Consider the following 260,134-nt stretch of genomic DNA (forward strand, 5'->3'; position numbering starts at 1 on the left):
GTATCAGACACAGGCTCCACTCTCTTGTTGGCAATGTAGGGTGACTTTGAGAAGTTGGGAGTTATCTGGGACACACTCCAGGAAGCAGCAGCGCTGGGTCCCACCCTACATCTCCAGACACCTACTCTGCTGTCACCTTAGCTCCCTGACCAGGGTGGGGCCAGCTGGAGGGCATCTGTCTGTTTCTGCTATGGCTCTCGAAGAGAGATCTAGAAACAAGTGGGCTGGGGAAATTCCCGGCCTGGTTCTCTGCGCGGTACCCTTCCTGGCTGACTTCTTGTTTTCCTTTGCTGCTAAGGGACGGAGGAGGGTTCAGCATGACTCAAGCTCTGCCAAGGATCCTGATGGGCCGGCCAGGGCCGTGTTGAGCTCAGTTCAGAGCTCCGTTCATGGAGCCAAAATCGTAAATATGAGGAGCATGGTGGTACAGGCCTGGGATCCCATTGCTTGAAAGGCTGTGGCAGGAGGATCACAGGTTCAGGGCCTGATTGGGCTTCAGACCAAGTTCAAGACCAGCCTGAGTAACTCGATAAGACCTTGTCTCAAAATTTAGAACTGTAGGGGCTGGAGAGATGGCTCAGTAGTTAAGAGCATTGCCTGCTCTTTCAAAGGTCCTGAGTTCAATTCCCAGCAACCACATGGTGGCTCAAAATTTAGAACTGTACCCCAGTGATGGGGTACTTGCCTCCCTTACATGAAAATCTGCATTTGAGCTGCAGGGCTTAAAAACTTTTCAAAGGAATGCCAGGTCAGAGCAGGAGGAGTCTGGGGACTGTCCAGGGTCATGCCCACAAAGGTACAACAGTGCCTTCCTTGAGGATTAAATGAGCCAATGCAAGCAGAGCATTTAACCCTGACACACAGAAACGCATTCAGTGTCTGTAGCTACTGCCGTCATCCTAATGGCTCTGCTCTCTGATGTCAAGCAGCAAGGTGTCCAGGCCCTTCCTGTTTACCAGGCAGGACCTGGCCCTGCTTTCTTACCACAGGGTGTGGAAAGGACACAAAGCAGACACCTGGAGACAGCTGAGGTGACTCCGGGGGACGCCCTCCCTGATGCCCACATCCGTGGTTTCCTTCTCCCTGAGAAATGAGGTGGTCAGATAACCCATAGGGTCCCCTCAGTTTGGAACCTCTGATTTCCATAGCAAAACAAAACTGTTCCAGTCAGAAGGCAGTTCTGAGTGAGTGCCTGGCTGGGCTGCAGAACCCCGGGGGCGGCAGCAGACAAAGGCGCCCTGTGCAAAGGCTGCCTCCAGCCCTCATGCCCTGTACCCAGATCCCACAGCTTCCAAGAATCACCATTAGACGTCCTTACTTGAAAGTCCTCCACTGACTTTGTGTTCCTGGAAGTCACCATCCAGGAAAAGTCGGGGTTGGCGGGGGTGGAGGGGGAGCGAAAGGGATGGCGAGCAGGAGGGCAGCCCCACAGTGTGTAGTAGGAAAGAGGACAGAAGGGAGGACAGAAGGGAGGGGAAGCTGGAGATGGAGCCCCCCACCCCCCACCCCGACACTGAGAAACAGGCGCCCAGAACAACTGCGGCTGTGGACTCCCTTCAGCCTGGGGTGCCGTGGACACAAGCACCTAAACACAGGCCACCGGCTGTTTGCTTAAACCAGTGCACAGCCATGGCCCCTGCTCTGCAGGGGAGTCCTGGCTCTCACCCCACCCCCACCCCTCCACTCCCCAGCCACCACTCCAGTTCCTTTGGCCTAGAGATCCCCCAGGGGTTGGCTTTCCATAAAACAAACTTCCCCTTGAAGCAGTACACTCTTCCCCAAGGGGTTGTCACCCAGCCCCAAGGGATCCTACTCTAAACTGAGCAGCACTGGACTTGGTTGTCATGGTAACTGGCATTTAGAAGCCCTAAGTGGTCCGGCAGAAGCTCCGCCTCTTGTAGCCCTTGGGTCCCACTCTGGATGAAGCTGCCCTGGAGCACTGGAGTATGGCTCTGCCTGAGCTATGCCTGTGACGGCGCTGACACTTAGGACCCCTCATCTCTTGTCACAGAGAAGCCCTCCGTCTGTCCTCACAGTGAAGAAGATGTAGAAAAGGTCATAGAGGGTTTTGGTTCTCCCACTTAGCATGACCAGGGGAGGTTACTGGTTTGTTGAGAGTGTCTCATCTCTAAAACAAAAATAGCAACATTGCAGCCTTGGTGAGAAGATCAAAGGACTTATTAGGAATAACGTAGCACAGGCCTGACAGGACAGCAATAGCAGCGTCACCTGGAACCAGGGCTTCTTCCCTGGGCTGCATTTCCCTGCTTAAGAACTAAAGAGACACAAGCCCGGATGGAGGTCTCTTAAGGGCCTGACACCTGACCCAGGAGCCCATGAGGGTGACCAGCAAGGTGCCTGTGCCCTGTGAGATGTGAGGAGTTTGGCCCCGACTCTCCTTCTGCATTGTCCCTCGGCCCAGTCATCCTGCCTGGCTCCACCATCAGGGCCCCCCTTGGGTGGGGTGGTTAGGGCAGAGCAGGGTGGGGGGAACCAGAGGCAGCAGGAGCCATTATCAGGAGGCCCAGGATGGAGAGGGCTTCGGCAGCCTCCTTATCGGCTCCCCAGCGACCCAGACTGGGATGCACCCACTTATCAGTGGAGCTGTGGGAGGGCGGGGCCAGGTCCCCTGCAGCTCCTGCTCAGGCGCCCCTGCTGGAGTTGCTGAGAGTCGGAATGTCAGTGGCCTTCTGGGAATCAGAGAGGCACCAGGTTTGCCATCAGGTTTGCTTAGCTAACACTTCCCTCTCTAGCCCCCAAACCATGGTGGCGGTGGCCTGTGGGATGAAGAATCTGATCCCTGCCCTCCCCTAGGAGGCCTTCATGTGGTAAATGACGCTTGTGGGGGCTGCTGGGCCAAGCAAAGGAAGTGACATCGACTGTGGCATACAGAGCTGAGTCGTCAGTCACTCGGCTTTGTTATGTCTTACAAGTCTCAACATCCAAAAAGGCCATGAGGACCACTTTGGAGATGTTTTTGGATACCTCCTGTGGGGTCTAAGAATTGGCTAGGCTCCTGCAGAGGGTTCTCCAGCTACAACTTGGCACATGGTCATTCTTGGCTCCATCCCTCACTCTGAGGGTGGCAAGGCTTTCCAGGCATGCGGAGAACGGGCCCCACAACAGGGCTCTGAGAAGAGCTCGTACCTTATCTGTGGACCAAAGACTGGGTGGGGTACATCTGAGAACCAAACGCAAGTTCTGCAGAAAGGTGGGGGCGGCACAACTGGAGCCTTCCAGCCTGGCAGGGAAGGACACGAGAGTGGCCTGATGTTTAGGGGAAGGGCCAAGGGCCATCAAGGGTAGGTGTGGGCTAGATCCCTCTCCGAGCTGTAGAAATTCTCAACTGGGAAGGACAGAGATTCCAGGAAGAGGTGTCGGCCTCTGGAGGTGTCAGGGCCTCTGGAGAATCTGAAGAAAATGGCATCCTTGCCTAGTGGGGTAACTGAGGCCTTCTAAATCAGGGAGGGTAGCATGGACTTAGCCTCTGGAGGCCAGTTGCCTGAGGCAGGTGAGTCTCCAGCATCCTTGAGACCAGGAACCAATAAATACAGTCTCAAGCCAGAAAGGGCTGAAGGGACATAGCATCCCCTAAGCCCCTAGTGGAGCTGTGACTTCAGCAGGTACCTCTCTCAGCCTTGGGTCAGGTTCCTGGACCCCTCTGTCCCTCTGACCCAGGCCCAGGCCCAGGCTACCTGGAGAGCTCCTCTTTGGAGGAAGCAAGCAGGAACCCCTTGACTGTCACATTCTCAACATTTTCTTGAAGCTGGGCGTTCCCCTCTGCACACGCAGGTGCAGACACACATGTGGCTCAGTGACTCGGAAGGACTGTGTCTGTCCTTGGCTGCCATGTAACTGTGGAGCTGTGCCTTGTAGCTGGGCAGTGGGGGTGCACACCTTTAATCCCAGCACTCGGGAGGCAGAGGCAGGTGGATCTCTGTGAGTTCAAGGTCAGCCTGGTCTACGAGAGCTAGTTCCAGGACAGGCTCCAAAGCTACAGAGAAGCCCTGTCTTGAAAATAATACACACACACACACACACACACACAAAACCCAAACAAAAAAAAAGAACACCTAAAATAGCCCGAATGTGGTCCCTGGCACCACCCAGAAGGGCCAAGCTGGACTGACTTCTTTTTTAATTTTTATTTTATTTACTTATTTACTTATTTATACACAAGGTCTATGTAGCCTTGGCTGTCCTGGAACTTGCTATGTATTCCAGGCTGGCCTCAAACTCACAGATGTCCTCCTGCCTCTGCCTTCCAAGTGCTAGGATTAAAAGCATGAGATACCATGCCCGACCTGAATTTTGATATGCCAATGACATATTCCAAGATTCCACCTAGAACCCAAAGGCTTGTAAGCTGAGCAAGGGTAAAACTAGAGAAAGGCCTCCACGTCCCATAGAAGCTCCTGACATTGAAAAAATGGGCTAGCCAGCAGCGGGGGTGGGGGGCAGGGGTGGGAGTGGGGGTGGGGGTGGGGTGGGGGATGGTCAGAAGCAGAGTGGGTAGAGTTGACAGATGTGTCAGGGAGGGGCCTGGGGCCTCCAGGGACAGGTGAGGAGGGATGGGGGAGTTGGATGGGGGATGGGTGTGTGTCACGGGGTGATAAGGGACTGAAGCTGTACTTTATTGTCTAAAGAGCTGGAGAGATGGCCTGTACTACACAAGGCCGCACCGTGGTCACTAGTAAAGACAGAGTTTAAATGTGCTCCATCAAGCACCTCCAGGGACCTGAAGACCACGAGACCTTGGATTACACCAAGGACAGGTGGACTATAGGAGTACAGTAAAAATGAGACACGGTTGCAGGAAAGATGCAGGCCTAGCATCTTTGTTCCTCCATGTAGCTTAGAGGATGTGGGTACCCTTCCATCCATGTTCCTCCACTGGAAGGGTACCCACATCTAGTTTGATAGCCTTCCAAATTACAAGGTCCAGTGCCGCAGTAAGGAGCCTGAGTGAGATTTGCGCATTCCCGGGCAGTGCGCGCCCTCTGCATCCAAAAGAAGGTACTGCAGGGCGGAGGCAGCGTCCTTCCTCAGAACAGATGTGACTTGGTGGTTTTCTCTCACATGGGCTCTCATCAGGAAGACTGCACCCGTCCATTGTAAGGATGAAACACTCTTCAGTGTCTTGCCCAGGGTCACGGAGCCAGACAGTGATAAACCCTGTGCTTGGGTCTCCAGGGATCCTGGCTCACCCATCCCTGGAGGTCTTTGTCCCCAAGCCCCTTGAACAGGTCTGACACCCTCATTAGAAACCAACAATCAATTTAATGAGGATCAGTGGGTGCCAATGCTCCTGCCAATGAAGCTACATGATCTGGGCCCAAGTGGACCACGGGGATTCAGACCGGGAGGCGTAGGTTCAGGGGGTCCAGGCTCTGTGAGCGCCGGGACGAGCCTCGTCTAGGGGCCTCGGACAGCAAAGAGAGCCGTGGGCTGGCATCGATCTAAACACAGAGTGGACACATACAGGCTCCCTCCAGTCTCCCCAACTCCAGATCCCAGCCAACCCCGGTGCTTCATCCCTCCCCAACTCCCCATTGACTAGCATCTCAGATGTCTTACAGGTCGGGAGGAAGCTGCGGTTGTTTGGCTCCCGTCCTATTCCTTACGTTCTGCTTCCATATATTTCAATGGAATTGAACCGTATGGAAAAATTTTGTTTAAATAAAAGAATATTCTTCAAAAATGGTATTAACTGTAGGCTAATCTCTGTCCTCAATTACCAGTTGGGGAAACCGGTCCAGACCTAGTGACTGGCCCAGGTCCAAAGTAAATTGGAGATGCATTCTTTTCTCTTTTTGGGGGGGGAGGGGATCTGAGAGTGTTCTAGAAGTCTGTAACCACCCTCATCCAAGATCTCTCCAGGTTTAACAGTCTGCACCAAGCTCTGCGTGCTCCTCAGGGCCAGTCCCACCTCCTGGGGATATTCCCATCTGATTTCTCACCTCCTGGAGAACAATGGCCACCTCACCACTTCCTGAAGTCCGTTTCTGTGCCGTGAGTGGAGGCTGGGGCTGGGCCTGAGGCTGGAGTTGCAGCACAGGAGGACCTGGGGAACAGTGTTTAGGAGGACATGGTGGCGAAGGCTGTATCTTCTCATAAATCCATTCTGTCCCCACCGGTCTTTGCAGACAGACAACTTCGGACATGTACCTAAAGAAAAACAAAGCCGTTGCAAGGAGACAGGTCTCCATCCTCTCCATCCTCCCTCTCAGTCTGGGGGGGGGGCATATTCCCAGGGTGATATCAGCTCTGCTCAGAGCTGGGCTAGCCCCTCTGGCTGCAGTTTCCTTATCCCCTCAACCCACTTCACCCACAGCCCTGGGGTCCACCACTCAGACGTCTCTGTTCCCAACTCACTTGGGACCCAGTGGTGCACACATCGTCAGATACCAGTTCCTGGCAAAGCCCTGGTCAAAGGGGTTGTGTTCTTGATGGAACCTGCACTGGAAGGGGATGAAAATGATACGGTGTCAGAACTGGCCAGTCCCTCGTGGCAGCAACGTGCTCCTCAGACAGCCTGCTCAGTTCCAACTGCCACCAGACTGCAAAGGAGGGCAGGGAGCACCCCAGTTCCGATCACTCTGTACCCACGGAGGCTCTCTTGCCTTCTCAGGGCTTCCCATCGCCTGTATGCCTCTTTGTAGCAACCTTACTCTGTGACCACACATGCCCTCCTCTGCCCATCTTCCAGACAATATCCCCATCCTCCCTTAACCACACAGCCCCTCCACAGACAGCCCCACCATCCAACCATCTGAAACTGGATGTCATGAGGGGTGAGTAGGTTGGGAGGCAAAGGCAGGGGATGCTCTGTCTGTATTTTGGCTGTTTGTATTCCCCCCAACAACCCAACAATACTGCCCACCTGCCTTCTTAAAACATCTGTCAAATTATCATCTAATGAAACGGGTTCAGAATCCACATGCTACAACGTAATGATGAAAGATAGCAAAAATAATAAATAAATAAATGTTAGGTGAATCCCCAAATGCAGACTCCTGTAAGGGACAGCTAGTCTCAGTCTGCTCAATAGGTTGACAGAATTCTGATGAGAACCCCAAAATATTTGTAGAAAGTGACAATCTGATTTCTTAAATTTCTCTCCAAGAAATAAACAGCCAAGAACCTCAGAAAAAGAACAGTTGGAGAACTCATTTCACGCTATTTCCAAACTATAAAGCAACATTGACCAAGACAGAACAGGACAGACCGAAACGTGGAATCCAAACCTAAACCATATCTATCCAGCCAGTTCTGGTTTTTGTTTTGTTTTTGTTTTTTTGCTGTTGTTTGTTTTCGAGACAGGGTTTCTCTGTGCAGCTTTGGAGCCTATCCTAGAACTAGCCCTTGTAGACCAGGCTGGCCTCGAACTCAGAAATCCACCTGCCTCTGCCTCCCAAGTGCTGGAATTAAAGGCGTGTGCCACCACTGCCTGGCTCTGTTTTTGTTTTTTGTTTTTTAATAAATATGCAAAGCCACCACAGTGGAGGAAAGAAACCTTTCCAGCAAATGGTGCAGATATGTAAGCAGCAAATCTTGGGGCCTGGAGACACAGCTCAACAGTTAAGAGCATTCATGGTCTCTTCTGGCAGAGGACTCAGGGTCAGTTCCTGGCGCCCACATGGAGGCTCATAACTAACTCCAGCTTCAGGGGATCTGACACCCTCTTCTGACACCACATTCACCAGGCATGGACATGGTACAGAGATATACATTCAGGCAAATATTTGTACACATGAAAAAAAAAACTTGGAAAACAAAAGCAAGCCTTAGCCACATACAGAATTTAGCCCCAAAGGAATCCTAGATCTAAACATAGAATCTAAACCTGCAAACCTTCCATAGAAGCCGGGCGATGGTGGCGCACGCCTTTAATCCCAGCACTCGGGAGGCAGAGGCAGGCGGATCTCTGTGAGTTCGAGACCAGCCTGGTCTACAAGAACTAGTTCCAGGACAGGCTCCAAAACCACAGAGAAACCCTGTCTCAAAAAACCAAAAAAAAAAAAAAAAATGTGAGTGAGATTATGCGACCTTGGATTAGGCAGAGATTTCTTAATGTCCACACCAAATGCACGTGATCCATTTTGGGATGCACACACACACACACACACACACAAGCACACATTCACACACACACACACCGTGCACATGTGCACCTTCACACAAGTACTTCACAGTAAAAAATTCCTACTACTTGGAACCTGAAAAGAAAATGAAATCATGAACTATAGATTACAATAAAATATTTTTAAACCATATACCTGAACCCGGAATACATAAAGAACTCAAAAGGCACAAAACTAAAATATTTCTTTTGTTGTTGTTGTTGTTTTTCAAGACAGGGCTTCTCTGTAGCTTTTTAGAGCCTGTCCTGGGGACTTGCTCTGTAGGCTGGCCTTGAACTCACAGAGATCCACCTTCCTCTTCCCACCAAGTGCTGCGATTAAAGGCATCCACCAACATCGCCTGGCCAAATAATCCAATTTTTAAATGGGAAAAATATTGGAGCACAGATTACATCAAAGATATACAGCTCGGCATCACTCGGCATCATTTCATGAGGAAAATACAAATCAAAGCTATAAGATACCATCACACATTTACTAGATGGGTTAAAGCAAACAACTAAACCTCCGACAGTGTCAAGTGTTGACAAGGAGGTAGAGCAACTAGAATTCTCATATGTCATTGTATGAATGCAAAATGGCATTTTGGAAGACAATCTGGTAGTTTGTTATAAAACTAAACACACAGCTGCCTCATGACCCAGCAGTGCCACTTCTAAGAGTTTAGGAATAAACGGAGAAGAACAACATGGGGGATCTCAAACGTTTTATCATTTATGTGGGGTTCTGAAAGATAACAGCAACCCCTAGGGGTGGAAAACAAATCAGTCATTGTCGGGGCTGTAACAGGACTGTAAGCGGACCATCAATCACCTCGAGAGACTCCTCTGGAGTAAGGAGGTTACTATTTTCGGACCCCCTACCGTGACTCCCGGTTTCCACTGCATCAAGATCAACTCCCACACTCGATTTTACTGGCTGTTTTACTGTGACCAGCTCTGAGGTCTGTTCAATCGCCCTTGCCACGCTCTGCTCTGCTCTAATCAGAGCTGTTTCCTAACTCTCTCAGCAACATTCTGCTTTCAGTCAGACTTGATGCCCTTAACTCCAGCTGCCAACGAGGTTGAACCAGGGGGAGCAAAAATTCAAGGCCTGCCTGAGACTGTCTCAAAAAAAAGGGTTGGAGGTGGGCTTGGGCTACAGCTGAGTGGAAGAGCATTTGCCTAGCATTTTCCAGGCCCTAGGTTCAATTCCCAGTGCTGGAGGGAAAAAAATTCTATTTGCTGGCTCCCTAGTTTTTGCAAAGCTGGCAACGACCAGCTTTTTTTTGAGATCACACTAGGAAACCCAGAGTGGCCTTTCGGGCCTGTTAACCCTTAACTCTTCTCGGTCCAAAATGCACAGGCCAGGACTAGCCGCTCTTGGTGTGGTCCAAAGGGGAGATGCTCAGTCCTCAGATGCAGGCACAGTGCGGCGCACGAGGCGGAGAGAGGCCACCGGACTCCAGCAGGTGGTACTGTGGTCTGTCTGACCTGCTGCTCTGCACCTGCATCCCAAAGGCCTTACCCTCAGGGCCAAAGGCAGTGGAGGCTCAGATCCAGAGGACCCAAGGTACCTCCCCCAACCATACAATTCGGTGCCCACATACCTTGTTCTCGCAGGAGCGCTCCGCCGCGCTCACAGATACGGCATGGATCATCAGCAGCAGGACGAGCGGGATCAGGAAGCCTGCAGCCGGCAGAGCCACCAGGATACTGACCAGCTAAGGAACCACGCCCGGTCCAGCTCATCTTCCCCTCTCCATCATTACTCGCCACCCTATCCCACCACACTGTGGCCCTGCTTGTCCCTTTTAGGCCTTATTATGTGGCCCCACTAGGTTCTTATGTTACTTCGTTTTTGCTTTTGTCTTACTCCGTCCATTTCCCTACACTCATCCGCCCACACTGAGCCTCTAGCGTCATTTGTCACGGACTCAATCCTTTGAGAGATCTCATCTCTCCCTTGCCTCAACCCCTCCCCACTGCTCCTCACATGGCTCCTCGGATCTGTGTAGATACGCCATAACCTTGTCCACGGAGAAGGGCAGATGTCTTGTGTGAATTAGGAACATCAGGCAGGAGACCAGCAGGGCGCCGGAGTAGAGGCAGAGGGACAGGATCAGCAGCATAAAGAGACGGAAGTTGCGGTGACCGATGCAGTTATTGACCCACTTGCAATGGTGATCGAAGTCCTGGGACAGGAAGAGGAGCAACCCTCCAGAATCCATCCTTTGGCCCAGCTTCCCTCATCCCAAACAACTCAGCCCTCCAGGTGGCTTACTCTTGGCCCCCTGTGCCCCCCCCCCCCCCCCCCCCCCCCGTTCTGGCTTTCATCCCAGAAAGAATCCCGGTGAATGTCGGCCTTAAAACTGACATTTCCAGTTAGAACCCAATTAAGGCTTGTCTTTTGGTGGTGTTGTTGTTTTGTTTTGTTTTTGTTTTTTGTTTTTTCGAGACAGGGTTTCTCTGTAGCTTTAGAGCCTATCCTGGAACTAGCTCTTTTTTTTTTTTTTTTTTTTTTTTTTTTTTGATTTTTTGAGACAGGGTTTCTCTGTAGCTTTTTGGTTCCTGTCCTGGAACTAGCTCTTGTAGACCAGGCTGGCCCCGAACTCACAGAGATCCACCTGCCTCTGCCTCCTGAGCGCTGGGATTAAAGGTGTGTGCCACCAGTGCCCGGCTAAGGCTCTGTGTCTTGGGGCTTGTCCTGATAGAGCTTTCAGTCAGATATAGGCTACCCCTGGGCCTTTACTTTCTCATCTATTAGGTGAAGAGAAAAAACACCTTGCCCAGCCGGTGTCCTCCCCACGTTTGTAAGCTGGTGTGCCGTTGCACATGAGACAAGCTTGCCCAAACCAGGAGCTCCAACTCAAAACAGAGGAGGACAGGGAAATCTCCAGACCAGGCCTGTAGTCAACTGAAGGGCTCAGATACCCAGTGACAGCGAACCACTGTCCCCTTCCCCAGGGCCAGAACAAATGAATGTGTCCGTGCTGACATGCCAGCCTCTCTGGACACATGCGGGCGCAGAGGCAGCGCCCCGTGTGAGGGACCAAGAACAGGTGGACATCCAGCCATCCTTGGCCTTACCGGTTACTGAAAACTCTCATGCCCACCACCGGGCGACATAGGACGAGGTTCAGGCCAGGTCTAGGGGACGGGTTAGCAAATAGGTGGGTACCAAGGGGGGGCTCACCTCCACACAAATGTTGCACCAGGGGCAGTGGCAGGTCCGGGGAGGGCGATGAAAGCAGCACTTTGGGCACCACTGCAGGCGGAAGGCCCTTTGGTTCACACTCACCACATGGACCGTCATGGGGTCCTCAGCGGTAGAGCCTGTCATAGAAGAGGGGTAGGCGGTAGTAGCCGTCACACTGCTGCTCTGGGCAGCCCTGTAGCAGCCCTGGGCACAGGGGGTGTGGGAAGAAGTGGACAAGGGAATCGCTGACATAATGGAGCAAGCTGACCAAGAGAGAGAGAGAGAGAGAGAGAGAGAGAGAGAGAGAGAGAGAGAGGAGCATGCTCCAGCTAGCCTTGTGTATAGAACTCTGCCTTTGAAACAACGGGAGCACTTGAAGTTTTTGTGTGTAGTTGGCAGATGGAGTAGAAACTGCATGGTTTGGACAATAGAAACTACATGGTTTGGACAATAGAAACTGCATGGTTTGGACAATCCTCCTGGCTTTTCTATAGCCTGTGCAGCTTATCCCTCTGAAGCAACTGAATGAAAAACATCCAACATCCAGGATCCATGTTTTTTTGTTTTGTTTTGTTTTGTTTTGTTTGTTGCTCCCTCTCCATACACACACACCTTGGTGGTTCAGGAAATGAAATGCTAGAGCCAGAACAGTACTGCAAGTGGTACAGAGGTCCCGAGACTGGAGGTGGGGTGCCAGCCTTTGGGGCACCACCTCCTCCTTCCAGGGGGCTGAGCCCTCACCTCGATGTAAGATACCAGGATCTGAGAAGTTGAGCGAAACGAGACTGTAGAAGGTGAGGACGAAGAGCGGGCCTGTGACCGCTGGGAAGACCCACTCCCCGTTCTGAGCCAGCCACCTGCAACTGAGACCAGAGCTGCTTTCAGTCCCGAGCTGAGCAGCCTGGAGTTCCTCCCCAGGCCCTGTCCAGCTGGGTCAGGATTCCCAGAACTAAGTATCCAGTGGGCGACAGGCTCTCAGCGGCCCCACCAAATGTCACCAGCATCACCAGTTATGTCTATTTCCCACCCCCACCCCATGCGCTGATACTCCAAAACTCTGCGGGCAAGTTTTCATCTAACCAGACAGCTGTTCCCCGGGCCTCCCGTTACTCCTTCCTGCATCCCCCTGCCTCTGTACTATCTTTAGTTTCCATCCTGTCTCCGTGTCAGAAACCTAACAGATGATGTGGGACACTCACGGGAACCCGAAGAAGAGGCCGCTCACAAAGACCAGCATCATCACATTGATGGCAGCGAACAGGCTCGGGAGGAACCATGGTAGAGGGACCACAGGCAGCGGCTGCGGCTCCTTCACAAGTGCCATGGTGTCTTTTAAAGGCATGGCTAGGGCAGAGGAAATACCCAATTGACCAAGTGCTTGCTTTGCAAGAATGGGGCCTGAGTTCAGTCCTTGGGTCCCATGTAAAAACAGAGTGGATTGGGCTGGAGAGATGGCTCAGAGGGTAAGAGCACTGGCTACTCTTCCAGAGGTCCTGAGTTCAATTCCCAGCAACCACATGATGGCTCACAGCCATCTGTAATGAGACCTGGTGCCTTCCTTGCCAGCAGTACATTGTATGCTTAATAAATAAATAAATCTTAAAAAAAAAAAAAAAAAAAAAAACAGGGTGGATCAAGGCTTACCCTTAGCAGCCACAAGGGGATCTGGGGCTTGTTGGCCAGGGAGTCCAGCCAAACGGCAAGCTCCAGGGTTCAGTGAGAGACCTTGTCTCAGAAAGGAAGGTGAGATTAATTAAGGAAGACAGCAGTCTTTGGAACACACACACACACACACACACACCACGAAGGTGGGGGAAGAGTATGATTTTCATACTCACAGGGTAAGTATGAGCCACTAGCTACTCACTCACAGGGTGAGTATAAAGCACTAGCTACTCTTTCCCCTAGTGACTCCCAGAATTTCATTGCCATAGCAACGGAAGCCCCAGTCCAGGAGAACAGAAAAGGTGTCAGCGTGATGTCACAGACGCAGAGGGACAGAATCTCTGGCTGCTTCTGGTCACTTGCAGTTCCAGTCATCTTCCCATCATTCCTGCTGGGGACTAAGGTGCCCCGACCCTGCCTCGGAAGCTGCTGGGGTTTGTCCCCCAAAGGTTCACAGGCTGAGGCCCTGTTAATGTGCTGGAGGTCTTAAGAGAGCAAGAGAAGGCTTACCAGGGACATTGACTGACTTGCTTTTTCTCTTTTTTAAGAGACCTGTTTATTTATTGTGTATACAGTGTTCTGTCTGCATGTGTGCCCGCAGGCCAGAAGAGGGCACCAGATCTCACTAGAGATGGTTATGAGTCACCATGTGGTTGCTGGGAAATGAATTCAGGACCTCTGGAAGAGCAGCCAGTGCTCTTAACCTTTGAGTTAACCTTCAGACCCCTGACTGACTTTCGAAGGGATTGATGTAGTCGTCATGGGACCCCTATTTAGCAGATCATTATAAAAAGCATAGGCCTGACCCCCTCCCCAGTCACAGAACCTGTCAGTCGTGATTTCCTGGAGTGATGAGGACCCACACTGCTTCACCCCAGACAAAACTGATGACAGACCAAAGGACTGAGCCCTCCCAAAACTAGCTTGGTGAACCAATAATTACTGAGGTTACTTACAGAAGTATGGTTGATGTAAAAAAACAGCTTCATCATAGAAAAGCTCACAAGGGTCACACGCCTGGAGCTCCCTGCACTACTGCAGACAGGCCTTGTAACAACTGTACATTTCTGAGTGTCTCCGGTCTTGTCAGTTCCACTACTTTCCCGTCCTCCCTCAATGAGAGTGTTTCAAGATGGAGCTTACAGACCCCACACTCGTAGTTGTCCTGGCCCTGATGTCCTTTGCCACGTAATGCGGTCAAGGGGACCTTCACCAAAGGCCAGTGGGTGTGGCTGGTAATCTTTAAGCTTCCAAAAGTATGAACTAAATAAACTTCTTTAAAGTACCAATTCTGGAGTATTTTGTTGTAGCAACAGAACGCAGGTTATTGCAAAGGTCTCATGGCATTCAAAAGCACATAAGATGGCCAGTGTTTGCATTATCTTTTTGGGTCCAGTGCTAACTTGTAGCACAACGCTTGGTCTACGTGCCATGTGCTACGGTACGATTCACGAGTTGGACAAGGGGCTGGAGATTGAAACACACACACACACACACACAGACAACTGAGAATGCTCTCTTTATTGTGTTTCAGGGCAGCCTATACAGCGTCTCCTTGACTAATGGCCACATTCTAACACTCACCTGTGAGCCCACCAGAACCATTCCCCTGCCATCAGGAACTCGAGGGTCTCGTGCTCAGAGCAGCTGCAAGCACAGGAAAACAAGTTGTTTACTCCGGCAGCCAGAGGGGGTCACAGGAAATTCAGGGTCTGGGGGGTCCACAGTCCCCAACATTTCCCTCTTTTCTATATAATTAGACCAAGGTTCTGGACTGGCGTGGGCAATGCACAAATATGATGGACGGGAGAGCAACCAACCACATGCAAACCCCACAAGAAATCCAACTGCTCTTCTTCCACATGAATGATATTAAATGCTGAATCCAGCTGCAAGATAGTCACAGCAGCCGTCTGGCTGATGGCAATTCCGGCTGCCACAGAGGAGACCACAGTGGTGACAATAGCAGCCACTACGGCCCCTATGGCTCGGCAGTCATCCTTGAGCTCCAGATCCTCCTGACTCTTCCTCCTTCAGCAAATTCTACCGGCGTGTGCCACCACAACTGACTGGGGCGACTCCACCAGGCCGGGCATCAACTGGCCCCGGGCGATGCCCCGCCTCCGCTGGGACTCAGGGCGGCAGGCAGACTTTGGGACCTTCGATACTGCGCGGATCCCTTGAGTCCTGCAGGAAAGCCCGCCGCTTGCTGTAAACTCTTGTGTAGTGCTCGCACAGAGTCAGGGACCGCCCCACCTCCCTGCCCCGCCACGCCTTCCATATGCCACGGATGGGCTGCCCGTCGGGGTCTGCACGGCTCCGGCTCCGCTCCGGCTCCGCTCGGCTCCGGCTCCAGCACTTGTTGCTGCAGTTGCCGATGCACCTCACTCCCTGATGTGCTGTCTACAGCGTCTCCCTCACTCCCTGATGTGCTGTCTACAGCGTCTCCCTCGCCCCGCAACCTCCAGTAAACAATCATTTAGGGAATATGGGAGTCATTCTCTCCAAACTACTTCCTGCTGTTTATTGGGCAAAGTAATTTTGGGGGGTGTTCATGGAGACCTTTCAGGGAGTCTTGGTCCATCAAACCACATTAAACTAGAAGGATCCCACAGGTCCTCATCTCCTGTGGAAACAAAAGCAGAACCTCTTTCCAAAGCAACAAATCCTTAGACCCAAATTTTAAAGTCAAGATTCCTTTCTTAGCAGTCCCCAGAATCAAATGTCTCTCTCTAGTCAAAAAAATTAAAAGAAAACACAATAATATACATAATCCAGATTCTCTGTGCACATTCCATCTTTTTGAGGCCTTCTCTTTATTACTTTCCTGCTGGCCAGTCTTCCGGAGGCCATCCCTCATAGCGTCTCTAGTTCCCAGACTCAGCAGTGCTCCCTTTGACGCCTGCGCCACCTGGAACCACTATCAGGAAAGAGTCTGGGGATGAAAAAACATATAGACACAAACCCATCTTCAGTGCACCCTCACCATTCCCGAGGGCAATCTCTCAAGGATCCCTAGTTCCCGATCTCCCTGGGGGCCTCCACTAATTGAACCCAAAACACGCATTGCATTCATCTCAGCCGAAGGGTTTTCCAGAGTTACCTTCATAACACAATTTTGCTCAAAGAGACAGCCTTGGTGTTGAACGGATATGGCAAACTTCCCCCCAGTTAAAGAAAGGAAGGTGCAGGAACTCTCTCTGTCCCCTTCTGTCTGTCTTGAACAAGATATGTTTGTGCAACAAGTCAGTTTGCTACCAACACCCACCTGTGTTGTTGAGTGGTTGTCCCAGCTCTGAACTGCCTCGCTGAGCTTTGTGTTAAATGAGAAAGTCCTGGGCCTGCAAGTGTGGGCGTACATGTTCGCGTGTGTAGAGGTCAGAGGACAATATCAGGTATCTTTCTCGATTGCCCTTTATCTTTTCAAAAACAAGTGTTCAAAATTTTAGTTTTTTAGGCTTATCTGTTTTGTTTTATGTGTGTGTGCTACCGGAATATATGTACATTACCATATACACGTCTGGTGCCCACAAAGATCAGAAGAGGGCATCGGATCCCCTGGAACTGAAATAAAGGATGGTTGTGAACCACCATGTGGGGGCTGGGAATCAAACCTTGGTCCTTTGCAAAAACAAGTGCTTTTAACCCCTGAGCCATCTCAGAGTTATTTTAGGTATATTCATGTGTATTTGTGTGAGTATATGCCAGGCAAACTTCTGAGGAGAAACTGGAGGAAAGCATCTGAGCCCTGGCACTGGCATCACAGGAGGCTGTGAGCTGCTCGGCTTGGGTGCTAGGACGTGAACCTGAGTCCTCTGGAAGAGCAGAGAGTGCTCCTAAGCACGAAGCCATCTCTCCTTCCTTCCTTCCTTCCTTCCTTCCTTCCTTCCTTCCTTCCTTCCTTCCTTCCTTCCCTCCCTCCCTCCCTCCCTCCCTCCCTCCCTCCTTCCCTCCTTCCTTCCTTCCTTCCTTCCTTCCTTTTTTTAAAGACAAAGTCTCACTATGTAGCCTTGACTGGCCTGGACTCACTATGCAAACCAAGCTGGCCTCAAACTCATAGAAATTCACCTGCCTCTGCCTTCTGAGTGCTGGGATTAAAGAACACACACACACATAAATAAACAATCAACTTTCATTGAATTAGATATGACAAGCCCTTTATTTATTTATTTATTTATTTATTTATTTATTTATTTATTTTGGTTTTTCGAGACAGGGTTTCTCTGTAGCTTTGGTGCCTGTCCCGAAACTAGATCTTGTAGACCAGGCTGGCCTCGAACTCACAGAGATCCGCCTGCCTCTGCCTCCCAAGTGCTGGGATTAAAGGCATGCGCCACCACCGCCCGGCGACAAGCCCATAATTATGGAACTCAACTGAACTTTACATGTAGAACATGGAAACAAAATCCCTGCAGAAAACTGGCACCTGCTCTGTGGTCTTGCAAAGTTCTGCATTGCTTATTGTCTGATTCTAGAAGGTTAGGAGCACTGGACAACTGGGGCTGTGGGAGGAAAGGGCTGTATCTGCATACATAGTATAAGCAAAACTGGCCTCAGAATGACCAAGGACATGGGTTCAGAAAAAAAAAACTAGGGTTTTAGAATCACCTAAATAACTTTTAAATTATGTATACATATTTGGTTTTTCAAGACAGGGTCTCTATGTAGCTTCGGAGATTGTCATGGAATTCACTCTGTAGACCAGGCTGGCCTCGAACTCACAAAGATCTGCCTGTCTCTGCCTTCTGAGTGCTGAGATTAAAGGCGTGCACCACCACTGCCTGGTTTAATTAATATATTTTAAAAGAGTCAGATGTAGTGGCACACACCTTCCAGTACTTGGGAGGCTGAGGCAGGTGGATCTCTGAGTTCAAGGCCAGTCTGGTCTACATAGCAAGTTCCAGGACAGCCAGGGCTACAAAGAGAGAATCTATCTCAAAAAATAAAAAGAACAAAGAAAAACAAACAAAAAAGATTTCTTTCTTTTTATTTTTCATGTATATGTGTATGTGTGAGAGCCGCACGTTTGGTACCTATGGAAGCCAGAAAAGAGCTTAGGATTTCCTAGAGCTGGAGTTACATGTAGTCATGAGCAACCATGTGGAACCGAACTCAGCTACTCTGCAACAGTAGTACAGACTCTTGATCCCTGAGCCTTCTCTCCAGCCTCTAGTTATTTATATTCTGTGTGTAAGAGCAGTTTTTGCCAGCATGTATGTAGGAGCATCATGTACATGTGGTACCTGAAGAGACCAGAAGAGGGCAACAGATCCCTGGAACTGGAGTTACAGACAGCTGTGACCTGCCATGTGGGTGCTGGGACTCAAACTCAGGTCTTCTTCAAGAACAATCAGTAATTTTAACCACTGGGTCATCTCTCTAGTCTCACCTGAATAACTCTCCAGACAGAATTTATGGCTTTGATTGTAATATGATACAGTTCCAGATCTACTGACCATAAAATAAGGGAGTCTTCAGGCACCTGATGTAAGCCTCTTGGGCCACATGAGTGGCCAGACCCCTCCCCTGAGGACCTCCAACTGCCAGGTTTCCCCTGCAGAACACTCTGACTGCCTTATGGCCAGACCCTGCCTCCCCCTACAAAGTGAAAAATCCAAGCTCTGAACTTGAAATCTCACCAATTCCCACCCTGAAAAGTACCACCCCCACCCCCAGGAAACTCTATATAACCCCCCCCCCCGTTATGTTTAGTTCCCTGCTGTTTTCTCGCCCGAGCAAAGGCAGCCACCATCTTGGTTTTTCCCGTCCCAATAAATCTCTTGTGTGAGGTGTGTTGTGCGGTGTGACTTTGTGGTATTCCTTGACTCCCTATCACCAGGATTCCTTTCCATCTGAGCTGCAACGCTTACGCCTACATATGTAAAATATACCCAGACACAGGGCAGAGCACACCCATTCTGAAGCCCTTTACTGTCACCCAACAGGTCACCGTGAAAGGCTACCTGGAGAGCTTTGATTACTGGAGAAGACAGGTTTAAGACCACAGTAATGGTGTGTGTTCAAGGATAGTTGGCCTTCGGGACTATAAATCTTGTGAAAAGAGCATTTTCAGCACCTACCAGAAACATGAAAAGTAGTCACTGGGCCTGAGAGGCACACGGCCACCACATGCAGGCTGCTCTTCCAGAGGACTCTAGCTTCAGTTCCTAAAACCCACGCCACGGCTCACAATCACCACCTGCAAGTCCACTTCAGAGGACCCAGTGTCCCGCATCTGCCCTCTGTGGGCACCGCACACGTGTGGCATAGGCACACGCAGACACGTCCACAAAAGTAAAAGTAAGTCTTAACAAAAAGTAATCAACCAGGCAACACAGCCACTTGATATCAGCAAAATGCAGAAACTGAGACAGAACTTTAAAGATCGGCTCATCTGGAAACAAGGGTTCGAAAAGTCTGGGACTTTCTGTGTGTGATAATTAACTGTTGCCTCTGGGTAGTTATTAGAGCCCTTGATAAAATCTCATCGATTTTAGCCAGAATATTGTTTCTTCTAGATAGTTACCAAGCTAACCCAGACAACTGCCAAGCAGAGTGTTCCCCTTCCCACACACTTTTTGCTTTATTTATTTATTTATTTTTGTTTTTCAAGACAGGGTTTGGGAACAGCCTAAGCATCCACTGGCAGATGAATGTATAAAGAAAATACGGCATAAACATAGCATAACTTGTTTATGGCTTTTAAAATAAATGAAACTCAAGCCAGCCACGGCAGTAGGAGGCTGAGACAGGAGGATAGGTATGAGTTTGAGACCAGCCTGGGATGCATTATAAGAGCCTGTCTCACAAAGAAACAAAAGAAAGAAAGAAAAGAAAAAATACAAAAAACAAACAAACAAACAAAAAGAAATGGAAACAAGCCTTTGGTGCTACCTAGCTGGCAATAGGCATTGTTCTCAATGTAGCTGGAAGACACATCGTTCTTGGTAAAATCTTGATAGGGAAGAAGGGAGAAGGAAAAATAAAGAGCTAAAAGAAAAACTATCTTATTTAAGAGGTGCTTCTGAGCAGGGCGTGGTAGCATATGCCTTTAATCCCAGCACTTGTGTTGTGCAGTTCATTTGGAGATGTAATGTATAAATGGGAAATATAGGTTGATAGATAGTCATCTATAATGGTCAAGCTTGTAGTCATGTTAGTTGGGATATATATATATATACATATACATATACATATACATATATATATATGTTAGATAGGTAATCTTCAAGCCTTTCAGAGACCTATGGAATATGGCACTTAAAATGTTTTAAGAACTTAGGACTTTTCATGACAATGAGACTCATCTGCTCCTGGCAGCACCATTCTACTTCAAGAGGATGATGGGCACCAAAGAGGCTCCTTATGGTGTTGGTTAGCCATTTGGGCAAGAAACTGTTCTTGCCTGAACTGCTTGATGATATGCTGTTTAAACTGGACATGCAGGACCCACAGAAAAATGACTGCTGAAGTTGCCTAAAGGTGAGACAATCCTTCAGGGTACCTGCTTCATGAAAGAGTCTGCCAGACATTCTGCAGGACAAAGAAGAAAGTGATTGACAAACTGCCAAGATAGGTGGAAAGGTCTTTGAAATTTCCTGCTTCGTGGGAAAGTCTGCCAGATACTATGGGCCTGTAGGCTGAAGATTGGGTGCCTGCAATGTTACAGAAGAACTTTGGGTGACTGTCCAGGCAGTGAGATGTCTCTGTCAATTCTAGTGTTTTGGAAGTTGATTACAATGCACTTTCTGTTAACTTACATAATATTATATCCTTCTGGAGTCTTTGATGGAGTTGGAGAATAGATAATTATAGTTTTCCTTAGTTATGATAAAAGATAAAGTAGATACAAATATTGTAACTATAATTCTTGCTTGATACCTATCTTGTTATATGTAATTTTACTATGTTAAAGTTAAAAATCTTCCTTTTTATTTAAACAGAAAAGGGGAAATGAGTGGGAAGTTCTTCTGTATATGTGTTGCTTATATTGGTTAATGAATAAAGAAGCTGTCTTGGCCTGTGATAGGGTAGGACAGAGCTAGGCAGGGAAAACTAAACTGAATGCTGGGAGAAAGAAGGTGAAGTCAAGGAGATGCCATGGAGCCACCAGAGGAGAAAGATGAAAGCTCCCAGTGACCTTGCTGGTAGGCCACAAGCCTCATGGTAGACTATAAACTAGTAGAAATGGGTTAATTTAAGGTATAAGAGTAAGCCAGGCCAGGTGGTGGTGATACACACCTTTAATTCCAGCACTCAGGAGGCAGACGCAGGCAGATCTCTGTGAGTTCGAGATCAGCCTGATCTACAAGAGCTAGTTCCAGGACAGGCTCCAAAGCTACACAGAGAAACCCTGCCTCAAAAAACAAAAAACAAACAAACAAACAAAAAGTAAGACAGAGCAGTGATTTAAATAATACAGTTTCTATGTGGTTATTTCCGTTCTGGGCAGCCAGGAACGAATGAACGGCCTCCAAAACAGGAACTAGCTCTTGTAGACCAGGTTGGCCTCAAACTCACAGAGATCCACCTGCCTCTGCCTCCTGAGTGCTGGGATTAAAGGCGGGCACCACCACCGCTCGGCCCCATGACCTTTTCTTAGGTCGTGTGTGAGGAAGCAGCAAGCGGGACCTGTGGGAATTATGTGTGTAATTGAGGAATTACCTTTGTGCTCTCCACAGCAGCTGGATCATTTTAAATTCCCACCACTGTGGAAGTGTTCCCAACCCCACATCTTACCTAATACTTTTTGTTTCCAAACTTTTAAGAATAATAGCCTTTTGTTTGCTTTTTAAAAAATTATGTGCATGGATGTTTTGTTTGCATATGTGTGTCATGGGCATGCTTGGGACCTGTGAGGCCGGAAGAGAGACCCTGAGTGGCAGATGGTTGTGAGCCACCCTGTGGGTGCTGAGACGCGAACCCAGGACCTCTGGAAGAGCAGCCAGTGCTCTTAAGTCCTGAGCCACCTCTCTAGCGCCATAATAACCATCTCCAACGGTCAGCCACAGGCAGCTCAATGTACTTTTTTCAGTCTTAATAACAATTCAAAAGGAAGTATGATCCTTATGTGCAGAAAAGTACAAAGTACAGCGGGGAAAGACAAAGGACCCTAAATTATTAACAGCCCTGAGTTGATGATTGAAAGGCTTGACACTGACAGGACGGCACTAGTCTCCAGCGAGTTTACACCAATCCCCTCTTCCTTTCGTCTTTTCTTTTCCTTTCTTTCTTCTTTTTTTTTTTTTGAGACAGGATTTCTCTGTAGCTTTGGAGCCAATCCTGTAACCAGCTCTTGTAGACCAGGCTGGCCATGAACTCACAGAGATCTGTCTGCTTCTGCCTCCTGAGTGCTGGGATAAAAAGGCTGCACCACCACCGCCCAGCTGGTCTTTTCTTTCAAGACAAGATCTCATGTGCCCCAAGCTGGCATCCAAGTCACTCTAGACCCAAGGATGACTTTGAACTTCTGACCCTCCCACTTAGACCTTGAGAATTCTGGGATTACAGTTACGCACCACCACACCTGGTGTATGTGATGGAAACCCGGAGCTTCATGAGTACCAGGAAAGTGCTCTACCGAGTGAACTACATCCCTGACATGGGTAGTCACCAGAGAAGACTGTTTGGACATGCGTTGACGTCAGTAGAAAGTCTTTATTAGTCAGCCGGCCACTACACTGGGTGTTCAGGATCCCAACACATCCCTGAGCCTTTCTCAGGGTGAGCTTTTAACCACAAAAACCATGTTCTGTGTTAACATACTTTAGTTAACAAGAACAGAGGACTACAGAAGCTAAAAACAAGGTTTTGACAGGTGATGCTGTCTACATGCTGAGTGTTACAGCCTGAATGGCACTTTCATCATGGAGTCAGTTGTGCTAAGGTCTCAGGCCCTGTTATAATCCCTAGCCCCAATCCATGCAGCATCTGTCAAAAGACCATCTGACAGGCTGGGGAGATGGTGCAGTGGTTAAAGCACTTGCTGAACAAATGTGAGGACCAGAGTTCAGATCCCCAGAAATCCACTTGTGATTCCAGCCTCAGAAGCAAGCTGGCTAGCAAGACCAGCCATACTGGCAAGTTTTGGGTTTTGTTGAGGAATTCTGTCTCAAAGAACAAGATGGAAGAGAGGATGATTTCTGACTTTAATATCAAGCTTCCACATACACGTGCATCCATACACATGAAAGAATACACATACACATATGCACACACACTTGAAAAAATGGAAAAGGAAGAATTCCAACTGAGAGTTTTTCCCCAAAAAGGGAGAAATAGTCCTGAAAATCATATGGAAATGAGAATGAATCCCAATAGCCAATCTTGAAAAAGAACGAAATCGGAAAACTCCCTCCCTCTTTCCAGTCGCAAAGCACAGCAATCGAATTGATGGCACTGGCATGGACATAGACATTTATGCTGAACTTGTGCCCCCCCCAGCCTGCCTTAAGTGACCCCTCACAAGCAACTACATCATCCCAAATCCCCAACCAATACAGATCGCTCTCTTGTTTTCTTGATCTTGCTCTGTCTTTCTCTGTCTCTCTGTCCTGTTTCTCTCGCATGTCCCTGCTCTGAGGTGGCCTTTCACACATCCCCACTAAATCTCTTGGTGAGATCTGTTGCATGGTGTGATCTCTGAGGTATACCTTGGCTCCACTCACCAAGGTACTCCTGCCAATTAATCCTAACAATACAGGTCAGGGGAATCAAGTTTGGAGTACAGTGAGCATGGTAGTTCACACCTGGAGCCCTAGCCCTCCAGGGCCTGAAGCAGGAGGATCAAGAGTTCAAAATTAATGTTGGCTACATGGTGAGTTCAAGGCCAACCTTGGCTGTATGAGATCCTGTCTCAAAACAAAACAGAAATATGGAGGGAAATAGTAAACCCATATATCTCTGGTCAATTTGTTTTCAAGAAGACTGCCAGTTATTCCATGGGAAGAGTAACTTTCTTTTTCTTTTTTTTTTTTAACTTTTATTGATTCTTTGTGAATGTCACATCACGCATCCCAATCTCATTCATCTTCCCATTGCTCCACATCCAAACCCTGCCCTTGCAACCTTCACCCCAAAGAAACCAAACAAATAAAAATCTCACCATGAACTTTTTTTAAAAGATTTATTTTATATGTATGAGTGTTTTGCTTTGCATGTATGTCTGTATCACATTTATCCTGGAACTAAAGTTGTAGATGATTTTGACCTGCCATTGGAGGCTAGGAATTGAACTCGGGTCCTTTGTAAGAACAATGCTCCTGGTGGCGCACGCCTTTAATCCCAGCACTCGGGAGGCAGAGGCAGGCGGATCTCAGTGAGTTCGAGACCAGCCTGGTCTACAAGAGCTAGTTCCAGGACAGGCTCCAAAACCACAGAGAAACCCTGTCTCGAAAAACCCAAAAAAAAAAAAAAAAAAAGAACAATGCTCCTAACCACCGAGTCATGTCTCTAGACCAAGAGTAGTCTTTTCAATAAACAGGGCAAGAACAACTGAACATTCATGTGTAAAAGAAGTAATCTCAGCTGGACACTGTGGCCACACAGAAAGCAGAGGCAGGCAGCGGATCTCTATGAGTTTGAGACCATCTTGGTCTGCAGAGTGAGTTCCAGGACAGCCAGGGCTACACGGTGAAACCCTGTCTCAACTCAAGCAAAACAAAACACAACAAAGTATGGGTTCTATTGACTGACAATGCTCAGGACAAAGGTCTGTGTTGTTTTTAACGAATTTTCAGTTATTTGAGTTCACCAATAAAGACTCAGGAGCCAGGTGCTGGGGTGAAAGCCTGCTAGTTCAGGGAGGCCGAGAAAGCGCCCAGCTGATCTTCCTCCTCAGCCAATGACCCAGTAACCTCTCCTTTCTCCTCAGCCATCTCAAAAACTCTCCTCAAACTGAATGCCCCTCCCTTCTACTTCCTGTGCATCTCTGTCCATCCTCCTGACTCCCTCTTACCTCTATGTTTTTTTTTCTTAAGAATCCTATGTTCACTTCCTGTCAACTGGTTGCTTGCTGTGCCTCTTGACCTATGGTTGACTGTATTTAATCGTGTTTACAGTACTGAAGCAGAAAGCTCTTGGATTAAGGGGTTCGGGATTCAAGATGTGATCAAATATCCTGCAACAGGTCTAGGGAGGAGGGATCTAGAATAAGCAAAATAACAGGCTCCTTTGTAAAGTACGGGGGTGGGGGAGTGTTCTTCCATAAGAATGGGTTCTAGCGCACTGGGTTTTGATTCTACTGCATGTATTGGCTTTGTGGGAACCTAGTCTGTTTGGATGCTCACCTTCCTAGATCTGGATGGAGAGGGGAGGACCTTGGACTTCCCACAGGGCAGGGAACCCTGACTGTTCTTCAGGCTGACAAGAAACCCTGACTGCTCTTTGGACTGGAGAGGGAGGGGGAGGGGAAAGGGGGAGACGGGGAGGGAAATGGGAGGAGGGAATGAGGGGAGAATTTTTAATAATAATAATAATAATAATAATAATAATAATGAATGGGTTCTAGTGTCGGCAATGGAATCTGGGGGTTCAGGTGAGGTCTGGCTCTATATACAACAAAAGATCACAGGCTATTAACAACATCTTTTCCCAGCCTTCTGGGTGAAAAACAGGTACATACGTCCCTTTCATCAAAGAGGCAAGACTGCATGCTTCACGTTCCTGCATTCTCTAGTGCTCTTTTGTGTGAGCGTGAGGACCTTGCGCCCTCTCCAGAGATCCTAGACACAAGAGTATATTATGGTCCGGCTCTGTAGGAAAGAGTATGGTGGTTCACAAAAGCCTAAGAAATAGAACCACTGCTTTCCCGCTGCAGAGTATGTAGCTAAGCAACTCTCAGCAGAGTCTCGGAGATGTTTGTGTGACTGTTCTTGCAACAATATTGCTCACAGCAGTGAGAACTCGGTACCCATCAATGGACAGGCGGGCAAGCAACACAGACAAGGAGACCTCCTTCAGCCTTGCCAGGGAAGAAAGCTCTGCACGCGATAGGTCGTATAGACCTTGACCAATTTGATAGCATCCTGCCAGGTAAGTGCTAAACAGACCACTGTGGGAGAGGAAGTACCATGTGACACGGAAGAGGAAATACCATGTGACACAGTTCCGCGTGCAAGTTTTCTTTGTTAACATTTTGTTTGTTTATTAATACAGAGATAGAATTTTATTCTGTAGCCTCAACTGGTCTCCAAGCTAAAAATAAAATAACACATCGAAGTCATTATTTCCTGCAATTAACATATTCTAATTAAACTATGGGGGGGGCGAAGGCTGTCTGGTTCTTATTAGTTCTCTAAGTATGACTGACAGCTAGCTCGCTGTCAGTCTGGGCCCCCAGGAGAAGAATTTGACTGGCCCAGATCTAACTGAGGGGACTAGCCTTGAAGAGCAGAGCTGGCATGCTGGTCTGATCTCATGGGCACATGTACAGAAACTGCCACTTAGAGACTTTGGCTAGGACAGGAACACCCATCAGGCTGCCTTCCTCCACCTGTGCCCAGTGAGAAATGGCCATCTCCCCTGGTGCCTATCAGTCTCTAGCCCAGCCTCAGGTCCCCCCACCTCCTTCCTACACCCCGACCCCAGTCTTGAGGACATCGACTCCAGGGAAGTCTAAAGTTCAGAGCTGGTGCTCAAGGCTTCCCTTCGGTCACAGAGAATGGCCTGAGGCGTGTTCTAGTGGAAGCTGCTTGAGTCAGCTCGTGCCTGTTAGGTGTGGCTGAGGCCGTTGACTTCCAGGATGGGCACCCTTACCCCCTTTTCCTGCCCTTCCCTCCACCTCAGGAGGTAACTGGCCCATGACATGCCTACTCCTGGCAGTCTCTTGCCCTGTCCTGAGAACTGTGCTTTCTGCGGAGGGTACGGCAGGACTCAAGAGATTCGGTGAAGTGTGTGTGTGGTGGGGGTAAGGCTCCTGCCACACCTCCTAAGAACCCCACTTCCTGGTCACACTACGAAAAATCTCCTGCTGAGCCTCCACAATGAGTCCCCCTCTATCCCAAGTGCCTCCGTTCAAGCTATGACACTCTAACCTGGTTTCTTAACCTCCCTTGCCCTGTGCTTTGATATCTGTGAACTGGGAATAGAGACCACCCTTGCTTTGTAAGAGGGTGATAAGGTTTTAGATGAGGAACATTCTCCATTTCCCACAGCGCCTGGCATCCCCTGAAGCACCTGCTGCCATTACCCTGGTTTCCTTATTCTGTCAATAGTACCAGCCAGTTCCAAGTGTGTGCCAGGCTTCATGCCAGGGATCTTGGGTCACGGCACCCCGTGCTCAGCCTCAAAGGAGTTTAAGTCTATTTGGAAGGAGAAACCAATAAAATTGTTCTTTTGAAAAGAAAACTGTTTATTTGTGTATTTTTTGGTGTATGAATGCTCTATCTGCATGTAGTTCCACATGGCAGAAGAGGGCATCAGATCTCATTACAGATGGTTGTGAGCCGCCATGTGGTTGCTGGGAATTAAACTCAGTACCTCTGGAGGAGCAGCCCATCTCTTCACTGCTGTACTGTCTCTCCAACCCAATAAAGAAGTTCTTAAGCACGTAACTTGGAGGGAGGGTGTGAGGGTGAGTGTGGGTGTGCAAGCCTCTAGAGGCAAGGTCAGCGTGGAGCATCTTCCTCAATCGCGCTCCATCTTTTTGGTTGGTTTGTTTGTTTTCAACACAGGGTTTTCCTGTGGCAGTTCCAGCTGTCCTGGAACCCGAGCTGTAGGCCAGGATGGTCTCGAACTCAGAGATTCACCCGCCTCTGCCTCCCAAACGCTGGGATTACAGGTGTGTGCCACCATGGCCTAGCCCCACCTTATTTTTTTAAATGAGGTCACTCACTGAACCTGGAGCTCACCAGTTCAGCTAGACTGGCTGGCCAGCAAGCCCCAGGAGCCCTCCCATCGCCCCTCCCCAGATGCAGGATTACAAGCTACCACAGCCATCTTTTTGCGTGGGTGCCGGGATCAAATCCAGATCCTTTCTTCGGAGGGTAAGTGCTTACAGACCAAGCCATCTCCTCAACCTTAATTTGGCATTTTAAAAGAAGCCCTGTCAATGTGCTCAGCTCTGACTGTGGGCTCTGACACTCAGATGTGATGCAGTCTCAGCTTGTCCTGTTCTTCAGGTCCAGGTGTGGCCAAGACTGTCCTCACACCAACCAGGACTGACCTTTAAGAAGCAAACACTGAGCCTGGTGGTGGTGGTACATGCCTTTAATCCCGGTACTCAGGAGGCAGAGACAGGCAGGTTTCTGTGAGCTCACGGTCTACCAGGTCTACAAACGAACTCCAGGTCGGACAGCTCTATATAACAAAACCCCGTGTAAAATGCAGCAACAGCAGCAGCAGCAGCAGCAAAGCTTGCAGGCCTCCTCTGTCCTTCTCAAGCAGCCATCACCACCCATATGCCAGGCCACAAACACAGACACAGCGAGACCTCAGTTCTGAGTCTGACATCTCCAAGGAGCCAGAATCTATGATTCCGCCTGGTTCACCTGGAGTTACTGACCAAGTGAGGGCTTTGTCCCCCTCTTCTGGGGGTGAGGGAGCATTCTGTCTTGGATCCAGCGAGCCTTAGAAGACTCCTTAAGGGAGTATGAAGTGAGTTGGGTACAAGGAGTGGGCAGATCTGAGAGAGGTGGGAGGGGCCAAATCTAACCTATAGGGAGGAGTAAGGAGTCGGGGAACTTGGTCAGCACAGGGGATCAAATTCCTCTGGGGTGAACTCAGATAAAAAGCTTGCTGAGGAGACCGCAAGGGAGACTTCCACTTTCTCCTTCGCACTCATCCAGCAGAACAAGGCCGCAAGCGCCACAGTGCCGGACAGAAACCTCCGGGCTCTTCTGTGTCCCAGTCTGCTGGCCCTTCCTACCCCTCCTCACCCGGAGTCTGCCTGAGAGAACAGAAGAATGGAGCTGGGCAGGACTCAGATAAGACTTGACCCCAGGTAAGTGAGGGCGGCAGGTCTTGGGCTGGGAGCCAGTTGCTAAGGAACAGTGGCAGCCCCTATCACTCTGGCCTATCCCTCCCTGGCTCCCTTGCAGGGCCCTTTGGCTTCCAGCACTTAGAACAAGATAAGATTGAAAACTGGGAATCCCCTCTGGCCTCAGGAAAACTGGGATTGGATCAGTGTGTGGCCACTTCAGGGCTGTGAATTGCCTCCCTATAGGAGCAGAGAAAGATTACAGAGAAGGAGGCTGCAGAAGGCACCCCACACACATACACAGAGCCCCTGACCAAAAAGCAGGCTGGCCCACCCCTGGCGTTATGGGATCACTCCCCTTCTTTCTTTCCTCCCTCCCTCCCTCCCTCCCTCCCTCCCTCCCTCCCTCCCTCCCTCCCTCCCTCCCTCCCTCCCTTCTTTCTTTCTTTCTTTCTTTCTTTCTTTCTTTCTTTCTTTCTTTCTTCTTTCTGATAGAGTCCTATCATGTAATTGAAGCTGGCCTTAAACTAAGATTCCCCCTGCCTCAGCCTCCCTCCCCAGTGCTGGGATTACAAACCCACATTGCCAAGTCTGGCTACGGGTCCCCTTCTTTCTCTTGGACCCAGCTACCCATGGCTTGTTTTATACTCTAACCTAAGCCAGTTCTCCGGGGCCTCGAGGAAAAATGGACTAGCTCCTAGCACTCAGGAGTGTTTGAGGGGTATCAAACTGTGTAGTCTGCCACACCCCTTCCCCAGCTGCCTGGTTCTGAGAACTGGTGTCTCTCCAGGTACACAGCAGATCTTCTGGAGCTGCTGACAACCAACTACAGCATCTCCTCTGCCTGCTTCTCCTACCCTCCCACTGCAGCTCAGCTCCTGAGAGGTGAGTCGGGGGTGCCCCCTGGAGGAGTTGAAAGCAGGACATGTGTACCCCAGAGGGAAGTCAGGACAACTGGGGGAGCTGAGGGGAGCTAGTCCACATCTGGTCAATGAGAGAGGATGGCTGGCTAAGGCCTTGGAGAAGGTCAGTTCTCCCAAGGACCCAGAGGACCACAATGAGTCATGAAAATCTAGTTCAGGAGACGAATCTGAGACTGGGCCTCCACCCACCCCAGCCTCAAGATGCGTTCAAACCAGGCACACTAGGATCTGGGACATTTGTGTTTCTGGCTTTCAAGATGGCACCTATATAACCCAAGCCCCACATCTCCCCTGGAGCGCATACTCCCTGAGAGCTCACAGCTCTGCAGAGGGATGGGCTCGGCTGGTGTGAGCCTGCAAACTTGTCCTCCCGGTGTCCAGCTGCTTTTGAAAGTGGAAGACACCGGAGGCAGCTGTGATCACGCTTTCTGCCTCCAAACCACCGAGAACAAAGTGGCACATGTGCTTCTAGGAGGGAAATGGCCAGGCTAGTTTTCTCTCGTCGCTTACTCCATGAGTATCCATTTCTGAAATGCGGAGCTCTTGGTGGTTCCTTCCGACACAGACGCCTCCAAAGCAAGGGGACACTGCCAGGTGCAGAGGGAAGCGGATGTGGCCAGGTCCTTGGGCTAAGGATAAGTCTGTTTCAGATGCTCTGAGCCAGGGTGCTATCAGCTGCAGGTGTCTAGACGCCTGGTGGCACTCTGTGGTTAGAGCCAGTAGGTGAATGGCTGCATCCAGCTCTAAGCACCTCATAATCAGGGAGTGGAGCTGGAGGGACAAACATCATCTTGCACCTGAAGTCCTCAGCCCAGAAGGTGTTTGGCATGTCTGCAGACAGTTTGAGTGGCCACATTGGAGGGTGCCTGCCCTCAGCAGCAAAAGGGTAGATATTAAGGAGGCCACTAGACCACCTGCAGGGTACAGTACAGTCCTTCACGGTAGGAGCCTCCATAGTACGGCTCCCTGTGGTACGACCTCCCACAGTATAGCCCTCCACAGCACAGCCCTCCACAGCACAGCCCTCCACAGCACAGCCCTCCACAGCACAGCCCTCCACAGCACAGCCCTCCACAGCACAGCACTCCACAGCACAGCCCTCCACAGCACAGCCCTCCACAGGAAAGCTCCCCACAGAGTCGAAGTGTCAGCAGTACTCTGGAACCTTGCCTCACACAACACACTAATTTTCGTACCTCCTTGCTACCAGACTGCATGCGCAGGTAGACCCCACAAGGATTTGGAAACAGGTTGACTCTCTGGGTCTCATAGGAGGCTGCCTGGTGAGGCTGGGGCAGGAGGGATTTGGGGAGTGCAGAGCAGGTATGGTGATAGAGGGAGTGGGGGGTTCCCCACACTGGGAAGGTTCCTCTGGCAAGGTTGTGGGTACTTGTGGAGGAGCTTGGGGCAATTGAAAGGGCTGGGCAGGTGAGGTGGGGCTGGAATAAGGTCAAGCCTGAGTTTGTACTTTATCCTCAAGATGGAGCCACCACTGAGGGCTGTAAGATTGGGAGGGGCTGGAAGGAGAGTTTCAGGACCTTTAATCAGTAATCAGAATGACGTGGGGGGAAAGAGCCTTGAGTGGGGTTAAAACCAAGAGGTTGTTGACCCCATCAAGCTGACCACAGAGGTTGAACCGGGGCAGCAGGAAGGAAAGAAACAGAACATGCAGCCGACACAAAGCAGGAGCCCTGGTAAATATTTAGACAGGAGAGTGGTTCTGAGCATGGCAATGACCCACAGGAGACTCGAAGGGAAGGAGGATGCAGTGAGACTGCTTCCAGCCCCTTTACCTCTTACCTGATTAGAAAGGGCTATTCTGGGACCATTAAAGCTTTTCAGGACCAAGGTATCTTTTTAGTTTGTGATATGATTCCAGTTAAAATCTTTAATTTTATTTTAAACTAAACTGACCTAACATTTATCTAGAGAGTCAGGATGGTTTGGGGAAGGTGTAAAAAGGGAGACTTCCCTGCCAGCGATGAAGGCTTGTGTTAAGCTTGTGGCTCCTGAAGCAATGAGGTCGCAATGGCAAAGGGCCCGGAGGAGAAAAACAACAAAGCGTCGTGTCCAGAGGCAGTGCCAGGCCACCACAGGGGTCCATACAAAAGGTTGCGGTGGGACATGGGGGTGCACACAAAAGGACGCTATGGGACATGGGGGTACACACAAAAGGATGCGGTGGGATAGGCTCCTAGGTAGATGTGTAGAACACCTGTCTATTCCCAAGGAAATAAATGCACAGGAAATTTAATTCAGGAAGATTAAGGACATAAATGTAAAATTAAAACTTTTTAATTAAAAAGTAGAAATTGTCTTTAGGGTTAGAAACAGCAAATAATTTCTTAAAATTCAAGAAAGGGTCAGTGAGATGGCTCAGGGGGTAAAAATGCTTGCTGTGCAAGTCTGCAGACCTGAGTCTGATACCCAGGACCATGTTAACAAAAACAAACAAACAAACAGCTGATGGGCGGCAGTCACACCCAACATAATATATCATACCTACAAATAACATATAGTACCCACGAAGCCCAAGCTCCCCTCTCCTCCAGCCCAGCAGTTCTAATTCCAGGCATATGCTAGAGAAGCTTGCTTCTCTACACCGAGGAGACACACCCAAGGGTGCTAATTGCAACATCAGCTTCTCATGATGAAAGCAGTAAAAGTTACAGAAATACGGTTGTGCAAAAAACATTTAGAGTTTGTAAGATTCCATTTGCATAACCTATTTATTGTATGTATTTGTTTATTGTAATTATTATTAGTTTCTTGAGACAGGGTCTTGTTGTGTAGTTCCGGCTATTCTAGAACTCTGTATGTAGACTAGGCTGGTCTCAAACTCACAGATATCCCCCTGCCTCTGCCTCTTGAGTACTGGATTTAAAGGCGTGTGCCACCACTGCCCTGCTCATCCTGCTTTCTTATAGAAGCCAGGACCCCCAGTCTAGGGGTGGCACCACTACAATGGGCTGGGTCCTCCTCCCATCAATCACTCATTAAGAAAACGCCCTAAAAGGTTGACCACAGTCTGATCTTATGGAGGTTTTTTCTCAACTGAGGTTCCCTCCGCTCTGATGACTCTAGCTTGTGTCAAATTGAATAGCGAGCATACTTAAAGAACAGGTACTGTTACTTGGCAACAGAACAGAGAACAGCCCGACAAGGTCCCTGCCTCAGCGGTGGAGGTAATATGAAAGTATGGAAAGACATAAAGAATCTCACTCAACTGGGCAGGTCTCATCACGCAGGCTGCCGGGACATGTGGCTAAAGTCTAGCACAGGCCCAGGAGCCAGAAACAGAGAGGTCAGGGAGAAAAACGGAGGCCAAAGAGAAAGCCCTGGGGGCGGGGGCAGAAACAGCTCATCATGAGGGCTGGAAGAATGAACTCTCCAGTCTGGAACACAGAGGAGAGCTGGGATGAAAGCGTTTTTAATTAGTGTGGAATAATTGTGCACATTGATGGGGTACAGGCCAGTATTTCAACACGTGCATACAAAGAACTCTGATCAAACCAGGGTGACTAACTTCCCCAGCCCCTTGTCTTTCTATTTGGAACCTTCAAGCTCCTGTTTCTAGTCTTTCGTAAAATGAAAACTAGTTTTTGTGTATTATCGTTACCCTAGAAACGATAGACTGTGGAGCCCTAGCTGTCTCTCCTGCCACCCAGTCTTCCTCTACAGACTCCTCTGCCTTTCTGCTGTGGAATATGTGTTGTCCCACCTCATTTTAAAAATCTCCTTTGAGTCTGGAGAATGCAGGGTATGAAGATCCCAGTTCAGAGGCCAGGGGGAGATCCAGGAATGGGCTCCTGGGGGATTTCCAAGAAGGGACCAGACAGGGTTTGGGCTTTGGTGTGCTTGTGTGAGCACATCACCATTGCACACTGATTGCTAGTGTTAGACTATTCATGACCATCTCACCTTTGAAATGGAAAATTTAAAAATGTTGGGGGCTAAGGGGGATAGCTCAATGCCACACAAGCATTAGGGACCTCAGTTCAGACCCCCAGGGCCCACATAAAAAGCATGGGGAGGTACATATGTACACCCAGTACTAGGGAGGCAGAGATGGATGGATCCCTAGAGTTCGTTGCCTAGCAAGTCCAGTCAAATTGGTGTGCTCCAGGTTCAGTGAGACCCTGCTTAAAGAAGTAGAGGTCGGATGAGATGGCTTGGGAAGATGTTTTTAATTGTGAGGAAAAGTTAAAGACCCTTTGTAGGGTCAGACATGATGGTACACACCTTTAATCCCAAGTACTTGAGAGTCAAGGACAGGAGAATTTCTGTGAGCTCAAGTCTAGACTCTGTCTGAAAACACACACACACACACACACACACACACACACGCTTGGGCTCTATTCAGCAGGCATTACTGGAGCAGCATCTGACCTTCAATTCATTGGCATCTACTCCCTTTCTCCTCTAGAACTGGGCCCATTGGAAATTGCCCTCACCATCATCTTGACCTTTCTTACCATGGGCTCAATTGCCATCTTCCTAGAGGATGCTCTTTATCTGTACAAGAACACCCTTTGCCCCATCAAGAGGAGGACTCTGATCTGGAGTAGCTCGGCGCCAACGGTGAGGATTCTGGCACTGGCCCTTCAGATGCTGGCACTGGTCCTTCAGATGCTGGTGTTGGTCCTTCAGATGCTGGCACTGGCCCCGGGAGATGGGGCAGGCTGGCCTGAGAGTTCTAAACTCATTTGCTCCAGAACTGAGCTGCCTGCTAGCACCATGTCGACTGGGGATGTGAACTGATTTCCACCTGTTTGCTGGTGGGATGACGTCTTCTATTGCAGAGGGCTGCAGAGATAGCAACCCACTTGGCACCAGGCTGTGCCACTCTTTCTCCCTTCACTATGGCACCGCTGTTAAGAGCAAGCCACCTTCCAATACGCAGGCATTTGTTTTCAGAGGGTCAGACTAAGTGTTGCCCTGCTGCTGTGGGCTTGTTTTTTCCCCTCGTGTGTACTGAACACATTACCACTGAGCCACAGCTCCAGTGACTCTAAGTCTTTTTTAAACTTACCTATGCAGCCATTGCATAGGACCTGGATTTAATTTATTCATTATTTATTTTCCAGCTGCAATTCTGCTTATTTTAAAAATGGATTTATTATTATTATTATTACGTGTGTGTGTGTGTGTGCAATGAGGGGGAGCATGCACGCCACAGCTCGTGCGTGGAGATCAGAAGACAAATTTGTGCGGTCAGGTCTCCTGTTCCACTCTTACACGGGTTCTGGCGATTGACTTCAAGTTGCCAGGTTTTCATAGGAAACAGACACCTTTACACGCCGAGCCATCTCGCCAGTCCTTGTTTCTATTTTGGTTGGTTCTGGGTACAGAGCCCAGGGCCCGATGCAGGCTCTACCCTGACCCAGTCACAGCAGTCAGCAAGTGGAAGGACTAGCGCCTCAGACGCACAGATCTGGCGTTTTTGAACCCTAGCTACAAAAAGTTGGGATGGTCTGGCTCGTCCCGCCTTAACCTGCATCATGTTCTCCTGTAAGCAGGTGGTGTCTGTGCTCTGCTGCTTTGGTCTCTGGATCCCTCGTGCACTCACACTCGTGGAAATGGTCATAACCTCGTGAGTGTCTGACCCCGCACCCACCACTGGGGATGAGCTCCCCTCTACAGTCCCTTCCTGAGCGACCCCCAAGCCTCCAGAGTCCTTTAAGCCCCATTGATATTAATCTAGCTCTCGCCAACCTGTGCTAACGAAAGGCTCTTGAACTTCAGCTTGTGCTCAGGAAATGCCTTTTCGGGGCACACTCCTGGGACACCTGTTTTTTCCCAGTCCCCTTCCCAGTCCTTTGGACCCAGTCACCTCTCTTGTTCCTCATGTCATGCCTCTAAAATGCCAGCCCCAGCTGGGCAGTGGTGGCACACACCATTAATCCCAACATGTGGGAGCAGAGGCAGGTGAATCTCTGAGTTAGAGGCCAGCCTGGTCTACAGATGGAGTTCCAGGACAGCCTGGGCTACACAGAGAAACCCTGTCTTGAAAAGCCAACTAAAATGCCCGGCCCTTTGCCTTCTCCCTCAGCGAGCCCCATCTCTCTTTAGCAGTAAAGGGGCGCACTGTGGCGCTCCCACCCACGTACTTGCAATCCTGCTTCTCTCAACCAGGTTCTATGCCATAGTCTTTTACCTGTTGATGCTGGTCATGGTGGAAGGCTTCGGTGGGAAGGAAGCAGTTCTGAGGACACTGAAGGACGTCCCGATGAGGGTGCACACGGGTCCCTGCTGCTGCTGCTGCCCCTGCTGCCCGCCCCTCATACTTACCAGGTGAGGCAGGGGAGACGAATCTCACAGGGACAAGTGAACACGTGACTCTGCAATGCGAGTTCAAGGCTCTTGAAGTTAGGGGCTGTATGGGACAAAGCCAATGATTAAAGCAGGCATCCCACAGCCAGGAACCCCCACATGGGCTCCCAGCACCCCAAAGAGAGGGAAACAGAGGAATAATTCATATTTTAACAGAGGAATAATCGTATTTTAAAAATGTGCATTAGTGTTTTGGGTTTCGGGTCCCCTAGATGGGGAACTGGATGGCAGTTGTGAGCTGCCATGTGGGTATTGGTAGTTGAACCTGGGTCCTCTACGAGAGCAGTCAGTGCCTTTAACCCCTGAGCTGTCTCTCCATCCCCAGAGGAAGAATTCGTATGCTTCAGCTGCCTTCCTTACTCACTTACTTTTTTTTGAGACAGGGTTTCTCTGTGTAGCCCTGGCTGTCCTGGACCTCTGTAGACCAGGATGGCTTTGAACTCACAGAGATCCACCGGCTTCTGCCTCCCGAGTGCTGGGATTCAAGTTGTTTTCTATCATGTCCAGCTTACACTGCATACTTTAGTGGCCAAGGGCAAACTGTAGGTTGAGTGCTTGCTTGTCCCTCTGCCTGCTGAATAATGAACCTGAGTCAATACTTGGAGCTCCTGCTCAAAAGGCTTCGTCAGAGGCTCAGACTACCCCCTACTGTGCCGTCACCCATGAGACATTTTTGTGTCTCGATGGCAGCCCAGCTTTAGTCCAGGAGCTCAGTGGAGGAGGTAGGCTTCCTCAGGGTGGGTGGTGTATGGGTCCATGTTCTTAACTCCCTTCCTCCTTCAGGAAGAAGCTTCAGCTGCTGATGTTGGGCCCTTTCCAGTATGCCTTCTTCAAGATACTGCTGAACATAGTGGGCCTGTTTCTCATCCCTGATGGCATCTTTGATCCGTCAGATGTAAGCCAAGAGACAGCAGAAGAGTCTTAAGACTCGTTATCTTTGGGTTCTAGAACTAATATCCGAGCACCAGCAACACACAGGGCAGGGCAGCCACAGGAAGAGTAGCAGCCCAGAGAATCCAGTGGGGAGATGGTCCAGGCTCTGGGGCTTTTGTATCACCTTTCTCCACATCGAAGAGGAGAAACAAAAAGAGGGTTTGTCTTCCTGACTGCCTTCTGATCTGCCACCAGATCTCTGAGAAAAGTACGGCTCTGTGGATCAACACTTTCCTTGGTGCGTCCACGCTGTTCGCTCTCTGGTCGCTGGCCATCATTTTCCGGCAAGCCAAGTTGCACCTGAGTGAACAGAATATGGGATCCAAGTTTGCTGTCTTCCAGGTAACTAAACCCCAGAAACGGTGTTTGACAAAACGTGACAAGTTAGGATAACAGAGGCAGAAGTGGACCCACTAGTCTTAACCTTTGGGTCTCCTGGGAGATCTGGAACACCATCTCTATCCCCCTGCATTGCATCTTTTATCTGCCTTTCTGTACCACAGAATATCACCAACCAGGATTAAAACAACAGAAACGTATTGTAGCACAGATCTAGAGCCTGGAAACCTCAAATCAAAATGTAGGCAGGGCCGTGATCTCTCTGGAACCTGGAATTACCTGGCTTGACACTTCCTCTCTGGTATTGGCCAGCAATCCATGGTGGTCCTTGCCTGGCCTTCTGCTGTCTCACTCCAACTTCTGCCTCCATCATCACATGACCTTGTCCACCTGTCTGTCTGCATTTTATGTGCTGGATGCCACTGGGGGCACGGGAGAGAGGCTGAATTTGTTTATGAGCAACCCTAATGAATGAGGTGGAAGCAGGATTATAATTTGCCTGAAGATGAAATCTACATCAATTTTTAATAGTTCTAAACTTTAGCCTCCATAACTGCAGAGGCTAGGGTATGCCTAAGCTGCACTGGCCTCAGAACCAAGCTGGCAGGTGCCACCACCACCCCCATCTGCCTCTCCTCTCCCACAGGTTCTTGTCATCCTGACGGCTCTGCAGCCCTCCATTTTCTCCGTCTTGGCTAGCACCGGGCAGATTGCTTGCTCACCTCCCTTTCCTTCTAAAACCAGGTCTCAAGGTAAGTGCGTGGGACTCCTTCCTGTGTTGCGGGTGAGCCTGGGGACAGAGGAGGGGAGAGAGGCCCTTGGGACAGAAGTTGTGCAAGCCTGATGTCTGCTCAGAATGTACAGGAAGAATCCAAGAAACCAGGCAGAGACTCTGAGGTCCCTTCCCTCTCTCATCAGAGAACTGCAATGTCCCCAGATTGAGGCCAGTCCTAATGGCCAAACCAGGAGGCATGGGGTTCAGCCCTCACCTTGGGACAGGAATGGGTACAGTTAGGAAGCAGACTCAGATCACAGACGTCAAAATCGAGTTCTGGATACCATTAATCTGCCTTGCTCCTCACAGCAGTTTGGTATCCTTAGGTCCTGGTTCAGAGGTAAGTTGAAGCCTCTCAGCTTGCCTGCCAGGACCGCACTGTAACCTCTGTCACGTTCCGCTCCACACTGCAGTGATGAACTGCCACATGCTCGTCGTGGAGACCTTCCTGATGACGGTGCTGGCACGGATGTACTACCGAAGGAAAGATGGCAAGGTTGGGTATGAGACTTCTTCGGCACCAGACCCGGACTTGAAACTCAAAGCCTGAGGCAAGTGGCTGGGACTATGGAAAAGATACTGTCCTTCTCAGGAGAGCATGAGCGTCCTTCTGTCCCTCAGACCTGAACCAGCGGTTCAGGCTCCCGCTGGCAGCGCAGGCTGGCAGATTCCATGCGACTATAGGGATGAGGGGAAGGTGCTGAACTGGAGCTCTGCTCAGGGAAGACATTTAAAATTTTGAAACGAACAGGGTGATCGCTGAGACTCTGCAGAGGGCACAGTGCTTCTGTGGCTGCCACGATTGGTCACCCTCGGCATCTGCACAGCAGAATAAAGGGGAGAAGAGTACGTGGTCTATGTATGGTTTATCAGTGGGAGTAGACCTTAGCTGGGCGGAGCAGCACCAGGCCAGCCTCCCGAAGAAGCCAGCTCGGCAGTACAAGCCATGCTTTCCTTGGGGGCATCAGCTGGCCATGGGAGGGCTGAGGCCCCTTGATGCCAGCTTTTGAAGTCTTCTGTAAGAAGCTGCAAATGGAACTATCATTCATATCGCCATGAAGCTTGAACTTGAGGGCAGAGATTGGGACACAAACTCAAAGGAACTGACAATGCAAGTAAAAGGTTCCTTCCAAAGTCGGGAGGTGGGGGCATCAACCTTTAATCCCAGCACACGGAGGCTCTCTGAGTTCGAGGCCAGCCTGGTCTGTAAGAGCTAGTTCCAGGGCAGGCACCAAAGCTACAGAGAAGTCCTATTTCGAAAAACGAAAAAGAAAATAAAAAGATATCAACACACATCTGCCTGGCCAAAACTACAGGAAATAGAAACACCAGGCAAAAGCACACGGCCTTTATTTGGCTAAATGACAAAAGCCGAAATAACTCTGAACAAATTGGACAGGAAAGCGATACACCGAACTCTGAGGCGAACCCCTTGACTCCCACAGTGATGGGCGGGTGTTCATGGCACATGTGAGTCTTTCCAACAGTGTTTCCTGCTCAGGAGTCTAGATGCGAACCACCTAAACGGTCAGTTCTCACTGTTTAAAACAGTTCCCCAAGACGGTGGGAGGTGCCCACTTCAAACCTAGCAGAACCCGACCTGGGCCACCCGAATGTTCCTGTTCTCTACCCCAATCTCGGACCAACAAAACATTCTGGCAGACAGACTATTTTTCTTTTTCTTTCAGGAGAATTAGCTTTTAATGATATTAGAGTCCGAGAACATGCTGTACTTGTTTATTCTGGAAAATAGAAGCTAGGGACTATTCTTTATCCCATGATGATCTATTTTGTGAGAGAAAACAATCATTGTTATGACTTTGAAAAATACAACCTTTAAAAATACTTATATTGGTAAGCTTAAAAAAATACCATTAGTTTTTAAAACATCGCTAGGGAAGCTTCTTTTGAACCCTGTGTGGGTTCAATTTCGGCACATGTATGCTGACAGAAATCTAGAAGCTAAGGCTTTAGGGGATCAAACAAGCAGGGAAACAGAACTGATCTGAGAAAGGACTGGAAGTTGATAAGGAACAGATCTCAAAGACAACAGGCTCGGGGATGTGAACTGCACCAGTGAACATGCACTGGGGACAGAGACAAAGCACGGGGACGAGCCACCGTGGAGGGTTTTCCCAGATGACTGGCCAGATGTGCAGCCACAAGTGAGAACAACTGCGGCACTGTTGAGCTCTCTGTCTCTCTGCTCAGGATTTTCAGCCTTTGCACACTCCAGTCCCCTCAAGTCTACAGAGGGTCTTTGGCTTAGCTCTCAGGAGCAGCTGCTGCGGGCACTAGCGATCTATTTCTGCTTTTTCTCTGTGGCATCCTCTATTCTCCAGTCTCCAGCCTGGTATATGAAAAGAGCAACGTTCCTGCCCAGCCCACGTCCAGGCTAACTGCTATACTGCCCTCTTCCCAGCACCAGATAGACTCCAGTCTGCAGCCACTCCCTATGGCATAGAGGCCGCGAGGCTCAACAACTTAGGGCTCTCCCACCCTTCCATGCTGCCTGCTTTCGTATGTGGCCTCAGGGAAAGGCTCCTCAGCTGAGGTTGCACAGGAAGAGGTACGGATTGGCCAGACACCACATCCAAACACTTGGCCACATTTAACTGGGTACAGGTGGCCGGCAGCTCAGCATCCCAACAGCACCTTTTTCTAGCACCTAGGAGGACACCGACCCTCAGGTACCTAGCATGCTGCCGTACCTCAGCATCTCTGCTTCATGTCTAAGTTATCTGAGGATATCAGTGGTAGAAGACAGGAAAGGGTGAGGGACACTCCAAGGACACGAGTGTAGGCTAGTCCTAGCTATGGTACACATCTTCTCAGCCCAGAGGCTCTGAGGTTTGAGACCCTCTCTGTTTCCAGTGCTAGCTTGGGGATATGCACTGAGAGAACAAGCAGGCGAGTAGGTACTGACGTCACCGCCTGTGTGTACCTGGGAGAATAAGGCAGAGAGAAACACGGATCACCCAAGAGAAGACCAGAGTAGGAAGGGTAAAGGGAGCTGTGCAGCGCTACATGACGTGGAAAACACTAATTTCAACAGGTTCGAGAAAGGGTTCCAGGCCAAGGCCATAGGAATCAGATCTGAGTGGAATCATGAGGAGTTAGGAATGGCGTTCCCACAGGCGACTGAGACACCAAGATGTGGCTCTACGACCCTCTCCTCTGCTCGGCCTGCCTGGAAGACAGTTTAGGAGCCCAGGGAGTCCTGTCATGCAGGCATCGTGTGGTGCTAGCCTCAGACCCTGAGGCTTAGCACAGCTTCCACTGGAGAGTATCTAGGGAGGACTATGAAGTGCTCACAGTCCCAGCAGAGGTACAAAGAAAAAGAAAATGTGGTTTTCTTTACTGAAAACACTAAAGTTCCACCCCTACAAGGGGTATTTATGAGTAACGACAAGCAGGCCTTAGAATAAACAATTTGCCCTAAATCCAACTATGGGATGACTGACAGTGATGAACTTGCAGGGCCATGTAGTGCCGACTGAAAACAGCTCATACTCCATAGCAAGTGCTGAGAATCCTCGCTCTTTGATTTGAAATTCAAGCTCTGTTTCCCCTGGAAACCAATGGGTGCAGTGGAGGCATAAGCACCAGCACGGGTGGGCTAGGGGCACGGACCTCTGTGTATTAGTAGTTGAGAGGGGGCAGTGGGCAAAGTCCCTGCCAAGTGCAGCGCTTAGGGGGCAGAGTCTCCATGGGACACTGATTCAACCCAAGAGCATTCTTAGGAGGAACAGAGCCCAACAAGTGTTTTAGAGACCAAAGTGCTTTTGCTGTACGACCTGTGAAAACTCAGTGTTAAATATGGCATAAGTAACATGGATAAACGGGCCAAGTTCAAGCTGAAACATTTACAAAGCATCCTTTGTATAAAGCCAGGCATGGTGCTGAACTGGCAGCTGCAGGGCAAGGAATGTATTCCCAACAGAAACTCAACCACAACTGCCCTCACTCGACCGCCGTCATCCCACTCTCCTCTGCAGCTCCAGCATCCCTCAGGGCTCCTTCCTTTACATGGAGGTTGCAGGAAAGAGATTGACAAGAGCTCCCAAATAGTTGGGTAACAGAATTTTCTGAGATGAACGCAGCAGAAAAACTGCAACTGATGCTCTCTGGTTTGATTGCATCCCCATCAGTGTCTGCATGGACCCCATGGGGTCCAACAAGAAACTCCTCAGGGAGCGAGAGAAGTGAGGCTCAGATCTCTTCCTTCCCACAGCCATGCTGACACACGGGCCGGCAGGACAAGCGGGGGATTGGGAGCTAATTCAGGTCTTAGATATATAAGGGAAATGGACATTGCGATAGTATCACCAAATGACCCATCAGCATGGCTCTCTGTTGGAAGGACCTGGCGAGTCACTTTGCTCCAGAATGGAAGGCAAGCATTAGTGTATCAGGAAGAAAGGCCTCTGGGTATTACACACTTCCTTCTTCTGCCCACTCCTCAGGGGCAAAAAATTAGCTCTACTTACTATATTTGAAAGACTAATTTTTAAAAAATTAATAAAAATGTCAATTTCCCGGTCAAGATTACATGAGCATGAACAGCAAAGCGAAGTTCTGGGGAGGGAGGATGGATGCACGGCAGGCTTCTACGGTGTGCTCAGCCTTCTCGGTGTGGCTGACGAGGGCTGGGGCACGGGCTGTTTTGTCCCCCATCCCCAGGTCCTCTTGCCCATTTGTCTTTTCTATGTAGATGTCCTTAGGTTTAGTGTTGGGATCACAAAATGGAATTCGACAGAGAGCTTCTGGAGGTGATGGGCAGGGGAAGGGAGAGGGCACAGGGATGAAAAGTTAGTCCTCTTCATCCTCGCTGATGTCACACGTCACAGCCTTGCGCCTACAGAGACTTGCTGGGGAGGAAGATGGGGAGGTCTTGCCAGAGAAGGGCCACCGGAAGGAGGGGGAGGGGGAGCGTTCGTGAGTAGGGCTGCTGCTGGGACTCTGCTTGGGACTGATGGCCTGCAGCATCCGACCTTTTCCCTCTTTCAGCATGTGTTTCTGGGGAGGGAGACCAAAGGCAGAGTTAGCAGACACCTATGGACCCCACGGGTCACCACCAGAGCCTCAGAAACCGCAAATGATTGTGAATCTCCCCTGTAATTACGTTTCATTTTTATTGCTGAGGGTCAAAGTTATGGTCTCAAGCACGTGAGGGAAACACCCTGCCCCTGCTAAAGCCAAGCACGACTGAAGGAGACAGGAGGGCACAACTGTGTCTGTCCTAGGCGCCCTCTCCACACTGGACCACTTTTCTGTGTCTTCACCTGCTTGCCTCTCAGCCTTTCTTGACCTCCACCAGAGACACTCTTCAGAGGCCACACGCCGGGCCAACACAAAGGTTCACTAATGGAGTTCTCTGTTTGGTTTGAGGGCACTGTCTCACTGGGGACCCACAGCAGCTCCTCACAGAAAGGAGGCTCCTCATCTGTGCTCTTTCTCCTTTCTCTTCCATGTTAGTGCAAAACACAGAAGGAATAGCTGAGGCTACCTAGTTATCTTGTCTCCAGATGTCAAGGCTGACAGAGAGCTGACAAAATTAGTAGGAAAACGTTAAGACTGGATAAGATAACGTCTCAATTTTAACGTTCCTTTCTACTCAAAGAGTCTATTCCTTTCCACGGCAGTGCGATTCCTGGGTCCGCTGAACATCGACTGGCAGTTGAAGTATTAGTATCACAAGTTCATGACCTGCCTTGGACCACAAACCGAGTTCAAGGCCAGTCTGGGCACCTTCGGGAGATACTGCCTCAACATAATAAATAAATAAGCCTGGTGTGGTGGCACACAACTTTAATCCTAGCAGCTGGGAGACAGAGACAGGCAGATCACTCTGTGTCCTCGGCCAGCCTTGTCTACACTGCAAGTTTCAAGCCAACCAAGGCGACATAGTGAGCTCTTGTCTCAAAAATAAAGATTACATAAATGAAAAGCCCCCCCCCATATTCCCTCAAGTGTCGGGAAGGAGGGCTCTCACCAGTGCTCCTTCTGGACCAAACATTTCCAAGAAACTTCCAATGAATTCTCGGGACTTCTCTTCCCATTTCTGGATGAGGTCAATGCTCTTTTCTTCCACCTTCTGCACAAATTCTTTTGATTTTTCTTCCACATCTTTTACTTTCTTCTTTACTTTATCAACCCGTTCTTGCAAGTGGTATTTCTTCTCCTAGGACAAAATAAATGCTTTTTAAGACATAGTGCCCAGGCTGGAAGAGATGGTTCAGGTTCTGTCCTTCCAGAGGACCCAGGTTTGATTCCCAGCACCCACTTAAGACGGCTCACACCTGCCTCTGTGTCCAGCGCCCCAGAGCTCTGACACCTCTGGCCCTGCTGGCATCTGCAGTCATACGCGCCTACCCACAGACATATACATAATAATAAAAATCATAAATTAAACTTTCAATTTTTAAAATCCTACTTTGCTTAATCTGTCCTGTATTTATTTAGGATAATAATAGGAAAGATAATCTATGAACAGTCATCTTATATGAAAGCATGATAATTTTCTTTCTTTTTTTGGTTTTTTGAGATAGGGTTTCCTCTGTGTAACTCTGGCTGTCCTGAAACTTGCTCTGTAGACCAGGCTGGCCTCGAACTCAGAGATCCATCAGCCTCTGCTTCCCAACTGCTGGGATTAAAGGTACACACCGCCACACCTGGCTGAAAGTGTGATAATTTTAACACTGTAAAAGCTCTGGACTAAACTAACTACAACACTGAGGGCAGGAACAGATCAGCATGCAGTCAAACAAAGTCAAGGTTTTTAAGATAAATCTAATATAATGAAATATAAATAAATATACCCAACATGACTCTTTCAGATGGGAATATATAGATACAAGATCACTACACACTACCAAAAAACAAGCCAATTATGCCAGAGTCAACATGGAAACATTAGATCCTTAATTAATTCATTATTCTTGATGCCCCATCTCTAGCTCCTTTTATGATGTCTGTGTTTGTGTACATGTCTATGCATGTGTGTGTAGGTCAGAGGTCACCATCATGAGTCTTTACCCACTGTGCACCATTTTCCTGAGACAGGCTCTCTTGCTGATCCTGGGGCACACTGATTCTATTAGGCTGCCGGCTGCTGAATTTCAGTGCCCCTGCCATCTGAGAGGATGCGCTGCCATCCCTAGCTCTGTACATGGGTGCTGGGGTCGCACTCAGGTCATAGTGCTTGCATACCAGGCACTCTACCAACCGAGACATCTTCTTAGCCCATGGTTTATGTCTTAGAAGTCGGAGATCTGTGCCCGGAGGTGGTGGTGCACACCTTTAATCCCAGAAGGCAGAGATAGGAGGATCTCTGTGAGTTTGAGGCCAGCCTGGTCTAACAAGTGTGTTCCAGGACAGGCTCCAAAGCAACAGAGAAACCCTGTCCTGAAAAAAACAAAATAAATAAATAAATGTTGGAGATATGCTTGCTCATCTGGAAAATGATAAAAAGTTGGTTCTACCAACGTTCCTAAACATTAGTGTAAAATGGTATGGATGCTCTATGGAGGAGGAGTGGTGTTTAGTCAAATGTAAAGTACTGTATCATCTAAGCAGGGCAGCACTTGCCAGTAACCCCATACTCAGGAGGCCAAGGCAGGAGGATCACAAGTTCCAGGTCAGTCTGGGCTATGACTTTAGACCTTTTCTTAAAAACAAAACCATGTGGGGTGGGGGAGGGGATAAGGTAGTCTCCTAAGGAAGGAAGAGGCCACAGTACAGCTTAGTAACCCAGCTTGTGCTTGGCTGCACAGGTGAGGGGAGGAAAAGGAAGAGGAGTCATTTGTGTTTTACTTTTTGTTTCATGTATATAGGTGGTTTTGTTGTTGTGTTGTCTGCATGTTGCTGGTGCACTACATATATGGAGTGCCCTAGGCATCCACACGTCATTGGATGCCTTGGGACCTGAGTTACGGATGACTGTGAGCTGAAGGGTGCTGGGAAAAGAACCGGGCCTCCTGAGGAGCAGCCAGTGCGTTACCCACTGAGTCGCCTCTCCAGCTCCTGCTTTTGGTTTATGAGACAGTCTTGCTGTGTGTCTCTTAGATGAGCCTCACATTTGCAGTCCCCCAGTCTCAGCCTCCTAAGTGCTGGGGATTATAGGTATGCATCACCACACTTGGCTCACCTACTTTTTGTTTGTTTTTCAAGATAGGATCTCCTATGTAGCCCTGGCTGCCCTGAAACACACTATATAGCAAGCTGACCTTGAACCTGAAGTGACCTTCCTGCCTTTGGCTCCCAAATCCTGGGATGAGGGGATATACCATTAAGGCTTATTCTGATTTACTTTACTCTTTCACAGAGCTAGAAACAAATAAAGGATTTTGGCTAATTGATTGTTGCATACAATATAGTTAGTAGACTTTTTCTTTTTTTTAATTGATATACATTTTTCTCTGCTCCCTTTCCTGCCTCTCCCGTCCTCCCCTCAGGCCTCCCCGAAGGTCCTCATGCTCCCAAGTTACTCAGGAGATCTTGTCTTTTCTACTTTCTACTTCCCATGTAGATTAGATCTATGTAAGTTTCCCTTAGTGTTATGTTTAAAAACCACCTATGAGTGAGTACACGTGATAATTGTCTTTCTGGGTCTGGGTTACCTCACTCAAAATAATGTTTTCTAGCTCCATCCATTTTCCTGCAAAATTCACAATGTCATTATTTTTTTCTGCTGTGTAGTACTCCATTGTGTAAATGTACCACATTTTTCTTATCCATTCTTTGATAGAGGGACATTTAGGTTGTTTCCAGGTTCTGGCTATGACAAACAAAGTTGCTATGAACATAGTTGAGCACATGTCCTTGTGGCACGATTGAGCATCCTTTGGATATATACCCCAAAGTGGTATTACCGGGTCTTGAGGAAGGTTGTTTCCTAATTTTCTGAGAAATCACCACACTGACATCCAAAGTGGTTGTACCAGCTTGCATTCCCACCAGCAGCAATGCAGAAGTGTTCCCTTTTCCCCACAACCTCTCCTGCATAAGTTGTCATCAGTGTTTTTGATCTTGGCCATTCTTATAGGTATAAGATGAAATCTTGGAGTTGTTTTGATTTGCATTTCTCTGATGACTAAGGATGTTGAATATTTCCTTAAGTGTCTTTCAGCCATTTTAGATTCCTCTGTTGAGAGTTCTCTGTTTAGGTCTGTATTCCATTTTTCTTTTATTGGATTATGTGATCTTTTGGTGTCCAATTTCTTGAATTCTTTGTATATTTTGGAGATCAGACCTCTGTCTGATATGGGGTTAGTGAAGATCTTTTCCCATTCTATAGGCTGTTGTTTTGTCTTTGCTTTCCAGAAGCTTTTCAGTTTCAGGAGGTCCCATTTACTAATTGTTTCTCTTAGTGTTTGTGCTGCTGGGGTCATATTTAGGAAGTGGTTCCCTGTGCCAATGCGTTCAAGTGTACTTCCCACTTTATCTTCTATAAGGTTCGGTGTGGCTGGCTTTATGTTGAGGTCTTTGATCCATTTGGACTTGCGTTTTGTGCATGGCGATTGATATGGGTCTATTTTAATTTTTCTACATGTTGATATCCAGTTATGCCAGCACCACTTGTTAAATACGCTTTCTTTTTTCCATTTGTATTTTTTGCTTCTTTGTCAAAGATCAGGTGTTCGAAGATGTGTGGATTGATATCCGGGTCTTCTGTTCATTCCATTGGTCCTCCTGTCTGTTCTTATGCCAATACCAGACTGTTTTTAGTACTGTAGCTCTGTAGTAGAGTTTGAAGTCAGGGATTGTGATGCCTCCAGAAGTTCTTTTATTGCTCAGGATTGTTTTGGCTATCCTGGGTTTTTTGCTTTTCCAAATGAAGTTGAGTACTGTTCTTTTGAGGTTTTTGAGAAATTTTGCTGGGATTTTGCTGGGCATTGTGTTGAATCTGTAGATTGCTTTTGGTAAGATTGCCATTTGTACTATGTTAATTCTGCCTACCCAAGAGCATGGGAGGTCTTCTACTTCCTGGTGTCTTCTTCAATTTCTTTAAAAATTTAAAGTTCTTGTCATACAAGTCTTCCACTTGTTTGGTTAGAGTTACTCCGAGATATTTTATGCTATTTGTGGCTATTGTGAAGGGTGTTGATTCTGTGATTTCTTCCCCAGCCCTTTTATCATCTGTGTACAGGAGGGCTACTGATTTTTTTGAGTTAATCTTATATCCTGCTACATTGATGAAAGTGTTTATGAGTTGTAGAAGTTCCTTGGTAGAATTTTTGGGATCACTTATGTAAACTATTGTATCATCAGCAAACAGAGAGAATTTGACTTCTTCTTTTCCAATTTGTATACCCTTGATGTCCCTTTGGCATCTTATTGCTCTAGCTAGGACCTCAAGAACTATATTGAATAGATATGGAGAGGTCTTGTTCCTGATTTCAGTGGAATTTCTGGGAGTTTCTCTCCATTTAGTTTGATGTTGGCTGTTGGCTTGCTGTATATTGCCTTAGTTATGTTTAGGTATGTTCCTTTGTATCCCTGTTCTCTCTCTCCAAGACCTTTATCATGAAGGGATGTTGTATTTTGTCAAAAGCTTTTTTGGCATCTAATGAGATGATCGTGTGATTTTTATTTTTCAGCTTGTTTATATGTTGGATTACGTTGACAGATTTTCGTATGTTGAACCATCCCTGCATCTGTGGGATGAAGCCGACTTGGTCATGGTGGATGATGGTTCTGATGTTTTCTTGGATTCAATTTGCTAGTATTTTTTTTTTAGTATTTTTGCATCAATGCTCATGAGTGAGACTGGTCTGTAACTCTCTTTCTTAGTATTGTCTTTCTGTGGTTTGGGTGTCAGGGTAATTGTAGCCTCACAAAAAGAGTTTGGCAATGTTCCCTCTGTTTCTATTGTGTGGAATAATTTGAGGAATATTGGTATTAGTTCTTCTTTGAAAGTCTTGTAGAATTCTGAGATGAAACCATCTGGTCCTGGGCTTTTTTTGGTTGGAGACTTTTAATGACTGTTTCTATTTCTTCACTAGTTATAGGTCTGTTTAATTTGCTTATCTGGTCTTGATTTAATTTTGGTGATATTTATCCAGAAAGTTATCCATTTCCTTTAAGTTCTCCAATTTTGTGAAGTACAGGTTTTCAAAATATGACCTGATGATCCTCTGTATTTCCTCCATATCTGTTGTTATGTCCCCTTTTCCATTTCTGATTTTGTTAATTTGGATATTCTCTCTCTGCCTTTTGGTTAGTTTGGATAAAGGTTTGTCTATTTTGTTGATTTTCTCGAAGAACCAACTCTTTGTCTCATTGATTCTTTGTATTGTTTTCTTTGTTTCTATTCTTTTGATTTCAGCTCTCAATTTGATTATTTCCTGCTGTCTAGTTCTCTTAGGTGAGTTTGCTTCTTTTTGTTCTAAAGTTTTCAAATGTTCTGTTAATTCACTAGTGTGGGATTTTTTCAGCTACTTTATGTAGGCATTTAGTGCTATGAACTTGCCCTTTAACACTGCTTTCATTGTGTTCCATAAATTTGGGTATGTTGTGTGGTCATTTTCATTGAATTTTAAGAAGTCTTTAATTTCTCCCTTTATTTCTTCCTTGACCACTGATGATTCCGGTGAGTATTGTTTAATTTCCATGTGTTTGTGGGTTTTCTGGAATTAGTATTGCTGTTGACTTCTAGTTTTATACCATGGTGATCTGATAAGGTACATTGGGTTATTCCAATTTTTTGGTATTTGTTGAGGTTTATTTTGTTACCGAGTATGTGGTCAATTTTTGAGAAGGTTCCATGAGGTACCGAGAAGAAGGCTATTCTTTTCTGTTTGGATGGAATATTCTATAGATGTCTGTTAAGTCCATTTGAGTCATAAGATCTGTTAGTTCTCTTCTCTGTTCATTTGTCTGACTGACCTGTCCAGTGGTGAGAGGGGAGTGTTGAAGTCTCCCACTATTAGTGTGTGGGGTTTAATATATGATTTAAGCTTTAGAAATGTTTCTTTGACATATGAGGGTGCCCTTGTATTTGGGGCATAGGTGTTCAGTATTGAAATTTCCTCTTGATAAATTTTTCCTGTGACTAATATGAAATGACCTTCTTTGTCTCTTTTGACTGATTTTAGCTTGATGTCTATTTTGTTAGATATTAGGATAGCTACACCCGCATTTTCTTAGGTCCATTTAATTGGTATATTTTTCCCCAACCTTTTACTCTGAGACGATGTGTCTTTGAAGTTGAGATGCGTTTCTTATATGCAGAAGAGGGATGGATTCTGTTTTCGTATCCAATCTGTTAGCCTGTGCCTTTTTATAAGTGAGTTGAGTCCATTTACATTAAGGGATATTAATGACCAGTGGTTGCTATCTCCTGTTAATATAGCTTTCATCGTTGGTGATTAATTTGTGCATTTTTTTTCTTCTTTGGGAATTGCTATAATAAGATCATCAATTGTGTGAGTTTTTGTTGTGTAGTCATCTTCCTTGGGTTGCAGTTTTCCTTCTAGTATTTTGTGTAGGGCTAGGTTTGTGGTTAGGTATTGGTAAAATCTAGACTTGTTGGAATATCTTGTTTTGTCCTTCTATGGTGATCGACAGTTTTGCTGGGTATAGTGGTCTGGGCTGGCATCCGTGGTCTCTTAATGTCTCCATAATGCTTGACCATGACCTTCTGGCCTTCATTGTCTCCACTGAGAAGTCAGGTATAATTCTGATAGGTCTACCTTTATATGTTACTTGGCCTTTTTCCTTTGCAGCTCTTAATATTCTTTCTTTACTCTGTATGTTTAGTGTTTTGATTATTATATGGCGAGAGGATTTTTTTTTTTTTTGGATCCAGTCTATTTGGTGTTCTGTAAGCTTCTCGTATCTTCATAGGCATATCTTTCTTTAGGTTTGGAAAGTTTACTTCTTTTTGTTAAATTTTCTGTGCCTTTGAGTTGACCTTCTCCTTCTTCTATACCTATTATTCTAAGATTTGGCCTTTTTATAGTGTCCCATATTTCATGGATATTTTGGGTTAAGCTTTTGTTAAATTTAATGTTTTCTTTAACTGATGAGTCTCTTTCCTTTATTGTACCTTCAGTGCTTGAGATTCTCTCTTCCATTTCTTGTATTCTGTTGTTCATGCTTGCATTTATGGTTCCTGATCTTTTTCTCGTGATTTCTGTTTCTATCATTCCTTCGGCTTGTGTTTTCTTTATTATTTCTATCTCAGTTTTCAAGTCCTGAATAGCTTCTTTTATAGGTTTGAGTTCTTTTTCTTGGTTTTCTTTAAGTGATTTGCTGATGTCTTCCAATTTTTTGTTTGTTTTTTCCTCCATTTATTTAAGGTAATTTCTCATTTCATCTTTAAGAATTTGAAACATTCTCTTGAGGTTATTTTTTAGATCATTTTCTTCTGGTTCATCCATATTTGGTTGTTCGGGTCTTTAGGTTTTACTGATATTGTGTTGCGCTTTGTGGTATGGCATGTGATCTTACCTTCTCTACTCATCTTTTCATCTAATAGGTGTGGTTGGGGATGTCTGAGATTCTGTTGAACAATCTTCTAGGTGCCAGTGAATCCAAAGCTCAGATGGTTGTTCCTCACGGTACAGTCAGTGCCACAGTTCTAGTCACCCCTTGGTTACTCCTGTTCCTGGAGGTAGCTCAGTACTCGATTTCTTCCTTTTAAACCAACTTTACTGAAGTATTATGTATATATAAAATTTATAGCATTTCTAAAAGCCAATATTAAGCAAAAGTACTTGCATGGTTTTTGATTGTTTTTGAAACAGGATTTTCCCATGTGGGGAACCTGTATATAAAATGCTGTGTGTCATTAGCCACATGGGAAAGATCCATAGTTTTCAACACATTCTCAAAAGAACACCCGATTTAAAAAAAAAAAAAAAGCAACCAAACAGTTAAGAGCCTCTCTAAACACACTGATACACTGATATTTGTTATTTTTTGAGACAGAGTGTCACGTTACTAATTCTAGCCTCAGAATTCTGATCGTACCCCTAGTGCTTTCACTACAACAGATATATCTGTGTTGTAACCATAGGCACATATTTTTGCTGAATTATTTATTTTATTTATTTTTTTTTTTTTAAAGATAGGACCTCACTGTGCAGCCCTAGCTGGCCTGGAACACAGAGCTCTCCTTCCTCTGCCTCCTGAGTGCTGGGACTGAAGGCGTGCGCCACCACATCCAGCTTTGTTTGCCTGTACTTGTATCAGTACACCAATCTTTTAGACCATGAGGGCATAACCTGGGTGAAGTGATTAGTGTAGTCTTTCCTGAAAAGCGGCGTGCATTGCCTCTGGGGAATGATAATCACAGCAGACTGAAAAGGGTGCGCAGCCCAGACAGCGAAGCAATGTGTGCCCTACAGAAGCAGGGAATTGCAAGATGAGGTTGCAACTCACATTGATAAAGCTGACATTGAGCTCCTTGGCAGTGTAGCCCCTCTGGAGGTTCCGTCTCGCATACACATCATAGTCACGGACAATGCGGGTGATGATGTCTGATGTAGAGATACCTTCTGTCCTTTGTGTTGGAGCAAACATGCCTGAGTTGAAACAAACAGACAAACACTGTCATGTCCTAGACAGAACCTGGGACTAATACACTTATTTTTCTCAAAAAATAGATTCCCTTTTAAACCCAGCACTTGAGAGGTAGAGGCAGGTGGATCTCTGTAAGCTTAAGGCCTGCCTGGTCTACACTGTCAGTTCCAGATCACAAAAAAGAAAGAAAGGAAAAAAGGAAGAAAAAAAGGGAGGAAGGGAGGGAGGGAGGGAGGGAGGGAGGGAGGGAGGGAGGGAGGGAGGGAGGAAGGAAGGAAGGAAGGAAGGAAGGAAGGAAGGAAGGAAGGAAGGAAGGAAGGAAGGAAGGAAGCTAGCGAACTCTAGAGATCTGGCACACAGGAATCAAGGCCTAGGAGAAAGGAAGCAAGCACTGTCCCAGTAGTAAGAAAAATATGGGACTTGTTCTAAATTTAAGAGATGAAAATGAGCTATTTGGACCAAGAATTGACAGGTGTGGGTAGTGCTCACTTAGGCTGTTGTCCACAATTTGACCGGAAGCAGAACATGGATTTCTGAGTTCCCACTTCCTACTGTAAAGCAGTGCCGTAGCTGGATCTCTGGAGTTGCCCAAGACCCCATGAAGTGAAGCTGGACCTCGGCTCACTCACCTGCTTCCTTGATGTGCTTGTACACGTCATCACTCCCCGCAGAAGAATAGGGGATATCGTCATGGGCTACGAAATCAATCTGAAAATAAGAAAACGTCAGCTCGTCTCCAGGCTAACTGCCACTTGAAAGACCCTGTAAATATTCTTGGGCTCAGGAAAAGGGAAACTGGCAAGGGTCACCAAGAGTCACACCTCAAAACCACCTTTTCTCTGTACCTTTTTGCCTGTTTCATACATTCCACAATCTGTCTGGAAAGCAACCTCATTATTTACGGCTTCTACATAGGAAGCTTGCCAGTTTCTTCTCCTGGTCTAGGAGAGAGGTGCTGCCTCCCTCCGTACGCCACCAGCATGCTATGGTCAGTGGAGCAGGACAGGCTTCTGGTAAGCCAGTTAGGAGACAGAGCCTGGAAAGAAGGGAATTTCCCTGTCTTTCTGGGTCTGTAGAAATGGGCCACAAAAAGGCTTCTAAAAGGGTGAAAGATTTCGTTATTGCTTAGTTAACTGCTTCTTCTCTTAGTTCCCAAGAAAAGGAGTATTTATAAATAGCAACTCACGTCTTTTTCCAGAACAAATATATTTTGTTCTATTGAGAAATAGAAAACCCAAAGCGACAAGTGTTTACCACTGCATTGCTGTAAATAGACTTCTTTTAGGAAGATTGCAAACCCTCATCTAGTGACTCTCTCTGGACAGCCCGTAAACCTTTGTTAATGCAATACTAACTTGAGCAAACCCAACCCCCAGATGCTGCACAAGTGTGAAGCAAGCTCCTCAGGACCTAAGCTAACCTCTCCATCACCCAGGAACAAGCTGACAGGATAGCAAAGTAAAGGCTAGGCAGCAAGCGAGCCGCATGGTGTAGATTTACTGCTCACAAGGAGGAAGGGGGCATAGCAAGTTCTCCTCTGCACCTCTGTCTGGGGCCAGCTATGCTGCAGAGAATGCCTTGCTCATCACACTGGGTTCCACTGTTAAGAGCTGGTGGAGGAAAGCTGGAGAACCACAAAGGTCTGTCCTGGGCTGGTGAGTTGGCGAGCAGGTAAAGGCACCTGCTGCCAAGCCTCGTTATCCCGTTTCATCCCTGAGAAAACTGGCGCCCCCACGCTGTTCTCTCACCTTTATGTGTGTGCTGTGGCCCCATACATACACATAATGAGTAAATAAAGTAAATAAAATGTAGTAAATGGTCTGTCCTAATCCTAAACAGTTACAGTAAATCTCCACTGGCTTCCGGCCTACTCAAGTACTGCTTCAGAAGCATGGCGGCTTTGTTCCTTCCTGCCTCCTGCAATGATCCACACACCCATGCAGAGAAGTAACAATATGTACACTGTTTCCCAAACTTGAGGGTCTCTAACCACTGTAACAAATCCATCCCTTTTATGGCCACCTTTGGTTTTAGGGATATTATTATTATTATTATTATTATTTTGGTTTTTCGAGACAGGGTTTCTCTGTAGCTTTGGAACCTGTCCTGGAAGTAGGTCTTGTAAACCAGGCTGGTCTCAAACTCATAGAGATCCGCCTGCCTCTGCCTCTTGAATGCTGGGATTAAAGGTGTGTGCCACCACCACCCGGCTCATGCCCACTTTTGTAGGAAGCATGCTTCAATACAGGAGAATTCAAAGGCAGGCTTTTTTTTTAAAAAAAAAAGATTTACTTATTTATTATATATACAACATTCTGCCTCCATGTATGCCCGCACTCCAGAAGAAGGCACCAGATCTCATTACAGATGGTTGTGAGCCACTATGTGGGTGCATGGAATTGAACTCAGTACCTCTAGAAGAGCAGCCAGTGCTCTTAACTACCGAGCCATCTCTCCAGCCCAGAAGGGGGTTTTTAATAATTACTTCTTAAACAAGAGTGAAAAACACCCCTGGTTTTTGTTCCTACACAATTTCTAGCCCCAAACCAAAGCTGAAAGTAAACTTAAATCAACAGAAGAGGGAGGAAGGGAGGGGAGCAGAGAAGAATGTATAACTCAATAAAATTAATAAAATAAAAAAAAATAAACAGAGAGAACATGTGCTATTTCCTAAATGCAAAGCTTTCTTCTTGAATTTAGTTTTTGTTTGTCTTTTTGAAAAGTATTATTTTTATATTTTGTGTGTGCCTCGTGCCCATGGAGACCGTAAGGTGTTGGGCTTTATGGAGCCCAGAAGAGGACACTGGATCCTCTGCAGCTGGAATTACAAGCCACTCCACACGGGTGCTGGGAATAAACTCTGGTCTTCTGAAAGAACACAAACACTTTTTTAAACTACTGAGTTGTCTCTCCAGCATATATTTGCTTGTTTCTGAGACAAAGTCTTTATTAGGTAGCCCAAGCTGGCCTCAAACCTGTGATCCTCCTGCTTCAGTCTCTTGGCTTTGGAATATAAACATCTTTTTTTACATTAAAAAATTAAATATATTTATTTTGTATGTGTACAACTTGTTCATGAATGTGTACATGTAGGCCAGAGGGTAACTTGCAGGAGTCAGTTCTCCCTTCTAGCATGTGGGTTCAGGGTTCAAATTCAGGTCATCAGACTGGGCAGCAAGTGTCTCTACCTACTGAACTGTCTTCTAACCCAGAAAGATAAAACTCCATCAATATACGGCTAGAACCATGGCTATTCTAAAGAGAGAGTAGGTCACACCTATTGTGCAGGGGAAAACTCCAGGTATCCAGACAGTTCATTGACGTCCTGCTAACAGTGTACCTGGAGCACATGCATCAGTCTCTCTGGGCCTTGTTCTCCATATGTAAAGGAAAGAATAGCTATCCCCACAAGACAGCTGTAGGGAGGAACTAGAACACAGCGACCATAAAGATACATGACGGATAGACTAGCCTTCTGTCTCAGGCACCGAGGAGATGCTGGAACTAGGAATGAGTACATGGCCAGTTTCTTACCCGGTGCTCGGCCAGGAACTCGGGCGTCAGTGTCCAGGGGGCGTTCCTCACCACCTCGTCCACATAGCGGCAGTGCTGCACGGCGTCATAACGCTCGTTTTCATTCATCACAGTGAAGCCCTTGAAGTTGTGCGTTAGCTCGTCACTGCAGACTGGGTTCACAGCACCAAAGTCGTAAGTCAAGGCCCCTCTGTCTACCCTTCCCCACTCACCAACCTTCTCTATCTTCTACTTTCTAGGCCATCCCCATCCAATCAGGAGACGAACCTTTTGAATGTAGTTCAGCCTGGGTACCAATGTTTTTCATAACTAACTACACTAAGGTTCACACTTTTGAAAAGAAGGTAAAACGGAACTCAGATTTTGACTTTGAAATGAACACCAGTGGAGTTTTTCGAGCTGGAGAGACGGCTCAGCAGTAAGAACACTGGCTGCTGTTAGAAAATACCCACGTTTGATTCCCAGCACTCACATGGTGGCTCACACCTGTCTTTTAGTCCCATGTATCTAATGTCCTCCTCTGAATTCCTCAGGCACCAGGCACACAGATGGTGCAGAAATACACATAAAGACCAACCAACTAACCAAACAAAGCAAAACAAAAAACTAACAAGCCTACTCCTACACAAAAAGTTTAAAAACGCTTTCTTATTTTTCTAAGATTGGACTTGACCATAATGTTTGCTTGGCAGACTTTTCTAGCTCTGTGAAGTCAAAGCTGATGAGGTGTTTTTAAGTAGAGATCAGAGCCCCTCTGTAACTGTGGAACCTCAGCTATGAACTACGAGATAATCCTATCTGGGGCAGCTTGTGCCACACCCTTCCTTTCATAAATGAAATCGGGCAGATGACTGCACTCAAGTCACACAAGCAGGAGGGAGACTGCTTTCTGAACAACACCCAGACCATCTGATGTTTTCTTACCTCCCACAAAGAGAGAATAACACCCAGACCATCCGATGCCCTCTCACCTCCCACAAAGAAAGAACACCCAGACCATCCGATGCCCTCTCACCTCCCACAAAGAGAGAACACCCAGACCATCCGATGCCCTCTTACCTCCCACAATGAGGTAGGTATTAGGGAAAAGGTTCTTCGCTTGCATCAGAGCCCGGGCATGACCGGAGTGAAATAAGTCAAATATTCCATCCGCATAAACTCTCACAGGCCGCTCACCTGAATCCAAATAAAAGAACTCATCATAAAAATACATTTATTGAACCCCTCACACCTGGACGCTGTGACTGCAGCACTGTGGGACTCTCATTCATTTCATTCTCGTCCATTCTCTGGGGCCAGGCCTGGTGACACAGACCTGTAATCCTGGCCACTCTGAAAGCTGAGGCAGCTTGGACTACACAGTGACATCAAGGCCAGTCTGAACAATGCAGTGAGACCCTGTCCCACAATAAAAAATAACCCAATAGTAGAGATCTTGCATAAGGCCCTAAGGTCAGCCCCCACTACCATAAAATAAAATAAATGCAAACATAAGCCATTTTACTATTACACAGTCTTAGCAAATGAGTACAGAAGATTTCCTGAACAACACAGGATTTCCCTTAGTGAGAGCAGCAATTTCTCTCTCCATGTTTTTATAAGGATTGAGTACTTTTCCCTTAATACTACCTTAGAAGTGATGCTAAATATATAGTCAATGAACACATTTTGTTTGTTTTTTGAGACAGGGTTTCTCGGTGTAGATTTGAATGATGGAGGAAGGTCATTGGTTAAAAAATAAGAAACTGCTTGGCCCTCATAGGTTAGAACATAGGTGGGTGGAGTAAACAGAACAGAATGCTAGGAAGAAGAGGAAGTGAGCTTAGATGCAGGGCAGCTCCTCTCAGAGCCAGACGCGATGCCGCTCTTCTCCGGGGCAGATGCGATGAAGCTCCGACCCAGGATGGACGTAGGCTAGAATCTTCCCGGTAAGCGCACCTTGGGGTGCTACACACATTATTAGAAATGGGCTAGTCCAGATGCGAGAGTTAGCCGAGAAGAGGCTAGTTATAATGGGCCAAGCAGTGTTTAAAAGAATACAGTTTGTGTGTTGTTATTTCGGGGCATAAGCTAGCCAAGCGACCAGGAGCTGGGGCGGCAGGAACACAGCCCGCAGCTCCTACTACAGAGCCTGTCCTGGAATTTGCTCTGTAAATCAGGCTGGCCTTAAACTCACAGAGGTCCATCCGCCTCTGCCTCCTGAGTGCTGGGATTAAAGGCGTGCGGACACCACTGCCTGGCAATATATATACATATTCTGAACTTCAAAATCCTCACCTTAAAGATTAACTTTGAATTATGTGTATGGGGGGGTATGTGCATGTAAGTACACGAACCTGCCCCAGAGACATCTGATTCTCTGGAGTGGGACTTACAATAAATGGCTGTGAACTGCCCAAGGGGGCTGGGAGCTGAACTCTGGTTCAGGAGCATCACACACTCTTAATCACTAAACTCCAAGCTCTCACCTGAGATTTATGACATTTCAAGTCAGAAATAAAAATGTATTTCCTGTACTGTAGAATGAATACGTCTGGATGGTGTGACATCCACAGAGTATTAAAGAACGTAACGGGAGCCACCTTCCTGTGTTTATTATGCTCTGTGTTTAAATGGAACAAAACGAAACTGTTCTGACTCTCGTTTTCAGTTTGCTGTGCTTGTTAATAACTAACGCTTTGCTTTGAAAATTAATCCTAGGGGCTGGAGAGATGGCTCAGAGGTTAAGAGCATTGCCTACTCTTCCAAAGGTCCTGAGTTCAAGTCCCAGCAACCACATGGTGGCTCACAATCATCTGTAATGAGGTCTGGTGCCCTCTTCTGGCCTGCAGACATACACACAGACAGAATATTGTATACATAATAAACAAATATTTAACAAAAAGAAAATTAATACTAGTAGGCACAGTGGTGCATTTATTTTTTTTTAAGATTTATTTATTTATTATGTATACAATGTTCTGGCTGCATGTGTGCCTACACGCCAGCAGAGGGCACTAGATCTCATTACAGATGGTTATGAGCCACCATGTGGTTGCTGGGAATTGCACTCAGGACCTCTGGAAAGGAAAGATGGTTCCCGTTGTCATATCATCAAGACGTATTCATTTTACAATACAGGAAACACATTTTTGCTTGTATTATTTAAGCTTTTATCTAGTATGTATGCATGTGTATGACACAGAAAGAGAGAGTGAGCACATACAAGAATGCCACGTGACATGTAGACAACAGCGGACAAGGAGCAGGGGAGCCACTACGGAGGCTCTGGGCGTGAACTCAGGCTGTCAGTCTGGGAAGCAGGCTCCTTTACCACTGAGCCATTTGCTAGCCCAAAATTTTGGAATAAAGTAAAACATTAATATGATGAAAAATAATAGAACGGGCAGTTTTCCTTTGGTGCTAAGAATTAAACCCAAGAATTCCTGTGCCTGCTTTATCACTGAGTTATACCTTTATCCTATAATATATTTAATATTGTAAGACATATATTAATACTGTTCTATAATATAAGGGTTAACTCAAGTTGTCAATCAGTTACCTTCCTCTTTAAGCCTAAGTTTATTCATCTATAGGACAAAGTAAAATAAAACATGAGTTGTACAATCAGCTGGGCAGTGGTGGCACTCACCTTTAATCCCAGCACTTGGGAGGCAGAGGTAGGAGGATATGAGTTCAAGGCCAGCCTGGTCTACAGAGTGAGTTCCAGGACAGCCAGGTCTATATAGAGAAACCCTGTCACAAAACCAAACAAGCAAAAATTAAAAAAAAAAAATCAAACATATACAATCTTAATCCTTGAACTAATTAAGGAAACTAACACTGGATTTTCCCAAGCAAGGCTAAAGGGGCTTCACTTGATCCCAAAAGGTAAAGGCTAGAAGACTGTAAAAGCTATGAACATATTACAGTATAGCCAGGGCAAAACAAGGGCAGCCTGACCGAGGAATCACACTGTCCAGAGAGTGGAAGAGCTAACGTTACTGAAGGAAGTTGCTTGCCAGCACAGTAAACCATCACGGAACCTTTCTCCAGCCAACCTACACCCCCATGTGTCCTGTTACCTCTACAGCATCCTTCCCGGCCATTGACAGCTCAGTGTGCTGAGACCTCACCTCCAGTGTTCGGTAACACAGACTGCTATTTTAACCAAGTGGTCAGCAGGAGCCACTGTTGCACAGGTCTTGGGAAAAGCAAGCACCAAAAATTCTTTAACCAAATAAAGCACACCCCGATTGGCAACCGTCTCAGCTTACTAAGAGCAACCTCCTCTCGCCCTCGCCCTCTGGGTTATAAAAAAGGTGGCTGCATTACTCTGGCTAAGTAAGCTGAGCCAGGCTCAATTCACTGTCTGCTGAAACACCCTCTCAAGCCAGGCTCAATTCACTGTCTGCTGAGACAGCCTCTCAGACACTGTCCTGGAAGCCCCGCCTTTGATCCCTGTTAAACCCACTGCTGCTTCACCATCTCCCAATAGATGCCTGAAGGTGAGCTCACCTGCTACCATAGCTCTGCCTCTGACTAAAGACTTCTGTTCTATGGTGCACAGCCTCCCTCTTAGGCTCCCTTAAGTTTCCTAGTGAAAACCTTGGGGAGATGAACAGGAAGGAAATATTTCTGTGTCAGTTATTAGAATTCCCTGACTGGCACAAGGGCCTTTTGTGTTTTATTCCTTGTCCTACATTGACACAAATATATTCTTATCTAACATAAGAAAAGATACAGCAGGGGCTGGAGAGATGGCTCAGCAGTTAAGAGCATTGACTGCTCTTCCAAAGGTCCTGAGTTCAATTCCCAGCAACCACGTGGTGGCTCACAACCATCTGTAATGAGGTCTGGTGCCCTCTTCTGGCCTGCAGCCATACATGTAGACAGAATATTGTATACATAATAAATAAATAAAAAAAAAAAAAAAAAGAAAAGATACAGCAAGAGGAAGATGCGAGAAAAAAACAAGAGGTCAAACTAGTTGGCCAACTTTACAGAAGAGCTCGCTAAACCCCCAAACTTGTGGCTCTCTCTGAGGACTGAAATTCAGTTCCCAGCATCTATGCGGCAGCTTGCTACCACCTGTTACTCCAGGTCTCAGGGATCCAATGCCCTCTTCTGGCCTTCTCTGACACCAGGCATATACATGGTGGGCATACACACATGTAGGCAAAACACCCACACATAAAAAGACTAATAAAAAATAAGATGCAGTAATTTCATCAAAGCCCCCTCTCATTGCTTAGCATAACGCCCACAAAGAGCAGCGCCTCTCGGCTGTGGAGAAGACCGAGACGAAGGGTCTAGGCTTTAGCCTCCACTGCAGCACTTACTATCTCCCACTGGAGAGCTGGCTTACTTCTTATTTTCTGTTGACCTTATCTGCTTTCTTAATTTTTTCATATATATAATGAAGATAATCTCAAGCATTATTAGAAATTATATCCTGCACTGGTGGTGCTGACTCACGCCTTTAATCCCAGCACTCAGGAGATGGAGACAGGAAGATTTCTATTAGTTCGAGGCTAGCCTCGTCTGCAGAATGAGTTCCAGGACAGTCAGAGCTATGCAGAGAAACCCTGTCTCGAAAAAAAAAAAAAAAAAAGTATATTTTTCTAAAACTTTTAAATAATTAAAATCATCAGTGTTTATCTATTAAAAGATTCAAAACCTGGAAATACTGTAGCACATTTTCTTCTCTTTTCTTCCTAAACACGGACTTCAGGTCTCAGGCATGCTAAGCCCATGCTCTCCCTGAGCTCTCCCTCAGCACACCACTACTTTTCTTGTCGGTTTCTGATGCACCACAGTGATGCGCGGATACTAACAACAAACCGCAGAACTGCGAACAGACCTGAGCAAAGTGAAATTCTGAATGTGTCATTACACAGTGCATAGAGCTGTGGACTACAAGTTCTGCTACTACGGCTGACTGTGAAATGTGAACTGTCTGTCGGCATTTTGAAATCTGACCTCCAGGCCTGCCTATCTGAGTTCAATTCCCAAGACTTATGGTAGAAGAAAACCAACTATTGAAAGTTGTCCCTGACCTCAACATGTATACTGTGTCATATACATATAAATAAGTACATAAATGTAATTTTAAAAATCTAAGAGGCTACAATAGTGAAAATCTGTCCCAATAACTAAATAAATTAAATTTACTTCATGAATAGAAAGGCTGCAATCAACGTGAGCCATGTCTAAATATTTTGCAGGAAACAAGTTCTCAGGAATTAGATTTTTGTTGTCTTAGGAATCTAGGGATCATAATAATTTTTTTTTAAATATTTATTTATTATGCATACAATATTCTGTCTGTGTGTATGTCTGTAGGCCAGAAGAAGGAATCAGACCTCATTACAGATGGTTGTGAGCCACCATGTGGTTGCTGGGAATTGAACTCAGGACCTTTAGAAGAGCAGGCAATGCTCTTAACCACTGAGCCATCTCTCCAGCCCGGGATCATAATAATTTACACAGCCTAACATGGTCAAAGGGTCTTGGGATTCCTAGACATCGACATTGCCCAGCAGCCGGTATAGCTGTATTTTACTACTCTTCACTTAGAAGGAAACAAACAAGCACAATTAAGAAGTAATCACAGTGCACACCTTTAATCTCAGCACTTGGGAGGCAGAAGCAGGTGGATTTCTGTGAGTTTGAGTCCAGTCTGATCCAGAAAGAGTTCCAGGACAGCCAGAGCTACAGAAGAGACCCTGCCCAAAACAAACAAACAAACAAAACCAGAAGCAGTCACAGCCAGCAGAGGTGGAGTAGCAGAGGTAGAAGGTCTTTATGAGTTCCAGGTCAATGGGTGGGGGGGAGGATGAGGGGGTAAGATTCATAAACACATTACGTCTGTAGGAGAATGTGCTGTGGTTGTAATGGCCTCTTACTCTGTGCTTGCCTAGAGCTAAGTCCAGCCCTATATTTGTAGAGTAGACAGAATACTTATCAGAGCTGATAAAGGAGTAGAAAAAAGAAAAGAGAATGGAGGATTTATAGACAAGAAGGAAAGAATACCTGCCTGTGGTAGTACTTACAGTGAACGCTTATGAGGGCTTTCATTTGTTTGTGAGGGTAGGTGGTTTATTTTGGTTTTGGGTTGTTGTACTGGGTTTGTTTTTCTGGTTTTGGTTTTTTGGTGTGGGGGGGGGAGTATATTTTGCCTGCATATATGTCTGTGTATCTTGTTCATGCAATACCCACAGAGGACAGAAAGGGTGTCAAGCCCTTGAAGCTGGAGTTAATGGGTGAGTCATCTAAGCCCAAGGTGGGTGGTATTTTGAGACAAGGGTCTCAACTTCAAGCTGGCCTCAAATTTTCTAGTGGTAGCCAAAAGCGAGCTGAAATGATCTTCCTGCCTCCACTCCCGAGCTGAGGTTACAGGTGTGCCACCATACACCTGGGTGCTTCTATTTATGGCGATCCCCAAAACCAACTGTCCAAAGCAGAAGAGTCCCCAGAACATATATTAATAATTATCAGGGGCCAATGACACAGTTCAACAAGTAAAAGCTCTTGTCATACAAGTCTGGTGACAGGCATTTGATCTTCAGAACCCATGAGGAGACAGTAGGAAAGAACTCAGTCATTTCCTGACTTCCACACGTGCTGTGGCACACAAGCCCACATATACACAGAATCACACACACACATACACAATCAGTATGCACACTCACACATGTGTATACACATGCACGCACATGAGTGCTCACTAAAAAAACTACTTGGCCAAAATTGTTAACTAATGATATATATTAAACCTATAAATAAAGAAAATGGGCATTCAAAATAATAAAGCAAGCATTTTAAAAAGCATATAATTATATCATTAAAGATAAAATTAAGTGATGAATCTTTCCCAATGAGATGTTTTTGTCTTCCATCAATCAGGAACATCATAGTTGATTGATACTATGAGAAAGAATTACAGAGAAAATTCTGAGGCTAGGAAAAATATATGACAGTTTGATACATTAAATATTTCAGTATTTATATAAATAGACACCATCATAGGGCAAGAAGTACAGCTGAGTAGATAGAATACTTGTCAATCATGAGCAAGGCTCTAGGTTTGACTTCCCTGTACCACAAAACAAACAAGATCACAACCCAGCTAGAGCTAACATCTATCTTTCCTTTCCTGCCACAATGGGGACCAAACCCAAGAACTTGAGCGTGCTAAGCGGCACCCGACCAATGAGTGACATTCTTAGACATCAGACTAAATAGTTGTGAGGGTTTTGTTGTGGTTTGGTTTTTTATTTGGTTTTGTCTTCTGTTTCATGACAGCAATGCCAACAATCCAGGGAATAAATGTGTAACAAGGAAAAACGTTTACGATTTTATAGAATGAGGCTATCCTCTGCAACAGAACACTGCGGCAGACTAGCACGCTAAAGACTGTAGCAAACAAAACAGTTAAGCGGTTACTTACAAGGAGTTCCTCTGCAGGCTTCTTCCATCGTTACCCTGACATAGGGCTTACTAAAGTCAACTTCAATTTCATCAGAAAAAGGAGCTGGCTGCCGTAAGCCCTGAACAAGAACATGACAGGAAGTTAAGTCAGATGCAAGGTGTACACTCAAGTGCTCAAAACAGCACAGCTTTAAAGAATAGACAGTTATTCCACGATGTGACGGAAACTCTATTAACACCGAAAAGGGGGAAAGTGCTCCAAAGTGAAAACCTTCTTCGGACTGAATAAACCACAGCATGGAGAGCAAATGTCTTTCCGGTGGTTTCAGGATAAAACTGAGCAATCTGACTAGGAACCTAAGCTCAGTTCCAAGAAACTGGGACTACTGAAATAATCATGCTTATTCTTTCCTTCATTGATTAATTATGGTGTGTTCTTTTAAATCCATCTTGCAGCCTTGTGGAGACAGCATAGTGCTTGCCTAGGCTTTGTTCATGGATTCAATCTGCTAATATATTATTAAGGGTTTTTTGCATCTCAGTTTGAGAGACTTTAAGTTGCAGTTTCCTTGTGGTGTTTTGTCTGGCTTTGACAAGTAGTGTTCCAAGCAATCAATGGTTTAATCAACTAATGAATTTTCTGACTATTTAGTAAGTGTCTCCAGCACACCACTGATACAGCCTTTCAATGCTCACAAGATCTGGTCTTTTATCTGAGTGCAGTGTAAACGCAAGCTTTCTACTTGCTTCATATAAATGCTTTATTAAAATTTGGCTAGGGAGACTGAATGGCAGGGAGCATGAAGGAACACTTCAAATGGGATGGACACACACACACACACATGTTGAACTGTGCCCTGGGTTTGACCTGTGGCAACATCAACATGAACCTAAACTTCAGCAGCTTCCTACTACTGCTCTTCCTTGTCCTATCTCTGAGTATTCATTAGCACAGGTTTCTGGTAGCCACAGAGCAATTCTCTTTTGCCCAAACAGTCTACATAATAAAACCAGGTCCTTGCAGAATAATCATTATTTTCATAATGCCAGGGGAAAGGCTCTAGAGAAAGAGATGAGAACAATGGAGCGGCGAGTTTCTATCCCCTACAGGACGTTCAATCTTTTGACATTGTGCAGTGACGAGTTATCATTTACAGAGTTCGTACTCAAGGGCTGTGCAATGACAAGGGAGGGAGGGAGGGGGGGAAATGTCCCAAATAAAAAAAAAATTAATTCACTATTTTGATGAGGCACACACACACACACAATATATATATATATATATATATATTGTATTCATTGGCATATCTGCATGAGGGTGTCAGAAGCCCTGGGACTGGAGTTACAAACAGGTGTGAGCTGCCATGTGTGTGCTGGGAATTGAACCTAGGTCCTCTGGAAGAGCAGTCAGTGCTCTCAAGCACTGAGCCGTCTCCAGCCCCTCAAGGCTTTTTATTTTTATTTCGTGTATGGGTGTTTTGCTTGCACATATGTTTGTGTGCAGCTTATATGCCTGGTGTTGGCAGAGGTCAAAGGAGGGCATCAGATGCCGTGGAACTGGAGTTACAGTTGGTTGTGAGTCACCACATGGATGCTGAGAGTTAAGCCAGTGCCCGTAACCACTGACCATCTTTCCAGCCCCAGGTTAAGTGTGCTGGGCTGCCCCATAGCTCTCCTTGGCCACACATGGTCTGTGGGCCATGGGTCAGAACAAATTACTTGCCCACCCCTCAGTTAATGTTAACTTCTTGGTACCTTCAGTTTCCTTCTAGCTGATACTTTTCATCTATATATGATTTGTGACTGTCTCCTTTTCTTGCCTTTGTTGTTGTTAATGTTGCTGGTTTTGTTTTTGAAACAAAGGCTGGCCATGAACTATATAGCCCAGTTTCTTAAATCCTCCTGGCTCAGCCTAGACTGTTCAGATTTACCACAACCGGGTCATAGCCTCATCTTTGCAATCTCAATAGCAGCAGCTGGTACCCAGGGGTTCTCAATATGTGTTGGCTGAAAAGGGACTGTGGAACCTTAGTCACAAGCAGAACCCTGGCTTTTCCTCAGTTTAGGTGCTTTACTTACACATACATACATACCACATATATTTATGAGTGAAATATATTTAGATAGGCTAAATTTTAATTTTTATGAATAATTTTGTGGTTGATTGATTTACTTATTTTTGGTTATAAGAGATAGGGATTCTCTGTGTAGCTCTGGCTGTCCTGGAACTTGCTCTGTAGACTAGGCTGGCAATAAACTCAGAGATCTGCCTGCCTCTGCCTCCAGTGTGCAACCACCACGCCCAGTGAATCATTTGTTTTTTAAGAGAGAGAGAGAGAGAGAGAGGAAGTTTGAAATGGGTCTAATTCATCTAAGGTTTGGCGATAGATAGTCTAGGAAGAACAGAGATGGAGGTGTACAAAGGAGCCAGTGAAGTGTAGAAATGACACAGAGAGGACAGGAGGACACGGGACACTGACACCGTGAAACGATACCCACACCCAATTACTGCAGACACTGAAATGTCCCTATTTTGTTACTACAAACTTGAGTTTTGGCTTGATACTTGTATGTCTTCCAAATTATCCTAGTCATTCTTTTCAATGTCCATGTAAAGCTTCTATGACTGAGCTGTGATTCATAAGGTGGCAAGAAAGCACACCATCCTTCACCATCCTTCACCATTCACGCTACCTAGAGCACTAACACCAGTGTCCGTGCTCCACCGCTGTCTACCTCCATCCCCAGGTGCTCCCGGCCACAGTTCTTCACTTACGACCGAGCAGTGCTGCACTTTTGAAGGAATGCCATCTTCCTCTGTTGCTCCATTAGGGCCAGGTGCCTCTTTCCTCCTCTTCCTCGAATTGACTTTAGCTGAACTCTGTGCATCCATTTTCTTTTAACTGCTCAAAAAAAAAAATGCAGAAAATGTCTGAACCAGTATTTGAGAGACACAAATGCACTCAGCAAACCAGTAATTACAGAGCATACCTTTCACCAAGATGAGCCAACGGCAATAAAGAAATGCAGAAAACACCACTGTGAACAATGGCCACAGTTCATCTCCTGCCCTGAAACTCACTCCCCAGCACTGCAGCCCACACACTGCCCTTTCCCTGTCTTGACTGTGTGCAGAGGGCTTGAGAGACTTGGCTGAGGAAGACTCCTATCCACATCAAGTTAGCTGAAGTGCCTGCAACCAGGGCTGTCAGATTCCCATCTTTTGGGATTTGGGAATACACACTTAGACTTTACTGATTACAAATTCCTAACCTGAAATACAAATACCGTGAAATCTAAAGTATTTTAGCAGACTGGGAATGGGTAACCTATACAGACTTTTTGTTTGGTTTGATTCTGATGTATATGAGGGGATTGGGAAGTTAAGACAGGGTCTCATGAGCACTGGCTGGCCTAGAACACAGGGTGGCCTCCTACTTGTGAGGCACTTGCTGCCTCTACCTTCCAAATGCTGGAATTACAGGCAGGCATTACCACCCCCAGCTTATCTAACTCTGCATCTATCAGAGAAACATAGCAGGTGCAATGGGAAAAGCTGTCTTTGGTAAAGTGCTCTTGCCTCAGCCTTCTGGCATTGGATCACGGTTGTGAGTCACCATGCCATTTCTTCTTCTTTCAGGGCCACCACCTAAAGCTGGCTCAGAATTCTCAACTGATAAACACACAGAATCTCTCTCTCTAATAGAAAACTCACTTTTCTGTCTAATTTAGCAGGAAGTATCTAACACCTCCCTGAGAGTCAGAACAACCGATGTCCTGTTTAGATGTGGGCTTGTCTACCTCTCCAGTCCCAGTGGGAACAGCTGCATTATAAAACTTTACTACATTTGTGTGTGTGTGTGCATGTGTACATATATGTGGAGGAGGGGGGAAGTCAAAGGACAACTTGTGGGCGCTAGCTCCCTCTTTCTACCACACAAGTTCTGGGGATTGGACTCAAGTTGTCAAGTCTGGTGACAAGTGCCTTTATCTGACGAACCAACCTGTTAGCCCCAAATTTACATTTTCTTGGGTAATACAGTCTGCATGAAGCAACAAACTTCTTTTGAATGAAAATTATTAGGCACCATCCAGAAACTGGGGATAGAGGAAGCTCTATGATCAACTGTCACTTCTGCCTATGATAAAGAATGGCACAGTGGAAAATCGCTGAATAGAAGAAGACAGGGAACGAGGCGTCCCTCTTTGCCTGGATGCCTCCTGTAAACCTCTTGAGAGCTGTCCTGACCAGATGCCCTGCAGCTGTGCTTCACTTTCCTCCCTCCAGCTCAGGCTCATGTGGAAATGTGTCAAGATCTACAAAAACCTGCTGAAGTGACAACGCCCTGTGAGTCATGGCTGAGCAGGAGCCTGACACAGAGAGATAGCAGTCTAGACTGACAGGAGCACCGCCCAGAAACTGCCTTTCATCACAAACAAACTGGCCTGGAAGAAGGTGAAATGTCAGCAACGCGAAGTACTTCCAGTTAACAATTAACCTCTAACTATGCACTCATCTGACAGGCTTGCTAAGACCTTCCCATCACAGGGCTCTTTTAGAAGCTGCTCTCTCAATACTTGGGTGGCAACGGCTGGCGAATGATGAGTTCGAGGCCGGCCTCCTAGCCTATACGGCAAGTTCCATGTCGGTCTGAGTTATATAGCAAGATCTTGTCTCACAAAAGGAAAGGCTGGAAATGTAGCCCAGTGGTAGACTTGTCTACCATGCAAAAGCACTCAGTTCAATTTCCAGCACCACAAACACACAATTACATGGAGAAGCAGGAAGTGCAAGAAAATTAAAATATAATACAGGCTGGTGAGGTGGCTTAGTGAGAAAAAGCTCCCACTGCCAAGTCTGATGACCTAAATTCCATATCAAGGATCTATACCGTGGAAGGAGACAACTGATTACTGTAAGTTGTCCTTTGACCGCCACATATGCACATGCCTCCCATAAAAAAATGAGGAAGCAAAGAAATAAGTAAATGTAGCAAAGTTAAATGCAGGTAGCCACTATTTTACCAATTGATACATGGAAGCCACATGCAGCATTCCTGCAGGCAGTTTTTCTGTCTTGGCAGACATCCCCAAATAACCACTCAGGGACTTATTAGTTATAAATGCGAGGCCAGTAGCTCAGGCTGATTACTAGCTAACTCGCACAACTTAAATTAACCCATTTATATTAATCTATATTCTGCCACGTGGCGTTACCTCTTTTTTTTCTTGCACTTCCTGCTTCTTCTCCATGTCTGGCTTGCAACTCCTCTAACTCTGCCCTTCTTCCCAGTGTCCTTAGTCTGATTCTCCCCTCAACCTTATCCTGTCCAGCTATTGGCCAGTCAGCTTTATTAAATCAATCAGAGCAACATATATTCACACAGTGTAAAGAAGAAAACTCCATATTTCCCCCTTTTGTCTAATTAAATAGTAAAATTATATACAACAAAACAGTTCTTAAGTAAGAATTATAGTTAACAATACCCAATCCATTTGTATTTGGCAAATTAAAAAAAATACTCTATTATTTATCCCCATGAGTCTAAAGTTTTATACCTTTTATTACAACTAGGGAAAACTTTATGACTATCTAGTCTTCAACTTCTTTAAGGATTCCAGAAGGGTGAAATGTTACCAACAACATAGATATCTGGCTGCCTTGACAGTCACCCAAAGTAACAAAGTAATTATGTAACAATGGGGCATCCATCTTTGGTCTACAGGCCTAGTATATCTGACAGACTTTTCTGAGAAGCAAGGATTTTGAAGGACTGCCCTACCTTGTCATGGCAAAGTTCGGCAGTCATTATCTTTTGTGTCCTACTTGTCCAGTTTGGACAGCATACTGTCAGCTGTCCAGGCAAGGGCAGTTTCTTACCCAGTGGCTAACTTTTGCCATGAAGAAAGCAAACTCCATATGGAGAGTCTTTGATGCCCATTATCTTCCCTGAAGTAGATTGGGGCTACCAGGAGCAGACATGTCTCATTGTCAAAAAAAAAAAAAAAAAAATCTATGATATTAAAACATCTTAAATGTCATATTCTGTAGATCTCTGAAGTGTTTGAAGATAACTTGCTTATTTAAATATCTCTGTATGGCCTTGAAAACATACTTAACATGACTATAGGTTTAATTGTAATAGGTGATTACCAACCTATATTTCTTTATTATCCTAAATAGTTTTCAATAATAACTTTCAAGGACTAGAAATTTACATTACATTGTTAGATGAGCCACATAGGTATAATACTTTTAAAAAGAGTAGAAACATATATTCAATATGTTCTAACAAAAATAACTTCAGATTTGTATCAATATTCAAAAATCCATACCAATGTAAAATATTTAAGACTAGTTGTTGCTTTTTTGGCTTAAAAGTAGAGTCAATATGCCGGGCGGTGGTGGCGCACGCCTTTAATCCCAGCACTTGGGAGGCAGAGGCAGGCGGATCTCTGTGAGTTCGAGACCAGCCTGGTCTACAAGAGCTAGTTCCAGGACAGGCTCCAAAACAACAGAGAAACCCTGTCTCGAAAAACCAAAAAAAAAAAAAAAAAGTAGAGTCAATAATCTACCCTTTAATCCTATCATTTCTAGGTTCCACCTTCAGAATGTTTGATAAAGAATTCCAAACCTATCATGTGACAGTTTGATGAGGAACAAGATATTTACACAATGTCAAAACGCCTCTCCGTAGATTAATTATTAATTACAAATGGAAAAGGGTTACCTTGATAGCAGTGGGGGGGTGTCATGCCATGAAACCACCCATAATCACTCGTCTACTATGAGGTGCTAAGGACACACCAGCCACACAGCGTGTCAGGAGGAAACAAGCTAACAAGCTCCCACTGAAGACGTCCCACAAGGAGCCTAATCTTCAAAAACTGTTGGTCACGAGAAACAATGAAAAGCTGAGAACTAATTTTCCAAAACTGTTGATTGTGCTGTCACGCAGTACTTGTTTTTAGGAGACATACATTGAAGCTTCCTGAAACAAAGTCATATCTACAACTTACTCTAGGTACAAGGAGAAAGAGGAAGGGGAAAAAAGAAAATATTATTTTTTGACAATGGCAAAATATTTGCAACACATGAATCTAGGTGAGGAATATGGGATTTTATCTTAATATTCAGGAACTTTGTGATTAGCTTTCCTTTTTATGATTTTTCCCCAACACAAATAGAAGAAGGGAAAACAAGGAAAATGTCATAATATATATTTTAAAAGCGGAGCTTAAGTGTAACTCAGTAGAGCACTTGCCCACCAGTCACAAGGCCCTGTGCTGGATCCCACACTGAGGAAAACAGCAAAGTATGACCCTAGATTTAGCACGAGAAAGTTCATCTTAGTGTTCCTGCAACTTTTCCATAAGCTTTTCTTTTCAAAAATAAAATGTTTTATTTAAAAAACAAATATCTCTACAGTTTCCTGAACAGATCAGCCCTCAAATGAGATCATCTCTGGAGTTCCTTCTTAATCCCAATTTGTTGACTCCTAACATGCGCTGCATAACGCATGCTCATGTGCTATATGACGAATGCACATAGAGTTGCTATATAATGCATGCCATATTTTTACACTCTTGAGGTATAATTGACATACATTAAACTGCACAGGGGATGGAGGATGGCTCAGTAACTGAGAAGGCAGACTGCTCTTCCAGAGGACCCCAGTTCAGAGCCCAGGACCCACACGGGCAGCTAATAACTTTTGGGAACTCCAGCTCCGGAGGAATCTTATGCTTCTGGTCTCTTTCACACTACACTCACATGAACACACCCACCACACACACACATATACATAATTAAAATAATAAAAATAAATTTAAAAATTAAAATACAACTTTAAAAAATATAACTGAGGCACTGGGATTTGTCTCTACTGCATGTACTGGTTTTTTGGGATCCTAGTCTAATTGGATGCACACCTTCCTAGGCCTGGATGGAGCCGAGGGGGGGGGGGCTTAGATTTCCCACAGGGCAGGGTACCCTGCCCTCTCTTAGGACTGGAGGGGGAGGGGAGGAGGGTGAGTGGGGGAGCGGGAGGGAAGCGAGGGGAGGGGAGGAAGTGGAAATTTTGATTCCTACTATTAATAAAGTAATAAAAAGAAATGTAATTAGTCAGTAGTATTGAAGGCCTGCATATTAGAAATTGGTTGTTGTTGTTGCTGCTGCTGCTGTTTTTTCTGCAAGACTTTTCTTCTTCAATATTAAAGAAAAGGGGCTGGAGAGATGGCTCAGAGGTTAAGAGCATTGCCTGCTCTTCCAAAGGTCCTGAGTTCAATTCCCAGCAACCACATGATGGCTCACAACCATCTGTAAGGGGGTCTGGTGTCCTCTGCTGGCCTGCAGGCATACACACAGACAGAATATTACATACACAATAAGTAAATAAATAAATAAATATTTTTTAAAAAATTAAAGAAAAGTAGAATTAAAAAAATAAATGGAATGAACGGTTCTACAGTTTGAAATAAAATAGTGTTAACATACTAACTTCCCATACATTTTATGACACAGTTGATATTTTAATTATTGCATAGTGCCAACATATAAGCAAGCCGAGAACATGATTTCTGAATAATTTCATATCTTCAAGGATAACTTTTGATAATGCCAATAAAATATATCAAAATATATATAACTGTAAGGCTGGGTGTGGTGGTGTATGCTTTTAATCCCAGTGATAGGCAATTTCAAGTTTGAGTTCCAGGACAGCCAGGACTACATAGAGAGACTTTGTCTCAAATAACTAATGTGATAGACAGACAGACAGACAGACTGACTCTGGGTCCCATAAACCTACCTTAACACCTACTGAAGGGTGGAGCCCTGGAAACCTCCTATTAAGCTCCATCTCTTAGAAGTCCCACTACACTCATACAATAAGGGCAGAACAGACCTAAGCTATACAGAACACAACTTACTGGAGGACTTACTGATGGAAGTTTGGTCATAAACAGTATCAAGTCCAGTTAGAGCCTGCAATTTGGGTCAAAGGGATGTGTTTATTTATAGGTCAGGACAAAAATGACTATCATGGCTGGAATGTACCCGCTTTATCTTAAGATAATACTAAGGAGTCAAGAGCAATCCTGGATCAGGGGTCCTATGATAAATTGCTACATGTAGTGATTTTATCCATTTATGGTTTGCTGGGGAAATATGCCAAAAAAATAGCTATGATTACTTAGTAAAACAATCATGGTGGCTACAATTCAAGACTGTAGTCACGTCGGTCCATAGCCCTATCACCTCACAGTGCAAAAATGCTTTCAGTCCATCCCACAGCCAAGGACATAACAGGTTCCAGTGGCGCTCAAAAGGCCAGAGTCTCATCTGACATATCAAGGCAACCACTTCTATTTCTGATTCCTTGAAAAACAATAAGTGAGTTACATACCTCCAGGATAAAATGGTGGGTCAGGACTAGAATAGATATTCCTTATCCAATATAAGGCTAGAGACAACCAGAAAGGATCACCCAGTCCAAAGCAAAGTCTGAAACCCAGCAAAGACTCTAACTGAAGAAATGCAAGCCTAGCATCTTTTACACATTTGCTGAGAAGTGAGTCCCCAAGACTTCTGCTTATCACCTGGGGCTGCTTTTCCACGCTGCCCGAAGCTCTGCCTGGCACACACTTCACACTGCTGATAGCTGTACCTTTCTGGGGTCTCAACATGCCTGACAACATAGAAACAGTGTATCTGGGCTCTCTAAAAAAGTTCCTATCCCGTGAGAAACTCTGCCTTGCTTCCTAGGTTTTCCTTTGAAAGCTGGGTAGAAGCCACCATGACTCCTTAGCTCTTGCATTCTGCAGGTCTGCATTCTCAGTACACAGACCCCCAAGTAAAGCTGTACCTAGACCCAAGTGACTCACGCTGCAGCCACAAAGTGCCTGGCCAGTCTGAAACAGGGAAATGAACCTAAGGTACCTCCTCCCCAAGGCACGTGCTGAAATAATTCTGTTCTGCAAGTTCTCTGTGCCTGTGATGGGAGAATAAGCTGATTTCTGATCTACACTACACATCTTTTCCAACCATCCCAGTGCTAAGCCAATACCACTCTCTGGCACACAGCTTCCTGGATGCATCCTTCTGAAAAGTTTCTGCACCCCAATAAGCCTCTCTGACGACACAATAATCCAAATCAGACCAAATCAAACTGAATAAGAGAAGGCCCAGGTTTAGTGGATGCCACACTCCCAGATGACTTCCCAGCTCCCCAGAGAGGAGAAGGGAAAGGAAGACTGGAAAATCACGAGTCTGCTCTCTGGGAGACAGTTTAAATACCCTATGGGAATGGTCTTGACTATCTCTGGGGAGGGGTCATTGTTTGGTGGGCTTTCTGGGGGTGGAGTCTGGACTGAGGCAACTCCCATGGGACAAGGCTTGGGGTGGAACTTCTACCCAAACACTGGGTATATGAATGCCAGGGGCTGGGGTGAGGCTTCCACCCGAATACCTTCTATGACCTTTCTCAGCTCCTCTGTCTGCTAATCTTCCAAATCTCAACCTTGATTCCTTTGCTCCTCAGTCTCCTTGTAAATCTGGGTAAAAAAATAACCCATAATACCTGCTTCTCAGCCTGGATACTTTGCTGTTCTAAAATCCCTTCTACCAGGAGATGGAGAGATAGCTCAGTGGTTGTCTTAGTTACTACCTTCCTTCTTTTCTTTCTTTCTTTCTTTCTTCTTCTTCTTCTTCTTCTTCTTCTTCTTCTTCTTCTTCTTCTTCTTCTTCTTCTTCTTCTTCTTCTTCTTCTTCTTCTTCTTCTTCTTCTTCTTCTTCCTCTTCCTCTTCTTCTCCTCCTCCTCGTCCTCCTCCTCCTCGTCCTCTTCTTTTCTCTTTTTCTCTCTCCTTCCTTCCTTTCTCTTTCTCTCTCTTTCTTTCTTTTTGATTTTTCAAGACAGGGTTTCTCTGTGTAGTCCTGGTTGTCCTGAAACTAGCTCTGTAGACCAGACTGGCCTTGAACTCAGAGATCCTCCTGCCTCTGTCTCCCAACTGCTGGGATTAAAGGCATGTACCACCACTGCCCAGTTGAGAATAATAAACTTTAAAAAATACATTTCTTTTTAGATGTTGTAGGGATTCATTGAGAAGGATTCTCAGAGAAATATCCTGTAGTAACAACACCCACTTGCAGAGGGGATACTGAGGAGGTAGAGACCCAAACAACCCACCCAGGACAAAGGAAATTTCTTACTTTCCTACACTTTAAAGCAAAGATCTCTCTAAGTTCAGATTTGTGAGGGTACTAGATAGGATACAAGGCAGTAGTTTAGGAAGTGAGTCCTTTCGTTCCTTTGAAGTGGCTCCTACCTACTAACCAGCTTGAGGACAGTACTTGGCAGTATATAAAACATGGATCCCCTCTACAGGGCAGTGTCCACAATCTAACATCAGCAAGCTCACTCTTCCATATCAGTTTTCTGTATTTTAGCCCATTTTATATTACTACAATGAAACCAACTAATTTATAAAGAAGCTTTTTAGTTCACAGGTTTGCACCTGAATTTGCAGGTTTAAAGGCCTCCATCTAGTAATGGCCTATCTTCTTGTTAATATTTACGTGTGTTGTGTGTGTGCGTCTGTGTGTGTGTAAGGGGGGGAGGCGCTCATATAGAAGCTAGCAGGGGTTGCTGAAACCCTCAGAGCAGCAGTTACAGATTGCATAACAAGTGTTTCAGTTGCTGAGCCCTTTCTCCAGGACCTGATGACGGCTCTTACTAGAGGAGCCCTGAGGTGATCGAGGGGAGGGTATATCCCATTTCAAAACCACTGCTCCGGCTTGGTGCTGTTATGAAAAGAAAAAATCTTACTAATAGTAAGCATTCATATAGCACTTTAAAATTATTAATACTCTTAGTGTTCACAACCCTTTGACCTATGCACACTTTTAATCCTAGCTTGGGAGGCAGAGGCATCTGGATCTCTGAGTTCAAGCCAAGCTTGGTGTACACAGTGAGTTCCAGGATAGCCAGAGATCTTGTCTCATAAACAAAAAAATATTTTTAAAAAAAGGGAAAAAAATCAAATATAGGGCTGGAGAGATGGCTCAGTGGTTAAGAGCACTGCCTGCTCTTCCAAAGGTCCTGAGTTCAATTCCCGGCAACCACATGGTGGCTCACAACCATCTGTAATGAGGTCTGATGCTCTCTTCTGGCCTGCAGACATACACACAGACAAAATATTATATACATAATAAATAAATAAATATAAAAAAATCAAATATAACCAGATAGCATCAGAAAACACTAGTAGTAGGCAAATACCCATACACATAAGAATAAAATCAGCAAATATGAAAATAATTTTTAAAAAAGAAATGATGAATTCTTTTTGGAGAGGCGGTAGTGGTTCACACCTCTAACCCCATAACTCGGGAGGCAGAGGCAGGTGAATCTCTGTGAGTTTGAGGCCACCCTGGGCTACAGAGTAAGTTCCAGGACAGCCAGGGCTACACAGAGAAACCATACCTTAAAAGAAACACACACAGAAAAAAGTACCTAGTAATTATCTTTAAATACATGAATGTGTCACAGTGGATAGGGCAGAGACTTATTTTACTTACTGGAAGATGTAGAGACACAGGTTCTAGCTGAATATAATAAACTCTTTTTAGGAATTATCTGCAAAGGGACTGGGCACCTCAGGAACCACTGTATCTTGGTAATAAAAGGAATGCCTTTTATTACCAATAGAGATAGTACTGTAGTACGAAGGAAGATCTACGTGCATGGAGAAACACCTTCTGCCTAGTTCAGAGACTCACAAGCCAACATTTGTGGTGATACAGAGATGCCAACTGACCTTTCTACCAAAGATTTTAAAATACTTTAAAAAGCTCATTTTTTTAACCAAAATTCTGAAAAGGTTCCTGCTGCTCTTGTTCTATTCTATTCAGATAACTTAACTTGAATGTTATCTACCGCAGTAGCTCCTCACCACAATTTTACATAATTTATAAATTTGAAAAGCAACTTTCACTTCTTTTTTGAGACAAAGTCTCACATTGGCCTGGAACTCACTATGTTGCCCAGGATAGCCTTAAACTCATGGCAATCCTTCTGCCTCAGCGTTTTAGGTGCAGAGATTATAGGAGCAAGCTATCATGTCTGTCAAAAACCTTTGTTTTGCCAGGTAGTGGCTCAGACCTTTAATCCCAGAATTTGGGAGGCAGAGGCAAGAGAATCTCTGAGTTTGAGGACAACCTGGTTTACAGAATGAGTTCCAAGACAGCCAAGGCTACACAGAGAAACCTTGTCTTGAAAAACCAAAAATAAATAAATATATGTAACGTATTACCAGACCCCCTTCTTTCCAATAAGTACCTAATATTTCTTAGGTAAAATACAATAAAATAATCTTATCTTTATAAAACAAAATATAGAATATATTAGAATTCCTATAAGTATATTCAAACAGATATAAGTCTAATTCATTGTGCTAACAATCCTCATTCCTATATGGCAGTCCTAAATATTATGATGCTAAAAGAGTGATTACAACAATCATACTTGGAGCGCTTCCTCTGTGTCAGGAAGTTACAAGCTTCCTGTGCATATTACTAATGTAACCCTCACCACCACCCTACAAAGTCGCTCATTCGTGCTCTCATTCCACACATGAGAAAACTGAAACACAAGGTTCAATGATTCCACTGAGCTCACCCACCTCACACAGGAAAGAAGCAGCATTTTCTTTTCTTTTTTAAAGGATTTATTCATTCGTGTATTTTATGTATGAGTGCTCTGTCTTCATGCCCACCAGAAGGAATCTGATCCCTCTACAGATGGTTGTGAGCCACCATGTGGGTGCTGGGAATTGAACTCAGGACCTCTGGAAGAGCCATCAAGTGCTCTTAACCACTGAGCCATCTCTCCAGCCCCCAGCATTTTCATCTGTGTTCCAAAATAACTTCTTATATTTAAAGGCACAGGTGGACAGTACATAGGATATAGCTTGCTGGATCTCCAAAATGATCTGAACTCAGGAATTCTCTCTCTACGGTCTGTGTTCTCTCTCACAAAAACACACCGCGCTGCAGACTACAGTGCCAGGCAGGATTTAACTGCACTTTTCATAAGCACCGGGCTCCCTTCCCACTAAGCAGATCATTGGCAGAGTACTCTGGATCCCAATTAAACTGAGATTTAACTCTAGGTCTTCCCAGCTTCTTAACTCCAGGAGGCCGGGAGTTCCCGCGTGATGGAGAAAGGCTGTGATAAAATGCAGAAATTCCAGAGTCGTGGTAAAGATCAAGTAAGAAATCAGACTATAAATCCTGATTATCCTGGGTATTTGTTGTTTGCCTTTCCAAACGCTCATGCTCCTTTTCATTGGGAGGTTCATTTGCTCAGTGTGCCTTCTCCCTCGCCCTGGGATCAATCCCGCTCAGCTACAACTTGTTGGAGGGGGCAGTGGTACACGACTTAAGCCAGTCCACACAGAAGAAAGGAAAACACTTGGACAAAAATGATCGCTTATTGTTTTCTGTACTTGGACCTGGGGGGTGTGACTTTAGGAACCAGTCTGGGACCAGCTCAGTGCCCATCTTGTCACTAGAAGGAAAGACTGGGGAATCAGCATAGGTAAGGCAGACCTGATGGTGAGAAGCCAGACCCAAACTATTTAGTCACACCAACCAATACATTATCCTTTTGCCCAAGTAAGCTAAGAACAATTTGTTCTTTTGTTTACCACTTGGGATAAAAATCATACTAAGAATAAAAACCTGAATCATAACTCATAATATAATGCTAGTAATGGCCTCTAGTCCCCAAGAGGCATTCAATACTTAGATACTTCAACATGGAAGAGCCAGGAAGGAAAGACACTGCAGATAGAACATAAAACATTTCCTCTTTCCCTCTTAACACCTTATCCTTCAGTAAAGTTCTTCTGAACAGCTTTAACAAACAAGGCAAAGGGGCCAACAGTTGAATGGAGTGTGCATAAGGCCCCACTTTTAACACCTCTGCCTGTCACCGCATTAATCACAAACTCTCCTTTCCAGCACACCTTCCAAATGTGGGCAGTGTCCCTCCTTCCCAGCACCGCCCAGCCTGCTGGCACATCAGCTGCTCCCAAGAGTTCTCAGGACACACAGTGCTGTCTCTGCTATCTCGACTGGCTCACAGGCCCCCAGTGCTTCTGCTGACTCACCTCCCAGCACACAGTGACCGCCTTGTTCTTCAGTGTTCCAATACACGCCTGCTTGGACACACCGACTCAGCTGGAGACGTGTATGTGGGGGTGGGGCAGCAGGGAGGAGATAATAAGGATGGAACCAGCCAAGCATTTTTTCTTTGATTAAAAAAATCATATTTTTAGAATTTTTTTTTTAACATTGTGTGTGTATATGAATGGGAGCATGCTGTTGGTGTGCATGTGCCACAGCATAGTGTGGAGGTCAAAGGACAATTTGCAGGAGTGGGTTCTCTCATCCACCTGTGGGTTCCACAGATAGAAATCAGGTCATCAGGCTTGGGGACAATGCCTTTCTCCACTGAACTTACCCTATCCAGTACTTTTTCAATATGAATGACCCGAAGGAAAGAAACCTTAGTTCAGGCATGCACATGCCTCTGTCTTAAAGATGACAGGACCCTGGGAGCAGTTTTAGGGACTCTCACCCAAACCTTTCTATTACACATACTGCTATTACATCTAGCAAGCACCTCAGGGCAAAAAAGGAAGTGGTTCCAAAAGTGTGACAACCTAAATGGTACCATATTCACTATTTCCAAATTTCAACAAATTCAAGCTTAACTGACTACCATATAGGGAGCTAAATCTGCAAAAAGGGAGAGGTGAACTGTTCCTTTGCAGTGTTCAGACTTCTGCCTTCTGAGGGAACAAACTTACTCTGTGTCTACCCTGCTGGACCGTAGAGAGCTCTGTAAATCCCCAGGAGTGAATCCAACACTCTGGGCATCCGTTAACCGGGTCATCTACCCTGCACTCGGGTCTTTCAGCAGTGGCATTGCTTCCACAAAGTCTCGAGTTCAAAAGAAGACAGAGCTAACCTAAATGAGGAAGAAGGGCTGTATGCCAGAAACAGATCTCCCAGACTGGGAAGAAACACACTTCTTAGCAGGCACGAGATGTCCCACTGCCTGCTTTGGTAAGGTTTAATGCAGCACAGCCAGGCTTATCTACTGATTATTGCTCATGGCTGCTCTGTGCTACAACAGCAGAGGGGAATACTGCAAATCCAAAACGTTTACTGACACATTATACAAGTCTGACAACTCAGATTTACAGATAAAGACAGAACTGGTTTTCATTTCGTTTTGTTTTAAGGCAGAGTCTATCCATGTAGCCTGGCTGTCCTGGAACTTGATGTAAAAGCAGGTTGGACTGAAACTCACAGTGATCCTCCTGCCTCAGCCTCCGACTGCTAGGATTAAAGGTACGCACCATGATGCCCATCTTCAGACTCAGTTTTAACAAATCATCTGTTGACAAACTTTGCCTAGAATTATACAATCTAAGGTAGAGGACAATATTAGGAATAGGATTATTTCAATAAATTGTACTGTAGGCCTAGTAAGATGGCTAAGTGGACAGACACTGATATGCAAATATGACAGTCTGAGTTTATCCTGGAATCCACACAAAGGTGGATTGCCTTCATCCTCTGACACAGAGCACAAAGTTGTCCTCTGACCCCCACACCTTTACTGTGACACAGGTATACGCTCACACACTAATAAGTCTAACAGAAGAAGAAGGAGGAGGAGAAGAAGAAGGAGAGAAAAGAAGAAGAAGAAGAAGAAGGAGAAGGAGAAGGAGAAGGAGAAGGAGAAGTGGTGATACATCTTTAATCCCAGCACCTGGGAGGCATAGGTAGGCGGATCTCTGTAAATTTAAGGCCAGTCTGGTCTACAGAGTGAGTTTCAGGACAGTTAGGGCTACACAGAAAAACCCGTCTCAAAAAACTAAACAAACAAACAAAGAGAACATCTGATCTGGAACTTCTAAATGTAAAGGCGAATGTTATAACTTACAAACCCACATTGGTTTCAAGCTGGAGTTCAATGCTCCACACTCCAATATTTGAGGTCTGAAAGTTGCCCTGTCTACAATACTGACTTTGAATTTACTCCCCTTCTTCTAATTTATTCAAAGGCACCCATGCTCAACACTGAGTGGGTACGGGTCTGTGGAAAGCCTGAGTTTGCCGCTGGAGCAAAACAGAGTGTCTGCTTCGGCCTAGAAACAGAGTAAGGTATTACAAAAAAGGACTCCCCTGAAATTCCCAATGGACACTAACAGCAGTTCTTTCCTCTTTCTTTCTGTTCTTTTGCCTGTGTTATATGTCTGTGCACTGTGTGTGCCCAGTGCCTGAAGACGTGAGGACTCGTGATAGCCCGTGGAGCTGGACGGTTGTAAGTCGCCGTGGAACCTAGGTCTGCTGAAGGAGCAGCCAGCACTCTTGACCACTGAGATAGCTCTCTAGCCCCCGCTAGTACTAATCCTTACATCTGAACTTTTTGGGAGGTGACAGCGTGAGACATCAAAGTTGAGACTTAGAGCACACTAGGCAGGCACATTAATACCCAGGTCCAGATAATTTTATTTTGTACTATCCTTCAAGAGTTAAGCCATGTATGGTGGGCAGCTCATATTTGTAACTTCAATGTTTGGGAGGCTGAGACAGGATAATTTCCATGAGTTCCAGACCAGTCTGGGCTGCCAAGTGAAGCACTGTCTCCCCAACCTCCCCACAAAACAGCCAAACAAAAAGAGCCCATGAAAATTCAACGAGTAGCCGCTGTTGAACTTACGCTCTTCCTAAAGTGAGATGTAAGACTCCTCTAAGGCAGGTGTGTGAGAGAATTCTGAATCTGGATACAACACTGTACACATGTGTTCTCACTAACTTCCAACAGTCACCATTCCCTTGAGTGTTAGGAACAGGAGCCACAACAGTAATGGCACAAGGAGCAAGAAAATAGACTCTGCCACCAGCAGACGTTACGGGCACTGCACTCACACACACTCGTGTGCACATACCCCCCCATACACAGATACACATATAAACATAATTTTGTTTTGTTTTGTTTTTTGAGGCAGGGTTTCTCTGTGCAACACCCCTGGCTGTCCTGAAACTCACTTTGTAGACCAGGCTGGCCTTGAACTCACAGAGATCCACCTGCCTCTGTCTCCCAAGTACTGGGATTAAAGGCATACACCACCACTGCCTGGCTAATTTTTAAAAATAAAAATAGCAGTTTGAGAGATGGCTCAGCAGTTAAGAGCACTGGCTTCTCTTTCAGAGGGCTTGGGTTCAATTCTAGTGCCCACGTGGCAGCTCAGAACTGTCTGCAATTCTCATTCCAGGAGAGCCACTGCTCTTTTCTGGCCTTCTAGGACATCAGACACATATCTGGTACCCAAACACATACACAAGAAAAGTACCCATACACATACAGTGAAATTTTTTTAAAAAAATAAATATAAATAAATCCTTTTAAAAAATAAAAACTGGGGCTGGAGAGATGGCTCAGTGGTTAAGAGCATTGCCTGCTCTTCCAAAGGTCCTGAACTCAATTCCCAGCAACCACATGGTGGCTCACAACCATCTGTAATGAGGTCTGGTGCCCTCTTCTGACCTTCAGGCATATACACAGGCAGAACATTGTATACACAATAAATAAATATTTTAAAAAACTGCTGTAGTAATACTTTAAAATATTTTGTTAAATGTATTGCAATATAACAATTCTTTTCTAATTCTACGTATTTTAATTCTGTATAAGAAAATTATTCTGGGGACTGGAGATATGGTACAGCAGTTAAGAGCACTGACTGCTCTACTGCTCTTCCAGAGGACCTGGGTTCAATTCCCAGCACCCACATGGCAGCTCATAAGTGTCTGTAAATCCAGTTCCTGGCGTTCTGATACCATCACACCATTGCACATAAAATAATTAAATAAATTATTAAAAAATTCTTTTAAAGTGTTTATAAAGGAAAATTATTCTGCTGGTGGGGTGCAGGCTTTTAATGCCAGCATTTAGGAGGCAGGGACAGGTGGATCTCCATGAGTTCGAAGTCAGCCTGGTCTACATAGTGAGTTCCAGGGCAGCCAGGGCTACATGCTGAGACTCAGTTTCAAAAAAACAAAAAGAAAAATTACTCTACGCGCCGGGCGGTGGTGGCGCACGCCTTTAATCCCAGCACTTGGGAGGCAGAGGTAGGCGGATCTCTGTGAGTTCGAGACCAGCCTGGTCTACAAGAGCTAGTTCCAGGACAGGCTCCAAAGCCACAGAGAAACCCTGTCTCGAAAAACCAAAAAAAAAAAAAAAAATTACTCTACGCTTGGTGTTGTGGTTTACATTTGTGGTATCAGCATTTGGGAGGTAGAGATGGTCATCCTCAGTTACAAAGACTGAAGATCTGCCTACGCTATAGGAAACCCTCCCTCAAAAAAGGAAAAATTACTGTGAAAATGGACTTCGTAAAGTTTCATCATACCATAAAAAGATCCCTGTTCTGAGACCAAAAGGGAAGTAAACACAGTCAAGGTAGATCTCAAAAACAAACCAAACTCACCCTTCTTAAAAGTCATACATTCATGTTCTCAAGTACAGAGCAAAAACCATGTTGCTATTTTTAGCGGTCCTATTTGTAAACAGCTGAGAGTGTGATGTAAAGTCCTGTACAACTAAGGGCTCCCTTAGTTCACTGGCACTCATCCTAGTTCAACAGAAAGCCCCAACTAACGTGACTTCCAACTGTGGCTACAACAGAGTTAACCAGAGAGAGAGAGAGAGAGACATGCCCTGCTATATACCTACCTACAAACTGCTTTCCAAAACGTATTATACAGATAATTCAATTATTTAGGAAATCTGAATCTAAAATAAGTATAATCTTCCCATAATTAGAGTGAGTCGGTGTTAACATCAGGTAAAGTAACCTTCAGAATCCAAGTAACTTCAGAATCCAAGACACCACCTAATGACACCATCTCCTTAAGAAGAGGTCCCCACGTCAAACAGCAGTGGTGGTGCATGCCTTTAATCCCAGCACTTGGAGGAGGCAGGAGAACTGCTGTACATATTATCTGTTTGTTTGTTAGGGTCTCACTTTGTAGCCAACCTGACCTGAAACTTGATAATGTAAACCAGGCTGGTCTTGAACTCGCGGAGGTCCAGCTGCCTCTGCCTACCAAGCTTTGTGATTAAAGACATGGGCCACCACACCTCTGACTGCCAAAAATTTAATGCCTGTCAGTGCTACAAAGAGATCCTATCTCAAAATAGACTAGGGGAGACCATACTCATTTTAATCAAGTTAAACTGCATTACTAATGGCCCTCATGAAGGAGAATGAGTGAGAAATAAAACCAGAAGCTAAAGCTTTAATTGAATGTGCCAGAATGTAGCATCATTCCCAGGTGTCAGGCTTAGCCTACAGTGCAAAAAACCATCAAGTTAGAGAGATGAATACACCAAGGCCTTTCCATGCCAGATTATCATGACTGTTGCCACTCCCAGGATTGTTCTGTCCTCCTTTTCTCCCCATGATGGTTGCCATTTATTATTATCATATTATTTACCATTGTACAGGACAATGGTGTGGTAGAGCAAGAGACTCGTAATCTCAGAGTCGTGGGTTTGAGCCCCACATTGGACACCAATTTGTTGGGTGCCAATTTGTTGCAATAGGAAGAGGCCACTTGTTCATCCTAGCCACCCAGAACCAAAATAACCACACAGAAACTATATTCATTAAAACACTGTTTGGCCCATTAGCACTAGCTTCTTATTGGCTAACTCCTACATCTTAATTTAATCCATTTCTATTAATCTGTATATCACTACAAGGTTGTGGCCTACCAGCAAAGTTTCAGCATGTCTACCTCCGGCCACGGATCCATGGTGTCTCCCTGACTCTGTCTTCTTCTTTCCCAGCATTTAGTTCTGTCTTCCCCGCCCACCTAAGTTCTGCCCTATCAACAGGCCAAAGCAGTTTCTTTATTTATTAACCAAGAAAAGCAACACACAGACAGAAGGACCTCCTATACCAGGATAAAATATCATTCTTTTTATTTTTCATTAGTATGATTCCCTATGTGTGTGCTTGCTCATGCATGCATTTTATGGTTTAGACATGGAGGTGCATGCATGTCATGGTGCATGTTCAGAGGTGCAGCTGGTTCTCTGCTTTCATTTTTTTATTTTATTTTATTTTATTTTTTTTTGAGACAGGGTTTCTCTGGATCTTTGGAACCTATCCTGGAACTAACACTTGCAGACCAGGTTGGCATTGAACTCACAGAGATCTGCCTGCCTCTGCCTCCCAAATGCTGGGATTAAAGGCATGCGCCACCACTGCCTGGCCTCTACTTCCATCTTTATGTGGGTTCCAGAGGTTAAATTCAGGAAGGCAGGCCTGCATCAGGTAAACACATTTCATGGCTAAATAATCTCCCTGGCTTCCAGTTCAGATCCCTAATTTTTCTTTAAAACTAGGTCTTACTGCTTTGTAGCCCACAGGTGCTGGAATTACAGGTGTGCCAACATGCCCAGTCCCAAAAGTTTTGTTTTCTTTGGTTTTTTGAGACAAAGTCTTTCTGCGTAATTCTAGTCCTTGATATATAGAGTTCAGGCTGACTCAGAAGTCACAGAGGTCTCCCTGCTTGTACCCCTCAAGCACTGGAATTAAGGTCATTTGAGATCATATCTAGCCCTGTAACATTTTTATTAGCAATTCTATTAATTGCAGATTCTCTAAACTGAATAGACTGTAAAAATCATATATCTCCCCACCTCTACTTAATTTGTCATAGACTGTTTTCTGTGTTCAGTTCCCTTCTCGAGCTCTGTTCCTTTCCTATCCTCAGTTTCTCCTTCCTCAATAGCTATTCCTAGCAGTTTCTCCTACCACAAACTCCTATTTCCTCATGGCCTCTGTCTTTAATTTTTTTGTTGTTGCTGTTGTTTTGAAACAGGATTTCTCTATGTAACCGTCCTAGCTGTCCTGGAACTAGCTCTGTAGACCAGGTTGGCATCACAGAGATCCACTTGCCTTCGCCTCCCAAGTGCTGGGATTAAAGAGACTCAGTATCCCTATTTCAATACAGCTTTAGGCTCTCCTCAAAAAGGCCCTGAGTTTTATTCCTCAATCGTAACTAGTCACCTCAATTATGTCCAAAAAGGTTCCTTAATCACAGAATCATTACAAAAAGAAAAGCTCAGAAATAATCCAATCCACTGCTTCTCAAACTAAACCAACAGCAAAAGCTGGACATGGTGGCACCGTGCATTTAACCCCAGCACTAGGGAGGCAGAAGCCAGATAGATCTCTGTGTGCTCAAGGCCACCCTGGTCTAGATAGTGACTTCCAGGACAGCCCAAGCAACATAGTCTCAAAAAAAAAAAAAACAAAACAAAAAAAACAAAAAAAAAAAAAAACAAAGCTGGTGGTGGTGACCCACACAGCACTTGGGAAGCAGAAGCAGATGTATCACTGTGAGTTCAAGGCCAGCCTAGTCTAGAGAGCGAGTTCCAGGACAACCAAGGCTACACAAAGAAACACTGTCTTAAAAAAAAAAAAAAAGAAAAAGGCAGGTAGCCCAGGCTCACCTTGAACCCACCAGGCTGTAGGACAACTCAATATACTCCTGCCTCAGCCTTCTGGTGTCAGGATTTTAGCTGTGTATCACGCACCCAGTTTTCAAATTTAGCTGTACTTTACTGTATACATCATAAAGATGTATGTAACTAACTTTAAAGATGTATGTAACATCATCATTGCAAACACACATACCTTAAACCCTTATTATGAAAACACAGTGGAAATTTCTATTCTAGTCCAGTTTTCCGTTTTTATTTCGTTGTCATCCGCTAACTATCTTCACAACCCAACAGTACATACATACACTGGGACTCATAGTTGGGAGACATTAATCTGAACCCGAACTTTCCATTCACAAGTGAAGAAACTCCATTTCAGTGGTGAAATGTGTTTCTCACCCACAGAACTTTGCCCCTAAAATTCAAACTCTTGTCTGATGAGTGTCACGCTCGTGTGGTTTCCACTTAAAGACCTCTCCCCGGTCACTCACTCACTCGCACTCCGTACACAAACACAACTTCAGAGCACCAACCCCAACTCCTGATCTTACGTTCTCCTCCAAGTCACCGCTTGCTGATGAGCGAGCCCTCGCCGCCGAGCTTCATGTTCCCACGGGTCAGTCCCCTCAGCCACCATCCATCGACCACTCAGTCCCCTGGGAGTCACTGCGGCATACTTACTCGGTCATGGTCCCGTCGCAGCCTCTGCCTCGCGCTCTCCGAGGTCAGAGTCCCTCGCGTTTACTGCTCCGGGGTCGCAGACCCCTCACAAGCAGTCCCCGCCCGGTCACAGTCCCCCTGGCTGTCACTGTTCCTCGGTCACAGTAGCCCCGCAGTCACTGCTCCGCATTTCCCTGGCTGTCACTGACCTGCTCTTCAGTCACAACCCCCTCACGGGCCCAGCCGGCATTTGTCCACGCAAGCAAACACTACCCCGGGGTTCCTTACCGCAGCTCCCCCGGGCTTGGGTCCCGTCCGATTCCTTCCTGGCGCCGCGTCACCTACTAGCGAAGTCAAATAGGTTGCGGGGAGACGCCCGGGAAACATCTGACCGGACAGCGGACCGGAAGTCCCGCCTACCGCCCGCCCTCTTGTCAATCCACCACCACGTCTCTGAAAACCACTACCTGACAGAGTAGTTCCGCTTCCAGCCAGGCGGGTGGAGGGACAGAGCAGAAGCACCGGACACGGGCGCGGGGTCAGCAGCCCTGGAGTACCGGATGTGTGGCGCCTCCTGTCGGCGGGGGCTCCCTGGGCTGTGGTCTCCCAGCGCCTCTTGCACCCGCCGACCCCCCGCACTTGTTCAGGCGTGCGGCCCCGATACCCAACCTCAGCAAAGAATTCAAGCCACGCCCGGCGAACGCTCGGGTCTGAGCTCACCGCCTCCGGTTATTCTGACCTAGGGTGACCCACAGAAAATGATCCCTACGAATGGACTGAGAAAGTAGTTGAGCAGTAGAGGCAAAGGCACTGGTAGGAAAATGCACGGATCGGGGTGGGCGGTCAAGAGAACGAACTTCGTACAGAGAACTTTTGGGGGATTTTGTTTTGTAGAGATTTCTTTTCCTCTTTTAAGATTTGTGCAGGTCCATAGAGGCCATAAACGGGAAAACAGATATCTTGGAGTTACAGGTTTTTCTGAGCACTTTCTGGGTGCTGGGACCTGAACTCTAGTCCTCTGCTAGAACAGTAACTGCTCTTCGCTCTTAACCGCAGAGCCATCGCTCCATCCCCTTTATGGGGCGGGATGGTGGTGGTGGGCTTTTGCTTGGGAATTAAAAATAATTTTATCAGACAGGGACTTACACTATTTCCCAGGCTGGCCTGGAATTTAACTACGTGTCCCATGCTGGCCTTGAACTTGCAGTGGGTCTCTGGCCCCAGCCTCCAGAATGCAGGCCTTAGCCACCACACCCAGTGCGATTTTGTAGTTGTAAGACAAGTGGGTACAGACAAAAGATGGGGGGAACCCACAAACTTTAATAAATTTGTTTGCACTTTTTCCTTGAAGATAACCAAGAAGGAAGAAAGATAGGTAAACTGCACCTGCTGAGGTGCTTCCAAGAAAGAAATGATTAAAGTCTGACTCACAAACACCCCTTGAAGTTCAAGTAGTATTTAGACATGGCTGATAAAATGGCCCAAATAAGGTCAGCTAGCTGGAGAAGACACCAAGGGCCTCTCTGGGGAAGATGATCATCACAAAAACAGGATAGGTTGTGGCCAACACAGAAGTCTCCAAATTTGAAGGGGTTCTACTTTATATACAACTTGGAAACTTCTCAGACCCTGACACTAAACAGATGTAGTAAGAGCTCAGATAGCATGATAAAGTCAAACCATTAGATATATAAAACCTAAAACAACAGATTTTAGGTGCCAAGGTCCAACTTATTTTTATTTGGTCAGGATATTATACAAAAGTTGAGGTTTCTTCGTGCTCACAGTCACCCTTTCCAAAGATTCAATAGTAGAAACAACCAAACGCTGCTACAACACAGAATAAGCTGTCCTAAAAAATAAATACAGAAAATAGAAATCCAGGGTGTTAGTGCTAATGAGATCGTTGGTCACACAGGCTATGACATCAGTGCTAACCAGTGTTATGTACTAGTATGGATACACTAGACCACTGTTAACTTTGTCTAATGAGACCGTAGGTCACACAGGCTATGACATCAGTGCTAACCAGTGTTATGACTAGTATGGATACACTAGACCACTGTTAACGTTTTCTTCTGTTTTCAGAGACTTCAACATAGACAATCAGACTTGAACTGATCTCCTGCATCAGCGTCCCAAGTGCAGGGTTACAGGTGTGACCCTCCATACTCTCCTTTTCGTCAATTTCCAATTATGGAGCTTTCTTCCTTCAAGAAACAGAAGGTTTCCAAGGAGCCGCTATAAAGTCGTTTTCCTGAGGACATCTACAAGACTGCTCGCTAAAAGGTGCCGAGTAGGGTAGGAGGGGAGGTGGGGGAGGGGATAATCGAAGCAGTCTATTTGCGTGTGGGGAAATGCCAGTGAAGCCCATTATGTGTAATTAACATGCATTAATCTGAGGATGTAGGAGGAGGATAGAGAGTGGGAGGTCAGCCTCTTTAATTACATATATAATTAATTACATAATTAATTATATGGTGTGGCGGTGCAGCCTTTAATGCCAGCTCTCAGTATACAGAGGCAGGATTGGTCTGCATAGAAAGTTCCAGGCCAGCCAGGGTTATTGTGGTGGGTATTCATTCTGCCAATAACCTTGGGCTATCTGGCCCTTTAAAAGGCAGTGCTTCTTATCTGCCTATGAGACCTCTTACAAGGAAGGAGGGAGGGTGGTCGCTCTCTCTTAGGTGGTGAAGGCCAGGTCAGGTGGCATGAAGCTGTGAGTGATTGGTCCCCTGCTTTTCAAGAACTCTACAACTGGATTTACCGTGTCCTGTATTCATGAGTGTATTTCCCTCCCCTTTTCATATCTTAATAAATCCTTAATACCACTTAAACAGACACACGTGGATTTCTCTTAACAGGTTCTGGTTCTGTAGTGAGACTCTTGTCCTTTTTTTTTTTTTTTTTTTTTGGTTTTTCGAGATAGGGTTTCTCTGTAGTTTTCGAGCCTGTTCAGCCTGTTCTCGAACTCACTCTGTAGACCAGGCTGGCCTTGAACTCACAGAGATCCACCTGCCTCTGCCTCCCAAGTGCTGGGATTAAAGGCGTGCGCCACCACCACCCAGCGCTGAGACTCTTGTCTTAAGAAAACAAAAACCGGGGCTGGAGAGAGGGATCAGGGGTGAAGAACACACTGCTCTTGCAGGGGACCCGCGTGGTCCCTGCACCCACATCGGGTGACTCATAGGGAATCATTCTGATACTCTCTCTGACCTCTGGGGCACCTGCACTCACATCAACATGCGCGCGCGCACACACACACAAACATATAGATATATATATATATTTAAAAAATTTTTAACAACAATGAGGTAAAATAATCAGATTTTTAAATTAAATATGTGAATGAAATTTTATGTAATGCATACTCACAAAATAATTATTCTATATTGCCTTACTTAAGACAAAAATAGTTATCAAATGTTTTGAATGTCTTGGAGTAAGTGTATTACCCAGAGCAAGGAATACAGGATATTATCATTATAACTAAGATAGGAGCATATGATGGTTAATATTCATTGTAAACCTGACTAGGTGTAGAGGAAGTCTGTGGGAGCATCCTAGACAGGTTTAGCTGAGGAGGAAAGGAAAGACCTGCCCTCCACATGGGCAAGTTCCTTCTACCACAAGCTGCCAACTGCTCCTGCTGCCAGGCCTTCCTCACAAAAATGGGCTCTACTGCCTGAACTAGAAGTCACATGTTGCTTCCTGACAGTATTTGATCTCAGCAATAAATAAAACAAGTAGCCAATATGGTGGATAAAGGGTTTTGTTTTGTTTGTTTTTTGAGAAAGGTTTCTCTTTGTAGTCCTGGCTGTCCTGGAACTTTCTCTGTAGACCAGGTTGGCCTCAAACTCAGAGATCCAACTGTCTCTGCCTCCCGAGTGCTAGGACTAAAGGTGTGAGCCACCACGTGGGCATGTGCAGTTATGTTATTAGAAGCCACTTTATCTGGTGTGCACGTCTTTGATCCAAGCACTCAGGAGGGAGAGGTAGGCAGATCTCCACACTCAGGAGGGAGAGGCAGGCAGATTTCCGTGAGTTCAAGGCCAACTTGGTCTACAGAGCTAGTGCCAGGACAGGCTCCAAAGCTACAGAGAAACCCTGTCTCAAAAAAACAAAAATCAAAACAAAACAAACAACATCAAAAGAAGCCACTTTTGTTTTCCTGCTTTAAGTAGAAATGTCTATAAATTAATTTTTTCACAAATAAAACAGTAAAATTTAAAATAAAACCACCGATGCTGGGCATTGTTGGCACACACTGTTGATCCCAGCACTAGAGAGGCAGAGACAGGTGGATCCCTAAGTTCAAGGCCAGCTTGGTTCCAGGACACCACCTACACAGAGAATCCCTGTCTCAAAAAAAAAAAAAAAAAAAAAAAAAAAGTTTCAGTAAAAACTCCTTATCCAGAAATATAAGGAGTTTTTAAAAGAGATGTCTCAAAAATATTATCGTGTCTTCCCATGTTAGCAGTAATCTGCTACACAATGGCCATGTGTCCCCAGACAGGAGAAAGGAGTTTCCCAAAGACTTACGTTCATGAAGACATCATGAGTGTAGTTGTCAGTGTCTGCATCCCAGAAACATCGAGCAGCCATGCTGGAATGCCAATGAAGACTGGTCAGCAGTGGACACTGTACATCTGACCTATGATCTGCCATAAGCAAGTTCATTCCCTAAAATCTCACAGGTCCATGCTTCAACCTTTCCATGGCACATGGAGGCAAAATATGCTGGACCACCAGGAAGGACAGGAGTCACAGGCAAGGCTGCTTGCAGCTAGAGGTGAGGGCCAGGGTCTCTAGCCACCTATCACCCCAACTGGCTTCCTGACAATTACACGGATCAAATTAATTTGGCTACGACACTTGTGGGTGACTTTCAGTGGGCTCAATTCCTGCAAAATAATAGGAAAAGAGATCTTGGAAAAGACCCAATATAATACTTCATCCAACCTGGTCATTTGTAGAGACCTATCCAAGAAAGGGACAACTCTGAGCTATAATTCAATCTTCTAACTAGACCAGCATTAGGAGGCCCAAACCTGTAAAACCAACATTTGGGAAGCTGTGGAAGGTTGCTGCTAAAAAGACCAGGGCAGCAGAGAGACACCCTGTTTCAAAAACAAACAAAAACCAAGTACAGTCCTGCAAACCTGTAATTTCAACACCGGCAATTGAAGGCAGAAGATCGAGAGTTCAAGGTTATTCTCAGCCACAAATAAACTTGATGTCAGCCTGGGCTACAGTGAGACCCTGTCTTAGAAAACAAAACTAGAATTTGAAAATACCTTTAGGGGCAGTAGGAATATATATATAGCATCAGACTATTTATAACTATAAAGTTAAATCATAGAGTAGTTCTTTAGTCCCTGAACTCTGCATATACTGAAATTTTAGATAATGGCTTCTTTCCTTTTTTAAAGACATAGTCTCTCTATGGTTCTGGCTATCCTAAAGCTCACTATGTAGACTAGGTGTAGGCCTCAAACTGAAAGGATGGAGAAAGAATTTGTGCACCATGACATAAAATAGAGGTCAAAGGGCAACTATTGAGAGTTGGTTCTCTCCTTTCACTAAGTTGAGTCCAGAAATCAAACTTGGGTTGTCAGACCTGATGGCATGTGCCGTTAGCTGATGAGCCATCTCTTCAGCCTCCCAGTTTTCCTTGGAGCTTGGCCTGACTACATCTCACAATGTCAACCCAAACCAGGAGAAGTTTCGAATACAAGACACTGTACTGAAGACAACTCTAGATTTGTGGGGGCCGAGACTATAGTGAGGTGGAGATCATTTCCTATGTGTAAGGCCCTAAGTCCAATATGCCCACCCCATGGACCACAAACTAAATAATGTGGATGGTCAAGAAGTCAGAGTTAGGCCTGGTGACAGGGACCGCTAAGTAATGCTGGCATGCAGGCACATCCAGGGCAGAGCATACAACAAGACTTGTGACCAGAGGTGACTCTAGGGACATCTACCTGGGAACCACCCAGACATTAGCCTTACGAATTCATGGCTGCATCTGTTAAACCATTCTCCTGACTCTTTCAGAGACAAAGGCTTACTGAGTGAGTTATCTATGCACACAGTGGACAGCTCCCAAGGAGCGCAGATGGGACAGGAACACACATACATACACACACCCCCACACACACCCTACCCCCCCCACCCCACACACACACATACACCCTACCCCACCCCCCCACACACACACATACCCTACCCACACACACACACACACACACCCTACCCCACCCCCACACACACACCCTACCCCCCCACACACACATACCCTACTCCCCCCCACACACACACACCCTACCCACACACACACACACACCCTACCCACACACACACACATACATACCCTACCCCACCCCATCCCCCCACACCCTGCTACTCACAAGACGCCTTCGCCCCTCTGCTCGCCAATCACCACTTGCACCACCATTTTATACCGGTCATATCCCAATTCTAAGAAGGAGAAGAGCAGAAAGTTAGCTCTATCCAAGTCCGCAGTAACATGACATGCTGATCACAGATTCTTCCAGAATAAAGAAGCACACAGCCCATGGGTACTTAAGGAGTAGATAGTAAGATTACAGGTCTGAGGCCTGGAGATAAGCCCTGACTAAAGTTGCCCTGAGGTAAACCCTTAGAGCCTAACTTTCCCTTTTATCTCACTAGTCTGTTAAAAGGGAAAGTTCTCGCCTGTTAGACTGTTGTACGGTACGGAGAGAAAAGGTATGAAGACACACAGGGTCTCAGTGAACCTGGACCCTTCCTGAGACTGCCCCTCAGTTTACAGAAATAAGAAAACATTCTTCTTGCCTTGGGACCAGAGAGCTCATAACAACTCAAAAGTAGACAAGAACCTTTCTTTTAGAAGTGGCATGTACAAGGTGTATCCGAGCTGGGAGTTCGTCACTGTGTTGGGGGTGGGGCACAGGATCAGCAAAGACTGCACACAGAATGTGCTGGAGAGTGAGAGTTTACCAGGAAGAGAGCTCTTCAGTGTTAGTCCCTTCATGGAGCGGGAATAACAAAGGCATGAGAATGGGACTGGAGAGGTGGCTCGAGGAGCAGGGTGCTTGCTGCTTGCACAGAGGACCAGAGTTCAGTCCGCAGCGCCCACATCAGCAGCTCACAACCACCTCTATCTTCAACCCCAGAAAACCCCCGCTCCATGGGCACCCACACAGCACATCACATAAATTAAAGAATAAAACTAGGTAGATGGTGAGAACATGGGATCTTCAGGAAACTGTAAGCTATTCATTAAGGTGGAGGGGAAGAAAAGAAACATAACCTGGCATGTTTGCGTGTGAAACTCAGCACTTTGGAGGCTGCAGGAGGAGAAGTTCAAGGTCAGGACGCAGGACAGCACAGTAAACTGGACAAACAACCTGACGACTACAGACACTGTCCAGAGGCAGCCTGAACAAAATTCGTGGGGAAGATCCCAGTTTGTTGGTGCACTTTTGTTGATGGTCGTTTGTTTTGTTAGAGCCATGATCTCACACTCATTAGTCTTCCTGCTTCTGCTTCCCGAGTACTGTGACTACATGTGGGCGCCACCCTGCCCTCCAAATCATTATTTTAAGAACAGTCCCCCCTCACCTGAGATGTCCCCCTTCTCCCTGAACCCCTAATGGCACAGAAATGTATGTGGGACACTCAACATCTAGCCGTGACGCCGGGCGGTGGTGGCGCGCGCCTTTAATCCCAGCACTCGGGAGGCAGAGGCAGGCGGATCTCTGGGAATTTGAGGCCAGCCTGGTCTACAAGAGCTAGTTCTGGGACGGGCACCAAAGCTACAGAGAAACCCTGTCTCGAAAAACCAAAACAAAAAACAAAAAACAAACAAACAAAAAAAAAACCATCTAGCCGTGACATCATCATTCTGAAAGAGAAATAAAAGGCTTTTTAAAGATTTATTTTTATGTAGATTAGGTCTTGCCTGCAATTTATATATATGCACCATGTGCATGCCTGGTACCCATGAAGGCCAGAACAGAGTATTTGGATCCATTGAAACTGGAGTCTAAACAGAGTGGCCTCAATGGAACAAAAATTGTGACATCCATGTGACCATGACTTTGTGGCAGAACATTTGCCTGGTATGCAGGAGGCCTTGAGCTCCATCCCCAACACTACAAAAGCGGGATGGCACAGACAGAAGTAAATAACTTCTCTGATGGTATAACACTAAAAATAGGGCATGGTACCGGGTGGTGGTGGCGCACACCTTTAATCCGAGCACTCGGGAAGCAGAGGCAGATGGATCTCTATGAGTTCTAGGCCAATATGGTCTACATAGCAAGTTCCATACCAGCAGAGCTACATAGTGAGACCCTGTCTCAAAATACAAACGTTTCTGTTAGCAAGAGACAAAAGCACAAAATGTATTATGCATATGTTGAATTTGGCAAGAGTGGAGGGCTGAATAAGAAAAGCAGTTAAGAATTCAGTAAGGCCGGGCGATGGTGGTGCACGCCTTTAATCCCAGCACTCGGGAGGCAGAGGCAGGCGGATCTCTGTGAGTTCGAGACCAGCCTGGTCTACAGAGCTAGTTCCAGGACAGGCTCCAAAGCCACAGAGAAACCCTGTCTCGAAAAACCAAAAAAAAAAAAAAAAAAAAAAAAAAAAAAAAAAAAAAAAGAATTCAGTAAGAAGTGGGCCCAGGACAGTCTGGGAGGGTACCGAATGCTGGACTAAATAATCTACAGGTTGGTGGGGGGAAAAGAAGCAATGATAACAAGGGAAAGGAAGGAAGCCTTCTGAATACTTGGGTTTCTCGGACATGGCTTCCCTGTGATGCTTTCGCGCAAATCTGTACTCTTTCCTCCAGTCTGTGAGATTCTGCCTGAGAAAAAGTTACCAAAGAATCACAGAATTCTAGACACTGAAGAAAGTTTGTCTTTAATAGAAAGCATAGATCCCGTCCTGGGATCAAAGATGGGGCAGGGTGCCAGGTGGGCAGTGGTGACCCATGCCTTTATCCTGCCACTCAGGAGGCAGGTCTCTGTGAGGTTAAGGCCAGCCTGCTCTATAGAGTGACTTCAAGGACAGCCGCAGACACACAGAGAAACTGTCTGGGGGGAGGAGGAGTGCAGGAACAAATGGTCAGAACTGGGCGTTTGAAGGGAGCTTCATTTCCAGCGACAGCCCGGGTTACCTTTCAGTTTATCTTTAATGGTTTCCGATAGACGTTTTGTGAGATGAGGCATTTCATCTGGAGAATATTCAGCGCTTGCCAGTTCCTCTTTGAGCACGGAATGGATGCAGTCTTTAACCACAGAGGGTCTAAACCTAAATCAAACAATTTGAGAACATCTAAATGTCAGCTCAGCACCCCAATGAGCTCCCTTCAACACCCCAACATCATTCTCACGTCAGCCTTTTTGTCAGCAGCAACCTTAAAAACTGTATCTAGTTGTGAAGTCACTGGGAGGTGGTGGTGCACACCTTTAGGTCCCAGCACTCAGGAGGCTGAAGCAGGAGGATCTCTGTGAGTTGGAGGCCAGCCTGGTCTACAGAGTGAGTTCCGGGACAGCCAGGGACTCGAAGACAAAAAAATAAATACATGAAATACTGTATCTAGGGCCTGAGAATGTAGCTCAGTGGTAAAGAACTTGCCTTGCATGAATGAGGCTCTGTTTTCGATCTCTAGCACTGGCCCCACCTGATACTGTTATCTACTTCTTCCATCCTTTCTTCTTACATTTACTTTGAGTCAGGATGTCTGTGTGGGAGTCGGCTCCTTCCTTTCACTACCAAGGTCTCCAGGACTGAGCTCAGGTCATCGGGTCTGAAGTAAAGCACGTTCACCAGCTGGGTCATCTCACTGGTCTCTTTTATTTGTTTATGTGCACATTTGCCTGTGTGTATGTATGTGCACCACGTATAACGCCTGGTGCCCCTGGAGTTACAAACAACAGTGAGCTGCCCATGTGGGTGCTGGGAACCAAACCTGGGTACTCTGCAGGGCAGCAGATGCTCTTAATTGTTCTCCAGCCCCTGCTTATGCTCTTTCCGCCATTCACAAAATGCTAAGCTTCTCTTAAACAAGTCTCACTGGCACATACTAACCCCGTTCTGTGCCATTTCCAAAGGAAACACAGCTCAGGGACATTCTATACATTAGAACATTTGCTGCGGTAACTGCACATACCTTTTTCAATATCCACGGGGAAACTGCTGCATGAAGTTGCTATCACATATAGGACTATCTCTACCTTTTAAAGATTTACTTATATTTTATATTTTTGGTGTTTTGCTTGCATGTATATCTGTAGAGGCCAGAAGATAGCATCTGATCCTATGGAACTACAGTTACGGATGGTTGAAAGCCGCCATGTGGGTGCTGTACTCCAGTCCTCTGGAGGAGGGGCTGTAGGACCCTCACCCCTTATTCTCAAGGGGGCGAGAAGAAATTTCCTAGCAGAATGTTTTCCCAGGAAGATAGTTGCCTTCCCTTCTCCCACCCAGCAGATTCCGAGCACAAGGTGACTTAGCTCAGCCCAGCCAGGCACCTGGTACAGGCTGATAAAGATGGCCTAACTCAGGAACAGTGGCCTTGCTCTAAGAACAAGGAAAAAGCTGACTTAGAATGGGAGGGAGCAAAAATCCTTGCATCCGTGCCAAAGCAGCTTCAAAAAGCCTCTTTGTAGTTATGCCTTTAAAAGCCTACCCCACAGAGGAGACACAACTCTCTCTACCTCACTATAACGGGATTAGTAGATAGGGGTTCCAAACATGTTTGTAGTATGCTGATTAAACCTTGCTTATTGCCGGGCGTTGGTGGCGCACGCCTTTTATCCCAGCACTTGGGAGGCAGAGGCAGGCGAATCTCTATGAGTTCAAGTCCAGCCTGGTCTACAAGAGCTAGTTCCAGGACAGGCTCCAAAACCACAGAGAAACCCTGTCTCGAAAAACCAAAAAAAAAAAAAAAAAAAAAAAAGGAGAGATGGCTCAGAGGTTAAGAACATTGCCTGCTCTTCCAAAGGTCCTGAGTTCAATTCCCAGCAACCACATGGTGGTTCACAACCATCTATAATGAGATCTAGTGCCCTCTTCTGGCCTGCAGGCATGCATACAGACAAACCTCAGTTTACATAATAAATAAATCTTATCGGGTGGTGGTGGCGCACGCCTTTAATCCCAGCACTCGGGAGGCAGAGGCAGGAGGATCTCTGTGAGTTCGAGGCCAGCCTGGTCTACAAGAGCTAGTTCCAGGACAGGAACCAAAAAGCTACGGAGAAACCCTGCCTCGAAAATCCAAAAAAAAAAAAAAAAGATGGTGGCGCACGCCTTTAATCCCAGCACTCGGGAGGCAGAGGCAGGCGGATCTCTGTGAGTTCGAGACCAGCCTGGTCTACAAGACCTAGTTCCAGGACAGGCTCCAAAAAACCACAGAGAAACCCTGTCTCGAAAAACCAAAAAAAAAAAAAAAAAAAAAAAACAAAAAAAAACCCTTGCCTCTCTGGTGGTCGTATCTGGGCACAGCAGAGCCAGTGCTCTAAACCACTGGGGCGTGTCTTCAGGCCTTCACCTTGGATTTTGAGGCAGGGTCTCTAAGTCTTGCACGTGAGGTTATGCTGGCCAGAAAGTTCCAGAGCCTGTTTCTCCAATACCAAGACCAAATCTCCATCACTAGGATCACAATATGCAACGACTTTAGTGGGTGCAGGAATTGAACTCAGGACTTGATGCTTTCAGAGCAAGCACATGACAGACAGAACTCTCTACAGCCCCTCCCCCCCAATCTACACCCCTTACCCCTCGAATTAAAAAAAAAAATCCTCTCTCGGTTCCAGTGAGATGGCTTAGCTGGTATTACAGTCAAGCCTGATGACCTAAATTCAATCTCAGGAACCACATAATGGAAGAACTGAACAGAACCAATTCCAACAAGTTGTCCTCTGATCACAAGTGCACAGCACAGGTGAGCACGCAGTAACTCTCAAGAGTACTGCCAGCAAATTGCCTGTTTCCAGCCTCTGTTTTTTCTGTCCCCGGTGTGCACGCCCTAAAGCCTCCGTGAGGTCAACCACTCCCATGAGCCAGCATAGGGTTCCCGGGAAGACCGGCCAATCCCGCGGCAGAGCTCTGCTTTGGAAAAGTCGCCACAGCGGAACGCCAAAGCCCGCCCAGCTCCGCCCCTCTCCGCGTCTCCTTGGCGACGCTGAAGCGCCCGGGCCCCACTCCCGACCGACTTCGTCCGCCGTGCCCCGACCGCTACGCGCCTTTGCTGGAAAATGGGCCTCAGAATATAGGTGTTCTCCGGCTCCCCTGAGTTTTTGTCGGCCTCGAACAAGCCCTCGGAGGCACCGACTGATCCGGACCGGCCTTTGGTGGACGCGGCCATAGTCCCGCGTCTGGACCAGAGGATCTCTAGAGAGGCCCGGCCGGTTGCTGCGGCCCAGAGGTCCCAGAGCGCGTCCCCAGGACAACGGGTCGCTCACGTGACATGAATAGCCACGCCCCCTTTGGCGCCTGCGCACTGGCTGCAGCTAATGGTGCCTAGTAGTCTGGGGTTAGGGAACCTACCGCTTGCTGGCGCCAGCAAGCAGCGAGACCAGCCCAGGCTAACTTCCTTCTGTTTCTTCTCTTCCTGTTTTTGAGACAGGTGGCCTCGAATTTGCTAGGTAGCAGAAGGTACCGCTGAACTCCGGCCTCGACCTTCCCAGGTTTGGGATAACGGGCATGCACCACCGTGCTAAATTTTATGGGTGCCAGAGCTAGAACTCTACTGAGTCACATCTATGCACACTGTTCCTTCTGGTTTTGGACAACTTGTGAATTAAAAGAAAGAGTCAAGAGTAGAATTTATTTATAAATTTTTGTTTTAATTTTTGAGGCAAGATTTTTTTATTTTAGTTGAAATTTATTTTATACACTATATTCTTATCATACTTTCTCCTTATGCCAGGTTCACCAGATTCCCCCTCACCTCCCTGTCAGATCCAAAGGAAACTCTAATTCACTCAACTCCAAAAGGCAGCCCAAATATTCAGAAATCAACTCCTGCTGGACTATAGGAATTCTGGCTGTGAGATAAAAGCCAGTGTTGCTCAAGAACCTGTGGAACTGGTTATGCCTTACCTCCTGCAGAAAGAATTTCGTCTACCCAAGCTCTTACAGCATTTCTAAGTGTGTACTGGCCTCCAGGCTCCCTCGCAGATAACCCTGGCCACATCCAGTCTCCTGGCCACGTTCAGTCAACTTCTTTCCCTCTGCTCTGGACTTTTTCAAATGTCTCTGGCTGTTCTCTCATATCTATAATAAAAACCTTAATCGTGTCATGTTGGCAATTTCTTTACTGTGTCCCCTTGAATACACTTCCTACCCCAACCCCAACTTAAGACTCTGCTCTCTCTCTCTCTCTGAAAAAAAAAAAAAAGCCAAAAAAAAAAAACAAAACAGGTCTAGTGGCTTTAATTTCAGCAGTTTGGAAGCATTGGCAACAGATCTTGGAGTTTGTGGCCAGCCCGTTTTACAGAGGGAGTGTAGGGTGAAAGGGTCAGTGAAAACAACTTGACCCCAGAACCAGAGCTTGAAATTGCACCAATCCCTCAGCTTGCTCCAGAGTCAGGCTACAAAATCCCACCAATCCCTGAGCATAGAATCCCACCAACCACTGAGGCCCCTGTGTACAGAATCCCACCAATCCCTAAACACAGAATCCCGTGAACACAGAATTCCACCAATCCCTGAACACAGAATCCCACAAATCCCTGAGATCCCTGAGCACAAAATCCCACCAATCCCTGATCTTGCCCTAGAATTGGGCCACAAAAACCCACCAATTTCAAGCCACCCAGGGAAGTCCCACTCCCCAAGAAACCCTATCTAAGCTCTGTGCCCTGTTCAATTTGCTCCCGCTTCTCATCCTAGAGGCAGCTACCCTCCTGCATTTTTCTGATGGAGGAGGGTCTATGTGTTACTTTTATTGGTTAATAAAGAAACTGCCTTGGCCTTTGATAGGCCAGCCCTTAGGTGGGTGGAGAAGACAGAACAGAATGCTGGGAGAAAGAAGCCGAGTCAGTCAGTCGCCACGATTCTCCCACCCAAGACAGACGCAGGTTAAGATCTTTCCTGGTAAACCACCACCTCGTGGTGCTACACAGATTATTAGAAATGGGTTAATCAAGATGTGAGAGTTAGCCAATAAGAGGCTGGAACTAATGGGCCAGGCAGTGTTTAAAAGAATACAGTTTCCGTGTAATTATTTCGGGTAAAGCTAGCTGGGAGCCAGGCCACAGCCCGTCACTCCCACCACTATATTTTTCCTTCCCAATAAATCTCCTGAGTGAGGTTTGTTGTGCAGTGTGTGACATTTTCCTTGGAGTGGAGCCCAGCTGTAATGATTTTTTTGCCAGAGCCAGAGCAGAGTGGTTAACAACTTCACTGGGGATACCCTCCCCTACCAGAACAGAGTTGGTCCACTTGTATTGGGAAAACCTTTCCCTGGAGCAGAGCTGTAAGCTGCCACTCTTAGAGTGACTGTGACATTCTTTGGCTCCCGATGGTCAGAATTCCTTTCCATTCAAGCTGCAATACTTACAGAGTTCTGTTAGCCCCCAAAGAAATATGGGACAAGTCTCACTCAGTACCTGTAGCTCCTCCCAGCACTTCTGACCCAGCCCCACATCCTAAACCTCTCCAACCTAGGCTCTGGGCCTCATTTGCCTTCCCCCAGATTCTGATCCCTATGTAACAGCCATTTTGGCTACACAGCCTCTTGGTTCTCATGCATTCTCTTGGTCTTCTTGGTCCTCTTGATCGCCCTCTCCTCTCTTCTTCCTCTTCCTCCCGCAACCCCACAGCCCAGTCTATTCTGCTGACCATGGTCAGTCTGGACTCTTCCAGATGCCACTGGCTGGTTTGTCCCTCATGTACAATAAAGACCTTTCTTGGGTTTTGAGACAGGGTTTCTCTGTGTAGCCCTGACTGTCCTGGAACTTAAATGAAAATGAGGACAAGACTGCGTGCCTAGGTACAGGTGAGAAGGATGTTTTGTTGTTGCTGTGGTGCGGGAGAATTGTCTGTATTCTGTCAATCATGTTTTAAATAAACACTGATTGGCCAGGCAGGAAGTATAGGCAGATCACCAGACAGGAAGTAGAGGCAGGGCGATGAGAACAGGAGAATTCTGGGAAGGAGGAAGCCCATTCCTGGCACTCCTGCCCAGACCACCGAAGAAGCAGGATGTAATCTGCCTGGCTAAAAAAGGTACTGAGCCACATGGCTAACATAGATCAGAATAATGGGTTAATATAAGTGATAAGAGCTAATAAGAAGCCTGAGCTAATGGGCCAATCAGCTTTATAACTTAAAAAGATATCTGTGTGATTTTCTTTGGGGTTTGCCGACTGCGGGGTACTGGGCGGGATGGAAACCCAACAAGCAAGCCGGCCCTGTTCATGTTACATTGCTGTTGTTTTGCTTGTTTGTTTTCTGCTTTTTTGAAACAGGGTTTCTCTTTGTAACATCCTGGAACTCACTTTGTAGATCAGGCTGGAATTAAAGGTGTGTGTCACCACTACCCAGCACCTGTCTGTAATTTTAACAGGCAACTTAACTAATGAACTAATGAGCTACCGAGGTGTTTGTAACCTTGGGAGTCAGGGGAGAGCTGTTAAACTGGTAAATCTATCAGTACCCTAGTCATCAAACACCATCAGATCTGAGAAGGATAAATTTTACCCGAGTAAGCAGAAGTGAGACAGCCTTCCATTTACCTAGACAGCTACCCCAAGTTTCTCCGAGGTTCCAAGGTAGTATCAGTTTTCAACTGCCAAGTAAGATCTGACAGACTTTCCTGTGGAGTAGGAATTTGGGGGAGACCGGCCTACCTTGCTTGACTTGACAAAGCAGGGTAATCTATTCCCCAGTGTCTTGCTTGTCCACAGACTGGACAGGGTCTTAGCAGCAGTTAAGATGCAAGGCAATTTTTTCCTGTGACTGGCTTTGCTACATTTAAAGCAAGCTCCAGATGGAAGTTCTTCTATGGTCATCCATATAGGATGCTGCCAGGACCTGGCATGTCTCTACCATGAGAAGACTTTTTATTAAAATGCCATATTCTCAGACCTCTGAAGCGTTTGAGGATGGGGGGGGGTCATTATCTGTTAGGCATAAGCAGTTTAGTGTATCTAGAAGGCAAATCCCAGTTTTCACAGGCTCAGGCCTTTAATCCCAGCACTCGGGAAGCAGAGGCAGGCAAGTCTCTGTGAGTTAGAGGCCAGCCTGATCTACAAGAGCTAGTTCCAGGAGCTGGAGAGATGGCTCAGAGGTTAAGAGCATTGCCTGCTCTTCCAAAGGTCCTGAGTTCAATTCCCAGCAACCACATGGTGGCTCACAACCATCTGTAATGGGGTCTGGTGCTCTCTTCTGGCCTGCAGGCATACACACAGACAGAATATTGTATACATAATAAATAAATAAATATTTTTTTTTAAAAAAGAGCTAGTTCCAGGACAGGCACCAAAAGCTACAGAGAAACCCTGTCTTGAAAAATCTAAATAAATAAATAAATAAATAAATAAATAAATAAATGTCCCAATGTGTCTTCTATGACATTCAGAAGGGGTAGTTGCTGGAGAAATACCCTTTTACAAGTTCCAGGAGAGACAGGCTAATTTTAGTAATCAGATTTTGATTCAGAATGTTCCTTCTTCAGTCAGACATGGTAGCACATTTGGGAGGTGGAGACAGGTGGATCAGGAGGAGTACAAGACTATCCCCAGCTACATGGTGAGTTAAAACCAGCTTGAGCTACATGAAACTCTATCTCAAGCAAAACAAAACGAAAAGTTCATTCAGGAAGGCCTAGATTGGCCTCTGTGGTTCTAACTCCCAACCCCCACTTTCCCTGGTCATCCTTCATAATACCCCGGAGTGGTCTGGCTCCTTAGGGCTGCCCTCTAGCATCTGTCGGTGAGATTCTTCATGCTCTGCCTGACTGGTTATGACTCCCTTTTGGAACTGGTCTGCATACTGAGGTCTGTGGAGAAAGACCACAGGGCAGGGTAGACAGCCCACACCAGCTCAGTGCTCACAGTCTCTGTAGCTGCCCCTTGGCTCAACAACACCAGCCCTGCTTCTGGCATGAGCCTTGCATCCATAGACAAGCTTGAAATCTGTCTGGCACTGTGGTGGTTTGAATGAGAATGGCCCCCATAGGCTCGTATATTTGAACATTTGGCCTGAAACTGGTAAACTGTTTAGGCAGGATTAGGAGGCATGCCACTGTTGGAGGACGTGTGTCACTGGAGGTGGATTTGAGGTTTCAAAAGTCCATGCCAAGCCCTGTCTCTTTCTCCCCACCTCCAGACTTCCAGATGATACAAAGCTCTCAGCTACTGCTACAGCACCATGCCTGCTGCCATGCTCTCTGCAATGGTGATCACAGGCTCACTCTCCATAACTGTAAACCTCAGTAAACTATTACTTTATAAATGGCCTTAGTCATGACATGTCTTCACAGCAGTTGTGAAGTAGCTAAGCCACCTCTCACACCTCTTTGCTGGACTAACTTAACTCTTCCAAGCAGTATCAGCTCAGACACATCCAAAGCCTTCCCGAGGCTTTCTCTGGAGCTCACTGTTCCTCTGAGCTCCTTGGTACCTGTGTTGAATGCTAACATAGTTCTTACCCATATGATGTTCAAAGTATGGTAAGTCTGAAAGGCAGGGCAGGGACCAAGGGCAAGCAGCTTGCCCTGGGCACTTCTGGATTGGATTTATAGCATGAGCAACTGTGCAGGCCTACAGCGGGTACTCAGAACATACTACTTGTTGAACTCTACCATAGACTGCTAGAAATAACCATTGTCTGTTAGTCTGCTAGGGTTACTCTAACAGACTTCCTCAGTCTGGAGGACTAGTCAACAGAAGTCTGTGGTTGTTGCTGTGGTTGAAACAAGGTCTCTCTATTTAGCCAAGACTGGCCTTGAATTCATGATTCTCCTGCCTCAGGTTCCTGAGTGACAGTATTATAAGCATGAACTGCAATGACCATATTTTCCTCACAGTTTAGTAAGCTAGAAATTGAAGATCAAGGTAACAGCAGATTTGATTTCTAGGGAGGTGTGTCTCTTCGGGTTGCAGATGGGTAACTCCTTGCTTCGTCCTTATGTGGCCTTTTCTTTATCCTCACGTGTACAAACACCACCTTCCTTCTTCTCCTCAACCTTTAAAAAAATTGGGGTGGGCCTACATAGATGGATCAGTGATTAAGAACACAACCTACTCTTCCAGAGAGCCTAGGTTTTAATTCCCAGCACCCTCATGGTAGCTTACAACCATTAGTAAGTCCAATCTCAAGGAATCTCACCCCCTCTTCTGGCCTGCAAGAAGAGGCTTTCTTCTTGTATGAAAGTACACAGACATACATACAGGCAAAACATCCATATATACAAGTAAAATAAGACAAATTTTAAATTAAAAATTACATTTATTTATTTATATATAGGAATCGGAGTTATGCATGTGCCATGGTGTGTGCGCATGCGTGTGTGTGTGTGTCTGTGTGTGTGTAGAGGTAGGACAATTTACAAGAGTCTGTTCTTTCTTTCCACCACGTGGGTTCTGGAGATCAAGCCTCAGGTCTTCGGGCTTAGCAGCAAGCATCTTTACCCATGAGCCACTTCATGGGTCCCTCCTTTGAAAGGTTTAGGAAAGGCCAGCTTACCCTAAGCCCACACCTCCTCTCTGGAGCCTCATCTTGCCTTAAACAAAGGGTTCTCCTGACTTCTGATAAAGGATGCTCTCGAGGTGTTTTATAGGTCAAAGGTTCCTTCTCTGCTGGGAGAGGGGCAATGGAATAGTTTCTCTGAGAATTGACACCTGAATGATGTTTGTCAGATCAAAGGGCTCCTCCCTCCCTTCTGGAAAAGGGTCCATTATTGTTTACAAACCAGCCCTCAGCCTGCACCTGGTGGGATGTGAGTGCAGCCTTTAGATCCTAAGGACCTTATCCTCCCTTCTCTCCCAAGAGTTTTTCTGAGGCACTGCCTGCTAAGAAAATGCCCAGGATACTCTTAATACTCTTCACTGGCCTAATAAGCATGGGGATCTGCAACTTTCTTTCATGGAGTATTTATTTCCCTCTCTCCCTCCTTTCTGTCCTTTTCCAGTATTGGAGACTGATTCCAGAATTCTGCTTATGTTGTAACAGTAAGCTACATCCTTGGCCCTATTATTTTGAGACAGGGTCTCTCTAAATTGCCCAGGACTGCCCATCCTCCTGCCTCATCTTCCTGAGTCTTTTTTTGTTTGTTTGAAACAGGATCTCAAAATGTAGCCCAGGCTGGTCTAGAAGTGATGATCCTCCTGACTCCAGCTTGGAGACCACAGGTGTGCACCACCATGCCCAGCCTCTTGCCCGTCTTGTAAGGATGTCAATCCTACTGGATCAGGCCCTCACATTTATGACCACAGGTATCCTTGATTACAGGTAAGGACGGCCCTGTCTCTAATACAGTCACATTGGTGCTAAGGGTTCCTGTCTATGCTTTGGAGGAAATGCAGTTATGTCTATTACAATAGTAAACCTGATTTTAGAATTTGGGGGGTCACCTATCTGTGTGTTTGAGATTGGAGGGCTCCCTTTGGGAGTCTCGGCTTCTCTGTCCTACCATGTGACCAACTTTCATGGGGTTGTCAAGAGGCTGAAATGAAATTATTTTACGGGTTAAAAATTCCTCCCTATACACCAGCAATGACTTCATTGCTCTTTCTATCACAGTGTCATCTTCAAAGTATGCAGGTGACGTTCATTTTATCCTACCATTCCCCCATGTGCAGGAAGATGCTGGCAGCTTACAGGAGGGCCTAATGGGGATTCCCACCCTGTTCTTGCAGGAAGGGTTGGAGGAAGCTTGCAGTGAGAACACCAGTTCAGGAGAGGACATCTGTTACCTAGCTCTTCTCACAGAAGCTGCAGAACAGGCCAAGGATGCTATTGACGACATGGATGGCCACCAGGAGAAGCTGGAGGAGGCTGATACACACGAGGGAGGAGAAGAAGGCCACATGCCAAACCACAGCCTTAGAGGGCTCCAGGCAGATGGAGGTCCAGAGTGAACGGTCATACAAATAATTCCTAGCCCGGAGAATAAACAAAAACAGCCAATCAAGGAACTCTAATAGAAAAACACAGGGTTGGGGCTCCCCCGGCCCAGGTCACAGGACTGTGCTTGTGAGGGTGACCATTACCTGTTGGGAAGATCTTTGAAGGGATAGCCAAATTTCCAAGCTTGTGTCTGATTGAAGGACGAGGTGTCGAACATACAAAAGGGACCGTCTTTCAAGGCTACCCCAGAAGTGACAAAGCAAACCAAGGCCCCCAGCAGAGCCAGGCTGCTTGACAACAGAGCAATGAGCATCTGTAGAGGAGACAGGAGACACGGCTTACACGGAACTGTGGTCACGGGACTGGTGAGGTGACACGGTCAAGTCTAGCTTCTCAGGTGGCAGGCATTCTCCACACTATAATGGGGGTGGGGGAGTGACAGATTCATTTAGAATGTGTCCAAGGGTGTCTGTCCCTGGGAAAAGCCAAGAAGAAACTGGCAGACACATGGGTCTCCATCTCCTCCCTGCACAGGGTCTTTGGCCCCTCCGGCAGGTTGAGACCCCCTTGCTAGTCTATTGCAGTCACTGAGCTCTGGACCAGCAAAGTGGTTTTCGCATGCCCACTTTCCTCCTCTACTGACAGCTTATCATTAAAGCCACCAAATTCCCACTCTTGATCTCTTTCAAATCAAGCAAAAAAAGAAAAAGGCGAGAAGGAAGCAGAGGAGGAGTTGGCTTGGTCAGTAGAAGACACAAATTCTGTTAGTTTATCAGAAGTCCAAAGCCGGGCGATGGTGGCGCACGCCTTTAATCCCAGCACTTGGGAGGCAGAGGCAGGTGGATCTGGTCTACAGAGCTAGTTCCAGGACAGGCTCCAAAGCCACAGAGAAACCCTGTCTCGAAAAACCAAAAAAAAAAAAAAAAAAAAAAAAAAGTCCAAGGCCATGGTTCTCCTAACAGAGTGTCAACACAATTACCTGGGAATTCATAGTTGAATATGGACTCTCTTCAACCCATCCCAGATGTCCTGGGTTAGAAATCCCAGGTAAGACGAAGCAATTTGTGTTTTAACAAATGCTTTAGAAAGTCTGATGCTCACCCAAGAGTCACTCGCTTAGCCAGGCAGTGGTGGCACACACCTTTAATCCCAGCACGTGGAAGGTAGAGGCCAGCAGGCAGAGGTCAGTCTGGTCTGCGGAGTGAGTTCAAGGACAGCCCAGAGCTACACAGAGAAACCCTGTTTCAGGGCGAAGAAAAAGAGCCACTCGCTCAGGCCAAAGAGAACAGAGAGTAGTGAACAAAGCGCCTGTGTGTTTGTAGGTAATGTTTTAGCATGGAATGCAGTTGGAGGGCTTCCCAGTGTGGGAAGCAGAGCGGGTCTCGTGTGGAGTGACAGTAACAGGGCACCCATTCACACTAAATATGTATGCGCTGGGTACTTCTGTCAGCTGGACACAAACTACGACAACCCAGGAGGAGGGACCGCCAACTGAGGGTTCGCCTCCCTCAGTTTGGCCTTTAGGCATGTCTGTATGGAATTTTCTTGATTGATGACCGAGGCTGTGGGGCCCAGCCCACTGTGGATGGCGCCATCCCTGGGCAGGTGGTCTCGAGAGGTATTAGAAAGGTAGCTGACCATTAGCCTGAAAACAAGCCAATAAGCAGCACCCCTCTACAGGCTCTTCTTCAGTTCCTGCGTCCACATGCCTGCCTTGAGCTTCTGCCCTGATCTCCCCCAGTGGTGGATTGTGAGCTGGAAGGTGTGAGAGGAAATAAACCCTTTCCTTCCTAAGTTGCTTTGCTCATGGTCTTTACCACAGAACCAGAAAGCAAACTAGAACAATATATATGCATATGTCTGTATGGCATGCATAGATGTATACACACACATACATGGAATCCAGGCTGATCACAACTATGTGGCCCAGGATGACCTTGAACTCGTGATCCTCCTGTCTCCATCTTTCAAAAGTTGGTGTTAAAAGGGATGAGCCACCATAGCCAGCTTGGGGTATTTGAAAGTCTATACCAAGGCAGCGGTAATTAATAACGTACAAACTTATTCTGGGCTTGTCAGTATCTGTAGAGTAGAAGAATTAGATTATAAATTGGTGGCTGGGTTATTTCTAATGGTAAGAAAAAGGTCTCTGTGCGTGCGGGCACACGTGCGAACAGGTGTCTGAGTGTGTGTGGAGGGGTACATGTATGTGGTCTGTTTGGGTTCCTCGGTTGGTTGTTTTAGTGCTGAGAATTCACTCCAGTACCTCGTGCACACCAGGCAAATGCTCCATTCCTGAGCTCCATCCCAGACCTCTAAGAAAATGTTCAACCAGCCAAGCACCAGCAGAGTGCTTCACACCAAGACTGCCAGCACTGGGGAGATGAGGCAGGAGGATGACAAGTTCAAAGATAGCTCCAAGTTACACAGCAAAAACCTGTCTCAAGAAAGCCCAGACAGGGGTTGGAGAAAGGTGTCTCGTGGTGGAGAGCACTGCCTGTTCTTCAGAGGACCCGGGTTTTGTTCACAACACCCGCCTGACTGCTCAAGACCCAGTGTAACTCCGTTCCAGGGGGTCTGGCACCCTCTTCTGGCCTCCACAGACACCAGCCACATATGTGGCACACAAACATACAAGCAGTCAAAACACCATACACACACGAAGTCAAATAATACAAATAAAAATAAAAGAAAACCCAAAATAACTAAGTAAGTACATAAAAAAATAGCCAGGAAAGTTTCTATCAATGATATATGTTTATAGTATACTTAAATTCTATTCATATCATTTTAGTATGAAAGAATAAGCAGCTTATCACATTGGTGTAGATATCTGTGGTTCATTAGCCACTTCCTTCTTTGTCTTGACCACCTCTTCTTCTTTCTTACTTTTTTTTTTTTTTTTTTTTTGGTTTTTCAAGAGAAGGTTTCTCTGTGTAGATTTGGAGCCTGTCCTGGAACTCGCTCTGTAGACCAGGCTGGCCTCAAACTCATACAGAGATCTGCGATTAAAGGTGTGCGCCCCCACCTCGAAGTGACCACCTCCCTTCTTACAGATGAATCTGGAAAAATTAAGTCACTTGCCAAGAGGTTGGAGTTGTTAAAGGACATAGCTAGGCGCTGACTTCAAGCCTGAAACCTGAGCCAAAGCTGAGCCCTCTTCCTCTAGAGCAAAGAACGAGAGAGCGGTGTTAAAGGGTGGGGCTCGGTGCTTACGTGCCGACAGGGTGCACTGTCGCTGAAGTAGCCCGTCAGGGAGATGAGAGTTGCTGCCAGGAGTACCTGGAAAGCAGAGGAGTGTGTTAGGAGGAGACTACGTGGGCCTGGAGAGATGGCTCAGTGGTTAAGAGCACTGGCTGCTCTGTCGGATGTCGGACATCGAACGGCTCAGGTTTGGTTCCCAGCACACACGGAAGCTTACAACCTGTTACTCCAGTTTCAGAGAATGGAACTTCTGGCCTCTGAAGGTTCTGGCACCCACATGGTCCACATGCTTACATATGTACAGTCAAAACACCCATACTCATAAAATAAATGAATCTGAAAGAAGAGACCAGGGGATTTTCATTTCTAGCTGCCACACACAGCTGTTGAAATGAACTTAGGGCCCAGGTTGAATTTAGCTTGTTTCGACTCTGTTGATGCTGACATCCATCTAGCCTTCATGCTTCTGAGCTAAAAACCAACAACCCACGATAAGTCCCCCTATTCCTTGGTCTGTTCATGGACCCAATACCAATTTGTTGGAACACCCCGACCACCACCACCTTCCAGTTCCATCCCTGAAACCCTTCACCTACCATGAATCCTCCTCCCCAGAGCCCAGCGCCCAGCATGGCATGCTTGCCAATGAGGCCCCTCGTCAGGTAGGTCGTATCCCAGTTAGGAAAGAGGAGTGCGATGTTGGCCCCAGCAGCAAACAGCGATGCAGTTCCGAGGCTCAGCCCAAGGAAGCGGGAGCAGGTCCGTGAGCAGGCCACCACACGGGGAAAAGACAACATCCTGGAAGGATGGGAGAGGGTCACAACAGAGCCAGGGTGCGAGTACACAACAGGGCACGGATGGAGACGGCTTCTGAGAAGAGGTCATGCTGAGGGCAGCTGAGGCATTTTCAAACACACTGCCTTGCTAAGTCTTCCATAATAATTGGAGTTACAGCCTCCATTTCCTGCCAAGCTTCAACCACACGTATTTCCACAGTCCATTTTGTGTGTGCCCTATTAGTGCCAGTGATTATTTCTCATTTTTCTTTTAAAATTTTTACATTTTCTTCAGTGAGTGTGTGTGTGCGTGTATGTCTGCACTCGCACATGCGTGCACATACGTATGTGTGTGTAGGGGCATTCGTGTGACAGACACATCACATGTGTGTAAGTCAGAGAAAAATATAACAATTTTCTTTCTTTTATGATCTACCTATTTTATGTATATGGATGTTTTGTCTGTATGTACATCTGTCTGTACACCAGAAGAGGTTGACCAATCCTCTAAGACTACAGTTATAGATGGTTTGGAGCTACTATGTGGGTGCTGGGACTTGAACCTCTGAAAGAATAGCCAGTGCTCTTAACCACTGAACCATCCTTCTAGCCAGAGGATAATTTTCTTTTTCTTTTTTTTTTTTTTTTTTTTTGTTTTCTGTTTTTCAAAACAAGGTTTCTCTGTGTAGCTCTGACTATCCTGGAACACCCTGTAGACCAGACTAACTGCATAATCACAGAGATCCGCCTGCCTCTGCCTCCCTAGTGTTGGGATTAAAGGTTTGCACCACTACCGCCCAGCCCAGAGGACAACTTTCAAGAGTCTGTTCTCTCCTTCCATCATGTGGTCCCAGGGATTGGACTCAACTTGTAAGGCTTGTTGGCAAGCACCTTTACCTACTTACTAGGTTATCTCAATAGACTTTCTATCCAATAAAGCTTTTAAAGGGTCCATCAAGATGCCCATTCTCCGTGCTTAAAGTCAGCGGTATTCTTTGATGATGTTGTTTGTTTTTTTGAGTTGGAGTCTCACTGTGTACCCTTGGCTGTTCTGGAACTCAGTATATAGACCAAATTCTCAAACTCTGAGAGATATATCTGCTTCTACTTCCCAAATGCTATGATCAAAGAAAGGCATGTATCCCCACACCTGACTGTCAGTGGTGTTCTTATCACTTGTCCAGTGTAATAAGAAAAAAAAGCCATAAGCAGGAAGTAACATTATTCAAAGATAATCTGGCTATAAAAGCAATCTATTGAAAATTACTTGAACTAATTTTAGGTTAATAATAGGTGAGTTTAGCAAGGACATAGAAAAAAATATTTATACACATCAGAGCTCCATGGTGTGGAGAAAGTTATCCAGTTGCTCATACAGCAAGCAGTTATCTCATCGATTGGTTTATACATTGCTGGGATATTTCAGGGTGAATCCCATTATGGAAGGGAGAAGAGCCATGGCTTCACAGAGTTCTACAGAATTGACAGTGACCAGCACTCGGGAGGCAGAGGCAGGCAGATCTCTGTGAGTTCAAGACCAGCCTGGTCTACAGAGTGAGTTCCAGGACAGGCTCCAAAGCCAAAAAAAAAAAAAGAATTGACAGTGACTATTCAAAAGACAGATGTTCCTTAAGCACTGAAATTCGGGCTCCTTACTACCCCGTAAGCTTGTGTAGTGATCTGTCAGCTGTACCTTTACTGTATGATGGTTGTGGCTCACAGCAGAATACCAGGGACCCAAAGGGGAGGAAGTGGTGAGGAGCTAGGAAAGACGATGGAGGCCTCCTTTTGAAGCCTACCTCCTTGCACCAGATTCAGCCTCCCAGTTCCTGTCAGGATGTGACCGGTGTCCAGAGGCAAGGTCCTCTAGAAAACACTCCTTCCTGCCAGGCGGTGGTGGTGCATGCCTTTAATCCCAGCACTCGGGAGGCAGAGGCAGGCAGATCTCTGTGAGTTTGAGGCCAGCCTGGTCTACAAGAGCTAGTTCCAGGACAGGCTCCAAAACCACAGAGAAACCCTGTCTCGAAAAACCAAAAAAAAAAAAAGAAAAAAATTTAGACAAATTAGAGGAAAAAACTACAAACCTGAGTGTGGTCTTTTGGGTGAGTGGAATTCAGAGAACCCCTCTAACTGAACACAGTGGCTCCCAGTATCTCAGTGAGTGCCAAGCCATATTCAGCACATAAGATGTGAGAGTGAAGAAGACGTGTGACTACATGTACAGTTCAGGACAGCAAATGCAGCCTCTGCATAGTATGCAGAAGCACATATGCATGCTATGTACGCATGATCGCTCAGTTAAATTGTTCTGAGGAAGCTTAAGTCTTAATCTAAAATAGAAATCTAGACATATTTTGGGGGTGCACATATGTAGAAGCAATGGACAGAAATGTTTCTGGGCATGCTCAGCTTGCAACATAAGAGTTTAAGTGAAAACAGTCCCTGAAGGAGAATTAACCCAAGAGTCTGCCCCTGAGGGTGCCAGCCTTGCTTAGTCACTAATAGCCCTCGGCTGGCCTGCACCTCGGACTCTGCAGCAAGAGCAGGGAGGTCCTACTCTACCCAAAGAGAAAGGGGGCTGAGCCGTGGTTTGACTTTCACTTCCTCTCCATGACCTTTCCCTTAGAAATCACAACATTCTGAGAAATCCTTCCAAATACTCGAGTCAGAAGATTAGTAAAGAGGTGGGCTCGGTTCCATGTGAGTAGAGACAGGCAGGATCAGGTCAAATTTGAGTTTGTTTCTTTTGACAGGGTCTCTTGTAGCCCAGGTTGGCTTAGTCACGATTGACTTCCTGCCTCCACCTCCCAAGGGTTGGGGTCTCAGGGATGCACGTTCATACCCCATAGGTCAAATCTCAAAATTAGGCTTTAGAGGAGGCCTGTGTTCAAACCTGAGGTGAAGGCTGGATGAGCCAATCAAACATCAGCCACCATCTGGGAACAGGGACCATTGTCTCGGAGCCAGAGTACACATTCTGTCTGTATCTGTTTCTTCACCTTTCCCTTCCCATCAACCAAGCCCAGTCTTTGCCTGGTACTGTGCTAAAGCCTAGGGAGACAAACGTGGAAAACACAGTCCCTTTCCTGAGGACTATAAAGCTAGGCAGAACAGGCAAAAAGCAAGGAGAAGGACATGGTCTGTATTGCAAGATTGGTGCTCTTCGCTGCTGCGCCCTGCTGGACACCATTTCATCGGACCCTTTCATCTCGACTTACCTGTGTCTGAAGACAAAAGTCAGAATGCGAGAACAAGAAAGTGGAGGGCGCTCTGTTCAAAATGGGCCTTGTCTCCTGCAGTCCCAGCCAGGACTCCTAGAAGGCCAGGCTTGCAGGGTCAGGAAGGGTCTGTATATATAGAGAGAGGTCACCTGGGCATTCGTGCGTGAGTGGGGAGTGTGCCCACAGCTGCCCACAGGCTGCCGCTAAAGGATCATTTTGTCACATAGGCGAGCCCTATGCTCATGACCCACTCCCTGCTCATTTTCATGTGATCCCAAGGAAGGAAGCGAGGGGCGTGATCTCATGAGCGCAATGGTTTTAAAGCGTCACTGGACGCAGCTGGGAGAACTACCTCAGCCTCCACCACCACCAGTACCCCTCCCCCACACCCACTGCACTGTCCTGCTGTATCATCCTTGCTTGTAGAATCTGGACTCCGTGGGCGCAGCAATGAGCACAACCTACCCTTTTTCCTTCTCACCCCACTTGCTTGGCCTCACAGGGCCATTCTTCCTTTCCTGTTCAAGCATCAGGCACCACCCTTAGTATCACAGTCACAACAAATGTGGTCTGCTGTACTGCTAGGGGAGCTGCAGACCTGTCCTAGATAAGGTCCTAGTCAAGCCCCCTCCCCTGCCAAACGGGGACGCTCCCCGTGATCCTAAGAGAGAAGTGGAAACAGGAGCCCTGTCTCAAAAGCAAAAATAAAGCAGAGTTTAAAATAACTTCGTGCCATATTAACGGCAAAGATGACAACTAATATCCAAGAATTATTGTGTCTTTTTCCTAGAAACTATCCAAGTAAAATATTTCCCCTTAATTTTCTTTCTCATACTTAGCAGAGATAATTACAGGAGGCAGAATGCACTATATTTGGCTCTTGGTCATAGTGACCAGCTTAAGAATTTTTAGAAAATAGATATAAATTCACAAATTCAGGAAGGGGAGGGACATAGAAATCTCCTTTATAATTATTATTATGTAATGTGTATGGGAGTTTTGTTTGCATGCACATCTGTGTGTGCCCGGTACCTGTGGAAGCTAGAGGACATGGGATCCCCTGACACTGGAGTTTTAGATGGTCGTGAGCTACCATGTAGACACCATCAATCAAACCCAGGCCCTCTGGAAGATAGGCCAGTGCTCTTAACTGTTTGAACCACCTCCCCAAGCCCAACCACAGACATTTTAATCACTCAATGGCCTTGTGCAAGTTTCCTGGGAACTTTAATTCATGCAACTGGTCCAGAACAGTGGTTTTCAACTGGGGGGTCACACACGACCCCTTTGGGCTCACACACAACCTTTTCACAAAGATTGCATGAAAAAATGCAGATATTTACATTATGATTCATAGCATACAGTTATGAGGTAGCAACAGAAATAATTTTAATGGTTGGGGGTCACCACAACACGAGGTATTAAAGGGTTGCAGCATTAGGAAGGTTCAGAACCACTGTTCTACAGGGTGAAGGCTGTATCTTACTTGACCTGAATACACTAAACCCAGCATGTTAGAAGTTCAAGATTCATTTTACTAATGAATGTGCCAAATAAAGTAACACACAGTCTCTGGTCAGACCTTACTTCTGTAGATGATACAAAATGACTAAGAAAAACCCCTATGTGTATGGATCTGAGTATGTGCATCACAGGCATGCAGTACCTGAGGAAGCCAGAAGAGGGGGGGCCAAATCCCTCTGGAACTGGGGTTACAGGTGGTTGTGAGCTGCCTGTTATGGATGCTGGGAACCAAACCCTGGAGAAGAACAGAGAGTGCTCTTGACTGTTGAGCCTTCTCTCCAGCCCTAGTTTAAGTTTTTTATTATTGTATTTATTTATTTAGTTTTGTTTTGAGACAGAGTCTCATTGGATAGCTCTGGCTATCCTAGAGCTTATCTTGTAGTCTAGGCTGGCCTCAAACTCACATAGATCTTCCTGCTTCTGCTACCCTAGTGCTGGAATATAGGTGTGTGCCACCACCCCGTGGGGGTCTCTAAAAACACCAGGGTCAGCAGAGTAATGATTCATGAGAATCTGGTGTGGTCTCCATCATACAGATAGTATAGAGAGCATCTGGTCTATTAGCCACCTCCAGTCCTGGTTGTGGGAACTTGGTCTGGTTGAACAGATAGCATAGATTACCAGGCTATTAACTACCTCCATTCCCAGGGTTTTGGATGAAAACCAGGTTATTTATCTTTCCTGTTGAGGAGACAGTTTTGCGTGTTTAACATTCTTGAGTCCCCTAGTGATAATCTGTGAGCACAAGGATCTCTATGTTCCCATCAACTTCTAAGTCTTTTAAACTGTATACCAGCTGGGCTTTTCTCTTCGTTGCCCTGGTACTCAGTATGTTTTCCTGGTGGTTGTGAAGTCAGGCAACTTCCTGCCTTAGTCTCCTTTGTATTGGGATTAAGGTGGTCTCCATATGCATTATGTAGGTATGTTTATATATGCAAACTTGTACATGCCTGTAGACAAGTACAGCTTAGTCTCCATTTCATTATAAGGAGCAATAATTTAGAGCTTAAGCTAATTCCCCATCTTCCCAGAAATTTGAAATTCAAGAGATATCAGGTTGAGTATAACCATCCTGGCAAGAATGAGAACATTTCCCCCCCAAGACAGTGTTTCTCTGTGTAAACCAAGCTGGCCTCGAACTCACAAACATGTACCTGCTTTCACCTCCCAAGTGCTGGGATTAAAGGTGTGTGCCCACTGCCTGGCTTGTGAGTAGTAAAAAAGCATGACCTGTAGAATAAGGGAAAGGGCTATAACTAGCTTTAAGACGTGAAGAGCAGAGTCGAGTGGGGAGCTTGGAATGGCAGCTGGGGCACTGCTCCTTGGGTCAATTTGTGACAATTAAGTGATTAACCTTACAAACAACACGGTAAAGAAACTATATGCTGCAGGCTGTCAAGAGGGCTCAACATCTCTGAGGCCCACATGGTGGAAGAGAATTGGTCCCTGCAAATTGTCCTCTGACCCCCACACAAGTGCTGTGACACTTGCACACCCACAAAATAAATGCAGCTTTCAAATTTTTATAAACAAACTACATACATACTTGCAACAAACAAAGGCCAGAATTAGGTCAGTTTCCTCATCCAGCTCAGCTTTGGGAAGCAACAGAGAGCTGGTCACCATCCTTTCCACAGATGTGTGAGCCTCAGACTTTGGCTCTTAGAGGCATGGTCTAGACCTCACTTAGCCAGAGCATTTGCACATCAGATTATGAATAGGGCTGGGGTGGGAAGGTTAATGCCATAGAAGGCTTGTCAGGCTGGAAGGCCTGGGAATAAACAAGACAGACAGAAGTTCCGTTCTCAGGGTACTGAGGTGGGGTCTGAGACAGAAGGGGAAGTTAAGACAACAGGATTCTCGAAGAAAGGGAAAGAGGAAAAGACAGGCTCAGCAGGCCAGCTGTTTTCCAGTCTTCTTCAGAGTGACTAATCCTCCCCCACTGATAGCTGACAGAATAGAGCACATTCCTTTAATTGGAGGGAGGAAAAAAAGGAAGTTTCAAGAGGCTGAAAGAGACGCCACTGGTCACTTGGGTGTTTTCCTCCCTCGGTATAAAAATACTGAAAACTTGAGCCCACTCAAGCTCGGCTTCATTCCCAGCACACTGAAACTGCTTTTGGTTTCACTCTAGTGAACACCTCGCTGACCCCTTTACTCAACCCCTGCCGCACTAGATGCAGATGGACATCCTCCCCGGCATCTCTCCCTCCACTCTAGCTGTACCTCGTGGGCAGTCTCTTTGCAGGGTGATCCTTAGGCTTTGGACCTTCACTTCCCCTCCAGAGAATCTAGTTCACTCTCAGCACTGAGCTCCACCTATACTGGTGTTTCTTGGCTCTAACTCAGTTCACCTCTCCCTCTAGCTTGACTCTTGGGTCCAGTTTCCCACACTGTGTCTGTGAAGAGAGGCTAGCACACGGAGAAAGTTTGCTCTTGTCAATCATGTTTGATGCATTCAGCAAGGTGCCCACCTGTCAGAAACAGTTCATTTCGTTTTTCTCATCATCTCAGATCAAACTGCAAACTCACTACATGCCCAACCGGCTCCCTCAGAACCTCAAATTCTCTTTCCCTCTCCACATTCTTTGCATTTACTCTCCTGCTCCTGATTAGTTTGTCAGCCTTCGTTCAGGTCCCAGCATGAAAATGAGCTCAACAGGCTGCCCTCTTCCTTGAGTGGGGTAGACAGCACCTTCCCAATGCTTGTTATCCCTATATAATATCCCTCAATATTCTAGTGAAAACAAAACCTCCCACAGGTTCCTTTTCATACCTTGCCAAAATCTATGATTTCACCCATGCCTTGAGGACAGGGACTATGTCATTTTACCACATTCTTACACCGTTTGTTTTTTCTGTTCACTTTTAAAACTTATTTATTTCTATGTTTATTGGTGTTTTGCCTGCATACATGTCTGAGGATGCCATATCTCCTGGGACTGCTTTTACAGACAGTTGTGAGCTGCCATGTGGGTGCTGGGAATTGAACCTGTTGAACCTGGGCCTTCTAGTTAAGAACACTGGCTGTTCTTAATCACTGAGCCATCTCTCCAGTGACCTGTTGCTCACTTTTTGAGACAAAGTTTCATTCTGTAGCCCAGGATGGCTTTCAACTTGCAGCAATCCTTCTGAAATCTGCAGGAATGACAGATGTTTTGGAATATGGTAGTCTAGTACTTTGGACACTAAAAATCCAAACGGGGGGGGGGGAGGAGAAATATAAAATGACCCTTGGTGAGTTAGGCAAAACTACAATGTCTAATATACAACATAATCATATCTCCTCAATTTTTTGCCCATTTAGTAATTATTTTCCCTTCATTTGTTTAAATGGAGTGTTTAGGTTGTTTTTGAGGTAAGAGCTCACGTAGCCCAGGCAGGCCTCAAACTTGTGATGTAGCTAAAGATGACCTAGGACTACTGATGTCTCTACCTCCAAGTGCTAGGATTACAAGGAAACACCCACCATATCCATCTTAGCTGATTTTCATCATTATTGGTCTGAAAGAGTAAACATTTCATTGCCCAAATTTGTTAAATGTATAAATGCACTTTCAAGGCTTATAGCTAACCCACTGCTTTCAGAACACTTTAACTGAAATGTTCACTATATTGTTAAGGATGGAGAAAAACAAGCAAAACCATCTGACGAATACAAACCAATTGTCTTAGTTTTTTATTTGTTGGTTGATTTGTTTAGTTTGGTTGTTTAAGACAGAATCTCTCTATGCCCCTGTCCCCCCAGTGTTAGAACTAAAGGCGTACACCACGCCTGGCTGTTTTTTGAGAGTGTTTCAGGTAGTCCTGGCTAACCTTGAACTTGCTATATAGCCCAGGCTGGCCTTGAACACCTGATCCTTCTGCCTCAAAGTACTAAGAAACCAAGTTTCTAAAAACACATGAGAATTTAAGGACAAACTTTGAAATCTGAATTACATAAATGAAACTATCCATTACTTGGCAAAAACAATGACACCAAAAACTAATACTGAAAAGTTTTTGTTTTTATTTCCAAGATCAAATATTACAACAGGACATTTACATGTATTTATAAAAAAATGCAGCAGTTAAATTTATAGATAAGAGGTTTCCTTGAGTTTGGTCCCTCTCTCAGCACAGTGAGCTGATGTCTTCAAAAGATTTCTTCATTCAATTCCCCTCCCTCCCCCACCCTGTTGCACCACCCACCCACCCCAACTCAAGTTGCAATATTAATATAAAGCAACTGGGTACAACACATCGAATATTCACAATTTGGTACAGCCCAAACCAGGAAATCATCAACAGAGAAATCCTGACTTCAAAAAGCATTTGCCTATAGCCTATGTGTTTCCATGGATATGTCACAGCCAAGTGTCTAACATGCCCTACGTTCAGAGCAAGTGGAGCCCAGTGCGTCTCAGCCAGGAGTTACAGCTCCTGCCTCCGTGTGCCTTTTGATTTTAGGCTTCCCCTAGCACTTTACAATCACACGAATATCTTGACAAAAACTTTAGTGGATGGAGCAATTTCCCCTTTTCACTGGTCTCAAAGCCTTCATTCCAACTTGAGGAAGCATTCTAACAATAAATGATCTCCTAGTACTGTGGAATTAATGCCCAGAAACCTGAAAACTAAACACCCATAGTAGGAAGCACTGGTCAGAAACACATCACAGGAACTAGCTCTGTTCACTATTTTCTTGGATTCAGCAACAAGCTGAACTATAGATTAAATTTAGAACCTGTATAAGAATTCAAATCTCAGTAAGACCACCACTTTGTCCAGGGCAAACTGAGCACACAAACAGCCCAGGAAATATCTAAACACTGTGTTAAGAACTGCTAGAAAAACACTTGTAAAGTAAATACCCCAAATTGACTTCAATTACCTCTTGATAAGAAAGGAAGTGAGGTTTGGAAAAAGACATGAGAGACATGTTTAAAAACACAAATAGTGAAGACGTGCCAGAACTGGGCATCCCAGATGATTCTAAATGCATTGTTCAAACTGAACTCTTACAAAACATGCAAAGATCACAAATACTCTTAAAGTTTCCACAAAGCAACACTTACTAGAAAAAGGACTTTCTTAACAGTTAAGAAGAAAGGGGGGGGGGGCGCTAGATCCTTAGAATTTGTCAATAACCAACAGAAAAATTGTTTGGAAAGAAAGAATTCTCAGGAGTGAAAAACTTATGTCCAATATTCATGTCAACACTTAGAGCACCCCAAAGTCTACATATGATGTCCGTATCAAACAGCTCATCTCTCCACATCTGAGGGTGGAGGTTATCTCATAGCTGTCCTGTCTGCTTGCCAGGGGCTATGAATAGCCTTTATGAACTGGAGGTGTAGACCTACAAAATAAGGTGCAAGTCTGCCAAAGCAAGATAAACAGCTCCCATTATAGGCTTGTCATGAATGAAAAGTGGAGGTCACAGGCTACTTTCTCTAATTAGCTGGTAAAGCTGGGGGCTCTCTGGAGGCAGCACAACAACAACACACAAGTATATGATTAGCTTCATAAGCCTATTTGCATTTTGAATCACATCATTTAGTATTTGATATTTTATTGGTAAAAAATTGTGAGAAAAGCACACCATAAACTCATTTTGTTGAAAACATGGTATCCAACTGAATATAAGTATTCTGTCATTAGCTTGAAATTCATCCTGGGGACACACACTGTAACATCAGCAATCCTGACACAGGAAAGAAACCAGCACAAGAGTGAATGGTTCCTATCAGTTAAGATCCCCAACGAGCCCATGAATAAAATTAAAAAGATTCTGAGAAAGGGAAAATTTCAGGCCAGAACTTATCTCACTTAAAATAGTCCCCAATTTTTAATAATCAATAACTGACTCTTGCTATCCTAGATTAAAAACCATTCTTGGTAATGCTTGGGAATCCAACCAGGATCCTGAATACACACCAGCTTGTAACTTTCTCTCTTGGAGACAGGTGATTAGGCATTACCTATTGACCCAGTTTAGCTGAGCTCTTCTTCCCACTGGAAAACCTAAGTGACCTAATAAGGCATATAAAATCTTAGAGCAATTTAATTGCTAGCAGTCGTACCATTATACAATAAAGGTCTGCTGATAACTGCCAAAGAATTAAATGAAATGATATAACTTCCCGTACTTCTAATGTGGTTGTTCTTAGACAAATTACTATTACTGGTTCTCTAAAACAAATTTTTTATTTTTATTTACTTTGTGTGTGTGACTGTTTTGCCTAAATGTGTATTTGTGTACAACATGCATAACTAGTGGCCTCAGAGGTTAGACAAGGGCATCAGATTCCCTGGGACTGGAATTATGGATGGTTGTGGCCTACCATGTGGGTATAGGGAAATAAACCCAGGTCCTCTACAAGGGCAGTATGTACTCTTAAGTGCTGAGTCATATCTCTGGCTCTGTAATTTCTGGCTTCTTATAAAATCAAACATAAACTCACTGTATAAACTGGCAATTCCACACCTCACTATTTTCCTCCAGAGCAGTAAGACCTGTGTTCATACAGTCACTATTTGTGGTACTGTAGAGTTTTAATTATAATTCTTGAAAGACTGCATCTAGTTGGAGCTAGAAGAGCACTGTGACGTACAGATACATGCCACAGTAAAGTGCAGGTATATTCAATAAAGGATGAGGCAAGGAGAATTTTATTTTTGAGTCAAGATCTTGGAATATAACTTCACACTGACATGGAATTACCAATCCTCCTGCCTCAGCTTCTGAATCAGAAGAGTTGGATCCCCTAGAATTGGACTTACAGACAGTTGTGGGCTGCTATGTGGTTTCTGGGACTCGAAACCAGGACTTCTGCAAGAACAAGTGCTCATCTCTCCAGCCCCACAAGCAAATTTCTGTAAACTTCTTCACTATGTTTAATCAAGTAATTAGTGCATATGGAGAACCCAAGTTTATTTTGGGGTTATATGGTGTAAGGGCCATATTAAAAACAGTCAAAATTAATCAGGTTAAGCCAGGTGTATTGGCTTGTATTTATAACCCCAGAAGAGCTCAAGGCCAAACTTGAGTGTTTTAAACTAAGTACTGGTTTAGCAGTTGTATCTTTAAAAACCAAAATGTTTAAGAGAATGGTGAGGTTTAGGTAGGGCAACCAAAAATCTATAAATAAACAAAGTGCCTTGGGGGGCTTATTATAGAGTCAGCCATCCTCTTACTTGGAATGTGAATTCTCCTTAGGAAGAAAGAAGCTGGAAAAAGCATATCTGCCTCAATATATTCCCTTCTAAATTAATTCATAAAAAATGAGAAGCCAGGTGGTGGTGGCACACACCTTTAATCCCAGCACTCGGGAGGCAGAGGCAGGCAGATCTCTGTGAGTTTGAGGCCAGCCTGATCTAGAGAGTGAGTTGTGAGAAACCCTGTCTCGGGGGGGGGGGGGGAGAGGGGAGAGAGAGGAAGGAAATACAGCCAAGCGTATTAAATACTATGACTAATTTTTGGAGAAATTATGTGAAAGACAGGCATGGTGGCTAACTGTAATCCAAGGAGGACCCAGAGGTTCAAGGTCATGTTCAACTACACAGTTACTTAAGAGGCCAGCCTGATCCAGACAGCCAAGACTACTAACAGAAACTGTGTCCTGAGTGAGGGGGAGGTTAGCCTGAACTACATAAATGTTTGAAAACAAAACAAAGTAAGACAAATAACCTAGGCATCCAAGTTCTTTAATGGAGAAAACTAACCAAGGCTACTATAATAATCTCTACTCTTAAAAATAAACAAACCAAATACCTCTTAATTCTAAGCTGTCTCATTACTGGGACTAACACAAAGGCGAGTCTAAAATACAAATAATCATCACTGAAATACTAAATCTTTGTATTACAGGAGAAATCAATATATTAGAATGGTACTCTTTGGTTATTTTGAGGTCTAAAGAACATTCCCACCCCATTCTAAAATGTGAACTAGGGATTCTGAGTTTCACAGTAAACAACTGAAGTATCAAGTAAGGCAAACCAATAATGTTGAATATTCGTTCACTGCCCAACAGCCTTTAGGTATCTGCTCAAGGACAGTGGTTACTCAGGTGGTAGAGACTGAAAGCAGCAGCCTACTCATTAAGACTTAAGCTGCTGGAAAAGTGTGAGCCCGAGAGGCTGATTCTTCCTATCCTCATTACTTTTCAAGTTTTAGTTTTACACAAGGCATTACTCATAAATTTGTACTCCATAATTTACTATTAAGGAAGTAAACAAATGATCTCTAAACGGCAGGACACTACAAAGATCCCCTCTACAGGACAAGAACTATTTTAAACATCAGCTTAATGGAAATCTTGAAAAGGTCACATCTGCCCAAACCAAGTGTGAATTTCCCAACTTATACAACTGCTGAGCCAGTCTAGCTTAAAGCACACAAATTCAGTTCCAGTGCTGGGGACACCTGCTTCACATACACATCTCAGTCATTCTTAAAACTCAGTAGGCTTACAGCATTAAGCCTTTAAAAAAATAACTGGCTGTTTAAAGATCACTAGATCTGTATACTGTACTCTGCTCTGTGATTTCATCACAGTGAGGTCTATAAGAGATTGGGTAAAAGATACTTGGACACAGGAAAAAATGAAAGGAACTGATTAACAAGTACACTTTTAACACTTTAATTAGTCTGAGAATGATATAAAATAAAGGGAGAGACCAGATGCATAATACTTTGGGAATATTTTTATCTGTAAGGGTTATGATTCCAGGCACAGTTCCTCCATGAGGTTAATTCTACTAGTAGTTAACCCTATCCTTCTCCACTCATGTCAAAACTTAACATCATCTAAAGTCCTCTGACTCGAAAAGACAGAACTAACCTAGTCCGATTCTGTTTTTCTTTTTTCTCGATTCTCTGTTTTTCAAACAAGAAATTCTAGAGCCAGAGAAGAAGTAGCTTGCCAAGATAACAAGAAGCAAAGTTGTTACCCAAGTGTACTAAGCCCACCAAGATCAAACACCATGAATTGTACCCAAAGAGAGAAATCCTGTCTTCATTTTTCAGGAGCCCTCTGGTATTCTTCTCTAGTGTTCAAGTGAGATTCCTGCTAATTAAAGAATTGCTAGTACTGGAGTTTAAAATTCTTTATTACTTGGAAAAAGGTCTTTACTTACGAATCTAGTATTTTAAAGAGGCAGAGTCAAGAATGAGCCACAGCACCTGGGATTACACCCCCAATTAAACCTACACTATCCTTCCCTCCTGAGTTCCTATTATCACAGTTCAACTCTGAAAGGGATAACACTCACCTTCCTGCTGTTATCCATGTATACAGATGATTCCTTAATTGGATGAAACAGTTCAAAGAGATCTTAGCTTTGAAAATATTTCCGATGTTTGACTACAGACTCAATAGGGTGCTAATACAGTAGATTTGTATGCAGGACAAAACAAAAAGATATAAAAACAAAGTTTGTTCAATAACCTATCATGAATAATCTATCAGAAAAGATAATTGTATCTTCTTTTTTTTTAATAAAAAAATCTTTCTATGGTTTCCATCTATTCTTGGCAAATAATGCTGCAGTTATTTTCCTTACTGAAGTATTTTCAAAAAAACAATGGATAACTGTCTGTTAAAAATGGCATAATTAAGATTTTATAGGGATAGTACAAATCCCACAATCTTGACCCCAACTATCCCTTCCAGCTTTAAGGAAACAAAAACCTTTAGCTGACAAAGCCAAAAAATAAGATGACCTTATTATTATAATATATTATAATAAAGGGACTCCAACTGACGTAGGATAACATACCACACAAGGGTAAAAGAACAGACTCTGGGCTCTAATTTTAATTTGGCCCTTACCAGTAACGACATATTGAACAAGCTGTATGAATTCCAGTTTTCTTCCTCATTTATAAATGAGTAGAATATACCGTGTAGGGATTGTATGAAGACTGAAGGAGGAAACACACACGTCATACACAGCACACGCTAGCTACTCACAACTAGTCCTGCTCTGCCCTCAGCCGGTACACTGTGCTCAAGTTCACACAGCATTTCTCTCACAAGTTTTCATTTCCTTTCTTTATATATCACTCTCAAGTTTATCTTGTCCCTTTCCTCCTTACTTTAAAAACTTCTGAGCTATGTCTACTACCTATAGGGAATCACCATGTTTAACTAACACAGACTTCATTTGACTGTCCAGTAAAAGCTCCCCCTTGGAAGAAAAATAACATGCAGAAGAACAAAGACAAACTTCTTACATAGATTAAATACTTGAGCAAGGCAATATTACCATTTATTTTTTTCATGTATATCTATAACTCTTCCTCCCATGGGCCAATCCTGGTCAAAATGAGTAAAATCCCCCACAGCTCATCATCCTGACTAAGCTTGATATATGTGTAGTGCCTTGTCTCGTAACACACATATATACTCAGTCATCTTAATTTCTTATAAATGGATTTGCCAATGCTGAGTATATTAAAAAAAAAAAAAAAAAAAACAAAAAACAAAAAAAAAAACTGCGTACACTCTCTCACTCTGAACATCCTGCCTGAGGTTCTCAAGACAGGCTACTCTATAGAGAACCACATAGACGGACAAGAGGACGAAGCAGAGCCCCCGAAGGGACACCTCTTTGTCTGGTTTGGGCTTTAGCTGGGCTTGTGCTAGGAGTGGAGACGGTGCCAGCATAGCAAAGCTGAGAATGCTCACTTTTACCCTGGGGCTCCCGGAGGCTTAGGCTGCTTACCTTGAATATTAGTTTTGTACATTTGAGAGTATACAGCTCCATCCATTCCTCAGTCAGTTTTTATTCAAGTTCAAAGCTACAACTGAAGAATTAACATGCTTGCTCAATAAATCCAAACTGTTGGTTAAGCCTCAAGCGCTATAAAAACACCAAAGTGGTATTATTCAGTCACCAATCTAGAGAGAGAACTTTGACTCAAAGTATAAATGAAATTGTAATTATATAAATATATTTATAAATATTTATACAATTATATACTTATACATAAGCACTTACACAGACTTAGAAAAAAATGTAAGAACATTAATTCAAAAGGACTCACTGAAAAATAACAAAATTTCCCATGATTTCCTTGAGGAGATACATAACCCATTCTTTAGGGAGGTCCTTCAAAATCCAACCATTAACAACCATATTCTACCATCGCACACTAGAAACATACCACATCCTTTAGCTTATCTTTTTAATCCCTAGTTACCAAGAGAGCAACCTGCACGGACACAGGAACTCAAAGGTCTCTGAGCAATCACAATTTATGTCCCTCAAGTACAAGAATCAATCGAAATCTCCGATTGACAAGACAGGTCAATCCTATAGAAATGGTTTTATAAGCAGTTTCAAGTTTTATTTTCCCACCAATCACTACTGTTCTGCTGGAGCACTCTATCTAAAAGCTCAAGGAAAAACTGAGCACAGAGTAAAGCTGATGATAATATAGTGCTTTATAAACTCAGGTGGCCTCTTCTAAATAATACTGAAAAAAAAGCTTTCACCAAATACAACTTGAATGTTGACTTGTTGGCAGAAAAAGACTCACATCTGACGGTTACTGGTAATGTCCTTCTTACTATTATCTCATGAACTGGGTTTTAAGGTCTTCCTATCAGAGACTTTCAGTTTTAAAAATTTTATAGAATAAAAGAGCATGAGGAATTTAGTTACCAGAGCACTTTAGAGTATTTCCAATTGGGGGTAAACAAAATCACTATTTCTAACCAAAAGAACATCACTAGCAACTCTCAGCTGCAGGTTCCCCCGCCCTGCCCACCCCCCCAGCCCCGGGACATACCTAAGTATGCCTTAAGCACATAGGACACTCAATAACCATAGTGTTTACAATTATAAGCCATTGTACTACATGATTATTGAACACCTGCCTTCCTATAGAACACTACAGACTCAGACAATGAAAACAAAGGAACTAATTGGCTGTGCAGGCAAAAACAGCAAGCACCTTCCTACCTAGCCCAGACACAAGATGCTCACTAAAGGTTCATCCCCGGACTGGAAAGAAGAATATAACTAATAGAGCAATAATAAAGAAAACTGTCTCAGGCTAGGACACTGAAAGTCACCCTGGCTACACCATACAATAAGCACTCATTCTGCCAATAACACACATCATGGAAATAACTCTTGTAACTGGAAGATGGGAATCTTGGAGGGAAATTTTAAATATGATGAGCAATAGTATAAGAGGATCTTCTCCCACATAAACAAAAGCCTGGATATTTCATTAAGAAATCTTCTTATATGAAGAACAAAATGCATGTTAAGAGAATTTCTTTTACCTACCAAAAATGGGGTTGTTTTTAAATTCTAATTCTAGCCATTCTTTGTCATAGGAGTCTATGGTTAACATCACTAGATACCAAAAAGGTGCCACAAAAGAGACCAATTACAACACACATTTCTGCTGCCAGTACTGGGAGAGATCTTATCCTTATCTTTACACTTTCATTTGGTCACATGTGATAAGAAAGAAAGTGAGAAAAAGAAGAAAATCATAGAGGAAGAGAGGAGAAAGAGAAGCAGGAGAGACACTAATTGCAGGTGACAGAAAGAAATAAAGGAAAGGCAGGTGACTTGCTTGTCCAGCTTTGGCTCTATAGTCCTATGAGCCAAAATGCATACTTAGTGACATGGTATCTCACAGGAAAAGGGAAGAAGGGGTAAACTGAGAGAGGTCAGGTCATGGTGTTAATTTCTTTCCTGTACAAAGACAGTCTCTTGAGGACAGAGGCCTGCCTCTTGTAAGGTAATGTCATAGTCCAGATGAGAGAGCTTCCTCCGAGGGAAATTGGTAAGAAGTTCAAAACGTTCATTTGGATATCCTTTAGATTGGACGTGTTTCACCAAAGCCTAGGAAAAACAAGAGTTTAAAAAAAAACAAAACTGTTAGCTGGAAATAACACCATGCTGACTAATTTATAAGAATACTCTATTTTTATCACATTAGGTGAAAGTAAGTTATTCAGATAAACAAAGTTTATTTATAGAAGGCCAACAATGCTTTGTCCTGTGTGCTAGAGCTCTCGAAGAGAATCTGCTGGTCTTAATTCACGGGTAGGGGTCTTGGGTGTCCCTGTTAGTGACAAGATCAGAAACATGTCTTACCTGAGGCCACACATGGCAAGGCATGCTAATCCAGCATTATAAAAATGTATTGGTGGATCTCTATGAGGTCATATTGATCTACATTTGAGTTCCAGACCAGTCAAGGTTACACAGTGAGACTGTCTCAAAAAGAGGAACAAATCCTAGCTGATTTGGAGGCGTTGAGTGTCTGTTATAGTGTATTAAGGATATTTTTTCTCAGATGGGTGGGGTGGCATACACCTTTAATCCCAGCACTTGAGAGGGAAAGGCAGGCAGAACTCTGTGAGTTCAAGGACAGTCTGGTCTACAAGTTGTAGGACAGTTAGAGCTACACAGAGAAAGCTTGTCTCAGAAGAAGAAAAAAAAAGAGTATTTTTTTCTCTTCATTTAGGGCTACTACAAAGTTCTAGGGAAGGAAAAGCTCCCTAAGTAGCTTGTCATCGTAAACACCAAATTTTTCAGCAGAAGAGCTGAAGATAAAGGGTATTGGAGGTGCCTGTGTTCTGGTGGCTTGAAGCCACCCAGGGAGGCTAATTAAATACTAACATTTTCCAAGTTGGGGGGAAAAAAGTTCAATAAAACTCTTTGGATAAGTAAGATAAATCCATATCCAGTAACTTATGAATATAACTATGTGATATAAAAAGAGTCATTGCTAACTTCTCAGTAAGTAAACCCAGTCAATATTTATAATAAAACACTATACATATAAATTTTTATACATACATATACACATTTTATATATGCTAGAACTACCTATTTTAACCTTTGGGACCATCAGTAACTAACAGTTACAAAAATACATACACACATCTAAAGTATGTATGTATGTCCCCAAGTAAGTACGTAAGTATGTTTGAATATTCCCAAGACAGGGTTTCTCTGTGTATCCCTGACCATCCTGGAAGTCACTCTGTAGACAAGGCTGGCCTCAAACTAAAAGATCCACCTGCCTCTGCCTCCTGAGTGTTGGGTTTAAAGGTGTGCACCACCATACCCATCGAAAATGTTTATTTTTTTTTTAAATATAAGTTCTAAAAGTTTTTTGAAGTTACCTGATGAGAAACCCTGTGGTAACTATAATATTTATTATTACTAAGATGGTTATTGCCTCTCAGGCATATATATACACTGCCTGACTATCCTGGATAAAGGGAATGGTTCATATCACAGGTGATGGAGTGGGATGGTAGGTTTCATTGTGCTATTCAGAATAAAATGTAATTTAAAACTTACGAATTGATTCTTGAATTTTTCATTTAATATGTCTATACCACAGTTTTCTGAAAGAACTAGGAGACTCTCCTCTCACCTCTGTCCCATTTAGATAGTAATAGCATTCTGGCATGGGCCAGCAACTACCATTTGTCATTGTTCAACTTTCTGGTTTCAATTCCAATGTCCCCAAAGGCACATGTTCTGAGCTTTTAGGATGTGGGGCCTGGCTGGCAGAGTAGGTCACCCACAGGCAGGCCTCGAAGGTCCTATCCACCCCTCTGGCTCTGGTGTAGTCTTCTACTTCCTGACCCACAGCAACATGAACAAGTCTCCAGCTCCCATCACTAGAGAGGGAGCCTCTGCCATGCTCTCACTGTCATGCATATCCTGCTTTGCTGGGATGAAATTTCTTGGAAACCATGAGCCAGAAGAGACCCTTCCTCCCTTAAACTGTTTCTGTTTTTTAAGATTTTTTGAGACAGGGTTTGTCTGTATAGTTTTGGAGCCTGTCCTGGAACTAGCGCTTCTAGACCAGGCTGGCCTCGAACTCACAGAGATCCGCTGCCTCTGCCTCCAGAGTGATGGGATTAAAGGCGTGCACCACCACCGCCTGGCCTGCCTTAAGTTGTTTCAGTCAAGTATTTTGTTGTAGAAGTGAGAACAGTGACTAACGCCAGGCATAGTGACAGGCTAGGAATGGGGACCACCCACAGGTTATGCAAGTAAGACCAAATTTCTCTTCTAGCGCTTAGGTCTTTAGAAGCTCCCCGACAGGTGCTGTCATGTTCAAACCAAGGAGTAAACAAAACTTACAGGAATACAAAAAGGGGAATGGAATAAAATAGAGACTCACAAGAAAAGTCTGACATATCACAGAAGATACCGAAGAACCTTGGTTCCTAACTACTTTGTTACAGACACTACTAAGAAACCCAAGACCCCCACTATAGTCTTCGGATAAAACCACTACTTCTTTTCTAGAAGTCAGTGTTCACCCACACTAACACAGAACTGAAAAGCCTTGGTTGGCCTGTGACTTGCCTAAAAAAATGGGAAGAAAATAAACTAATTAAAAATAAGACAGCAGCTCATATTTATAATTGAAACACCTGGAAGGCTAAGCAGAAAGACTATTTTAAGTTCCAGGCTAGCCTGGGCTGTGAAGTGAGACCCCCACCTCAAATACCACCACAGCCTTAATTCTAACATTTGGGAAACTGAGGGAGGCAAATCTCCTCTGAGCTCAAGGCTACTCAGGGCTGTATAGTGAGACCCTGCACCAAAACAAAAACAAAAAACAAGTAAAAAAAAAAAATCAGGGCTGGAGAGATGGCTCAGTGGTTAAGAGCATTGACTGTTCTTCCAGAGGTCCTGAGTTCAATTCCCAGAAACCACATGGTGGATCACAATCATCTGTAATGAGATCTAGTGCCCTCTTCTGGTGTGTGGGCATACATGGAGGCAGAATGTTGTATACATAATAAATAAATCTTTAAAAGAAATCTCACAACAAACCCTCTCCCAAAAAAACCTAAGACTCTTGACAATGAAGTTTTGATTTAGATATGAGATACCCTACATCTACATCAGAGAGTTGAGCTTTGACTTCAATTTTCTGTGGTCTCTAGGATAAGGGTCTGCTTAGCATGCATTAAGTTATGGGTTTAATCCCTAGCACTACGAACAATCAGTTTCTTTGCTTCAAGCAAATGTTTCAGTGAGATAAAACTCACCAGCAGTTTAGCTTGCTCTGGAAGAGTGATCTGCTCCCTTTTTCCATCTGGGTACCGTAGCATTAGCTGTGCTTTTGGTCCTAAGGAAGAGTTACACACACATAGATAGGAGTTTAATATCGGAGATTAACTAAAACAAGTTATTTAGTACACTCAAGTTTAGCAAGTAACCCACCATTGACATCTATCCCCTCCACTATTCCATCTGACTTTTCGGGTGACATCTCCAAGACCTCAGGATCCATGGCTGGCAACCCTTGATGGTTTGTGGCTGTGCCAGGCTCAGTTCTGGCTGGGGGCTCCATCAGTGGCCTTCTGTTCTCCTCTTTTCTATGCCCCACATCTTTATGAGGAGACTTTCTGGACTTAGCAAGATTCTCTACCTCCTCTTCTTCATCAGAGCCACAAACTGATATGAATTCCTCACTGCCAGAAAAAAGTTCCGATTCAGATTCTTCATCTGAGCGGTTATCCTGCTTTGCCTGTGCTGAGTCGAAATGTGTCTCCTGCAGAGAGGCTCTGATGGCGGCTTCCAGCTGGCTGTCTTCACTGGCATCTATGAGGCTCTCCTACGAGGTGTGCCAAAACACAGGTGGAAAGAATAACAGTTAAACCAAAAACCACTCAAACAGGATATAAAAAACATACAGTCAACATGTCACCATAATTTTCTGCCAAAGCAGAATCTGTCTCTGTTGTACAATGTGAGGACAAGGACTTTTATTAGAAAGTAAAACTGAAATGGCTACTTGAAAGGCAAAAGTAAAAGACTATCATTAAACTGGATATGATGGCACATACCTATAATGCCAGCATTCATGTAGGGGATTGCTCAAAGTCTGAGGCTAGCCTGTGCTACAAAGTGAGACACTGTTTGAAACACAAATAAGTACACTAATGTTTTAAGCTCAGGCATTTTTAGCATCAAAATGAACAAAGCCAAAAAAATAGGTTATAATTTTTTTTGTTTAGAAAAATAACTTTATTTATTTATTTATTTAAAAGATTTATATATATACAGTGTTCCTGTCTGCATGTATGCCTGCAAGCCAGATGAGAGTGCCAGATCTCATGGCAGATGGTTGTGAGTCATCATATGGATGCTGAAAATTGAACTCAGGACCCCTGGAAGAGCAGCCAGCTCTCTTAACCGCTGAGCTATCTCTCCAGCCCCTGAACTCGTTTTAAATATAAAGCCAAACTACTAGTCTTTAATAAGATGATTAAACCTCAGAAAATGTCTCCTTTGCTTATCATTAAATACAATGATTCTTACCATTCAAAACAAGAAAATATCATTACCAAGATATGACATGGTGGTATGCCATACCAATCCTCCCAGGGTTTAACACTTGGGAGGCTGAGGTAGGAAGTTTGCAAGTTTGACTTCCAACATGCAGCATACAGTGAGATCATCTCTCAAAAAAAAAGATCATCTAAGGGAAAACATATTTGGGGTGTATATGGACAGATTAAATTCTTAAAAGCTTAGTAATAAAGATTTTCATTATGATAATGAGAAATGCATATTTCCTTTATTTACATTATTTATATAAATATATTTATTTATGCCTGTATGTATGTGTACAGCTATGCAGCTAGTGTGTATACATTTAAGTCAGAGAACCAACTGGCAGAAATCTGTTTTCTCCTTGCACCACAAGGATTCTGGAGATCACTCAGGTCATCAAGGTTGGAAGAAGGTGTCTTAGCCCACTGAGCCATCTAACAGCCATAGAATTGCAAATTTCTAATATTCTCTTGTTAAAGTTTTGAATACCACAGATTTTTATCTTTTTCTTGGGGGTTGGGGGTTCAAGACAGGGTTTTTCTGTGTAGCTCTGGCTGTCCTAGAACTCACTATGCAGACCAGGCTGGCCTCAAACTCAAGAGTTCAGAGATTGACCAGCCTCTGCCTCCCAAGAGCTAGGATTAAAGGCATGTGTCTACTGCCCACACAGATTTCATTTTTAAATGTCACAAAATATGGACCACCTGAATGGAGCTAATTTATGCATGCATACCATGTACATGCCTGGTACCTACAGAGTCTAGAAGGCACTGAATCCTTGGAACTGGGTGGTTGTGAGCTGTCTGGTGTGGGTGCAGGAATCTGAACCAGGGTTTTCTAGAAGAGCAAGTGCTCTTCTTCATGGAGCCACCTCTCCAGCCTAGTATTATGATTTTTTTTTTTTTTTAAAGAGTCTTCTATAGTCCAGATCGGCTCAAAACATACTATGTGGCTCAGGATGATCTTGAAACTCTCAGTCCTTTTCCTATTGCCACATAATAATTTTTTATAAATTAAGCCAGACATGATGGGGTACACCTTTAATCCCAGCACTTGGAGGCAAAGGCAGGTGAATCTATGTGAGTTCAAGTACAGCCTGGTCTACAGAGTGAGTTCTTGGACAAGCAGAACTACATAATGACCTTTCCTAAAAAATAAATGAATAAAAATAAAATTAAGTCTAATTTATCAACCATATAAAGCAGGTAGACTTATTTATGGGACAGCACCAGCTTAAGTGACTAAATTTGCAGTAACACTATACAGCAGGGAGACAGCAGATAGCACCAGGTTCCTATTGTTCCTATCCAATACTCTTCCCTGGGATTCCTTACTTACAGAACCCAAATTATGGTTATAAACAAAAACATCAGGGGCCAGAGAGTTGGTTCAGATTAAAAGAACCCGCTATTCTTTTTAGAATTTTATTTTTATTATTTTAATATGTGTGTGTATGTATGTGTTCGCACGAGTGTAGGTGCCCACACACATCAGACCTGGAGCTGACTATGAGCCACCTGATGTGGGTGGGTACCTGGACCTGAACTCAGTTCCTCTGGAAGAATAGTATATGTTCCCACTAATCCTGCTATAATCAGCAACATTTTACAGTAACTACTCAGCCATCTTTTCAAGAGCGTCTCCTCAAGAGCCGGGGGCTTTTGGTGAAGGTTTTAAACCAAAAGGCAAGGCTTTTCTGCATTATTACTTTGTGAATAAAGTGGCTGTTTCTAGCTGTAGATGTTTGCTGTAGTTGACTCCCCTTCTGTTACAAATTTATGACTTAATTTCCACAGTTCAGAACTATTTCCTATGCTTTTGGGGCTCACTGATCACATTCCCATAGCTACATGTGAAAAGTTTCACACTGCCAGGCCTTTGTTCCTCTCTCCTAGGTAAATGCAGAGATCCGCCTTCGGGCAATTATCTTTATCTACAGGCATTTTGCCACTGTTTATGGTCCAGGTAAGAGCATTCTATTTAAGATATTCACAGATAGGGCTGGAGAGATGGCTCAGTGGTTAATTAAGATCATTGCCTGCTCTTCCAAAGGTCATGAGTTCAATTCCCAGCAACCACATGGTGGCTCACAACCATCTGTAATGAGGTTTGGTGCCCTCTTCTGGCCTGCAGACACAGACAGACAGAATACTGTATACATAATAAATAAATAAATAAATAAATAAATAAATAAATAAATAAATAAATAAATAACTATTAAAAGGATATTCAAATAAATAAATAAATATTAAAAAAAATATTCACAGATATCCAAGGACACAGAATTACTACTTGCCCAAAGCTGTTGATTCACAGTTGCTCAGACAGATAGAATAAGCATGCCCTGGTTATACACCACTTAAAAGATTCCTAACTCCTTACACCTTAACCTCAGCTTACTGATGATTTTAGTTCAGGAAACTTACTGCTTGTGTTTTATAGCAAAAAAGATAATTAACTGTAACCCAGAGAAAAACTTCCTTCCCATTGGCACCACAGACCCAGAACATCTGTGATCAGAATGGCTGATAACAGCAAACCCTGGAACTGATAATATAGAGGCCAGGGTCTCCTCTTTGTTTCTACCACTTAGACCAATAAGTGTAAACGCCAGACCTAGACCCATAGAAATTATAGTGACTTATGAATATGCTAATCAGATCAGGAACCATTAGCTTCCTCCTGACTGTTTACATGGGTTACCTGGTTACACGATATCCTCTATGCATGCTGGGAGGAAAAAAGAGGGGCATGCTGATTTAATAAACAATCTGTGTTCTATTCATAATTTTATTGAAAATAAACCTTTAACCACCTAAAAATGTAGTGTAGCATACTAGCTTTCCCCTCTAGAATTCCCTGATGATTTAATTCATTTCTTAACTTTCTCCATTAAGGAGTTCACCAGACATACACTAAGCCACTCCCACCCTGAGCTGACAGCCACGGATGAATGTCTGTGTGTGAAAACTCCTTTCTGATTTTTATGGGTCAAAAGAATTCCAGTCCTGAAAACCTGCTAGAGCTGGGTAACTGCTGGTTATATTACTGGGAATGTTTGTAACAAGTGGGTTAAGGAATAAGAAAGAAGAGCCGGGCGGTGGTGGCGCACACCTTTAATCCCAGCACTTGGGAGGCAGAGGCAGGTGGATCTCTGAGTTCGAGACCAGCCTGATCTACAAGAGCTAGTTCAGGACAGGCTCCAAAGCTACAGAGAAACCCTGTCTTGAACCCTCACCCCAAAAAAAGGAGGAGGAGGAGGAGGAGGAGGAGGAAGAGGAGGAGGAGGAGGAGGAGGAGGAGGAGGAGGAGGAGGAGGAGGAGGAGGAGAAGAAGAAGAAGAAGAAGAAGAAGAAGAAGAAGAAGAAGAAGAAGAAGAAGAAGAAGAAGAAGAAGAAGAAGAAGAAGAAAGAAAGATGGATAGAAAAGAATGTCTTGTGAGTAGATTTCTTAACCCTTAGATTCTAGCTCCTTTTGCTTATTGTGGTGTCTTTAATTGAATCCTGAGAGGGATTCTTAAGAGCTGGTCTCTTAAAGACCTCATTATACTCTATCCCTCCAGCACCACCTTCTGCTCTTGCAGAGAACACGGGTTCAGAGACCCACATCATGGTTCTCAACCATTTGTAACTTCAGTTCCAGGGGATCCAACACTCTTGTGGCCTTCAAGGGCAGTGCACACATGTAGGACAAATATACACATACAGGCAAAACATTTATACATAAAGAATTTTTTAAATAAAAAAAAGGTCTAATTAAGAAAGTCCATGTACTACTTGCCCTATAGTATTTATTTGCTTGTTTTGTCTATGACTTGTTTTGAGATAGGTCTCACTCTATAGAATAGAATTCAATATATAGTTCTGATTGTCCTCAAACTTGCAATAGTCCTCCTGATTCAGGCTCTTGGGTGCTGGGATCAGACATGTGATAACCTGCAAACTAAGAATAAAAGGGATACAGGCAGGAGATGGAGGCATAAGTATCAGGAATTCAAGGATATCTGAGCCCACTGGACAAGATCATAATCTGGTCCACAAAAAGGAGGAAACCTCAGTAACTTCCTAAAGTACATCTTAATAAACATATGGACTAGAGAGGCAATCAGTGGTTAAAGAGCTTGCTTCAAAAGTGGGAGGACTATTGCTCAGATCTCCAGAACCCTTATAAATGCTCGGTGGGTGTAGCAGCCTGGCTATAATTCTAACATTCAGTAGGCAGAGACAAGAGGGCTCTCATAGCAAACTGTCTAACCAGATTAGCCATATTTATGAATTTTGGGTTCAACTGAGACCCTGCCTCAGTGAATAAGGAGGGCAAGGAACGATCACACACACACACACACACACACACACACACATACTCCCATACAGAAGAACATACACATACACATCACACAAATACAAATTTTAAAAGGAGTTATATAACCAGACAGAGGAACTTCTAGTGGTCAGACAAGTCTCCAGGAGCCAGGAAGGAGCACTAAGAGACTTCAACAGTCAGATTAGTGCTGCTGTTGCTACAGTTACAGAAACTTCTTTTTGCAGTGGACAATGGTAACCGCAAAGACACATAAGGGGTTAAAGTGTGGAGAATAAATGCTGAATGGGACTATAGCGTTCATAGCAGCCTCTCCACAGTTCAGGAAATGTCATAGAAGAGAAGGCAAAGAGAATGTAAGACGTGAAGGATGGGTGGAGGGACATTTTCTGGGAGTGACAAAATTGAATTCCTGATTGCAGTGGCTGTGATCACCTGTATAAATCCTGCACAAGATGGACCATAAACACCCTGCCATGGAAAAAACTTACAAAGGCACAAGCTCTCCCTAAAATAAACAGTTCGTGTTTGCGGGAATGGAAAGGACATTTTCTTTAGGAGTGTAGCCACTGGTAAGGTGTCAATGCTTCTGTAAATGATTTCTCACTGGGTCACAAAAATAAGTAAATGAATAAAAATGTGAAACTCTATATACATATATAAACACATATGCATGCATACATATCAGTCAACAGCAACATGTGTCATAACAGCAATTCAAATCAATAAATTTGTTTATTGAGGTTGTACTCTGAGGCCAATACAAAAAAGAAAAAAAAAAAAAAAAAAAAAAACCAAGAAAATACTGCTGGCAGAAATTAAAGACACAAAAATAGGGAGATATTTTCCATACTACCAGACCTGAAGATTCAATTATTAGATGTCCATAGAACTAGTGTATTCCAATATTCCAATTAAAATTATAGTAAGTTTCCAGCTGGGCAGTGGTGGCGCACGCCTTTAATCCCAGCACTTGGGAGGCAGAGGCAGGCGGATCTCTGTGAGTTCGAGACCAGCCTGGTCTACAAGAGCTAGTTCCAGGACAGGCTCCAAAAACCACAGAGAAACCTTGTCTCAAAAAACCAAAAAAAAAAAAAAAAAAAAAAATAAGTTTCCGTGTATTAAATAACAGGTTGGTTCTAAATTTGTAAAGAAATGTGAAACGCCCAAAGTAAACAGAAAAATTTCACTTATTCAATTTAGGTACTTATTTTAGTATGGGCTATTTCTTTTATCACTATACCCTATAGACTTCTAAAGATAATTTTATTCTCATTGCCATCAAAATTATAACCAAAGTAAGACTGCCTTATCTTTGAAGAGCTTTTACTTGAAACTAATCATAATGTCAATTAGCAAAGATGTTTGCATAATAACTATTACAGAGATTAAGTGTAAAAATAAACTCTGAGAGAGCCAGAGAAACCTAGGACCTAAAGCTATCTCACCAGTAATAATGCCACATAATATCCCAAGTGAAAATCTTACATCCACTGTTGCTTCACTTTGGCTTGAAAAGTCCTCCCAGAGTTGCCTTAGGAAGATCCCTCTATCAGCAGCCTGGCCACACCAGTTCTCCTGATTTATATACTTAAATTGTTCCTTTCTTTTGTTTTTAGGTCTCATTCTTATTCTTTAATTATTTATATATGTGGGGGGTTATATACATGTATTATGACTTCACTGAGTAGACGAAATTCTTCTGCAGAAAACTATCAAAAAAATAAGTATCTAAGTAGTACAGTCAGAAACACTAACTGGTCACTACTTATATTATTAAAAGTACCATTTTAACATCAAATGTTTCACATAAAATGCTGACATACAGGTATATTCAGTCGTCTGTCACTTATACTTACTGATCGGGCACATTTTTTTGGGGGACTGCTAGAAAGTCCATCCAGTTGCCCATGTTCACCCAGAAACCCTGTTACTTGGTCCAAGAAAGAAGATACATCTAATTGGTGCCACTCTACTAGCTTCTGACCTAAAAATTAAAAAAAAAATTAAGACATGTAAATATAAAATCAATAATTCTTCTAACCATACTCATTAAATAATTGCCATATGAATAGTGAACATTTGTTACAAATTCATATCCCCATCCTTCAGTTGCTGAAGTCACAGAGTATCATCATAACCTAACCAATAATCAATTGATAACTCATTGATAGAATCAATCATGACAGGAAAACTATCTTATTTGCTGGCACCACTTACAGCAATTTAGGAAAAAGAAATTCAAACAAAGAAAAATTTAAATAAAATATAATAATGAAACCAGCTCACCCTCTAGTGCTCTAGAGGAAAACAAAACTTAAAATCTTAAGATTTTATTATAATAGAAAAACCTAGGGAGACCCTTATAAAGAGATAATCCTAACAGTTTTCCTGAAAAAGAGCAGAACTCTACAAACACAAAATACTGTTTCCCTTCAAGTTGCCAGAAACAGACTCCCAAAATACACACATTCAAGGATGTTTACATAATTATGGAATAAAAACTTTCCTTTGGCCGGGCGGTGGTGGCGCACGCCTTTAATCCCAGCACTCGGGAGGCAGAGACAGGCGGATCTCTGTGAGTTCGAGACCAGCCTGGTCTACAAGAGCTAGTTCCAGGACAGACTCCAAAACCACAGAGAAACCCTGTCACAAAAAACCAAAAAAAAAAAAAAAAAAAAAAAAAACAAAAAAAACACAAAAAAAAACTTTCCTTAACTATTACATTGCTAAAGCCAGACCCAATCAAATATTAATCAACTATTTATGTATGTGAAAAATAAATGATAGTTTAAAGGCTGTAATTGGATGTAACTTACCTGTCCGTGGGTCCAAGATGGAAACATAGGGGAAATCCCCTAATTTATAAAACTGTATGTATCTCTGACCTTCCTCACTGTCATGATAAACCTGTTAAGTCAGTAATATAAAAAGCAATGTTACCCACTAACAGCAATGGATTCCCCATATAAGCCTTTGAAAAACATGCTTTGTTTTCATTCCCATGTGAAAAGAGAAGTAAGATCAGGTATGGACTTACTCCCAGTCCCTTCTAAAAACTCCATTATGAACAACAAACCTATTCCTCCTCCTTCCTCACTTCAAAAGAGGTACTAACTTTTTCTTTTCAAGTATTTGTCCATCTATGATTTTTCTGTTTGTTTGGTTTGGTTTATTTTGGAGACAGGATCTCACTATATAGCTCTGGCTGTCCTGGAGTTTACTATGTAGACCAGGTTGTCCTTGAACTCACAGAGAAAGGCATTCTCACTATGCCTGGCATAGAAAATGTATTTTAATAAATCACAATATATTAAGATTATAAATTTGAAAGCCCAACATTTTACTAGGCAGAGATGTTCAATATTTGAATAAAATAAAAGAAATTCTGTCATTAAAAACAATCACAGAGCTAAGCAGTGGTGGCACACACCTTTAATCTCAGGAGGCGGAAGCAGGTGGATCTCTGCAAGTTCAAAGCCAGCCTGGTCTACAGAGTGAGTTCCAGGACAGTCAGGGTAACACAGAGAAATCCCGTCTCAAAAAAAAAAAAAAAAACAAAAACCAAACCAAACCAAACCAAAACAAAAACTCAAAAAACACCAATCTCAGAGGCCAGCAAGATGACTCATCAGGTCAAAGTGTTGCAGCAAAAGTCTGACCACTTTAGTTTGATCCCCAGAACCTATAACGGAAGGAGAACACCAATTTCCAAAAGTTATCCTCAATCCTCCACACCACACAGCCATCCAGTATATACACGCAAACTTATAATAACAATAGTTAAAAAAAAAAAACACAGAAATCCCACTGGATTTATCAGACTGTAAAATACAAACAGGTAAATTAATAGCATCAGTAGTGATATATCTTAGAAAAGGAAAATATTATGTTTACTTTGTTATTTTCTGTAACTTTTTAAGAACTAGAAATTGAAACTGGGTCTACCTAGGCTATAATCCCCAGCTACTCAGGTGACTGAGGTCAGAGGATCACAAGTTCAAGGGCTACCTGGAGTGGTTTCAAAAACTAAAAAGGAGTGGACCCTAGTGGCACACACCTTTAATCCCAGCACTTAGGAGGCAAAGGCAGCTTGATCTCTGAGTTCAAGGTAAACCTGATCTACAGAGTGAGTTCCAGGACAGCCAGGACTATACAGAGAAACCACATCTGGAAAAAAAAACAACTAAAGAACTAAAAAGGAGGATGGAGATTATCTTAATGGTGGAGCATTTGCCTAGCTTGCAGGAGGACCCAGGTTGAATCCCCAGCAGTAAGCCTCTTCCAAACAAACAAACAAAACAAAAAACTCCAACCAAACAAGAAAAGTAAAACAAAAGGGAAGTTAGAGGCAAGCTACCTAGTTTAACTTAACTAGATAATTTACACGAAAAGATATTACATCTGAACATGGAGGAATATTAAGCTAAGAACGCACAGTAAAAGAGTAGCAAACTCAAGCTAAAACACAAGTTTTAATGTTTTTCCAAAGTTCTAAAATGTTTTTCACATGGCCATTTGTCTTGTATGGATATTAAATAGTTGAAATTGACTAATTCCATGTACTAAGCATGAATTACATACTATATCTTAAGAATTTAACACCCACAGATCCTGACATTAAAATGTTAATTTATATATATATATATATATATATATATATATATATATAATCTATTGATTTAAAGAATATTAATGTTAATTTCACCTGTATCCTTTGAACCTTTTCAGGTGGTATTTACAGTTTTTCTACTGAATTGCACAGCCATAGACTGACTGTCAGATGCTCCTGAAGCATGAGCATCACATATTTAACCATCAAAGGTAACTGAATAAATGTGAATAAATGAATTCACTTTTCCCAGTTTGTAACACCATTCCTCCTCAACAACATCCCACACTACAAAAATATTACCAAATTTTTAATTAACTGTCCTTCTTACCTGCCAGAAAATGAAATGTTCCCGGATAATATTCTTCACAGCTTCATTGCTCCACACATCACGGTTGAGGCACTGGCATGCAAAGTCTTGCACATTTTGAATGTTTATCATCAGCCACTTATTCTGCATCTGGCCACACTCTTTGGCCTGTAAAAGTAAAGTTAAACATTGATTAAAAAAAAAAATAGTTTCTAGCCAAGCAGTGGTGGCACACACCTTTAATCCTAGCACTTACGCGGCAGAGGCAGGAGGATCTCTGAGTTTGAGTTAATCTGGTCTACAGAGACAGTTGCAAGACAGCCAGGGCAGAAAAAGTCAATTTTAGGAGCGTCATTCCTGATAGAGTGACCATGTTCCAGTGGATGCTCCATGCTCCCCTGGACCATTCTGTGTAAGGGTAGAACAAATTGGTCTTGGTGGTTTTAGACAAGGCAGGGACAGAGGCTACAAAAGTTGAGAGGGAGTACCCAGGTGGGAAATGTGAAGCTGGGAGGAGTTAGGGGAATAGGGAATGAATATGATTAAAATACACTGTAATGAATTCTAACAGGGTGTGGGTGGTTCACACCTTGTTGTAAACTGGGTAGCAGCACTGGGTAGGCAGAGGCAGGTGGAGTTCTGAGTTCAGAGCTTCAGGACAGCAAGGGCTATATAGAGAGACCCTGTTTCAAACTCTGTTGCCAAAATAAGAAAGAATAAAATATCAAATAATAAATAAAATGATATCTAGAGGCTGGCGATATGGGTCAGAATATAAAAGTACTTGACACTCTTGCAGAGGAATGGAGTTTGGTTCCCAGCACCTATCCCCAGTGGGTCACATCTCCAGAGGATCTGATGCCCTCTTCTGGTCTCAGGGGACAACGTCATGCAATACATATATATGCATACATATACATATAAATAATAAATCTTTAAATGACATAGTTTTTTTTCGTTTACACATTATTATTTTGCATATACATAATCCTTGTGACAGCTATCAAGTTGAGTGAATTAGGAGAAATCAGAACTGGTGGAATTGCACTTTAGAGAACACAAACCTTTAGGACTGAGAAGAAAGGCCCACCCAGAAGTTGGTTGGCACCAGCCACTGAATGAATGAAAATTGGAGGAAGTAAGTGCATATATCCCTGTAAGCCCCTTTCTTTCTCAGTGTACACATGTGGCCATTGTCATCATCAGACTTCAGCTCTCCAGGGAGTTTCTAGGCCTTCAACACCAGACAGAATGGCTGAAGCAGCCTACTTTTTGGATTGAGCAGCTCAAGTATACAAACAGTTACTGTTGAACTACCAGTGGATATCATTAAGTCAACCTAGTAAATCCCTTATTTTTATTTTTTTTTCCTGTAATACTATGTGCACAATAGTCTTGATTCTGCTCCTTTAGAGAAAGGGAAATATTGGCTTTGACCTAACTGTTGGAACCCCACATTCAACAGTCTTACCAGCCAGCAAATCCTCTCTGGAAATACTAAGTATCTTGAAAATGTGATAGTTTTGTTTTATTTACTTGTTTGTTTGTTTTTAAAGGTTTGTTTAATTTTATATGTTTGAATGCATGTTTAGGAGTTTATGTACATGCTTGCTATCTGTGGAGACCAGAAGAGGGTCTGGATCCCCTAGAACTGCAGTTGTAAGTCACCATCTGGGTGCTGGAAACTGAACCGGATCCTCTGCAGGAGCAGCTAATGCTCTTAGTGCTAAGCCATCTCTCCAGCTCCTACTGCTGTTTCTCAACGACAGTCACTATCACTGTGGTGAGAAGGGAACATATTCCCCTAGCTTTGCTTAAAAGTTAGCAGACAATCAAGTAAACTGCCCCAGGAAGTTTTGCTTTGGGTTTAGAAAAGATAAAGCTAGGAAGAACTGGGGAAAGAATATATTTTGTAATTGGATCCAGATATATTTCTAATATCCCCAGTACTTATCTGAAACTGCTGTGGGAGCACATTCTGCTCCTTCAGCCAATAGCCTTTAAGATACCAGCCCACCTGGGCATGGTCTCTTATACTGTAAAAGAGCTGTAAAATATGCGCTCCGCTCTCTTGCTTCTGGCTGCTAGACTCTGTTTTTGTTCATGCAGAGAACTGTTATCTAGGACAGTGATCTGTAAGTTTTCCCTTAAATAAATAACCCTTTTATTATTCATAATTCTGAACTGGTGTGGATATTTTGTGACTTCCATCATCATGAAACCACAAATAACAAAAAACAATACAAATTTAATGAGTTATCCATTCTAACTAAGCACTGCCACATGGAGACCAGACTTTTACAATGTCGAATATGACAGGAAAAGTAGTTCAAAATTCTTTTGAAGAAGTCCCTTCTTCACAATTTCATGGATAATTTATTTTTACTATAAACCAAGAATTATCACCCTTTTAATTATAGGAAAAACTTTATAGTTTGTCTATGATATACCCAATTGCCAACTCACTAGTTAAGTTTTGGGTTATTATAAGTTGAGCAACTTTTTTTGTTTTTGTTTTTCCAAGACAAGGTTTCTTCTCTGGGTAGCCACAGGTGTCCTAGAACTCAATCTGAAGATCAGGCTAGCCTTGAACTTAGAGATACCCCTGCCTTGGCTTCCCTAGTGCTAGGCATGCACCACTACCACCCCAGCAAGTTGATCAATTTATATAAGCCCAGATCAGCTAACTAAATGATAAACAGATAGGTAACAGATATTATATAGATACATTGTCCTGAGTAGATGGCAAGATTTCATCACACTACTTAGAAGAGTGCATCACTTAAAACATACCAATTTTCGGCCAGGTGGTGCATGCCTTTAATCCTAGCACTCTACCCATGAGGTAGAGGCAGGTGATCTCTATGAGTTCAAGGCCAGCCTGGTCTACAGAGTGAGTTCCAGGACAGGCTCCAAAGAAAACAGAGAAAACCTGTCTCAAAAACAAAACAATCGAACAAACAACAACAACAAAACACCATAACAACTTTTATGTCTGGAACTTTCCATTTAATATTTTGAGATTTCATGCAAATTAAACCTAATCAAAACTGAAGATAAGAGGGAAACTACAATATAGGCAAAAGAGAAACACAAACAATTTATAAATGGTTAATAAACATTATACTACATACTTAGCAATAGTAAAAGATACATACATTTACAAAACTAAGTTTATAAAAAGAAGCTTTCAAAGTGGTAGAGGTTCTACAATGATGCCACACAAGGCTAGTCAAAGGCTCTCAAAATAATCAACCTTATACACTGTTGTTAAAATGTTAGTCATTTATTGCCAGTAAAAATATAACCCAGTGCAACCCATAAGTATATTATGCAGAAATAGTTAGGATACCAATTCTCTATATACTGAAAAAAAATAAAATTGAATTAAAAAGGCATGGTGGCACACAGAGAAGGTAGAGGCAGACCCACCTCTGATTTTGAGGCCAGCATGGTCAATATAATATGGCCAGGTTACACGGTAAGACCCTGTCTCAAGAAAGAGGAAAGAGGGGGAAAAAAAAAGACAAACTAAAATTGTAAACCAGTTCATAGGTTTAGTATACAATCTCCAAAAACTTACTGTTTCAAAGCTGCCTTTGTGCATCAAGTCAATTGGTGGCCGGAACAGATCTGCAAGGGTGGTGAGTTTCTTATCTATTGCTCCTCCATTTCTTAATTCCTGTTCTTGCCTAACTGCAATACAGAAGGATGGGAAAAGTTTTAATTAGTCATAAAATGAAAGTGTTAAATTCCATAATAAACAAAAGACCTTATATTGACTGAAAGAATTACTGAACAGTATGCTTAGCTTCAAAAAGCAAATGACTTAAAAAAAAAAATACAAAGAGGGGCAAAAAAATATTTCAGGAGTTTGTGTTGTTCCCTAGCCAAAGGATAAAAGTAGAAAATTAAATTAGTTACAAATAGTCATGTTGGGCCAGGCCTAGTAGTGCAGACTTAGGCTAACACAAGAAGTTCAGTCACGTGTGGCAGCACCTGGCTTTAACCCCAGCACTCAGGGGGCAGAGGCAGACTTCTGTGAGTTCAATGTTAGCCTGTTCTACAAATTAAATTCCAAGATAGTCAAAGTTGTTACACAGAGAAACCCTGTCTCAAAAAACAAAAAACCTGAACCACAGAGTGAGTTCAAGTCCAATCTGAACAACCTTGTAAGAAATTGTCTGTCTCACAGTAAGAAGGAAAGGCGGCTGAGCTGGGGATCTAGCTCAGTACTTATCTAGTACACACAGGCCCCCATTTAGTGCCCAGCACCATTTAAAACAAAACCGAATTCACCTTGAGATAAGGATACACCTGAGGGGTAGAATGTTTGCTTGCCTAGAATATTCAAGGCCCTGTTTGTCCCCAGCAAAATAATACACACACACACACACATCCCTCACCAAAGTAAACTCTTTCACATATTCATAACACAGAAGAAAGCTTTCAGAATCATCTTTCTAGTTTTGATAATGACCCTAACCCATCGAATGCAGCTATCTCCCAGTCTGTAAGCTTGCAGTAGAGGTTATAGACACTGCTGTCCCCATCTACTAGAAAAGCACAGATTCCTTTGATAACAAGCCTTTTCTTTCAACTTTTTACAAAGTTATTGGACCTATCCTTGCCTTAAAAGGGCACAGATACAACACCAGATACAGACCAAGCATTTGTCATGTATTATCTAAAAAACAGCTGTCCTGGGCCAGCTAGATGGTTCAGAAAGTCAGGATACTTGCTGCCAAACCTGATGGCCTGAGTTCAATCCCCAGGGCCCATGTGGTAGGAATTAACTACAATAAGCTATTCTCTTGTTAGAGAACACACACATAACATGGCCTACACACCACCCCCAACAAATAAATGAACAAATTTGTCCTTTCTTTAGACTCTTAAAAGTATACTTCTGAGACACTTCTGCGCTGTACCACAGAAAGTTATGAACCGTGCTGACTAGTTTTGTGTCAACTTGTCAAGCTAGAATCGTCAAAGAGTAAGGAGACTCAAGAAAATGACTCTGTAACACTAGGCTGGCTACAGGCAAGCCAGTAGGGCAATGGTCCTCAACTTTCCTAATGCTGTAACCCTTTAATACAGTTCTTCATGTTGTGGTGACCCCCAAGTCATAAAATTATTTTCATTGCTACTTCATAACTGTATTTGTATTGTTACTAGCTATAATGCAAATATCTGATATTCAGGATACCCCTCCCCCAAGCGATTGTGACCACATGTTGAGAAACACTGCTGTAGTACATTTTCTTAATTAGTGATTGATGGGGGAGGGCCCAACCAATCGTGGGTGGTACCACCCCTAGGCTAGTGGTCCTTGGTTCTACAAGAAAGCAGGCTAAGCAAGCCATGGGGATCAAGCCAGTGAGCAGCACCTTTCCATGGCCTCTGCATCAGCTCCTTCCTCCAAGTTCCTTCCCTGTTTGAGTTCTTGTCCTGACATGAAGTATGAGCCAAGTAAACCCTTTTCTCCCTGTGGGGACCCACAGTTGTGATCCTGCTCCACCATGACTGGAGGTCAGAGACTTTGAGCTTATTTTTGCTCTCTCAAAGTTGTTGACGACAAGTGTGGCTACAAATGAGAGATTCTGGCCCAGGGTGATTAGTATTTTGGGTGTAGAGGTGGAACCACTCCATCTGGACCAAAGGTCGGAGAATTCAAGTCTGTTCCTTATATCATGGTAATGAAGTCTGTTGCCTCCTCCCTCCCCTTATGTTTCTCTCTTATTTCTCTTACATCTCTGTTTCTTTTTTACTTATTAATTCTAACCATATTCTTACCCTAGACCATACAAGTTTTGTTGATGCTGGTCTTTGACACCTCCCTAAGTTGTGCATGATCATAGTGTTTCATTATAGCAACAGTAACCCTAACTAGGACAGTGTCTGTACATACATGTACATGTGTGTATGTCATGGTACATATGTGGAGTCAAAGTAGAGCTTGCAGGAGTCAGTTTCTCTCTTTTCATCATGTGGATCCTGGAGATCAAACTAGCCAGTATCTTTACCCAACATTTTGATGTCGCTATTATTTCACTTTTTAAACATGGGGAATCCTCAAAGTAATGAAGACAAATACTAAACATTCTTTTCATTGTAACAGAAAGGAAGTGGAATGGAAGATGGAGCTGAGAGACTAGCTCACAAATACCTACTAGTTTCAGTTTGAAAATCTCGGAAACCATCAAATATTGAACGTGCAGGCCTTCGTCTTTTAGGGGCTGTAGAAGAAAAACAGAATTGGTAAAAAAAAAAAATTAAAACATTAATTTTGAATAATATTCTAAAGATATTCTTTATATAAGCATTCTTGCTTTATTTTGTGTGTATGTAATCTTTCCCTACAATATAAGTTCATGTAGCATGTGGCCAGGAGAGAGTACCAGATGCCCTGAAGCTAGAGTTATAGACAGTTATGAGCCACTACATGGGTTCTGGGAACTGAACCTCTGTCCTTTCAAAAGAATCAGTCAATGTTTTTAACCACTGAGTCGTCTCTACAGCCCCATATGTATTTTAAAACATTCATATTTTTAATAATGCCTAAAAATAAGGAAAAAAATAGAGCTGGAGAGATGGCTCAGCAATTAAAGAGCACGGGCAGCTCTTCCAGAGAAACTGAGTTCAATTCCCAGCACCCACATGGCAGCTCATAACTGTCTGTGACTCCAGTTCCAGGGGATCTGACACCCTCACACAAGCATAGATGAAAGCAAGAACACCAAAGCGCACAAAAATAAAAAATAAATTACTAAATTTCAGGACAGCCACAGTTACACAGTGAAACCTGCCTTGAAAAACAAAACCAAAAAGAAAATAAAAAGGGAGCCGGGCGGTGGTGGCACATGCCTTTAATCCCAGCACTTGGGAGGCAGAGACAGGCGGATCTCTGTGAGTTCGAGGCCAGCCTGGTCTACAAGAGCTAGTGCAAGGACACGCTCCAAAGGTACAGATGAAACCCTATCTCGAAAAACCAAAAAAATCAGTAGCCCTCCTGTACACAGACGATAAAAGGGCTGAGGAAGAAGTCAGAGAATCAACACCCTTCACAATAGCCACAAATAGCATAAAATATCTCGGAGTAACTCTAACCAAACAAGTGGAAGATTTGTATGACAAGAAATTTAAATCTTTGAAGAAAAGTTCAAAGTGGAAATATCTCCCATGGCTCTTGGGTAGGCAGAAATAACATAGTAAAAATGGCAATCTTACCAAAAGCAATCTACAGATTCAACACAATGCCCAGCAAAATCCCAGCAAAATTTCTCAAAAACCTCAAAAGAACAGTATTCAACTTCATTTAGAAAAGCAAAAAACCCAGAATAGCCAAAACAACCCTGTACAATAAAAGAACTTCTGAAGGCATCACAATCCCTGACTTCAAACTTTACTACAGAGCTACAGTACTAAAAACAGTCTGGTATTGGCATAAGAACAGACAGGAGGACCAATGGAACTGAACAGAAGACCCGGATATCAATCCACACATCTTCGAACACCTGATCTTTGACAAAGAAGCAAAAAATACAAATGGAAAAAAGAAAGCATATTTAACAAGTGGTGCTGGCATAACTGGATATCAACATGTAGAAAAATTAAAATAGACCCATATCAATCGCCATGCACAAAACTCAAGTCCAAATGGATCAAAGACCTCAACATAAAGCCAGCCACACTGAACCTTATAGAAGAGAAAATGGGAAGTACACTTGAATGCATTGGCACAGGGAACCACTTCCTAAATATGACCCCAGCAGCACAAACACTGAGAGAAACAATTAGTAAATGGGACCTCCTGAAACTGAAAAGTTTCTGTAAAGCAAAGGACACGGTCAACAAGACAAAACGACAGCCTACAGAATGGGAAAAGATCTTCACTAACCCCACATCAGACAGAGGTCTGATCTCCAAATTATAAAAAGAACTCAAGAAATTGGATACCAAAAGAATACATAATCCAAAAAAGAAAATGGAGTACAGACCTAAACAGAGAACTCTCAACAGAGGAATCTAAAATGGATGAAAGACACTTAAAGAAATGTTCAACATCCTTAGTCATCAGAGAAATGCAAATCAAAACAACTCTGGGATTCCATCTTACACCTGTAAGAATGGCCAAGATCGGGCTGGAGAGATGGCTCAGTGGTTAAGAACATTGACTGTTCTTCCAGAGGACCTGAGTTCAATTCCCAGCAACCACATGGTGGCTCACAAGCATCTGTAATGAGATCTGGCGCCCTCTCCTGGCCTGCAGGCATACATAATTAATAAATAAATAAATAAATAAATAAATAAATAAATAAATAAATAAAATAAAATCTTAAAAAAAAAAAGAATGGCTACGATCAAAAACATAATGACAACTTATGCTGGAGAGGATGTGGGGAAAGGGGAACACTTCTGCACTGCTGGTGGGAATGCAAGCTGGTACAGCCCCTTTGGGTATCAGTGTGGTGATTTCTCAGAAAATTAGGAAACAACCTTCCTCAAGACCCAGTAATACCACTTTTGGGTATATATCCAAAGGATGCTCAATTGTGCCACAAGGACATGTGCTCAACTATGTTCATAGCAGCTTTGTTTGTCATTACCAGAACTTGGAAACAACCTAAATGCCCCTGAATCAAAGAATGAATAAGAAAAATGTGGTACATTTACACAATGGAGTACTACACAGCAGAAAAAAATAACGACAGCTTGAATTTTGCAGGAAAATGGATGGAGCTAGAAAACATTATTTTGAGTGAGGTAACCCAGACACAGAAAGACAATTATCACATGTACTCACTCATAAGTGGTTTTTAAACATAAAGCAAAGAAAGCCAGCCTACAAACCACAATCCCAGAGAACTTAGACAACAATGCGGACACTAAGAGTGACTTAGTGAAGTAGAAAGTAGAAAAAGACAAGATCTCCTGAGTAAATTGGGAGCATGGGGACCTTGGAGGAGGATTGAAGGGGGAGGGGAGACACAGGGAGGGGAGCAGAGAAAAATGTAGAGCTCAATAAATATCAAGAAAAAAATTAAAATAAAAAATTTTTTTAATGCAGTGTAAATGACTAATCACTCTTTGACCTAGCGCAATACAAGTCAAGTCCGTGTGTGTGTGTGTGTGTGTGTGTGTGTGTGTGTGTGTGTGTTTGGGTTTTAGAGACAGGGCTTTTCTCTTAGCCCTGGCTGTCCTGGAACTTGCTCTGTGGACCATTGTTGGCCTTGAACTCAGAGATACACCTGCCTGGGATTAAATAGTATGAGTCACCACTGCCTGGCTGCAAATTCTTCTCTTTGTAGAGAGGGTGTCACATACCTTTGATCCCAGTATTTCTAAGGCAAAAACAGGCACATTTCTGTGAGTTCAAAGCCAGATTGATCTAGAGCTACACAGTGAGATCATGTCTTGGGAGGGAAAAAATGCTAGGCAAATGCTCTTCCTACCTCCAGCCCTAGCCCTTATATAAATCCTAAACCCCAAGATTTAAGAATTCTGTCTTAGTGGATGCACTTGTAGAATCATAAACACCAAAAAAATACACTTAAAATTTCTGAAGTGTTCCCATGATTACACAGGACAAAGTTCTTCTACTGTACTTCTAGAGAACCTATATTCAATTTTTACATATTTTACATAAAATTTAGAATGTATTAATTGAAATGTTTCTTTTTTTCTTTTTCTTTTTTTTTTTAGAAAAATGTTTTCAAACTTTATTACCCATACATATCATACTCTTGGAGATCTGTTGATATTGTTTTGCTTTTTGAGACAGAGCCTATTGTCCATACAGTTGTGGCTGACCTAGACCTCACTATGTAGACCAGGTTGACCACCAGATCAGTCTGCCTGAGAGCTGGGATTTAAAGGCATGTACACCACGGCCAACTGAAAATGAATATGTTAAATAAATTCTTTCAGTGTAACATTTTAAATAGACGTGTGTGTGTGTGTGTGTGTGTGTGTGTGTGTGTGTGTGTATACCAGGCTGTGATATACATTAAAGGTATGGCAAACACCTTTAACCCCAGCACTTTGGATGTGGAGGTAGGCAGATCTCTGTAAGTTCAAGGCCAGCCTGGTCTACAGAGTGAGTTCCAGGACAGCCAGGGCTACACAGAGAAACCCTGTCTTGACAAACCAAAAAGAATCACTCAGTTAAAAGAAGAACAATTAAAATTACAAATAGATAGCTCAGCAGTTAAAAGAAACTGCTGGCCAGGCGGTGGTGGCGCACGCCTTTAATCCCAGCACTTGGGAGGCAGAGGCAGGCGGATCTCTGTGAGTTCGAGACCTCGAGACCAGCCTGGTCTACAAGAACTAGTTCCAGGATAGGCTCCAAAAACCAGAGAAACCCTGTCTCGAAAAACCAAAAAAAAAAAACCAAAAAAAAAAAAAAAAAAAAAAGAAACTGCTGCTCTGTTCAGTTCCCACGAAGTACCCATATGGGTTAGCTCACAACTATCTCTAACTCTAGCTCTAGGGGATCCAATTTCCTTTTCTGGTGGTTTGTGTGTGTGACTCTGTGCGCACGCGCATATGTACGTATGTACATGCACACCCACACACACCCCACAAATTAAAATTTTAAAAACCAAAATTTAGAGTTGGTAGTACTTGCCCAGCATACATGAAGCCCTGGCTTCAATCCTGAGTACCTCATAGTCCTGGAGTGGTGATATATGCCGGTAATGATAGCAGAAATTTAAAGTCATCTTTGACTACATGAGTTGAATTCAAAATCAACCTGAGCTGGCTACACAAGGGCATGTTTAAATGTCATTCATATAAGCACACATGACCACCAATATTTATATTAAACTATCATAATTATAATGCCAGAAATAGTGCTACATGCCTGGAATCTTAGTAGAAATAGGAGGTTGAAGGTCATAAAGGGCTACAAAATAAGTTTAAGACAGGACTACATAAAACTGTCTCAAAAACAAAAGAATCACAATTACCTTCAGGAAGAGACTTTCTAAATAGCCCAAATTTTAAAAAATTTAAATCTAATCTTTTTCATTCTGCTCTTTTTTACTGTTTAAAAAAACTGAAGAATTGTGATTCTTTCTAATCTTCGAACTATTTTTAATTAATAGTATCTATTTAAAACGTATGTTTGTAGCAGGAGTTCTTTAGGTTCAGTGCCTTTGTTGTTGCTTTGGTTTTTTAAAGACAGCCCTTGTATCTAGCCCAGGATAGCTTGGAGCTCAAAATCTACTACTACCTCAACCTTCTAAGTGCTAGAATTACAGTCATGTACTACCATACCTGGCCCCCAAACAATGTCTTCTGAAAACTAGGTAAGTGATAGGATTTTTAAAATTTTATTTTGTAATGTGTGTGCTTGCCACAGCCCATGTGTACAGATCAGAGGACAACTTTCAGGAGTTGGTCCTCTCCTTCAACCAGGGGTTCCAGAGATGGGACTCAGGTCATCGATGCACAGCACTTTTATACAACCTTTCTGACAGATTATAACCCTAACACTTGACAAAGCAAGTGTGTTATACAACGGGACACAGAATACCAGTGTAATAGGGAAATATTCTATTCTAATCCACCAAGAGCAACCAGCTGATAGGCCAACATATTCCACCTCTCTTTCATCCTTTTGTGAGGCACCAGGCCACCTTGGGCTTTTACTACTACTTTATATCACTAGCCCTCTACCCACCTCCTATTATTTTTTGGGCTCATCACTGCTATTTGCTCCCTCCTCATTTATCATACCTTCACTAAGAGCCTCTCTTAAAGCTACAACGCCTCTTGCCCTCGGACCTTTTCTCCAAGTGCCCTCTCATTCTTGCAAACTAGCTACCATAAGCAAGCACCATTCCTCTGTCTGTAATCATCTTTCTGTTTACTCAGTAGGCATGTTATTCATTAAGGCGAAAAAGACTAAGCTACAAAAAGCTAACAGAAATCCACACACACACAGGACAGCCCTAGTGGAATAAAAGGACTAGCAGATAAAACCAATATAGTAAGAAGAGCAACACTGTTTTCATATTTTCATAAATCTCTGATAATATCTAGTTTAAGAGAAAAACTGGGACTTTCATATCGTCTGCATAATTCAAAATCTATTACTTTGGGTTGGAGAGATGGCTCAGAGGTTAAGAGCACTGTCTGCTCTTCCAGAGGTCCTGAGTTCAATTCCCAGCAACCACATGGTGGCTCACAACCATCTGTAATGAGATCTAGTGCCCTCTTCTGGCTTGCAAGTATACATGCAAGCAGAACACTGTATATGTAATAAATATTTTTAAAAAATTAAAAAAATCTATTGCTTTATTTAAGTTTAAGTATAAGAATATTAAAATCCAGCCCCACAAAGAAATAGAGTAGTAAAGAAATAATAGCATTTTAGATAAACATGAATATTTTTTGATACCATACCAAAAATTAAGTAGCGGTGATTCCTTAAAGATTTGTGCTAAACTGGGGTTGTGAGAGTTGGTTAAACAGTTAAGAAGAATGTACGACTCTTCCAAAGGGTCTGAGTTTAGTTACTAGCACCCAATCGACTGGTGCACAACTACTTCTAACTCCAGATCCAGGGAATCTAATGACCTCTTCTGGCCTCCTTGGACAGGCATGGACAGGCATACACACACCCCTACCTGTAATGCCAGCTTCAGATAGCACGTGTGCATGCACACACGTGCACTTGCACACACACACACACACACACACACACACACACAGCCTGTAATGCCAGCTCCAGGATATCCCATTTTCTCTCTTGGCCTCCATGGGTAACTGCACTGACACGTATGTGTGCACACACATATAAAAACTAAAAATTAAAAAAAATAAATCTTGAGCTGGGCAGTGAGTGGACACCTTTAATCCTAGCACTCAAGAGATAGAGACAGGTGGACCTCTGAGTTCAAGACCAGCATGGTTCACAGAGTAAGAAATAAATGAATGAAACAAATAAATGAATAATAAAATAATAGATCTTTTTAAAATGGGTTGTGCAAGCTAAAATCTAATCAACTCTATATTCTGTCTCAATAAAATTTGTTGTTCTGACTTGTTCTCACAGACTTTGACTCTTTCTTTTACTTGTTTTGTACTGAGGATACAGTATCTCTATCCAACAGCTTTGAAGGAAATCCTTTTTCCTATGATTTGGGTGTCATCTCAAAGGCCTTTGTGATAATGGCTTGGTTCCCACCACAGCACTATGAGCACAGCACTATGTGAACCTTTGAGAAGTGGAACCTAACAGAGAAGCTTTGGTTACTTTGGGCTGTGCCCTTGATGGGAGCATGAGACCCTGGTCTCTTTTATTACCTTTTCTGTTTCTCGGCTGCCAAGAACTGAGTAACTTCTACCATATGTGTTCACTATGATGTATACTGCCTTGCCACAAGCAAAGGGACTAACTGAAACCTTCAAAAGTAAACTAAAATAGTGCCCTCTTTTCAAGACAACTAACTCAAACATCTCATTACTATAACATGAAGCTGTCTAAAACATCGCCATCACTCAGTATGCACAACCTGTAGGTGAATATCCAGGACAGGATGACATCTTACCAGCAAAAGCACTTACTATACAGACTTGAGTAGTTAAGTCTGGATCCCCAGGACCGAGGCAAAACGCACAGTGGGCTCAGAAACTGTAGTGGTTTGAAAGAAAATGGCCCCTAAATGAATGGTACTATTAGGAGGTGTGGTCTTGTTGGAGGAAGTGTGTCACTGTGGAGGCAAACTCCGAGGTCTTATATGTTCAAGTCACACCCAGTGAGACAAACCACTTCCTGCTGCCTGCACAAGATGTAGAATTCTCAGCTACCTCTCTACCACATCTGCCTTCATACCACCATGCTTAATGCCATGACAATAATGACTAAATCTCTGAACTGTAAGCTAGCCCCAATTAAATGTTTTCTTTATAAGAATTGCTGTGGTCATGGTTTCTCTTCACAGCAATAGAAACCCTAAAACAACAACCCACCTGTAATCCCAGCCTTGGAAAAATGTATAAATTTCCTCAGAGATTGAAACAGTCCATCCTGCAGGAAAGTAAACATCTCAAAACAGCTTCAGGAAGTCCCTGAAACTTACCAGATTCATTAGGCCACTTCTTGAAAAAGTTAGCAATAAAAGCTAAGCTACAAAGAAGACTCTTGGATCAGACCAACTGCCTGGAAGAAGCAGAAACTAGCTGAGCTGCCTGGAAGAGGGTTAGGTCACCTGAGGTGCTTGGAAAGGACACTCTCCAACCTGTTCAGTGTGTTCGAGATTCCCAGCTTTTGTGAACTGTTACCCATGCAAGGCGGGCTTTGGTGATGCAGATGTCTTTGTGACCCCTCACCCATACTCCTGTAAGTAACCCCAATTAAAGTCATTAGTTCAACAAGCTGGACTTTGATGGTATTGATACTTGGTCTATAATGGGATCCCTATCTGAGGTGAGTTGATGTGTGTGTTGCTCTCCCAGGAAAAGTTTTGTCACACAACACAATGCAAAGATGGGATCCCCAGCACAAGCTGGACAGGGAAACCAACCATATCAGAGTGCCCAGGGTTTGATTCAGAAACCCTGCCTCAGTGAATAAGGTAGAAGAGCAACTGAGGATGATCACAACCTCTGGCCTTCATATGCACGCACATGCACACATGGGTACATCCTTCAATGTACTTTATAATTTACACCATCTCTAGATTACTTACTATACCTAATATAATGTAAATGCTTTCTAAATGATTGTTCTGTTGTTTAGGGAATACTGACAAGAAAAAAGTCTATGCTCAATACAGATGGAATTTTTGTAATGCTAGGGATTAAACCTAATGCCTCACACATACTAGGCAAGTGCTCTACTTAGGAATGAAGTATTGACACTTAATAGATGACTTTAAAAAAAAAAGATTATTTGTTAATTATGTATACAGCATTCTGCCTGTATGTATCCCTATAGGCCAGAAAAGGGCACCGGATCTTAATATAGATGGTTGTGAACGGACCTGTGGTTGCTGAGAATTGAACTCAGGACCTCTGGAAGAACAGTCAGTGTTCTTAACCTTGGAGCCATCACCCCAGCGTGTGGATAACTTTTTAATCCTTTAAAAGAAAATTAATGCAGGCCAGGAAGTGGTGGTGCACGCCTTTAATACCAGCACTCAGGAGACAGAGGCAGGCGGATCTCTGTGAGTTCGAGGCCAGCCTGGTCTACAAGAGCTAGTTCCAGGACAGGCTCCAAAGCCACAGAGAAACCCTGTCTCAAAAAACAAAAAACAACAAAAAAATTAACGCCCCTTCTTGCCTGGTATAGTGGCACACATCTTTAATCCCAGAATTCAGGAGACAGAGGCAAGAGGATCTCTGTGAGTTCAAGAGTATAACAAGCTCCAGACTAGCCAAGGACACACAGGAGACCCTGTCTCAAATACGTAAATAAATCAAATTTTTAAAAATTATTTCTTTTCGAGGCCAGCCTGGTCTACAAGAGCTAGTTCCAGGACAGGAACCAAAGCTACAGAGAAACCCTGTCTCGGAAAAAAAAAAAAAAAAAAAAAAAAATTCATTTCCCCTATCCTAGTTTTCTACAAAACTTAAAACAGGTATCTTATTTTCATGTTTCAAACCATTTCTCTATACTAGTGTTCTCAATACAATATACATTTCACCATGTTTGCCCTACCACAATAATATTCATCTTCTACTTTTTAAGTAATACCTAAAAATATTTGCCTCGTAAAAGGAAGCAGGTACTCATTAGACTATTACTGTTCTTTAAATGTATTAAATACCCCATACTTTAATATGTTCTGAATTCACCCAATTTTTTAAACAATTTTTTTCTTTTCGACATGAAATAAAGACTATTTTTCTCCTTTATCCAAAATAAGAGCAGTATTTGGAGATATTAAAATGAGAGCAGGCAAGGGATACAAAACAATAAAAAGCAATAAGTCAAATATATTGAGCTATCAGTAATATGTACATTTAGAAGAAGACACAACATAAAATTAAAGATTCTTTTTAATATAATGACACTGGCTTCCATGACATGGAGCAATTCCAAAGGGAGTGCATGTTGGGGGGACGGGGCAGGCATGGTAGCACACAAGTTTAATCCTGTAATTTGGAATGTAGAGCATAGAGCAGGTAGTCTCTGAGACCCAGACCAGCTAAGGCTATAGTTACACCTTCCCTTACAATAAAAGACAGTAATTCTTTTTGGTAAATTTCCTCCTTGCTGTTATTATTTTCTGTTAAGGAATGCAGCTTACCTGGGGAAGAATATAGAAATATAAGATAAGAACTGATTCTATAAATGACAAAATAATCTCTGAGTAAGCCCTCATATCTTCAGTTCGTTTATTAAAATCCTAGACAATAACAAAATCAAATAAAATTAAGCAAATAAAGTAAACTTACCACCAAACAAAGGTTCTGGCTCCACCAATATTTCTTGCTTTTGAGGAATTGGGGCACGAACTTCTTCTCTGTTAAAAATAAAAGTGTGAATATATCAAAATAAACTGTTTTTGTGATACCTATTTTCCTTCTAAATTGTGAATGTATTCAAATTAACAAGTGAAACAAACATGATTTTTTAAGAAACTACAGTAATCAGAAAAAGAAGTTGTAAATGATATCTAGACAGAGATTAACTAGAATAAAATATCTATCACAGAAAGCTAAAATGGTTTACAAAGAAGAAAGTAAAAAGAAAAAAGATCTCTTTCCATCTCAGGTCCCTTAGACATTTACTTTTAAGATTACTATTATTTAGCCGGGCGGTGGTAGCGCACACCTTTAATCTCAGCACTTGGGAGGCAGAGGCAGGAGGATCTCTGTGAGTTCAAGCCCAGCCTGGTCTACAAGAGCTAGTTCCAGGACAGGCTCTAAAGCTACAGAGAAACTCTGTCTCGAAAAAACCAAAAACCAAAACCAAAAAAAGATTACTATTACTTAATTATAGGGGGTAAGGGAGATATATGCATAATTGAGACCTCAGATTCTCCTGAGCTGCAACTATAGGTGGTTGCAAGCTGACCAACACGGATGCTAGAAAGAGAACTTGAGCCCTCTGCAGGAGACATATATGCTCATAACCACTGAGCCATCTGTCCATCTCAACCTAACAAGGTCTCACTATGCAGCCCTCCCTGTCTGGCATGGAACTCAGAGATCCACTGCCTTTGCCTCTCAGGTGCTAGGATTAAAGCTTGTTCCAGGCTACATCCAGGCTGCAGTTATTATTTTGGCCTTTCTGCCTCACCCCTACCCCCAACTAAGATCTGAACCCAGGCCCTGGTACTTGTGTGGCAATTTGTCTACCAATGAGTTAAATCTGCAACCTCCAATCCTCCCTGAATTCTTTTTTTTTTTTAAAGATTTTATTTTTAATTATGTATGTGGGAGTATATGCATGTGAATGTAGAGCCCACAGAGGCCATAGGTGACAGATTCCTCTGTAACTGGAGTTACAGGTTCTTAACTGTGGAACTGCATCTCCAGCACCCAGCCCCCCAAAATTCTTAGGGATAAGGAATTTATCAAAAAGGGAAAAAAAAGTCAAGTAAAAATGACTGGAAAAATATAGGCTTACTAGAATCAATATAATTAATGCTACATCACATAATAATTAAAAGAAAAGAATATATTAAAATTAAAGTAAGCTTCAACAAATTGGCACTAAATTTTTTTTTAATATTTATTTATTTATTATGTATACAATATTCTGTCTGTGTGTATGTCTGCAGGCCAGAAGAGGGCACCAAATTTCATGACAGATGGTTGTGAGCCACCATGTGGTTGCTGGGAATTGAACTCAGGACCTTTGGAAGAGCAGGCAATGCTCTTAACCTCTGAGCCATCTCTCCAGCCCCCGGCACTAAATTTTTTATGCTATGAAGGAAGACGCTACCACAGTTACAATCTTTAAGTATTTACTCAACAGATCCTATTATACAGAAGAGGAATCTTCTATATAAAATATATAAGCAAATATATAACATGCATAATAAACATGTAATAAAATACAAACTCTTACTTTGAGATTTTTTTTCTTTTTTGGCTTTTGTTCAAGACAGGGTTTCACTGTGTAATAGCCTAGGCTGTCCTGGAACTAGCTCTATAGACCAGGGTGGCCTTGAACTTAAGATATCTGCCAGCCTCTTCCTAAATGCTGGGATTAAAGGCATGTGCCACCATCAACATCCAGCAAAATTTCATTTTCTATGTTTATGAATGCTTGCCTCAATGTCTTCACACCTTGTGAATGCATGCCCTGGGAATGGAATTCAGAATTTAGTCCTCTAGAAAAGCAGCCAGTGCTCCTACCATCAAACCATCTCTCCAGCACCAATAATTACACATCCTATAAAAGGTGATTCTGGAGCTAGGGAGATGGCTCTGTGGGTAAACATGCCCGCCCTCATGTCTGCCCAGCTGAATTGGATTCCAATACACAAGGTAGAAGGAGAAAGTAGATTTTCAAAATTTGTACTCTAATCTCCACACTCCACACATGCCAAGATGTGCATATCCATACACATACATACAGAGAGATAAATCTTAATAAAATTTAAATAAATTAAATTAAAGTCAACTCTCAACAAGAGATAGAGCTCAGCAGTAGAACACATGCCTGTCCTGTATTTGATACCCAACACTGGAAATAAAAGAAAAAACAAAAAACATTCTTTTCAAAGTTTATCTTCATAGACTCAATATAATTACTAATAACTCAGGAAAAAAATATTCACTTTTATAAACTTTATTTTTTTCCTAGGAAGAAATCATTTTGATAAGTGGTTTATACTAGGGCTGATAACTCAGTGGTTAAGAGCATTAGCTGTTCTTCCAGGGGATCCCAGGTATGATTTCCAGTATTGATATGGCGGCTCATGTAACTCCATTCCCAAGGGATCCAACAACCTCTTGTGGCCTCCATGTCACCAGGCATGCACATGGCACACAGATATACATACAAGAGACATACATGCATAAATCCGTATACATAAAATAAATAAAAAATCTTAATAATAAACTAAATAGGATCTGGGCTGGGCATGGTATCCCATGCTTTTAGTCCCAGAACTTTAGAGGCAGAGAAAGATGGATCCTTCTAAGTTCAAGGCCAGCTTGATCTTCAAAGCTTAGTCATCAGAGAAATGCAAATCAAAACTCTGAGGTTCCATTTTACACCGGTAAAAATGGCCCAAGTTTAAACATACTGATGACAACTTATGCTGGGGAGGATGTGGGGTAAAGGGAACACTTCTGCATTGCTGGTGGGAGTGCAAGCTGGTACAGCCCCTTTGGATATCAGTGTGGCGATTTCTCAGAAAATTACGAAACAGTCTTCCTCAAGACCCAGTAATACCTCTTTTGGGTATATATCTAAAGGAAACTCAACTGTGCCACAAGGACATGTGTTCAACTATGTTCATAGCCAGAACCCATAACACAACCTACATGCCCCTCGACCAAAGAATGGATAAGGAAAATGTGGTAAAAAATAATAAAAAAAAAAAAAAAAGGAAAATGTGGTACATTTACACAATGGAGTACTACACAGCAAAAAAAAATGATATCTTGAAATTTGCAAGTAAATGGATGGAGATAGAAAACATCATTTTGAAAGAGGTAACCCAGACATAGAAAGACAATTATCGTATGTACTCACTCATAGGTGGTTTTTAAACATAAAGCAAAGAAAATCAGCCTACATATCACAATCCCAGAGAATCTAGACAGCAATGAGGACCCTGAGAGAGACATACAAGGATCTAATCTACACGAGAAGTAGAAAAAGACAAGATCTCCTGAGTAAATTGGGAGCATGGGGACCTTGAGAGAGGGTTAAAGTGGAGGGGAGAGGCAGGGAGGAAAGCAGAGAAAAATGTAGAGCTCAATAAAAATCAATAAATCAATAGAATCTGGGCATGGTGTCACATGCTTTTAGTCCCAGCACTTGAGAGGCAGAGACAGGTGGATCTCTGTAAGTTCAAGGCGAGCTTGGTCTACAAAGTGAGTTCCAGGACAGTGAAAGATATGCAAAGAGACCCTGTCTCAAAACACCAAAAAATAAAAAATAGCATGTTACCTTTAAAATCAGTTTATTTGAAGTTATAACCAAATATTAAAAGTGCTTAATATTTTTAGGCTTAAATGTCATAGAAAATAACAGTTAATTTTAAGAATTTTATGCATATAAACAAGCAAGATGACTCACTGTGATAAAGGCTCTTGTCACCAAGGCCTGACCAACTTATTGGATCCCTAGAACAACATTTGGAAGGAGAGAACTAACTGTCTCAAGCTGTCCTCTGACCTTCCCATAAGTCATATGGCAACCCACATACCCAAACACATACATGGGGGAGACAAAGAATAATAAACATACAAAGATCAGTTTAAATTAGACCTAATGATTTCTACCATGTGTTCTCATGTCCTGCAAAACCCCTTGCCCACCATACACACACTTTTTTGGAGCCCATTTCTGAGCCAGGCTCTAACTAGGCTGTCTTCAAACTTCAATTCTCATAACTGAGCTAGGGTTGCACTGGGCATGTTGATGTATGCCTTTAATCCTAGAACTAAGGAGGTAAAGACAGATGAGTTTGAGGCCAGTCTGACCTACATTAAGACCCTGACTCAAAAAAGAAAAACAAAATACCTCAAAGGCTGTGGAAATTACAAACATGTGCCATCAATTCTAACAAGGACCTATTTTTTCAATATCTAACAGTTGGAACTTCAAAATCCAACACTTGGAGTTCAAAGACATACTTTATATTTAAAAAAACTATGAATGTTAATTTGTAAGTGAACACTAATACTCTGTAATTAAAAAACCACCAGTTAGACAAATCTATAATAAGAAAAATGATGAAAGAATAATTCAAGATTATGTCCAGTATTCTTTCCTACTTTTTGTTTTAAAGTTTTTTTGTTTTGTTTTTGTTTTTTTTTTTTTTTGATTTTTCGAGACAGAGTTTCTCTGTAGCTTTGGAGCCTGTCCTGGAACTCCCTTTGTAGACCAGGCTGGCCTCGAACTCACAGAGATCGGCCTGCCTCTGCCTCCCGAGTGCTGGGACTAAAGGCGTGCGCCACCACCGCCCGGCTGTTTTTAAGTTTTACTACATAACTCAGGCTGGCCTCAAACTTGAGACTCTCCTGTCTCAACATTCCAAGTGCTGGGATTAACCATTGGTGGTTCAGCGGTAGGGGTCTCACCTGCCATGTGTTGGGGTTATAGAAATGTGCCACCACACCCAGCTGCTCTTTCCTACTGGACACAGGTCACTGCTCATATGCAGAATTTCAATAACCTGAAGGAACAATCTATCTGTAGAAGTAAGTTTAGTAAATACTTTAATCAAAAAGAAACAAGCCAGTTGGTTTTGGTGACCATGTCTATAGTACTAACTACTTTGAAGGCTGCAGTAGGAGTCATGTGAGTCCAAGAGTCCAGCCAGGGACAACAAAGGAAGACTCCATTTCAGGGAGAGTAAGGAGATGGGGAAGGGGAGTAAGGAAGGACCCCTTAAGAACTTTTAAAAGCGTTAACCATAAAATTTTTTCTGAAATATGTAACTGGAGACTTCTCTTACGTTTCCTGGCCACCCAGACCTAAATAATCACAGAGAAACTATATTAATTACAATACTGTTTGGCCAACAACTCAGGCATTTTTCTTGCTAGCTCTTATATCTTAAATTAACCCATTTCTATTATTTTGTATCATACCACAAGGCTCATGGTTTGTTACCTCTTACTTCTTGGACAGCTACATGGCATCTCCCTGACTCCGCCTACTCTCTCTATATCTCTTCCAGCCTGGCTATATTCTGCCCTGCTATAGGCCAAAGCAGCTTCATTCATTAACCAATAAAAGCAACACATATAGAGGAAGACATTCCACATCAGAAATAGGGTATCATGTAACCCAAGCTGGCCTTGAACTTGTTATGTAGCCATCACTGCCCTAGAACTTTTTATATTCCTGTCCCCACCTCCCAAGTGTTAGGATTACAGGTGTGAGCACTATCATGCCAAGCTTTAAAAAACATGTTTTATACAAGTAAATTTTTTTATTGGTATACTGTACTTCATATGGTATGTGTAAAATCACCTCAGTCTAAAGACAATTTACTACTAAACTGCACACCAATGAAATATCTCAAATAAATTAATAGTCCTGAGGATGGATAGATGGCTCAGTAGTTAGGGGGCTTGTTGCTTGCTCGATCATGAGTTTGATCCTATCATTCACAAAAACCTGTAACTCTAGTTCTAAGAAATCACACACTCTCTACTGGCCTCCATGGGCACTCACACACACATGGGTATGAACACGAACATCTTTTAAAAAAAATACCTATAAAGTAAGACTCAATTGGCCGGGTGGTGGTGGCGCACGCCTTTAATCCCAGCACTTGGGAGGCAGAGGCAGGCGGATCTCTGTGAGTTCGAGACCAGCCTGGTCTACAAGAGCTAGTTCCAGGACAGGCTCCAAAACCACAGAGAAACCCTGTCTCGAAAAAACAAAAAGACTCAATTACTGTACATCTGAAGATGTTTGGCGATGTTAACTACATTGAGTGGAAAAACAGAAGTTGATTTGGAAGGGAAATTCTAGTTAAGGAATTAGGAGCTACTATTAAATGTTCATCAGTTAGCACATAAGTTAACCAAATCGTGATGCAACTAAATAGGAAAAGATACTCATTTATGAGAAATATTTGTTACTTGAAAGGCTGAGTCAAAAGAATCTCTGGAGCTAAGGAGTTTTAGACTAGGTTAGACAAAGCAATGAAATGCTACCTCAAAAAGGTAAAAATAAATGCTATAGGGCATTTAACTCAATGGCAGAGTACTTGCCCAGCAATGGTGAGGCCCTGGGTTTCATTCATCTTTCAAAACAGGCACATGCACACAATGCTGTCAAAGGCACTAAAACAAAAATAAAAGCCAAACTGCCAGTCATAGTGGAGCACACCTTTAATCCCAGCACCCAAAAGTAGATGCAGACAGATCTCTGAGTTTGAGGTCAGCCTGGTCTACATAGTGAGCTCCAGGTCAGCTAGAAAAAAACCTGGTCTCAAAACAAAAACTACTATTTCAGGTATAGTCAAACACACACACGTGTACACACACACGTACATGCACCCACAAATCAACTGCAAATATCTACTATTGACGTTTCTATCAACTAATTTTTAAAATATTATTTGTTTGTTTGTTTGTTTACTGGAGCAGGCTAGCCTGGAATGTGCTATGCAGGCAAGAATAATCTAAGAAATCAGAGATTCACTTGTCTGCCTCCAGTGGGCTGTAATAAAGGTGCATAACATATCATCTGGCTCAATACTGATTTCTATTAAAACTCTGAGCCATGTTGGGGAATGGGATCACACTTAAGACAAATGTCAACAGAAAACAAAAAACAAGCAAAAACTTATAAGCTATTAATATGATCTCTAAAGTTCATAATGCATGTAAAAACAATATTCCATTAATCTGAAACTAACTCAAAGGAGCAATTATACTTGTATATGACCTGGTTCTTAAATTATATCTGATTTCATAAAAATAATAGCCTGGCCCTTTGCCTGTTGTACTTAAAATGACTCCTCTGTTTCTCATATTATAAATTATCAGAATTACAAAAGACTAAGAGTATTAAAGTCTTACTTAGGGACTTTTAAATTAAGGGTTTTTCTGGTTTGGTTCTGTTTTTCAATACAGTGACTATGTAGACCATGCCAGCCTCTGCCTCCTGAGTGATGGAACTAAAAGCACAGGCTACTAAGTCTTGCCCCTTTTAACGTTTTTTTGTTTTGTTTTGTTTTTGGTTGTTGTTAAAGCTAGTGCTTAGTCAGGAATTGTGGGCAAACCTGGAATCCTAATACACAGGAAGATATGAATTCAAGGCCAGCCTAGGCTATACAGCAATGGTATCTCAAAACAACAACAAAAAAAAAAAACTTAATGGCCATCTGAGAGCAGAGGCATGTGCCTAGAGTAGTCCCATTAGGTTCGGGCCTAATACTTTCCAAGGACTGATGAAATTTTGCTCAAAAGTTAGGTATTTAATGCAAACTCTTATGAATCAAACATAAAGGGCTAGAAAAAATCAAACATATACAGTTCTATATACAGTGGGGACGCATTAGTGATTAGGCGGTAACTAAAGAATAAAGAACTGGCCGGGCGGTGGTGGCGCACGCCTTTAATCTCAGCACTTGGGAGGCAGAGGCAGGCGGATCTCTGTGAGTTCGAGACCAGCCTGGTCTACAAGAGCTAGTTCCAGGACAGGCTCCAAAACCACAGAGAAACCCTGTCTCGAAAAAACAAAAAAAAAACAAAAACAAAACAAAACAAAAAAAAAAAAGAATAAAGAACTGAACCGGGCAGTGATGGCACACACCTTTAATCCCAGCACTTAGGAGGCAGAGGCAAGCAGGCAGACCTCTGTGAATTTGAGGCCAGACTGGTCTACAGAGCAAGTTCCAGGACAGCCAACGCTACACTAAAAAAAAAAAAACTGTCTCAAACAAACAAAAAAAGAAAGAATGAAGGATTTTTTTAAGTGATGTATTTACTTTTATTTTATGTGCATTGGTGTTTTGTCTGCATGCATGTCTGTGTGAGTGTCAGATCCCCTGGAACTGAAATTACAGTTTTGAGCTACCATGTGGATGCTGGGAGTTGAACCCAGGTCCTCTGGAAGAAAAAGATACTTGCTTTTTACCTGCAGTGTAGCTTAGGAAAAAACAGTCATGCTCTAGTTTCCTGAGACAGAAAATAATACCAAACTATAACGCTCTTTAAAAAGAACAAAAAACAAAATGACTTCAAACTTGCTATGTAGCTGAAGATTGTTTCTGTCTCCACTTCCTAAGTGCTAGGACTATGAGCATGTGTCACCAAGTCTGGTTTATCCAGTGTTAAGGCTTAAACCCAGAACTTCTTGGATGTTAGGCAAACACTTTATCAACTGAGCAAAATCCTAAGCCAACAAAATTCTTTTTGTTGTATAGCTGGTGGCTGTGGAGTACATAAACCCCAATTTCAGACCAATTATAATCAAGCAGTCGTAGCCTGCCCGCCTGCCCGCCTGCCCACCTTTAACCCACACATTCGTTTGAAGACTAAAAATGAGGATTGAAGAGAAAAGATGAAAATAAATATATAAATAAATAAAGAGACAAGATGGCATGCTCTAGAGAATTTAAGATATAGTAAACACAAAAATTTCCACATATTTTTCAGAGGCTTTCAACCTTAAATGTTTTTCAAAACTTGACCTAACTTTGATAAAAATGCAACTAGTTAATTTAGGCAAAGAGAACTGCTACAATAAATAATAAATTCATACTCTGTGTGTGGTCTGACTGCAGAGACACTTGCTGAACTGGTACTGGGCTCCTCAGCAATTCCTCCACCATCCAAAAACATAGTGACCGCCATCTCCAGGTTGTTGTTACAGGCTTCAAGCATATGTTTTCCTACACTTTCACTTGCACCTGAAAAAGCAAATGAACAGAAAAAAAAGTTAAAAAATGACATCTTACATTCCAGCCCATGTTAAAACATGGAATCCCCAAAAAGATTAACTGTCTTCCCCCTTTAAAATGACTTGTACAAAAACACATTTATTCACTCTGTTCTGTTGGCTGGCTGGAATAAATACCAGAGCTAGAAAACAACATAACATTACCACAGCAGTAAGACAAGAGTATAAATAAGAACAAAAAAATGGCATTTCTTTTCTTTTTCGAGTATGTGTGTAGTTTTCTGTTTAAGACAGGTCTCATACTATAGCTCAACTCAGAAATCCTCCGCCTCAGCCTCAAATACTAGTCTTACAAGAATAGTCACTACTACGCTTGGCTGGCTATTTGTCATTTGTTTGTATATTATGTGTGTGCATATGAATGTATGTGCATGTGGGTGTACCATGGCACATGCACGGAGGTCAAAGGACAATATCTGGTACTGTTCCTTGCTTCTGTCTTGTCAGAGAAAGAGCCTCTTACCTGCCACTACATACATAGGCTAGCGACCTAACAAACTTTCAGGAGATTCTCTAGCCTCTCATCTCAATGTAGAAACACTGGGGTTACAGATGTGTGCTATGGCGACTGGCTTTACATAGGGTTTGGGGATTCAAATTCAAATCCTCGTGCTTGCATCTCCTCCGCTCTATCTGCAATTTCTTTGACTGGCTGAATTGACTAGTGTAGTGGTACAAACACTGGGGACTCGGAGACAGTGGATCTCTGTGAGTTATGACCAGCCTAGGACTATACTGTAAAACCCCATTTCAAAAATCAAAACCAAAAACAAACAAAAAATCAAGATAAGTATATTATTTGTTAGCAATAAAATAGAATAAAGAAAAATTAAAGACTACATTCTAGAAAGTTAGAAATATTGTTAGAAAGAATGTAACTCAACTAACATTTTCTCATCTACTCAAAAATTTTTTGAGGAGGGGCTAGGCTATGGCTCAAACTCAGAACACTTTTAACACTTTTTTTTTTTTTTTTTTTTTGAGACAGGGTTTCTCTGTTGCTTAGGAGCCTGTCCTGGAATTCACTCTGTGGACAAGGTTGACCTTGAACTCACAGAGATCCACTTCCCTCTGCCTCCCAAATGCTGAGATTAAAGGATTAAAGACAAGTGTCACCAAGGCCTGCCCCCAGAACACATTTTTAATGTCAAACCAAGAGAAGCAAACAGGGACCATTTTTGTCAAGATATAAATATCTGGTAAGAAACGTCAACCTTTGCTATTTAAAACTGGTCCAAACAATCATTTGTAAATAAAGCCAGCACAATCTGTTGAGGAAAATGTAAATTGGTAAAGTCCTCTTAAAAATAATTTTACATGTACTAGAGATTCCTTTTTTTACTCAGTTGTACAAACTTCTTGAATCAAATCAACATGAAATATTATTACATGTCCAGAAATATGTTCAGAGTAGATTCAGTTAATGAAGCAAATTTTGAAACATAAAGCATTCTATACTAGTACAATGTAAACCATAATATGTATTTGATTTAAATATTATGTGGCCACTGCAAATCACCTTGAGCTTTCTATTTGAGTTAAGTTTTCTTTATCTGAATTATATCCCTTGGAATCTTGTTCTGTTGGTAGCAAATGCACTAAGATTTTTGTCTCAAAATGTCTATTGTGAAAGCATTTTACTGAGTATGCCATTTCAGGCTGACAGATGTTTTGTCTCAATACACAAGGCAGCATTCCAATGTCCTCTGCTTTCTGTTGCTATAGCTGGGAAATCAGTTGTCAGCTTAATGAAAATTATTTTTATAGCAGTCTGTTGGTTCTAGAACTTTTAAGGTTTCTGTCATTGGGCTGCAGTTTCCACTGTGACTTGTCAAAGCTAATCTTATTTATTTCTTGGGATTAACTGGATTTCTTTTCTTTTTTCTTTCATTCCTTTTTCCAAAACAGGGTTTCTGTGTGTTTGCCCTGCCTGTCCTGGAACTCCTTTTGTATACCAGACTGGCCTCACAGTCACAGAAATCTGCTTGCTTCTGCCTCCTGAGTGCTGAGATTAAAGGCATGTGTCACCACGACCCCGAATCATCTTTTTTTAAGATGCTGCCTCTTTATATCTTCATGCTGCTTTCTCAGCAGTATCTTATTGTTTATCCTTCTGAGATAGAGTTTGGCTCTGTAACCCAGGCTGGCCTCCTCCTTCCTCAGTTCCCCAGTCCTGGAATTACAGGAGCGTGGCAGCTCATTTTGACTTGGTGATGTCTTTACTGCTATCTTCTAGTTCACATATTTTCTCTTTAGGTATATCAACTGATTTAACATCATTTAATCCTTTATAAGTAGTTCTATTTTTTCCAAGTTCTTCATCTGATCATGTTTTAAGAAAGCCTCAACTCACATTTCTACTTCAACCTTTAATTTCAATTATCTCTATTAATATGAAACATAATACTACACTATAAACTTTCTGCAATCTCTAGGGATCACTATCTTATTTTTTCCTGGATCTCACTCATTATCCAAATTTTCTGTGTTATTTTTAAATTTTCATTGTGTATATATTGTTGAAAGATATTTGTTTGCTCTGACACTCTGAGACTGCCAATAAAGTTAAACTTGAACCAAGAGACAAAGTTAGTGATTTGAACAGAATTAACCATAGAGGTTTTGGAAGACCCAAGATACAAATAGAGATAAAGGAAGCAGTAATAAGGGGCTTGGAAAAGATTTGTGGGGTCCTTTTGAATCGAAGGGGAGAGAGGTGGTCACAGGCCGAATCTCTGATCAATATCTGACTCCCGAATTTTATTTTAAAATAGAACAAAATAAGCAAACACTTCAATGTGTGTATATGAGGAGGTGGGTATGTGCACATGAATCCAGAGAGGGTGTCAGATTCCTTCAAGTTGGTAGTTTTGAGTCGATGTATGTGCTTAAATCCTCTGCAAGAACAGTTCGTACTCTTAACTGCTGAGCCACCTCTCTAGCTTTGTTATTTTTATTCTTTTAGTTACTTATTTGAATGTGTGTATCTGCTTAAGTGCATGTATGTGTGTGCAGTTGCACACATCTAAAAGCACAGAGGCCATTGCCATTATGTATTGTCTTCCAACTTCCTAAAGCTGGAGTCCACGGCATTTGCAGGGAGCCCAGCTTGTTATATGGTGGTGAGATTAAAACTCTGGTCCTTAACACTGCAGAGCAAGAGCTTTTAATCACTGAGCCATCTCTTTCCAACCCCCAGCCTCTCTGTTCTTTTCAAACAGAGTCTCACATTGTAGCCCAGGCTGACCTCAAATTGTGTCCTTCTGGTTTGACATTCCAAGTGCTGAGATTAGGGACCAGAAGAAAGCTGGCTCAGTGGGTACACATATTTGCCATCAAGTACTGGAATTATGGCATACACCCCTTGTCTAGGGTTCATCTGTGATTTGTTTACTATCATCTAGTATAGCATACCCTGGAACTTTTACCTGAAGACTGTTTGGAGCCTGGCATTGAAGGAACACCCTCCTAAAAGCTTGATGGACTTTGCAAGGTAACAACAGACATGACCAAATAAGAGTTGATAGCTAAAGCCGGGGGTAGGGCCCAGGTCTACCCCTGTTCCTAGGGCTCATCTTGAGGACAGTTCCTGGTCAGCTAACTAAAACATTCTGTTTGTTTCTGTGCTCTCTCTGCCCCACTTGGTGATTAGCTGTAGGGCACTGTTTACTCCATCTATGGTGTGGTAATTTCCCACCTGTCTGGGCGGAAATCCTTGGGCAGCAGCGAAGTATATAAGAATTTCCCTAAGGCTGAATAAAGGGCATTCAGGTGATCTCCTGACCCAGGTCTCTTGTGTGTTCTTTCCATCTCCAGGCCCTTGCCCAGCTCACATACGGTACAGTGGCATGTGAACTGTATCGAGGGGGTAACACAGAATCAGGTGTTACAGCTGGGCAGTGGTGGCGCATGCCTTTAATCCCAGCACTCGGGAAGCAGAGGCAGGAGAATCTCTATGAGTTCGAGGCCAGCCTGGTCTACAGAGTGAGTTCCAAGACAGTCTCCAAAAGTTACAGAAAAACCCTGTCTTGAAAAACCAAAGAGCTGATAGTTGGCTAGAAAGTTTTCCAAGACCACAGGGGAAATATAACTGCAACAGGCCTTGTTAGACATCCTTTTCCATATGTGAGACCCCTTGCCAAGACTGATAGCAAAATGTCAACTTTCTTGAATGAACCGAAGTTCTTTTGGAGTCCTTCAAACACTGGACTTTGTTTCTCGGGCTCCATTATGCTATAAAAATAAGTTTAAAAAAACAAGCAAACGAAAAATTTGAGCAGATTCCACAGGATGAAAGATTTTTAGGAAAGCTAGCTAACATCTGTGCCGGACACTGGTGGTACACAATTTTATAATACAAGCACTCGAGGGCAAAGGCAGGTGGATCTCTGTCAGCTAGAGGCCAGCCTGGTCTACAGAGCAAGTTCCAAGACAGCTAAGAGTACACAAAGAAACTTTGGCTCGGAAAAACAAAAGCAACAAAAAGCTAGCTAACATCTGCATTCCCAATGTAATTTCATTCTTAGCTTTTTGACAGCACAGTGATGGATCATTAAAGATTTTTTAAAAACTTTCATTTTATACGTATGTTTTGATTGCATATGTGTACATGCACCATATGCGTGCCTTGTGCACAAAACGGTCAGAAGAAGGCTTTAACCATCCTCTAAAACTGGAGTTAGACAGTAGTAAGTCAACATGTAGATGCTGGGAACAAACCCAGGTATTCTGTAAGTACAGTTAAATGTTCTTAATTGATATGCCATCGATCCAGTTTCCAATATCACACATTTTATTCAGCATTTTTTCCTATGAAGAGGAATTATTCATAATATTCTACATTAGTCAAATGATGAAAAATGGAAGTATTACCTCTACTTTTAATACTCTCATTCTCTATTACTACTACTATTACAACAACAACTACTACAACTACTACTGCTATACTTACTATACCAACTACTACACCACATACCCACACACACATTTCTGAAACAGTCTCTCATTATGTAGCCTTGGATAGCTTGAAACTCACTGTGTAGGTCAGGTTGACCACATATTCAGAGATCCCTGTCTTAGTCTCTGATATTAAAGGTGTGTATCACACTTGGCTTTTATATGTGCACCCATACTGTGCGTGTGTGCCTGTGTGTGTGTGTGTGTGTGTGTTAAAGACAGAGTCTCACTATGTAGCCCTGATGCGTTTAGAACCCATTATGTAAAACAGGCTAGCCTCAAACTCACAAGAGCCTCCTACCTTTTAAGTGCTATCATTAAAGGTGTATACTATTCCTGGCCTTTCTCTATAACTTCGGTTACTACTACCTCTAAGGTTTTAATTAGTTCAAGTCCTTCACATTTTTTACTTAATTACTACAACAGGGCCCTAAAGGAGCATCATTCTGCCGGGCGGTGGTGGCGCACACCTTTAATCCCAGCAATCAGGAGATCAGGAGACAGGCAGATCTCTGTGAGTTTGAGGTCAGTCAGGTCTACAGAGCTAGTTGTTCCAGGCCATCCAAGGTTGCACAAAGAAACCCTGTCTTGAAAATCCAAACAGGAAGAAAGAGGAAATTAATTATTATTGAAGTTAATTTTAAATGAAAAACAAACACCTTTTATGAGGGAAGAGAAAACAAGATAAATATAAAATTATCTTTCATGTGGTATGACATGAAATACAATGGTCGTCGGTCCTATTTCCTAGCACACAATTTCAAAAATCCTTGGAATCCTCAAAATGTCATTTTAAGGAATGCAATTGGGGTTGACTGATGGCTGAAAGCTCATGGCAGCTTTCAAGATGAAAGCTGATCACCTGAAACCAAGGTAGATTAAGTAATGATAGAAATATTAAAAGCTAATCACTCATACATATGCAATGAAATCTCCATAAAAACCAGAAATGACAGACTTCAGGGAGCTTCTCAAGACCCAAATGTGATAGCCAGGTGGTGGTAGTGCACGCCTTTAATCCCGGCATTCGGGAGGCAGAGGCAGACGGATCTCTGTGAGTTCGAGACCAGCCTGGTCTACAAGAGCTAGTTCCAGCACAGGCTCCAAAGCTACAGAGAAACCCAGTTTCGAAAACCAAAACCAAAGCAAACCAAAACAAAACAAAAGACCCAAATGTGAGGTTCTTAAAGGGTGGCACATCCACAAAGGGAGTGTAGAAGTTCCATGTTCTCCCATAACTTACTCTAAACATCTATCCTTTGTAATATCCTTCATAATAATCTGGAAAACAAATATTTCTCCAAGATCAAGAATTACTCAGGAAAGCCTTGGAAACAGCAGGCTGGTAAATTTGAGAAGCTTTCTGAGACTCTGTAAGCTGAGTCCTACTACAGACGTGTCTCAAGAACACTGCTCTTGGTCATGCTTCTTTTTAAAGACATTTAAACAAGAGTGAATGTAGATTAATGAAAAGTGAGAAATAATACCTGAGAGTGGGGTTCCCAGGGAAAAACAGATATGCTTTTTTGAACTTTGTATTTATTTATGCAAACTCTATTTTTTTCACATTTTAAAACTTATCTTGGTTTGTGTGAGGTGTGTGCGTGTCACAAACTTGCAGGAGTCAGTTCTCTCCAAGTGAGTCACAGAGATTGAGCTCAGATCATCAGTATTAGGTGTAAGTCATCTCACCAGTACCCTTGATATACTTTTTACACAGCAAAATAACTTGTGATTCTCTTCCATTTTCTTTTTGAGAAAAAGTCTCTCATGAGCTGTGTATATAAGACAGACGTTATCCAGGAGGCTAAAGAAGGATTAAGGCTAACCTGCAATTCTACTTCAAAAAGGAAGAGAACAAAAAAGAGAAGAAAAAGAAAAGAGAGAGAAGTTCAAGTGACAAATGACTACTGCATACAAATTTTTACTGCCATCTTCTCACCGCTCCTCCTCCAGAACTCCGAAGACTAAATAAATGTGAATAAAATGAGATAATATAAGCAAGGCATGGTGGTATAACCTATAATCCCAACACTTGGAAGGCAGATGTAGGATTATAAATTGAGGCAAGCCTGAGCTAGACAGTAATACCCTGTCTCAAAAAATAAATAAATAAAAAAACAAAACGAGAAAGTTGTTAAGCCAATCCTCTTGCAAACTGTTAACACTTTGAACTGCCTATCCCCAAAAACTTTGGCCTGAAATTATGATAAAATATCCAACAATTTTCTTTACTCCCCCCTCCCGCCCGCCACGAGACAGGGTTTCTCTGTGTAACAATCCTGGTTGTCCACTACTGCCTGGCAGAACTTCCAGCAATTTCTAAAGTGGCACTATATACACTTCTGCCATCGGGCTATATTTGTGCAGCAGCACTGTCAGCATTGATTACAAAAATTAAAATATTGCCGGGCGGTGGTGGCGCACGCCTTTAATCCCAGCACTCGGGAGGCAGAGGCAGGCGGATCTCTGTGAGTTCGAGACCAGCCTGGTCTACAAGAGCTAGTTCCAGGACAGGCTCCAAAGCCACAGAGAAACCCTGTCTCGAAAAACAAAAAAAAAAAACAAAAAAAAAAAAAAAAAAAAAATCAAAATATTGACCAACTCTGAAAAGCACTGAAGATGGTTTACATCCTACAGTATCAAATATTCATCCAAGAGTTCTATATGTAAAAAGTAAGCATATCATTATGCAAATTTGTTATAGTATTTATTAAATAGAAAAATTATACGTATACCAAAGAATTGTTGTACACCTTTAATCTCAGCCGTGAGTTCGAGACTAGCCTGGTCCACATAGTAAATTCTAGGTCAGTCAGGGTTACACAATCTCAATAGTAATGATAAATAATTAAATTAAAATTCTTGTGCTGAGGACATAGGAGTATTTTCCTAGCAGGCACTAAGCCCTGAATTTGATACCTGACACCACATAAAACTGGACATGGTAACTGTGATGGGTTGAATGAGAATAGCTCCTATTGGCTCAGATATTTGAATGTTTGATCTCCAATTGGATAAAAATGTTTGGGAAGAAGAATTAGGAGGTGTGTCACTGGGATGAGCTTTGAGGTTTCAAAAGCCCACAATATACCCAGTTAGCTGTTTCATAGTTGTCTCAAGATGCGTGAGCTCAACTTAGCTTCTGCTCTAGTACCAAAGCTGCCTGTCTGCCTGCTTGCTCCCAAGCTTGGCACCCTGATAATCATGGACTAAACTAATCCTATGAAAATGCAAGTCCCAATAAATGTTTGTTTTTTGTTTTTTTTTTTTTTAAGTAAGTTGCTTTGGTCACGGTATCTCATCATAGCAATGGGAAAATAACTAAGAGAGTGATACAAATCTCCACACTGGAAGGTTGGATCAGGAGGATCAGAAATTCAAGGACATACTCTGTTATATGTAAGATTCAAAGTCAGCCTGGATTTATATAATTTGTGTCTCACTACATAAATTTGATTTATTAGCAATAGATGTTTTATGTATACTACTTTACGTACCTGTGTACCTAGGGCCTGGTTTAAAAAAAAAATTGTCAAACTAAAAGGAGTCACCAGAAGCTAGAGATAGCTCGGTGGTTAAGAATATTTGCAGAGTCCCTGTATCCACACAGCAGTTCTCAACCGTCTGTGGAACTCCAGTTCCAGGAGATCAGGTGTCTTCTTCAGACCTCCAAAAGCACCAGGCACACATGTATAGCACATACACATGCATGCAAGCAGGCAGAACACTCATGCACATAAAATAAATCTAAGATAAAAAGTTTTTTTAAAGGGGATGGAATTTAACCAGTGTAAAAAACTTAAGCCCTGGCAACAAACCAAAAAGAAATTGAAGTACCAAGCCGGGTGGTGGTGGTGCATGCCTTTAATCCCAGCACTCGGGAGGCAGAGGCAGGCGGATCTCTGGGAGTTCGAGGCCAGCCTGGTCTACAAGAGCTAGTTCCGGGACGGGCACCAAAGCTACAGAGAAAACCTGTCTCGAAAAACCAAAAAAAAAAAAGAAAAGAAAAGAAAAGAAAAGAAAAGAAACTGAAGTACCTACGGATGTAGAGATACATTTAATCCCAGCACTTGGGAGGCAGAAGTAGACAGGTGAAATCTATGAGTTTGAGGCCAGTCTGGTATACATGGCGAGTTCCAGGACAACCAGGAATACACAGAGAAACCCTGTCTCAAAACAAACAATAAAGAACAATAAAAAAAAGTTAGGATCTATAAAAAAAAAAAACCTGCATGCCTAGCCTCTATACTCAAATGAGAAAACATTTTGCTTATTCCTTTCATCATGTAGGCAAAAGGATCCTCGAAACTCCTCAGATAAACTTAGTTCTAAATTCTAGACATGTCATCTACTGGTTGTATGATTAGGTAACTTACTAATTTCTCTAAGATTTAGTTCTCTGTTATAAGATGGAAATATTACCAATGTCATGACCTAAGTGATTAAGAAAATGCACATGAGTAGCTAGAAAGATGGCTGGTTAAGAGCACTTGTTGCTCTTGTAGATGACCTGGGTTCAGTTCCCCATACCCACAATGTGGCTCACAACCATCATTATTAACTCTAGTCCCAGGGGCTCTAATGCTCTCTTCTGACCTCCACAGGTAGGTACCAAGCATGCATGTAGTGCAGAGTAGTACATTTAGGTAAACACTAGTACAAATAAAAGTAAAATAAATAGGGCTAGAGAGATGGCTTAGTGGTTAAGAAACTGCTCTTCCAAAGGTTCAATTCCCAGCAACTATATGGTGGCTTACCACCATCTATAATGAGGTCTGGTGCCCTCTTCCGGCCTGCAGGCACACACACAGACAGAATATTGCATATATAATAAATAAATATAAAAAAGTAAAATAAATACATCTAAAATTAAAGAAAAGGAAAAGAAAATGCACATAAGGGCATGGGGTGTATGTCAGTGGCAGAATACTGGCCTGGCATGTATGAAGTCCGACATTTGACCTCCAGCAAAGGACAGGAGGGTGAGCAAAACCAAAGGCTTCTCCTCCTCCATCTATCTCCTCAGCACTAGCATTGCCATTAAGAGAATAAACCACTACAACTCCCTTTTCTAGTTGAGCTTCTGTGGACATAAGTTCCTATTAGTTGGGTAGAAAACACTTTGTAGACAGGTCTGTCTCCCCAGCCCAGCTCAGTTCTTAACCAGCAAACAGCTGGCTGTTACTAAATGTAACATCCAGGTTGCATGGCGCTAAAGCTATATGTAAATAACCAATGAATAACATACAGAGTATACAATGTATATATTTATATATACCACTTAAGGAGAACCATTTTGTCACATAGTATACAGGCCAAATAGGGTCTCAGTTTTCTTTCTCTTGTCTGATACTATGAATATGTACTTCCCTTATGTTATATACTCATTTAGAAAATAACAGGAAGCTGGGCACGCCTTTAATCCCAGCACTCCGGAAGCAGAGGCGGATCCTGTGAGTTCAAAGCCAGCCTGGTCTACAGAGCTCATTCCAAGACAGCTAGGGCTACACAGAGAAACACTGTCTTTTTTTTTTTTTTTTTTTTTTTGGTTTTTCGAGACAAGGTTTCTCTGTGGTTTTGGAGCCTGTCCTGGAACTAGCTCTTGTAGACCAGGCTGGTCTCGAACTCACAGAGATCCGCCTGCCTCTGCCTCCCGAGTGCTGGGATTAAAGGCGTGCGCCACCACCGCCCGGCGAAACACTGTCTTAAAAAATGAAAAAGAAAAAAAAAAAAAAGAAAGAAAAAAGAAAAATACAAGAATGCTGGGCATGGTGGCCATGCCTTTAAGGCAAGTCAATTTCTTTGAGTTCAAGGCCAGTCAGCTCATTCCAGATCAACCAAGACAATGTGGTGAGGTCTCAAAAAACAAAACAAAACCAGGACTGAAAAAGGTAGTGTGCATTGAGGTGGTTAAAGTATTAAAAAGTGAGGAGGAGGAGGTATGATGCACACTTTTTTGTTTGTTTGCTTGTTTGTTTGAGACAGGGTTTCTCTGTAGCTTTGGAGCCTGTCCTGGAACTAGCTCTTGTAGACCAGGCTGGCCTCGAACTCAGAGATCCAACTACCTCTGCCTCTCAAATGCTGGATTAAAGGTGTGCTGGGATTAAAGGCTTGTACCCACCACTGCCCGGCCTGATGCACATTTGTAATACAGCCCCTTGGGAGGCTGAGGCAGGAAGACTGCAGCATGGGATACAAGGTAAAACCCCATTTCAAAACAAGAGTAGAGAAGAGAAAGAGGAGGAAGAAGGCACTTTACTTAAAAAAAAATCATAACCATCCCTTCTAGTACATTCTTTGTTAGTATATCCTTTTAGAAACAGAAGACCTCTGAAAGATAATGAAGGGTCCCAGTTGCTGGGGGAACACTACGATCACCACATCCAACAAACATCTGGAAATACTCCAAGTTTTTAGTTAACAGAAGTCTGGTGTAGGAGGGTCTTCTTTCTATGTGTTGCTTTCATTGGTTAAATAAAGAGACTGCCTTGGCCTTCTGATAGGACAGCAGCTTAGGTAGGGGGAGTAGACAGAACAGAATGCTGGGAGAAAGAAGGCAGAGTCAGAGAGAGCCACCCACCATGAAGCTACCAGGTCAGACATGCTGACTCTTTCTTGGTAAGTCAGTCACGTGGTAACATACAGATTATTAGAAATGAGTTGAATCAAAATGTGAGAGTTAGCCAATAAGAGGCTAGAGCTAATGGGCCAGGCAGCAATTTAATTAATACAGATCTCCGTGTGGTTATTTCGGGCATAAGTAAGCCAGGCACCGGAACACAGCCCCCTTCTCACATACAACAGAAGTCCATTTTTGTAGTAGTCATAAGTAAGAGGTAGTATACTATCATCCATGGAAAGAAGCTGGGCTGTTATGATAGACTGGAAAAAATGCCCCCAAAACCTACACACACCTCCATTTCAGGCTTTTAGCCTCAAGAATTATAAAAATAAAGCCAGGCAAAAGAATAATCATAAATGGTATACAACTTATCAATAACAGAAATGAACCACTGAGATGGGCAAGTGGTGGCACCTGCTTTTAATCCCAGCACTCAAAAGACAGAAGCAGGTAGATCTCTGTGAGTTCGAGGTTAGCATGGTCTACATAATGAGTTCCAGGACAGTCAAGGCTACAAAGAGAAACCGTCTAGAAAATAAAAAACAAAAAAGAACTATAAAAATAAAGGTATGTTTAACTAATTTAAACTACTGAAATATTTGTAGTAGTTTGTTACCCAAAGGAAAGCAGTTAGTTAAGTCTTTTGTAATAGATTCAACAGTTCAGCGCCACTAGAAATTCATACATCAAATCCCAATAGAAGGCTCCTCCTCAAATAAGAAAGTAGGAAGGAAGAAGGGTTAACTGAAAGGGGATGGAGGGGATGGAAAGAAAAGAGGGAATGGTGAGGAGCTATGTGATATAAGGGCAGTGAAACAAACTTAGTGAAGTCTTCAGTTTCAAGACCTAATAATAACTTTTGGTGAATCAACTGTAAAAATTCACTCTTATTATTTACAACAAAAATCATGCTTTCCGATGAGACTAATAAAATAAACTTGAAGATTTAAAACATCTATAAACTTATTGAGATCCTAGTATTATAAATAGCAGCAGAATAGCTTAATCTTACTCAGGAGTCTATAATCTAGGGTACAAATTATATCTTAAAGCTTGTCACCACATATACCTTTTTCTTATTTATCCCCTTATCCTTCCAATGTTCAAGGTTGCTAATAACAAAACAAGGCATGACTTAACCTTGCCTGGGGGGCATAGTTTTTGAGAAGTAATTTCCTTGGGCTTGCTGTCTCTTAGTTCACACCTTTTCCCCATCTATGAGGAGACATCTCCAGATCTATCACGTAGTCTAGTTAATGTCTCTACACAGCTGGTAGAATCAAGGATTATTCCAAATGAATAGTTCTTATGACAATTTGCTGTGTTACTTTTAGTGCTAATAAAGGACTTATCTACCATTGAGGAACCAAAGTGTAACAATCAATCAATATTGAAGAAAACTGTGGGACATGGTTGCTCACATCTATAATCCCAGCTTTCAGGAGGCAAAGGAAAGAAGACAGAATTTGAGGTGAGCCTGGGATATAACAGTGAAACCTTGTCTTAAAAACAAAAACAAGGGGGCTGGAGAGATGGCTCAGAGGTTAAGAGCACTGACTGCTCTTCCAGAGGTCCTGAGTTCAATTCCCAGCAACCACATGGTGGCTCACAACCATCTGTAATGAGATCTGGCGCCCTCTTCTGGTGTGCGGGCATACATCGAGGCAGAATGTTGTATACATAATAAATAAATAAATCTTTAAAAAAACAAACAAACAAAAAAAAAACAAAACCCAGGCGTTTTAGTCCCAGCTCCCAGGACTCAGGAGAGAGAGGCAGGTAGATCTCTGTGAGTTCAAGGCCAGCCTGGTCTACAGAGTGAGTTCCAGGACAGACAGGGCTAAACAGAGAAACCATCACCAGCCTAGAGAGGTTATTTTTTGGTTCCAAGTTCACCCCAGCAAAAGTTTAAAAAAAAAAAAAAAAAAAAGACAATCAGTGAAAATGAAAGTGAGTGATGGCTGTGAGAAACTGAATCTTAACAATTTAAACCTTAATCTCACCAGTGTTCAATCCTGAAGCATTTCAACTTCGGTACAAAGCTTTTGTTCATTGTTTTGTTTTAAGACAAGATCTCATTATGTAGTCCAGGCTAGCTAGACTCCCAAGTTCTAGATTATAGATAACATCACAATACTGGTTAAAACACTTTTTTAAATGTATATACCAGCTCTTTCTGCCATCTTATGCCTGTGGAGATCTGCTGGGAACATGATTTCTAAAAGGAAAATATATCTAGAAGGCTGTGGTCCAAGGCCATTTTTGTTGGCTATAAGTCTTGGGAACTAAAGAGGGCACATAGCTCTTCTTAAAATTGAAGGTGTTTATGCCCGAGAAGAAATTGACTGCTACTTGAGCAAGAGATGCGCTTATGTAAATAAAGCAAAAACACAATACAGAGAATTCTGGAGGCAAACCAAACAAAACCAGAGTAACCTGGGGAAAGGTAAGTCAGGCCTGTGAACCAGTGGCATGGATCTCACCAAACTCTGAAGCAACCTTCTTGCAAAGGTCACTGGACAAATAATCTGTGTAATGCTGTACCCCTCCCAGTTTTGAACTAATAAAAGGTAAATAAATAAAAGTGGATTTTTGCTATTGTTAAAAAAAAGTATGCACTAAAACTGCACTTAGTAAGTATAGGGAAAAGAAACAAAACAAAAGAAAAAGTTAATCCTTCACTGCACCAAGGAGAACTCCAGTGAGTAGAAGGTAACTCCATGGTAACTTAAGAATAAGATCCCAACCTCTCTTCCCTGTTCTGCAATTACCCTGACCAGAGATACCCAGTGTACAAATAATGGCTAAGAGAGCTTTTTTTTTTCCATTTTTTTTTCATTTTTTTTATTCTTTTTTAATTAAAATTTCCAACTGCTCCCCGTTTCCCATTTCCCTCCCCCTCCTCCCACATATTGCCCCCTCCCCCCGCTCCCCTCCCCCTATACCCACTCCTCTTCTCCTCCCCCCAGTCCATTCCCCCTCCCTCTTGATACTGAAGAGTAGTCCAAATTCCCTGCCCTACAGGAAGACCAAGGCTAAGAGAGCTTTTGCTGTCTGACAAAGCATTGTCTTCTGAATCCAACAAAAGTTGGGGCATGAGAGGTTTATGAATGGTATGTAAAAATATCTATAACAACAATCACTAGGGAAATGCAAATTAAACCCACAACTATATTACTCTTATTATATACTTACAGAAAAAGCTTTAAACAAAGTCTCAAATAACAAGTGCTGACAAGAATGCAGAGAAATGGAACTCTCCTGAACTGCTCAGGGGAATGCAAAATGGCATGGTAGCTTTTGGGAAACAATCTGGCAGCATCTTATATTTATTCATGTATTATATGATCTAGTAAGTAAACCTGTAGGAATTTGTGTAAGGTGTGATAGTTAATCTTCATTGCTAATTTGACTAGATTCAGAATCGCCTAGGAGACACACCTCTAGGTATCTTTGATGGCATCTCCAGAGAAGTTAACTGAGGAGGAAAACATAGCCTAAATGTAGGTAGTATCATCCCAGGGCTGGGGTCCTGGACTAAATAAATTAGAAAAGTGAGTACTGAGGATCCACCTCTAACTTGTACTAGTCCCAACAGACTATACCATCAGATTATGAGCCAAAACAGACCCTCCTTTTTTAAGTGGCTTCTGTCAGGTACTCTAGCACAGCAAGGAGGAAAGGAATAAACAAAACCAAGACCAAAATATGCACTGTGCTTCTGCAGTGCTTTTAGAAGCTTTATTTGTAAATTTTCTCAAGGAATCGAGTATATCCCCTCTTTTTTCTTTTTACGATTTATTTACTTATTATGTATACACTGTTCTGTCTGCATGTATACCTGCAGGCCAGAAGATACTAGATCTTATTACAAGTGGTTGTGAGCCACCATGTGGTTGCTGGGAATTGAACTTAAGACCTCTGGAAGAGCAGTCAGTGCTCTTAACCACTGATATTACAAAATGTGAATGAATTTCAAATGTAATACACAAAGAAGCCATACTCTAAAGACTTCAATAACATAATTCCATTTATGACATTCTGGAAAACAAAAAATTAAAACAAATTAGGCTACAAGTATAGAAGCAACTACAAGGGAACAAAAGGAACTATTCTGCAATTTTCCTTTCTCCTTAAGAATCTTATTTTTGGGGAATGAAGAGATGGCTTAGTGGTTACAAGCCCTGGTTGCTCTTCCCGAGAACCTAGGTTCAAATCCCAGCACCCACACTGCTTCACAACCATTTGTAGCTCCAGTTCCAAGAGACCCATCCAATATGCATCTCTGATCTCTATGGACACGCATACATGCACACAAGTTTTTTAAAAAACAGATTAAAAAAAAACAACTCACTTTATTGTGTAGGCTGGTTTTGAACTCTTGCCCTCAACCAATCCTCCTACCTTGAGGCTTGACAGTAGTTAGGACACTACTAGTAGGTGAGTGCATAACACCATACCCAGTTTGTCCTGCATCTTGATGGATCAGTTACAAAATTTATGCATTTACAAAAACGTACAGAATAGGTCAAGATGGCTCAATGGATAAAAACACTTGCCACCAACCTTGATCACCTGAGTTTGATCCAAGGACCCATATGGTGGAAGGAGATGACTTCCTCTGTCCTCCGACTTCCACAAGCATGGGCATGAACATACACACACTCTTAAACAAAAAACTTAACAGAACTAGCTGGATATAGTAGTGCAGGCTTATACTCTAGCTATTCAGGAGGCTAAGGCAGGAAGATTAAGTTTGAAGCCAGACTCAACTATATAGAAAGTTCAAGGCCAGTCTGGGCAAATTAGTGAAACCCTGTCTCAAAATAGATCTAGGCATATATAACCCAAGTCAGTTCACTTCTCTGAGTAGTTTTCTTCTTATGTAATGTAGAAATGGGTCAAGATCTGCCTGTCTGTCTCCCCATCCCTGAGATAACAAGCATGCCCACTTTTTTACCTAGATCCTAGATTATGAGGATGAAACTCAGTTCCTCATGGGTTCTCACAAATGAGCTATCTCCCAACCTCTGTTTGTTTGTTCTATTTGAGCCAAAGTCTCACTACATAATCCTGGATGGCATAGTGCTGAGCCCCAAGTGGCTACAAGCTAGCAGCAATCTTCCTACTTCAGCTCTTCAGAATGCTGGATTATAGGCATGCAACCCATTTCCAGTACAACCCCATGAGTTCTGATTTCCAGCACTGCTTATCTGATGCTGCTAACTTTATTGCTACAACTCTGGTTTAGTCTTCTCTGTACTTACTCTATAGTTTCCCCAGGTGCTTTTGCTTCAGCTTTATGCCCTAGAGCCTACATTTCCTCACATTCTGCTCTCCTTTAAAAGTCATTCTTTGGGGGAGGGGGGGTGGCCCATCCCTTTATTACCAGCACTTGGGAGACAGAGGCAAGCAGACCTCTGTGAGTTTGAGGCCAGCCTGGTTTGCAGCGCAAGTTACAAGACAGGTTCCAAAACTACACAGAAATATCCTGTCTTGAAAAATTAAAGTCATTCTTATTGTTTTATTTATATCACTATCGACCACCAATATGGCGATCTGTCTTCTTTATATCCCCAAATATTCACTGACTTACTAAACAGCCCCATTTGAAATACCTAATGGTAGCCCTTACTTACCCAAAACTGAACCTATCCTCTTCCCAAACCTCTTCTACAATCTCATACCTTCCTGAAGAGTACTGTTATACACCTTGAGGTCTAAACCAAATCTTTTTTTTTTTTTTTCTTTTTCGAGACAGGGTTTCTCTGTGGTTTTGGAGCCTGTCCTGGAACTAGCTCTTGTAGACCAGGCTGGTCTCAAACTCACAGAGACCCACCTGCCTCTGCCTCCCAAGTGCTGGGATTAAAGGCGTGTGCCACCACTGTCTGGCCCAAACCAAATCTTAAACCACATTCTGACTTCTCAGATTTCTTTATCTTGTGAAGTTTACTTTTCTCTGCTTCCTTGTTGCAGAATTTCTTGCATTAATTAACCCAACAGGTGCCTGAAGAATCTCTTCTCCGTTGTAGCTAAGAAACTCTTTCTTTAAAAAAAAAAACCCAAACACGACTGGGCGGTGGTGGCACACACCTTTAATCCCAGCACTTGAGAGGCAGAGGCAGGTGGATCACTGTGAGTTCAAGGCCAGCCTGGTCGACAAGAGCTAGTTCCAGGACAGGCTCCAAAGTACAGAGAAACCCTGTCTCGAAAAAACCAAACCAAACCAACAAACAAAAAACCCAAACACACAATAAAGCCAAGAATCTCTAAAATGGCGTATAAGGAAGGCTCTTTCAGCTGCCCTCAGTGCATCTCTCACCAACTCCCTAGCCCTATTGTCTCTTCTTTCACTGTATTTTCACCCTCTCATCTCCAAGCCCTTGCACATAAATGTCTTCCGAGTTCAGACAGAAAATTCTTTCTTCTGGGAAGTCTCTATCTCCTCCTATGTTCTCACATTAGTTGTTTGATTGGCTTTCTTTTTGGTTTTGACACTAAGTGTCACCCTGTAACCAACCATGATGGGCCTGGCACTCAGACCCACATGCCTCAGTTTCCCAAGTGCCAAGATTAAAGACATGGGACACCATGCCTGGTGCCTGAAATTTTTGGCAAACTTCATTACCTTTTTTTGAAAGTTACTAAAGTTCCAAGGGTTTTTCTTTAATATCTAGATCACGGTAACATTTCCTTACATAATGCTCTCAAATACAGTTAAACATCAATTCAAGAGAAATATACAGAAAACAGGAATGGAAATTGACCACAAAGCCAAATACTACGCACATCAATATTTCAAATGTCATAATAAATATCCAGACCAGGAATGGTGTTGGACACCCAGCACTTGGACAGATCTCTGAGTTCAAGGCCACCTTGGCGTACTAATGAGTTCCAGGATAGTCAGGACTACCTATAAGACCCCATCTCAAATAACACTAAAAATAATCCATTCATTCAAAAACTTCAGAGAAATAGTAAACTAAGGTCTCTTCTTCAATGCAATTCTATAACTTGTCAACTGGAGTTACAGATAGTCCTAAGTGTCAGGTGGGTGCTGGGAATAAAACCCAGGTCCTCTGGACACAACCAGTGCTCTTAGGCACTGAGACATTTATCCAGCACTCCTAGCCTTTTTTTTTTTTTTTAAAGACAAGACCTCACTATGGAGCCCTGGCTAGCCTGGAACTTTTTTTTTTCCTTTGGGAGGTACGGGGTTCAAGACAAGGTTTTTCTGTGTAGCCCTGGCTGTCCTCAAACGCACTCTGTAGACCAGGCTGGCCTCCTTGAACTCAGAGATCTACCTGCCCCTGCCTCTCAAGTGCTGGTATTAAAGGCAAGCACCACCACCGTCAGGCTCATTTATCCTTATTTTTTGATTGCTAATTTATCTTCACTTTTTCCTTGTTTTTTGGCTTGTTGGTTTTCTCTATGAGACTCACTACATTTTTCTATGCAAACAATGCAGCAGTATTAACTTGTATACAGAGGCCTATTTCTTTCCATAATGTTGGTTTGGTTAGACACTGGGAAATCCACATATTATAAGTACAATAATCTGATCACAAAACTTAACAATATTTTCAGTTTTACCTTACTTTTCACCTCAGTTTTATTACTAATCTTATTTTACTAACTTTGACATATTTCATGCGACGAGACAATAAAAACAATGCATCAACCATCTAATTATCGTTGCAGAACAAAGCATAAAAGTAGCTTCAATTATAAAACTGCAAACAACGTGTATTGGTTAAAATACCATGCTTTACCGATCTGACACGTCAAATTCAAAAACACAAAGTAGAAAAGAAAAATCTCCACATCTAACACATTATTACCAAAGAAAAGATAGCCCTGCTGAGAGCGGGAACTAACTTTCTGACCTCTTTTCAAAATGACAAACTAGAACAGCAAAATCACACTCGGGCACATGGAGTACTCCTCTCTCAAATCACTCCACAGAGAACTTCATCATTTGCTCCGCCCTCTAATAACTCATGCAAAAAAAGTTGAGCACCCTCAGAGAGAAACAAGACACGGCACATTCATAGAATGGCTTAGAGCGTTTCCTCCGGGCTAAGAGAACCTGCGTCTGCCCTTCGTCGGGGTCCGAAAGGAAAGAAAAACCTAGGCCTAAGGTTTCGCGGATACTGACATCCAGAAACAGATTTCTCGGCCAGAAGTTTCTGCCGCCATCCCTATTTTACCAGCAAAGGCTCGGGCGCCATCGTCTCGATCTTTGATTTTATTATGAGGATGTGGGAAAGGCTACCCAGGATTACTCTAGGCCCCCCCCCCATTAAGCTTAGGGGTACCCCTCATCCCTATCCTAAACCCTCCGTCCCTAACTCCTCCGCACCCCTTGTTCCTGGCGGCAAGTCCCTCGGGATGTGTAAAGGCACGGCAGAACCCACCGGCCTCGCCGTTAAAGCGAGAAGGCCCTCGCACGCCAGGGCCACCGCCAAGGCTCCGGGGGGCCCAGCGAGGGGAAGGGCAGGCAGGGGCGGAGGGACGATGACCTGGCCGGGAGGAGAGGACGGCGTGAGGGGACCCATTGCACCCCCTTGTCCGAGGGCCGCACGGCACCCCGAGAAGGTGATGAAGGAGGAAGAGGGCGGTGGCCCGGGTGCGGCCCCCTACTCCTCCCGCCCGCAGGTCCCCGATGGCGGGGACCGCGAGCTCGGCCCATCCCCTGCTCCGGGCTGGCAGGGGGCGTGGGGGCCTGTCTGGGAACTGACCGGAGATCGAATCGAGGGACCCCGGGCCGCGCGGGGGGGGGAGAGCTGCCTCCCGCCTGAACCGTAGACCCCGGACGCTGTCGTCGCCTGTTCCTCGGGAGAGAGGACAGGAGCTGAGGGAAAAGCCCGAGGGAGGAAGGCATGAAGGTGAGGGGAAGCCGGGGGGCCAGTCCCGACAGCCTCTCGGTTCCCCAACGCTTCACCTTCCCGTAGCCGCGTCCCTTACCGGTGATGGCCATGAACTGCTGAATTAACCCCTTCACCGCCGACGACGCCGCGGAGCCCCCGTGGGCAGCCATCTTACCGCCGCCGCCGCCGCCGCGGAACAACAACACAGACACACACACGGCCGTCCCTCCCCCACGCCGTTGCGTGCTGCGCGCAGGCGCCCTGGCAGGCCCAAAGCTCCGCCCCCCTCCCGCTTGCGCGCGGCTCGCGCAGGCGAGATCTCCGCCAGCCGCCGAGCGCACAACTGTGGTGGTGTGACTCCCGCGTTGCTTCCTTGCTAGGCTCCTAGTCCTTTGAAACCTTTGATGGCTTCCTCCAGCTTCGAAGGTATCCACCTAAATACCGTGTGTGAAGCCTAGTGTCTGAAAGAAACTTCAGAACTGAAATACCAAAACCTTCATGCAATACGCAGGGCTTCACATATACTAGGTATTTTGTTTGTTTTTGGAAGATGAGGGTTTCTTACAAGATCTCCTGAGTAAATTGGGAGCATGGGGACCATGGGAGAGAGTTGAAGGGGAGGGGAGAGAAAAGGAGGGGAGCAAAGAAAAATGTATAGCTCAATAAAATAAATCTGTGTTTCTTAAATTTTAAGTGTAAATTTAAAACTTAGTAAAAAAAATGAACTAGTCCATAGTAGATTTTAATAAATGGTTATTCTGTTTTTCTTCAACAAATGTCTCAGTATGTCTCCTCTCGGAGTCAGTCTTATTTTCTTCAGATATAAAATGAGATGTCTTTTTCTTTCTTTCTTTCCTTTCTTTAACAAAGATAGGTGTGGCGCACGCCTTTAATCCCAGCGCTTGGGAGGCAGAGGCAGGTGGATCTCTGTGAGTTCGAGACCAGCCTGGTCTACAGAGCTAGTTCCAGGACAGGCTCCAAAGCCACAGAGAAACCCTGTCTCGAAAAACCAAAAAAAAAAAAAAAAAAAAAAAAAAAAAAGATAGGTGTAAGCATTGCCGCTCGGGTGGGAAGGGATCCTGACCCGAGCTAAGGAATGCTAGGTGCTGCAGCTCAGATGGAAGCCTATTCCGGCAGTCAGGGCCACAGGAAGTGTAGCAGTTTCTAGGGAAAGGTTTCCCCAATGTAACAGCTCTGCTCAGGCTGGAAAGGGCTTCCCCAGCGAAGCTGTTACAATTTGGCTATAGTCCCCCAAGCTGTTAACAACTGTGCTCTGCTAGTCGGGAAGGTTTCCCCAGCAACACTGTTACAGCCCTGATCCCGTGAAGTCATTTCTCTCCCCTGCTCCATTCCAGCAAAAGAAGGCCTTCATCCAAACCTCATTTAAGAGATTTATAGGGAGGAAAGAATCCAGGAGAGTGGCGGAAAAAGAGCAGCAGCCTACTGAACAGGTGCAGGCTTATATAGGGCTTCTTAGGGACCGAGTTTATCCAGGGAGAGGATTTTCAGGGTGGGAATTGGTCAGATTTCAGTCCCTTGAGCTCAGATTGGCTAGATTGCATGCACAGGGATTGGTTGATTTTCTGCTTAGTTGGTCAGGCGCAGATTTGGCTCTGGTTTTAGAGCCAAACTGTGTTCCTTTCACTGGCCTTTTAAACTGTTGGCTCTAATTTCAGGGCCAGGGTATATTTATTTCACTGACTCTGATTCTAGGGCCAAAGTGGGTTTCTTTGGCACTGGTTTCAAGGACAGGGTGTATTTCTTTGGTTCTGGGTTCAGGGCTAAAGTATTTCTTTCACTGACTTGGGTCTCTGAGCCAGGGTGTGTTTCCTTCACTGGCTCTGGTTTCAGGGACAGGGTGGGTTTCTTTGGCTGGCCCCTTTTCCCTACAATAGGTATATATGTAGATACAATAAGTAAAATATAGCCGGGTGGTGGTGGTGCACGCCTTTAATCCCAGCACTTGGGAGGCAGAGGCAAGCAGATCTCTGTGAATTCGAGGTCAACAAGAGCTAGTTCCAGGACAGGCACCAAAGCGACAGAGAAACCCTATCTCGGAAATAACAAACAAACTATACACACACACACACACATATATACAGAGAGGGGGGGGGGAGAGAGAGAGAGAGAGAGAGAGAGAGAGAGAGAGAGAGAGAGAGAACACTGGAGAATGACCCTGAAAACATTAATGCTTGCAACTAAAAAAGAAAGAAGCAATGATGAGAGAGATATCTAGCTTGGTTTTCACTTGGTTTTCATCTTTTACTTTTATATAAGATAATAGTATGTAGGGCTGGAGAGATGGCTCAGTGGTTAAGAGCATTGCCTGCTCTTCCAATGGTCCTGAGTTCAATTCCCGGCAACCACATTGTGGCTCACAACCATCTGTAATGAGGTCTGGTGCCCTCTTCTGACCTGCAGGCATACACGCAGAAAGAATATTGTATACATAATAAATAAATAAATATTTTTTAAAAAAGATAATAGTATGTAACTTGCATGATTCTAAATACTTATTATTTCGGACATTTAGACTATCTTCTATTCAGCACCTGGGAGACAGAGGCAGGCAGATCTCTGTGAGTTGGTGGCTAACCTATTCTATTGAGCAAGTTCCAGGACAGCCAGAGCTACACAGAGAAACCCTGTCTCAGCCCCCTACCCCCCAAAAAGAGTTGAAGGATGGAAAGACGACTCAGCTGTTAAGAGCACTTACTGTTTTTCAGAGGACCCAGATTTAGTTCCCAGCAACTGCAGTGCAGCTCACAACTGTCCGTAACTCCAGTCCCAGGAGATCTGGCAGTCTTCCTGGGCATAGCACACATGTGGTATTCCATGCAGGTCAGATACATACAAAATAAAAAAAAGAGAAATTATTTTTAAAAAGTGGGGGGAGTACACGATGTAATTGGATGGTCCTAAAATTATAGATTCAAAAGTTCAGATTAAAGCCACGCAGTGGTGCTTTGCCTTTAGTCCCAGTGCTCAGAATGCAGAGGCAGGGGGATCTCTGAGTTTGAGGACAGCCTGATCTAGAGAGTGGGTACCAGGACAACCAAGGCTACACAGAGAAACCCTGCCTCAGAATAGAGAAAGAGAGAAAAAAGTCTAAATCAAGAAAGAGAAAGATCCCTTTAAAATCTGGCAGAGGTAGGCAGACAAGCCTGGTCTATGGAGTGAGTTCCAGGCCAGCCAAGGCTACATAGTGAGAGTCTGTCTCAAAGGAAAAAAGGTATAGGGAAGGCAGGCAGAGAAGAAGGGAAAAAGAGAAAAAAAAATGGGCTTTGAACCTAGACAGGAATAAGCTAAAAAAGATTGGGGGATGGAATACAGCAAATGCAAAAAGAAAGTCCAGAAATAAAAAAGATTTCTGTTACCAGGGCCAGGGAGATGGCTCAGTATAAAGGCATGTGGCCAAGCCTGCTAACCTGGGTTCAGTCCCTTTGGCCAGACTTTTAGCTAAGCCCAGTGTTACCACCATCAGAAACAAATATTAGGGCTCAGTGGAAGAGAAGCATTCACAAGACCCTTGTGAATTTGATTTGATCCCAGCACTTTCAAAAAAAGAAAAATGTGGAGTAAACATTCAGTTAAGGAATTCGGCTGTTTAGGGCGGTTTGCGTCCTAGCAGGAAAACCGATCTCAGATGGCTCCAACAGCAGGGAAAGTGAGGGTGAGTCCATATCAGTGCTGCTGGACTTCAGCTCCACCTCTCTCTAGATCTGCAGGCACGCCCTTGTCTGCGGGAGTGTTGTCCCTGGCTGAAGGCAGGGACTCCACACAGGAGCACCTCAGGCAGAGGAAGAAGCACCATCTCACCTGCTAAGAAAGGGACCATTTTCTAGAAGTCTCTTTGGGGACTTTCCTTCAAAATCCATTGGTTTGAACTGAGTTACAGTTCCCATCCTAAGCCTGTCCGGGGTGGGAGAGAAACATAGCTGGTTTAGTATAGCTGGCATATGGCTGTGTGGAGGAAGGTGCTCTCAAGCACCAGAATGTGGGACTTGAAAAAGAGAGAGGAGGAGGAGGAATTGATGTTAATTAGGCAACAAACAGACTCTTCTCCATTCATAAAACTTCCCTGTGAACACGATGAAATGCTCCTCCACGTCCCTTTATTCCGGTTCTCCTTTTACCTAGAATCCTTCTGTGTAACAGTTTAACAGGCTCTTTAATACCAGGAAAATAACCGCTAGAAACTCCTACCTCTCAGTATGAAATTTAAAAATTGATATTGTGCGGCTAAGAGCACTAGTTGCTCTTTTAGAAGACCCAGGTTCAATTCCCAGCACCCATGTGGAATCTCACAGCAGTCTGTAATACTGACTGGGATCCAATCCAAGGGATTCAATACCTGGCCTCCTCAGACACTGAATACAGGTGGGGTACAAAGAAATAGGTAGAGGCAAAACACTCATACACATAAAAATAAAACTAAAGGTTAAAAATGTTTAAAATGGTGTCCTAGAATATTAAGACGTGTTACATTTGTTTGTGCTGTGGAACATTTGTTTTAATGACAAAAGATGTGTTGCATTCTTTCATGTTGCATTTGTTTAACTCTGTCACACTGTGATTCTTTGCCTGTCTAAAATACCTGATGGTCTAATAAAGAGCTGAACAGCCAATAACTAGACAGGAGAAAGGGTAGGCGGGGCTGGCAGGCAGAGACAATAAATAGAGAAATCTGGGAGCAAGAGCAAGAGATATCAAGGATCTAGAAAAAGAAGGGGCCAACTACCCAGCCACCCAGCCAGCCATGGAATAAGAGTGGAAGTAAAATATACAGAAGTAAGAAAAGGTAGATGGGATAATTTAAGATAAAAAAAAAAAAACTGGTTATAAACAGGGCAACCTAAAGCTGGGCATTTATTTTTATTTTTTAAGATTTATTTATTTAGGGGCTGGAGAGATGGCTCAGTGGTTAAGAGCATTGCCTACTCTTCCAAAGGTCCTGAGTTCAATTCCCAGCAATCACATGGTGGCTCACAACCATCTGTAATGAGGTCTGGTGCCCTCTTCTGGCCTGTAGGCATACACACAGACAGAACATTGTATACATAATAAATAAATAAATATTTTAAAAAAAGATTTATTTATTTATTATTTTATTATGTATACAGTGTTCTGTCTGCATTTATCCCTGCAGGTCAGAAGAGGGCACCATATCCTATTATAGATGGTTATGAACCACCATGTGGTTGCTGGGAATTGAACTCAGGATCTCTGGAAGAGCAGCCAATGCTCTTAACCTCTGAGCCATCTCTCCAGCCCAAGCTGGGCATTTATAAGAAAGAACAAAACTCCATGTGTGATTTATTTGGAAGCTGGGTGGTGGGCCCCCAAAAGAATTTCGACATTCCAACATGGGGCTAGAGTAAAAGAAAATTCAACAATAAAATGGGATTGTGTTTTTGGTTGTGAACCTAGCCTTTAAAGACTGAGCCATCTCTCCAGCTAGGGCTGGGCTGTGATACGGAGAAACCCTCTCTCAAAAAAGTAAAAAAACAAATATATATATATATATATATATATATATATATATAGTGAAAGTTGTCAGAATTAAAATAAAGTCACTTTGTCAAGCCTTTCTTCATAAGGAATAAACAAAACTGAGAGGTTATGAGGAGGGAGGGAATCCTGTTTGCATAGGTGGAGAGCAACTATTCAGAGACTTCTGAAGCACACCCTTACACAAAGGTCATTATACCTTCAACTGATTCCCCAGCGGGGACCTTTGCCCGGAACCTGTCTGTTTAATCTCAGACTGAAGCCATCATGCAATAGACACTTGTAGCCAGCGATTATAGTCTCAGAATATTTCATGTAACCTTTTACATTTCATATTTATATATTCCTCTTGTTGCAAGCATGGTGGCACAAAAGTGAAATCCCAGGAAGCTGAGGAAGGAGGATTACTAGTTCCATGTCAACCTGAAATTATATACCAAGACCCTGATTCAAAAATAAAATTCTCCTTGTCTCACCTTTTTTGAATACACCTTACTTTACTGTGGTGTATATTCGTACATTGCAATGCTCGTCTAGCCCCAACTGTATGTTATTCTTTCAAGAATTATAATTAAAGCTACACATACAAGTGTCTGTATGAACACAGGTCTTACTGCTCTGGAGGAAAATAGTGAGATGTGGAATTACTGATCTATACAGTGAGTTTATGTTTGATTTTATAAGAAGCCAGAAATTACAGAGCCAGAGATACAACTCAGCACTTAAGAGTACATACTGCCCTTGCAGAGGACCTGTTTTATTTCCCTATGCCCACATGATAGGCACAACCATCCATAACTCCAGTCCCAGGGGCTCCAATGCTGTCTTCTGACCTCTGATGGCACCAGACACACTTGTTATACACAAAAATACATACAGGCAAAATAGTCAAACACATCAACCAAAATCTTCAAATTTATTTTAAAGAAGCCAGAAAACTTTCTTATGGTTTTTAAACTTCACTTAGGGGAGGCTAACTAGCAGTTTTCATCTTAACCAAGCGATGAAACGTAATTACATTACTAAAAACATTACCAAAATTAGGACCTTTTAGGCTGACATGGTGGTGCAAGTCATGATCCCAGGTGCTCCGGAGGCTTAGGCACACCCCTGGCAAAAGCCTTTATTAAGATAAAGTTTTGTTGGTTTCTTTTTTGGGGGGGGGGGCTGGGTTAAGACAGGGTTTCTCTGTGTATCCTTGGATGTCCTGGAACTCACTTTGTAGACCTAGCACTTAGGAGGCAGAGGCAGGTGGACCTCTGCGAGTTCGAGGCCAGCCTGGTCTACAGAGCAAGTTCTAGGACAGCCAGGAACAGCTAAGGTACACAGAGAAACCCTGTCTTGAAAAATCAAAAACAAAAACAGATTTAAAAAAAAAAAAAACAAGCAGGTGGCGCACGCTTTTAATCCCAGCACTTGGGAGGCAGAGGCAGGCGGATCTCTGTGAGTTCGAGACCAGCCTGGTCTACAAGAGCTAGTTCCAGGACAGGCTCCAAAACCACAGAGAAACCATGTCTCGAAAAACCAAAAACGAAAAAAGCAAAAAAGTCTGTGACATGTTTGTAATCCCAGACCATGGAGACCATTGCAAGAGGATTGTGAGTTTTGGTCTTTAGTCAAATGACTCTCCCAACAGAGTAGCTTTGCAGAAGCTGCAGCTGCTTCGTGGTAAAGCGATACAGCATTAAAGATTCCATTAGCTCCAATCATGGTAGCCCTCTTCTTCTTCAAACGTCTTCTCTGGCCTATACTTCCATATTGCTGTTCATCACTGAGGGACATGGGATGAGAGGGAAGGACGAGGGAAGGGAAAAAGAAAGAATGGGAAGAAGTGGCTCCAGAGAAGAAAGAAAATCAAGAAACAACTGGTCTACAAGAGCTAGTTCCAGGACAGGCTCCAAAGCCACAGAGAAACCCTGTCTCGAAAAACCGAAAAAAAAAAAAAAAAAAAAAAAAAAAAAAAAAAAAAGAAACAATAGTAGAAGGACATAGGGGCTGAAGTCAAAGTCGAAAACAACCTCAGGGCTTTTCACCTGGGAAGAGGGAAAGGTGATGTGCTAGCTGATCTTATGTCATCTTGCCACACAAACTAAAGTTATCTGAAAGAAGGGAACTTTAACTGAGAAAATGCCTCCATAAGATCTGGCTGTAAGGCCTTCTCTTAAGTAGTAATTGATGGGGGAGGGCCCAGCCCATTATGGGTAGTTCCATCCCTGGGCTCGTAGTCCTAGGTTGTATAGGAAAGCAGATTGCATGAGCCATGAGGAGGAAGCCAGTAAGCGGCATCCCTCTATGACCTCTATAATAAGTTCCTGCCTACAGGTTCCTGCCCTTTTATCCCCAACTTGTTTTTTGTTTTGTTTTGTTTTGTTTTTGTTTTTGTTTTTCGAGACAGGGTTTCCTCTATAGCTTTTGGAGCCTGTCCTGGAACTAGCTCCTGTAGACCAGGCTGTCCTCGAACTCACAGAGATCTGCCTGCCTCTGCCTAGTGCTGAGATTAAAGGCGTGTGCCACCACTGCCCATCCCCAACTTGCTTTTTGATGATGGTGTTTCATTGCAGCAGTAGAAACCCTAACTAAGATAGGTGAAAGATGAGTTCAAGTTGTAAAATTAAGTATAACTCTTAACCTACAAAGTTATAGTCTAATAAGTATAACTTTACTTTTCTATAATTCAATTTAATTTGTATTACTTCCTGTTCAGGAAGATGTTATGAGACTATGGATGGTGACATCCCTCCTCCAAGGCTATATCTCCTAATACTTCCCAAACAGTTACACTAACTGTGGACCAGCTTTCAAATATATGGGCCTGTGGAGGCCATTCTTATTCAAACTGCCATAAAATGTAATGATTGGGGCGGGGAGAGGGTTCGAGGCAGGGTTTCTCTGTAACTTTGGAGCCTGTCCTGGAACTAGCTCTTGTAGACCAGGCTGGCCTCATGTAGATCAGCCTGCCTCTGCCTCCCGAGTGCTGGGATTAAAGGCGTGCGCCACCACCACCCGGCTGTAGTGATTTTTTTAAAAATGTATTTATTCTCATGGATAGCGATAGGGTATTTATTGCAAAGCCCTTAGTAAACAATTAAATGTCCTCTTTTCCTAAGCCGGTTGCCACCTCCAGAAGCCAAGGACAGAAGAGATGAGTAATGAGGGAGGTAGAATGGTTTTGTGGGACTCTGGGGACAGATGAGACCCCAGGCACTAATGTCAGGGATGGCTGTTTCTTGTTCGAGCAAGTTCTCTTTCAGTGGGTTAGGAGTGAAGTCACTAAGTACCACAACGTTTCTAAGTGTGGGTACTGATGACACCACTATCTGACCTGGTTGGTATCTGAATTTCCACTGAAGGACGGGGCCTTCTGTTTGACGGTCACGACAGGAAGTTTCTTGAGCTTTGGCCGCGGTACCAAGCAGAGCTTAGCCCACGTGGACTCCAGCTGGGGTCAGGCTTGCTATCAGCCACTTGATTAGATGGTTGTTTCCATACTTGGATCTCCTCAGAAACCAGCACTCCTAAGGGAGATGGGCTTGTTCAGTGAAGTAAGAACTGATCTCTTAGCCTTTTGTACATTTTTGCAAGATAGCTTTTGTGGCTCCAGCAATCACAACGAGCATCTATTTCATGACTTTAAAGACAGAAAAAAAGTGGGAAAGGGCAAGGTAAAATATTCTTAGCATTCTCACTGGATTTCTGCATTTTTCTCATTCACTATGATTATGTCAGAGGACATAATTACAAAAAAGCTGCTCATTTTTGAGAAGTCCCTCATTCTCGTCATGGTGAAACCTGGATAAAGGTTAATGTAGCAGTCACTTCTACAGTGCTATGACCACAGTACCTGAGTGCCTGACAGGAGCCATTGTTTGTCTCACAGTCTCAACAGGCTTGGTCTCTTATACTCCCCTAGTCCCCAGAGGTTCATGGCTGTCTGTCTTAGTTACTGCTTTATTGCTGTGAAGAGTCATCGTGACAGAGGCAACTCCTATAAAGGAAAGCATTAAATTGTATTCTTGTGGGGTTGGAAAGATGGCTCAGTTAAGGGCACTGACTGTTCTCCCAAAGGACCGGAGTTCAAAACCCAGCACCCACATGGCAGCTCACAATTATTTGTAACTCTAAGATCTGATACTCTCACACAGACTTACCTGCAGACAAAACACTAATGCACATACAATAAAAATAAACAAATTTTAAAATAAATTGTGGTCTTGTTTAAAGTTTAGAGAGTTAGTCCAGGATCCTTGCAGGAAGCAGGCAAACATGGCTCTGGAGCAGTAGCTGAGAGCTTTGCATCCTGATCTTCAGACAGCAGGCAAAGAAAGAGGCACAGGTGCTGTGAGCTGCTTGACAAACTGTGACACTCTGAGACTGTTAACAAAGTTAACCTTGAGCCGGGCGGTGGTGGCGCAGGCCTTTAATCTCAGCACTTGGGAGGCAGAGACAGGCAGATGTCTGTGAGTTCAAGGCTAGCCTGGACTACAGAGCGAGTTCCAAGACAGGCACCAAAGCTACACAGAGAAACCCTGTCTCAAAACACAAAAATAAATAAATAAATAAATAAATAAATAAATAAATAAATAAAGTTAACCTTGAATCAGGAGGTGAAGCCAGCTTCTAGAGGACTAGAATTAGCCATAGAGAAGCCAGGAATTTGGATGGAGAAGACACAAAGGAAAGAAAGCACAGGACTAGAGTTTGGCGTTTCTTTTGCTTTGGGGATGAGTGAAGAGATACATCTCTCTCTCTTGCTGGGTCTCTGGCCAAAAAGCAAAGTCAGTTGATTGCTTCTCAGCTTCTCTGATCTAGCAGGTTTTCACCCCCACATCTGACTTTTGAGTCTTTGTTGGTAAATAGAACTATAAGCTTAATTTAACCCTACATATCGCAGCCACAGTAGAGCCGGGGCCTTGGAACTGAAAAGTTCCCCAGCCGCTGGGCACTACTGGGGGGTTGTGGGAACCCCACAGTGGTAATTAAAATCTCAGTAGATTCATGTGTAGCTACTAAGCCAACAGTAAAACATCACATAGGGCATGGCATGAGCTTTTGAAACCTTAAAGTCCAACCCCACCCACGCACCTTCTCTAACAAAACCATACCTCCTAATCCTTCCAAATAATTCTACAAACTGGAGACCAAAGCATTCAAATATATAGGACTATAGGGGCCATGCTCATTTAGGCCACCATACCATCTCATAATATAAAATGCATTTAGACCATGAGTCCCAGCAGCCCCAGCACAATCCAAAAGTGTAACTTCAAAGACTTTTCTCAGATGCGAGGCAAAATCTCAGCTCTGAGCCCCTGAAATATCAAGGAGAAAGTTTCAGGCAGCGTACACGGGGAGGGATGGTGTAGGAAGAGTGCCTTGGGTTCAAGGTCAACCTGGCTTGCTTGGGCCAGTGGGAGGAAAGACTGAAAAGGGGTAGGAAGAGAAGAGGAAGGAAGAAGAAAAAAAGGAAGTGATTCACACAACCACAACGTACAGTGTGTAAAGGGAGGGATGGGAGATCAGGAGGTCAGAACTGGACCACAGCAAGACTGAGCCCAGACACTGCACATCCAACCCTCTAGCTCCCAGCCAAAGTATGGGCATGAGCGTCATCATGCGAGTGCTGATGGCCTTTGGCAGCCCTGCATCTGTTGCCTTGCCAACCACAGCCACTGTCTCCACTCATTGCCTGTGGCTTTCCTACAGAGATGTTTCTCATTCTTGAAGACCAACATCCTAGGGTCTCCATTCCTGCTTATGACTCAAGCCAGGCCCAGCTACATCGCAGTCTTAGAGTAATTGCTACATGATGGTAAATAACAAATACATTCCTTTCTGGCTCCTCGGACTCTTGGGTGAGCCTAAGGAGAACCTTGGTTTACCCCTGTGGATCTCTGTTCCTGCTGCGGTAGCAGCTCTGTCCCCATTGCTCCTCAGGGAACTGTCCTTCCACTGTACTGCCTGATCCTCTGATGGCTTTAGAGACGAGAAGAAAAGAACAGAGCCTACTATCCACACATGTCATTTGCCATCTTTCTTCTTACACAAAATAGACACCTTTCAGGGCCTTAGTTGTCTGCCAGAGGTAAAATGGTACCAACAAAACAGGCTCTTTAGAGATTCTCGAGTTTCCTCTCCAACACGTTAATATATATTAATAGTTGTGAGTTCCTGCCTCAGTGGTACATACTAGTAGTCAGTCTCAGCTACTTGGGAGGCTGAGGCAGTAGAATGGATCAGAAGCCCAGGCATTTGAGACTAGCCTGGTCAACACGCCTGGCGGGGATGAGGGAGGAAAAGCTTGTTGGTTTAGGAATGGCTCATTTTTTGCCAGAATTCATGGCAGCCTCCATTTACCCGCAGTTTCGTCTGACATCCAGCCATTGATACATCACATCTCGGGTGATTCGGGCTCAGTCGCAGCAGACAGCGCTCCTGACACCTTCCCCGGAGGTCAGCAGTCATCCGATGCTATGATATTTTTGTTGTTCCATCTCATCACCCAGCCATGGTGCATTGTAACAAGGAGCGAGATTCCTGCTGCAAAGGGATAGTTCGCACTGAGGAGGAGGGCACATGCTTCTAATCCCAGCACCTGGGAGTCTGAAGCAGGAGAATTCTTCAATCTGAGGACTGGAGAGATTGCTCAGAGGTCTTGAGTTCAATTCCTGACAACCACATGGTGGCTGACAACCATCTGCAATAAGATCTGGTGCCCTCTTCTGGCCTGTAGGCATACTTGCATATAGAACACTATATACATAATAAATAATTTTTTAAGACAGTCTGAGCTACCAGCATGGTCCAGGCCAAGCCAAGTCACAAAGAAAAATCCTGTTTCTAAAATAAGTGAACAAAGCAAACTTTTGAGACCACGTTTACATGTTTTATTACAGTGTAGTATGTTATTATTATTGCTAAGTTTTTACTGTGCATAATTCGTTAAGTTTTATCATAAGTATGTGTGTATAGAAAAAAAGTATATATAGAGTTGACTGTTGAGCATCTGTAGTTTTAAACAAGTACTGGTGACTTGTAATCTACTTCTTGTGGAGACTATTATGGTAGTAAGAGATATGTCTGCCTTACCCTAAAGATTTTTTTTTTTGGTTTTTTCGAGACAGGGTTTCTCTGTGGTTTTGGAGCCTGTCCTGGAACTAGCTCTTGTAGACCAGGCTGGTCTCGAACTCACAGAGATCCGCCTGCCTCTGCCTCCCGAGTGCTGGGATTAAAGGCAAGGACCCAGGTTCTATTCCCAGCACCCACACGGCAGTTTGCAACTGTCTGTAATTCCAGTTTCTAGGGACCCGACACCCTCAGATGTACACACCAATGCACATAAAATAAAAATAAATTATTAGCCGGGCGGTGGTGGCGCACGCCTTTAATCCCAGCATTTGGGAGGCAGAGGCAGGCGGATCTCTGTGAGCCTGAGACCAGCCTGGTCTACAAGAGCTAGTTCCAGGACAGGTTCCTAAACTACAGAGAAACCCTGTCTCAAAAAACTCAAAATAAATAAATAAAATTATTTATATTAAAACAATCACCATAATAGACATACAGTCTCCTCAAAGTGAAACAAAAAAATTGGTGTAAGAATGAGAGACAAAGGGGCTGGAGAGATGGCTCAGTGGTTAAGAGCACTGACTGCTCTTCCAGAGGTCCTGAGTTCAATTCCCAGCAACCACATGGTGGCTCACAACCATCTCTAATGAGACCTGGCGCCCCCTTCTGGCATGCGGGCACACATGGAAGGAATGCTGTACACATAATAAATAAATAAAACCTAAAAAAAAAAAAAAAAAAAAAAAATTTAGCCGGGCGGTGGTGACGCACGCCTTTAATCCCAGCACTCGGGAGGCAGAGGCAGGCGGATCTCTGTGAGTTCGAGACCAGCCTGGTCTACAAGAGCTAGTTCCAGGACAGGCTCCAAAACCACAGAGAAACCCTGTCTCGAAAAAAACAAAAACAAACAAAAACAAAACAAAACAAACAAACAAAAAAAAAGAATGAGAGACAAAAAATGTGAAAATTAGTCAGACGGTGGTGGCACACGCCTTTAATCCCAGCACTTGGAAGGCAGAGGTAGGTGAATCTCTGTGAGTTCGAGGCCAGCCTGATCTACAAGAGCTAGTTCCAGGACAGGCTCCAAAGCTACAGAGAAACTCTAAAGAAAAAAAAAAGGGGGGGGGGGGAATTAAGACCCTAAATCTGAGTTTACCATTTATGCAAAGGAGAGATAGAATGGTGGTTAGACACAAAGCAAGCTGGCGTTAGACAACGTGGTGGGGACTCGGGGTGTTAGGTTGCACTGCATGGTCTTGTCTGTTTAACTGAAGCAGGAGTAGGTTGCAGTCGGCTTCTGAAGGCTTTTTCTGGTGTGGACCACCAAAGGTGAGCTGACTTTCAAAGCAGGAGTCTGTTAGGGCTGGTGATGGAGGCCGGAGCACGTGTCTTTAATCCTGCTACTAGGGAGGCAGAGGCAGGTGGATCTCCCTGAGTTCCAGAACAGCCTGGTCTACAGCAAGTTCCAGGACAACCAGAGTTTCACAGGGAAACCTTGTCTCAAAACAACAACAATAGCACCACAACAAACTAAACAAACAAGCAAACAAACCAAAGAGCCTGTTAGGGATTGGTTTTTGTCAGGTCCCAAAGAAACCCAGGACAAAGGGCTGGCTGTGCTGCCTTAGCAGACCAAAGTGCCTGCTTGACTTCTAGGCTCACTCAGTACCAGTGGCTTCTCCCAGCGCTTCTACCCCACCCCCAACTCTACAGCCCAGGGGCGTTCCTTCCCTCCCCGCAGCTTCGCATTCCTATATAAACCTGCTATTTCAGCCACGTGCTCTCTTGCTTCTCTCTTTGCCCTCCTTCTCTCTCTGTCTCCTCTTCCCCTCCCCTCCTCTCATGGTCCTGTTAAGTCCACACTCTTTCAGATGCCTCCAGCTGTACTCTCCTCAGATCTACAATGAAATCCTTCTCCTCAGCCGTACCTTGGAGCGGTCATGTCCTCATTTTCATTCAGTTTTCAGAGGTGTATTCAATGAACCAAGCTGACACTGATTGATTAGCTAGGTTTATAACCTGTTCTGGTGTTACTTGTTACCATGGATATAGATTGAAAAATCAATGTTTTCCTAGGAGCGTAGGGAGTCTTATTCTCCTGGGGAAATTTTTTGTAACTCACTACAGAAAAAAAGTCAATTTTCCAAGTGTATAAAGAATTCTCTGGAAATTGAGAAAAAAAAAACCCAATATCTCAAAAGAAAGAACTCAAACAGAAAAATAAATACAAATGGTAGATAACACTGAAAGAAAAACTAACTTTTTAGGTAGCTCAGTGTTAGCTGAATAAGGTCCTGGGTTTATCCCCAGCACCAACACAGATTCACCGCAATCTCTTTGTGGTTTTGAAATTAAATGACCTTGTAGTGTCTCATGTGTATTATAGTTTCTCATGTATACTGTATGATATCTTGTGTATATTGTGCAGTGTCTTGTGTATATTGTGTAGTGTCTTATGTATAGTGTGCAGTCTCGTGTATACTGTGCAGTGTCTTGTGTATACTGTGCAGTGTCTTGTGTATATTATGCAGTGTCTAATATTTATTGTGCAGTGTCTCATATCTCATATGTATTGTGCAGTGTCTTGTGTATACTGTGCAGTGTCTTGTGTATATTGTGCAGTGTCATGTGTGTATTGTGCAGTGTCTTGTGTGTATTGTGCAGTGTCTTGTGTATGCTGTGCAGTGTCTTGTGTATATTGTGTGTGTCTCATATATATTGTGCCTTGTCTTGTGTATATTGTGTGTGTCTCGTATATATTGTGCAGTGTCTTGTGTGTATTGTTCAGTGTCTTGTGTATATTGTGCAGTGTCTTATGTATATTGTACAGTGTCTTGTGTATATTGTGCAGTGTCTTTTGTACATTGTACAGTGTCTTGTGTATTTTGTGCAGTGTCTTATGTATATTGTACAGTGTCCTGTGTATTTTGTGCAGTGTCCTGTGTATATGTGTGTGTCTCGTATATATTGTGCAGTGTCTTGTGTATGTTGTGCCGTGTCTTGTGTGTATTGTTCAGTGTCTTGTGTATATTGTGTGTGTCTCATATATACTGTGCAGTATCTTGTGTGTATTGTGCAGTGTCCTGTGTATATTATGTGTGTCTCGTATATACTGTGCAGTGTCTTGTGTGTATTGTGCATAAGTGTGAAGGTCAGAGGACAGCTTTCAGTTGATTCTCTCCTTTCATCTTGTGAATCTCAGAGATCAAATTCAAGTCATCAGGCAAACAAACACCTTTACCCGTTGAGACATCTCAAAGGCTCTCAACATCTTTTGTAATAAATACTTTATTTAACAACCATGTGCAAGGTTCTGCAGAAGAGCACAAAACACAGCCACAAAATTAAGGTACAATATCAAAGGAAAGTTAGTGCATAGGTCACCAAAATTTTTCAAAAGAGTTTATTTATGCCCATGTATATATATGTATGTAAGAATAATTAATGGAAAGAGAGGCCATGAATTTGAAAGAGAGCAAGGAGTAGTATATGGGATGATTTAGAGCAGTGGTTCTCAACCTTCCTAATGACGCTACCATTTAATACAGTTTCTCATGTTGAGGTGATCCCCAATCATAAAATTATTTTCATTGCTAATTCGTAACTGTTATGAATTGTAAATATCTGATATTCCGATGGTCTTAGTCAATGTTAGACACAAAGGAAAGCCCCACCTGCCCAAGGACCAGGTAAGTTCCTGGAATTCTGGGATTGGAGTTCTTGAAAACTAACAACAAAGTCTCATGGGAAAGTATGGTGGCCTATGGGTTTTGTCCATATAAGTGCACCAACAGGAGCCACTTTTACCTGGAAAGTCTCCAGTGATGGTCATGGCCATAGTCCACCTTGGTCAGTATTTAATAATTTTAATAAAAGCTTGCTTAAATTCAGTCAAAATGGTAGAACTGGTTTTTCTGATGAATTTCAGGATTAATAATCAACCCTTGTGAAAAGGGACATTTGACCCCAAAGGGGTCTCTACCCACAGGTTGAGAACTATTGACTTAGAAATAGGAAAGGGGAGGGGCAAATGGTGTAATTCCATGTAATTTTAATCTCAAAAACTAAAAAATAATTTAAAAATAATTTATTTTTATTTTATGTAGTGAGTGTTTTGCCTTCATAAATGTCTATGTATCACGTGCATGCTGGTGCCTCAGAGACCAGAAGACAGACAGATGCGAGCCGACCCGTGGGTGCTAGGAATCAAACCAGGGGTGTCTAGATGAGTAGTCAGTGCTTCTAACCCCTGAGTCATTTCTACAGTCAGGCCACCAAATTTTAAATAAATGTTTTATAAAAATGCATGGAGCAGGGCATGGTGATACACACCTTTAATCCTAGCATTTGCAAACAGAAGGTGAATCTCTGAATTTGAGGCAAGTCTGGTCAACACAGGGAATTCCAGGCCAACCAGAATTACGTGGTGAGACTGTCTCAAAACAACAAACAGAAAGGAAAGTCCTGCCGTTGAAGCAAGCAGGTAAAGGATCTGGCTGAGAGCCAGGTGGTGGTGGCGCACGCCTTTAATCCCAGCACTCGGGAGGCAGAGGCAGGCGGATCTCTGTGAGTTTGAGACCAGCCTGGGCTACAAGAGCTAGTTCCAGGACAGGCTCCAAAGCTACAGAGAAATCCTGTCTTGAAAAAGCAAACAAACAAACAAAAAAACTATGCATATCTACATATCTAGTTTTTTTTGTCAGGACCTCTGGCCAGCTTCCAAATAACCACACAGAGACTTAATTACAAATGCTCAGCCAATAGCTTAGGCTTATTACTAACTAGCTCTTACAACTTAAATTAACCCATATTTCTTATCTAAGTTCTATCACATGGCTCGTTACCTCATTTTCTACACATCCTGCTTCCTCTGCATCTGGCTCGAGAGTCCTCAGACTCTGCCCTTCTTCTCCTCTGCCTCCTCCTCTTCTTCTTCTCCTTCTCCTCCTCCTCCTACTTCCCAGCATCCTCCTAGTCTGACTTTCCCACCCAAAATCTTCCTGCCCAACTATAGGCCAGTCACATCACAAAGTGGAAAGCCATCCTCTGACCTCTACATGTATGCCATAGCACAAATGCCTCCCTTTCCAATAATATAAAATTTAAAACTATTATACACTAGCATTGCTGAGTGTTGCTAATACATTCCTGTAGCTCTGAGGAGGATGGTAAGTTCCAAGTGTTAGAAATGAGTTTGGGGTTGCAAAGAAAGAGACACCACTCCAACTGAAGTACCTGGACAAGATAGATTGTCTTAGGGCTTACTATTGCTGTGAGGAGACTATGCCCATGGCAACTCTTTTAAAGAAAACATTTAATTGAGGGGCTGCTTACAGTTCAGAGGTTTAGTCCATCATGGTGGGGAGCATGGCAACATGCAGGCAGGCCTGATGCTGGAGAGATAGTTGAGTGTCTTTTCTTACATCTTGCGGGCAACAGAAAGTCAGCTGACATTCACACTAAGGAAAGTTTGAGAAAAAGAAACCTCAAGGCCTGCCTCCACAAGGACACACTCCTCCAACAAGACCACACCTACAGCCAGGTGGTGGTGGCACACGCTTTTAATCCCAGCACTCAGGAGGCAGAGGCAGGTGGATCTCTGTGAGTTTGAGACCAGCCTGGTCTACAGGAGCTAGTTCCAGGATAGGCACCAAAGCTACAAAGAAACCCTGTCTCGAAACAACAACAACAACAACAACAGAAAACCCCACCCCACCCCCCAAAAAAAACAACCCAAAAGAATTGGCAAACAGGAATTGAAGGAAGGAAAAAGGGGCCACCATTCCAAGGAGAAAAGGGGCACCACTCCAGGTTGTAGAATTCCTGGAATTCAGCCGGGCCTTTGTGTAAACAAATGTTTTCTAAGCATGTATATGTGTCTGTGTCTGTGTGTATGTGTGTGTGCGTAGAGATTTGTGTATAAAAGTTTTACAAAGTGGTAAAGAAAAAAAATATTTAAATTCCTTGTCCTAAACACAAGTTTTATAATATTTGATTAACTCTTATTTATATTTCTTTTCTTTCTTTCTTTCGTTTTTTTCAAGACAGGGTTTCTCTGTGTAGCACTGGCTGTCTTGGATCTCACTTTGCAGACCAGAGTTTGCCTCAAACTCACAGAGATCCGCCTGCCTCTGCCTCCCAAGTGCTGGGATTAAAGGTGTGTGCCGCCACCATCCAGCTATTTGATATTTCAATATAACTTTGTATTAACATCTCCTCATTCCCCACCTCCAAACAGGTTTAAAAATTAAGTTATTTTTAAAAAATCAATTAAATGAATGTTTTTCCTTTGTCTTTTTGAGCTGGGATTTCCCTCTTAGCTAGGCTGACCTTGAACCCATGGAACCATCCTCAGTCTCCTGAGTAGCTGGACTATAGGCATGCAACAGCACACCTGGCTCTATTCACCTGCACACCTGGCTGTATGCACCAGCACACCTGGCTCTAGGTCCTGTAATTTTTAGATGTGTGAAGACAAAGTCTGCTAAGCACTCACTGATGGTGGGAAGCAAGCTGCTTCTAAGCCGTCTGGTTGATCTGATGCCAGGGCCTCTTGCTAATTGTTACTCCTCCTCATCTAGTCTTTTTTTTTTTTTTTTTTTTGGTAATTCAGGTTTACTCTGGAGAGTTCCTTCATTATGCCTCATTTCAAATTGTTCATGTGCCCTCCTTTCAAGAGATAAATCTGATTTTAGCCAAGAGCCCCGACTCTGTTATTTCTAGGGTGTGTCCTGCTAGCAGCATGGGAATGTAATGATTATGTCTAAGGGCTTAATTTTATAAGGAGGCAATTTCAAAGAGGAATTCTTTTTTTTTTTTTTTTTGGTTTTTCGAGACAGGGTTTCTCTGTGGCTTTGGAGCCTGTCCTGGAACTAGCTCTTGTAGACCAGGCTGGCGTGCGCCACCACCGCCCGGCTCAAAGAGGAATTCTTGTTACCCTCATGAGGAGGAATTGCACAGGCTTGAGGGACTTGTAAGGGCTAAGTTAAATTGTCAATGATAGGCTTAGGTAACAGCCTATGTATGAAGTGGGGCACACCCCTCACTCTTCAGACTCAGCAGCCCTCAGCATGGTCAACCCGAACACTCAGGCCTTCTGTGGATCCTTCCAGGTTCTCTTTTCTCCAATTGATCCTTTGTGTGTGTGCTTTGTTGTCATTTAACTTTTTAAAAAAAACTTTTATTTTATGTATGATTATTTTGCCTTGTTGTGTGTTTGTTTCTCAAGTGTGCCTGGCTTCACAGAGGATTTCCTGTGGCTGTGAACCTCCATCTGGGCACTGTGAACTGAACCTAGGTTGTTTTGCAGGAACAAGTACTCTATTTGGGGTATGGGTTTGGTTTTTAGTTTTTGGAGATAGGGTTTCTCTGTGTAGCCTTGGGTGTCCTCAAACTCCATCTGTAGGTCAGTCTGTCCTTGAATTCATAGAGATCCACCTGTCCCTGTCTCCCAAGTGCTGGGATTAAAGATATGCACTGTTCTTAACTGATCCTTATTGAAGTTTTCTCTCGTGGAAGAGTGTGGATGCGTCTCACCTCCCCACACATCTTACCCCATCTTGTCAGGATGGGAGCTTACAGATGTTTGTTGCTTGTTTGTGTCAGGTCCCACAGGAACCAGGGACAAGTCTCCCTCAGTACCATGACTGGTCCCAGCCCTTCTTACCCAGTGTTAATTCCCAAAGACCGCCAACCCAAATCATCATAGCCAAATTAATTTCAGCAAGCAACTAATTAAAGCAAGTCTTTTTAAATACATGTACATGGACTTTCCCTAAAATTGGGATTCAAGAGATCAGCATTGGACATGGAGAAGATAAGGGCTTTTATAGCTCAGGGGTAGGGTTTCCAAACGGGGGATTTGGTAGGCAAATCTGCAGGGTTATATAAGCAGAACATAATAAGGTGGTCATAGCAAGGTAGTCATAAACAGCAGGTGGTTATAATAACTTTTGAAACAAAAATTAAAAAACAATATTGTTTGGTCAGAGCCTCCAGATTGGCTTCGCGATCTGGAAAGCCCGTTCCTTTCTCTCTCTCCGAACCCTGCCCACTCAGTCTCCCAACAAAGGAAAGGCACCAAAAAGCCCAGCTCCCCATTGGTGGTGGCTATGGCAGTTTATTCCCCCTGAAATTGCCAGTCATCCAAGTCCCTACCTAAGCGCTCAGCTTTTGACCATACTTGGACACAAACCCAGCTTGTGACAAACCTGTCATCACTCCTCACCTACAACCTATAAAATCTCCTTGCTTTTTAGTTCAGGAGTGTGGCATCTCCAGCCTCAATCTCTGAGACTGGAGAACTCACCTGGGAGTTGCTTTGATCAAACAAATCTGTGAAAGGAGCAGGCAAAAGCCTAATGTAGAAGGAGGAGAACAGGCCGCTTTTCATCCCGCCCGGCTAGCTTTACACCCGAAATAACAACACACAAATTGTGTTCTTTTAAACACTGCCTGGCCCGTTAGCTCTAGCCTCTTACTGGCTAACTCTCACATCTTGCTTAACCCATTTCTAATAATCTGTGTAGCACCACGAGGTAGTGGTGGCTTACCGGGAAGGATTCTAGCCTATGTCCATCTCAGGTCGGAGAATCATGGAGACTGCCTGAATCTGCTTCTTTCTCCCAGCATTCTGTTCTGTCTACTCCGCCTATCTAAGCTGCTGTCCTATCAAAGGGCCAAGGCAGTTTCTTTATTAACCAATGAAAGTAACACATAGACAGAAGACCCTCCCACATCAGCCTAAGTACTGTCATTTTGGCTTTAGAGTCCATTACCTGCAGGGTGAAATAAAAGCTCAAGTTCCCAAGCCCTAGGGGAGCTGGGAACCTTCCAGTAGCTGACCCACCTCCTCCTTAAACCATACAAATAGTAGTTGTGTATCTTTAGTTCTCTAGAAACATCATAGCTGTTCCTAACAGCAGAAGGAACAAATGAGTCTGATAGGTTGGGCTGAAAAGCTTGCATTGTATGCCAGTTGACAATAATGGGCCATTTGAGGAAACCTCTATTCTCTAAATCCTGATTGGTGGAAATTGTGACTGTAACTTGGAACAAATGTTTGTGATTTTTGTGCTTATAAACACCGCTTCTGCTCCTGCCCGGGGTTGTCAGGAGAAACAAAGCACCCGAGGCCTTGTCCTGCAGCCCTGATCTATCAGTGACCTCTTACGTGGTGATTTATGAAAGTCTCAGCAACCATAGTGTCTCAGTGTCTCTCTCCTTTCTCGTGTGCATAACAAGCTCAGTGGAACACCTGCTGTTAAGTCTTCCTCAGTTGAGCTCTTTCTGGCTCACTGTGTTGGCAGAGGAACTTATCAGGGGGCAGAAAATCTATTAACAATCATAACACGGTTTTTTCTTCTGTTTTTTTGAGACAGGGTTTCTCTGTGTAGTTCTGGCTGTCCTGAAACTCACTTTGTGGGCCATGCTGGCCTCAAACTCACAAAGATCCACCTACCTCTGCCTCCCCAGTGCAGGGATTAAAGGCATGCGCCACCACCGCCTAGACATAACAACTTTTTGAAAGAAAGACATGATTGCTATTCCTGGAACAGGACATACAGAACAATTTGTAGTTATGGTTACAGGTGAGGTATAGTCTAATCTTTGAGAACAAGTTTAGTCATAAGTAGGAACAATCCTAGTTTGTCTTTACTATAAGATGCCTTTCAAGCCAAAGATGGAGGCAGGCTGGTTCATCACCCACCCCTTGCCCTAAACTTCTCCAGCCCAGCTTTGCTTCCTTCCCTCCAGCCTCTGATTCCTGTATAACGCATCTATTTTGGCTACTAGTTCTCTTGGTTCCCATTCACTTTCTTGGTACTCTTGGCCCCTCTCTTCTCTCTCACTTGCCACTTTCTCTCCTGTCTCATGGTCTGATCAACTCTGCTGACCTTTTTCAGTCTGGATCCTTCCAGATACCTCTAGCTGTTTTCTCTACCATATCTGCAATAAAAACCCTTCTTCTTAATCATACCATGGAGTGATCAGTCAATTCCTCATTTTCATTCATATAGCAAGTTCTGGGACTGCCAGGGCCGCACAGAGAGACCCTGTCTCCAAAGCCAAGCTGAATGAAATGGATGCAGTAAAGAAACCAAAATAGCTGCCCCATGGGCAAAAGAGGGAAAAGTTTATTCCACGTTATCGAGGCTGTCTCTCAGGAAAGCAGAGACGAGAAACAGGTGGGGTGGGAATCTCCTGGGTTCTATGGGAGCAGGTACCTGGGAGGAATGGAACCTGTGAGCTCAGGTGGGGCTTGTGAGTAGGGACTGAGGGAGGATAGAGGCTGACATCAACCTTGACAAACTAATAGGCCCCATAGTCATACATTGTTGTAAGGAGCAGCAGGCTAAGTTCCCGCCCAGATCCTACATGGCTAGGTTAGCCCCGGAAATAATAACATACAAATTGTATTTTTTTAAACACTGCTTGGCCCATTAATTCTAGCCTCTTATTGGCTAATTCTCATAACTTGCTTAACCCATTTCTAATAATCTATGTAGCACCACGAGGTGGTGGGTTACCAGGAAGGATCTTAACCTATGTCCATCTTGGAGAGGAGAGCTATAGTGACTGCTTCACTCAGCTTTCTTTCTCCCAGAATTCTGTTCTGTCTTCCCCACCTACCTATGTTCTGACCTATGTTCTGGCCAAGCAGTTTCTTTATTAATTAACCAATGAAAGCAACAGACAGACAGATGACCCTCCTCCATCAATACGTTCATAGGAGAGCCACAAGTCTCTTTTGCCAGGGAAACAACTCCTTTTGTTTAAATGCCAGACTTTGGGAAAAGGAATTTCTTGGGGCACCTGACACTATGTAGACCAAGAGATCCGCCTGCCTCTGCCTCCTGAGTGCTGGAATTAAAGATGTGTGCCACATTGAGTTTAGATATTTCTAGGCATCTGGGTTGAGAATGTTGCTCACTGTAGGGTACTTGCATGTGCATGAAGCCCTGCATTCAAGCCATAGACTAAACCAGGTGTGGTGGCACACACCTGGAATCCCAGTACTTTTGCAGTGGAAGCAGGAGAATTAGAAGAGCATCCTAAACTACCTAGAAGTTCAAGGGCAGCCCGGGATGCAGGAAGAGCATCCTAAACTACCCAGAAAGTTCAAGGGCAGTCCGGGATTCAGGAGAATAAGAAGAGCATCCTAAATTACCTAGAGAGTTCAAGGGCAGCCTGGGATGCAGGAAGAGCATCCTAAACTACCTAGAGAGTTCAAGAGCAGCCTGGGATGTGGGGCACTCTGCTTATAAGTAGAAATAAAAGCCGAGTGGTGGTAGCACATGCCTTTAATCCCAGCACTCAGGAGACAGAGGCAGGCGGATCTCTGTGAGTTCGAGGCCAACGTGGCCCACAAAGTGAGTTCCAGGACAGGCTCCAAAGCTACAGAGAAACTCTGTCTCAAAAAAATAAAATAAAAAGTAGAAATAATAAATGAGGTTTCTGTTCATCTTCATCTTATCTGTTAAAGGAAAATGCCTGTGAGTTGCTTCCCTTTCTCCTTTTCTTCAAGGTGCCATTCTAAACTGCTATGATTTAAAACAATTCCCACGCTCCTTTAACTTCCTATTAAAAAGGGTTATGAATTGGAGGTGGTAGCACATGTCTTTAATCTCAGCACCAGTGAGGCAGAAAACAGATAAATCTCTGAGTTTGAGGTCAGCCTGGTCTATAGAGAGAGCACGCATCAGGACAGCCTGAGCTACACAGAGAAATCCTGTCTTGAAAAAGCAAAATAAATAAAAATAAGGAAAACTGCCTGTTGATAGTAAATAATTACAGGAATTAAAATTCAAAATACTAAAAAATAGGGAGGAGGTTGGGTCCTGTTGTAGAATATTATATTATTTTAAAATGTCTTACATATCTTTATGCTGTGGAACATGTTTTAATGATGTAAAGACGTGTTGCATTCTTTTAGGTTGCATGTGTTTAACTCTGTGAAGCTGTGATTCTTAGCCTCTATAAAACACCTAATGGTCTAATAAAGAGTGAGGCAGGAGAAAGGATAGGCGGGGCTGGCAGGCAAAGAGAATAAAAAGGTGAAATCTGGGAGGAGGAGGAATAAGAGAATAAGGAGAGGAGGACATTAGGGGTCAGCCACCCAGCCACCCAGCCACCCAGTCACCCAGCCACCCAGCCACCCAGCCACCCAGTCACCCAGCCACCCAGCCACCCAGCCACCCAGCCACCCAGTCACCCAGCCACCCAGCCACCCAGCCACCCAGCCACCCAGTCACCCAGCCACCCAGCCACACAGCCACCCAGCCACACAGCCACCCAGTCACCCAGCCACCCAGCCACACAGCCACCCAGTCACCCAGCCACCCAGCCACCCAGCCACCCAGCCACCCAGCCACCCAGTCACCCAGCCACCCAGCCACCCAGCCACCCAGCCACCCAGTCACCCAGCCACCCAGCCACCCAGCCACCCAGCCACCCAGTCACCCAGCCACCCAGCCACACAGCCACCCAGCCACCCAGCCACCCAGCCACCCAGTCACCCAGCCACCCAGCCACACAGCCACCCAGCCACACAGCCACCCAGTCACCCAGCCACCCAGCCACCCAGCCACCCAGCCACCCAGTCACCCAGCCACCCAGCCACACAGCCAACCAGCCACACAGCAAGTCACGGAGTGAGTAAGAGGGAAAGTAAGATATACAAAAGTAAGAAAAGGAAAAAGCCCAGAGGCAAGAGGTAGACAGAATAATTTAAGAAAAGCTGCCTAGCCACAAGCCAAGCTATAAGCTATTTATAAGAAAGAATAAGACTTCATGTGTGATTTATCTGGGAGCTGAGTGGTGGTCCCCCTCAAAAGCCAAGAGTAAAAAACAAAACAAAACAACAAAAACCAGAATTGTGGTGGCACACAGCTGTAACCCCAGAATTTGAGATATTGAGGAAAATTAGTTTAAGATCGTCTTCAGCCGGGCGGTGGTGGCGCACGCCTTTAATCCCAGCACTTGGGAGGCAGAGACAGGCGGATCTCTGTGAGTTCGAGACCAGCCTGGTCTACAAGAGCTAGTTCCAGGACAGGCTCCAAAACCACAGAGAAACCCTGTCTCGAAAAACCAAAAAAAAAAAAAAAAAAAAAAAAAAAATCGTCTTCAGCTACATAACAAGTTCGAGCCAGTCTAGACGAGACCCTGTTTTGTCTCCCACCCAAAGAAAAGGGTGTTATTTATATTTTATTAATGTTTATGTACCATGGGTGTTTGCCTGGATGCGCACTATGTATGCAGTGTCTGTGGAGACCAGCAGAGGGCGGTAGATCCCCGAGAACTGGCGTCGGAGTTACTGCTGTGGAAGAGCAGGGCGGGCTCCAGCTCCTAGCGGTTTGTTTGCTCTCATTGTCACCGTAGCGCCAGCCTGACTGCAGCCTCCCAAGCGCTCCAGCTCTTCTAGGAGTAAACTGATGGAACTATTTCGAAGATACAAGCAACTGTTGGGACGCGCTTCCTTCTCAGAGATCTGCAGGGTGCATTCTCTCCCACACCCTGGGCTCCTCTGCTTGGATTGCTTCACTGTTCTCCTGTATGGTGAAAAGTCTGAGCTCACTTCCAGGGTTTGAAACCCCACCAATTCCTGAACGAAAAAAAATCCATCAACCCCTCAAACTCACCAATCCCTGGGCTCACCACAAGCTCAGGACTTGAAATCACAGCAATCCTTACCCAAGCCCCAGAAAACCGAACCCCACCCCTATGTAAATTTGTCTCCTGCTCGGTTTCCTGCTGCGCCTCGCCTCAGCAGAGGCAGTCACCCTTTTGTGTCTCTCCCGATAGTTCTTTTGTGTAGTTTGTTATTGAAGGGACACCGGCCCACTTGAGCCTGTGGCTCTAGCAGGTCTTTCTTGCACTTCTCTCCCATTTTTCCCGCATTGTTAAAAACCATTAGATTTATAAAGCCTGCCATCAGGTCTATTCCCTTATATGGCCACTTCCTCCTCCTGTGAGCTCCAGCTATCGAAAGCCCCCTTTGGCTCCCCTAATCTTTGGTTCCCCTAATTAACATACCCAATCAAAATATACCACAGTGTCCTAACCCATTCTAACACAGACCTCCCCCCTTTCTTTCTTAAAATTTAGACCTGTAAGGTCATTTGTTGTTTTCTGAATCAGAAAGCAGCCACTTTTTTTTCCTCCTGCTTAATAAAGCATCTCTCTGTGAAAACAGGTGTTTGTGGTTTGTGCCTGCTCCGGGGGTCCGGGAGGGAACCTCTGCTCTGGGGAGGCGGAGGGGGACGTTCCTTCAGTTGTGCAGTGTGACTTTATTATAGTCCTTGGCTCCACACTGCCAAGATACCTTTCTCCTAAGAGCTGCAACACACCGCCACTCCAAGGTTACCCAGTCAATCTCCATATTGAAAACCCACTGTTGAAACAGTCCTTGTGGGCTCACTTTCTTTTACCTCTTTTGCATATGTAGGTATTCTGCCTGCATGTGTCTCTGTGCATCACATGTGGCTGGTGCCCAAGAAAACCAGAATTACAGATAGCTGTATGCCAACATGTGGGGACTGGGAATCGAACCTGGGATCTCTGAAGAGCAGCCAGTGCTCCTAACTGCTGAGCCATCTCTCCAGCCCCTACTTTTTGTTTTTGTTTTTTGAGACAGGGTTTCCCTTGTAACAGTCCTAGCTGTCCTGGAACTAGCTCTTGTAAACCAGGCTGGCCTCGAACACACAGGGATTCACCTGCCTCTGCCTCCCGAGTGCTGGGATTAAAAGTGTGAGCACCTTCTTTGATCCAGTTCTTTGCTCACAACAGGGCAGCAGGTCTGCCACTATCCTACCTGGAAAGTCTAAACTTTGTTTCAAATGACTTAAAGATATATCAAAACAAAAGAATTCAAAAAATTCAATGTTCCATTCTTCCTTGCTGAAAATAATTCCTAATTTAAAATTCTTATAACTAGGGGGCTGGAGAGATGGCTCAGCGGTTAAGAGCATTGCGTGCTCTTCCAAAGGACCCGAGTTCGATTCCCAGCAACCACATGGTGGCTCACAACCGTCTGTAATGAGGTCTGGTGTCCTCTTCTAGCCTGTAAGCATATATGCAAACAGAATATTGTATCCATAATAAATAAATAAATATTAAAAAAAAATTCTTATAACTAGCGGGTTATGGTAGTTTGTGCTGCTACAGAAACATGACGATCCCAAAAGCTCAAGGAAGGCCAGATTACTCCTCACGGTTAAGAGGGTAGCAGGGTCTATGAACAAGATCAATGTACACCCCATTCATGTATGAAAATGGCATACATTTTATACCCATTATGCATGTTCTAATAAAAAAAGCTAAACATAGCAAAAAGCGGCCAGATGGAGTAATACAAGCTGAGCTTTCTAAACAATATGGAGTATTTTAAAAACATTTACCGTTACTTTGACTAGTTATTTTCAACATGATTCAGAATTCCAAAGTATTCAAAAGAAGCATTTTTGAGAAACTCTCTGTTGTGCCTTTCCTCTCTCTCTTTCCAGTTCTAGCTGTCCTGGAACTAGCTCTTGTAGACCAGGCTGGCCTTGAACTCAGAGATCCGCCTGCCTTGGCCTCCAGTGCCAGGATTAAAGGTGTGCACTGCCACCTGGCTTGTGCCTTTTCTCTTAATTCTCCTGCATAAATTAATCTTTATTAAAAATGCCTTGTAGGACAAGATGGCTTGGTAGTCCAATGTTAAGAACCAACCATGCTGCAGCACACAGCTTCCTACCTGCCCAATAAATGGATGTAATTTTTTTTTTTTTTTTGTATGTAGCTATGCAGCTCTGGCTGTCCTGGAACTATGCAAGACCAGGTTGGCCTCAAACTGAGATCCGCCTGCCTGTCTCAAGTGGCATGCAACCACAATGCCCAGCAACTATGTTCTGAAGTTTTATGGTAGTTTTGCTATAATGTGTAACTTCTAATTTTTATGTAGCCAACTTTTGTTTTGGCTTTTGATACAGAGTTTCACTTGGGCTAGGAATGTAGCTCAGTGAGAGAATGCTTACCTAGCATGTGTGAGGCTGTGGGATTCCCCTCTAGCACCACAAACAGGGTCTTATACGCAGCCCAGCTTAGCCACCAAATAAAAATCCTCATACCTTAGCCTCAATAGGGCTGGCATGGACCACCTGGTTTATAGCCATTTTTTTTTTTTTACTACAGTGTAGTAAAATAAACGAGTCAATTTTTCATTAATCATTCTTTTAATTAATTATATTTATTTTTAGAACTCACAGAGATGCCCCTGCCTCTGCCTCCCAAGTACTGGGATTAGTTAGGCATATACCACCATGCCTGGCCTCTTTTTAATTTTTTGATTTTCAGCATCTGCACAGTGTTAATACTCCGATAAAATTGAATGTTTTCCACATGAGGAAAAAACAGTTTACTAATGACCAATAAAAAATGTAATACTTTCTAACACAAAGGCATAAACATGAACAACAGAAAGGTTAAAGGAGAAACTACAAATCTCAAAACCAACTTCAGTCAAGATAACTTCCCCACGGAGCAGCAGGTGGGGAAGTGTATGAATTCTAACCACAGCGCTCTGTGACCTGTTTTCCTTCGTCCCTTTGGTCATGAACTATTCCACAAAGATTCCATGTGATAACTTTAAATTTGGAGTTCCAACATGTAAAGCATTAAGTTAAAAAAACATACCAAGATAAACATAAAAACAATCTTAAAACTTGGAAGAAAAACTCAAATGACAAAAATGTGGATCAAGTCAAATACTGCAGCAGGACAGTGAGTTCACTGTGTTAACAGTAAGTGGACGCCAGGACCCAGAAGAAATGTTATTGGAACTATGGTCTGTTGAAAAGTTATTTGTCTTAACGAAAGGAAAGGTAACAGTAAAAGTTCAAATTTCACAAGATAAAGTCAGTTCCCTTTGTATTTACCTTGCACACAAACACAAAGTCTAAGCCAGTAAGCGTTGAAGGTGGTAACGCAGGGTATCCAACAGAAGCCTATGGTACACTTTTCCTGTAGTAAATTCCTTTCTCTAGATCAGTAAAAATATCCCAATATTTGCCAAGATACCCTGGTGTGAAAAGTTGTAGACCCAAAGTATTTCTGACAGGGGGATGTTCTGCCACAAGAAACCCGCTGCCCATCCTGGACCCAGGTTCTGCTACAGTCCCAGTGACCCTAACCGCCAACCCACCACTCGGCCCCATCCCACTCTGCAACCCTTTTGTGTTAGCAACCGAGCAGCCTTTTGTCAACTAGTTGGTGTAGATTCTGATCCACCCTAAATCACAGGGAACGCTAGAACGCTCGGATTAGAGCAGGTACGGGAATGAACTACTTTAGTGTTAGGCTCCTCACCCCTCATAACAAAAGAAAGGCCGAAAGACTTTTGGAAAGGGAATGGAACCTGAAGATGTCCTAGCCTAGGCATTCTTATACCTGTAAAGACTGTTGCAGTTAGAGCATAGCAGTTATTAATAACAGAAACAATTCTTAAGGACCTTTCCTTATCACTGATTTTTGCAGAAACATATTTGTAAATTCTTCCTTGTAACCACACCTTAAAACAAAAGTGTGCTTGCTTAGCAGAAATTGATGGCACACCTCAAGATCTTATGATGGAAAAGTGCTAGTTCTACAATGCAGCTTTACTAGGTTACAGAATACTCTCTTTACCCGTGCTTTGCTTGGTTCATCTCTGAAACATCTGAAGAATACTTTTCTGTGAATTACTAGGCTGTTGGGAATAAGTGCGTTTAGAAACATTACTACAATCATCTTTAGCTGAATGTGGCATCTTTCTTCCATTAACTGAATCCTTCCATTTGTTTTTGAAGGGTTGCCTATACTCATCTTTTGTGCTCCTCTGAGATTTTGAATGCTCTGCATCAGTCTGCTTGATGGAGTTCCTATCTTTGGAGTTCTTCCTCTGTCTGTGCAGCAGCCGGTCTGGGGGTGAAGATGTGCGCAGCTGGTACTGATTCGGGGAGCCTTTCTGCCGGTTGAGCACCACTTGTTCTTTGTCCACCTCCTTCTGAAGCTGCAATGCTAACAATCGGTCCTCTTCTTCTTGCTTATGTCTCTCAAAAAGCATGCGCTCCAAATCTATCAGTTTTTGTGTAAAATTCACTTCTGTTTCTTCTTGATCTGAGGATTTGAGGACTACTTTCCTTCTTTTTGCAGAAAAGCACGGATCCATGACTGCTTCAAACACAGATTCCTGGTTTTCTCTTTCGGAAATCTCTTTTCCAACCACTAGATGACACACTCTACTTTCTGGAACTCTGTTACCATCAGCTAACTGGGTCATACCCGACACAGAGCACTCCTCGTTTTCTACTTTACCAGAAGGCTTAACTGTAGCTTCGTTAGAGCAGGACACTTTGGCTTTAGTTTCCTCATGATTGACAACACATATATCATCAGGATTGGTTGATAGTGTTTCAACTGCTCCTTCAAGGCACTGTTCGACATCCTTGGCACACATCCATGGCACAGGTGACTCTACTAAAGACTCCAAACCTTGTTCTTGAGTTTCTACGTAAACCTGCGGAGAAAGTGTTGGCATATCATCGTTTTCAATTTCTGTTTCTTGCCACACAGGGCTCTTCATGTCACTACTGTCAATTTCCTGCAGAAAATAAAATTACCGATTACATAAAGGGAAACCGTACTATATAAACCTCCTACATTGATACCATAGGTGAACACTATCACATGTTACTAATAAGGTATGTTCTTGTCACCTTTGCTCCCCCTTCTCTCCCCTTTCTTCTCTTTTTCTTTTCATTCCTTTTTTGGTTTTTCAAGACAGGGTTTCAATACGTAGCTTTGCAGCCTGTCCTGGAACTAGCTATTGTAGACCAGGCTGGCCCCAAAGTCGTAGAGCTCTGAGTGCTGGGATTAAAGGGGTGCACCACCATCGCCAAGCTAGGACAATTAATTTCACTCCCATGAAAACCTACAATAAGCTCCACAACTATACTCAACATATGACCAATAGCTGGCATAATGACTCAGCCTCTTTCATCTTTCTAGATCTTCTCGGACACTTTAAAGATTTTGTTAAGCGTGCACGTGTGTGTCAGGGGATATATGAACATGAGTGCAAATGTCCAGAGAAGGCACGGAATCCCCTGGAGTTGGAGTTAGTTAAAGTAAATGTTAGGAACCAAATTTGGGTCCTCTGGAAGAACACTGAGGAATCTTAACTGAGCCATCTCTTCAGCCCTTCTTCGTATTTTAACAAAGTGACTATGTGGATCTCTTCTGAGGAAATCTTTTTGAGATAGGGTCTGACAACCTACCAATCTGATCTGAAACTTTGGAAAAGAGATTCTGCCGCTTTAGCCTTCCAAATGCTAGGACTACAGGTATATGGCATTGTACTCCAAAGGATTTTTGTTTTTGTGTTGCTGGGGACCAAACCTAAGACCTTGCCACATTCTGGGCTAGTGCTCTTCTACTGACAGTCAGAAAGTTGTTTGTGGCTTTTTTGTTTGTTTGTTTTTCAAGGCAGGGTTTCTCTCAACAGCTCTGGCTGTCCCAGAACTCACTATGTAGACCAGGCTGGCCTCAAACTCAAAGAGACCTGCCTGCTTCTGCATCCCAAGTACTGGGATTAAAGACATGTGCCACCACCTGGCTAAAGAGTACTTTTTTTCGAGACAGGGTTTCTCCGTAGTTTTTTGGTTCCTGTCCTGGAACTAGCTCTTGTAGACCAGGCTGGCCTCGAACTCATAGAGATCCGCCTGCCTCTGCCTCCCAAGTGCTGGGATTAAAGGCGTGCACCACCATTGCCCGGCTGCCAAAGAGTACTTTTAAATGCAAAACTTGAGGTACATGGCCTTACAAGGGGAACTGTAACAAGATTATTACAATACTTAAAAAAACAAAAGTGTGAGGGGGGCTCGGGGGCGGTAGTGGCACGCGCCTTTAATCTCAGTACTCAGGAGGCAGAGGCAGGCGGATCTCTGTGAATTTGAGGCCAGCCTGGTCTAACAAAGCTAGTTCCAGGACAAGCTCCAAAGCTACAGAGAATGCCTGTCTCGAAAAACCAAACCAAACCAAATCAAACCAAACCACCAAAAAACAAAAACAAAAGTGTGAGCTGGGAGTAGTGTTGAACGCCTTTAATCTCAGCAAGTAGGAGACAGAAATAGCACAGGTTCTAGTAACCCACAGCAGGAATCAGGTCCTGAGAGCTTCTTCGTCACCAACATACCTTAGATATGCAGCTTTTATCCTCTTCATGTACAGCTGCAGACCCAGACTTAAATTTAGGTGACAAATATCTTAAAAAAAAAAAAAAAAAAAAAAAAAGTTAAGTTTACTAAAACTTGAATGCTTTGAAAAAATTCAATGCTAAAGGTAGATTGAACCACTTATGCCTAAAGGTGGCAAGTTTGCTGGATATTTAACTTACTGGAGCAGATTACATCTCCAGGTCTCAGGTCAACTTTAAGACCCAACCTGACCGTGAGCACTCCAGGACAGTCAGAGTGCCTGGCGAGCAACTGGAGGTTCCTGCTTCCTGCCTAGCAATGCAGAGGGTGAACATGGGGTATGGGTGGGGAGTTCAGTACAGTATTTTAGTGTAAAAATAGAATAGGAAGAAAAGGTCATATTATATATCTCATAATTCTTGGATAGAACTTAAAAGGCTGACAGGATCAAATAATAGAGACCACAAAGTTTCTCAAAATTAATGAAAGTATCATTTTAGGCTGGGAATGGTGATGCATGCTTTTAATTCCAGCACTTGGGAGGCAGAGACAGGCAGATCGCAGTGAGTTCGAGGTCAGCTTGGTCTACACAGAGAGTTCCAGGACAGATTCCAAAGCTCCAGAGAAACCCTGTTTCTAAAAACAAAAACAAACAAAAAAAGAAATAGCTTACAGCTGGGCAGTGGTGGTGCATTCTTTTAATCCCAGTGTTCAGGAAGCAGAAGCACGCAAACCTCTGAATTCAAGGGCAGTCTGTTCTAGAGATAGCCAGAACTACACAGAGAAACCCTTTCTGGGGGTAGGGGGAGTTTATGGATGAATAGTAACATACACATGTAAGAACCATATGAATCATAGCAACAGGAAAGGATTATCACTGGAAAGACCTAGAGTGGATCACAATTTTTTTTTCTGTGTGTATGCACACTATTTTTTCTTTTACTTTTGAGATTATAATTACTTAATTTTGACATGCCAAAGGAGGTGGGGGAAAGCCCACAAGACCTCAATCTAAACAAAGAACTGTACAAGCAACCAAGGAATGCCAAGAATGGGAAAAATAGTTTTTACCAGGGAAGAGACCAATGACTGGTTACCCAGTACCAACTGGTCAGCCCTGAAAACATGTATACAAGTAACATACAGACTGAGCAGGTTGGATTTAGGTATATGTATATAAATAAATACGTATTAATGAAACATTTAATTAATTAATACAATTAATGAAAAAAGAGGCCATGAATTCAAAGGAAGCAAGGAGAAGTACATGAGAATGTTTGGAGGGAGGTTTTCTTTTTTACTGTTGAGACTAGGTCACATAATATACATACAGCCTTGGTTATCCTGGAGATCCTTATATAGACCAGCCTTGAATTCAAAACTCCACCTGTCTCTGTCTTTAAAATGTGGGGAATAAGGGCATGTGCCAACATGCCTGGAATTTGTGTAAATATTTTATATAGTAATCCAGAGGGTTATTCTGACATGCAGAAATTCCATAGAAAATACTGAAGATTGGTGCAATTTAAAATATACATGTGCTGAGCATGGTGGTACAGGTCTTCAATTCCAACATTTGGGAAGCAGTGGCAGGCAGATCTCTGTGAGTTCAAGGCCAGCCTGAGCCTGACAGAGCAAGTTCCAGGGCTATACAAGAGGAACTTGTCTCAAAAAAGAAAAAAACGGGGGGTGGGGAATACACACAATTCCTTCAAAAAAGCTTAAAACACATATACATACTGCTTGGTTTAATGGTGTTTGGGGGGGGTGTCTGGTTTTATAAAGTTCCCCCTCTATGGAGCCTCTTCTTCATATCTCCTTAAACTAGACTTCAGTTTCTCATCTCTTACTTACAGTGTGTGTATGATGGATTTGAAGTTTCTGTTAGCGCACGCTTGCCACTGTGTGTGTGCACCAAGGACAACTTTGTGCAGTCAGTTCTTGCTCCACCTTTACATGGCTTCCAGGGATCTACAGATCGCCAGGCTCATTCTCCAAGTACTTTTATCAACTGAGCTGTCTTGTCAGTCCTCATCTTTTACATTAAAAGAAGATTTCTTGCCAGGTGTGGTGGCACACAGCTTTATCTCAGCACTCAGGAGGGAGAGGCAGGCAGATCTCTCAATCTGAGCCCAGCCTGGTCTACAGAGTGAGTTCAAGATCAGCCAGAGCTACGCAAAAAACCCTGTCTCAAAAAAAAAAAAAAAAAAAAAAAAAAAAGAAGAGGAGGAAGAGGAGGAGGAGGAGGAGGAGGAGGAAGAAGAAGAAGAAGAAGAAGAAGAAGAAGAAGAAGAAGAAGAAGAAGAAGAAGAAGAAGAAGAAGAAGAAGAAGAAGAAGAAGAATCTCCTCAAAGGGAACAGGAACAATCTGCTATGCCCCTAATTTCTCTTTTTTTAATTAATTTTTATTGAGCTCTACATTTCTCCCTGCTCCCCTCCCCTCTTCAATCCTCCCCCAAGGTCCCCATGCTCCTAATTTACTCAGGAGATCTCGTCTTTTTCTACTTTCTACTTCCCATGTAGATTACATCTATGTAAGTTTCTCTTAGTGTCCGCATTGTTGTCTAAGTTCTCTGGGATGGTGGTTTGTAGGCTGGTTTTCTTTGTTTTATGTTTCAAAACCACCTATGAGTGAGTACATGTGATAACTGTCTTTCTGTGTCTGGGTTACCTCACTCAAAATAATGTTTTCTAGCTCCATCCATTTTCCTGCAAAATTCAAGCTGTCGTTATTTTTTTTCTGCTGTGTAGTACTCCATTGTGTAAATGTACCACATTTCCTAATCCATTCTTCAGTTGAGGGGCATTTAGGTTGTTTCCAGGTTCTGGCTATGACAACCAAAGCTGCTATGAACATAGTTGAGCACACGTCCTTGTGGCACGATATTATGGCCGTTTTTAACAACAGAAAGAACAAAGGAAAGGCTTCTATTCTGTGTTGGTTGCCAGTGATGGAACATACAAGGACAGATTCCAATCTTTGGCTCCTGACTGGTAAAACTGTATCTGTAACTTGGCACAGGTGTGTTTATGGTTTTGCACTTATAGACTCCACCACCGCTTCTGTGTGGGGCTGCCAGGAGAAACAAGGCCGAGTCCTTGTCTTGCAGCCCTGATCCGTCAGTGTCCGACTTATGTGGTGATTTATTAAAGAATTTTGAACTCATAAGTGTCTCTCCTTCCTCATGGCACACAATGGACATCGAAACAGGGTTTCTCTGTGTAACAGCCCTATCTGTCCTGAAACTAACTTTGTAGATCAGGCTGACCTTGAACTTACTACACGCCTGATGGAGACCCAGTGCTGTGGAATAATCTTGTACATTGTGAAAATGTGTTGCTTTCATTATTGATAAAGAGCTGATTGACTGATAGCCAGAATAAATACTGAAGTCAGAGGGGTCACAAAAGATGGAGAGGAAGCAAGACATGCTGGAGGACAGATAAAACCACGAGCTTCAGGGCAGCACGTAGATTAATAGAAACACATTTATTTATTTATTTGTTTGTTTGTTTTTCGAGACAGGGTTTCTCTGTGGTTTTGGAGCCTGTCCTGGAACTAGCTCTTGTAGACCAGGCTGGTCTCGAACTCACAGAGATCCGCCTGCCTCTGCCTCCCGAGTACTGGAATTAAAGGCCTGTGCCACCACCGCCCGGCAAAATGCCTTAATTTAAATTGTAAAAGCTAGTTAGTAATAAGCCTGAGCTACTAGCTAAGCATTTGCAATTAATATTAAGTCTCCCACGGCTGTGGGGACAGGAAAACTCCACCTACAATCTTACATCAGTTCCCAGTGTGGCCCATCCACAACTCCAGGTCCACATCCTGGGACCCAATGCCCTCTTCTGGCACCCTAGGACACCAGGTACACATCCAATGCACTTACATACATGCAGGCAAAACACTCAAACACATAAAAAAAATCTTTAAAAAACAAACCTCATTAACAAAACTTGATGAATTGGTAGTCACTATGAACAAAACCCAAAGGCATACAGTAGCTATCAATGGATAAATGGCAATCATATTTACTTACTTTTGAATATCTCCAAAATTTTTTTGTTTGTTTGTATTTTTCTTTTGTGACTTGTTTGTGACTGCATCTGATTTTCTCGAACTCGAAGGAGAAGTCAAAATATCTTTCTCGTAGTTATTGTTCTTCAGTCATAAGAAAAACATACAAAGGCATTATTAATGAGAACTTTATGAAAAAAAGCTTTGAATTCTACAAACTCAAAATTCTTAACATTTTTCAAAAACTGAATTTTTTAAGTTCTTTGAAGAATACTGAGCATGTACATACTTCACTCTTCTTACCTAGACTTTATTTTGCAATAGGCATTCACATAGCATTTACATCATATTACAGATGAAAAGACATGATTTAAAGTCCATGGGAGGAGGCAAGATGATTTAGTGGCTAAGGTGTTCATGCTAAGCCCAACAACCTGAGTTTCATCTCAGGACCCATATGACAGAAACAGAACCAACTCCACAAGCTGTCCACTGACCTCCGCATAAGACGCTGTGGTACATGTGTGTATACACACACACACACACAGAGTCATCTTACATAGACGTAATAAACATAAGTACACAGGACGATACGTTTGGGTTATACACAAAGCTGTGCCATTTTTACCTTAATGGTAAGATTCATTAAAAAAGAAAAGAAAAGAAAAATTCTAGGTATACTTCATTTTGGTGAAATGTATTCTCAGACATTTTTCAAAAGTAGGGGAGTTAACTCAGGGGCTTTGTAACCTCAGTATTTCAGATACCCTAGGTCTCACTGGAGACAGTACTCAACATGGCTCAATTCCAGAGAATCCAAGTCAGTTTGGTTTAGAGTAGGTATGAGAATTTTTACCTTATTTTTAAAATATTTTATTGATTTCTTCATGTATGATGTTTTGTCTGTGTACATGTATGTAAGGTACTGGGGATCAAACCAAAGTCCTCTGCAAGAGCAGTCAGTACTGTTAATGCTGAAACATCAGTCTAGCCCCCAAAAGTTTATATTTTAAAAGAAGCCTAGGTGGGCTCAAGGTATATATAGCTCAGTGCTATAGCTTGTGCTAAGGTTTTGGCTTCAACCTACCAGGCTCTTTTGAGCCATTAGGTTTAGGAACCCTTAGGTTTTAGTGTATGTATGTTTTACCACCTTGTTTTTCATTGTTTTTTTATAAATAATGTAACAGTAAGATAAGGAAATCCAGGTTCAATATATTATTTAAGAATTAGGCTAGGAGGACCAGTGAGATGGCTCAGAAGTAAATGTACTTGCTGCAATGTCTGGACACCTGAGATTGATCCCCAGAGCCCACAAAGAGGAAGGAGAGGACTAACTCTTGACAGGTGTCCTTTGACTGCCACTCAGGCAGTGCCCATACATTACATAAATTAAATGTCAGAATAAAATCAGGCTTCAAAAGTAAGGTATAGCTTACTTGTTTAGCATACCCAAGGTATGGGATTTGATCTGTACCACTAATAAATATGTCCCCAACTGAAGCAATTAAGTAACAATACACAAAAATGTATTAGTCATAAAAGTTTGTTTGCTATTAATTTTTTTGTTTTGTCTTGGGGTAGGGAGCTGACTCAGAAGTCAAAGCCACTCACTGCTCTTCTAGAGGACCCAGTCACTCCTAGCGCCCATGCCAGCACCCACTGCCCAGAATCCCCAGTTCTAGAGGAGATGTCCTCTTCCGGCCTCTGGGGACATCCAAACACATATGACATATAACTCCCCCCAAATCTTTAAAAATAAAATACATTTTTCTCCTTAAATAGAACAAAGATATTATTAAAAAAAAAAACAACCCTTAAATTGTTGTGAAGCTTCAAAGCAACATGGGCATCTGTCAAAACTTACAATACTGATGCTGAGCCTCCTTGCCAGCTCTTCATCCCCTTTCAGCTGTTCTTCCATCTCACTTCTCCTCCTTTCTGTCTGTCTTTTTTCTTCCGCCTCTTCTTCCGCCAACAATTTCTGTATGTATTCCTCACTGGCTTTGTTTTCTTCTTCCTTGCTGGCTTGTCGTTCAGCCTCCACCTTAAAAATAATAAAGGAGCTGGGTGGTGGTGGCGCACGCCTTTAATCCCAGCACTCGGGAGGCAGAGGCAGGCGGATCTCTGGGAGTTCGAGGCCAGCCTGGTCTACAAGAGCTAGTTCCAGGACAGGCTCCAAAACACCAAAGCTACAGAGAAACCCTGTCTCGAAAAAAAAAAAAAAAAAAAAAAACCCAAAAAATAATAATAATAAAGGACATTCTTGAACATTGGAGAGATGGCTCAGCGGTTAAGAGCACTGGCTGCCTTTCCAAAGGATCTGAGTTCAATCCCCAGCACCCATACAACAGCTCAAAACTGGCTATAACTCCAGTCCCAGAGGGATCCGATACCCCCTTCTGGTCCCCACAGGTACTGCATATACACCCTGCAGAGACATACATGCAGACAAAACACCCATAGGCATAAAATAAAAAGATTAAAAATAATAATAGTAATAAAAGACATTCTTTCTGAAATTTTTTAACATACTCATTTCACAACAAATGTAAAAAAAAAAAATGGAAGCAAACATTTCAAATCTCCACAGGCCAAGAGCAGTTCAAGGTCCTACCCCAGGAAGCGCACCCCAGCCAGTCCAACAAAGGTTTGGCCAAAGACTCAAATCTCTTGCCCTCAGATCTCACAACAGTTCCCACCACAGCACCACACACACTCAGTGTTTCCTCAGCTCATGGAAAGCCACATGCTAAGGCAGACCTAACTGCCTCCGCTGCTGCTCTCTTTAGCACAGCAGACAGATTTACTAAAGAGAGAGAATTCTGAAAACAGAAGGAGAGCCAAGAGAGGAATACCCTAGGCCTAGCTGCTGCTGTTGCTTTTTTTGTTTTTTTTTTTTTTAAAGAAAGCAGACTATCTTTTTCATTATACATACCAATCCAAGTTCCCACTCCCTCCCCTCCTCCCATGCCCTCCCATCCCAGGCCCATCCAATCCTCAGGGAGGGTGAGTAAGGCACGAGAGGCCCTTCCTACTACATCTAGGCTGAGCAAGGTTTCCATCCAAAAAGAACAGGTTCCCAAAAAGCTAGTACATGCAGTAGGAATAAATGCTTTTTTGTTTTTTAAACAAAGGGTTTCTCTGTGTAGCCCTTGCTGTCCTGGAACTCACTCTGTAGACCAGGCTGGCCTCAAACTCACAGAGATCCACCTGCCTCTGCCTCCTCCTGAGTGCTGGACTAAAGACATTCACTATCATGTTTGGCATTTATTATTTATTTATCAATATTATTTGTGTGTGGAAACAGGAGGATCACTAGGGCTTGTTGGCTTCCAAACAAGCTGATTAATTGGGCGGAGGGAGAGGTGCAGGAAGGCAAATCTCAGGTTCAGGATACATTTTGTCTAAAAGGAGTGGGCAGAGAACGACAGAGGACATCCAACTCCCTCTGTGCACACCCACTACCTTTCTAACTAACACAACTCCCTCTGTGCACACCCACTATCTTTCTAACTAACACAACTCCCTCTGTGCACACCCACTATCTTTCTAACTAACAGAACCTTGACTTTGTGGCTGGGGAGATGGCTGGCTCAGTGTGCTAGAGTGCATGCTATTCAAGCATAGAGAACTGAGTTTGGAGTCCAAGCAGCACATAAAAGCCGAGTATGTCAGCATCCATCTGAATTCCAGGTGTTCATCCATAGGCTAGCCAGATAAGCTGAGATTCCACATGAGACTGCAGTTCAAAAAACTAAGTTGAGAACCATCAGAAAAGATACCAGAAGTCAATTTCTGGACTCTACATGCATGGGCACACATGTATAATAAAAAAGTCAAGACTCGCCAGGTGGTGGGGGTGCACGCCTTTGGTTCCAGCACTGGAGGTAGAGGAAGGTGGATCTCAGTGAGTTCGAGGTCAGCCTAGTCTACAAAGTGAGTTCCTGAACAGTCAGGACTGTTACACCAAGAAACCCTGTCTCAAAAAACAAAAAAAAAGAAAGAAAAAAAAAAACCCAAACATTTGACTTTAGCTGGGTGTGGTAATACACACCTACAATCTTAGCACTTGAGAGGCTGAGGCAGGTGAACTGCTGGAAATTCAAGGCCAGCTAGCTGGGTTAGATTGTGAGATCCCCTCTGCAATTCCTTCCTTCTCCTAATCAAACAAAAAGTCTTTCTGGAAGTCATATTGGGTGAGTAAAATGTTCCAATTCTATTAACAGTTAGAAGCAGCTGCTGCAGCTAGTTCAAAATAAATGCTTACCACAACAGCTAGTGCAGACAGTAAGGCCTAGTTCTCTTCCTCAGCTCTGTGCTTTGTTCTTTGGCAGCTTTTTTTTTTTTTTTTTTGGTTTTTCGAGACAGGGTTTCTCTGTGGTTTTGGAGCCTGTCCTGGAACTAGCTCTTGTAGACCAGGCTGGTCTCGAACTCACAGAGATCCGCCTGCCTCTGCCTCCCGAGTGCTGGGATTAAAGGCGTGCGCCACCACCACCCGGCTTCTTTGGCAGCTTTTGACCCTAACTAAGCTCACTGTGAATCCTCTTCCCATTCATCCATGTTTTAGATGCTGCCTCCATGAATAACAAACTTGTCATCTGCATAGAACTGAGCTTCCTGTAAGTCAACAGCTCTTTATTTGTTAGATCAACCTTATTTCATAATAAATCTAATACCATGTTAGAGCTTGTTTGCTTCTGAAGTTTCATTCCCTCCCCGTCACTGGCCAAAAAAAAAAAAAAAAAAAAAAAAGAGAGAGAGAGACCGACTCCTTTTAGGATGCTCACAGTGTGCTCCTCTGTAGTATATTGGTGCTGAGCTAAACACACAGCCCAATTTCATATTTAGCTGTGTCACCAACACAGACTTTAGATTAGAAAAGCAGCCCTCGGTGATACTCTATCTGGAAAATCAGGAAATTGGCCTTTAATGAAAAGAAGCACTGGGCTTGCTTCCACAACAGCAGGCTGCCCCACAAGTACAAATTTGAACTGGTGTATTTTATTTCCAGCACGTGGCCTGTCGAGTCTTATTTCTGAGTTAGTAATAATTCAAGCTCCTAAAGGAACTACCAGGACACAGGAATCAGTTATTTTCTTGTGGATAAAAGTCAATTACTAACTCAAATGTAGCTAGTCACCTATACTATCAGCACTGAGGAGGCTTATGGCAAGTGGATCACCAGTTAGAGGGCAGCCTAGGTTACACAGAGACAGTCTGCAGGACAGAATGAGATACAGAGCAAGACCTTGTCTCAAAAACATAAGCGCCCTCCTAGTATCACACTAGCGAAGCTCACATGCTGCACTGGAAGCTGAACCTTTACCCACTGTGTGCTTCAGTCACCCCTGTGTACATACTTACGTCCCTCACTAAACCACAATCTACCACTTTACCATCCTTTAAAAGGTAAAAACTCCAAGGAAATTTTTATACTTAAATGCTTAGGCATCACTAACTGCATATAGTAAGTACCTAATATCTACACAGCAAGATCCTATCTAAAAACAAAAAGCACCCATATTATATATAAGTAATAGAGGCTACTTTATTATTGTTGTTGCTGTTGAATAATTTAAAAAGGAATCTTGGGCCAGAGAGATGGCACACTGGTTTGCTTCCCAGCACCTACATGACGGTTTACTAACTGCAGTTCCAGGGGATCTTATGATGCCCTCTTCTGGCCTCTAACGACATTAGGCACACGAGTGATGCACAGACACACAAGCAGGCAAAACCCCCATATACATTAAATAAAAATAAACAAAAAAGGAACCTCAAGGTGCACTTAGGTGGCGTATGCTTTTAATCTAGTACTTGAGAAGCAGAAGCAGGATCTCGTGAAACTATGTCTTAAAACAACAAAACGACTTCTAAAACCAGGTGTGATATTGCCATTCAAATAACCCCACCACTGTAATGAAGGCAGGAGAATCATAAGTTCAAGGTCATCCTGGGTCACCAAAGAGTTCCATGATATTATCTTAATGGGGGCAGAGAGGGCTATGAAGTACACTTAAAAATTACTAGTATTTGAGTATATGATAGTTATATAAACATACTATATATAAATCTGAGATTTCTGAGATTGAAAACATAACAAAGACATTTTCAACAAAATAAAAAAATCAAAAACTAAGCTATTTCATACCCACCTTGCTTATCTCCTCTTCATACTCTCGTCTCAGCTCCCCAGGTTTACTTAACATACGAACTGGCTGGCAGTCATCAACTGTTTCACATGGGGAGGAAAACAGCATTAGGGCAACAGAACTTTATGACCAACTTTGTGAGGCGCGTGCATGCACACGCATGCAAGCGTGCATGCGCTTACACACACACTCCATAAAAATAACTCTAAAAAGCCAGGGGGAGGGTGGTGGTACACGCCTTTAATTCCAGCACTCAGGGGAGACAGAGGCAGGCAGATTTCTGAGTTCAAGGCCAGTCTGGTCTACAAAGTGAGTTCCAGGACAGCCAGAGCTGTCTTGAAACCAAACCAAAATACCTGTAAAAGGCAGAGAGCTAGAGATGTGGTTCAATAGCAAGAGTCCACATCTGACATGTACCAGGCCCTGAGTCATAAAAAACCAGTAACAGAGTAGCAGGGGGGAAAAAAAACCCTAATAGTACCCTAATAGTATATTAAGAGATTAAGGAAGAGGGAAAATAATTTTTAAAAACTGAGACAATTTCAGGCTTCCAACTTGTGATTCTTGTGCCTCAGATTCCCGTTTTTTTTTTTTTTTTTTTTTTTTTTTGGTTTTTCAAGACAGGGTTTTTCTGTGGTTTTGGAGCCTGTCCTGGAACTAGCTCTTGTAGACCAGGCTGGTCTCGAACTCACAGAGATCCGCCTGCCTCTGCCTCCCAAGTGCTGGGATTAAAGGCGTGCGCCACCACCGCCCGGCTTCAGATTCCCGTTTTAATTAGAAGCACGAGCCACAAACCACCAGGCCCAGCTGAGCCTGCTCATGTAACTTAACACGTGTAAGTTAAAAAAGATAATTTGGAGGGGCATTAATGAAGAGTCAGAAGTCACACAGACTTCTTAGAAAAAAGATTGCTACAGAAGAGAAAACCCATCCTTAGAATATCCGAATTTCCTATTTTGCAACTGTCATTTTGTAGAGACCAATGCAGGCAACGGTATGGTGATATTTTGTTTGTGCTTTAACAAATAAAGCTTGCCTGAAGATCAGAGTGCCTAGCAAGCCACACTAGTCAGTCATAGAAGCCAGGCTGTGGTAGCACACAACTTTGATCTCAGCACTTGGGAGGCAGAGGCAGGCCAGTCTCTGAGTTCAAGGCCAGCCTGAGCTACGGGAGATTGAATCAGTCCAAAAGAGAAACAGTCAAGCAGTGATGGCTCACACTTTTAAGACCAGCACTAGGGAGACAGCAGTCTGAGGGATTCAGTCTGAGCATGCAATCTGAGGTTTCATAGAGACAGTAGTCAGTCTGAAGATTCGTAGAGACAGGATAGTCCCTTTGATCTAAGCATTGGTAGAAAGAAGTAAAAGAACTCTCTAGTGGTTGGCTGCTCTGTTTCTCTGATCGTCAACATTAACCTCTATATCTCACTCCGGGTTTTTATTATAAAGAACAATTAGAATTCATGCTACACAGAGTGATAAATAGGAATCCTTTGCTTGCTTTGCTTGAAAATTTGTTGGACAATCAGTCTCAAGTTGTCATTTCATAGTTACATAAATTTCAAGAGATATAGTTGAGAAGTCTGCCACTATTAGGGAATCAGAATGATATGAGAAAAACTAGCATCATGTACTTACTGATATACTGTGCAGAAAAAAAAGAAAAAACATGTCTCTAACTCTAATCTAAAACCCACTAATTTTGTTCCTGTAGCCACTACTGCTATGACAAAATGCCTCATAAACAATCTGAGAGAGGAAGTTGATCTTGGCTCACACAAAGGTTTGCACCCATGGTTTTATGCCCTGTAAAAGCTAGAAACATGGTGAAAAGGCTTGGTAAGGGAGAGCTGCTTACTGAGACAGCTGCTAAGAAGCAAAGAAACAGAAGGAAACAGGAACAACATACACCTTTCAAAGCCATTCCCCAGGGAACAGGGTATTTCCTCCAGACAGGCCTCACCTCCTCCCATTTGGTACGAATTTATCAGTGGACTGGCCCATTGATGAAGTTAGTACTCTCTTGATACAATCACCTCAGTAAGGACAACTGGGAACAGTCTTCATACTACGTTAAAACTTTAACAATTCCTTCTAATGCGTGAACAGTATGTATATTCTGTTGTAGATATATATACACACATACACATTTAGTTTATACGTCCCTTGATGACACTTGGGCACTTCTACTTATTTCTAATTTTTATATGCTGTATGTTTTACATGTTTGTACTAATACATTCTCATATTACAAATACAATTAAGATGAACCTTCCTTTTCATATTTGAAACCATCTGAAATTTGAAAATATCTGAAAACAGAACTTTCTATTAAAAAAAACTTTCATTTGGATAACAAAAGGATAAATTCAGCACTTGGAAGGCAGAGGCAGGCAGATCTCTGAGTTCGAGGCCAGCCTAGACTACAGAGTAAGTTCCACGACAGCCAGGGCTACACATAGAAACTCTGTCTTGAAAAACCAAGACAAAAAAAGGCAGCTTAAAATCTAATTACAATTAAAACGTTGCAGTTTAATAAGTTAGCTGTCTCTGGCAACATCCTCTTATGCTTTGATTCAGTTCTTCCATCTCTTGCTCTTTTCATGGGTCCTGTACCTTACCCATCATCTTGCTGCCCTTCCCTGGACTGTTCCCTTCCTTTGGGTGCTCCAGGATAGGCAGGTCTCCTTCCCTTCAGACATCTTTTTATCTAGGGATTCTTGCTGACCTTCTATGATTTCTTTTCCACAAGTCATCCAAAGGAGTATGAAATTGTAGTATCACCTTTATCTCTTGTGGTTTTGATTTGTACTCCCCTAACGACTAATGTTATGGAACATTAATTACTCTATTAACAATATTCAGGTGTCTTACTAGTAAGCTGGTAACATGAATATCATTAATGGAGTAATATCTAAATTCTTTGCCCACCTCCTTTCTTTTCTTTGAGACAATCTCACTATAACTCAGGCTGTCCTGGAATGTATAAAGAAATGAGCCACCTTACCCGACGACTTTGCACTTTTCATTGGATTCCTTAATTTTTTTGAGACAGATCTCACTAGTCCTGGCTAGACTGGGACTGCTGATGTAGACTCCCTGATGAGTTTCTTTTCCAAGTGGGTTCTTTATTTTCCGGATGAGTTATTTTTTAACAGGGTCTCACAACACAGGTCGATCTGGCCTAGAATTTACAGTGACCCTCTTGCTTTATTTCTTACCATCTACGATTTGCAAATATATGCTTCTATTTCGTGGGTTGTCGTTTGTTCTCTTGATATCTTGGCTATTTATTTATCAAGTAAACTTTTTTTTAAGACTAAGAAGAGATTTCTGAGAGTTAGAGAGATAACTCAGTAAAGAACACGTACTGCTGTTCCCCTCGAGCAATCGTGTGTGTGTGTGTGTGTGTGTGTGCGCGCGTGTGTATGACCAAAGTATCAAAATATATATACTCTACCCCCTCCCATCTTTGAAGGTGACTCTCCTGTCTATCCCACTATAATATCTCAAATGGATCATCTCAGTGACTAAAAGAAATGAGAACTTAGCATCCTTCATCTCAGCTCGTGGTATAACGCCAGCTCTTACAGTTTCTCTACTGTATACTTTGACTTTTGCCTTTGTTGTTTAGAGAGAGGATATTTCTATGTAGTCCCGGCTGGCCTGGAACTCCCTAAGACCTTTATCTCAAAGTTTTACTAAGATTGTCTCCACAAAAGAAACTGGAAGATCTAAATAAATGGAAAGATAACTTTCATGGATACTGGACTTTATAATAATTGGTAAAATCCCAACGTCCCCAAGCGCTAAATTTACATGCAGTCCAATCAAATTTCCAACAGGCTTTCAATAGACATTAACAAGTAGTTCTAACTCAAGAAACCTGTAATCCCAAACTGGAGGACAAGGTCACCCCCAGCTGCACAGCCTATTCAAGGGAAGCCTGGGCTACAGAAGAATATTTTGGGGGTGGTGGTGGCGGCGGTGTTTGTTTTGGATTTTTTGAGACAGGATTTCTCTGTAGCTTTGGTGCCTGTCCTAGAACTAGCTCTTTTTTTTTTTTTTTTTTTTTTTTGGTTTTTCGAGACAGGGTTTCTCTGTGGCTTTGGAGCCTGTCCTGGAACTAGCTCTTGTAGACCAGGCTGGTCTCGAACTCACAGAGATCCACCTACCTCTGCCTCCCAAGTGCTGGGATTAAAGGCATGCGCTACCACCGCCCGGCTAGAACTAGCTCTTGTAGACCAGGCTGACCTCAAACTCCAGGCCCACCTGCCTCTGCCTCCCAAGTGTTGGGATTAAAGGCCAGCACCACCACCCGCTGTTTCCTTTTAAAACGAGGTAGACAGAGCCGGGCGGTGGTGGCGCACGCCTTTAATCCCAGCACTCGGGAGGCAGAGGCAGGCGGATCTCTGTGAGTTCGAGGCCAGCCTGGTCTACAAGAGCTAGTTCCAGGACAGGCACCAAAGCTACAGAGAAACCCTGTCTCGAAAAACCAAAAAAAAAAAAAAAAAAAAACAAAAAACGAGGTAGACAGCTATCATAGTCCCAGAGCACACAACGCACAGCAGGCTGATCTTGAACTCAGAGGAGACTTCCAGCCTCGGCCTCCGGAGCGCTGGGATTAGAAAAAGCAGGACCACACCCTGTTCTAAGAGGTACTTTAAATGGGTGACTATTAGCATCTGCATCTCTACAAAGTGGGTTTTCTCGTATGTTATGTTTTAAGATTTGTTGCTTAAAATGGATACCATGGCAAATTTTGTTTTGTTGTTGTTGTTGAGACACCGTTTCTCTGTGTAACCCTCAATGTCCTGGAATTCTCTGTGGAAACCAGGCAAGCTTTGGACTCAGAGATCCGCCTGCCCCTGCCTCCTGAGTGCTGGGATTATAGGTGTGCACCATTCTCAGCCACATTTTGTAATTAGTTTTTTTTAAACACATAATAGACGAGTACACCACTGACTACATTCAAGGCCCAGAAGAAAATATGAATGGCTTGTAACACAGGCAAAGTGTTTAAAGACTAGGGACCAGTTTGTAGCCTTTTGCACCCCCAGAATGGAAGAGGCCAACGAAAAATGACTGAACTAAATAGTCCTCTTTTTTCTTTTCCGAGATAGGGTTTCTCTATGTCACAGCCCTAGCTGTCCTGGAACTAGCTCTAGTAGACCAGGCTGGCCTCGAACTCAGAAATCCACCTGCCTCTGCCTCCCGAGTTCTGGGATTAAAGGCGTGTACCACCACAGCCCAGCTTTTCCTTTCATTTTCTTTTTTTTTTCGAGACAGGGTTTCTCCGTAGCTTTTTGGTTCCTGTCCTGGAACTAGCTCTTGTAGACCAGGCTGGCCTCGAACTCACAGAGATCCACCTGCCTCTGCCTCCCGAGTGCTGGGATTAAAGGCGTGCGCCACCACCGCCCGGTTTCCTCCTTTTCTTAGAGAAATGACGGTTCCCTCTCTAAACGATTTTGGGATTAAAACAAGAAAGAAACCAAATAACCTTGTTGACCTTACCGATTTCCTTTGATTCTTGCCCAGAGACTCTAAGCTTGCATTCCTTTGCATAGTGTTTTTGGATAATCTCCCACAGGTCTGTATTGACAAGAGAATTTCTTCGGGTATGATATCGAGTCCACGAAGAGACTCGGCGACGACAGAAGGGACAGCACAGGTTGGCCTTTTCAACAGTCGATTGAAAGCACGGGTTACAGAGCGTGTGGTTGCAAGGAAGAGTTACCGGCTCCAGTAGGATTTCCATACAGATTCCGCATTGACATTCGGCTAAGGAAGGGATGGCGTCTTTGGTTGCAGCCATCTTCATATGCTAACGAGGCCTACTCAACGTCAACACCTGAAAGAAGTCAGAGGCGTCTTTCGGCTCACCACCGGATGGAGAAAGTCAGAGAGCGGTTTGGTCTTTAACCTGACACACAGCAGTGTGTTGGAACCCAGATGGGCTGAACTTCCCCGGGCCGGAGGCAAACAGGCGCTGTGATGCCCCGCGAACAGTTATGCCCTGCGTCCAGCAAAGGAATGAACGAACGTTCCTTGGGGAGCGCGGCGGCCTCGGGCCGGAGCGTGGTTTCGGCTCCCCGCGCCGCCGCCGGTCGGCTCCAGCTCCCCTTTTCACCAGGTGAAGACCCGCCTTTTTGCGCGAGGTCGCCGGGCCCGCCAGGGCCGGAAGCCGGGAGACCGCCGCTCCGGGAGCTCCCCGGACAGCCCGGAAGCCGGGCGCGGGCCGCCGCTGGACTTCCGTCTCGCCGTTGAGGTGGAGGCAGCCCTCCAGGGCCCGCGCTCCAGCTTCTGGCCGCCTCGCGGTTCCCCACGGTCCCGAGACGCAGCCGCTCAGACCTGCTGGCCTGCCAGCCAAACTGTTTACTGGCGGCAGGAGCGGGGACACACGACCAACAGACGTCACAACTGCCCGCCAAAATGGCAATTCTTGCCCAAGGATCCGCCCAATTGGGCGGGACTTTCGGGGCTGCGCGCGCCGTCGCGTTCCACCTGCCAGTTGCTGCTCCTCCAGGCTTTGGTGGTTCAAGTTTTGTTAGTCACTGGCTGAAAGGTAAACTCTAAACAAGCTCCAAACGGTATTTTTTTTTTTTTATTAGTTATCCTCTTAGTACTTTTTTTTTTTTTTTTTTGCCAGTTTTGTTTCTCTGTAGCTCTGTAGCTTTGGCGCCTGTCCTGGAACTAGCTCTTTTTTTTTTTTTTTTTTTTTTTTTTGGTTTTTCGAGACAGGGTTTCTCTGTAGCTTTGGAGCCTGTCCTGGAACTAGCTCTTGTAGACCAGGCTGGTCTCGAACTCACAGAGATCCGCCTGCCTCTGCCTCCCGAGTGCTTGGATTAAAGGCGTGCACCACCACCGCCCCAGCGAGACCCTTTTTCAAAAAAAAAAAGTATTCAGTGATGGGCATGGTCACACATGTCATGTAATCCCAGCATTTAGGTAGAAAAGGCAGAGACAGAAGCAAGGGAATCTAGAGTTGGAGTCCAATTTGGGCAACATAGAGAGTTCCAGGTCTAACAGACTCTGGTTCAACTTCCCTGAGAATCTGTAAGAAGGCTGCTCTCACCAGAAAGTTGAACGTTTGGGCCAGAGAAACCTTAGTACTGTGACAAGCTGACATTTACACTTTCTTCTATGGCATGGATCCCTGATGTCTGCGGCCTTCCTTTCTAAAGGCTTAAAGCCCACAAGCTTTTTGTACACTGTGTGGAGATGTGTCTCTGCCCTTCTTTTCCTGCCTAAGGCACCTTCTCATTGGTTTAACACAGAGCTGAATGACCAGTAGCTAGGCAGGAGAGGATAGGCCGGATTTCCAGGGAGAGATAGGAACTCTGGGAAAGAATCTGAGGTGTGGGAGATTCTCCAGTGAGAACTGGGGGAAATAGGACTTATGGCACTGAGGAACGGGTAATGAACCACCTGGTTAATTTAATGTGAAAGATTAATATAAATGAGCTCATTTAAATTTTAAGAGCCCATTGGAAACAAGAGTAAGTTAAGGCCAAGCTTTCGTAATTAATAAAAAAAATCTCCATGTTATTATTTGGTAGCTGCCAGTCCAAAGAAAAACCTCTTATAGTCTGTCCTGGAGCCGTGGCTGTCAGACACCTGATACAGGTGCTACGAACGGAACTCTTAGCTGCTGAGTCATCTCTCCACTGAGTCATGTTACGTTTATGATTGATTTTACTAGGTATTCAAAATTCAAAATGTTCAAAATGAACAATCTGATTCCTGCTAGAGAAACATATCTACCTCTTCCAGACACCAAAGACAAACCAAAGAAGAGACTGTGTTCAAGTTCAGTTTGCTGAACCAGTGAGTTCTTTAGTCTTAGAGGAAAATGAGTGTGAGATTTCTTACTGTAGTGTGGATGACTCAGAGGCAAGCTATCCCACCTACAGCTCGCACCTCAGCATGAGATGACCCACAAAAGCTTCATTTCTAGACTCCCAACCACAGTCCACTGTTGGGGAATATTATTTAAAGGTGTGTTACATTTGTGTATACTCTGGAATATTTGCTTAACAATGTAAAGATGTGTTCCTTTTGTTTATGCTGCATTTGTCTAACTCTGTGAGGCTGTGATTCTTTGCCTGTCTAAAACACTTGGTGGTCTTATAAAGAGCTGAATGGCTAATACTGAGGCAGGAGCAAGGATAGGCGGGGTTGGCAGGCAGAGGGGATAAATAGAAGGAGAAATCTGGAAGAGGAAGAAGGGACAAAAGAGCCAGAAGTGGACACTTGGGGCCAGCCACCCAGTCAGTCACCGAGTAAGATTACAGAAGTAAGGAAAGGAAAAGGGCCAGAGGCAAAGGTGAATGAAATAATTTAAGGAAAGCTGGCTAGCAACCAGCCAAGCTAAGACCAGGCATTTAGAAGTAACAATAAACCTCTGTGTGTGATTTATTTGGGAGCTGAATGGCAGGCTCCCCAAAAGAGTAAAAAGAAATATCCAAAGACAAGAAGAAAAGAGCAAAGAGTAAGAACAAAGTATAAAAACAAAGGACAGCAGTCAACTGTCCACCTCCTGGATACTCCAGCATCCCTAAGACCAGGCGGAGCAAGACTGTGTATGGCTTGTGGCTGGGGCTGGAATCTCAGGGGACAGCAACATCATCCTCTCCCTTCCTGATCTCATGGCTATGTGCTGTGGCTGATCACAATTTCAGTGATGCCATGCTGTGTCTGGAGGACAAGTTCCACTATCTAGTGAAAAGTATTTCCCTTTGACTCTTGACCTTTTAGTCCCCTCACCCCCGCAAAAAAATTTTTTTGCTTATCACTGCAGAAATGTAGATATCTAAACTAATATACAGTATCTTTTAAAATATAAGTAATATATATGCATTATATATAGTTGGTTTTGCCCCTTTTATACTTAACATTAAATATTTAGACAAAACACCACCAAATCTGAGTGATGATTTCATATAAATTTATATTTATGTTTGCGGTATCAGGGATTGGGCCCAGGACCTCTATATATGAGGCATATCCTCTGGGTTACATCCCCAGACTCTATTTTCTTTTTTTATTGAATATTTTTTATTGATATTTATTGAGCTCTACATTTTTCTCTCCTCCCTGCCTCTCCCCGCCCCCTTCAATCCTTCCTCAAGGTCCCCATGCTCCCAATTTACTCAGAAGATCTTGTCTTCTTATACTTTCTTTTTTTTTTAAATTTTTAAACAAAGAGCAAACATGGATTTATTTATTTTATATTTATTTATTTATTTATACAGTATCCTGCCTGTAGGCCAGAAGAGGACACCAGATCTCATTATAGGTGGTTGTGAGCATGTGGTTGCTGGGAATTGAACTCAGGACCTCTGGAAGAACAGTCAGTGCTCTTACGTGCTGAGCCATCTCTCCAGCCCTCTTTTTATACTTTCTACTTCCCATGTAGATTATATCTATGTAAGTCTCTCTTAGTGTCCACATTGTTGCCCCAGACTCTATTTCACTATAAAAAGTTTGCTTATTTTTTAATATGGCTACACACAAAATATTTATTGTATCAATTTGTCATAATTTCTTTAGTGCTCCTCCCACTTTTGCTATAAATAAAATAAGCCTACACTAAATTATTCATGTTTTTGTTTTTGCGATACAAATGACTGAAAGTGAAATTGCTGGACCGTAGGGTAACAGGTTAATCTTTGGCTGATGGTATCAACTCTTTCAGGGATGCCCTTTGGTTCTCAGGGGTCCTCACTGCTTTCCCCTTCTCAATGACCTGAACAGCCTGCAGCAAACCATCCTGCAGAGCCTGGTTCTTTACCATGTTGGTGATCATGAACGTAACATCTTTGATGTACATCTGTCGTACATTAGCAGCATAGTGTTCTGCTTTGTCGCCATGCGCAATGAAGAAGGTACAGAGCGCTGTGACGTGTCTCTCTTGCAGCCCGTACTCCTCCAGGACTGACTCCCACACGGTTCTAACACGCTTGTTCTTGACTGTTCTTCTAAGGACAGAGGCTAAGGTCGGAAGACTTCTCACCAGGTCTGGAAGCTTCTGAAGCACTCGAGTGTGCAAGCAAATAAGGACTTCAATGACGTAGCTGAATAAAATATTCAGTTCCATTGAGGTGAACCTATGAAAAATGTGGAAAGCTCCTTAAATGGAATATTTAGTGTATAAATGTAGGTTATATTTGATTAGATTGGCTCAATGTAAACCCACTAGGAAACCAGCTATCTATTTCAAGAAATACAGCCTGCACCAAACTGCAGAGCTGGGCTCTCAGGCCACCCATGGTGAGGGAATTCTGTCACTCATTCCCGTCAATAAGACTGGCAGGTAACAGACTCACAAGGTGGGCACTGTGGTGCTGGGCATAAAAAACAATGCTCAGATCAACCTTTTGTGAATGAAGGAACCCAGGCATGAGTAATACCTTTGGGACAAACTAAATTCAGTTTGGAATGGCCACTGAGAGCTCTTGCAAAGCCACAAAAGCCAGGATTCAATTATTGCTCACCCGAGGGCCAGAACTGCTGTCCATATCTCATCCTGGGCTGCTTGGCTTGCCAAAGTCTTGCTATGGTGTTCAAATTGCTGTGTCAGTTTATCCTTGGTAATGTCTAGTTCTTTGAACTGTGCGTCTAGAGCTTGGAGCTTGTTGTCTACTCTACAGGATTAAAGAATCAAAGTTAAGTCTGGGCCAGGGTAAACCCAAGACTCTAATAGATTACTTACAGCCCTACCAAATGTAGATGAAGACTTAAGGTGAAATGTGAACAGGGTTCCCACTGGCCAGGCCTCCTCTGATCTTGCTCTTCATATTGTCTGACTTCTGGATCATCTAGCTGTTTCCATGTCTTGTGCGATACTTTATGCTTCACAGAGTATCAACAAGCATTATTCTCATGACTGTAAGTGAAGCTATCAGTTGTTACTTTTTAAAGATGGCTTTATTTTCTGTGTGGAGGGAGGGGTTGGGGTGCATGGGTGTAAGCCAAAGGATAAACTGTAAGAATTATTTTCTCCTTCCACTATGTGGGTCTTGGGGCTTGAACTCAGGTGGTAAGACCTGGGCAGCAAGTGCCTTCACCAGCTCCACCATGTCACCAACCCTCTTTTTTCCTTTTTTGGTTAGAGCTGTACAAGTCCTGGTTTTGCCATTTTATAGATAAATTGAGTTTGAAGAAGACTATCACTTAAATGAATAGCGCTAGAATCAATGAACATGACAAAGTAGCTTACCCTGTTGACTTTGCAGATCCATTTCTACCTAAAGGAGCAGCTCAAATTCCATTGTGTGTGTGTGTGTGTGTGTGTTGATAGTGATACTGGGGATTGAGCTTAGGGCCTCACACTTTCTAGGCAAGAGTTATACCACTGAACTATGTCCAACCCTCCACTGTCTTCTTAGATCCACTCTCTGGAAAATGCTTCCCAGTATCTCCCAACATTTGTTTTAGTTTACACTGCATAAAGTATAAATTCTACATAGAGGTCAGTGGCCATTTCTTAGAGATATTTTCCTCTCCCCTAATAGCCAGCAGAGGCCTTCCAGAGAAGGAGTAACTTATGTCTGGGTCATACACCTGGCACCTGTGATGACCATGATCTGCTGAGCCATCACACGGGGACTGAAGCAGCTGGGAGCAGCACTGACCACCAGGGGCACCGGAGCACTGCCACTGTACCTAGATGAACCACGAAGGGCTGGAGGGACAGCCCGCTGGCCTGAAAGCACCACATCATCTTTGATGAAGGAAGCGATAGGAGACAGTTGCCTCTCCAGGGACCTTGACCTTTGTGGCTGCCCCAGATTATGTCCTTGAGCATCTTCCCTTGGTCCTCAGTTTCTCCCAACAGTAGTTTCAGGGGCCACTTTCTCTCAGACGTACACTTTATCTGTTCTGTGCATTTCCCCCTCAACAGATCATCACAGTCAACTATCCTGAGCTTAACTTTATGAACTCTCCCCTCCATCTCAGAAATTACGACGGAGGAATTTTCTCTCAGTTTTGGTTCCAATTTACACCTAGATAAAAGTTGGCATGGAGCCGGGCAGTGGTAGCGCACGCCTTTAATCCCAGCACTCAGGAGGCAGAGGCAGGTGGATCTCTGTGAGTTCGAGGCCAGCCTGGTCTACAAGAGCTAGTTCCAGGACAGGCTCCAAAGCTAGAGAAACCCTGTTTCGAAAAACCAAAAAAAAAAAAGTTGGGGCCGGGCGGTGGTGGCGCACGCCTTTAATCCCAGCACTCGGGAGGCAGAGACAGGCGGATCTCTGTGAGTTTGAGACCAGCCTGGTCCTACAAGAGCTAGTTCCAGGACAGGCTCCAAAACCACAGAGAAACCCTGTCTCAAAAAACCAAAAAAAAAAAAAAGTTGGCATGGAATGTGTGCTTTAATAGGAGCATGAAGCCAGTGCGGCTTCTCTGCAGCAGCCTCTGCTTTCAAGTCAACTATGCCACTTGACTGTCTTTAGCTTTTAGACTTCAAACTATACTGCTGTAGAGCATTTCTAGCCTGAACTCTAGAGATAAACTCTAGCTTGTCAAGAACAGTTTATAATTGCAGGAATCCTTTGGAATATCCTGCCAAAAGACATGCTGACCACTCTGCTAAATGTCTAAAGAGAATGTAGAGATGTCTGAGCAGGTAAAGGTGCTTGCTGCTGGCCTAGTGATCTAACTTTAATTAGCCCCACATGGTGGAAGAAGAGAACCAACTCCTTCAAATCTTGCTGACTTCTGCATGGATGCTTGTGACATGTACAACCTTGCCCTATCACATAAAAAAGAAATATATTTATTATATATTAGAGCCAGGTGGTAGTGGCACATGTCTTTAATACCAGCTCTTGGGAAGCAGAGGCAAGTGGATCTCTGTGAGTTCGAGGCCATCCTGGTATACAGAACTAGTTCCAGAACAGTTAGGGCTACACAAAAACAAACAACCAAAAGAAACCCTGTCTCAAGAAACAAAACAAAACAAAAACAAAGGGTTGGAGAAATGCTTAGTGAATAAGTATGCTTGTTCTTATAGAAGACCTGGGTTCAACTCCCAGCCCCCACCTGGTGGACAGCTTATAGCTGTCCATACCTCTAGTTGTAGGGGATCCAATGCCCTCTTCTGACTTCTGAGGGCACCAGGCACAAATGAGTACACATAAAATAAATAAATCTGAAAATAATTTTTAAATAAAAAATGTAAATCTGAGTGCAATCTTTCCTATGACAACTCCCCAACAGCCTCACAGTTTACTCAGTTGTTGGAACTAGAAATCTAAGAATGATTATCAACCCCTCCCCAGACAACTGCTATCTAACCCATCTCCTGCTTGTTCCCCAGTAAGCCAGCCCATCACCTTTCACAGGTCCTAGGACCACAGGAAGTCTTCCTGGGTCCTTGCTCCAGTCTCCAATTCATCCTTCACACACTTCTCTAAAATGCTGTTGTGATTTAGATTTATTTTCTGTATGAGTGCTCTATCTGCATGTACACCTTTATGCCAGAAGAGGGCATCATATCCCACTATAGGTGTAGTGAGCCACCATGCTGCTGCTGGGAAGAGCAGCCAGAGTTGCTGGCTCAGTTAACCCGTGAGCCATCTCTCCAGCCCTACTGTGATAATTAACTCAGTTAAAAATGTATATTTTCTACCGCCTGACTTTAGGGACAAATGGATCTCCTCAGCCACAAGCATAATGCCTCTGTGAGTCTCCTCACACATCCTAGTTGCTAATCTGTAAGGCCAAAATGTAGTTTCCTCACTATAAAATCCCTCCCCTATTTATTTCCTCATAAACTCACTCAGATGCCTTGACCCAGCTAAAGTAGCCTCTGGGAAAAGCCACTTTCTTAGGCAAAATGGATTGACCCCTCCATTAGTCTTTTTGGAACATCACCAGTATAAGGTCACTTGTATGAAACTGTATATTTAAAAAAAAAATACAAAGCCGGGCGGTGGTGGCGCACGCCTTTAATCTCAGCACTTGGGAGGCAGAGGCAGGTGAATCTCTGTGAGTTCGAGACCAGCCTGGTCTACAAGAGCTAGTTCCAGGACAGGCTCCAAAACCACAGAGAAACCCTGTCTCGAAAAACCAAAAAAAAAAAAAAAAAAAAACTACAATTCTACTCTTCCTATAGGCTATGAGCTCCTTGAGGATAACAGCCACATTTCACTTATTTCTATAAATCTAGCATGAACTGAATGGAGTTTTAGCATATTAAAGAATTTTTTTCTTGATTCTGTGTGTGTGGCGGGGGGCACATGCACATGCAGAGGATTTATAAATCAGGACCTTTGAACCACACAAACATTCTACTACCAGACTAAACTCCAACCCCCAGAGTTTTCTTTATTATCAGTTAGAAATTTTTGAATCTGCAAGACTCAGACCACTTTGGCAAACACAGTTCTAAAGAGCATGTCTGTCTTCTTTGCTTATCTCTATCTCCATTCTTCACTCCCTTCTGACTACAGCAGACCCTGGCTTAGTCCCTCCCTGGAACCCGGAGCCACCTTTTCATTGCCTCCTTCAAGGATATCAGGGCTGTGGTTTCATGGTTCATCTTCTTTAGGAAAAGGAAAGGAAGCAAGATGAAAACCCTAGAGAGGTTGGGATCCTGGATTTTCTGCTGTTTCCCGCTCAGCAACAGGCAGCAGCAATGGGAATATGCAATCTAAATTCTGCCTGGAAGGTCACTAAGTACATGAAGCTTTTAATAGCTTGAACATCCAAATATAGTTTCAAAGAAGCAATGGTTGAACACAGGTGTCCTGGGGTGCACTGTAACATTTGTCTTTGACAACAGAGCAAGCCATTATAGAACAACAAGCAGCCACAGCAAACACAACTTTGTTTACACTGGGAAACTTATATAGGGACATACAAACATTACTCTACAATTAAATTTGATGGAGATGCTACTATCATTTAAAAAAATGTATATTTGCTATACATGAGTATTTTGTGTATACTTGAATCTGTGCACCATGTGCCATAAGAGGGCGACAGGTCCCCTGGAACTAGTTACCGACAGTTGTGAGCTCGCCCGTAGGTGCTGGGGATCCAACCTAGTTCCTATGGAAGAGCAATAATAGCTTTTTTTTCTGACAGGGTCTCTCTAAGTAGTCCTGCCTATACTGGAATTTCTGTGTAGACCAGGCTATCCTGGAACTCACAGAGATCTGCCTAATTCAGCTCCCAAGTGCAGAGATTAAGGATATGTGCCACTATGCCTAGCTAACAAGAGCTTAATTAACTGTAGCCATCTCTCCAGGCTCAGGTTTCATATTTTAACAGCTTTTTATCAAATTATAATCAATACAAGTTTTTAAAGAATGCCTTACTTTTTTTCTTTTTTAATTGATATTTATTTATTTATTTATTTTTTGGTTTTTCGAGACAGGGTTTCTCTGTGGTTTTGGAGCCTGTCCTGGAACTAGCTCTTGTAGACCAGGCTGGTCTCGAACTCACAGAGATCCGCCTGCCTCTGCCTCCCAAGTGCTGGGATTAAAGACGTGCACCACCACCGCCCGGCTTTTAATTGATATTTATTGAGCTCTACATTTTTCTCTGTTCCCCTCCCTGCTTCTCCCCTCCCCCTTCAATCCTCTCCTAAGGTCCTTATGCTCCCAATTTACTCAGGAGATCTTGTCTTTTTCTATCTACTTTCTACTTCCCATGTAGATTATATCTATGTAAGTCTCTCTCAGTGTCTGCATTGTTGTCTAAGTTCTCTGGGATTGTGGATTGTAGGCTGGCTTTCTTTGCTTTATGTTTAAAAACCACCTATGAGTGAGTACATGTGATAATTGTCTTTCTGTGTCTGGGTTACCTCACTCAAAATAATGTTTTCTAGCCCTATCCATTTTCCAGCAAAATTCAAGATGTCGTTATTTGTAACATGAGGGCCTGCTTGTTGGGATTTCTGTCCCGCCCGACACCCCACAGCTGGCAAACGCCAAAGAAAATCACACAAAGGTCTCCATAAGAATATAAACTGAGCCGGGCGGTGGTGGCGCACGCCTTTAATCCCAGCACTCGGGAGGCAGAGGCAGGCGGATCTCTGTGAGTTTGAGGCCAGCCTGGTATACAAGAGCTAGTTCCAGGACAGGCACCAAAGCTACAGAGAAACCCTGTCTCGAAAAACCAAAAAAAAAAAAAAAAAAAAAAAAAAGAATATAAACTGAATGGCCCATTAGCTCAGGTTTCTTATTAGTTCTTGTAACTTATATTAACCCATTGTTCTTATCTATGTTAGCCTCATGGCTCAGTACCTTTCTCAGAGGGGTAGGACAGTCACATCCTGCTTCCTTGGTGGTCTGGGGAGGACTGGAGGAGGGAGCTTCCTGCTTCCCAGAATACTCCTGCTCTCTTTTCTCCACCTCTACTTCCTGTCTGGTTTTCCCGCCTATACTTCCTGCCTGGCCAATCAGCATTTATTTAAAACATGATTGACAGAATACAGACAATTCACCTGCACCAGTTATTTTTTTCTGCTGTGTAGTAAGTACTCCATTGTGTAAATATACTACATTTTTCTTATTCATTCTTTGATCGAGGGGCATTTAGATTTGTTTCCAGGTTCTAGCTATGACAAACAAAGCCGCTATGAACATAAGTGAGCACATGTCTGTCTTTGTGGCATAATTGAGCATCCTTTGGATATATACCCAAAAGTGGTATTACTGGGTCTTGAAGAAGGTTATTTCCTAATTTTCTGAGAAATCACATACTAACATCCAAAGTGGTTGTACCAGCTTGCATTCCCACCAGCAATGCAGAAGTGTTCCTTTTCCCCACAGCCTCTCCAGCATAAGTTGTCATAGTGTTTTTGATCTTGGCCATCTTACAGGGGTAAGATGGAATCTCAGAGTTGTTTTGATTTGCATTTCTCTGATGACTAAGGATGTTGAACATTTCCTTAAGTGTCTTTCAGCCATTTTAGATTCCTCTGATGAGAGTTCTCTGTTTAGGTCTGTACTCCATTTTTTTTTTTATTGGATTATGTGATCTTTTGGTGTCCAATTTCTTGAATTCTTTGCATATTTTGGAGATCAGACCTCTGTCTGATGTGGGGTTAGTGAAGATCTTTTCCCATTCTGTAGGCTGTCATTTTGTTTTATTGACCATGTCTTTTGCTTTACAGAAGCTTTTCAGTTTCAGGAGGTCCCATTTATTGATTGTTTCTCTCAGTGTCTGTGCTGCTGGGGTTATTTAGGAAGTGGTCTCCTGTGCCAATGCGTTTAAGTGTACTTCTCACTTTCTATTCTATAAGGTTCAGTGTGGCTGGCTTTATGTTGAGGTCTTTGGTCCATTTGGACTTGAGTTTTGTGTTTGGTGATAGATATGGGTCTATTTTCATTTTTCTACATGTTGATATCCAGTTATGCCAGCACCACTTGTAAATATGCTTTCTTTTTTCCATTTGATAATTTTTGCTTCTTTATCAAAGATCAGGTGTTCAAAGATGTGTGGATTGATATCTGGGTCTTCTATTCGGTTTCATTGGTCCTCCTGTCTGTACTTATGCCAATACCAGGCTGTTTTCAGTACTGTAGCTCTGTAGTAGAGTTTGAAGTCAGGGATTGTGATGCCTCCAGAAGTTCTTTTATTGCACAGGATTGTTTTGGCTATCATGGGTTTTTTTGCTTTTCCTGCCTTACATTTTTTATGATGATAATTATGTGGGGGGTTTTGTTTGTAGTGGGGAGCTGCGGGCCTCTTCCCACAGCCCGGCTCATGGCTGCCTGGCTAGCTTATGGCCCAAAAGAACGACACACAAACTGTATTCTTTTAAACACTGCTTGGCCCATTAGCTCTAGCCCTTACTGGCTAATTCTCATATCCCGATCAACCCATCTCTAATAATCTGTGTAGCATCAGTCTTACCAGGAAAGATTCAGCATGTCTGACCTGGTGGCTGGCTGCATCGCTTCTGGCTCTGAGAGGAGCTGCCCTGCATCTGAGCTCACTTCCTCTTCCAGCATTCTATTCTGTTTACTCCACCCACCTAAGGGATGGCCTATCAAATGGGCCAAGGCAGTTTGTTTATTGACAAATGACCTTCCTCCATCATTTCCCCTTTTTCTGTTTAAACAAAGAAAAAAAAAGGAAGGCTTTAACTTTAACATAGCAAAATTACATATAACAAAACAGTTATCAAGCAAGAATTACAGTTACAATATTTATATCTATTTTATCTTTTATCATAACAATGGAAAACTATAACTATAACTATCTATCTATTCTTCAACTCCATCAAAGACTCCAGAAGAATACAATATTACCTAAGCAAACAAAAAGTAAGCAACTTCTAAACTCTAGAAATGACAGAGACATCTCGCTGCCTGGACAGTCACCCAAAGTTCCTCTGTACCGTCGGGGCATCAATCTTCAGCCTTCAGGCCCATAGTATCCAGCAGACTTTTCCATGAAGCAGGAAATTTCAAAGGCAGTTCAGTCACTATCTGCTGTGTCCTACAGAATGTCTCGCAGACTCTTTCATAAATCAGGAGCCCCGAAAGATCATCTCACCTTTAGGCAAGTTCAGCAGTCCTCTCTCTGCGGGTTCTTTGTGTCCAGTTTATGCAATAGTCCAGGCAAGAGCAGTTTCTTGCCCAAATGGCTATCAAACTCCATAAGGTGCCTCTTCGATGCCCATCTTCTTCTTGAAGTAGATTGGTGCTGCCAGGAGCAGAGTGTCTCATTGTCATGAAAAACCCTAAGTTATTAAAACATTTAAAATACCATATTCTCTAGCCTTTGAAAGATATGATGAATGCCTATCTGAAATATATGCATGCACATCTAGAAAATCTAACTAACATGACTACAAACTTGACTATTATTGATAATTATCCATTAACAACCTATATACATTACATTTTTAAGTGAACTACACAATCACAATACCTTAATCAATATCAGAAATACATATACATATAATAAAATTGACCTTAAATTAATATCAGTAAACCAAGATTCATATCAATGCAAATTATTCACATCTATATCATCTCCCCCTTTAAATGTAAAAGAACATTTATAAACAATATATGGGAACATGGGCACAGTTTTTTCTCTCCAAACTGCTTCCTGCTGAATGGGGGCGCTGTTATTTGGGTCTTTATGGGATAACCTGTCTGCTAGGTTCATCTCAGTTGGCAGTTGAGCAAAGCAATTTTTTAAGGGTGTTCACAGCAACCCTTCAGGAGGGCGTGGTCTATCATACAATATTGGGATCGAAGAAGCAATCCACAGTGTCTCATCCTCTGTGAAAACAAAAGAAGAAACTCTTTTCCAAAGTATCATATCCTTAGATCCAAATTCTGAAGTCAAGGTATTTTGAAAATATCTATCTTGGATTAGTTCAGCAGCATTTATAAACAAATATCTTTTAGCATCTGTTGCTCCTTCCTCAGCATTAAAACAATTCAAAGAGAGCATAATAGCATACAGTATCAAGATTCTCTGTGTATTTTCCATCTTTGTGCAGCTTTATTTTAACTCTATTTTGTTTACTTTTACTTTTATTTTATATTTTCTGTATATCTTCGTCCTGGAATAACTCTTTAGACCAGGCTGTCCTTGAACTCACAGAGATCTGTCCGTCTCTGCCTCCCAGGCAGTGGGATTAAAGGCGTGTGCTACCACACCTTGAAGTCTCAGAGGTCAATCTCCCTCTGCCTCCAAAGTGTTGGGATTAAAGGTGTGTACTACCACACCCAACTACTCTCTTTCTTCCTTATTTTTTTTAAGAACTTTAACATTTAGCCTGCATATATTTTTAAGTACACTGTAAATCATTTAAAGGTTTTCTTTGTCTTTGAATCTCTCTTTACTGTATTTCTCTCTTTTTCTGACCACACGAGCCTTTAAATTACTGAGCAATATGGCTAGGATTAAAGCCGTGGCTTTGCCGGCTAGATCCAGCCCATTCCTTAGCTTTCCAGCCTCATGGCAGAGGTACCGGCTGTAGCCATGTTTATCACCACAACTCTGTGGCGTTTCAAGGTCCTTGCCAGCAAACAAGCTACAACACTCAAATGCTCTCTCTATAGCTGACCTCCTGCCTCAGTCAGAGTTTGCCCTGGCAGGACGGACCAGAATGCCAGCATTTTAAAACAGCACAACCTTTTTTCCTGCTATGGCTGAAAACAAACAATCATGCAGTCAGCTTTTCATCAACACCGTTCAAGTGTTCATGGCAGGACCTCTTAATGAGCTGCAGGTTTTGCAGCTAAAGCTGAGTCAGGAAGCCTCTCTTAGATGAGAGCGCTTGCTTGCCTCTAGCAAGCAGAACAGAACCAAGAATTTGCTGCTACCAAGAAAATATGCTTTATTCTATTTTTTCCCAAGCTTTCTATGGATTCAGTTGTCCACACGTTGGGGGCCATTCTGTAGTGGGGAGCTGCGGGCCTCTTCCCACAGCTCGGCTCATGGCTGCCTGGCTAGCTTATGCCCCAAAATAACGACACACAAACTGTATTCTTTTAAACACTGCTTGGCCCATTAGCTCTAGCCCTTACTGGCTAATTCTCATATCCCGATCAACCCATCTCTAATAGTCTGTGTAGCATCAGTCTTACCAGGAAAGATTCAGCATGTCTGACCTGGTGGCTGGCTGCATCGCTTCTGGCTCTGAGAGGAGCTGCCCTGCATCTGAGCTCACTTCCTCTTCCTCCCAGCATTCTATTCTGTTTACTCCACCCACCTAAGGGATGGCCTATCAAAATGGGCCAAGGCAGTTTGTTTATTGACAAATGACCTTCCTCCATCATTTGTTTGTTTGGTTTTTGGTTTTTTTTTTTTTTTTTGGTTTTTCGAGACAGGGTTTCTCTGTGGTTTTGGAGCCTGTCCTGGAACTAGCTCTTGTAGACCAGGCTAGTCTCGAACTCACAGAGATCCGCCTGCCTCTGCCTCCCAAGTGCTGGGATTAAAGGCGTGCGCCACCACCGCCCGGCTTGGTTTTTGGTTTTTTGAGACAGTAGCTTTGGAGCCTGTTTTGGAACTAGACCAGGCTTGCCTAGAACTCACAGAGATCCGTCTGTCTCTGCCTACCAAGTGAGTGCTGGGATTAAAGGCGTGCACCACCACTGCCTGGCGATAATGATGGTTTTAAAGTTAAAAATCTAACCAATGGTAGAAATTAGTATTATTGGGGGCTTCTAGTAGTATAAAATGAGGAATTGATAGAAAAGGACACATGAAACATTATTTCTCTGTGATCCAGTGGTTTGAGTCTGTAGTCCCCCTTTCAGGAGACCAGCACAGGAAACAGGAAGATCTTCCCAGCCTATGAACTCAAGGCCAAACTGGGCCTCATCTCGGAACCTTTTCTCAAAACAAAAGTAAGTACTTGTTTTATTATTAAAACTTGCAGTAGCCGGGCGGTGGTGGCGCAGGCCTTTAATCCCAGCACTCGGGAGGCAGAGGCAGGCGGATCTCTGTGAGTTTGAGGCCAGCCTGGTCGACAAGAGCTAGTTCCGGGACAGGCTCCAAAACCACAGAGAAACCCTGTCTCGAAAACCAAAAAAAAAAAAAAAAAAAAAAAAAAAGAAGAAGATCTCCTGAGTAACTTGGGAGCATGGGGACCTTGGGAGAGAATTGAATGGGGAGGGGAAAGACAGGGAGGGGAGCAGAGGAAAATGTAGAGCTAAATAAATATCAATAAAAAACAATTTCCTGCAACTTAATTTGACTACCACTTATTCAACAATAACAGAACAACAGAAAACTTGCAAACTCATGGAAACTGAACAACTCACTACTGAATGAAAAATGGGTCAAGGGGCCTGGAGAGATGGCTCAGAGGTTAAGAGCATTGCTTGCTCTTCCAAAGGTTCTGCGTTCAATTCCCAGCAACCACATGGTGGCTCACAACCATCTGTAATGGGATCTGGTGCCCTCTTCTGGCCTGCAGGCATACACACAGACAGAATATCATATACATAACAAATAAATATATATAAAAAAAGAAAGTCAAAAAAATGGGTCAAAAGAGAAATTAACAGAGAAATTAAAGACTTTGTATAATTAAATAAAAATGAGCTGGGCAGTGGTGGCTACAAGAGCTAATTCCAGGACAGGCTCCAAAGTCACAGAGAAACCCTATCTCAAACCCCCTCTCCCCCCAAAAAATTGAATAAAAACGAATATACAACACATCCAAATTTTTGGGATACAATGAAGGTGGTTCTAATGAGAGGGCCAGACAAATATTATGATAGGCCCCTAATAACTCAGTTAAGAACTAGGTCTCACTTCACAAAGCACAATCAGTTACCAATACCTGACAGTGGACAAGGCAGGTAAGCCTGGGTCAACACTCTTCCACACATGGGTGATAACCAAGTAAGGACAAAGCCTGAGCCTTGTGCAGACTTGCCCAAGAATGGAAAAGCTATAGCCTTAGCCCACCCCTGCTATCCCTAACCAATTAGAAATGTGCTAATATGATTGCCACTGACGTAATCCAATCCCAAGTACAATGGTCACACTGCTTTTAAAATTCCTGTAACTGCTTAAAAGGAGCTTACACCTCCCTCTTGGAGACAGCACCATTTTGTATAGGTGTGTGACTTCACATGCATATGGTATAATAAACACTCTTGCTGATTACATCATGCCTGGTGGTCTTTTAGGAAATCCTCGCAGACCCTAACACTAAGACTAAGTTTATAGCACTAAGTGCTTACCAAAAAAAAAAAAAAAAAAAAGCCCAATCTCATACTAGCAACATTAACAGTGCACCTGAAAGCTCTAGAACAACAACAACAACAAAATCACATCCAAAAAAGGCAGATGGCAATGAATAATCAAATTCAGGGCTGAAATTAATAAAATAGAAACAAACAATATAAAGAATCAATGAAATGAGTTGGTTCTATGAGAGAAAATCAGTAAGATTGACAAGCCCTTATCCAAATTAATCAAAAAGCAGAGAGTGAATATCCAAGTTAGCGAAATCAGAAGTGAAAAGGGGCTACAACAACAGACATTAAGAAAATCCAGCCGGGCAGTGGTGGCGCACGCCTTTAATCCCAGCACTCGGGAGGCAGAGGCAGGCGGATCTCTGGGAGTTCGAGGCCAGCCTGGTCTACAAGAGCTAGTTCCGGGACGGGCACCAAAGCTACAGAGAAACCCTGTCTCGAAAAACCAAAAAAAAAAAAAAAAGAAAGAAAAAAAGAAAATCCAGAGAATCAAAATGACATACTTTAAAAATCTGTACGCCACCAAATTGGAAAATCTAAAAGAAATGAGTAATTTCCTTAATATATACCACTTACCAGAGTTAAAGATAGCATAAGCAATTTAAAGAGACCTATAAATGCTAGTGAAAGGGTTGGAGAGATGGCTCAGAGGTTAAGAGCACTGACTCTTCTTCCAGAGGTCCTGAGTTCAAGTCCCAGCAACCACATGGTGGCTCACAACCATCTGTAATGAGACCTTGTGCCCTCTTCTGTCCTGCAGGCAGAATATACGCAGAGCACTGCATATAATAAATAACAAATCTTAAAAAAACAAAGTTTAAAAAATGATGGAGGAGGGCCATATGTCTATTGGTTAATAAAGAGACCGCCTTGGCCTTTAATAGGACAGAAAATTAGGTAGGTGGAGTAGACAGAACAGGATGCTGGGAGGAAGAAGCCGAGTCAGGCAGTCGCCATGATTCTCCCACTCGACACAGATGCAGGTTAAGCTCGTGGTGCTACACAGATTATTAAATATGGGTTAAAGCAAGATGTGAGAATTAGCCAATAAGAGGCTAGAACTAATAGGCCAGGCAGTGTTTAAAAGAATACAGTTTCCGGGGCTGGAGAGATGGCTCAGTGGTTAAGAACATTGCTTGCTCTTCCAAGGGTCCTGAGTTCAATTCCCAGCAACCACATGGTGGCTCACAACCATCTGTAATGAGGTCTGGTGTCCTCTTATGGCCTGCAGACATACACACAGACAGAATATTGTATACATAATAAGTAAATAAATAAATATTTAAAAAAAATACAGTTTCCGTGTAGTTATTCCGAGTGTAAAGCTTGCCGGGTGGCGAGATGCAGCCCTGCCATTCCATCAACAACAACAACAAAATACTAGTGAAATAAAACCAGTAATTAAAAGTCCTCACTCCAAAGAAAAGCCCAAGGTCACATGATTTTAGAAAACATATCTACCAGGCTTTTTTTTTTTTTTTTTTTTTTTTTTTGGTTTTTCGAGACAGGGTTTCTCTGTGGTTTTGGAGCCTGTCCTGGAACTAGCTCTTGTAGACCAGGCTGGTCTCGAACTCACAGAGATCCGCCTACCTCTGCCTCCCAAGTGCTGGGATTAAAGGCGTGTGCCACCACCGCCCGGCACTACCAGGCTTTTATAGAAGAGTAATGCCAATACTTCTCAAATTATTTCACAAAATAGAAACAAAAAGGGAACATTGCCCAATTCATTTTATGAGGCCACAGTATCCTGACATCAAAACTACATAAAGATCCAACAAAGAAAGAGAATTACAGACCAATTTCCCATATGAACAAAAATACAAAAATTCTCAATATAATACTTGCAAACCCAATCCAAGAACATACCAAAAAGATCACCATGATCTAAAGATGCAGGGATAGTTCAACATACACAAACTTGATAAATGTAACTCACCATATTAACAAACTGATGCAGAAAAGGCCACTGACAAATCCCAATACCCCTTCAAGATAAAAGTCCTGAGAGATTAGGGATAAAAGAAACACACTTCAACATAACAAAGGCAGTTTACAGCAAGCCATAGTCAACCTCAACTTAAATGGCAAAGTTCACCAAAGTCAGGAACAAGACAAGATTGCCCACTCTCTTCATACTTATTCAATATAGTCTTGGAGTCTTAGCTACAGCTATAAGACAACTGAAGGAGATCAAAAGGATACAAATTGGAAAGGAACAAATCAAAGTATCTTTGTTTCAGATGATATATTAGTATGATAGTATACATAATTGACTCTAAAAATTATACTGGGAGTTCCTACAGCTGATAAACACAACAAAGTAGCTGGATACAAAATTAACACACAAAAGTCAATAGTCTTCCTATATACAAATGACAAACAAGTCGAGAAAAAAATCAGGGAGACCTAACAGATAGCATGGACAGATTAGGAAGACCCAGTCTCGCAACAATGAAACGTTAAGGCTGGCAATATTGTTTAGTGGTGGTCACTTATTTATCATGTGTAATTCCCGAGGGTTAACTCCCAGCATCAGGAAGTGTGGAAACAAGTGGGGAAAGGGGAGGTGGAACAATGGGTGTGGGGTGGTAGAACTGGTATATGTTTTTGGTTGTTGCTTGCTTATTTGTTTTTTGGTTTTCAAAACAGGGTTTCTCTGTATAACAGCCAGGTTGGCCTCAATCTCACAGAGATACATCTGCCTCTGCCTCCTGAGTGCACCACCATGCCCTGTTGAACTAGTATATGTTAATGGAAAAGGGTAAGGTATTTAAGAGGAACAAGGAGAGAAATGTCTGCTCACACGGTGGTGACATATTACAAGCCACCCTTGCTGTCTGGTGGCTTCAGTCACATGGAAGCAAGAGTGGTGACGAGTATCAGAAGCTACATGCTGCTAAGAACTGGCAATGACACTGGTCAGGGACAGTTAGGGCACGTTACGTAGGATTTAGTCAAAACTGCTTATGGCCAAGCATTCCCCACCTGCAGTCATGGCATTGGGAAGCACCCAGTCACCAAGGCTTGCTGTGGGACGATGGTCTGTACCCTGTCAATTGTATTTTAATAAAATGCTGATTGGCCAGTAGCCAAGCAGGAAGTATAGACTGGGCGATGAGAATAGGAGAATTATGGGAAGAAGAAAAATTCAGTCTGCAGTCATCATCCAGACACAGAGGAAGCAAGATGTAACTGCCTCGCTGAAAAGGTACCAAGCCATGTGGCTAACACAGACAAGAATTATGGGCTAATGTAAGTTATAAGAGTTAATAAGAAGCCCTAGCTAATAACTGGTTTATAATTAATGTAGACCTCTGTGTGTTTCTTTGGGGCTGAACGGCTGTGGGACAGGGTGGGAAAGAAACTGCTCAACAAATGGCATGTTGGGGGCCGCTAGATCCACTTATAACCTGAGAGAGTTTGGGAACTAACAATAGACAAAAATGAACTTAAGCATAGCTTCTTGGTAGCATTTTCTCAGGTGGGCTCTATTTGCTAGAGGCAAGTGCCTCTTATTTAAGAGAGGCTTCCTGACTTCGGCATGACTCAAGTATGAGGATTCCAAGTTCAAAGATAGCCTTGGATACCACACACATTAGAAAAAGAAGAAGAAGAACAACAACAACAACAAACTCTTTAAGGCCTGTAGAGATGACTCTAGGAGTTAAGAATACTGGCTAAGTAGGGCAGTGGTGGCGCACGCCTTTAATCCCAGCACTTGGGAAGCAGAGGCAGGCGGATCTCTGTGAGTTTGAGGCCAGACTGGTCTATAAGAGTTAGTTCCAGGACAGGCTCTAAAGCTACAAAAAAAACCCTGTTCTCGAAAAACAAAACCAAAACCAAAAAAATTCAGCACTGGCTATTGTTCATGTTGCTCAAGAGAACCTTGATTTGATTCCCAGACCACATGGTGACTCACAACCATCTACAACTCCAGTCCCAGGAGACCCAAGGGGATCCAGCTTCCTCTGGCTCCTACAGGTACCTCCTTCCACTGGTACCAACACAGTGCACACACATACATTCAGGAAGACACCCATACACATAAAGCAAAACTAAAAAAATGTTTTCTTACTAAACTAATACATCACTTTATCACTTACTGTATGAATTTTCAATTTTATTTAGGCTTTTTGTTTTTCGAGACAGGGTTTCTCTGTATAACAGTCCTGGCTTTCCTGGAACTCACTTGGTAGACCAGATTGGCCTCAAACTGAGATCTCCCTGCCTCTGCCTCCCAAGTGCTGAGATTAAAGTCGTTCACTACCACCACCTGGCTAGGTTTTCTTTCTTTTTTTTTTTTTTTAAAAGGCCCTGAATACCTTTTTTGGGGGGGCAGGGGCTTCTAAGACAGGGTTTCTCTGGGTAGCCCTTAATGTCCTGGAACTTTCTCTGTATTCCAGGCTGGCCTCAAACTCACAAAGATCCACCTGCCTCTGAACCCAAATGCCAGAATTAAAAGCATGTACCTGTTACGGGATTCCCCTCTTTATGCTATGAATGTTTTATTACCATTGCTTAATAAATGAAGAAGCTGCTTTGACTTATGGCAGGGCAGAAAACAGGTAGGTGGGAAAACAAAACTGAATGCAGGGAGGAAGAAGATGGAGTCAGGAGATGCCATGTAGCTGCTGAAGGAGAAAGATGCCAGAACCTTACTGGTAGGCCAAAGGCTGGTGGTGATACATAAACGCTAGCTAGGAATACGCCTAAACCATTGGCCAGTGTTGAAACTAATATAGTTTTTGTGTGATTATTCGGGTCTGGACGACAGGGAAACCGATGCACAGTCTCTTTTATCTGCACCAATATCGCCTAGTCTCTATCTGCTATTGAAATAAAACATTTTAAGACTTTGTTTTTTCAAATGAAAGATACTTTGACATGAAAGATAAAAGTTTTCTCATTATGGGTGGTGATGGCACATGCCTTTAATCCCAGCACTTGGGAGGCAGAGGCAAGTAGATCTCAGTGAGTTTGAGGATAGCCTGGTCTACAAAGTGAGTTCCAGGACTGCCAGGACAGAGAAACCCTGTCTCAAAAACAAACAAAAACAAACCCTTTTCTCATTATTTCTTGCTATTGCTACTGTTGAATGGAGACTAGATAGATGATGGATTTTCAAAGCGGGA

At 43.5% G+C, this 260,134-nt stretch overlaps 8 protein-coding genes and 1 non-coding gene across 14 annotated transcripts; 2 read left to right on the forward strand and 7 right to left on the reverse strand.

Moving 5' to 3' along the window:
• Window positions 1-5,354: 5,354 nt before the first annotated feature.
• Zdhhc19 (zinc finger DHHC-type palmitoyltransferase 19) lies at window positions 5,355-12,663 on the reverse strand. Its single transcript, XM_057764647.1, has 8 exons — window positions 12,521-12,663; window positions 12,063-12,184; window positions 11,319-11,458; window positions 10,145-10,317; window positions 9,733-9,838; window positions 6,376-6,461; window positions 5,961-6,168; window positions 5,355-5,459 (listed from the first exon to the last, which is right to left on the reverse strand). The coding sequence occupies exons 1-8, from the start codon at window positions 12,661-12,663 to the stop codon at window positions 5,355-5,357; spliced, it is 1,083 nt and encodes a 360-aa protein (XP_057620630.1).
• Window positions 12,664-28,713: 16,050 nt separating this feature from the next.
• On the forward strand, window positions 28,714-39,287 carry Slc51a (solute carrier family 51 subunit alpha). The gene is made up of 9 exons (XM_057765401.1): window positions 28,714-28,926; window positions 29,693-29,787; window positions 34,252-34,406; window positions 35,345-35,418; window positions 35,961-36,119; window positions 36,942-37,053; window positions 37,287-37,433; window positions 38,077-38,182; window positions 38,619-39,287. The coding sequence occupies exons 1-9, from the start codon at window positions 28,889-28,891 to the stop codon at window positions 38,753-38,755; spliced, it is 1,023 nt and encodes a 340-aa protein (XP_057621384.1). The 5' UTR covers window positions 28,714-28,888; the 3' UTR covers window positions 38,756-39,287.
• Window positions 39,288-39,539: 252 nt separating this feature from the next.
• On the reverse strand, window positions 39,540-88,343 carry Pcyt1a (phosphate cytidylyltransferase 1A, choline). Of its 2 annotated transcripts, none has more exons than XM_057765246.1 (9): window positions 88,228-88,343; window positions 67,457-67,583; window positions 64,700-64,799; window positions 57,328-57,444; window positions 56,269-56,420; window positions 53,364-53,442; window positions 52,594-52,736; window positions 44,201-44,389; window positions 39,540-43,224 (listed from the first exon to the last, which is right to left on the reverse strand). In XM_057765246.1, exons 2-9 carry the CDS (start codon window positions 67,571-67,573, stop codon window positions 43,018-43,020), a joined length of 1,104 nt encoding a protein of 367 aa, XP_057621229.1. In that variant the 5' UTR covers window positions 67,574-67,583; window positions 88,228-88,343; the 3' UTR covers window positions 39,540-43,017. The 2 variants fall into 2 exon arrangements, with proteins under 2 accessions (XP_057621229.1, XP_057621230.1); XM_057765247.1 differs by lacking the exon at window positions 88,228-88,343 and adding an exon at window positions 87,961-88,137.
• A 1,312-nt stretch (window positions 88,344-89,655) lies between these two features.
• On the reverse strand, window positions 89,656-100,411 carry Dynlt2b (dynein light chain Tctex-type 2B). Of its 2 annotated transcripts, XM_057765133.1 has the most exons (5): window positions 100,197-100,411; window positions 97,127-97,260; window positions 94,353-94,422; window positions 92,482-92,545; window positions 89,656-89,791 (listed from the first exon to the last, which is right to left on the reverse strand). In XM_057765133.1, exons 1-5 carry the CDS (start codon window positions 100,316-100,318, stop codon window positions 89,744-89,746), a joined length of 438 nt encoding a protein of 145 aa, XP_057621116.1. In that variant the 5' UTR covers window positions 100,319-100,411; the 3' UTR covers window positions 89,656-89,743. The 2 variants fall into 2 exon arrangements, with proteins under 2 accessions (XP_057621116.1, XP_057621117.1); XM_057765134.1 differs by lacking the exons at window positions 89,656-89,791; window positions 94,353-94,422 and having other exon boundaries at window positions 92,484-92,545.
• A 6,067-nt stretch (window positions 100,412-106,478) lies between these two features.
• Window positions 106,479-115,415, reverse strand: Tm4sf19 (transmembrane 4 L six family member 19). 2 transcript variants are annotated; one of them, XM_057765272.1, is made up of 6 exons: window positions 115,229-115,415; window positions 111,831-112,032; window positions 111,247-111,312; window positions 108,174-108,343; window positions 107,877-108,060; window positions 106,479-106,757 (listed from the first exon to the last, which is right to left on the reverse strand). In XM_057765272.1, the coding sequence occupies exons 2-5, from the start codon at window positions 112,029-112,031 to the stop codon at window positions 107,877-107,879; spliced, it is 621 nt and encodes a 206-aa protein (XP_057621255.1). In that variant the 5' UTR covers window position 112,032; window positions 115,229-115,415; the 3' UTR covers window positions 106,479-106,757. The 2 variants fall into 2 exon arrangements, with proteins under 2 accessions (XP_057621255.1, XP_057621256.1); XM_057765273.1 differs by lacking the exon at window positions 111,247-111,312 and having other exon boundaries at window positions 106,479-108,060.
• Window positions 115,416-128,508: 13,093 nt separating this feature from the next.
• Window positions 128,509-189,585, reverse strand: Ubxn7 (UBX domain protein 7). 2 transcript variants are annotated; one of them, XM_057764143.1, is made up of 11 exons: window positions 189,456-189,585; window positions 168,707-168,854; window positions 159,745-159,812; window positions 149,505-149,570; window positions 146,915-147,027; window positions 143,353-143,499; window positions 141,229-141,319; window positions 140,269-140,396; window positions 132,974-133,367; window positions 132,799-132,878; window positions 128,509-129,610 (listed from the first exon to the last, which is right to left on the reverse strand). In XM_057764143.1, exons 1-11 carry the CDS (start codon window positions 189,526-189,528, stop codon window positions 129,449-129,451), a joined length of 1,470 nt encoding a protein of 489 aa, XP_057620126.1. In that variant the 5' UTR covers window positions 189,529-189,585; the 3' UTR covers window positions 128,509-129,448. The 2 variants fall into 2 exon arrangements, with proteins under 2 accessions (XP_057620126.1, XP_057620127.1); XM_057764144.1 differs by lacking the exon at window positions 149,505-149,570.
• On the forward strand, window positions 129,734-129,860 carry LOC130872302 (small nucleolar RNA SNORA3/SNORA45 family). Its single transcript, XR_009056910.1, has one exon. It is a non-coding gene; the product is annotated as a small nucleolar RNA SNORA3/SNORA45 family (small nucleolar RNA).
• Window positions 189,586-218,145: 28,560 nt separating the features above from the next.
• On the reverse strand, window positions 218,146-238,728 carry Rnf168 (ring finger protein 168). Of its 2 annotated transcripts, none has more exons than XM_057766042.1 (6): window positions 237,823-238,728; window positions 232,312-232,388; window positions 228,021-228,200; window positions 226,179-226,300; window positions 222,141-222,210; window positions 218,146-220,463 (listed from the first exon to the last, which is right to left on the reverse strand). In XM_057766042.1, the coding sequence occupies exons 1-6, from the start codon at window positions 238,127-238,129 to the stop codon at window positions 219,609-219,611; spliced, it is 1,611 nt and encodes a 536-aa protein (XP_057622025.1). In that variant the 5' UTR covers window positions 238,130-238,728; the 3' UTR covers window positions 218,146-219,608. The 2 variants fall into 2 exon arrangements, with proteins under 2 accessions (XP_057622025.1, XP_057622023.1); XM_057766040.1 differs by having other exon boundaries at window positions 218,146-220,547.
• Window positions 238,729-241,582: 2,854 nt separating this feature from the next.
• Smco1 (single-pass membrane protein with coiled-coil domains 1) lies at window positions 241,583-246,946 on the reverse strand. The gene is made up of 3 exons (XM_057764859.1): window positions 246,804-246,946; window positions 242,805-242,954; window positions 241,583-242,417 (listed from the first exon to the last, which is right to left on the reverse strand). Exons 1-3 carry the CDS (start codon window positions 246,851-246,853, stop codon window positions 241,973-241,975), a joined length of 645 nt encoding a protein of 214 aa, XP_057620842.1. The 5' UTR covers window positions 246,854-246,946; the 3' UTR covers window positions 241,583-241,972.
• Between the last annotated feature and the right edge of the window lie 13,188 nt (window positions 246,947-260,134).

The sequence above is a fragment of the Chionomys nivalis genome, chromosome 3 (assembly GCF_950005125.1).
Source record: "Chionomys nivalis chromosome 3, mChiNiv1.1, whole genome shotgun sequence".
Taxonomy (NCBI): Eukaryota; Metazoa; Chordata; class Mammalia; order Rodentia; family Cricetidae; genus Chionomys; species Chionomys nivalis.

Excerpts from the sequence above, each read along its gene's own strand:
- Pcyt1a (XM_057765246.1), bottom strand. The coding sequence starts at position 67,573 with ATGGATGCACAGAGTTCAGCTAAAGTCAATTCGAGGAAGAGGAGGAAA. Across the intron at positions 53,443-56,268 it reads AGTTCCTGGCCGAGCACCGG|ATTGATTTCGTAGCCCATGA; the intron begins GTAAGAAACTGG and ends TCTTATTTTCAG. Across the intron at positions 43,225-44,200 it reads TTGGTCCAGAAGGAGCACTG|AAACACATGCTGAAAGAGGG; the intron begins GTGAGAGCCCTC and ends CTCCCTCCCCAG.
- Smco1 (XM_057764859.1), bottom strand. The coding sequence starts at position 246,853 with ATGAACCATGAAACCACAGCCCTGATATCCTTGAAGGAGGCAATGAAA. Across the intron at positions 242,955-246,803 it reads TTGAAGGAGGCAATGAAAAG|AGTAGACAACAAGCTCCAAG; the intron begins GTGGCTCCGGGT and ends TTAATCCTGTAG. Across the intron at positions 242,418-242,804 it reads ACAGCAGTTCTGGCCCTCGG|GTTCACCTCAATGGAACTGA; the intron begins GTGAGCAATAAT and ends CATTTTTCATAG.
- Ubxn7 (XM_057764143.1), bottom strand. The coding sequence starts at position 189,528 with ATGGCTGCCCACGGGGGCTCCGCGGCGTCGTCGGCGGTGAAGGGGTTA. Across the intron at positions 147,028-149,504 it reads AGATTTTCAAACTGAAACTA|TTAGGCAAGAACAGGAATTA; the intron begins GTAGGTATTTGT and ends TCTGTATTGCAG. Across the intron at positions 140,397-141,228 it reads CATCTTGGACCCACGGACAG|GTCAGAAGCTAGTAGAGTGG; the intron begins GTAAGTTACATC and ends TTTAATTTTTAG.
- Dynlt2b (XM_057765133.1), bottom strand. The coding sequence starts at position 100,318 with ATGGCCGCGTCCACCAAAGGCCGGTCCGGATCAGTCGGTGCCTCCGAG. Across the intron at positions 97,261-100,196 it reads AGGCCCATTTTCCAGCAAAG|GTTTAGACCCTCTGTGGTTA; the intron begins GCGCGTAGCGGT and ends TGTTTGATTTAG. Across the intron at positions 92,546-94,352 it reads CAGAGGGGCGAAGGCGTCTT|CATGGCTGCTCGATGTTTCT; the intron begins GTGAGTAGCAGG and ends TTGGCATTCCAG.
- Rnf168 (XM_057766040.1), bottom strand. The coding sequence starts at position 238,129 with ATGAAGATGGCTGCAACCAAAGACGCCATCCCTTCCTTAGCCGAATGT. Across the intron at positions 232,389-237,822 it reads GCAAGAATCAAAGGAAATCG|TTGATGACTGCCAGCCAGTT; the intron begins GTAAGGTCAACA and ends CATGTGAAACAG. Across the intron at positions 228,201-232,311 it reads ATGAAGAGGAGATAAGCAAG|GTGGAGGCTGAACGACAAGC; the intron begins GTGGGTATGAAA and ends ATTATTTTTAAG.
- Slc51a (XM_057765401.1), top strand. The coding sequence starts at position 28,889 with ATGGAGCTGGGCAGGACTCAGATAAGACTTGACCCCAG. Across the intron at positions 34,407-35,344 it reads GGAGTAGCTCGGCGCCAACG|GTGGTGTCTGTGCTCTGCTG; the intron begins GTGAGGATTCTG and ends TCCTGTAAGCAG. Across the intron at positions 38,183-38,618 it reads TTCTAAAACCAGGTCTCAAG|TGATGAACTGCCACATGCTC; the intron begins GTAAGTGCGTGG and ends TCCACACTGCAG.
- Tm4sf19 (XM_057765272.1), bottom strand. The coding sequence starts at position 112,031 with ATGTTGTCTTTTCCCCGTGTGGTGGCCTGCTCACGGACCTGCTCCCGC. Across the intron at positions 111,313-111,830 it reads TCTGGGGAGGAGGATTCATG|GTACTCCTGGCAGCAACTCT; the intron begins GTAGGTGAAGGG and ends TCTGCTTTCCAG. Across the intron at positions 108,061-108,173 it reads TTCAAAGATCTTCCCAACAG|GAATTATTTGTATGACCGTT; the intron begins GTAATGGTCACC and ends TCTCCGGGCTAG.
- Zdhhc19 (XM_057764647.1), bottom strand. The coding sequence starts at position 12,663 with ATGCCTTTAAAAGACACCATGGCACTTGTGAAGGAGCCGCAGCCGCTG. Across the intron at positions 11,459-12,062 it reads TCCTGGTATCTTACATCGAG|GCTCTACCGCTGAGGACCCC; the intron begins GTGAGGGCTCAG and ends CTTCTATGACAG. Across the intron at positions 5,460-5,960 it reads TGGCCATTGTTCTCCAGGAG|ATCGATGCCAGCCCACGGCT; the intron begins GTGAGAAATCAG and ends CTCTGTGTTTAG.